At 37.2% G+C, this 288,358-nt stretch overlaps 1 protein-coding gene and 1 pseudogene across 1 annotated transcript; both read left to right on the top strand.

Moving 5' to 3' along the window:
• The first annotated feature begins 11,234 nt into the window (after positions 1–11,234).
• On the top strand, positions 11,235–11,382 carry LOC128576402 (phorbol-12-myristate-13-acetate-induced protein 1-like; annotated as a pseudogene).
• Positions 11,383–52,790: 41,408 nt separating this feature from the next.
• LOC128576585 (disintegrin and metalloproteinase domain-containing protein 5-like) lies at positions 52,791–275,149 on the top strand. The gene is made up of 21 exons (XM_053578830.1): positions 52,791–52,845; positions 53,650–53,729; positions 70,746–70,801; positions 72,990–73,068; positions 73,339–73,415; positions 74,257–74,434; positions 75,268–75,333; positions 140,017–140,088; positions 140,303–140,469; positions 141,273–141,354; positions 156,505–156,641; positions 172,856–173,042; positions 180,833–180,928; positions 186,568–186,766; positions 228,877–228,967; positions 229,584–229,776; positions 251,455–251,541; positions 252,472–252,583; positions 273,156–273,315; positions 274,775–274,825; positions 275,143–275,149. The coding sequence occupies exons 1-21, from the start codon at positions 52,791–52,793 to the stop codon at positions 275,147–275,149; spliced, it is 2,232 nt and encodes a 743-aa protein (XP_053434805.1).
• The last annotated feature ends 13,209 nt before the right edge of the window (positions 275,150–288,358 follow it).

Below are 288,358 nucleotides of genomic sequence, written 5' to 3'. Positions count from 1 at the left end.
CTGTATGGGTTGATCAATGGCCCCTCTCAAAAGAAAAATTAGAAGCCACTCAGCAGTTAGTGCAGGAACAACTAAAAGCTGGGCATATAGAGGAAAGCAAATTCCCATGGAACACTCCAATCATTGTCATAAAAAAGAAATCAGGGCGATGGAGACTATTACAAGATTTAAGAGCTGTAAACTCCACTATGGTCCTCATGGGGGCGTTGCAACCAGGATTACCCACTCCTGTGGCCATCCCTCTTGGTTACTATAAAATTATCATTGATCTTAAAGACTGTTTTTTCACTATACCACTCCATCAATTAGATCAAAAAAGATTTGCATTCAGTCTCCCCTCTATCAACTTCAAGGAACCTATGAAAAGATTCCAATGGAAAGTTTTACTACAGAGCATGGCCAACAGCCCCACCTTATGCCAAAAATTTGTTGCCGCAGCTATTCAGGAAACTAGGCTTCACTGGAACACCATGTACATCATTCATTATATGGATGATATTCTTATAGCTGGACATAATGCTCAGCAGGTTTTACTATGTTACAGTGATTTATCATCCTCCCTCACAAACCAGGGACTTCAAATAGACCCGGAAAAAGTTCAGCTAAAAGATCCATACCTTTACCTTGGTTTCCACCTAACTGGACCCAGAATTACTAATACTCAAGCTGCCCTCAGATTGGACAAATTAAAAACACTAAATGATTTTCAAAAGCTCTTAGGGGATATAAACTGGCTTAGACCTTACTTAAAACTAACCACAGGGGATTAAAAACCTTTATTTGCTATTTTACAAGGCGATAGCAACTCCAATTCTCCTAGAACATTAATAGAAGAAGGCCGTCAGGCTTTAGCATTAGTGCAACAAGCTATTCATTCACAATTTGTTACAACCATAGATTACACTCAGCCCCTGAGCTACATCATTTGTAAAACTTCTCTTACACCCACAGCAGTATTTTGGCAAACTGCCCCCATAATGTGGATCCACTTACCTGCTTCTCCCAAGAAAGTTATTTATCCCTATTATCAGGCTGTTGTGGATATCATCATTATAGGAAGGGAAAATAGTAAAAAATACTTTAGTAAAGAACCAGATATCATTATACACCCTTATTCTCAGGCACAAATAATTGGTTATTTCAAACTACAGAACTATTGCTTGTGCTGGCCTATTGCTTGTGCTTCTTATTCAGGTAAACTTGACAATCATTATCCACCCAATAAATTATTACAATTTATTAGTACACATGACTTTGTGTTTCCCACAAGAACCTCCAATTCCCCATTGCCCAATGCCTTATTAGTTTTCACAGGTGGCTCCTCTTCTGGTCATGCAGCTTACGTCTTTAATACAGAGATTGTACAATTTCAGGTAAAATCAAATGCTGCACAAATTGTAGAACTTCAAGCAGTTATCGCAGTTTTCTCTGCATTTCTCAATTGATCTTTGAATATTTATACTGATAGTGGTTATTTAGCTCATTCAGTTCCCTTATTAGAGACAGCAGCACAAATCAAACATGTATCAGATACTGCTACCTTTTCCTGGCAACTTCAAAATCTTATACACCAAAGGACCCTCCCCTTTTTTATTGGACACCTTAGAGCTCATTCCAATTTACCCGGCCCCCTAACTGATGGTAACCGCAGAGTGGATGAAGCCACTCACTTAGTCTGTACTGCCCAAACCACCACAGAGCCTGATCGGATCGCATTAGCCTACGCTGCTCACCAATTACATCATCTAAACACTCACACCCTTAGACTCATGTTCAAAATTACCTGGGAACAAGCCCACCACATTGTAAAGCAATGCCCTTCTTGTGTAATTCTACTCCCTACTCTCCATCTAGGAGTAAATCCTCGAGGTCTCATACCCAATGCCATCTGGCAAATGGATGTCACTCACCTACCTGAATTTGGAAAACTCAAGTATGTTCATGTAACCATAGATACCTTCAGTGGATTTATTTATGCCACTGGCCAGTCAGGGGAGGCCGGCAAACATGTCATTGCCCATGTACTAGCCACCATGGCTGTACTAGGCACCCCTAAACAAATTAAAACTGATAATGGTCCAGGATACACAGGACATGCATTTAACACCTTCTGTAAACACCTCAATATCAAACACGTCACTGAAATACCATTTAACCTACAAGGGCAAGGCATAGTAGAACGTGCCCACCTATCTCTTAAAAACACTCTAGAAAAAATAAAGAAGGGGGAATGGTACCCTGTTAAGGGGTCCCCAAGAAATCTTTTATCCCATTCATTACTCATTTTAAATTTTTTCACGCTGGACCAAGACGGCTGGTCTGCAGCAGACTGCTTCTGGCACCCAGATACTAAACGGGATTTTGCTACTGCCCTATGGAAAGATCCATTAGATAATAAATGGCACGGCCCCAATCCGGTTTTAATGTGGGGTAGAGGTGCCATATGCATATATTCACAGAAGATGGAAGCAGCACGATGGTTACCTGAACGACTGGTCAAACAAGTAGATAACATCATCACCTCTAAATCCAGGGAGCAAGAGACCCCCTGAGAAGAGTTTCTTTTCTTTTCTTTGCAGGTAACTATGAGCACCTGGATGTGGCTACTGCTGGGAATCTCTCTCCTGATACAAAAAAATGAAGGTGGTTTCGGTAATCCCCATGAGGCTTGGGCACTCTTACAGAAATTAACTGGTACTCCTTGTGAGTGCCGTGGTGGCACCTGGAACGGTGAGACAACCCCTATCCTAAATGTAGATTGTGGTGATAAAACAGCATACTTAGTAATGAGACAAGGTGTTCGTGGGGCACAGGCATGGGTCTGTAGCAAAAAGGCTAAAATTATCCCCACCTTTAATAACAAGCCTGGACCATGCCCTTGTATAGAATTCCATCCATCTGTACATAATACCTGTTATGAGCAGGTTCAACTATGCACTGGTACAGATAATAATACCTATTTTACAGCAATCTTGACCAGACATTTTTTGGGGACATTTGGAGGCGAGTGGGACACAGTCCCTCAGGTCTGGGGGACCTCAAATAAATATGCCCAATCTGGCTGTCCCGATACAGTAGGAAAAACAGTTTGCTGGAATAAGACTCCACCTGTGCACGTCTCTGATGGAGGTGGACCCCAAGATCAGGTGAAACAGAGTATAGTCCAAAAGTGACTGGAAAACATTGTAAACCACATGTCTCTTAAATTTAATTACCCTCCAATAGCTTTATCCAAAAATAGGGATGCGAATCTAGACCCCCAAACCCTGATAATGCTAGACATCACACATAGGTTACTTAATCAATCCAACCCTTCTTTGGCTCAAAATTGTTGCTTATGCCTTCATTTAGGACTATCTATGCCTATTGCTATCAATATTAATTCCATTGAATTATCATCTAATAACTGCATGCCCATCATGCCTTTACCAGTACAACCTATCTTTTCTGAAGCACCCTGTATTCTCTCCCCTTATAGAGATGACAGTTATGCTATTGATATTGGCATACGCTCTTTGACCAATTGCGCTGACATCATCAATATTACTTATTCCCCGCGTGCTCCCAATGATATGGTATTTGTTTGTGGCAATAACTTGGCATATACCATTCTGCCCACTAATTGGACAGGATTATGTACTATTGCCCTTTTACTACCCGATATAGATATAGTCAATGGAAATGAATCTTTACCTATACCATCCTTTGATTATATATCTGGCCATTCTAGAAGGGCTGTCAAATTTCTCCCTCTCTTGGCCACTCTGGGAATCACTGCTGGCATGGCCACTGGTACTGCCGATATGGGCATTGCTGTACATAAATATACTGAACTATCTCAACTATGGCAGAAGATATACAAGCCCTATCAGGCACAGTTAAAGATCTTCAAGATCATTTAGATTCCTTAGCTGAAGTAGTACTACAGAATAGAAGAGGTTTAGATCTAATGGCTAACCAAGGAGGCATCTGCTTAGCATTACAGGAAAAATGCTGCTTTTATGCAAATAAATCAGGAATTGTTTGAGACAAAATAAAAAAATTACTAGATAATCTAGAGGAAAGAAAAAGAAAAATTATGGACAACCCATTTTGGAGTGGGCTAAACGGCTTTCTGCCTTATCTCCTTCCATCTTTAGGGCCCCTCCTTGGCTTACTAATGTTACTGTTGCTAGGACCTTTTGTTTTTAACAAAGTAATGGCCTTTATAAAACAACAAATTGATGCTATTAAAATGCAGCCCCTCCAGGTTCATTATCACAAACTTACTATGGAAGATGAACGCGTAACCATAACTACTTAGGGGACTGGTTAGTCAAGAACGGGTAATGAAGACCCTCATCTCAGACTTTGCTTATCCTACCAACCTAAGACAGGAGCCCGGTCAGATAGCTACCGTGTATCCCATGATGGGTAAGGAGGATCAGTTGAGATGGTAAAGTGGTCCCAACCTAAGACAGACACAGTCACCCCACCCTCTTGGTCAAGAGCTAGCAAAACTTTAAAAGTAAAATGTACATTTAAAAATATTATAAAAAAGGGGGACCTGTGGAAGGCTGACACCACAGCATCTATTTTGTAGGCCAAGTGCTATTTCCAGTACTAACAGACTCAAGTTTCTATTTCCCTGCAAATGCCAGGCCTAAGTTTCTATTTCCCTGCAAATGCCAGGCCTCTTCTCGTAAATCACGTGAGCGAAACTTGGAAACTTGCCATTGGGAACTTATCTCCGCCACGGCCAGGTTGCTTGGATCCCTGGTGATGCAAACTTCCTCCTTCACCTACCCTTATATACCCTGGAAGAACTTTGCAATAAACGAGACTTGATCAGACTCCTGTCTTGTCTCCACTCTTCGCGCCCCTTGCCCCTTCCCATTCTCACCCCCTCCTCCAGGTATCCCTGTTGACTGACCCGCGGGCCAGGTCAATGTCTGGAAAATTCTCTTTCATAATTTCATGCAGAAGGGCCTCTGTGCCCAGCGAGGGCACTTCATTTGTTTCTGGAACTCCAGTGATTCGGATATTCACCTTCTTTGAATTATCCCAGAGCTCTCAGACAGAATGATCCATTTTTGCTCTCCATTTCTCTTCCTCTTTGAGAGTTTGGGAGCATTCAAAGGCTTTATCTTCAATGTCAGAAATCCTTTCTTCTGCTTGCTCCATTCTGTTGCTGAGGGATTCTACTGTATTTTTTATATCTTTGAGGGCTGCAAATTCTTGCTTCAGTGTGTCTAAGTCTTTGGTGGTTTTGTCTTTAAATTCGTTAAATTCTTGAGACAACTTTTGAATTTCTCCTCGAATTCCTAATTCCACTTTGTTAATCTTGTCTTCAATCCAAATTCTGAATTCAATTTCTGACATCTCATCCAGTTGTTTATGAATGGGATCTTCAATTACATCTGCCATATCTTTCCTTGGGGTGGTTTATCTATTCTGGTTATTTATGTTACCAGAGTTTTTCCGCTGATTCTGCCCCATGGTTGTTTTACTCCCTTTGTTTTTTTCCCCTAGGGCTTTGTCGAGGGCCTGTACAGTGTTGTGGCCCAAGAAACTGGGGCCCTGTCTGGTGTGGTGGGGCTAAGTGGTTCTGTCTTGTTTTCAGCTGGTCTCTGTTCCACCCTAGTGAAACAGATACTCTGGATTGAAGTCTCAGCTTTTGTTTGTATCCTTGTGGTTGCAGCTCACCTCAGCAGGGTTGACGTGTGTTCTTCAACCCTTAGTGCAGCTCAAATCCACCAGGTTATTTGCTGAATTTTTGTCCTTTAACTCTCCTACTGGACAGGAGCCTCTGTGGAAAGCTGGCTTCAGTCAGCCATCTTGTCTCCTCATCCCCCAGAGTGATCTGTTTTTGCCCTCCATTTCTTTTCCTCTTTGAGAGTTTGGGAGCATTCAAAAGCTTTGTCTTCAATGTTAGAAATCCTTTATTCTGTTTGCTCCATTCTGTTACAGAGGGATTCTACTGTGTTTCTCAGATCTTTGAGTGCTGCAACTTCTTGTCTCAATGTGTCAAAATCTTTGGTCATTTGGTCTTTGAATTCATTGAATTCTTGAGAAATCTTTTGGGTCACTGCTTGGAATTCTAATTTGATCCTACTTGGTATCCAGATTCTGAATTCGATTTCTGACATCTCAGCTATTTCTTTGTGCATGGGATCTTGTGCTGGGTCTGCCCCATTGATCCTTGGGGGAGTTGATCTACTCTGCTTATTCATATTGCCAGAGTTTTTCCCTTGATTTCACCTAATGATTCTTTTCACCATTGCTTCTGGCCATCCTCAGAGTTGCGGAGGTGTCTCTCCAAGATTAGACCCTAGCAGGATAACTCTATTGTTGCTGTATCTTTGTAGGGAGTGACCCTGTGTAGTTCCTCTGGGCTGCCCCAGCCAGGGAGTTCTGGGTGTGAAAGCAGCTGTGGAGTATGACACACCCAGATCCAGCAACAGGGCGGGAGATGATGCACACGTTTCTGGAGTGCCTGTCACCCATGACTTTGGCTCAGAGAGCCCAAGGCTCCAGCAGTCTCTGCCTAGGAGAAGGGCTCTGCGCAGAGGCAGGGATGGCTCCAGAGGGCACAGGGCTACCAGAGTCCCTGGCCAGATGAGCGGGCTGGTGAGGAGGCAGGGAGGGTACAGGAGGGAGGACGCAGGGTTGCACGGCTCCCGCAGTTCTTAGTCAGGGCATGAGGTGGCCCGGAGGGTACGGGTTGTGGGTCATGTGTCGCAGTGCAGATTTTATGGAGGCCCGGGTGGGGCCCAGCCCAGGAGTTTGAGGTTGTTATGAGTTGTGATACACACTGCACTCTACCTAGGGCAATAGCCTGAGGCTCCAGTGTGTCAAAACCTTTCTCACTCTGACTTGAGGGTTAAGGCTGTAAGGCTTAACAGTTCAGTTCCCGCCTTTAGGCTGCTCAGTCACTAGGTTACTAGCTCCTGCCCCATCCTTGCTCTGCAACCCTGAGGGCGGAGCTTGCTGGGGCAGTTCTCTCACAATGGCTCCCTGCGGCCCACAGCCAAACACTATCAGCTCTGTCTAGCTCAGCATCTCAGTTGGGGCCCTAGACAATTCCAAAATTCTTTTTACTCCTGCTCAAGCTTTCCCCAAGGCAGTTCAACTGAGTGCCAAGTCCAAAAACACCTAAACAGTTCAGGTAAGTCCTTTCCATTTTGCAGTCTCACTTGTGCTTGTACTTACGGCTGCCTGGCAGGATTAGGTTGATCAAACACATGCAACCGCTTGCCAGTTTTCCACTGTTTTTGTCCTCCTGTTGGGGTACAGAAGTACCTTGCTGACTCCCTGTATCCTCAAATGGATCATTATAGGAAGATCCCACCAGCCAGAGATGCCTGGAGTCTTATCTCCCCACACTCACGGTGCCCAGTTGCAGGGAAGCTATTCCTCGGCCGCCATCTTGCTCTACCACTCAAAAATCTCCAAGTATTATAGTGCAGGAAGAAATGAAGTTGTTCATATCCATCAGGGTTTGTTTTATAAATTGAGGAGCATTCTGGTAGGGTGAATAAATGTTAATCATTGAAGTCTCTTTATGTTGGGTATTTCCCTTGACAAATATGTAGTGACCATCCTTATCTTTCCCTATCTTTGTCAATTTAAAGCCAATTGTATCTTCAAATAAAATTGCAACCCTTGTTTTTTTCTGATTTCCATTTGCCTGATAGATGTGCATCCCTTCACCCTGAGTCTACTTTTATTTTCTAAGGTAAGATGAGATTCTTGTATGTAACAGACATCTGGTCTGAGTATATGTATCCAGTCAGCCAATGGTTTAAATTGTACCTCTAAAGAGAGGTACCTCTAATTGTACCTCACATTAATTGAGAGGGTTGATAGGCATGGTATGTTTTAGGTATCATTTTTTTGAAAGGTCTAGTGGACCTTTTTAATCCTTTCACCATTGTGGAAGTTTCGTTTTGTTCAATAATTTCTGGGTGACTTTACTTTGGTAGTAGAACACTGATCTAGTCATTATGGAAAATGTGTCTGAGAATATCCTGGAGGGCTGAATTAGTTATGGCAAATTTCCTCAACATGTGTATGTCAGTAAAGTATTTGATTTCTCCATCACACAAACGAAACTCAGTTAACTGGACACAGGATCCTGGGCTGAAATTTTTTTTTTTTTTCTTTTTAGGAGATTGAAGGCTGATGACTATCTTCTGTCTTGAATGGTTTCAGTTGAGAGAGCTGCAGTCATTCTGAATTTCTCCCTTTGTAGGTAATGTTTTTATTATGTATGGCTGCTTGTAAAATTTTCTCCTTCATGTTAACTTTGGCAAAGTTAATTACAATGTGTCTAGGAGATGTTTTAATTGGATTGAGTCTTGCCGGGGTTTTGAAACTGTCTGCTATCTGAATTTCTCTTGCCATGCTTGGGAATTTCTCCTCCATTCCACCTTGGAGTAGGGCATCTGTGCCTTTAGGACCATCCTCTTCTCTTTCAGGAATTCCTATCAGACTAATGTTCACTCTTTTGGAGTGATCCTACAACTCTCTCAGGTACCGATCATTTTTGCTCTGCATTTCTTCTCTGCTTCTTTGAGTGTTTGGGAGCATTTAAATGCTTTGTTTTCAAATTCAGAGATCCTTTCTTCTGCCTACTCCTCTCTTTTACTGAGAGATTCTATTGTATTACAAAACTCCTCAAATAACTTTCTCATTTCCTTCAGCTCTGCTATTTCTTTTCTCATTATGTCCAAATCCTTGGAGATTTTGTCTTTGAATTCTTTGATTTCTTGGGACACCTTTTAAACTACTCTTGGAATTTAAATTTTTAACTTTTCTTCCATTTCATTGACCTTATTTGGCCATCCATATTCTGAATTCTATTTCTGACATTTCAGCCATTTGTCTATGAAGGACATCTGTTTTGTCTCCTTTGTCATTCCTTGGGAGACTTGATGTACTCTGATTATTCATGTTCCAAGAGTTCTTCTTCTGGTTCTGCCCCATGGTTATTTTCTGCATTTAGGTTATTTAAAGTGATAGGGTACATTTATATTGGGGGCCCCAGGAAGTAGAGTTAATGTGCCCTAAACCAATGAGCTGGGGCTTGTGACAGTGGGTTTTACCCTACAGTCTTACAAAGGTCCCTTTTAAAGCTGTAGCCTAAGATGCTGAAGACCTGCTTAGTGAAAGAGCATAAGATTGCTGTGACCTTAAATCAGCCACCTCTACCCAATCTTAAGGAGTATAGGCACTAGGCTGGAGTCTCATAGGTGAGAGATACAAGCATCTGTTATGCCCTGCCCCCCATCAACAACAGCTGGTGAAGGAAATTCAGTCCTTTCCCACTTTAAACCAACCAGCATCCCACCTCGAGTGACTCCGGGTGAATGGCCCTGGTTTAGAGTTCTAAACAGATTGACCCAGACAGTACAATCACTGCTCAATAGGGAGAGCTCAAAGGGTTTCCAATGTCCAGATAGTGGATATCCACAGACACTTCCAACCAGCATCCATAGGGCGATGGAGCCTGGTCTCCTCCATAGGACCACCAATTCAGGAAAGATCACTAGCCACAGTCAGGACAAAGGCATCAACACCTCCACCCTTTAAGTCCCAACTGGGCCTCAGTTTACCTGCCCTTGAATGTCCAACCTGGGCACCAGGAGCTGCACCCTTGGAAGTCCAAACCCAGTGCCCCCTGATCCACCCTTATGTGTTGAAAAGGGCTGTCCCTGACTCTGCCCTTGAAATTCCAAATGGGGTGCCGCTGGCTCCACCCTTGGAATTCTAAACTGGGTGTCAGAAGCTCAGCACTTTAAAGTCCAAAGCAGGCACCAGTATCCAGTCATTAAAAGTCCAAACCAGGAGCCTGCAGATCCATCCTTGAACTTCAAAATCTAGTCCCTGCCACTCCACCCTTGACAGTCCAAACTGGTGGCCCCGATTCAGCCCTTGAAATTCCAAACTAGGCGCCAGTGATTCTTCCCTGGGAGGTTCAAACAAGGTGTCAGTATTTCCACCCATTAACGTCCAAACTGGGGGTCTCAATGGCAGTCAGCCTCCTACCCATTATAGTCCCACTCGGATGTCAGTGGCTCCACCCCTGAAAGTCCCAATGAGGGCGAGCTCACCTGCCTGTGGCAGCACTAACCTGACCTCAGAGGCTTCCCCTTGAAAGTCCGAATGGGGGAGGACTTTGCACTGCCCCTCACAGGGCAATGTAGCTGGTGTTTCTCTCTCCCAAAGTCCCTCTCTTCCTGGGCCCCACCCTGTCTCAATTCCAGTCACTGTATACACACTTCTATCCATACAATGCCAGACCTCCTAGGGAATCCAGAACACTCTGGATTCTGCAGGGGAAGATCTCTGGACCACTGGGCAAGGGGGGAAGAGTGTGCTGAAAAGTTCAGTATTGAGGAGAGAGTATTTTTTCAGTTTTATGCTGGGCAGGATGATCCCTAGGCTCCCAGGTGGGACCTTTCTGGGGTAGGATGCCCAGTACTTTGCCACTCTCACCCGTGAGGTAAAATGAGTGTTCTTTTTTCTTCTGCTAGCTTGCAGAGAGCCTGCAGTGAGCCTCCCACTTGAGGGAGAGGGTTTCTCGTCCTTGTGGTTTTGTACCTGGAATTTGTTTACTAGCATCCTCTTTCTTGGAGTGGCAGGTTGACACAGCCAAGATGATGTGTACTTGTCTATCTGCTTTCCTATCTCAGGTTCGCTCCTTCAGTTTCAGAGGCCAAATCTGTCCAGAATCTCTTTTTCTGGTCAGCAGCCTCTGGCTAAAGTTGCCTCTCATCAGCCATCTTCTTCCTTCTCCCCGTCTGCACTTCTTGTATCTGAGTATTGATATCTATTCCAAGATTATATTTTTTCCTTGAAATATACTTTCTAGCTCTTCTTTTTATGAAATATCTGTTATGTGAAGTGTGGGTTTATTGAGAGTGTCTGATGTTTCTAGAGGCTTTCTTGATCTTTTTTTTTCTTTTGTTTTGCTCCCATGATGGATAATTTCAAATGTTCAGTCTTCCGGGTCACTGATTACTTTTTCTATCTGCTTGGTTCTGTTGTTAAAGCTTTCTAGACCTCAGAGGTTCCCAGCATGACTGTGCCCACTTGGCAGCTTCCTTCTTGCTTCTTGTTTTTCCCATTCTGCCACTCGGTCCTGCCCGGTTGCCTGCGCACACTTCGCATCCTGCAGATGCCCAAGGTGCACGGACTTGGAGACCGAGACCCCCGGATGCGCAGCAGAGTTTGTGGCGGCACTTGCTGAGATGGCCGGGAAGAAGGCGGGTAAGAACGCGCAGCCGAGCCCTGAGCTAAGAGGAGTGTGCTGCTCAGCTCAGGAGACTGGGAGACAAACAGAATTTCCGGCAGAAAATTCTGAATCTGATAACCAAATTCTGCTGCTCAGGAACCTGACTGCAACAAAAACTTGTGCATAAGGGGACTCCTTTGAAAGGGAAATTTTCCACAATAGGTGCAAGTGGTACAAATTTCATAAATTCGAAGAGAAGTCTCATTGCATGTAATTGAGAGGAGTGAGAAGGAGCATTCACTCGCTTGTGGCTCAGTCGGTAGGGCGCCGCCCCCATATACCGAGGGTGGTGGGTTCAAACCCGGCCCTGGCCAAACTGCAACCAAAAAATAGCTGGGCGTTGTGGTGGGCCCCTGTAGTCCCAGCTACTCGGGAGGCTGAGGCAAGAGAATCGCTTAAGCCCAGGAGTTGGAGGTTGCTGTGAGCTGTGTGATGCCATGGCACTCTACCGAGGGCAATAAAGTGAAACTCTGTCTCTACAAAAAAAAAAAAAAAAAAAGTGAAGATGGAATATCTCAAGAATTTCGGGGGAGGGGTTCATACGTCATTTTTAGGGAGGTGAGAACATTGTAAAACTACTTTATTTGAAAACAACACTTTTTTTTTAGTTAAAGAATTATTCTGTTATTTTTGCTGAAGGTCATTGCCCAGCCTGGTATAAAAGGAGTTGAAAATAAGGTTAAGGCTGAAAGAAACAGTTCAGTGTTGTTTTTCTTTTCTTTTTTTTTTTTTTTGTTTGTTTGTTTGCTTTTCAGTGCTGAGTCCAGAGCACTGTATACTATTTGGTTTATATATATATATATATATGTTGTCTTGTTAAAAGGACAAATTTCATTCTGAGAATGCTGAATGTTATATTGAATGTTGATTGCATGGGTCACTACATAATGTAAAATAAGTTAATTTGTTTGTTCTGATTCAAATTGTATTGCTTCTGTTCAGATGAGTTTTATTAAGTGTGTTCCATGGGGTTAACTGGAAAGTGTGGAAAACTGGAAAATAACTTCGAAAAAATTGGGTTTTATAGGAGGATTACTTGGTGCCAGTTAAAAGTCTTGCACATGGAACATAAAATGAGAAAAGAGGATTTGGTATAACTAGGGAAAATGAGAAAATACAACTTGACTTTTGAACTGCAGTTCTGTTTAACTGCAGTTAAAATTTATTAAGACCAATAAACATTCTAAATATTTTCCTGAAAATTAAAATACTAATCAGTGTGTATCCTATCAAAAGTGATCTTTTAAAAGAAATAAATAATTTCATAATTAGAATACACTTTGATTAAAAAAGGGATAGACATTTCTTATTCACAATGAAAATCCCAAATAGACATACACGAAAATAATGGCATGATTTAATTTCAGCAGAAGTAACTATTTATTTCATCTACTTATAATCAAAATATTTTTGTTTCATTTGAAGATGTGTGTTAAAGTTCCATTTTTGAGTTATGAGACAAGGATTTTATAACTACTTGAATTTTTAGAGTAAAAATAATATAGGGTATAGTCACTTTCTTTTAAAAAAAATTACCTCACATTTGTTTTTCTCAGTATTACTTAAGGCTGTTTATTTAGTTGGAAAGATATTTTTTTCTGTCAAGAGGTAGATATTTTGCCATATGGTTTTTTTTTTTGCTGAAGGTCATTGCCCAGCCTGGTATAAAAGGAGTTGAAAATAAGGTTAAGGCTGAAAGAAACAGTTCAGTGTTGGTTTTACCATATGGGTATTTATGGTCTATATTTAAATGTATGTACACATGTGAAAATGGGTATGTTGTCACTATAAAACTCTTAAAAGTTATTGCCATTCAAAAAAAAAGCTTTCTACTGAGTTTTTATTTCAGTAATTGTACTCTTCATTCTTGGGTTTTTTTGGGGGTGGTATATTTTCTATTTCTTTGTCAATCTTCTTGAATTTTTTTGTTATTGTTTTCTAAATTTTATTAAATTACATATTCTTATATTCCTGCAGTTCACTGTATTTCTTCTGAGTATTATTCATTTCAAATGACTCAAAAAGAATTCAGAAATATTACTCAAAATGATCGCCATATCATTGGAATTTGTATGGGAGATTTATTAGTTTCTTTCAGAGGTCTTATGAAGCTCTGATGTTTTGTAATCCTTGAATCTTTACACTGTTATCTTAACCTTGAAGGAAAGATCCCTCGTATGTGGCTTTTACTTGTGTTCTTTAAAAAAAAAAAAAATAGAGTTTAGGGCGGTGCCTGTGGCTCAAATGAGTAGGGAGCTGGCCCCATATGCTGGAGGTGACAGGTTCAAACCCAGCCCTGGCCAAAAACTGTACACACACACACACAAATAGAGTTTATGTGGCTTGTGATTCTGGAAGAGGCAACTGCTGATGATACCAATGTCCTCATGAAACCAATGTCCTGATGAAGTTTTTCTGTTTTCTTGTACAATGTTTGAGGCATAAAGTCTTACATTTATCTCTTTAATCCATCTTGACTTTGTTTTTGTGTATTGTGAGAGATGGTGATCTAGTTCTTCTCTTTTGCATATGCTTTTCCATGATTCCCTGCATGATTTATTGAATAGGGAGTCCTTTCCTCAGTATATTTTATTGTATGCTCTGTGAAGGACCACTTGACTTCAGGGGTATGCCTTTATTTCTGAGTTCTCTAGTCTGTTTATTTATGTGTCTCATTTTATACCAGTTTTGCTACTCTTTTTGTTACTATCTTCTTTCAGTATGATCTGAAACTGGGTAATATTATTCCTCCAGATATTTTTTCCCTCTGATTGCTTTAGCTATTTGGAACCCTTTTGATTTCACATAAAATGTAGGAGGTTTTTTTAATTTAATTTTTAATTAAATCATAACTGTATGCATTTCTGGGGTATAATGTTATATTTGCTATACATTGGAATGGAATGTATGGAATACTTAAATCAAATATGAAATACTTAAATCAAATTGATTAACACAACCATTACCTCACTTACTTATTTTTTTGTGGTAAGACATTCATTATTTACTCTTAATTGTTTTGAAATGTACCCTTGCATTGTGCACACTAGGCAAGATCCCCACAAATATCCTCCCTCTTCCTTATTCTCTCCCTCCTCCCTCCCCTGTGCTCTCCCTCCTCTCCCTTTTTTCATGCTGGACTGTATTTGTGTTTTATCATTCGTATGAATGTTTAGGTGATTATATGTTGGTTTAATAATAGTATTGAGTACATTGGATACTTTTTTCCATTCTTGAGATACTTTTCTAAGAAGAATATGTTCCAACTCCATCCAGGTAAACATACAAAATGTAAAGTCTCCATCTTTTTATGGCTGAATAGTATTCCAAGGTATACTTATACCACAACTTGTTAATCCATTTATGCATTGATGGGTATTTGGGCTACTTCCATGGCTTAGCAATTATAAATTGGGATGCAGTAAACATTCTGGTACAAATGTCTTTGTTGTATAATGATGGGTTCATCTGGGTAGAAACCTAGTAATGGAATTTCAGGATCAAATGGTAGGTCAACTTTTAGTCCTTTCTGGAAGGACCATCTGGTGACAATGCTGGGTAGACAGAACTTGTATGGGTTCTGTAATTGGCTGGGCTAGTACCTGTGCTCTGATTTTGGATAGGGATGATTGCCAGGCTTTGCTGTACAATAAAATAGCTTGCTAGGCTCTGCTGTCAGAGTGCTGTGCTGGCTTCTAGTCAAGTTAGTCACAGAATATTTTCCCTGGCTTGGAAATTTTGCTATTTAAAATCTGCCAATGGGCAGATCTGCAGGCTTGGTTCTAAGGTTAAGTGGAGTTGCTGCTCAAGATATGTGGGACCAAAGTCTAGGTTTTTAGAAATGTGTGATTGGCGCCTGTGGCTCAAAGGAGTAGGGCACTGGCCCCATATGCCGGAGGTGGTGGGTTCAAACCCAGCCCTGGCCAAAAACTGCAAAAAAAAAAATAGAAAAAAAGAAATGTGTGATTAAGAGATTGTTTCCCTGCCAGGGTAGAACTATGGGGTTGCCTTATGGCTCAGTTTAGTGATAGTTTGACCTTTTAGGTCAAGTTAGTCTATCCTCAGTACTTCTACAAAACATGTCCATGACTGTGTGGGGTTCTTGTTTGGGCTTTTTGACTGAGTGAAGCCCCCACTTTAAGTAGGTCTAGCTTACATTCCTCTGGAATGGTTAGAGGCAGTCATTTCTCTTCCTGGGCAGGGTTATTATGGTTGGTTCTGAGGCTGAGAATGAGCCTAGCCATCTAGGATCTCAAGTTAGGTTAAACTTCCCACTGTGCTCCTGAAGGCAACCAGCTCACATTTGCCTATGTGTTATGAAGTTGGTTTTGTCTCCATATAGGTTCTACTGCTGGCAGGAAACTAGGGATTCTGTAGGTTTGGAGTAAAGTCTGAGATTTTGCATTTATACAAGCTCCTAGGTGATGCTAGACCATCCTTCATATTTTTTGGTTAAGATTTCAGAAAATAAGCTCCCAGATAATGTTTTTTTTTTTTTTTTCACATTTATGTGGTACAACGTGCTGATTTAATATACAATTTGGAATGCTTACATCAAAATGGTTAACATAGCCTTCACCTCACTTACTTATTATGCTATGACATTTGTAATCTACTCTTAATATATTTGACATGTACCCTTGCAATATACACCATAGGTAAGGTCCCACCAATTACCTTCTTTCCACCCACTTTCTCCCCTCCCGTCCCCTCCTCTTCCCTCCTTCATCCTGAGCTATAGCTGTGTTTTATCTTTCATATGAAAGTGTGGGTGATTATATATTGGTGTTTTATCTGGAATGTGTCCTATTACAGGAACATATTGCTAATGTTAAATGGGTATGCCATTCTCTAGGTTTGAAATCCATAGCAAGATAAATAGACAAGTATAGTATAGTATAATTATTTTTACTTTTAGAAAAATTGAAATAGAGAATAGTGGTGAAAAAGACCTCCAAATAATTCACCCCTGACTTAAATTTACACATCTAGCCATATCCCTATAAAGGTACAAATAAGGCCTATGTTTTGAGGGAATTTTGGCCAAAGATCAAGAGATGTTCCCTTCTTTTTGCTGCATCCAATATTAGTTGGTTTATTTTCATGAGACAGTGAGGATAAATTTAGAATCCAGAACACTCTAAGGTAGTCTTCCAGCAATGGGATTTTTCACAAATTATTTTTATTTCACACTCAAGATTGTAAAAGTAATCAGCTATTACCCTGATTAATTTTCTAAACTTTTGTCTTTATGGTACTTTTCCTCTATGACTTGTTTCAAAAGTCCTAGAAGAATGGAAACTTCACTGTCTTTTATCCTCCTTCCAAATATTTTTACTTTCCAACCATACTTGAAAGGACTGCATTTTATTCACAGTTAAATTTCCTGTCTGCAACCCAGTGTGTGATTCTCTACTCACCCCTTGTCATGAATACTTTCTTACTTTAGATCTATATTGGCTAATATGCTAGCCATGGCCAAATATGGTCAATGAACCTTGAAATGTCACTGGTCTGAATTGAAAAATGCTGTAAGGGTAAAATAAACACCAAATTTTGAAGACTTAGTACAAGAAAAGAAATTTATAATAAAATATATCATCAATAATGTTTTATATTGATTATACATAGAAGGGCCAATATTTTGTATATACTGGGTCAAATAAAATATATTATTAGTTTCATCTGTTTCTTTTAACATTTTAAAGTGGCATCTTTTGCTCCTATTATGTTTTCACTAAAAAGTAGTAATTTAGATCTCAGATGGTTGACAATAATATATCCAAATTTCCCCCTTATTTTGGACAGAAAGGAATATTAAATTCTTAGAAATATTACAAAATGAATAGATTACAAAAATTAAAGATAAAGAGAAGTAAGTCAATACTGAATAATATTTCATTGTTTCATTGTCCCTTGGGTGATTTCAAATAAAATATCATGTAAGACTTGAATGCTGAAGTGTATCAAGTTTAACTTTCCTAAATGAATTAATCATTTTCATATGATATTTTGTAATTAGATTATTATCTTGGTCCATTTGCATTGCTATAAGGGAATATCTGAGGTTGGGTAGTTTATAAGGAAAAGAGGTTTACTTGGATCACAGTTCTGTAGACTGCACAAGAAGCATGCATATGCTTCTGGTAAGTTGGGAAGAGGAAAAAAACACAGGTGTATGCACATGCGTTTATGCAGAAGGGAGGAGAGAGAAAAAGAGAGAGAGAGAGGAGTCAGGCTCTTTTTTACAATTAGATCTCCTGGGATTAATAGAGAGGACAGAAGGAGAACTCTCTCTCTCATTACCATGAGAATGGCACCAAGCTATTCATGAGGAATTTGCCTACTTTACATGAACACCTTCCTTTAGATGGCACACCTAACAGTGGGGATTAAATTTCAACATGAAATTTAGAAGGGACAAATATCCATGCTATACCAATTATTTGCCTGCTTGCGAGAAATACCACAGGTTTTCTGAGCATCTTCTGCTTCTCAATTCTTCCTTATCTATTATTGCTAAATGTATACTATACCATTTAAAACTCAGTAGAGACTTAAATTTGGCCATTATCCAAGCAAAAATAAACGTGAGCTGGTGTTGTCTGGTTCACCAGTACAGAACAAGAAAAATAATGACAAAAATCCAAGGCTGACACACATAGGGACAATTAGTACAGCAACTACCTCAAGACAACTGATTGTTTCATGTCTTAAGTTTAAATCTTTCATCCAGTGAGAAGCAATCCTTGTTAATGGTGAGAGATGAGGGTCCAGTTTCATTCTTCTACAGATTGCTAGCCAGTCCACCCAGCACCATTTGTTTTCCCCTAATGAATGTTTTTGATAGGCTTATCAAAGATCAAATGACACTAAGTGTCTGGGTTCATCTCTTGGTTCTCTATTCTGTTCCATACATCTACCTCTTTATTTTTGTGCTAGTATGTGCTGTTTCGATAACTACAGGTTTATAGTATAGCCTGAAGTCTGGCAGCGTGATTCCTCTTGATTTGTTTTTATTTTTGAGTAACGTATTGGTGATTCAAGGTTTTTTCTGATTCCATATAATTTGAAGTACTATTTTTTTCAATCTGTTTAAAGTATGTCAATGGTGTTTTAATAGGGATTGCATTAAATCTGTAGATTGCTTTGGGTAGTATGGACATTTTGACGATGTTGATTCTACCCAGCCATGAGCATGGTATGTCATTCCATTTGTTAAACATCGTCAGCTATTTATTTTCTCAGAGTTTCTTTTTTTTTAAATTGTTTATTTATTTATGTTTTATTAAACCATAAACACATAGATCATGTATACATTAATACATTTATCGGGTACAATGTGCTGATTTCATATACAATTAGGAATGCTTACATCACTCTGGTTAATATAGACCTCATCTCATTTACTTAATTACTATGTTAAGACATTTATACTCTGTACTTAATAGATCCGACATGTACCCTAAAAATATGCACCATAGGTGTGATCCCACCATCCACCCTCCCTCACCCTCCCCTCCTCTCTCCTTCATCCTCGGCCCTAGTTGTGATCTGTTCTTCATATGAAAGTGTGAGTGATTGTAAATTGGTTTCATAATAGTATTGAGTACATTGGATATTTTTCCTTCCATTCTTGAGATACTTTACTAAGTAGGATATGTTCCAGCTCCATCCATGTAAACGTAAAAGAGGTAAAGTCTCCATCCTTTTTTAAGCGGCATAATATTCCATAGTATACATATACCCCAATTTATTAACCCATTCATGGGTTGATGGGCACTTGGGCTGCTTCCATGACTTGGCTATTATGAATTGAGCTTCAATGAACAATCTGGTGCAAATTAACTTTGTAATAAAGTGATTTTTAGTCTTTTGGATATACACCCAGTAGAGGAATTCAGGTCTACGTTTAAATCCCTGAATATTCTCCATAATTCTTTCCCAAAGGGATGTCTTAGCTTGCACTCCCACCAGTACTGCAGAAGTGTTCCCTTTTCTCCATGTCATGCCAACATCTGTGGTTTTGGAATTTTGTTATGTGAGTCACTCATACTAGAGTTAGATGATATCCCAAAATAGCTTTGATTTGCATTTCTCTGATGATTAAAGATGATGAGAATTTTTTCATATGTCTGTAAGCCATGTGCCTATGTTATTCAGAGAAGCTTCTATTCAAGTCTCTTGCCCATAATGAAATGGGATTACTTGTTCTTTTCTTGTTAGTAAGTTTGAGTTCTCTGTGGATTCTGGTTATCAAACCTTTGTCAGAAACATAACCTGCAAATATCATCTCCCATTCTAAAGGTGGTCTGCTTGCTTTACTTACTATGTTCTTGGCTGTGTAGAAGATTTTTAGTTTGATCAGAACCCAGTAATCTAGTTTGGTGTTGTTTCAATTGCCCAGAGGGTCCTCCTCATAAAGTATTCTCCCAGGCCCATCTCTTCAAATGTTTCCCCTGCACTCTCTTGAAGAATACTTATAGTTTCATGTTTTAAGTTCAAATATTTTATCCAGTGAGAGTCAATTTTTGTTAGAGGAGAAAGGTGTGGTCCAGTTTCAGTCTTCTACAAGTCACTAGACAGTTCTCCCAGAACCATTTGTTAAACAGGGAATATTTCCCCCAATTTATATTTTTGAAGGGCTTACCAAAGATCAGATGATGATAAGTGTCTGGGTTCATCTCCTGGTTCTCAATTCTGTTCCATACATCTACTTCTCTATTTTTGTGCCAGTACCATGCTGTTTTGATCACTATAGAGTTTTAGTATAGTTTGACGTCAGGTAGCATGATTCCTCCTGGTTTTTTAAAATTTCTGAATAATGTTTTGACTATTTCCATATAAAACAAAGTACCATTTTTTCCAGATCTTTAAAGTATGATGGTGGTGCTTTGATAGGGATTGCATTAAATCTGTAATTTGCTTTGGGTAGTATGGATATTTTAACAATGTTATTCTTCCCAGGCATGAGCATGGTATGTTTTTCCATTTGTTAACATCTTCAACTATTTATTTTCTCAGAGTTTTGTAATTCTCTTTATAGAGATCTTTCATATCCTTTGTTAGGTAAACTCACAAATATTTCATCTTCTTTGGCACAACTGTAAAGGGAATAGAGTCCTTGACTGTTTTTTTTGTTTTTTTTTGGCTTGACTATTATTAGTATATATAAAAGCTAATGATTTGTGAGTATTGATTATGTATCCTGAGATGCTACTGTATTTCTTGATCACTGCTAAGAGTTTTGTAGTTGAGTCTCTGAGGTATTCCAGGTATAAAATCATATCATTTGTGAAGGGTGAAAGTTTGATCTCCTTTGACCCTATTTGGATACACTTGATTGCCTTCTTTTGCCTGATTGTGATAGCTAAGACTTCCATTACAATGTTAAGAAGCAGTGGAGACAATGGACAACCTTGCCTGTTTCCTGATCTGAGTGGAAATGTTTTCAATTTTACTCCATTCAATATGATATTGGCTGTGGATCTGCTATAGATGGCCTCTATCAGTTTAAGGAAAGTCCCTTCTATACCTATTTTCTTAAGTGTTCTGATCAGGAAAAGATGCTGGATATTGTCAAAAGCTTTTTCTGCATCTATTGAGATAATCATATGATCTTTGAGTTTTAGTTTGTTTATGTGATATATTATGTTTATAGATTTACGTATATTGAACCATCCTTGAGACCCTGGGATGAAACCCACTTGGTCATGGTGTATAATTTTTTTGATATATTGCTGGATTCTCTTTTCTAGGATCTTATCGAATATTTTTGCATCTATGTTCATTAAAGATATTGGTCTATAATTTTCTTTTCTTGTTGGGTCTTTTCCTGGTTTGGGGAAATATCAGGGTAATATTTGCTTCATGGAATGTGTTGGGAAGAATTCCTTCTTTTTCAATGTTTTGGAAAAGGTTAAGTAATATAGGTACTAGTTCCTCTTTGCAGGTTTTGTAGAATTCTGATGTGAAGCCATCTGGTCCTGGACTCTTCTTTTTTGGGAGATTTCGCATAGTTGATTCTATTTCAGTACATATAGGTTTGTTCAGTATTTCCACTTCTTTCTGGTTGTGTCTAGGAAGTTGTCATGCTTCCAAGCATTGGTAAATTTCTTTCAGATTTTCATTCTTCTGAGAATAAAGGTTTTTGTAGCATTCATTAAGAATGCTTTGAGGTGTGCACATGCCGGTGGCCATCTTAACTGCGCGCTGCCCCTCATGTCTGAGAGTTAGAAGTGCGGAGGACAAGATGGCGGACTGAACCCAGCTTTCAACAGAGGCTCCCGTTCAGAAGGAGAGTTAAGGGACAGGAATTTAGTAAATATCCTGGTGGACTTGAGCCTCACTAAGAGAGAAGGTTGAAGAAAGCACATCAACACTGCTGAGGCAAGCTGTGATCACAAGGACGCAAACAAAAGGTACAAAATCCACCACCAAGCGGACGGGAGTCCCCCTCCCCCATGGGACCGGCTCAAGAGCCCCACAATTAAACAAGCGGGTGGAAATTAAAGGCCCTCCCACTACACTCCATGGGAGAGACCTTCTAAAAACTGGACCTACCTCCCCTACTGGGGTGCCACGGCGTTCTCCTGCCGGGCATAAAACTGAATAAAACTTTAAAAATCCTTTGCCAGCAACCCTGAATCCCCAACACTCCCCTCCCGCCCACTGAGGTCTGGAAGGCCTGTCCCCCAGGAGTTCAGATCCTTGAGTGATTTCTCAAGGGGAGTGGACAGTCCCTGAGTTGCGACTGGTCAGCATTGACTCTGAGGCACGCGAGTGAGGAGAGGGCACTGGGCTGAGGGGGAGTCACGCCTCGGCGGCACTTCCCTGTGGTGCGGTGCAACAGCCCTCCCCATGCATCAATACAGCCAGCCATAAAACTGAATGAAACTCTAGCTTCCCCCCCACTCTCACTCGGGGTCTGGGGACCTGTCCCCCAGGAGTTCGGATCCTTGGGTGATTTCTCGAGGGGAGCGCACAGTGCCGGAGCCGCAACTGGTCAGCGCTGACTCTGAGACACGCGGGCGAGGAGAAAGCACTCTACTGAGGGGGAGTCACACCTCGGCGGCACTTCCCTGCGGATTAGGTGCAGCAGCCCTCCCCGGGCAACATTACGGGGCCGGGCACAAAACTGAATAAAACTGTAACTTCCCCGCTGAGAGCTGAGAGACCCTACTCTCACTCGGGGTCTGGAGGCCTATCCCCCAGGAGTTTGGATCCTTGGGTGATTTCTCGAGGGGAGTGCACAGTGCCCAAGCTGCGACAGGTAAGCGCTGACTCTGAGACACGTGAGCAAGGAGAGGGCACTCTGCTGAGGGGAAATCAAGCCTTGGCAGCACTTCCCTGTGGTGCGGTGCAACAGCCCTCCCCGGGTGGGTGTAAAACTGAATGAAACTCTAGCTTCCCCCCCACTCCCAATCGGGGTCTGGGGGCCTATCCCCCAAGAGTTCGGATTCTTGGGGGATCTCTTGAGGGGTGTGGACCCAGCATAAACTGCGACCGCTCAGTGCTGACTCTGGGGCATGAGACAGAGGAGAAAAGGGTTGGCTGAGTGCCCACACCAGAGCAGCAGTTCCCTGGAGGTAGATCAACAGCCGTTTTTTCTTTAACGGAAGAACACTCACTTCTGGATATTCTGAGGCCACACCCCCTGTCTCCCTGGGCAACCAGAGGAGGTCACCGGTAAGCGGGGGATTTTCTGACACTGCTCACAAACCTGGGAAGCTTCCAGGGCGGGGCCGACCCAGAGAGGTGAAACCTCCAGCAGCAAAGACGTTTGAACTCAGAACAGCCCGTCTTCTGTAGGCGATTTCGGCAGGAACAGAGACAGAACCCCACAAAGTTGTCTGTTCTGTTCTGTTCTGTTAGCAGCATCCATCAGGGACGGGGCTAAGCCTGAGTGAACACCTCCTTCCCATCACCTGCATCAAGCACTCAAAGATGTCAGGCCCCATCTCCTCCTGCTAGATAGCAGCAGTCTGCGGGGGCCTGGCAGACTTCCTTGCGATTCAGGCAGGTGCAAACCCTGGAGTGTCTGTTCACTACAGGCAACTGGGTTAGCCATCTGCAGAGATACCAGTGACTGGGTCCGACGGAGGGGCAAAGTGGGGAAGGAGACGTCAACCTTCCCAGACTGCTCTGTTTGCTGGGTGGCTCCTCCTGACTCCACGCTGCACTGGGTGAGCCGTGTCAGAGGAGTCACCAGGCCCCTGTGATCCAGTTCCCAGAGACCTCTTGAACTCTCCCACCCGAGACAGGTGCCGATTGAGACAGTTGATTTGGACCTTTTGAACTGGGCTAATAGACTGAGTACTTTTCAGGTGGTGCCCTGGGTGTGTGGTTGTAGAAAGGTTTGATTCTCCTTTTCCAACTGGGGCCAGAGGTGGGCGGGCGGGGTGACTTAATTGCTGATTTTTCCACACAGCTGAGACTTCAAGCCAGAGTAGAAGTTGCAATAGGATTGAACAGAAACCAGCTGAAAACAAGACAGAACCATTTTGCTCCACCACATCAGACAGGGCCCCAGTTTCTCAGGCCAACACTGTACGGCCCCTCGAAAAAGCCCCAGGGAAAAAAACCAAAGGGAGCAAAATAACCATGGGGCGGAATCAGTGGAAAAACTCTGGTAACATGAATAACCAGAATAGATAAACCCCCCCAAGAAAAGATATGGCACATGTGATTGAAGATCCCATTCATAAACAACTGGCTGAGATGTCAGAAATCAAATTCAGAATTTGGATTGCAGACAAGATTAATAAAATGGAATTAGGAATTCGAGGAGAAATTCAAAAGTAGTCTCAAGAATTTAACGAATTTAAAGACAAAACCACCAAAGACTTAGACACACTGAAGCAAGAATTTACAGCCCTCAAAGATATGAAAAATACAGTAGAATCCCTCAGCAACAGAATGGAGCAAGCAGAAGAAAGGATTTCTGACATTGAAGATAAAGTCTTCGAACGCTCCCAATCTCTCAAAGAGGAAGAGAAATGGAGAGCAAAAATGGATCACTCACTCAGAGAGCTCTCAGATAATTAAAAAAAAAAGCAATATAAGAATTATAGGGATTTCTGAGAACAATGAAGTGGCCTCCGAGGGCACAGAGTCCCTTCTGCATGAAATTATGAAAGAAAATTTTCCAGACATGCCTAGAGAATCTGAAATTCAGATAGCAGACAGCTTCAGAACCTCAGCACGATTCAACCCCAATAAGTCATCCCCCAGACATATCATAATTAGCTTCACTAAAGTTAACATGAAAGAGAAGATTCTCAAAGCAGTCCGGCGAAAGAAAACTATTACGTACAAAGGTAAGAATATTAAAATAACTGCAGATCTCTCTGCTGAAACTTTTCAAGCCAGAAGAGGGTGGTCATCAACTTTTAATCTCCTAAAGCAAAATAACTTTCAACCCAGGATCTTGTATCCAGCCAAACTGAGTTTCATCTATGATGGAGAAATTAAATACTTCAATGACATTCATATGTTGAAAAAATTTGCCATAAGTAAACCAGCTCTACAGGATATTCTCAGACCTATCCTCCACAATGACCATCCCAATCCTATACCACAAGAGTAAACTCACTCAGAAACTTCGGATCAAACTCCAACTTCCACACTGGTGAAAGGATTAAAAATGTCCACTGGACCTTTGAAAAACTCGATACCCAAAATTCCACCAGACTTATCAATACTCTCCATCAATGTGAATGGCTTAAACTGTCCTCTAAAGAGGCATAGGTTAGCTGACTGAATACAAAAACTCAAGCCAGATATTTGTTGCATACAAGAGTCACATCTCAACTGAAAAGACAAATACAGACTCAGGGTGAAAGGATGGTCATCCATATTTCAGGCAAATGGTAATCAGAAAAAAGCAGGTGTTGCAATTTTATTTGCAGATACAGTAGGCTTTAAACCATCAAAGGTAAGGAAGGACAAGAATGGTCACTTCATATATGTTAAGGATAATACTCAATATGATGAGATCTCAATTATTAATATCTATGCACCCAACCAGAATGCACCTCAATTTATAAGAGAAACTCTAACAGACATGAGTAATTTGATTTCCTCCAGCTCCATAATCGTCAGAGATTTCAACACTCCTTTGGCAGTGTTGGATCGATCCTCCAGCAAGAAGCTGAGCAAAGAAATCTTATATTTAAACCTAACCATCCAATATTTAGATTTAGCAGACATCTACAGAACATTTCATCCCAACAAAACTGAATACACATACTTCTCATCAGCCCACGGAACTTACACCAAAATTGACCACATTTTAGTTCACAAGTCTAACCTCAGTAAATTTAAAGGAATAGAAATTATTCCATGCATCTTCTCGGACCATCATGGAATAAAACTTGAATTGAGTAACAAGAGGAATCTGCATACTCATACAAAAACTTGGAAGTTAAATAACCTTATGCTGAATGATAGCTGGGTCAAAGATGAGATTAAGAAAGAAATAGCCAATTTTTTGGAACAAAACGACAATGAAGACACAAACTATCAGAACCTCTGGGACACTGCAAAGGCAGTTCTAAGAGGGAAATTTATAGCACTGCAAGCCTTCCTCAAGAGAACGGAAAGAGAGGAAGTTAACAACTTAATGGGACATCTCAAGCAACTGGAAAAGGAAGAACATTCCAACCCCAAACCCAGTAGAAGAAAAGAAATAACCAAAATTAGAGCAGAATTAAATGAAATTGAAAACAAAAGAATAATACAACAGATCAATAAATCAAAAAGTTGGTTTTTTGAAAAGGTCAATAAAACAGATAAACCTCTGGCCAACCTAATCAGGAAAAAAAGAGTAAAATCTCTAATCTCATCAATCAGAAACAACAAAGACAAAATAACAACAGACTCATCAGAAATCCAAAAAATCCTTAATGAATATTACAAGAAACTTTATTCTCAGAAATATGAAAATCTGAAGGAAATTGACCGATACTTGGAAGCACGCCACTGCCGCACCCTCGGCACCAAGCCGCAGCGAGGTGGCGCTGTCCGCGTTGTAAAACGACGGAAAGGAGGTCTGTGCTCCCCGGAGCGAAGCCCCCAGCACCCCCAGTGTGCGCAGCAACAGAGATGTTGCCCAGCATGCTGTTTTTTATCGCATTATTCTAAGGGTATGGTTTTCTGTTACAGTGTAAGTGTATGTTAAGCTGAATGTCTGTTTGTCCTGATAAGTAAGCAATACGGTTTTAAAGAATGAACACAATGGTTTACTGATTCAGAAACAGCACAAGAAGTATAACTGTGCCAGACTCAGTGGCTCCAAGTAAGCCTGCACAAAAGCAAGTCCCCACCATAAACGCCAGTGGGCTAAGACAATGCAGGCACAGCAAACAAGATGTTTAAACAAGATGTTCCAACACGACATGCACCATCACCACCCACAGTAAAACTTTCCTTAAAAAACATCTTACTTCACTACATTTCTAATCAATCAAATCACAATAAAATAAGCACATATGATTAATAATAAGCACATAATAAAAGTATATATAACCAACATTAACTTAAAATTTATATATCTAATAAGAGCCTTAAAACAAATTATGCCTTTACTATTACTTAAACACAAATGTAAAGAATTACACTATACTAACATTCCTCAGATAAGAGGAAGCAAGAGGAAGCAAGAGGAAGCAAATAGTTTTCGCTGATAACCACTAACCTTTGTTCTCCTTAAGGGCAGGATATTGAAAAATAGTAATGGATAACTACCCACGTTTGCAAACTTAAAATATAACTTGTAAAGGTCAGCAAGTTGTAAAAATACTTTGTGTAACCTGTAATGCTTTGTGTAAATTGTATAAAAACCGTACTTAAAACTCAGTAAAGTACAGCTGCATACTTCACCAAGTGCTGTGTGGCAGACTGTCATTTTCCTGCGTCGACCTTTCAACCAACCTGACTCCGTTTCCCTGCTTTCCCTCGGACTGAAGCCCACCGACAGGGTGGTCCGCGGCACGCCACCTTCCAAGACTTAACCAGAATCAAGTGGATATGTTGAACAGACCCATATCAAGTTCAGAAATAGCATCAACTATACAAAACCTCCCTAAAAAGAAAAGCCCGGGACCAGATGGTTTCACATCAGAATTCTACCAAACCTTTAAAGAGGAATTAGTACCTATATTACTCAACCTGCTCCAAAATGTAGAAAAAGAAGGAAGACTACCCAACACGTTCTATGAAGCAAACATCACCCTGATCCCCAAACCAGGAAAAGACCCAACAAGAAAAGAAAATTATAGACCAATATCACTAATGAATATAGATGCAAAAATATTCAACAAGATCCTAACAAACAGAATCCAGCAACACCTCAAACAAATTATACATCATGACCAAGTTGGTTTTATCCCAGGGTCTCAAGGCTGGTTCAATATACGTAAATCTATAAACGTAATTCAGCACATAAACAATTTAAAAAACAAAGACCATATGATTCTATGAATTGATGCAGAAAAAGCTTTTGATAATATCCAGCATCCCTTCATGATCAGAACACTCAAGAAAATTGGTCTAGAAGGGACTTTTCTTAAACTGATAGAGGCCATCTACAGTAAACCCACAGCCAATATCATATTGAATGGAGTTAAATTGGAATCATTTCCACTCAGATCAGGAACCAGACAAGGCTGCCCATTGTCTCCATTGCTTTTCAACATTGTAATGGAAGTTTTAGCCACCGCAATTAGGGAAGAAAAGGCGATCAAGGGTATCCATATAGGGTCAGAAGAGATCAAACTCTCGCTCTTCGCAGATGATATGATTGTGTATCTGGAAAACACTAGGGACTCTACTACAAAACTCCTAGAAGTGATCAAGGAATACAGCAGCGTCTCAGGTTACAAAATCAACATTCATAAATCGGTAGCCTTTATATACACCAACAACAGTCAAGTTGAAAAGGCAGTTAAGGACTCTATCCCATTCACAGTAGTGCCAAAGAAGATGAAATATTTGGGAATTTACCTAACAAAAGACGTGAAAGATCTCTATAAAGAGAACTATGAAACTCTAAGAAAAGAAATAGCTGAAAATGTTAACAAATGGAAAAACATACCATGCTCATGGCTGGGAAGAATCAACATTATCAAAATGTCCGTACTACCCAAAGCAATATATAATTTAAACACACTCCCTATTAAAGCTCCACTGTCATATTTTAAAGATCTTGAAAAAACATTACTTCGTTTTATATGGAATCAGAAAAAACCTCGAATAGCCAAGATATTACTCAGAAATAAAAACAAAACAGGAGGAATCACACTACCAGACCTCAGACTTTACTACAAATCGATAGTGATCAAAACAGCATGGTACTGGCACAAAAACAGAGAAGTAGATATCTGGAACAGAATAGATAACCAAGAGATGAATCCAGCTACTTACCGCTATTTGATTTTTGACAAGCCAATTAAAAGCATTCAGTGGGGAAAAGATTCCCTATTTAAGAAATGGTGCTGGGTGAACTGGCTGGCAACCTGAAGAAGACTGAAATTGGACCCACACCTTTCACCATTAACTAAGATAGACTCTCATTGGATTAAGGATTTAAACTTAAAACATGAAACTATAAAAATACTAGAGGAGAATGCAGGGAAAACCCTTGAAGAAATTGGTCTGGGTGAGTATTTCATGAGGAGAACCCCCCGGGCAATTGAAGCAGCTTCAAAAATACACTACTGGGACTTGATCAAACTAAAAAGCTTCTGCACAGCTAAGAACACAGTAAGCAAAGCAAGCAGACAGCCCTCAGAATGGGAGAAGATATTTGCAGGGTATATCTCTGACAAAGGTTTAATAACCAGAATCCACAGAGAACTCAAACGCATCAGCAAGAAAAAGCAAGGGATCCCATCGCAGTCTGGGCAAGGTATTGAAGAGAAACTTCTCTGAAGAAGACAGGCGCATGGCCTTCAGACATATGAAAAAATGCTCATCATCTTTAATCATCAGAGAAATGCAAATCGAAACTACCTAGAGATATCATCTAACTCCAATGAGACTAGCCTATATCACAAAATCTCAAGACCAGAGATGTTGGCGTGGTTGCGGAGAAAAGGGAACACTTCTGCACTGCTGGTGGGAATGCAAATTAATACATTCCTTTTGGAAAGATATATGGAGAACACTCAGAGATCTAAAAATAGATCTGCCATTCAATCCTGTAATTCCTCTGCTGGGCATATACCCAGAAGACCAAAAATCACAGCATAACAAAGATATTTGTACCAGAATGTTTATTGCAGCCCAATTCATAATAGCTAAGTCATGGAAAAAGCCCAAGAGCCCATCGATCCACGAATGGATTAATAAATTGTGGTATATCTATACCATGGAATACTATGCAGCCTTAAAGAAAGATGGAGACTTTACCTCTTTCATGTTTACATGGATGGAGCTGGAAGATATTCTTCTTAGTAAAGTATCTCAAGAATGGAAGAAAAAGTACCCAATGTACTCAGCCCTACGATGAAACTAATTTGGGGCTCTCACATGAAAGCTATAACCCAGTTACAACTTAACAATAGGGGGGAGTGGGAAAGGGGGTGGTGGGTAGAGGGAGGGGGATCAGTGGGATCACACCTGTGGTGCATCTTACAGGGGTATTTGCGAAACTTGGTAGATGTAGAATGTAAAGCTTTTGGCACAGTAACTGAGATAACGCCGCAAAGGCTATGTTAACCACTGTGATAAAAATGTGTCAAATGCTCTATGAAGCGAGTGTATGATGCCCCATGATCATATCAATGTATACAGTTATGATTTAATAAAAAAAAAAAGAATGCTTTGAATTTATGAGGTGTTTGTTGTTATTTTGCCTTTGTCATTTCTGATTGATTATACCAGGGACTTTAATTTTTAATTTTTGGTTAGGTTGGCCAAAGGTTTATCAATTTTTTTGAATTTTTCAAAAAACTAACTTTTTGATTCACGATACTTTGAATATTTTTTTTCAATTTCATTTAATTCTGCTCTAATTTCATTTATTTCTTTTCTTTTGCTGGGTTTGGGGTTGGAATATTCTTCCTTTTACAGTTGCTTAAGATATCCCATTAAGTTATTGGCTTTCTTTGTCCTTTCTCTTGAGGAAGGCTTGTAATCCTAGAAATTTCCTTCTTAGGATTGCCTTTGCAGTATTTCACAGATTCTGATAATTCATGTCTTCATTATTGTTTTGTTCCAATATTTGTCAATTTTCTTCTTAATATCATCTATGACCCAGCTATCACTCAGCATATGGTTATTCATTTTCCATGTCTTTGTATGAGTATACAGATACCTGTTATTAGTGAGTTCAACTTTTATTGTGTGATGATTGGAGAAAATACGAGGAATAATTTCTATTCTTTAAAATTTGCTGACGTTAGACTTCTGACCTAAGATGTGATCAATTTTGGAGGAGGATGTTCAAAAGAGAAGATGTCTATTCAGTTTTGTTAGGATGAAATGTTCTGTAGATGTCTGTTAAACTGAATTATTGTATGGTGAAGTTTAGGTCTAAATTTCTTTGCTTAGCTTCTTATTGGAGGATTTATCCAACACTGCCAAAGGGGTGTTAAAATCTCCAACTGTCTCATAATTTTGAGTGTTTCCCTTAACAAATATGAAGTGACCATACTCATCTTTCCTTACTTTTGTTGGTTTAAAGCCTAAGATATCTGCAAATAAAATTGCCACTCCTGCTTTTTTCTGATTGCCATATGCCTGGATTACAGATGTCCATCCCTTCACACTGAGTCTATATTTATCCTTTAAGGTAAGATGAGATTCTTGTATACAGCATGTATCTGGCCTGAGTTTTTGTATCCAGTCAGCCAACTTGTACCTCTTAAGAACACAATTTAAGCTGTTCACATTAATTGAGAGTATTGATAAGCCTGGTAATAGTTTGGGTGTCATGTTTTTTGAAAGTCCAGTGGACATTTTAAATCTTTTCACCTCTGTGAAATTTGGGTTTTGATCAAGAATTTCATACTGAGTTTACTCTGGTGGTAGAGCATTGTGCTGGTCATTGTGGAGGATGGGTCTGACAATATCCTGAAGAGTTGGTTTGATTATGGAATATTTCTTCAACATGTGTATGTTATTAAAGTATTTAACTTCTCCATCATAAATGAAACTCAGTTTAGCTGGATACAGGATCCTGGGCTGAAAGTTGTTTTTTTTTTTTTTTTTTTTTTTGGATATTGAAGGTTGATGACCATCCTTTTCTGGCTTGAAACGTTTCAGCAGAGAGATCTGAAGTTATTCTAATGTGCTTCCTCTTGTGGGTTATGAATTTCTTATGTCTGACTGCTTGCAGGATTTTCTCCTTCATACTAGCTTTGGCGAAGTTTATTACAAAGTGTGTAGAAGATGCTTCATTTGGGTTGTGTCATTCTTGGGTTCTGAAACTGTCTGCTATCTGAATTTCAGTATTTCTTGCCAAGGCTGGGAAGTTCCCTCAATTATCTTTGGAGTAAAGTATCTGTGCCATTAGGACCATCCTCTTGTTCTTCAGAGATTCCTATAGGGTGAGTGTTTGCTCTTTTTGAGTGGTTCAACAATTCTCTCAGGGAATGATCCATTTTTTGAGTGGTTCAACAATTCTCTCAGGGAATGATCCATTTTTGCTCTCCACGTCTCTTCTTCTTTGAGCATTTGGGAGTATTGAAAATCCTTGTCTTCAATGTCAAAGATCCTTTCTTCTGCCTGCCCCATTCTGTTATTGAGGGATTCTACTGTATTTCTCAGATCTTTGAGGGCTGCAAGTTCTTGCCTCAATGTCAAAATCTTTGGTGATTTTGTCTTTGAATTCATTGAATTCTTGACACAACTTTTGAATTGCTCCTTGAATTTCTAATTCCAACTTCACCTCCATTCTGCTAATCTTATTTGCAATCCAAATTCTGAATTTGATTTCTGACATCTCAGCCATTTGTTTATAAATGGGATCTTCTGTTGTGTTTCTTTTGTCGTTACTCGGGGTTGGGGGGCGGTGTTGATCTACTTGATTATTCATGTTGCCAGAGATTTTCTTCTGATTCCACCCAATGATCATTTTTCACCATTTGGCTAGAGAAGCTGATAAGGTGAAATTCAATTTAGGGCTCCTGGGGTTGTAATTAACTAGCCCTTTACTACAGAACTGAGACTGGTGATTGTGGCTTTCCCCCTAGAGGTTTACACAGGTCCCATTCAGCACTACAGCCTGGAACTCTGGGGACCTGCTTGGTGTGATGGGGCTAGATGGCTCTGACCTGTAGTCAGCTAATCTCTGTTTAATCCTAGTGAATCAGTGTCTTAGGGCTGAAATCTCTGCTGTGAAGATATATAAGCAACTAAGACACCCCACCCACTACAGGCAGCAACTGGAAGAGAAGAATCCCACATTTTCACAACAACACAACCTGTGTATAACCTTGGTGGGTCCTTGGGTGATTGGCCCAGGTCAAGATTTTCAAACCAATTGTCCCGGTCAACACAAACACAGTTCAGGTGGGAGAGTTCAAAAGATCTCCAGCATCTAGGTAGTGGGGGTCCACTGGCAGCACTAGTAACTCACTCTGGTGCTCTGTGGAGTCAGAAAGTTCTGCCCAGCAAAAAATAGTCCAGGGGGGCTGGTGTCTCCTTCCCCACCTTGCACGTCCATCCACCCAGGCATGGGTAGTCCCATGGGGCTATGACCCAGTTCCCTCCAATGAACAAATTGCACCAGGGATTTTGAGCCTGCCAGACTCAGAGGGAAGTCTGTGCTTCTTTGGCCAGGCAACCACATTTTGCCAACTGGATGGGGGAGTTGAAGTCTGACTATCTCTGGTGCTCAATGGAAACTGGGGAGTGTTCCACCTGAGCTCATTCCAAACCAGAGGTTAACAAAGCAGCAAATGTTTTTCAGCCTCAAAGACTGTGCCTCTGCCCCAAATGCTCTGCTACTCTGGTATCCTTGCAATGCGAGGTCTAGCTCTCTCTGGCAGTCCACAGAATTGGGGAGGTGTCTCTCCATAATTTGACTCCAGTGGGATCACTCTATTAAGGCTGCCACTTGGTGGGAGGGTCTCCACTTGGATTCTTGCTGCTCAGTGGTTCCTGAGCCTCCACCCCTCAGGAGACCCAAGCCTCTGCCTGCTGCTGAGTTGTACTTTCTCAGAGCCAGGCCAGACACCTTCCTCCCTGTACCTTTCTGTGCTGTTACCAGATTCACAGTTACAGTGTAGCTGCACTACCTAAGAACATGCAATGCCCAGTCTTAACAAAGAACTGCAGATGTTTTGGTCTCTGCATGGGTTGGGCTTCTAGACCATCAGACTGGGGGGAAGGGTGAACCGGGAGTTCAAAGGGGCAGGGAAAATATTTGTTCAACCTTCATGCCAGAAAAGAGAATGCCCAGGCTCACAGCAGGGACTCTCTGGAGAAGGAGTCCAGGCCTTTAGTAACTGGCTCCCATAGTGTGAGAGAGGAGGATTTCAGTTCACCACCCACTAGTAGAGATCCAACAGCAAGCAAGGAACTCTCTTGGCAGAGGGGATGACATAGGTCTGCTTTTTGGTGGGTTCTGTTCCTTGGAGTTGTAGCTTGCATCAGCTGAGAAGACATGCAATTATCAATCTCTTCTCTTAGCTTGGATCCCACCTCTCAGCTTTGTTGGGTCCTTTCTGGCTGTTATCTCTCCCTCTGGATGGAAGCTTCTGTTGAAAGCTGGATCCAGTTGGCTATCATCCAAGACTCCCTTTTGCTCTTGTTGAATATAAAAATTGGAGTTAGGAAAAATAGATAAACTGAGGATTTAGTGTACAAGGCACATTGAAACGAAATGAATGAACAAACAAAAAAACAAACAGACACACAAACACACAGACACACAAACAATCAAAAACCAAAACCAAAACATGAATAGTCTGATGTAAGGACTCTCAGCAACCATAAGAGGAAGGGGAGGGCTCAGTACCCATAGCCCAGTCAGTGGCCAGGGCACCAGCCACACACACCAGAGCTGATGGGGTTGAACCTGACCTAGGGTTTGCCAAACAAGAATGACAACCAAAAACCAGCCTGGCACAGTGGTGGGTGCCTACAGCCCCAGCTACCTGGGAGGCTGAGGCAAGAGAACTGCTCAGCCCAAGAGAGGTAGAGGTTGATGTGAGCTGTGATGCCACAGCACTCCACTGAGGGTGACATAGTGAGATTCTGTATAGAAAGAAAAAGAGGAAGGGAAGCAGAGAAAAAGATAATAATAATTAAAAAAATTTAACAATAACTCCTACAAGAAAGAAAAATGGAAAAAACCACAAAAACAGAAAAGAGTGAGCAAAGAAAAAAAGCCAACAACAACAAAAAATTAAAGCAAGAACAAAAAAGCTAACAACAAAAAATTATATATTTGGTATGTTTATATATATGCTGTAGGAATTGACTTTTGTAGGAATATATTTATGTTGCAATATACTTTCTGGACACCGGTGGCGCTGTGAGTGGTTCCCAGGCTTATACCTGATTCCCAGCTTACATAGTTCTTGGCAGTTAGACCCTGCTGAACTGTTGATTCCACCCATCTCAAAAAATCTACCCAGGCAGGTTTCACAAATTCTCCCTGCAACAGTTTCCATGACATGCGGGATATCCAAGGCCAGTTCTTTCTTTCTTTCTATTTTTTTTTTTTTTATTTTTTATTTTCTTTTTGTACAGACAGTCTCATTTTATCACTCTCCGGAGAGTGCCACGGCATCACACAGCTCACAGCAACCTCCAACTCCTGGGCTTAGGCTATTCTTTTGCCTTAGCTTCCCGAGTAGCTGGGACTACAGGCGCCTGACACAATGCCTGGCTATTTCTTTGTTGCAGTTTGGCTGGGGCTGGGTTTGAACCCGCCAACCTCTATGGGGCTGGCCCCCTACCCACTGAGTCATAGGCGCCCTCCCCTAGGCCAGTTCTAAGTCTGCAGGTGAGACTCAAATCGCTGCTCCTGACTCATGCGGAAAGGTGCCTGTGGTGACTGCCATTACCCAAATTTTAAAACAATGGCCTCTTTTTATCCGGGATCTTTCCTGTATGAGTGTCTCTCCTACCACCTAACCTTTGTGGTGCCACACCAAATAGTGCCCCACTCTGGCCACCGGATTCTGCTTGGGAGGCCACACTTCACCAATCTTTCCCCACAATATCTAGTTTCCCCATGAACTGGGGATTGTAATCCTTCTTTGTGGGGCTGGTGCAGCTGCAGTGCGGAACCTTTCCTGGAAGTCTCCACAGCTCTGGATTACACTCCAAGTTCAGTAATCCTCCACCTCGCTGCACACCCCAAACTGCCACTCCACACCAATATTCCATGCCTGGAATGATCTAAGGTCACTCACTCTCACCTGTTGTTCCAGGAGAGCTGAGCTAAGCATCTTTCCTGTCTGCCATCACTCTCTACCCTCCACCTTTTCTCAGAGTTTCATAGTTCTATTTATAGAGATCTTTCACATTTCTTGTTAGGTAAATTCCCAGGTATTTCATCTTCTTTTGCACTACTATAAAAGGAATAAAGTCCTTGCCTATATTCTCAGCTTGACTATTGTTGAAATATATAAAAGCTACTGATTTGTAAGAATTTATTTTGTATCCTGAGATGCTGCTCTATTCCTTGATCACTTCTAAGAGTTCTGTACTTGAGTCCCTGGGATTTTCCAGGTACAGGATCATATCATCTACAAGAGTGAGAGCTTGATCTCATCTGTCCCTATTTGGATACCCTTGATTGCCTTCCCTTGCCTGATTGCAATGGCTTCCATTACTATGTTGAATAGCAGTGGTGACAGTGGGCATCCTCGCATAGATTCAGATCTGAGTGGAAATGTTTTCAATTTTACTCCATTCAGTATGATATTGGCTGTGTGTTTGCTGTATATGGCCTCTATCAGTTTCAGAAATGGAACCTTCTTAGCCTATTTTCTTGAGTGTTCTGATCATGATTTGGCAATTGAAGCAACACCAAAAATATATTACGTGGATCTGATGAAACTGAAAAGCTTCTGCACAGTCACAAGCACGGTAAGTAAACCAAACAGACAGCCTTCAGTATGGGAAAAGATATTTGTCGGTTATGCTTCTGACAAAGGTCTGATAACTAGAATCCACAGAGAAATCAAACTAAATCAATAAAAAAGAACAAATAACCCCATTTCTATGTTGGTTTCTTCTCAGAAGAAGACAAGCACATGGCCTCAAAAACGTGAAAAAAAAAACTCACCAATTTTAATCATCAGAAAAATGCAAATAAAAACCACTTTGAGATATCATCTAATTCCAATAAGATTAGCCCACATCACAAAATCCCAAAACTACAGATGTTGGCATGGATGTGGTGAGAAGGGGACACCTCTACACTGCTGGTGGGAATGCAAGCTAATACAACCTTTTTGGAAATAAGTTTGGAGAATACTCAAGGAACTAAAAGTGGACCTACTGTTTGATCCTATAATTCCTCTGTTAGATATATAATCAGATGGTCAAAAATAATTTTACAACAAAGATATTTGCACCAGAATGTTTATTGCCACCCACTTCATAATTGCCAAGTCATGGAAGCAGACCAAATGCCTATTTACCCACAGATGGATTTACAAATTGTGGTATTTCTATACCATGGAATATTATGCAGCCTTAAAAAAGATGGAGACTTCACATCTTGTATGTTTACCTGGATGAAGCTGTAACATATTCTTCTTAGTAAAGTATCTCAAGAATGGGGAAAAAAGTATCCAATATACTCAATACTACCATGAAATCAATATATAATTACCTATACATTCCAAGAAATGGTAAAACATAACTATAGTCTAGAAAGGAGTGAAGAGGAGGGAGAGGGGAGGAAAGTGGTAAGGCTGGGTGGAGGAAGGGTACTTGGGGGGACATAACCTAAGGTGCATAATGCAATGATACATCTCAAAACTATTAAGAATAGACTATAAATGTCTTACCTAATAAATAAGTGAAGAGATGGCTATGTTAATCAGTTATATGTAAGCATTCCACATTGTATATCAAATCAGCACATTGCACCCCATAAATACATTAATGTACACAGTTATGATTTAATAAAGAAAAAACAAGAAGAAAACTGATTGCCGGATAACATATTTGGCTTGTTGATGGGTTTATTGAATTTTAAAATCTATGATTTCATCTTTTAAAAAGTAGGTTAATATTTAAAAAAATTTTCAGAATATTATAGAGATACATACGTTTTGGTTACATAATTTGATTTTTATATTTTAACTCATAGTTTGAAGTGTTCTCTTCACCCAGAACGTGCACTTTGTACTATTTAGATATGAATTTACCCAACCACTCCTCCTCTTCCCCCCTACTTAAATACCATTGAGTTTTACTTTATATGTGCACATAATAATTGCTCTACCATTCCAATTTAGAATTCAGTACATGTGTTTTTTTCTCATTTTTGTGATACACCATTCAGAAGAATAGTCTCCAGTTTTATCTAGAACAAAATATATAGATCACCCTTTTTTAATGGCTGGTAGTACTCCATGGTATGCAAATACCATATTTTCTTGATCCTCTCATGTATTGATGGGCACTTGGGTTGTTTCCACATCTCTGTGATTGTGAATTTTGCTGCTATAAACATTTGATTGCAAGTGTCTTTATTATGAATGTCTTTATTTTTCCATTGGGTAAATACCCACTAGTGGGATTGCTGGTTCAAATGAAGGTCTGCTTTTAGTTCTTTGATGAAGCTCCACACTACTTTCCACTGTGGTTGTACTAGTTTGCAGTCCCACTAACAGTGTATAAAAATGCTTTATAAATGTTACTTTTTCTACACATCCATGCCAGCATCTTTTATTTTTGGGCTTTTTGATAAGAACCATTCTTGCTGGAGTTAGGTGATGTCTCATTTTGGTTTTGATTTGCATTTCTCTGATGATTAGAGAAGTTAAACATTTTTTCCATGTGTTTGTTGGCCATTATTAGGGTATCGTCATTAGAAAAGTTTCTGTTCGTGTCGTTTGTCCACTTTATAATGAGATTTTTTTTTCCTTGCTGATTTGCTTGAGTTCCTCGTAGATTTTGGGTTTTAGCCTTTTATTGGATGTATAGCAAAGAACTATTTTTCTTCCCTGTGGTATATTTACTGTACTGATTGTGTCCTTAGCTGTGCAGAAACTTTTTAAACTTGATCAGGTCCTATTTATTTATTTTTGTTGTTGTTGAGATTTCCACTTGGATCTTCTTCATAATCCTTTCCTAGTTGATATCTATAAGTGTTTTTCTAAAACTTTCTTCTAGGGATCAGAAAGACCCCAAATAGACAAAGCAATCCTACATAATAACAAATCTGGAGGCATGACTTTACCAGGCTTTAGGCTATACTACAAGGCTATAGTCATAAAAACAGCATGTCATTGGCATAAAATAGAGACATAGATCTATAGATTAGAACAGAGAATCCAGATATGAAATTACCCTCATATTGACATCTTTTCTTTTACAAAGCACACTGGAGTATAAACTGGGTAAAATAATCCCTATTCAATAAATGGTCATGGGACAACTGTATTGACTTCAATAACATAGATGTTAAAACTTTTTTATAGTCCCACAGCCACTGTGGGTTTTGTTTATTTTTATTTATGTTTTAGTCTACTTTATCTGTGTTATTTAGGGTGGATAATTTATATTCTTCTATATTCAGTTAACCAAATTTTTCCTCCATTATATCCATTCTGCTGTTGACATCATCCATTCATTTTTTTAAATTGGTATTTTATTCAGTTCTAAAATGTTTATTTTGTTCTTTATATCTTCTATTTCTTCACTGAGACTTTCTATTTCTTCATTTGTTTTCAGTGTGCTTTTAATTGACCATCGAAGAATTTTTTATGATAATTTCTTAAAAATAATTGTTAAATAATTCTAATATTCATGTTACCTTTGTACTATGTCTGTTATATTTTATCAGACAGGTGAAGTATTCCTCTTATTTGTTTTATATTTTGGTTAATATGTTATAAAACTCTGAGACTTGGTAAATGTAGAATGTAAATGTTTTGGCACAGTAACTGAGATAACGTCGGAAAGGCTATGTTAACCACTGTGATAAAAATGTGTCAAATGGTTTATGAAGTGAGTGTATGATGCCCCATAATCATATCATTGTATACAGTTATGATTTAATAAAAAAAAAACTCTGAGTCTTATTTATATTTTTTATTTTAATAGGGCTCTTTTGACTCTGCGCTGGTGGGGAAATAGGGGTGCCAACTTATTAATGGCAGGTGAGAGTGAAAGTCAAGATTTAATTGCCTTGATGCCTTGTGTGGTAGGCACTTGGTTACTGCTATACAGAGGTAGAATTTCAGACTTCCCCTTATGTCTTAGCTGACCCCTCACTGGCTGGTAGGGAAAAAGGGACACCTATTACTGTTCCTCATGCACTTGTAAAATCAACATGGTGGGGTGAAGTCTCATTATTGTTAGATAGTGGTGAACACTCCAGCTTCCAACTATATCTCCACTGGTTTCGTGGGTGGCTAAGAAAATCCTAAATCTCCATTTGGTCTTCTCTGATACCACTCTGTTAAGTTGGAGAAAGGTACCTAGTTATAGCTAGGCAGTGACAGACATACAGGCGTCTTGGTTTGTCTTTGCTGGTGAAGTGGGATGGGGTTATGCTTTTCCCTATCATGTTGGCTGAGGTAGAGAAGTTGTGTTCAGTTTTCTCTCTTGATATATTTAGTCTCTATTTGTCTTTTCTCTAGAGAGAGGAGGCTTTTCTTTGAGATTATGTTTTCCACTCCTTTTGGAGTTTCTGAGTTGTTAGTTTCTCCAGCACACAATCTGGAATATATAAATAAAAAAGAAATGTCAAGGAACTCATAGCCATGTTGTTCTTTCAGTCTTGAGATCCCTAGCCAGCCCACTTTTTCTCTTTACCTTTCAAAATACTCTTAGGTTTGTTTTAGGTATAATGTTCACAGATTTAACTATATTTAGTGGTAGAAATAGTGGGAAGTGCATCTACTCTGTCTAGGCGCTGTGGAAAAGAAGACCTCACTCATTTTTTAAATTTTTAAGATACAATTTAAAAATATTTGGTACCATAAAATAAGTTTACAACTATACAGTTATCTATGGAACTTACAAAAAACACATAACCATGGTGGTGGCAGATTGCCTCTAAAATTGCTTTATATTTCCAGTAACAAAAAAGTCATGTAAATACATTCCATTTTACTCATTCTCCTAATCACAACAAAAAACTTGGGAAAAATATCAACTATCAGATGACTCTGAAATGTGAAGAAAGAGATAGCTACTACAGAGGATTCTACATATAAATAAATGTTGGCAATGGCAGAAAGGAAATTAAAAATATAGATGGTAAAAACAATAAAGGAAATTTATGAGAAAGTGGAAAATAACCAAAAGGAAAACCAAAAAGAAACAAATAATGGAGGGAAGATATGAAGAATATAGAAAGGATAGGGTGAAGCTTAAGCAATTGAAGCTGTCAATCAGGGAACTTAAAGATGCAGTAGAAGGCATTAATCACAGATTAGACCACATAGAAGAGAGACTCTCAGAGGTAGAGGATAAAGCTCTTGAGCTAACACAGGCAGTTAAAGAGAGAAAAAAGAGAGAGAAAGCAGAATGTTCACTGAGGGAATTATGGGACATCATGAAGCATTCAAACATAAGAACATAAGAATCATAGGTATCCCAGAAAGGGAAGAAGAACACCACAGAGAAATGGAAACTCTACAAGAGGATGTCATAAATGAAAATTCACTAAGTATCACCAAAGATTCTGATACACTCACTTCAGAGGGATATTGAAATCCAGGTTGTCTCAATGCAAACACAGACTCTCCAAGACACATTTCTATGAATTGTTGAAAGTTAAGACAAAAGATAAAATTCTGCAAGCTGCTAAGAGTAAGAGGCAATTTATATACAGGGTCAAGTCCATCAGGGTAACTGTAGACTTCTCAAATGAAACTTTTCAAGCCAGAAGAGAATGGTCATCTACCTGTAACATACTTAAACAAAACAATTTTCAACCAAGAATTCAATATCTTGCTAAGATAAGCTTTCAAATTGATGTAGAAATCCAGTCATTTATGGACATTCAAATATTGAGGAAGTTTGCCACAGCACGACCAGCTCTACCAAAAATACATATACCTATTATCCACATTGACCATCACAATGGACCACCAATAAACTAAAACCCAGAAACTGAAGGACAAAACCTGGCATCCACAATGGTGCAAAAGATAAAGCTAAGCAATGGGCTTTCACAAATAAGATGACTAGAACTCCACCACACTTGTCAATTATCTCAATAAATGTTAATGGCTTGAAGTCCCCACTGAAGAGACATAGGCTGACTGATTAAATTAAAAAACAAAACAAAACAAAAACAAGCCATTCATTTGCTGTTTGCAGGTAACGCACTTAGCCTCAAAGAATAAAGTAAAACTCAGGTGAAGGGGTGGAAAACAATATTTCAGGCAAATGGAAATCAGAAGAAAGTAGGGATCATAATTTTATTTTCAGACACAAGTGGATTTAAGCAACTAAAGTAAAAAAGACAAAGATGGAAGGAAGTAGATGGCCAAAGAGAAGCAACTTTAGCCAGAGGCTCCTGACCAGAAGGAGAGATTCTGGGCATTCTTGGTGTCTGAAACTGAAGGAGGGCAACTGAGCTAGGAAAGCAGATAGACAAGAACACATCATCTTGGCTGTGGCAACCTGTGACTCCAAGAAAGAGCATCCTAGTGAACAAGTTCCAGGTACAAAGCCCAGGGCCACGAGGATGAGGGTGGAGCTGGGGCACCTGGTTTTTACTTCCAAGGGTGCAGACACTGGCAACATGTTTGGACTTTCAAGGATGGAGCTGTGGTTGTCTGGCTTCAACTTTCAATGGTTGGGTACTGACACCTGGTTTGGACTTTAAAGGGCAGAGATGCTGACACCTGGTTTAGTCTTTCAAGGGTGAGCCACTGGTGTCCAGTTTGGACTTTCAAGGGCTGGAAGATAATGCCATGTTTGGATTTTCAAGAGTAAACTGAGGCACAGTTCGGCCTTAAAAGGGTGGAGGTGTTGATGCCTTTGTCCTGACTGTGGCTAGTGATTTTTCCTGAACTGGTGATCCACTGGACGGGACGAGGCTCCATGCCCTTGTGTATACTGCTTGGAACTGTCTGTGGATTTCTACTATCAGGATATTGGAGACCCTTTGAGCTCTCCCTATTGAGCAGTGATTGTACTGTCTGAGTCAATCTGTTTAGAAATCTAAACCAGGGCCGTTCACCTGGAACCACTCTGAGGTGGAGTGCCGATGGGGGGCAGGGCATAGCAGATGCTTGTATCTCTCCCCTATGAGATTCCAGTCTAATACCTATACTCCTTAAGATTGGGTAGAGGTGGCTGATTTAAGGTCACAGCCATCTTGCTCTCTTTCACTAAGCAGGTCTTCAGAGTCTTGGGCTACACCTTTAAAAAGGAGGTAAGACTGTAGGGTAAATCCACTGTCACAAGCCACAGCTCATTGGTTTAGGGCACATTAACTCTACTTTCTGGGGCCCCCAATATAAACATACCCTATCACTTTAAATAACCTAACTGCAGAAAATAATCATGGGGCAGAACCAGAGGAAGAACTCTGGGAACATGAATAATCAGAGTACAACAAGTCTCCCAAGGAATGACAAAGGAGACAAAACAGAAGATGTCATTCATAGACAAATGGCTGAAATGTCAGAAATAGAATTCAGAATATGGATGGCCAAATAAGATCAACAGAATGGAAGAAGAGTTAAAAATTTAAATTCCAAGAATAGTTTAAAAGGTGTCCCCAGAAATCAAAGAATTAAAAGACATAATCTCCAAGGATTTGAACATAATGAGAAAAGAAATAGCCAAGCTGAAGGAAATGAGAAAGTTATTCAAGGAGCTTCTTAAAATAGTAGAATCCCTCAGTAAAAGAGTGAATCAGGCATAATAAAGGATCTCTGAATTTGAAAACAAAGCATTTAAATGCTCCCAAACACTCAAAGAGGCAGAGAAGAAGTGGAGAGCAAAAACTGATCATTCTCTGAGAGAGTTGTGGGACCACTCCAAAAGAGAAACATTCATTTGATAGGGATTTCTGAAGGTGTAGAGGATGGTCTAAAAGGCACAAATGCCTTACTCCAACATATAATGGAGGAGAATTTCCCAAGCACGGCAAGAGATACAGAAACTCATATAGCAGACAGTTTCAGAACTCCAGTGATCAATACAAATAAAAATCTCCTAGACACATTGTAATTAACTTTGCCAAAGTTAAGATGGAGAAAATTCTGCAAGCAGCCAGACATAAGAAAAGCTTTACCTACAAATGGAAAAATATTAGAATGACCTCAGATCTCTCAGAAGAAACTTTTCAAGTCAGAAGAGGAAGTCTTCAATCTCCTACAACAAAACAATTTTCAGCCCAGGATTCTAAATCCAGCTAAACTGAGTTTCATTTGTGATGGAGAAATCAAATACTTCACTGACATACACAAGTTCAGGAAATTTGCCATAAGTAAACCAGCTCTCCAGGATATTCTCAGGCCAATTTTCCATAATGACCAGCATAATAGTCTACCACCAAAGAACTCATCCAGAAATTATTGAACAACAGTGAACTCTCACAATTATGAAGGAATTAAAAATGTCCACTGGACCTTTCAAAGACATGACACATAAAATGTTACCATGCCTATCAATCCTCTCAATTAATGAGAAAGGCTTAAATTGTCCTCCAAAAAGGCACAAGTTGGCTGACTGGACACATAGACTCAGACCAGATATATGCTGCATACAAGAATCTTATCTTAAAGGATAAAAATAGATTGAGGATAAAGGGATGGACATCTATAATATAGGCAAATGGAAATCAGAAAAAATAAAAACCAGGAGTTGCGATTTTATTTGCAGATACAGTTGGCTTTAAACCAACAAAGATGATGGAAGATAAGGATGGTCACTACATATTTGTTAAGGGGAACACTCAGCATGAAGAGACTTCGATGATTAACATTTATCCACCCACCAGAATGCTCCTCATTTTATAAAGCAAACCTTAATGGATATGAACAACTTGAGTTTTTCCTGAACTATAATAGTTGGAGATTTTAACACCCCATTGGCAGTTTTGGATAGATACTCCAAGAAGTAACTAAACAAAGAAATATTAGACTTAAAACTGACCCTAAGACAAATAGACTTAACAGACCTCTACAGAACATTTCATCCTAATAAAACTGAATATACATTCTTCTCTTCAGGTCACAGATCATCCTCCAAAATTGATCATATCTTTGGACATCGTCTAACCTTTGAAAATTTAAAAGAATATAAATCATTCCTTGTATCTCCTTGGATCGCCATGGAATAAAATTTGAACTCAAGAGCAACAAGAATCTTCATACTCTACTAAGTGTAGAGTATAAATGTCTTAACACAATAATTAAGAAAGCATGGTGATGGCTATGTTAACCAGTTTGATGTAAGTATTTCAAGTTGTATATAAAGCTAGCACATTATACCACATAAATGCATTAATATACACAACTATAATTTAATAAATTAAAGGAAAAAAAGAATCTTCAAACTCAAATGAAGTCATGAAGATTAAATAATCTTAAGCTGAATGATAGCTGGTCAAAGATGAGATTAAGAAGTAAATCACCAAATTTTTGGAACAAAATGATAATGAAGACACAAATTCTCGACACCTGTCCATTTTTTTTCACTCCCTCACTTAATTGTTTTCAAAATGTTTGATGTGTCAAAGCATCTGTAGGCTTTGTCTGTATATCAACAGAATGATGCAGTATAAATGTATGCTAGATATTTGGTAAACATCCACATGGAAAATTAGTTTTTCAATTCTGTCTGAAACTTCAGAAACTTGAATGTATAAGAACTTGCTCAATTTTATGCTGGTCACATTTCTCCAGTCATTAGAATGCGAAACAATTTCACAAAAATATTAGGCACAGACAAGTAATAGATCTCTATAAGTAGAAGCTCGATGGAACTCTATAGTCCAGATAGATTTCATGAGTTGTGTCTTCAATTCTGCTTACTTGACTCAGCTCCTTCACCATCTCTTTGATTCTATACCAAGAAGCTGTTATGTGCTTGCCATCTTAGCCATTTGGACATGAGCACTGTGAAGCCATACATTAATCATATAGAAGTTTTAGGGACAAAGAAGAGTGCCTCATAACAGGTGAAATTCCAGGTTACCAGCTATTTCTTATATGAAGAGATGAACCCTGTTCATTGTTATAATGGCACTCTAATTTCCCCAGACAACTTTATGGGAAAATGCCAATTAAATTTAGGCATGTTGGATTGCAAAAGACTTGGTGAACTTGTGAGCCATTATGCTGTGATAGCAGTGAAATAAACATCTAGCAACAGAAGTTCAAAGTGAGTATACAATTTGCAGATCAGGGATGCTGTGCTTTTATACTCTCCCAAAGACCTGCTAAACCATCATACTACATTATTCTCAAAGAATGACACCTGAAGAGTCATGTATAAGTTGGTTTGGATAAGGGCCCAAAGGACTTGGAGACATCAATGTAGGCAAAATTGTAAAGATATTTCTCCAAGATATCTTTTCTCTACTTATTCAATCAAAAAACAAAGTAGGTATTTATGTGAGGGAAACTTGTAAATATATTTAAAGGTTAATACCAGATATTAAGATAGGAAAATTATCCTGAGAGTATTCTAAAATTCTAAAGTAACCACTAAAATAAAAATTTTTAAATTACATAGATGCCATGCCTATATAGTAGGAAAATGGCAAATCATAATAAGGTAATAAGGGAGACAAAAAAGGGTAGAGGAAATAGAAAGTTAATAGTAACATGACATACTACCCACAAATATCAATAATTTCTTAATTTTAAATTGACTAAATGGTCTACTTAATATGGACCATTCATTTTGAATAATATGCCTATTCTTTAAAATTGGTTGAAAGGAGAGAGGAGGTAAGATGGATGACTGGAGCCAGCTTTCAATAGAAGCTCCTGTCCAGAGGGAGAGAGACAATGGTCAGAATGAACCCAATAAAGCTGAACATTGGGAGTCAAGCTGAGAAAGAAGATTGCACGTTATCCCTGTTGAGTCAGGCTGTGACTCCAAGGAAGCAAACTTCAGGTACAAAACCCATCCCAAGGAGGAATTTGTCCCCTCCCCCAAGAGAGTGGATCACTGTGTGATCTCTACAAGTGAGCAATGAACAGAAGACCTCTTGTTTCACCCCATGGGAGAGAGTCGCTGAAAGCCAGGACTCCTTCTATAGAGAGATAATGCTGTTAAGCTGGGCATTCTCTTGCCCAGCATAAAAGTTGAACAAATACTTACTCTGTCACTCGGAACTCCCAGTCCCCACTCCCCACCCCTTGTCTTGTGTTCTGGAAGCCTACCCAATGAAGAGACCAGAGTGTCTGGTGGTTCCTTGCTAAGGTTGGGCATTGCATGGGCCCCAGTGGCACAGCTATGCTGAAACTGTGACTTGAGTAGAAGTAGAGAGAGATACAGGGGGGAGGGTGACTGGCATGGCCCCATGAAAGTGCATATCAGTGGCGGGTGGAGGTGCAGGAACCCTCATGGTAGCACCTGCCATGTATCAGCAGTGATAGGGGTGATCTCCCATCAGGGTAAAATTTTGGAGAGACACCTCCTCAATTCTGTGGACCACTGGAGGGAGCTCAGGCCTTGCCCTGCTAGGTACTAGAGGAGGAGTGCAGCTGGGGCAGAGTGCAGTCTCTGTGGGAGAAAAACATACACTGCAACATTAACCCCCAGCTTGGAACAGACTCAGGTGGAACACTTCCCAGTTTCCAATCAGCACCAGAGGGAGTCAGACTTCAGCTCCCCCTGCCTGCTGATGGCAGAGAGTGGTGACCTGTCTGAGGAGGAATTGACTCCCCTTTAACTCCGGCAGGTGAAAATCCCTGGAGCCTTTGCTCACTGGAGGGAACTGGGCCACAGCCCCATGGGATTACCAGTGACTGGGTGTGGTGAAGGTGCAAGGTGGAGAATGAGGCACCAACCTCCCTTGACTCTTTTGCTGGGCAGTCCTTTCTGACTCCATGGAGCACTGGAGAGAGTCACACTTGGGCTGCCAGTGGACCCCTGCTATCTAGTTGCTGGAGACCTTTTGAACTCTCCCACTGCATCTGCGATTGTGCTGCCAGGGAAAATTGCTTTGGAACTCTTGAACTGGGCCAGCCACCTGGTGAACCCTCTAAGGTTGAGCCCTGGTTGTGGTGTAGTGGGAGGGACTGATTTCTTATCACATGAGATTTCTTATCACATTAAAAGGAAATAATGAGAACAGGACAGTCTCCTGGCTAGCCTAGAGATGTTTTGTGACTTAGGGGCAAGCCCCCAAGTAACTCAGTGTTCTGGAATGAAATAAGATCAGTCATACTTTAGTAAGCAGGTGTGAAACATTGATGCTTGGTGCTTCTTCATGGGGGTTGTGGGGAAAGAACATGTGAAGAAAGAGCACATGGGAAAAGCATGTGGCAATCCTTACACACTCAGCCTTCATATGTCATTACTTTAACTCTCCACAATTATTGTGTATCACCTTAATAAATAACTGTTATGGAGAGGGCTTGGGGCTCTCCTGCACCTCTGATTAGCCCACCTCTTGCAAGCTAGTACTTCAATCCATGTCCTGCCTGGTTCTTTCATGCAGCATTGGGAGGCGTAACATCGCTGACGGCGACACACATAAACAAAATGAAAAACAAAGACCATATGATTCTCTCAATTGATGTGGAAAAAGCTTTTGATAATTTCCAGCATCCTTTCATGATAAGAATACTTATGCAAATAGGCTGAGATGGGTTGTTTCTTAAACTGATAGAGGCCATCTACAGCAAGCCCATCTATTATATTGAATGGAACAAAATTGAAAACATTTCCACTCATATTAGGAATGAGGCAAGGATGCCCCTGTCTCCACTGCTATTCTTCATAGTAATGGAAGTCTTAGCCATCACAATCAGGCAAAAGAAGGTGATCGAGGGTATCCAAATGGGGTCAGAGGAGATCAAACTCACTCTTTGCAGATGATATTATTTTATACCTGGAAAACCCAGGGACTCAACTACAAAACTCTTAGAAGTGATCAAGTAATACAGCAGCATCTCAGGATACAAAATCAAGACTTAAACATCAGTAGCTTTTATATATTCCAATAATAGTCAAGCTGAAAAAATAGTGAAGGACTCTATTCCTTTCACAGCACTGCCAAAGAAGATGAAATATTTGGGGATTTATCTAACAAAGGGTATGGAGGATCTCTATAAAGAGAATTATGAACCTCTAAGAAAAGAAATAGGCGAGTATGTTAACAAATGGAAAAACATACCATGCTCATGGCTGGGAAGAATCAACATTGTTAAAATGTCCATATTACACAAAAAAATACAAATTTAATGCAATCCTTATTAAAGCACTATTCTCATACTTTAAAGAGCTTGAAAAAAAATAGTACTTTGTTGTAGATGGAATCAGAAAAAACCTCAAATAGCCAAGACATTACTCAGAAATAAAAACAAATCAGGAGGAATCACACTACCAGATTTCAGGCTATACTATAAATCTATAGTGATAAAAAAGCATTGCACTGACACAAGAATAGACAGGTATATTTATGGAACAGAATAGAGAACTAAAAGATGAACCCAGACACTTATCATCATTTGATCTTTGATAAGCCTATCAAAAAACATTCACTGGGGTAAAGACTCCCTATTTAACAAATGGTGCTCAGTGAACTGGCTGGCGACTTGTGGAAGACTGAAACTGGACCCATACTTTTCACCCTTAACAAAAAATGATTCTCACCAGAGAAAAGATTTAAACTTAAGACATGAAACTATAAAGATACTCGGAGAGAGTGCAGGAAAAACAGTTGAAGAAATTGGCCTGGGAGAATATTGTGTGAATTGGATACCCCCAGCAATTGACGCAACACCAAAAATATATTACTGGGATCTGACCAAACTAAAAAGCTTCTGAACAGCCAAGGACACAGAAAGTAAAGCAGGAAGACAGCCCCTAGAATGGGAGAAGATATTTGCAGATTACATTTCTGACAAATGTCTGATAACTACATCCACAGAGTACTCAAACTAATCAATAAGAAAAGAATGAATAACCCCATTTCTATATGGGCAAGCAGACAGCCCCTAGAATGGGAGAAGATATTTGCAAATTAAATTTATGAATGTAATGTAATAGGTTCAATCCTGCAATCCCTCTACTAGACATATATATCCAGAAGACAGGTGCATGGCCTACAAACACATGAAAAAAAAACCCATCATTTTTAATCACCAGAGAAATGCAAATGAAAATCACTTTGAGATATCATCTAACTCCAGTAAGATTAGCCCACATCACAAAATCCACAAACTACAGATGTTGGCTTGGATGTGGAGAAAAGGAAACACTTCTGCATTGCTGGTGCGCTCCTTTTTAATGAAGTTTGGAGAACACTCAAGGAACTAAAAGTAGACCTGCCATTCAATCCTGCAATTCCTGTACTAGGTATATATCCAGAAGACCAAAAACCATTTTACAGCAAAGATATTTGCACCAGAATGCTTATTGCAGTCCAATTCATAATTGTCAAGTCATGGAAACAGCCCAGTGCCCATCAACCCATGAATGGAGTAACAAACTATTGTATATGTATACCATGTAATATTATGCAGCCATAAAAAAAGATGGTGAATTTACCTCTTCTATGTTTACATGGATGGAACTGGAACATATTCTTCTTAGTAAAGTATCTCAAGAATGAAAGAAAATGTATCCAATGTACTCAGTACTATTATGAAACCAATGTATAGTCAGCCACACTTTCATATGAAAGATGAAAATCAACTATCACCCAGGTTGAAGGAGGGAAGAGGAGGAGGAGGGAGCAGAGGGGAGGAGGAAAGCTTGGTGGAGGGGGGGTAATTGGTGGGACCTCACCTATGTATGGCGTATTTTGCAAGGGTATATGTCAAATCTATTAAGAGTAGAGTACAAATGTCTTACCACAATAATTAAGTCAGGTGAAGGCTATGTTAACTAGTTTGATGTAAGCAATCAGCACATTGTACCCCATAAATGCATTAATACACAGTTATTATTTAATAAAAAATAGTTAAGAGAAAAAAATAAAATTGGTTGAAATGATTTAAGACCAAGGATATGATTTTGAGTTACTTGAGTGACTAGAAAGAATGTGTGTTCTTTATAGTTGATTTTGAATTGTACGAATGTCTATAGACCAGGCTCATTTGCCATACAAATCACATGTATTTTCATTAAATTTTGTATGCTTGACTCATCAATATAATTATAAAACATATGTTTTCATCTCCAATTCTGATAATACTTTCACTAATTGTCCCCTATATTTCTATCAATTTTTGTTGTTATATTCTAAAGCTGTTGGTTATATAAATACATGTTAAAATCTTTCAAATTGAGAATATTATTGCTTTGGAATTCCACTCTCCATCCCTCCTATCATGATAACATCATCTAAAAATATGATTCTGGGTTGTTAGATATATTTTTTCTCATTATTGTATTTGGAATTTTTTTCTTACATATAAACAAACTTTTAAAGATAGTTGATAATACTTCTGATGTCATTTAATTGCATCTCCTGCTCGCCTTACTATGTGGTTACTTCTATGAAATGCCTTTCCAACAAGGATCACTATGGCCAAGCTTTTAAAACTTACATACTAGAAAAAAAATTTAAATGGTTTCTCCACTTGAAAACGATTTGAAAGTTCTTTTCCGTCAACACTTTAATAATATTAATGCACTCATTACGTGCCCCTGGTATGGCTATTAATATTGATGTGATCTAATCTGTGCACCTATCTATTCTGATAGGCTTCTCTTGAGCACTTAGTTTCCTGAAAGGAGTACATTAACTACATGCACCCATACTTTCCTCACTCTGATTTTCCTTATCTCTTACTGTCTTCCTCATTCATTGCCTATCTATACTACATTTTGTGCTCTCAGTTGCTCTGTGCAAGCTGCGCCTTTTCTTTTTGTTTTTTTATCCTGTGTATGATTTTAGAATTTTCTCCTTGCTGTAATTTTAAGTTTCAGGTGTGTTTTATTCGACGTTTTTTTCCTGTTCAATGTGCAGTTTTTAAACTCTAGAGCCTTCTGATCTAAGGTCATTCTCATAATTTTTAAATTTACAGAAACTTTTTCCATTATCCCTTTAAATATTTTCTCCTATTTTGGTCTTTTTCTTCCTTTTGGAAATGTTTTCTAAATATTGACAGTTACATTTTCCATATCATTTAATTTTATTTTTGTATTTTTTTTTATCTTTTCTGGTTCCTTGTTGAGAGAGTTCATCAATCTGATATTCCAAATTACTAATTCATTAAGCAAGTATATTCATTTTATTGTTTCTTTAATCTATTGTGACTTTATTTTTTGGTCACTTGGCTCTTTTTAAAGATTATTTATTATTGTTCTTCAGCTAATGATGTCCTTTAATTTTGCATAAAAGACAAATGATTTCAAAGCAAATTTATAAATATGCTTTCATCATTTCTTACTGGAAAATTATACTTAATGTGGGGATGTTTCTGTATGGTAGAACACTTAATATGATGTGGACTAGGACTTGCAAAGGAAAGAGTACCCATGAACTCCAAGAAATCAAACTATTTCTGCTTTTAATCAAGGCAGAATTTTAAAAGGACCAATTAAATAAATAAAGGCTAGAGGCTGCAGCATTACAGCATATTGCTAAAGCATAGCAAATAATAACTTGGGATATTAGAAAAGATTTGTTGGAAGTCTGCATTTCAATAGAGATAGTATGAGGTATTTTAGATTCAATATCTGGGCTGTAATGGTGTAGCCAACCACTAAATTTAGAAAGTCACAGCATTTGCAGTATTTTTTGCAAATATGCCCTTTGCCTGAATCCAGATCAACTGTTTGGATGATATAGAAAGAAATGGGAAGAAACTTGTTTGCTATCAGTAACCTGAGTGCATTTATAGTTGCTTCTTTTTCTCACTCTAATTAATTCAAAGAGCGATGGCCCAAGTAAAAGATATAAGCAAAATCTCACCAGGCACCATCCTGACCTGAGAGGTGAAAATTCAGCAGCCTTTCCAACATTATGTTGATCCTGTGTCAATTCTGATAGGCTTCTCTTGAGCACTTAGCTGCCTGACAGGAGTACATTAACTACTTGAACCCATCCTTTCCCCACTCTGATTTTCCTTATCTCTTACTGTCTTCCCCATTCGTTACCTCTCTATACCACATCTCGTGCTCTCCGTTGCTCTGCGCGAGCTGCACCTTTACTAGCCTCAACGCCTCAACCGCTGTTACTCAGGCTGGGCTCTAAGACAGCAAAGCCATGTTCCTTCTTCTGGTGCTTTTCACTGAACTTGGCCGGCTGTACGCAGGCCGCGGTAAGACCAGAGACTTGCTTCGTCTTCCACTGGAAGCTTCTGAGGGGTATTGTTCAGTCAGGGGGTTGTACTTTCTGGCCCAGATTTTATCCTGGAGAGCTACTGGTTCTCCCCACCCACTTTTTCCTGGCCATTTGCTTCAAGGTCTGGGGCTAAATAAGTGGAGAGGCAGCCTGAGGCAGGGCAGAAAATCTTTTCATGTCTCTGGATTGGTTTCCTTATCTGTAAAATGAACACAAACGAAATACTTGGATTTTTTCCACATACAAAATTCTTCTACTGTAGGAATAATTGTATCACCATATAGAAGCTATTAATCATCTCCCAATTTGGCAAATACTATCTTCTACCTGCTCCACTGAAAATTGCACATCAACTTGTCATCTAACATTCCATGTTCTTTCCTACAAATGATCTCACTTTATTGGTTTTTATGTGTTTTTCTCATTTCCATGCCTCTTTATAACACTGTAAGCTGATATTCAGTGTTAACTTATTTAAGCAGTTGAAGTGTCCTTTAAACTCTGTGTGTGTGAAGAGGAGGGAGGGAGGGAGAGAGAGAGAGAGAGAGAGAGAGAGAGAGAGATGGAGAGATAGATACAGGGAGAGAGAGAAGGTGAGAATGAGGCAAAAACTTGAGATCTTGATAAGCAGTCAGAAATTTGTAGATTAGAAAGACTGAAAAAGGATGAGAGGTGTAGAATATTTTTAAAATGACTGCTAATGTAGAGAGCCAATGCAGAATTAGAAGTGAATAATGTAAGATCATAGGATCAAAATAATGTTGCTTGTTTTTACTTTTAGATTTTCATGAAACTTTTCTGCAGACTACAGTTCCTGAGAAGATTTCATCATTGGACACAAAAAGAGATTCAGAAAATAATGTAATTGGCATATCTTTTTTTATCTTAGATTTTGTTTAGTTGCCTTTAATCTCAGTACTCAGGACCAAAAGTGCTGAACATGGTGGCAGGAACACACTTCTTGAAGGAAGAGCTGAGAGCTCAGAACAGGTTCACAGCAGGCAGAGTTTTCATGGGAATGAAGGTGTTGAAATTCTGTGTGTTTCTGTTGATCATGAAGGATTTTAGGGTTAGGCTCCTTTAGGGCCAATTGTTTTTCTTTTATTTTCTTCCATTTAATTTTTTTCTTTTCCTTCCTTTTTAAAAATTTCAGATTAATATGAAAGTAACGATTAGGTTACAGTGTGTGTTTCTTAGGTAAGGTCCCTGTTGTAGTTGCATCCCACTTCCAGGAGGTGTGCCATATACCCTTACATTGTGCAGGGACAAATTTTAAGGACAGGATTTTCCAAATTCAAATTCTGAGGGGTAGGCAATAACTAGGATTTCCCCAAGACCAGGGTTAGGGTCAGACAAGTGAGGTGAATCATGTTAGTACAGGGTCAGATTTTTTCTTTCTGAAAATTTTTTTCATAATGATTTTTTTGGGGGGGTCCATTCATTTTGATTTTAAAAAATACTGTGTTAAACTATGTATCTTGATTCCTGAATTTCCTGATACCCTAGTCCCTAGCTCCAGCGATTCCCCCAGCTATTTGCCTTGGAATTTCATTAAGTCAGTGAGCATCTGCATGGTGATGATCCTCAGTTTATCTGGGAATTAGTGCATTGATTTTACAGTCAGAATTGGATATTAGTGGCTGTTCCTTCTCCAGTAATTCCCTTAGAAAAATATACTTTTCACATGGCTCCTTCTAACACAGGATAATCTAATGCTAGTCAAAATTATAAGTCTGCAAATTTATTTCCCTATAGTGGTTATAAAAGCTTTTCTCCTTGTTTGACATAAGAAAACATTGTTCATTAAGGTTTTCCTTACCCCATTTGCTCTTTTGTCACCTTTTTTCCTATAGTAGGTGGGTTTTATTTTACCACATGTATACCCTGCAACTATGAACATCCAGCCCTGATAGCTTCCTAAGTGAATTACTATTTAGGGTGTGTTGGATGAGCTGTACTTCACCTTCCTTTTCTAATTCATTTCATCTTTATTTAATTCCTTTTTCCTGAGATTAATAAAACAAACCCTCCCTCTTCATTATTTATGGGCAGATAATCTTTTTGATTTGTCCCACTTGTCCAATCTCTAGGATTTTTAAAAAGGCAATTAATGTGGAAATTTTATGTTTCTTTTAACTATCAATTTAAAAAGTTACCTTTTAATATTTTTTAACAACTGAAAGTTATTGTTAATGTGGGATGTGATTATGTGTGAATATATTTGGTATAATATGAAGTAAGACAAGCAAAAGAAAGAGTGCCTAAGGACTTATAAATCTCTAAGATTTAGAAAATACAAATACAGAACACTCAGTTAAATGTAATTTATTTCTAATTGCCTATACATGTGTATATAAAAGTAAAATAAAAATATTCTTCTTAGTAAAATATCTCAGAAATGGCAAAAATATCCTATGTACTCAGTATTACTGTGAAACCAATTTATAACCACTCACACTTGCATATGAAAAATGAAACACAACTTTAGCCTAGGATGAAGGAGGGAAGGGGAGGGAGAGGGAAGAGAAGGGGGTGGGAGGGGTAGCAGGGGGTAGTAGGGGGACCACACCTAAGGAGCACATTGCAAGTACAAGTTGGATCTATCATGTGTAGAACAAAAATGTCCTAATGCTATAATTGGGTAAATGAGGTGAAAGCTATGTTGATTAGTATGATGTAAGCACTCCAATTTCTACAAATAATCAATACATTGAAAATGGCATGAATATATTTATGATCTATGTACAAAAGACTTAATAATAAAATTAAAAATTATTGCAAGGCTATGCTTATGCTTAAATTATCTGTTGCTCATCTGAAATAAATTTTAAGCATCTAAATTAGGTGCTTCTCTCTTCAATTGTATTGTCCTAATACATGTTCAATGTATGTTCCTGACTTTGAGGAACATTGCATTAGAAACATTGTTCTTAATTAGAAAATTAGGAACATTGTATTTTCCTGATGATTTGACTTTCCTGTTTTGCAGAATTTGCTTATAAAACTTTTTGCTGTTACACTCTATGTTCCATTTAGATTGTACAATAATTTCTACAGTGGTCCCATCCAGTGCGCTGCTTTTTTTATTGAACATTTCTTAGTGACAAAACATACTGGACATTAGTATTGTGAGATGGTATGTGGAACAGGTACTGACATAAAGTAAATAACACTCTTGGGGGCTGGATACAACTATAAGAGGGTCCTTATTTAACAAAAGCAATCAATGTAACCTGGTTCTATGTACCCTCAATGAATACCCAACAACAACAAAGGTAAACAACTCTGAGGATTACTCCCCTTAAATTACTTTTCCTTTCCGCAGAATTATGTTGCACACTTAACTTTTATAAAAGCATTGTTATAAATTTATATTACTTTATTTCCAACACTACACATGATTATTCCACATTTTCCCATGCTGGAAAAGTATTTAGTGACATGCAGACAAAACAACTGAATTCTTTAAAGTATTAAATTTATTTAAAACAGTCATAGCAAGTGCCATATGCATATTCACTTGAAGTTGGGATTTTTCTTTTCATGGGTAATATTGTTCCCTTTAAAAACACACTTGACACTCAAAGAGATACATTTCTTTAGCCAATTTCTTTTTTCAACACTTTAATGTTTTTAATAGACTTTATTTTTTTATTTTTTGCAGTTTTTGGCCGGGGCTGGGTTTGAACCCGCCACCTCCGGCATATGAGGCTGGCGCCCTACTCCTTTGGGCCACAGGCGCCGCCCTTAATAGACTTTATTTTTAAGGGTAGTTTTAAGTTTAAGGCAAAACTGAGCAGAAGGTAAAGATATTTCTCATATTCTTAACCCTCCAAACATGTTCAGCCACCCTGTCAACATCCCCCATCAGAGGGGTCATTTGTTACAACTGATAAAACTATATTGACATCTCATTATTACCCACAGTCCAAGGGTTCACTTTTGTCGTACGTTATATGAGTTTTATGTATAAGGATGTATACCCACTATTGTAGCACTATATGGGGTAGTTTCATTCCCTCCACAAAACCTCTCTGCTCTGTTCATTCATTCTTCCCTTCCCAGAGCCCTGTAGCAACCACTGATCTTTTTACTGTCTTCATTATTTTGCATTTTCCAGATTATTGTATGGTTGGAATCATAGTATGTAGATTTTCCATATTGGCTTCTATCCCTTGGTAATATACATATAAGTTTCCTTATATGTCTATTCATGGCTTGATAGTTAATTTTTCTTCAGTGCTGAATAATGTTCCATTGTTTGGATTTATCACTGTTTATCCATTCGCATTTTGAAGGATATCTTTGTTGCTTCTACATTTGGGCAATTATGAATCAAAGTGCTATAAACAGCCATGTGCAGGATTTTATGTGGACATATTTTCATCATCTGTGTAAATATCAGGGAGGAGATTGCTGGGTCATATGTAAGAGTATGTTTAGTTATCTAAGAAGCTACCAAACTGTCTTCCAAAGTGGCTGTACCATTTTGCATTCATGCTTATTTTCTCATTCAGCAATGAATGAGAGATTTTATTGTTCTACATTCTTGTCAGCATTTCGTGTAAGTCAGTATTCTGGATTTTAACCATTTCCTATAGGTGTTAAGTGTATTTCATTGTTATTTAAATTTTTGTTTCACTGATGATCTGATGAGGAACATCTTTTTTTCATATGCTTAGTTGACATTTGTATATTTTTTTTGGTGAAGGTATCAAAATCTTTAGCCCATTTTTACATTAAATTTGTTGTTTTCTTATTGTTGAGTTTGTTTTCCTTTTACTAAGTCATATACTCATAAATCATGAATACATTTATGCATTTGTGGGGTACAATGTGTTTTTTTTTTACAATTTGGAGTGCTTCCATCAAACTAATTAATATATCTTTCGCCTCATTTGCTTAATTATTATGTTCAGATATTTATGTTCTACACTTGATAGATTTGACTTATATCCTTGCAATATGTTCCATAGGTGTGGTTGCACCATTTACCTTTCCTCCCCCAACCCCTCCCATCCCACTCCACTTCTTTTTTTTTTTTTTTTATTAAATCATAGCTGTGTACATTGATATGATCATGGGGCATCATTCACTAGCTTCACAGACTGTTTGATACACTTTCATCACACTGGTTAAAATAACCTTCCTGGCATTCTCTCAGTTACTGTGCCAAGACACTTACATTCCACATTTACCAAGTTTCACATATACCCTTGTAAGATGCACTGCTGGTGTAATCCCACCAATCCCCTTCCCTCTACCTACCTTCCTCCTCCCTCCCCTCCCTTTCCCCCTTCCCCCTATTCTTAGGTTGTAACTGGGTTATAGCTTTCATGTGAAAACCCTAAATTAGTTTCATAGTAGGGCCGAGTACATTGGGTACTTTTTCTTCCATTCTTGAGATACTTTACTAAGAAGAATATGTTCCAGCTCCATCCATGTAAACATGAAAGAGGTAAAGTCTCCATGTTTCTTTAAGGCTGCATAATATTCCATGGTGTACATATACCACAATTTATTAATCCATTCGTGGATCGATGGGCACTTGGGCTACTTCCATGACTTAGCAATTATGAATAGGGCTGCAATAAACATTCTGGTACAAATATCTTTGTTATGATGTGATTTTTGGTCTTCTGGGTGTATGCCCAGTAGAGGGATTACAGGATTGAATGGCAGATCTATTTTTAGATCTCTAAGTGTTCTCCATATCTCTTTCCAAAAGGAATGTATTAATTTGCATTCCCACCAGCGGTGCAAAAGTGTTCCCTTTTCTCCACATCCGCGCCAACATCTCTGGTCTTGGGATTTTGTGATATAGGCTAGTCTCATTGGAGTTAGATGATATCTCAAAGTAGTTTTGATTTGCATTTCTCTGATGATTAAAGATGATGAGCATTTTTCATATGTCTGAAGGCCACGCGCCTGTCTTTGCCCAGCCTGCGATGGGATCCCTTGTTCTTTTCTTGCTAATGCATTTGAGTTCTCTGTGGATTCTGGTTATTAAACCTTTGTCTTCTCCCATTCTGAGGGCTGTTTGCTTGCTTTACTTACTGTGTTCTTGGCTGTGCAGACGCTTTTCAGTTTGATCAAGTCCCAGTAGTGTATTTTTGAAGCTGCTTCAATTGCCTGGGGGGTCCTCCTCATAAAATACTCGCCCAGACCGATTTCTTCAAGGGTTTTCCCTGCGCTCTCCTCTAGTCCATCCCCCTCCACTTCTCTCCTTATCCTGTGCTATATGTTTTAAGAGTTCTTTGTATATTTTGGATCATGATACTTTATTGGATATGTCTTTTGCAATGTTTTCTTAAATCTGTGGCTTATCTTCTTATTAACTTGAGAATATCTTTTGCAGAGCAGAAAATTGTAGTTTTGTAAGCCCAGATTATCTGTTCTTTCTTCCATAAATAGTGCCTTTGGTCTTATGTTTAAAAAGTCATTAACAAACACAATCTAGATTTTCTTTCATGTTATTGTCAAAGAGTTTTATAATTTTGCATTTTACATTTAGGTATGTGACCCATTTTGAGTTACTTTTGTGAAGAATATAAGGTTTGTGCCTAGAGGAACATTTTTTGCATGTACATATCCAGTTCTAGCAACATTTATTGTGTTTGTGTCTGTGTCAAAGATTAATCGACTATATCTATGTGTATTTATTTCTGGGCTCTTTATTCTGTGTCATTGATGTATTTGTTTTATGTTTTTTTATTGCTTGGGATTCATTGTGGGGTACAAAGAATTAAGTTACACTGATTGCATTTGTTAGGTCAAATCCCTCTTATAATTGTGTTCTGCCTACAAGAGGTGTGCCATACAGTGTGACCCTCCACCCCATCCTTCCTCCCCATTCCCTGCTCCCTCATTCCCCTCCCCCCCACCATATATTAGATCATCTACTGTATTCATATTAAAATTGAGTACATTGAATTCTTGCTAAATACCATATTCTTTTGATTATTGTTGATTAATAGTAAGTCTTACATTTGGGTAGTGTCATTCATTCAGCATTTTCCTTCTACTTGCATATTGTTTTGGCTATTCTGGGTCTTCTGCCTGTTAGTATGATGTTTAGAATCAATTTGTACCCACAAAGTATCTTGTTGGTATTTTTATTGGAATGGCACTGATCTATATATGAAGGTGGGATGAACTTATATTTTGACCATACTTACTCTCCCTAACCTTAAGAATGGAATATATATTTTAATTTTTCTTGATTTTTTTGTATTATAGTTTTATACTTTTCCTCATACGTATTTTGTTAGATTTATACCTAAGTATTTCACTTTTAGAGGTGAGAATATGATTCTACCTACTTATTGTTGGTATATAGCAAAGTGGTTGACTTTTGTGTTTTAAACTTGTATTCTGCAAGCTTGATATAATTGATTATTTGTACCAGGAGGCTATTTTAATGATTCTTCCATATTTTCTTCATGTAATCTGTAAAAAAGGACAATTTTATTTCTTTGCTCCTAATCTTTATCAATTTTATTTACTTTTCTTGTTTTATTACATTAACCAGGGCTTTCTTTCTTTTTTTTTTTAAATAATTCAACAAACATTTATTTATTCTTCATTATGGGATTTATGTATGTAAGAGAACAAAATTATTATTTTGATGATCACTAACATTTTATAACGTTTTTCACTTTTCTTTTTTATTTTTATTTTTATTTTTTTTTTTATTAAATCATAACTGTATACAATGATATGATTATGGGGCATCATACACTCACTTCATAAACCATTTGACACATTTTTATCACAGTGGTTAACATAGCCTTTCCGGCGTTATCTCAGTTACTGTGCCAAAACATTTACATTCTACATTTACCAAGTTTCGCAAATACCCCTGTAATATGCACCAGGGCTTTCAATGTGAAACTGAAAAGTTGTGGAGTTAGAGGACATACTTGCCTTGTTATTTGCTTAGTGGTGAAGCCTAAAGTTTCTTAATATTAAGCATGTTAGCTGGGAAGACTTATCTCCAAATATGTTCAGGTTCTGAGGTACTGAAGGTTAGTATTTTACCTTGTGATTTTTTTTTTTTTATGGGGGGTAGAGATCACAATTCTTCTAATATAAGTTGGATGCTGTATCTGAATAGTCATAGAGGCTTTGGATAATATTGTGTCTTCTGAAAGTTTTTTCTTCTGTTGGACGTTTTTTGTTAATTTTATTTCAGTTTTCTTTTTGCTGTTTTAACTTTACAAGATACATGTATTTTAATTTTATTGGTGCTTTCATATTTCCCTTTAATTTTCAACTTCTTTGTTTAATAACAAGGGCTTTTTAGGGGGCACAATTTTATTTATTTATTTATATATTTTCTTCATTTATTATCTTTTTTCTTTATTAAATAATAACTATGTACATTGATGCATTGCTGGGGTACAATGTACTGATTTGATATACAATGAGAAATGCTTACATTGAACTGATTAACACAACCATCACCTTGCTCATTTGTTGTGGTAAGAAATTTATACTCTATTCTTAATAGTTTTGAAATTACCATTGCATTATGCACATTAGGTGAGGTCGTACCAAATGCCCTCTCTCCTCCCAGCCTTCCCCTCCCATCCCTTCACCCTCCTCTTTCCTCCTTCTTTATGGACTATAGGTATGTTTTACCATTCAAATGAAAGTGTAGGTGGTTATATAATGACTTAATAGTAGTATTGAGTACATTAGATACTTTTTTCCCATTCTTGAGATATTTTACTAAGAAGAATATGTTCTAGCTCCATCCAGGTAAACATAAAAGATGAAAAGTCTTCATCATTTTTATGGCTGCATAGTATTCCATGGTATACATATACCACAATTTTTTATGGGTCTGATGGGCACTTGGGCTGTTTCTATGACTTGGCAATTATGAATTGGGCTGAAATAAGCATTCTGGTGAAAATGTCTTTGTTGTAAAATGATTTTTGATCCTCTGGGTATATACCCATACAGGAATTGCAGGATTGAACAGCAGGTCCACATTTAGTTCCTTTAGTATTCTCCAAACTTCTTTCCAGAAAGACCGTATTAGCTTGCATTCCCTCCAGCAGTGTAGGAGTGTTCTCTTCCCTCCACGTCCACTCCAACCTCTGTAGTTTTGGGATTTTGTGATGTGGGCTAATCTTACTGGAGTTAGATGATATCTCAAAGTGGTTTTGATTTGCATTTCTCTGATGATTAAAATTGGTGAGCATTTTTTCATGTAGTCCATATGCCTGTCTTCCTCTGCGATGTTTCTGTTCAAGTCTCTTGCCCACATAAAAATGTGGCTATTTGTTCTTTCTTTTCTTATTGATTAGTTCAATTTCTCTGTGGATTATAGTTATTAAACCTTTGTGAGAAACATAACCTGTAAAGATCTTCTCCCATTCTGAAGGCTGTCTGTTTGCTTTACTTACTGTGATCTTGGGCTGTGCAGAAGCTTTTTAGCTTGATCAGATCCAGTAATATGTTTTTGGTGTTGCTTCCAAAGTGGCAAGTAGTGATGATCTTTACTTCTGGCCACCTTATATAGGAGCAGTCAGTCATGTACACACTATTAATCTATGACCCTACATTTCTCCACCACCTTAATTGTAATATTAATTTATTTTTACCATGGCGTCTACTAGTCTACTGATTAACTGATTATATATTTCTTAATTATAACAAAAGACATACATCAGTTGTTTTGCCCAAAACTGATAAATCATAAGGCCACTTCGAAGATGTGGTATAATTACTCTTAAGATCCCTGAAACCCATTGGTAACATAGGACACAGTAACTTATTACCTTGTTTACCCATAGTTTGGAGGCTGTTCAGCTTTTCAGATCCATATTTTACATTCATCACACACTGAGCTGTGTCACTGGGGGTGGAGATTCTTTGCCCCGAAAATCCCCAGGCTTTACAGCCACAATGTTGTGTCACTGACTGTGGAATTTTACCCCCAGAATTCATGCTTAACAATTCTGTTTACCAGGGTAGCTAGGCCTGCAATGAAACTTATGGTCAGCAGGAAATGAAACTATTTTTTCCTTAGGCATCCAGGGCACAGAGCATATAGACTTTTAGTCTTTAGGGAATGACCAGTTTTTACTCTCCATTTGACTGCCTCTTTGAGCATTTGAGAATGTCTTCCATTTCAGAGATTCTTTCTTTTGCTTTCTTGACTCCATGACTGAGGCATTCACTGTATTTTGGAGCTCCATGAATAATTTTTTCATTTCCTTGAGCTCTGCTATTTCATTTCTAATATGTCCTTCTTGGTGATTTTGTCTTTGACTTCATTAATTTCTTAAGATAACTTTTGCATAACTGTTTATATTTCTATTTCCATCTTTTCCTCCATTCTGTTAATCTTATTTGCTATTAGTTTTCTGAGTTCTGTTCCTGACATTCTAGCCGTTTGTTTATGAAGTGCATCTTGTGAGGTATCTCCCTTGTTATTTCTTGGAGGAGTTGATGTACTCTGATGTTGCCAGAGTTCTTCCACTGTTTCCACCCCATTTATTGTTTCCATAGTTTTGTGAGTAAGCTGGTAGGGTGAGATTTGATTGGGGGCTCCAAATTACCTTGTCTCAGAGTTTATATGATGAAGAGAACTCTTGGGGTGAGGTCAAATGAAGAGAGAGGAGCAGGCAGGGAAAACAGGGAGAATAGAAAGAAAGTAAAAATGAAACAAAAAGAAGAAAAGAAAAAAATAGAAGAAAGAATAACAGAAGAAAGAAAAAAAACTTGGAGAACAGGAGAGAAGGAGGTAAGGAAGAGAATCTGAGAGTGGTGGAAGAAATGATATTGATTAGAGTGGTGCAAAGGCCATGCTTGTAACTCAAGGGTTTTGAGGGGGCAGGAGCGGGAGGGTTCCTTGAAATCAGGCAATGCTTCCCAGCCTGAGAGGAGCCATTCTCTTCCTCTGCCAAAACTAGGAAGGGAAGGAAAAGAGAAACAACAGAAAACACTAAGGAAAAATTAAGTAAAAGTAAAAACCAAATAGAAGAATTCTGCAACATGGTCTCACCAATATTGTCTCTCTAGGGCCGGAGGTAGAAATGTCTCTTAGCTCCCTTGAGCCAGATCTCTGCTGTAGCCTACTTGCTGTGCAGAAGTGTTCCCTTTTCTCCACATCAATGCCAGCATCTGTAGTTTTGGGATTTTGTGATGTGGGCTACTCTTACTGGAGTTAGATGGTATCTCAGAGTGGTTTTGATTTGCCTTTCTCTGATGATTAATGATGATGAGCATTTTTTCATGTGTCTATAAATCATGTGCCTGTCTTCTTCAGAGAAGCTTCTATTCAGGTCTCTTGTCCATAGAGAAATGAGATCACTTGTTCTTTTCATATTAATAAGTTTGAGTTCTCTGTGGATTCTAGTTATCAGATCTTTGTCAGAAACGTAACCTGCAAATATCCTCTCCCATTCTGAAGGCTGTCTACTTGCTTTACTTAGTGTGTTCTTGACAGTGCAGAAGATTTTTAGTTTGATCAGATCCCACTAGTGTATTTTTGGTATTGCTTCATTTGCACTGCGGGTCCTCCTTATAAAGTATTCTCCCAGGCCAATTTCTTCAAGTGTTTCTCATGCACTCTCTCCAAGAATCTTTATGGTTTCATATCTTAGGTATAAGTCTTTTATCCAGTGAGAGACAATTTTTTTTTAGAGGTGAAAGGTGTTTCAGTCTTCTACAAGTCACCAGCCAATTCACCAAGCACCATTTGTTAAATAGGGAGTCTTTCCCCCACTATGTTTTTGATAGCCTTATTGAAGATCAAATGATCGTAAGTGTCCATATCCATCTGTTGGTTCTCAATTCTGTTCCACACATCTACCTCTCTATTTTTGTTTTGATCACTATAGATATATGGTACAGTCTAAAGTCTGGTAGTGTGATTCCACTTCATTTGTTTTCATTTCTGAGTAATGTCTTGGATAGTCAAGGTTTATTCTGTTTCCATATAAAGTGAAGTATTAGTTTTTCCAGATCTTTAAAGTATGACAGAGGTGCTTTAATGGGTATTGCATTAAATCTGTAGATTGCTTTGGGTAGTATGGATTCCCAGCCATAAGCATGGTATGGTTTTTCCATTTGTTAACATCTTCTGTTATTTCTTTTCTCAGAGTTTCATAGTTCTCTCTATAGAGATCTTTCACATCCTTAGTTAGATACATTCCCAGATATTTCATCTTCTCTGGCACTATTGTAAAGGGAATAGAGTCCTTGATTGTTTTTTCCCCTTGACTACTGTTGGTATATATAAAGGCTACCAGTTTGTGAGTGTTAATTTTGTATCTTGAGACGTTGCTGTGTTCTTTGATAACTTCTAGGAGTTTTGTCGTTGAGTCCCTGGGGTCTTCCAGATATATAATCATAGCGTCTGCAAAGAGTGATACTTTGATCTCCTCTGGTCCTATTTGGATCCCCTTGGTTGCCTTATCTTGCCTGATTGCAGTGGCTAAGACTTCCATTACAATGTTAAAAAGCAATGGAGACAGTGGGCATCCATGCCTGGTTCCTAATCTGAGTGGAAATGATTTCAATTTTACTCCATTCAATACGATATTGGTGTGGGTTTGCTGTAGATGGCCTCTATCAGTTTAAGAAATGTTCCTTCTATACCAAATTTTTAAAGCGTTCTGATCAAGAATGGATGCTGGATATTATCAAAAGCTTTTCTTGCATCAATTGAGAGAATCATATGGTATTTTCAAAAAAATTCTTTATGTTATGTATTATATTCATGGATTTACGTATATTGAACCATCCTTGGGACCCTGGAATTAAACCCACCTGGTCGTGATGTATAATTTGTTTGATGTGTTGTTGGATTCTGTTTGCAAGGATTTTATTGAATATTTTTGCATCAATATTCATTAGTCTATAATTTTCTTTTTTTGTTGGTTTGGGAATCAGGTTGCTTTTTGCTTCATAGAATGTGTTGGGAAGAATTTCTTCTTTTTCTATGTTTTGGAAAAGGTTAAGTAATATAAGTACTAGTTACTCTTTGTAGGTTTGGTAGAAGTCTGATGTGAAGACATCTGCTCCTGGACTTTTCTTTTTGGGGAGATTTCTAATAGTTTATGCTATTTCAGAGCTTGTTATAGGCTTGTTTAACATTTCCACTTCTTTCTGGATAAGTCTAGGAAGGTGGAGTGTTTCCAGGTATTGATCTATTTCCTTCAGATTTTCATACTGCTGAGAATAGAGTTTTATGTAATATTCATTAAGGATTTGTTGAATTTCTGAGGAGTCTGTAGTTATTAGGCCTTTATCATTTCTGATTGATGAAATTAGGGCTTTTACTCTTCTGCTTCTGGTTAGGTTAGCCAATGGTTTAACTATTTTGTTGACCTTTTAAAAAAATCAAGTTTTTGATTGATCTGTTGTATGATTCTTTTGTTTTCAAATTCATTTAGTTCTGCCCTAATTTTAGTTATTTATTTTCTTCTACTGGGTTTAGGGTTGGAATGGCCTTTTTTTCCCAGTTGCTTGAGATGTCCCACTAAGTTTTTGACTTTCTCTCTTTCTGTTCTTTTGAGGAAGGCTTGCAACACTATAAATTTCCCTCTCAGTACTGTCTTGTGGTATCCCAGAGGTTCTGGTAATTCATGTCTACATTGTCGTTTTCTTCCAAAAATTTGGTAATTTCCTTCTTAATCACATCTATGACCCAGCTATCATTCAGCATGAGGTTATTTAGTTTGCATGTTTTTGTATGAATATGCAGATTTCTGTTGTTACTGAGTTCAACTTTTATTCCATGATGATCTGAGAAAATAGAAAGAATGATTTCTATTCTTTAACATTTGCTGAAGTTAGACTTGTGACCTAAGATGTGATCAGTTTTAGAGGATGTTCCATGGGCCGATGAGAAGAATGTGTATTCAGTTTTGTTAGGATGAAATGTTCTGTATATGTCTATTAAATCCAATTGCTGAATGGTTAAGTTTAAGTCTAAAATTTCTTTGCTTAGCTTCTTATTGGAAGATCTATCCAACACTTCCAAAGGGGTGTTAAAATCTCTGACTATTATGGTGCTAGAAGAAATTACATTGCTCATGTCTGTTAGAGTCTGTCTTATAAATTGAGGAGCATTCTGGTTGGGTGCATAAATATTAATAATTGATTTCTCATCATGTTGAGTGTTGCCCTTAACAAATATGAAGTGATCATACTTATCTTTCCTTATTTTTTTTTTTGGTTTAAAGCCTATTGTATCTGTGAATAAAATTGCAACACCTGCACTTTTTTGATTTCCATTTGCCTGAATTATGGTTGACCATCCCTTCACCCTGAGTCTATGTTTATCTTTTAAGGTAAGGTGAGATTTTTGAATTCAGCTTATGTCTGGCCTGAATTTTTGTATCCAGTCAGCCAACCTGTGCCTCTTAAGTGGACAATTTAATCCATTCACATTAATTGAGAGTACTGATAAGCCAGATAGTGTTTTGGGTATCGAATTTTTCGAAAGTCCAGTGGACATTTTTAATCCTTTTGTCACTGTGGAAGTTGAAAGTTGATCAAAAGTTTCTGAGTGAGTTTACTTTGGTGATAGAGAATTGTGCTGATCATTATGGAGGATAGGTCTGAGAATATCCTGGAGAGCTGGCTTAGTTATGGCAAATTTCTTCAACCTGTGCATGTCATTAAAGTATTTAATTTCTCCATCATAAATGAAACTCAGTTTAGGTGGATACAGGATCCTCAGTTGAAAGTTATTTGTTTAAGGATATTAAAGGTCAATGACCACCCTCTTCTAACTTGAAAGGTTTCAGCAGAGAGATCTTTAGTCATTCTAATATTCTTCCCCTTGTAGGTTATGGTTTTCTTACATCTGGCTGCTTGCAGAATTTTCTTCTTCAGATTAACTTTGGTGAAGCTAATTGTAATGTGTCTATGAGATTTCTTTCCTTTTTTTTATTAAATCATAGCTGTGTACATCAATATGATCATGGGGCACCGTACACTTGGTTCATAGACCATTTGACACATTTACATTAGTTGACATAGCCCTCCTGGCATTTTCTGGGTTGAGCCATACTGGTATTCTGAAACTGTCTGCTATCTGAATTTCAGAATCTCTTGGAAATTCTCTTTGACTATTTAATGAAGAAGATCATCTTTATCCTTCAAACCAAGCTTGTCACCTTTAGGTATTCCTATACTATAAGGTGAATGTTAATTTTGTTTGAATTATCCCAGAGCTCTCTGAGAGACTGATCTGTTTTTTCTCTCTACTTCTTTTCCTCTTTGAGCATTTAGGAGTATTCAAAAGCTTTGTCTTCAATGTCAGAGGTCCTTTCATGTGCCTGCTCCTTTCTGTGTCTGAGGGATTCTACTGTATTTCTTAGATCTTTGAGGGCTGCAAGTTCTTGCCTCAATATAAAAATCTTTGGTTATTTTGTCTTTGAATTAATTGAATTCCTGAGATGTCTTTTCAATTATTCCTTGAAATTCTAATCCCATTTTTACCTCCATTCTGTTGATCTTATTTGCTATCCAAATTCTGAACTCAATTTCTGACATCTCAGCCATTTGTTTATGAATGGGATCTTGTGCTGTGTGTGCCATATTGTTCCTTGGGGGAGTTGATTTACTCTGATTATTCATTTTGCCAGAGTTTTTTTTTGCTGATTCTGCCTCATGATTGCTTTTACTGGATGGCTAGATGGGCAGATAAGGTGAAATTAGATTGGGATCTCCTGGAGTTGTGGTCAACCAGCCCCTTTTCAAGGATCTGGGACTTATGACTGCAGCTTTTTCCCCTACAGCTTTGTACAGGACCCATACATAATTACAGTCTGAGGCTGAGGAAACCTGCTTGGTGTGGTGGGGTTAGGTGGCTCTGTCTTGTATTCAACTGGTCCTTGTCTGATCCTAGTGGATCAGTGACTCTGATTTGAAGTCTTAGCTGTGGAGAAATACAAGCAACTAAGACACCTCACCCCCATGGACAACAACTGGGAGAGGAAAATCAACCCTACCCATTACCACACAATCAGGGTACCACCCAAGAGGGTCCTTCGGTGAGTTGGCCTGGTTAGGAGTTCCAAATAAGTTGACCCAGTCAGTATGAACTCTCAAGTAGGAGGGTTCAAAAGTCTCCCACAAGTGGATGGCAGAGGTCTATTGGCTGCTCAAATTTGGCTTGCTCTGATGCTCTGTTGAGTGAGAAAGGCCCACCCAGTAGCAGAGTTGGACCAGGGGGCTGTGTCTCTTTCTCCACTTTGCTCCTCTTTCATGCCCAGTCACTGGTGACCCAAAGGTTTGAGATCCTGCTCCCTCCAATAAGCAGATGTGCTGGGGCTTTGTGTCTGTCAGAGTTAAAGGAAGGTCAATGCCCCCTTGGCCTGGGTACTACGTTCTGCTATCAGCTGGCTGTGGGAGCTGAGGCCTGCCTGCTTTGGGTACTCAACAGCCACTGGGGAGTATTCACCTGAACTCAATCTAATCCTGGGGATAACAAGTCAGCTTCATTTGCCCTGGGGGTCATCCTCATAAATTATTCTCCCAAGCCAATTTCTTCTAGTGTTTCCCCTGCACTCTCTCCAAGAATTTTTAGTTTCATGTCCCCTCCCCTTCACCACATATGTGTGTGTTTTTCTTTCATGTGGGTATATATTGTTATATATATATAGTTTGTATATTGGTTTCATATTAGTATTAAGTACATTGGATACTTGCTTTTTATTATTTTGATACTTTTACTAAGAAGAATGTGTTTCAACTCTATCTGCATAAACGTAAAAGATGAAAAGTCTCCATTTTTGCTTATGGCTTGATAGTACCCTATTGTATACACATAACACAATTTTTTAATCCATTCCTGAGTTGATAGGCAGTTGAGTTGCTTCTGTGTCTTGGCAATTGAGAATTGAGCAGCAGTAAACTTCCTAGTGCAAATGTCCTTATGGTGAAATGATTTTTTTTTTTAATGTCTGGGTAGATAGCTAGTAATGGGATTTGGGATCAAATGGAAGGTCATCTTTTAGTTCTTTAAGTTCTCCATACTTCTTTCCATAGATGTTGCATTAGTTGGCATCCCCATGAGCAGTGAAAATGTGTTGGCTTCTCTCCACACCCATAGCAGCATCTACAGATTTGGGATTTTGTGATGTGGGCTGTTCTCAGTAGGATTAGGTGATATCTCAGGGTGGTTTTGATTTGTATTTCTCTGATAATTAGAGATGATAAGAATTTTTCATGTGTTTTTGGCCATTTGTCATCTTTATAGAAGTTTCTGTTATAAGTTAAATGGGGTTGTTTGCTCTTTTTTTGGTTGATTAATTTGAGTTCTCTGTAAATTCTAGTTATCAGCCCTTTGTCAAATTCATGGCATGTGAATCTTCTTCCATTCTGAAGGCTGTCTGTTAGCTTTAATTGTTGAACCATTTGCTGTGCAGAAGCTTTTCAGCTTGATAATATACCATTTATTTCTTTTTGGTGTTGCTATAACTGGCAATGGAACTTTTTATATTTCTGGAGGTGTATTACATTTCTTGTAGTTATATCTTTTGGGAGTCTCTTCTAATGAGCAGTGAAATTTGTTTTCCAAGAGGGCTGGTCATCTCAAGTGAGGTGAACATCCTTGTTGGTGGGGTCTGTTTGAGACAAATTTAGCAGTTATCAGGCAATATTCTTCCTTAGAAATGTGAGTGAAGGTGAATAGCAGATTTATGAGTGCTTTACCACCTAGTTATCAATTTAGAATTCTGAAGTTTCAAGGTCCACAAAGAAAGGAAAGCCAACATAATGATTACATATTATTATTATTAATTTGGCAATGTGTGTATTTTAAAACATAATTTAGAGAAAACATTATTAGCATGTATTATTCACAAGTATTATTGTTCAAATTTTTGTATACTTTTCTTACAGGTTGCTTACATTATTACAATAAAGGGAAGACCATATTTTATCCATCTCAAAAAGCAGTAAGTAGTTATTTTGTATTTTCAAATTTTAATTCCTTGGTTTCTTGATTTTTAAAAGTAGTTATAAATAGAATTATTTCAATTCAAATGTATTGGTACTTACTGTATACTGGTATGAGATAAAGTATAGGTATGCAAAAGAAAAACGTGATGTATAGGTAAAGGATTTGTAAAATAGGAAAATGAATTTAGACAGATCAATACAGATGCATTTGTAAAATAGGAAGATGCATTGAGACAGATTAATACTATATTATTAATATTATAGTATTTTAATAAATGTGCAAATAGTATTCTTTGGAAGTCAGGGAAGAATTTTAGGGAAGAGGAAATAGATGACTTGTGTCTTTAAGGATATAGTTAGTTATATAAAGAAGAGCAGTAGAGCAAGGGGAAATTCTGTTCAGAGAGGAAATTGTGTGTCAAACAATTTAGGTGTGAGAATGTAGCTTCTGTGATGTGCAAAATGTCCATGTGGATTGCTAAAAGACATACATATTTTATGAAGGATAGAGGTAAAATATTCTGGAAAGGTAGGCAGAACCAAGATGGCGTATCTATAATGTCGTGGTAAGAATATTTGGAACCAAAAAGAATGTTAAGAATGTACTTACATAATCACATTGAGTCTTACAGGCTATTTTTGAGGCAAAAGTAGAGGTAGAGTGACCAATTTATGTTGAGGTGTCTGATGATCATTGTTTGAACAATGACATCAATCTTAACACTAGAAAAAATTTCAGTAGAACTCAAGACATGTTTGGCAGATTGGGAAATAATGAAGACTCTCAGATATAATTGTTGTTCAATAAAATGGATAAATTCCAAGGTAGTTAACTGAGGGATATGAACATGGAGATATATGCCTGAGGAAGAGGTGAGTTTAGGTCTCAGTGCCTGTAAGTTATCAAGTGGGATTTTCCCCTAATAGATGAATGGAGGAATTTAAAACTCTAATGATACTCACAGGGACTATAGGGATATAAATTTGGTAATGGGGGTATAGATTATAGGTAAGCAATAGCTTGACTGTAAGTTTTCTTTAAAAAATGAGCACTCATACATGGGATGCTTATAAGTAATTAGTGGCTAAAAATTGAACCCTGAGAAAGAGCAATATTTCTGGAATGGTGATAACAGAAAGAATATGGAAGATCAAGCTGAAGGGGTAAGGGAGGTAGGAAAAGAAGCAGAGGAATGAAATGTGATATAAATAAAGTGATTGGACTGAGAAATTACAATTTTCAAATAGAAATTATAAGTCAAATTCAGAAATGATTTTTGAAATATCTTATGAATTTGACATTCATAAGCTTTACAGCTTTACTAGAGAAATTTCAGGGTGAATAAGAATTGAGAAAGTGGAGGAAATATGTGTAGGTAACACTTTGAATAAAATCTGTTGAGAGTTGAAAAAATAAAGGGAATAGTAATGGTAGGACACAGGGTCAAGGGAAAGTTATTTAGGATGTTAGTCACTTGACAATGACCTCTCAAATAGCATTAGGAGAAAAATCCAATAGTTTGAAATTATAGGAGAGAAGAAAGAATGCCTCCTCAGCATACAGCACAGGATGTCCATGACACCACCAATATAAAGGTTTGCTCTAAATAAAGGAAGTGATCCTCTGGAAATAAAGATAAGGAGCATAGATGGTAACAGGTAAACTGAGAGTGGGGTAAAAGGATGTTAGGTGTGAGTGGTGTCAAGTTTTCAATAGCAACTTAGGGGAATAAAAGAAACTTTTAATCAAGGTAATTGAGAAGAAGTTGCCACTTAGCTAAGCTTAGTGAATATGAATTTGTAGTAAGTCCATGCAGATATTTTTTCCTAACCTTACATTTTAATTCTGAGACTATAGTATGAAATCTGAAAGCAGTAATTGATAAAGAGAAAGATTTAAAAGTTCTGTGATAGAAATTGGGAGCTATGTTATTTCACTTTGCTATCTCTAGCAATTTGAGTAGTTCACAACCCCATATTTTGGTATTGCATTTTACTCTAATTAAAATGCCTCCCATAGTACCTAATTCATATCATGTAAGTGATGGAAATGTTTGGATAATAGGATATACAATAAGATTTATACGCTTTAAATTACTTAGTAAAAATAAAATTTGTATAAGAACAGATTTTTTAACTTTTTCTATTTTCATAACTTGAGATGTTTGTGTGATTTTTACCTAGATCATTTTTATCTCCAACTTCTGTTGTTTATTCTTATGACAAGAATGACATTCAACATACTAAGTCCTTATTAGTTGAGGTAAGACATATTATTTTTATTTGTCAATTTATTATTCTAAATGTGTTTTAAAAGACAAATATTCTGTAATTACTAGAATATGATTTTACACATGTGCTGAAATTGAATAACCTTGACTGGTGCTTATTTCCACCTGGAATAATTTCATTAAATAATTGTCAATCATATTAAATTACAAAGGTAGCTAAAATAATAAATATAAATGATAAATCTTGGGTGTTCATTTAAAAATATTATCCATTTGTTTTCCTTTGTGTATTATGTTTTCAGATGGATTGCAATTACAATGGATATGTTGCGGGTTTTCCAAATTCTCTTGTGACACTCAACATTTGTTCAGGACTCAGGTTGTAGACTATTTAAAGATATTCAACTTGCCAATATTATGTCCTGCTGTTCTGTGAATTAATTCTCCATATTTCTTTTCTAATTCTGTCATCACCTTTGTTACTTTAATTCCCTAAGGTCTGACCCAGAACTACTAGTAATTGCCCTGGCAGTGTGTGTTTCTGATGGGTGGCTACTTGTTGATACTGACAAAATCTGCTGCTTGAATATATGAGCAATCTTTAGTGTAGAGGGAGTTGATTGGCCTATTTGTATTTCTCAAATTTTCTCAAATTCTGTTTTTGTCCAATTTCTTAATTTCCTAGAATGAGTCACTCTTATAGAATACCTGAAACTACATGCAGTGATTTTTTGGCAGGTAGTACCTTCAATTTAGCCCATACAGACAAGTGATTTAGGATACTAAGTGCCAGAGGAGAGTTAAGTGTATTAAGCAGAAGGAATCTAAGACCTAGGAAAAGAGTGCCTATAGATTCTACAGTGTGGCTTAGGAACTCTATACAATAGGAAGGAGTTTTAACATGTTTAAACACAGATCCATGCTAGTAATATTTTTTCTTTAAGATAATTTTTAAAAAAGATTTGTACAATAAAGCAATCTATATCCTGTTGTACAATTGTCTAATTAAAGAAAAAATCCAGAATATCAGGCAATATGTATCCTGTGATAAAGTGGTCTAGTTCTGGGATAAAATACCTCAAAGAACAAAGAGATAAAGTAGAAAAACTCAGGTGACTTTAAATCTTAAAAAAAATCCTGGGAAATTTTTCTCATTATAATATTAGATTATAGTTTTGGTAGAATCATTTGAGATTAATTTTGGTTATTTTAACATTCAGGGGAACAGTGCAGTTTAAAAACATCTCATATGGAATTGAACCACTGGAAGCTGTATCAGGATTTGTGCACATGATTTATGAAGAAAAAAGTGATAACACTAATGTCCCTCTGTTAGGAGACAATAGCACTTCTGCCTGGTTTAATGGTTTTCCATATCAAGTCAGAAAAAGTTCAGAAGTAAGTGTTGCATTTTAACTTAAAAAATATTTTTATGGTCAAGTTCGATTTGGTGATTTGCAAATCTTAAAATTATTTTACTATTTCATAAAGGCCATGACTGACTTTTAAAATGACTAGAGCATTAATTTATGCCATTAGATGAGAGTTTAGCAAAAACTTAATTTTATTACTAGGGAGATGTGAATAAAGGACCAAAAGAAACTAAAACATTTATTGTCACAAGTGAGCAATTACATAATTGATGGGAAATATTCCTTTTACTTAGATAATTTAGGTAAAAAATTCAGTAATCTAGATTTCTCAGTTAAGGTTTTGTTTCAAGAGAGTTAGAAAATGGATAATATCAGTGGCTTACATAAGGGACATTTAAAACAAAGAGACGAATTTTTCTTCTATGAAGACCTATAAACTGCCATAAATAGCACACTTGGATCTAGTGAACTGCCATTATTGTAAACTTTATTAGTATTTTCCTAAACTATTTTCCATAATTAAGTTTATAATTGGTAGCAGAAAATTAGCCCACAGGAAAGATTAATATGAAAATTATCACATGGCAAAGAAAAGCAAAGTTTGTTATAATTTAAATTTTCTAGTTTTAATTACTATAAGAAATAAAAGATATCTGGGTTCCTATATATTTTGGGAAATTTAATTTACTAACCAGAACTGTTTTAGAATTTCAATATTCTGAATAGTAACTAAATTTTGTGTTTGAAAACAACCTTATTTTTTAGCCAGTAGCAACACATCTTTCAATTTATCTCTAAATATAATTTCAGTACAAGATGCTTTTTAATAAATTCCTTAGAACTCATGTTGTTTTTCAGAGAAGTGAATTTACCAAGTTATTCCCTCGATATCTTAAAATGCATATTATGGTGGATAAAAATCTGGTAGGTCCTATTTTGAATATTTTTATTTTAAAATTATTTAAGATTTGTGTTTAGATATCATGGTGTGATGAATATGTTCAACTATTTTGTTTTGCATTTGAAATTAGTACTTTCTACAGTTTATGAATAAATCTGGTTTGTATTGATTTATTTGGTATGTATGATATAGCCACTTTTGTAAAGTGAAGCATCTCAATTTCTTAAAGTTTTTTGACTGTTTTTCTCTTTTCGAAAGAACTACATTATCAGTGAATGGATAGATTACAACACACCCTTGACCTCCACATATAATAATAATATTTAACTCCCTCAGCCTAATTGGAATGGTAGCATAGAAAACAAATATACCACTTCTTTCAGTAAAGGGAGGAAACAAATTATCACCCATTTTCTTATTAGTTATAGGTAAATGAAACAAAAAGGAAAAGAAATGAATAAAATCCTCATATTGAGAATTCACGGCTATTTTTTTGATCTAAAGTGGACTTTGGGGGCCAGACGTAATAACTCTTCTGTAATCCCAGCACTTTGGGAGGCTGAGGTGGCTGGATTGCTTGAGCTGTGAAGTTTGAGACCCAGCCTGAGCAAAAGTGAGACTCTGTCTCTACTAAAAATAGAAAAACACCCACAGTAGGCTGCTGTAGTCCCAGCTACTGGGTTGGTTGAGGCAAGGGATAGCTTGAGCCGGAGAATTTGAGGTTGCTATGAGCTAAGACGATGTCACGACACTCTACCCAGAGCAACAGAGTGAGATGCTGTCACAAAAAAAAAAAAAAGGACCTTGCCTTTGAATATACATATTATATTTTATATGTGGTTAGTATTCTAATCTGTAAGGCAACATTTGTCCCACTTTGCTAAGAACTGAGGACTCCTGATGGAAATAAATATTACTTATCTCTGGGGGAATGCAAATTCAAGCAGGGTAACTCAAGTTTCCTGCAAATTAATGTTAGCCATACACATATGAGCTCACAATCCATAGGAAATAAGACACCATGAACAATGGTTAGCAAAACAAAAAATAGTATTTTTGGATTTATTTATTTATTATTATTTTCATTTCATGTTAATGTGAGTGTACAGTATTTGCATTTCTTTTTTTATTTTTTAATTAATTTATTTTTATTGTTAAATAGTAGCTGTGTACATTAGTGCAATCAAGAGGTACAATGTGCGGGTTTCATATAGAATCTGAAATATTCTCATAAAACTGTTCAACGTAGCCTTCATGGCATTTTCTTAGTTACTGTATGTAGGCATTTGTATTTTGCATTTAGTAAGTTTAGCCTGTACCCATTCTAAGATGCACCATAGATGAGGCCCCACCCATTACTCTCCCTCCACCAATACCCCCCCCTTCCCTTTCCTTGGCCCTTTCCCCATAGTTTTGTGCTATAGTTGGGTTATAGCCTTCATGTGAAAGGTATAATTTAGCTTCATGGTAGAGCTGAGTACATTGTGTACTTTTTCTTCCATTCCTGAGATACTTTGCTAAGAAGAATGTGTTCCAGCTCCACCCCATGTAAACATGAAAGAGGTAAAGTCTCCATCTTTCTTTAAGGCTGCATAATATTCCATGGTATACATGTACCACAATTTGCTAGACCATTTGTGGGTCAATGGACACTTGGGCTTCTTCCATGACTTAGCAATTGTGAATTGGGCTGCAATAAACATTCTGGTACAAATATCTTTGTTATATTGTGACTTTTGGTCTTCTGGGTATAAACCTAGTAAAGGAATTATAGGATTGAGGGCAGGTCTATTTTTAGGTCTCTAAGCATTCTCCAAACGTCCTTCCAGAAGGAACATATTAGTGTGCATTCCCAGCAGCAGTGTAGAAGTGTGCCCTTTTCTCCACATCCACGCCAACATCTCTGGTTTTGGGATTTTGTTATGTGGGCTAGTCTTACTGGGGTTAGGTGATATCTCAAAGTAGTTTTGATTTGCATTTCTCTGGTGATTAAGGATGGTGAGTTTTTTTTCATGTGTTTGTAGATTGTGCATCTGTCTTTAGAGAAGTAGAGAAGTTTCTCTTCAAGCCCCTTGCCCACCCTGAGATGGGGTCATGTGTTCTTTTCTTGCTAATGCGTTTGAGTTCTCTGTGGATTCTGGTTATTAGAACTTTATCGGAGGTATAACCTGCAAATCTTTTGTCCCATTCTGAGGGCTGTCTGCTATTTTACTAACAATGTTCTTGGCTGTGCAGAAGCTTTTTAGTTTTATCAGGTCCCAGTAGTGTATTTTTGATACTGCTTCAATTGCCTGGGGAGTCCTCCTCATAAAATATTCACCCAGGCCGATTCCTTCAAGAGTTTTCCCTGCACTTTCTTCAAGTATTTTTATAGTTCCATGTCTTAAGTTTAAATCTTTTATTCAGTGAGAGTCTATCTTAGTTAATGGTGAAAGGTGTGGGTCCAGTTTCAGTCTTCTACAGGTTGCCAGCCAGTTCACCCAGCACCATTTGTTAAATAGGGAATCTTTTCCCCACTGAATGTTTTTAACTGGCTTGTCAAAGATCAAATAATAGTAAGTAGCTGGATTCATCTCTTGGTTCTCTATTCTGTTACAGACATCTACTTCTCTGCTTTTGTGCCAATACCATGCTGTTTTGATCACTATCGATTTATAGTACAGTCTCAGGTCTGGTAGCGTGATTCGTCCTGCTTTGTTTTTATTGCTGAGTAATGTTTTGGCTATTTGAGGTTTTTTCTGATTCCATATAAAATGAAGTATTATTTTTTCAAGACTTTAAAATATGACAATGGAGCTTTAATACGAATTTCATTAAAATTATATATTGCTTTGGATAGTATGGACATTTTAACAATGTTGATTCTTCCCAGCCATGAGCATGGTATGTTTTTCCATTTGTTAACATCTTCAGCTATTTCTTTTCTTAAAGTTTCATAGTTCTCTTTGTAGATATCTTTCACATCCTTTGTTTGGTATACTCCCAAATATTTCATCTTCTTTGGAACTATTGTGAAAGAAATAGAGTCCTTGACTGTTTTTTCAGCTTGGTTATTGTTGGTGTATATAAAGGCTACAGATTTATGGGTGTTGATTTTGTAGTCTGAGACATTGCTGTATTTCTTGATCACTTCTAAAAATTTTGTAGTAGAATCCCTGGTGTTTTCCAGGTATACAATCATATCATCTGCGAAGAGTGAAAGTTTGATCTCTTCTGACCCTATGTGGATACCCTTGATCGCCTTTTCTTCCCTAATTGCAATGGCTAAAACTTCCATTACAATGTTAAAGAGCAATGGAGACAATGGGCAACCTTGCCTGGTTCCTGATCTAAGTGGAAATGAATTCAATTTAACTCCATTCAATACGATATTATTTGTGGGTTTGCTGTAGATGGCCTCTATTAGTGTAAGAAATGTCCCTTCTATACCAGTTTTCTTAAGTGTTCTGATCATGAAGGGATGCTGGATATTATCAAAAGGTTTTTCTGCATCAATTGAAAGAATCATATGGTCCTTATTTTTTAGTTTGTTTATGTGCTGAATTACATTTATAGATTTACGTATATTGAACCAGCCTTGAGACTCTGGGATAAATCCCACTTGGTCGTGGTGTATAATTTTTTTGATGTGTTGTTGGATTCTGTTTGTTAAGATCTTATTGAGTATTTTAGCATCAATATTCTTAGTGATATTGGTCTAGAATTTTCTTTTCATGTTGGGTCTTTCCCTGGTTTGGGAATCAAGGTAATGTTTGCTTCGTAGAATGTGTTGGGTAGTATTCCTTATTTTTCTATATTTTGGAAGAGGTTTAGTAGTATAGGTAATAGTTCTTCTTTAAAGGTTTGGTAGAATTCTGATGTAAAGCCATTTGGTCCTGGGCTTTTCGTTTTAGGGATATTTTGTATAGTTGATACTATTTCAGAACTTGATATAGGCCTGTTCAACATTTCCACTTCGTTCTGGCTAAGTCTTGTTAGGTGGCGTTCTTCCAGGTATTGGTCGATTTCTTTCAGATTTTCATATTTCTGAGAGTAGAGTTTCTTGTAGTATTCATTAAGGATTTTTTGAATTTCTGAGGGGTCTGTTGTTATTTCATCACCATTTCTGATTAATGAAATTAGAGATTTTACTCTTTTTTTCCTGGTTAGGTTGGCCAAAGGTTTATCTATTTTATTGATCTTTTCAAAAAACAAACTTTTGGATTTATTGATCTGTTGTATAATTCTTTTGTTTTCAATTTCATTTAGTTCTGCTCTGATTTTGGTTATTCCTTTTCTTCTGCTGGGTTTGGGGTTGGAGTGTTCTTCCTTCTCTAGTTGCTGGAGATGTCCCATTAAGTTATTAACTTCCTCTGTTTCCATTTTCTTGAGGAAGGCTTGCAGTGCTATAAATTTCCCTTTTAGGACTGCCTTTGCAGTATTGGAGAGGTTCTGGTTATTCGTGTCTTGATTGTTATTTTGTTCCAAAAATTTGGTGATTTCCTTCTTAGTTTGGTCTATAACCCAATTATCCTTCAGTATAAGGTTGTTTAGCTTCCATGTTTTTGTATGGGCGTGTGAGTTCAACTTTTATTCCATGATGGTCTGAGAAGATGCAAGGAATAATTTATGTTTTTTTAAATTTCCTGAGGTTAAATTGGTGGCCTAGGATGTGGTTGATTTTGGAGTGTGTTCCGTGGGCTGATGAGAAGAATGTGTATTCAGTTTTGTTGGGATGAAATGTTCTGTAGATGTCTGTTAAGTCCAGATATTGAATGGTTGAGTTTAAATCTAAGATTTCTTTGCTCAGCTTCTTTTTGGAGGCTCTATCCAGCACTGCTAAAAGGGTGTTAAAATCTCCAACTACTATGACAGTGGAGGGAATCAAGTTGCTCATTTCTGTTAGAGTTTCTCTTATAAATTGAGGTGTGTTGTGGTTGGGTGCATAATATTAATAATAGAGATCTCATTATATTGAGTATTACCTTTAACAAATATGAAGTGTCCATCCTTATCCTTAATTATTTTGGTTGGTTTAAAGTCTATTGTGTCTGTGAACAGGATTGCAATGCCTGCTTTTTTCTGCTTTCCATTTGCTGGAATACAGATGACCATCCCTTCATCTTGAGTCTGTATTTGTCTTTTAATGTAAGATGAGATTCTTGTATGCAGCAGATACCTGGCTTGAGCTTCTGTATCCAGTCACCCAACCTGTGCCTCTTTAGAGGACAGTTTAGACCATTCACATTAATTGAGAATATTGATAAGCCTTTTGAGAGTCCAGTGGACATTTTTAATCCTTTTGCGACTGTGGAAGATGGAATTTGATCAAAATTTTCTGGGTAAGTTTACTTTTATGGTGGAGGATTACGCTGGTCTTTATGAAGGATAGGTCTGAGAATATACTGGAGAACTGGTTTAGTTATGGCAAATTTCTTCAACATGTGAATGTCATCGAAATATTTAATTTCTCCATCATAAATGAAACTCAGTTTAGCTGTGTATAGTATCCTGGGTTGAAAGTTATTTTGTTTTAGGAGATTAAAAGTCGATAACCATCCTCTTCTAGGTTGAAAGGTTTCAGTAGAGAGATCTGCAGTTATTCTAATATTCTTCCCCTTGTAGGTAATGGTTTTCTTTTGTCTGGCAGCTTTCAGAATTTTCTCCTTCATATTAACTTTAGTGAAATTGATTATGATGTGTATGGGGGATGTCTTATTTGGGTTGAGTCATGCTGGTGTTCTGAAACTGTCTGCTATCTGAATTTCAGAATCTCTTGGCATGTCAGCAAAGTTCTCCTTCATATTCTCATGGAGAAGAGACTCTATGCCTTGTGAAGCCACTTCATCACTTTCAGGGATCTCTATAAGACGAATATTGTTTTTTTTTTTTTTTTTTCCGAATTATCCCAGAGCTCTCTGAGAGAGTGATCTGTTTTTGCCCTCCATTTCTCATCCTCTTTGAGAGTTTGGGAGTGTTCAAAAACTTTGTCTTCAATGTCAGAAATCCTTTCTTCTGCTTAGTCCATTCTGTTATTGAGGGATTCTACTGTGTTTCTCAGATCTCTGAGGGATGCAACTACTTGTCTTGATGTGTCAAAATTTTTGGTCATTTGGTCTTTGAATTTGTTGAATTCCTGAGATATCTTTTGGGTTACAACTTGGAGTTCTTATCGAATCTTATTTGCTATCCAGATTCTGAATTCAATTTCTGACATCTCAGCTATTTGTTTGTGCATGGGATGTTGTGCTGTGTCTGCCCCATTGATCCTTGGGGGAGTTGATCTACTCTGATTATTCATATTGCTAGAGTTTTTATGTTGATTTCGCCTCTTGATTGTTTTTCACCATTGCCTCTGCCCATCCTCAGAGTGGAGGAGGTGTCTCTCTAAGATTAGATTCAAGCAGGATAACTCTATTGTTGCTTGATCTTTGTAGGGAGTGACCCTGTGTAGTTCCACTGGGGCTGCTCCAGCTAGGGAGTTCTGGTTGTGGAAACAGCTATGGTGTGTGACACACCTGTATCCAGCTGTTGCAGGAGGGCAGGAGGTCGTGCGCATGGTTCTGGGAGTGCCTGGAGCCCAGTGAGTTTGGCATAGAGAGCCCAAGACTCCAGCAGTCTCTGGCCAGGGGAAGGGCTCTGCGCAGAGGCAGGGAGGGCTCCAGAGGGCACACAACTACCACTATCCCTGGCCAGATGAGCAGGCCAGTGTGGAGGCTTGGAGGACACAGGAGGGAGGACGCAGGGTTGCATAGCTCCCGCAGTTCCTGGTCAGGGCATGCGGAGGCCTGGTTGGTGCGGGGTTGCAGCACAGATCTTATGGAGGTCCAGGCAGTGCCAAGCCCAGGAATTTGAGATTGCTATGAGCTGTGACACCACGACACTCTACCCAGGGCAACAGCCTGAGACTTAAGTGTGCCTAAACCATCTCACTCTGCCCCTAAGGGTTAAAGCTGTAAGGTAGCTCAGTCCCCGCCCTTTTAGGCGGCTCAGTCACTAGGTTACTAGCTCCCACCCGATCCTTGCTCTAGGACCCTGAGGGTGGGGCTTTCTGGGGCAGTTCTCTCACACAATGGCTCCCTGTAGCCCAGCTCAGTGGCTCTGTCTGGGGCCCCAGACAATGCCCAAAGTTCTCCGCACTCCTGCTCAAGCTCTTCTCAAGGCAGTTCAACTGAGTGCCAAGTCCAAAAACACTGAAACAGTTCACAGGTAAGGCCTTTCCGGTTTGCAGTCTCACTGCTGCTTTTACTTATGGTTGCTGGCGTGATTAGGTCAATCGAACACACACAACCACTTGCCAGTTTCCCCCTGTTTATTTCCTCCTCTTGGGGTCCGGAAGTCCCTCGCTGACTCCCTGTATCCTCAAAGGGATGATTTTAGGCAGGTCCCACCAGCCAGAGATGTCTGGAGTCTTATCTCCCCAGACTCACCATCCAGTTGCAGGGAAGCTGTTACACGGCTGCCATCTTTAATCAATTCCCCCAGTATTTGCATTTCTTAGGTATAATCTCTGTTGTCATTATTTCTCGCACCCAGAAGGTTTGTCATATATCATTATCAGAGAATCAGCCACCAGATTCGAAGTGATAAACAAATACAGGACATAAAATCAATGCCCACAAATCCATAGCTTTTGTATATGCCAACAACATCCAAGTTTAGAAGCAAATCAAGGACACAATTTCCTTCACAGTAGCTTCAAAGAAAATGAAGTATCTAGGAATATACGTAACAAAAGAAGTTAAGGACTCTTCAAAGAGAATTATTGTTGCAACCGTGAAAGAACAGCAGCTTTGCTGAGGGTATAAGCTCCCTCCTGTAATTATTAAGGGCAAGCAAGAAATGGACTACATTGTGTGGGATGGCATGCAGCAAAACATCTTTATTCTTGACTACCTTATACACTGGTGGTCATGTACACACTTAATCTATGATGTGTAACTCCTTCTATGTAACCTTAACTTGTGAGGAGACATGAAGTCTACAAATCAGGACAATTTCCTCTGCTTTTTCTTTCTTCTCAAACATATGTTAATTCTTGAACAAAGTATTCAAATAAAAATCACAAAGAACTCCTGGGGAGGAAGGGGAAACAAAATTTCTCAAGCACACACTTAGTTTGCCTCATAATGGAGTAATGATTTTGTTCTTCCATAAGGGAGAGACCTTTAGGCTCCAAACACAATGTGTTTTTAACACCTGTCAACCTCTGGCCCTTATCTCCAGCGGAGAGATTGTAAGTCTCTGACCACGTGGGCTTAACAGGAACATAACATCAGAGAAACTGTTCTGAAACAGGCTCTGAGTATGCCTCAGAGGGGAGTCCAGTTCCCTTTTAGCCTTTGTGTTAGGAAAAGCCATTTTTAACCCATTACAGACTTGCCTTGTGTGGCTTATGTGGTGCTGGGTCCTCCAGGAAGGGACCGGAGGGAAGATCGGGGCCAGCCCGATCTTGTCCCAGGGGCTGAGCGGGATGGCGAGTGTCGGCGGCTCGAACAGGGACACACGGAGCCGGGAGTCTGTCGAAGCAGGAACTCAACTTTATTGTAACATGCTGCAATTTTTATACACTTTGGCTAGGGGGCAAGAGGTGGGAGCAGGAAGGAGGGGGTACGTAAAATGGGGTGACAGGCTTCAAGCCAATAAAATCTAACCCCATCACCTGTATCCAGGCAGAGGCCATTTCAGGTCGGGTCTTGCCGAGTCACTCCTATGCGAAGTGCATGGACAGCACCAACTCAACTCAGGCTTAGGAAGTTCCTCTAGGCCTCAAGTAGGCCTTGCCCATGCGAGAAGGCCCAACAACTCCCCCTTTTGTTTTTGTACATTACTACGGTTATTGGCTATACATAGTCCCTGTCTTAGGTTGTCCACTCTTGCACTTTCAGTCTCACCTGTCATCGGGATGCAAACATCTGAGGTTTGGTCCCTGTCTTAGGTTGACTGATTGCAGAGGGAACTTACCCATCATTGGGCACTATGAAATCAGTTTATCGGGGAACCTCTCCATGTCCTGTCTTAGGTTGTCCCAGTTCATCTGGGATCTTACCCGTCATGGGAAACATGGAGGGAAGGGGTGATTGGTTAGAGTCAGCCTCTCGGTTAATGAGTCGGTGGTAGTGGACCTCGACCTGATTTAAATGTATTGCCTCTATTCTACTTTGGATGAACTGGGTGATTTTATTAATAATGTAAGGTCCAAAAACAAGAAGTAACATGAGTGATATAAGGGGACCGAGTAAGGGGAGGAGATAGGGTAACAAGCCATGTAGACCAGTCCATAGAGGATTTTCGAGGAATTCCTTCTTCCTTCTTTCTAACTCTTCTTGTAGTGCTCTAATTTTGTTTTGGAAAATTCCAGATTTATTAATGTAAAAACAGCATTTCTCCTGTAAAAATAAATAAATGCCTCCCTTTTCAGCAGTTAATAAATCTAACGCCCTTCTATTTTGTAGCACTACTTTAGCTAGTGAATCAAGCTGTTGTTGTAAATCAAGAATGGTACCTGATAGGAGTTGAACGTCATTGATTAATTGAAGAGAGAGTTTTAATGGAACTGGGCAGTAAGGCCCAGTCCTGTGGCTCCCGTAGTCACTCCTGCGGTGATCCCTAACCCAACAAGGACAGGGATCATGTGGATCGCTCTCTTGGCCCTTCCCCCAATGCAGTCGAACACCGGGATGGGGAGGGGCTCGGTTCCAGGGATGATATCTACATCAGGTGTTAAAAAGGCATAAGCACACAAACCTGTCCAATTGACTGGCAAATAACTATAAGCTAGTCCTCCCCCACACATAAAAATCAAGCCAAAGGGGGGGCAAAGGGGGCCATTACTTTCTGGAGTAAAATTTAAAAAGCAGGAAGACAGGGGGATCTGTCCAACATCAATTCTGGACTCGTTTGGATAAGGTCTAGCCCAAAGGCACATTCCTGGAAGAAGGGGGTGAATTTGCACTTGAATAGGGGGTGCTAAAGTACAATTAGGTGCTGGGTGAGGAATATTATAAGTAGATGCATTGGTAATTATAGCTATGGGTCGAGTGGGGCTGGCGCGTAAGCAGAACCAACAGCTTTCAGTGAGGGTAGGATCTGTACTGTTCAAAAGGGAAAAAGTGAGGCCAAGGACATCTTCAGTGAGGGGGTCAAGGGCTAATTTGCCTTGATTCTTGGGTATAGTTAATGGGTGATAATCAAGTTTAGGGTATTTGGACTTAAGACCCTGTTCTATCATTTTTTGAACTTTAGCTTTCCGGATGTCGTCCTGTACCCACCCTCTATCTGTATACCCAATGGGAGGCTCCAAGTTCCAGCATTGTTTTTTTCCAGGACAGGGAGCAGTAGCCAGATTGCCTGCTCCAGGGGAGAAAACAGAGGCCCCTGCTGGTTTTCTGATAGCTGCCCAATAGGTTCGATTGTGAGCAGTGCACTGCTGGGCCTGATCATAACAGGTGACATGCATAGTCAAGTGGAATTCAGTGCATTCTCGCGGGCAAGGACCTGGCTTCCCTCCCACTGAGGGTACAACCTTTGGTTTAGGTACACAGTACCAGCCAGTGGTGCCACCTGTAAGCTGTGTTATGAGGTGTTGATGTGCTGATTTGTCTCCACAGTCAACTGTGGAGAGTGTCTGGCCTAATCCTGCCGTTCCACTTGGAAGGGCAGTAACCATTCCTGTGGAACAGGCACAAGGATTACCATACGTCCTCTGCAGGAGTGCTTTGGTGGCAGCGGTGTCATCAAGCCCCTCCTCGCTGGGGTGGATGAACATCATCAATAGGGAGAGGAACAAAGGTGTCAGCATCTGCATCCTCATTGTGAGTAGTATCTGGGGAAAAAAATAGGAGGGGGGGGTCTCAGGGGTGTCAGACTCCCTGGATGAAGGGTGATCAGTGTGTTCTGGCTGGGGCAAATATTTGAGATCGTGTGCCAGAATCCAAATAGGTCTGTTTTCAGTTTGCAGGAAAACACACCCAAATCCTCTCCCTGCTGTAAGCAGGGGGTTCGGGCCTCTCCATGCTCCCGTGAGTGGGTCCTTCCACCTGACCCAAATGAAGCTGTAAGTGACAGAAGAAGACCAATGCTTTTGAAAGGGGGAGAGATGTGGGTAATTTCTGGAAAAATTTAAAATATTTAATGTGAATAATGCCTTCTTGAGTTGATCATGTGAGGGCACATGATCAACTTTTGTTTTTGTAATTGGCTCTTAAGGGTTTGGTTGAATCTTTCTATGATTGCTTGTCCTTGGGGTTTTAGGGTATACCAGTGGAATGGGAAATTTTCCAAGTTTGGAGAAAAGTAGTAAAAGGTTTATTTGTAAAGCAGGGACCATTATCGGTTTTGACTTGGTTGGGTAGGCCTAATGTGGCAAAGCATTGAAGCATATGGCTTATGGCATATTTAGTTTTTTCCCCTGCATGCGCTGATACCCAGCAAGCATGGGAAAAAGTGTTGATAGACATGAAAATATATTTTAGTTTTCCAAAAGGGGCATAATGAGTGACATCTATTTGCCAGAGATGATTAGGCCAGAGGCCCCGTGGATTGGTTCCTGCGGGTTGAAGTGGGGGAACTTGAAGAAAAGGTTGGCAAGATTGACAGGTGTGAACGATCTTTTTTAAGTCCTTGATAGGAATTTGGGGGTATTTATGTTTTAATCCTCTCCAATTGGTATGAGTGAGTTGATGGAAGTGAGTGGCTTCTATGACTGTATTACATTGAGGATAAGAAGCTAATTGATTGGCTAATTTATTGCTGGTTGCTAAGAATCCTGGGAGATTTTGATGTCCTCGGAGATGTTGCACATAAATAGGATTAGATCTTTGCTTGAGTAAAGTTCTGGCTTGGATCATTAAGGGAGAAATAGGGTTGGAATTTAATCTAATATGAGCTTCCACTAAATGGGGTAGAAGGTTTACAACATAGAGGCTATCTGAAAATGAGTTGAAAGGTTCGGTGATGGCGTTCAATGCCATAACTACTGCAAAGAGTTCTTTGAATTGAGCCGATCCTTTAAGTTCTTGTAAAAGGGACTTTGAAGGTGTGGGCTCTTGTGCTTGGAGCAGGGGTGGATAAATAATTACAGAAGCTCCCAGGCGCCCCCCGTCCATGAAAATCGTGAGGAAATTAGGGTTAGGGTGAGAAAGGAATAATCGAGGAGGTTTCCAAGTTAATTGGGAGAAAGAGTTCATCCACTTATAGGGTCCGTAGTGACATTCAATTTGGCCAAGGAATCCTTCAAGTGCCAATGCAGTTCTGTTGTTATTCCTGTGGGGCCAGGAAAAATCAGTGGCCCTATATGAGGTAATGATGAAATGGGGTTCAATACCGAATAACCTGACTGCTATGTATCTTCCCTTAATGATGCAGTCAGCAATTTGATTGATCATGGAATACACTCGCGGGATGTCTCCCACTGAAAGGTGGATCCAGTGGATAGGCTCCCCATCCTGGGCCAGGAGGGCAGTACATAAAGTTTCCCCTGGGAAAAGATAAAGAATGAGAGGGATGTGGGGGTTAAATCTTTTGAGGGAGGCTTTATCTATGGATTGTTGGATTTTTGTGAGGATAGATAAACAGTGGGGCAGGACTATAATTTGAGAGGCCAAATCACGGCCTCTAAGGAGATTGAATGGGGGAATTAACTCTTCCGTAGAAATGGGAATCCAAGGTCGGAGCCAATTAATCTTTCCCAATAACCTCTGGAGTTGGGGTAAGGTATAAATGTTTTGAAAGACTAGCTGGGGCTTAATGGGGGAAATAGAATCTAAAGAAAGGATAGATCCTAAGATTTTGAAAGGGGGGACAGTTTGTATTTTTTCGGGCATGTCTTGGAAGTTATTTTGTTGGAGAATGTTGAGACATTTAGTGGTAAATTCCTGGAGGCCATGTGGAGTAGGATTTTCTATGATGATATCATTCATATAAATATAGAATAATACATCTGGGTGTTCTATTAATGGGGTAAAAATATGTGTTAAATAGTATTGGCAAATAGGGGGCCTGTTAGCCATCCCTTGGGGCAATACTGTCCACTCAAATCTTAAATCTGGTTTTTGGAAATTAGTTGAGGGTATGGAAAAAGCAAATTTTTCAGTGTCATTAGCATGAAGGGGGATGGAAAAGAAGCAGTCTTTAATATCGATGATGGTTAGGTGGTAAGTTGAGGGAATTGCGGGGATCCAGGGAAGGCCCCTCTGGTGGGTTCAAAAAGGGATCATTTTATCATTTATTTTTCTAAGGTCTTGTAAAAACCTCCAGGAACCATTGGGCTTTTAAATAATGAAAACAGGGGAATACCAAGGACTAGTAGAAGGTTTTAGGTGCCCTTGATCTATTTGCTGTTTGATTAATATAAGCAGTTGTTGGAATTTATTCATAGGAAGAGGCCACTGCTCTACCCATACAGGGTCTCCGGGTATCCACTGTATTTGGAATACCGGGGGATGAGCAGTGGCCCTTAGGGTTGGGGGTGAACCCCGGGAAAAAATCGTGTAATTGGCTCAGGAAGCGAATTATGTGTCAGATTGGGCTGGCTTTTATATTGTTGTTGAGGCAGCTGTTTGATTCTGTCATGGTTTGAAAGGTTGTCATAAAGGATCTTGTGGTCAGTGGTAATACATACTTTAGCTTCGCCTAAAATATCTTGACCCAGAAGATTGGCGGTTAAGCCAGGGACTACCAGCGGGTGGATCGCTCCATTGTTTCCACTAGGGTCTACCCAGGGGAGCCAGTCAGCAGTTTCCCAGGATGTGGATTGGCCACCCACCCCTACCAGGGGCGGTCCAGGAATTAGCTGCCAGGACGTGGGCACTTCTTCCTTTCTGATGACTATGCGATCTGCCCCAGTATCGATGAGGAATTTAAAGGATTTGTCCCCTATTGAAACAGTCATTTTTGGTCTCAGACCGGCGATGAGAGGGATGGTCCAGTAAGCGTGGACAGGTTGGCTTCCCTTATTTAACGGGGCTGGGGCCGGCCCCTTTGGGAGTTTAAAGGCTCACCTTTGATATTAAATTTAGACTTACAGTCGCGGGCCCAATGAAAACCCTTTTTACAATGGGGGCATGGGGTCCGGGGTCGTCTCCACCTGTGGAGGTGGAAGGGGCTTTAGGCTGACTAGGGCATTATCGTCGGAAGTGTCCTTCTCTGCCACACTCAAAGCACGTCCACTTGCCCAATGTGGGGGCTAACTGCAGGTGTTAATAAGCGTTTGAAGCTCCTCCTGGCGGTTAGCCTGTAATGCGGAGACCATCACCCTCGTGTGGTGAGACACATTACCAACGTCTCGGGTAGCAGTAATCCATCTCTCTATGGACTGGTTTCTAAGCCCAGCACAAGCAAGCTTGCACTCATTGGTCATGCCGTCCCAAATTAGGGAGCGAACGAAACGATCGTGCATTTTGCCAGCAGGGAACTTGTTTTTTAAACTTTTCTGGACCTGGTCAACATACGTTGGGAAGTCCTCAGTGCTCTTCTGGAAAATTCCTGATATGGGGGACTCAGTTGGGCCCTCATTGAGCTTTTTCCAAGCGGCTAGCCCACAGGCCCTGACCTGGTCTTGATAGGGAGGGGGGATGGTGGCTTGTTGGAGGCCGGTGGAAAATTGATCAGCCGTGCCACAAAGCATGCCATAGGTGATAGGTATATGGGTTCGGGTGGCTTGGTTATGTTCCCCATATATGACACTCTTCCTGAAAGAAAGCCATCCATTTAAGGAAAGAAGGACCGGGGAGCACAGCTTTGGCAAGCTCCTTCCAGTCGCGGGCAACACAAGCCCGATGGGCTAGCCCTTCTAAGATAGTTTCTTCCCAAGGTGAATTAGGACCATCCTCAGCGACTGCCTTTTTTAGGTTTTTAAGATCTTGAGGCTCCCAGGGATACCAGGCCGCAGGGTGATTGCCTCCAGGATTGACATTGACCCAAAAGAGGCTGGTCGTTCTGCCCCCAACCTCACTTTCCCTGCCATATGGAGGAGGTGCAGGTGGGGCCCGAAAGGGGTTGGTGGGGGTGATCAGGGAATGTGGCTCCTTATGGGGCCAAGGGGCGCTCCCAAATGGATCAAGAAAAGGATAAAGAGAGGGAGGCTGATTTGGTGGGGGAGTGGGGCTTACAGGTTTGGGACTCTGATCTGAGTCCTGACTGGTGTGGGGGGTTTTGTTCTCTGTTCCTTGAGGGAGAGGAGCTTTGTCTGCCTCCTTGGGCAGATGGGGAGGGAAACAAACCTTCAGGGCAGACACTGTGGGGAGAGCTCCTATAGGTGGGATTTCTCCTTTTTCTATATGAGCTCTCTGAATCAACCTTTCAACCCTGTCCCACGTGTCCCAGTCAAAGAGGTTGCTCTCTGGAAGCCAGGGCATGATTCGGAGCAAGCACACCCAAGCCTGGGAGGCCTGACTATCCAAGAGGTCAAGACCTCGACTCTTGAGTAAAACTCGAAGGGATTCTAAAGCGGGGTCAAGTTTAGAGTAAGACTTCCCCATAATTTATGGGAGTACACTCACCCACAGACCGATTGGCCCATCAGCGATCTTCGTGTGGGGAGCCTAATTTCCTCACACGGGGCACCAATCTGCTAGGTCCTCTGGCAGTTACAGTTGAGGGAAGATGGGGGCCAGCCTGATCTCGTCCCAGGGGCTGAGCGGGATGGCGAGTGTTGGCAGCTCAAACAGGGACACACGGAGCCAGGAGTCTGTCGAAGCAGGAACTCAACTTTATTGTAACATGCTGCAATTTTTATACACTTCGGCTAGGGGGCAAGAGGTGGGAGCAGGAAGGAGGGGGTACGTAAAATGGGGTGACAGGCTTCAAGCCAATAAAATCTAACCCCATCACCTGTATCCAGGCAGAGGCCGTTTCAGGTCAGGTCTTGCTGAGTCACTCCTATGCGGAAGTGCGCGGATAGCACCAACTCGATGTGGCTTAGGAAGTTCCTCTAGGCCTCAAGTAGGCCTTGCCTACGCGAGAAGGCCCAACAATGTGGGACAGTTTAACCCAAAATTATGAAGCCCATTAACAAATGGAAGAACATACCATGCTCTTGACTGGGAAGAATCAAAATTGACAGAATGTCTATTCTCCCCAAAGCAATCTACAGATTCAATGCAATCCCCATTAAAATATCAAAAATGCTTTAAAGAACTAGAAAAAGTAGTTCTCGGTTTTGTATGAAATGAAAAACCTCTGCATAGCCAAGGCAATTCTTAGTAATAAAAACAAACCTGGAGGCATCACTCTAGTAGACTTCAGGCTATATTACAAGTCCACAGTAATCAAAACATCATAGTATTGGCACAAAAATAGAGACATAGATATGTGGAACAGAATAGAAAACCAAGATATGAAACCAGTGTTTATTTGCCATCTGATCTTTGATAAACCAAACAAAAGCATACACTCAGGAAAGTAATCTCTATTCTATAAATGGTGCTGGGAGAATGTGATAACCATGTAAGAGACTGAAATTGGACCTGCACATTTCACCACCTACGAAAAATGAACTCTAAAACATGAAGTGATAAAAATTCCAGAAGAAAACATGGGAAAAATTCTTAAGGGTGTCAGGCTGGGGGTATATTTTATGAAGATTTCAGTGATAATGGCAAAAACAACAAAAACAAATGGGACTTAATTAAGCTGAAAAGCTTCTGCAAAGCTAAGGATACAATAATTAAAGCAAATAGACATGTTCAGAATGGGAAAATATATATTCACGTTATGACATCTGAGAAAAAGTTGATGACTAGGCATGGTGCCTGTAGCTCAGTGGTTATGGCACCAGCCACATACACTGGGGCTGACGGGTTCAAAAACAGCCTGGGCCTGCTAAACAACAATGATCAATTACAACAACAACAACAAAATAGCCAGGCATTGTGGTGGGTGCCTGTAGTTCCAGCTACTTGTGAGGCTGAGGCAAGAGAATCTTGTAAGCCCAAGAGTTTGAGGTTTGGTGAGAGTTGGTGAGGTGTGATGCCACAGCACTTCACCAATGGCCACATGGTGAGACTCTGTCTCAAAAAAAAAGTTGATAACTAGAAAATAATAGTTTTAGATCTACAAGACCTTCAGATACAAAATTTTATATAATACATTGTAATTGGTGGCAAACTAGAGTGACTATAATTAACAGTAATTGTTGTGTATTTTATTTTATCTTAGTGTTTTTTTGTGATAGAGTCTCACTCTGTTGCCTGGGCTAGACAGCAGTCATGTTATCATGGATAATTGTAACTTAGGTTACAAATGGGTAGCCTACAAATGGGTAGGCCCAAGGGAACTTCTTGCCTCAACCTCATGAACACAATGCCTAGCTAAGTTTTCTTTCTTCTCTTCTCTTTTCCTTCTCTTCTCCTTTCTTTTTGAGAGAGGAAGAGAGAGGGGGAGAGAGAGAGAGAGAGAGAGAGAGAGAGAGAGAGAGAGAGAGAGAGAGAGAGAGAGAGTTAGTTCTCTCATAGTTCTTGCTATGTTGCTCAGGCTGCCCTTGAACTCCTGGCCTCAAACCATTCTCCTGCCTTGGCCCTCCAAAGTCCTGGGATTACAGTCCTTCAGGATTGTGAGAACTGTGCCCATCCTGTTGTATATTTTCAAATAACTAGAAGAGTAAAATCAGATTTCCCAAATCAAGCAAATAAATGCTTCATGTGATGAATGCTCCATTTACCCTGACTTCATCATTACACATGTTATGCCTAAACCAAAACATCGCATATATCTCATAAATACATATAAAACTGTTGTGTAGTCATAATAATTATAAATAAAAAATAATTTTCCCCTGAATGAATCTGTTGGTTCCAGAGGAGGTGAATATATGTCAGGAGAGCTGAGCTTAATGTTGGGAAGAAGAACAAAAATTAAAGTTCATGGCTCACTAAAGAGTTGGGATTATTTTGGAGAAGGAAGAAGATGGCCAACAAGGGAAAACTTTAACCAGAGCCTCCTGACCAGGAGAAATTCTGGACACATTTGTCCTCTAGTGCTCAGTGAACTGGCTGGCAACTTATAGAAGACTGAAACTGGACACACAACTTTCACCATTAACAAAAATTGACTCTCACTGGATAAAAGATTTAAACTTAAGACATGAAACTATAAAGATTCTTGGAGAGAGTGCAGGAGAGAAAATGGCCTGGGAGAATAATTTATGAGGAATACCCCCCTGGACAATTGGTGCAACACCAAAAATACATTACTGGGATATGATCAAACTGAAAAGATTTTGCACAGCCAGGAATATAGTAAGTAAAGCAAGTAGACGACCCTCAGAATGGGAGAAGGTATTTGCATGTTATGTTTCTGACAGAGGTTTAATAACCAGAATCCACAGAGAACTCAAACTTATTAATATGAAAAGAACAAGTGATCCCATTTCATTGTGGACATGAGACCTGAACAGAAGCTTCTCTGCAGAAGACAGGTAGGTGCATGGCCTACAGACACATGAAAGAATTCTCATCATATTTAATTATCAAAGAGATGCAAATCAAAACCACTTTGAGATATCATCTAAATCCAGTAAGAGTACCTCACATCACCAAATCCTAAAGCTGCAGATGTTGGCATGGATGTGGAGAGAAGGGAACACTGATGCCCTGCTGTTGGGAATGCAAGCTAATAGGTCCCTTCTGGAAAGAAGTTTAGAGAACTGTTAGGGAACTAAAAGTAGACCTGTCATTCAATCCTACAATTCCTCTACTAGGTTTATATGCAGATGACCAAAAATCACTTTACAACAAAGATATTTGCACAAGAATGTTTATTGTAGCCCAATTCATAATCGTCACGTCATGGAAGCATCCCAAGTGCCCAATGGATTAACAAGTTATGGTATATATATACCATGGAATATTATGTAGCCTTAACAAAGATGGAGACTTTCTCTTTCATGTTTACATGGATGAAGCTGGATCATATTCTTCTTAGTAAAGTATCTCAAGAATGGAAAAAATAAAACTACCCAATGTACTCAATACTATTATGAAATCAATATATAACCATCCACACTTTCATACGAAAGATAAAATACAATTATAGCCCAGAAAGAAGGAGAAAACAGGAGGGTGAGGGGAAGGAGGACAGATGGAGGGAGGGTAATCGGTTGGACCTCACCTACTGTGCATTTTGCAACCACACATGTGAAATGCATTAACAGTAGAGTATAAATGTCTAAACACAACAATTAAATAAGTGAGGTGAACGATGTGTTAACCAGTTTGATGTAAACATTCCAAATTGTATATAAAATAAGTACATTGTACCCCATAAATGCAGTAATGTACACAGTTATGAAGTAATAATAATAATAAAAAAGAATTCACCATGAGACATTAAAGGTTCTAGGATATTTGCATAACTCTGGGAAAGAAAGTGAATTTTGTGTAGACTTAATAACTATCATCTGAATTTCAGGACTTCTGTTGTTAACTATTTATACCTTTCACTAGTGTATTGGCAGAACACTTGGCATTAAGTCACTAAGACTGATTTATTTGTTTCTGCTCTGGTTTTTATTTTATCATTGTGCTTGAGCATATCCAATAGCATCTTTCTATTTATATGTTTTCATGAGTTGTGCAAATTATATTGTTTTAGATTGAGTGCTTCTCTAGGTACATTTCCCTATCACTCACCTTTATTTTCTTGTAGATGTACAATCTGTTATTTCTTGTACTTCAAGCAGCCAAGAACTTATTTGCCAATGTGAATGAACTTGGATCTACCTGTTGAACTGAAACTTTGCTTCCTTGTTATATTTTTCCACCAACTCCATGTGTATGTGTGTATTTGTGCATTGATGTGTTTCACATGTCATAAAGTTCATAAAGTTAATATATGGTAATGGACATTAGTAACACTGGATTTTCTATACCTTCCTAGATGACGGCTATATCCCAAGTGCATAAATAAAGACTTAGATCCCCACCAAAAAACCCCAAAAGACCATTCATTTTACCCCACGGGTGAAAGCCACAAAATACTGGTGACTACCCCCAGAGAGGTTCCACCTGTGAGTCTAGGGATCAACCTGCCCAGCATAAAACTGAAAAAAATACTCTCAATATTGAACTTTAAGCACACCTTTCCCCCCTTGCCCTGAAGTCTGGAGGTCTGCCCCCTGCATAACCTAGAGTGTTTGGCCATTCTTTAGGAGGTCTAGGCATTGCATAAAGAGAAGTGTGGAAACAGTGACACAAGTGGATGCAGGTTGGCATGGGAAGAAAGGAACTTTGGGAGAGAGTAACACCAGCAACATTGCCCTGTAGAACCTCTGGGATACCACAAAGGGAGTCTTTTGTTTTTTATTAAATCACAGCTGTGTACATTGATATGATCATGGGGCATCATTCACTAGCTTCACAGACCGTTTACCAAGTTTCACATATACCCTTGTAAGATGCACTGCTGGTGTAATCTCAACAATCCCCTTCCCTCTACCCACCTCCCCTCTCTCTCCCCTCCCTTTCCCCCTTCCCCCATTCTTAGGTTGTAACTGGGTTATAGCTTTCATGTGAAAACCCTAAATTAGTCTCATAGTAGGGCTGAGTACATTGGATACTTTCTCTTCAATACTTGAGATACTTTTCTAAGAAGAATATGTTCCAGCTCCATCCATGTAAACATGAAAGAGGTAAAGTCTCCATCTTTCTTTAAGGCTGCATAATATTCCATGGTGTACATATACTACAATTTATTAATCCATTTGTGGATCGATGGGCACCTGGGCTTCTTCCATGACTTAGCAATTATGAATTGGGCTGCAATAAACATTCTGGTACAAATATCTTTGTTGTGATGTCATTTTTGGTAATCTGGGTATATGCCCAGTAGAGGAATTACAGGATTGAATGGCAGATCTATTTTTAGATCTCTAAGTGTTCTCCATATCTCCTTCCAAAAGGAATGTATTAATTTGCATTCCCACCAGCAGTGCAAAAGTGTTGCCTTTTCTCCATATCCGTGCCAACATCTCTGGTCTTGGGATTTTGTGATATAGGCTAGTCTCACTGGAGTTAGATGGTATCTCAAAGTAGTTTTGATTTGCATTTCTCTGATGATTAAAGATGATGAGCATTTTTTCTTTTTTTTTTATTGTTGGGGATTCATCGAGGGTACAATAAGCCAGGTTACACTGATTGCAATTGTTAGGTAAAGTCCCTCTTGAAATCATGTCTTGCACCCATAAAGTGTGACACACACCAAGGCCCCAACCACCTCCCTCCTTCCCTCTTTCTGTTCCCCCCCATAATCATAATTGTCATTAATTGTCCTCATATCAAAATTGAGTACATAGGATTCATGCTTCTCCATTCTTGTGATGCTTTACTAAGAATAATGTCTTCCACGTCCATCCAGGTTAATACGAAGGATGTAAAGTCTCCATTTTTTTTAATGGCTGAATAGTATTCCATGGTATACATATACCACAGCTTGTTAATCCATTCCTGGGTTGGTGGGCATTTAGGCTGTTTCCACATTTTGGCGATTGTAAATTGAGCTGCAATAAACAGTCTAGTACAAGTGTCCTTATGATAAAAGGACTTCTTTCCTTCTGGGTAGATGCCCAGTAATGGGATTGCAGGATCAAATGGGAGGTCTAGCTTGAGTGCTTTGAGGTTTCTCCATACTTCCTTCCAGAAAGGTTGTACTAGTTTGCAGTCCCACCAGCAGTGTACAAGTGTTCCCTTCTCTCCACATCCACGCCAGCATCTGCAGTTTTGAGATTTTGTGATGTGGGCCATTCTCACTGGGGTTAGATGATATCTCAGGGTTGATTTGATTTGCATTTCTCTAATATATAGAGATGATGAACATTTTTTCATGTGTTTGTTAGCCATTCGTCTGTCGTCTTTAGAGAAAGTTCTATTCATGTCTCTTGCCCATTGATATATGGGATTGTTGGCTTTTTTCATGTGGATTAATTTGAGTTCTCTATAGATCCTAGTTATCAAGCTTTTGTCTGATTGAAAATATGCAAATATCCTTTCCCATTGTGTAGGTTGTCTCTTTGCTTTGGTTATTGTCTCCTTAGCTGTACAGAAGCTTTTCAGTTTAATGAAGTCCCATTTGTTTATTTTTGTTGTTGTTGCAATTGTCATGGCAGTCTTCTTCATGAAGTCTTTCCCCAGGCCAATATCTTCCAGTGTTTTTCCTATGCTTTCTTTGAGGATTTTTATTGTTTCATGCCTTAAGTTTAAGCCCTTTATCCATCTTGAATCAATTTTTGTGAGTGGGGAAAGGTGTGGGTCCAGTTTCAGTCTTTTACATGTAGACATCCAGTTCTCCCAACACCATTTATTGAATAGGGAGTCTTTTCCCCAAGGTATGTTCTTGTTTGGTTTCTCAAATATTAGGTGGTTGTAAAATGTTAGTTTCATTTCTTGGTTTTCATTTTGATTCCAAGTGTCTATGTCTCTATGATGATGAGCATTTTTTCATATGTCTGAAGGCCACACGCCTGTCTTCTTCAGAGAAGTTTCTCTTCAAATCTCTTGCCCAGCCTGTGATGGGATCCCTTGTTCTATTCTTGCTAATGCGTTTGAGTTCTCTGTGGATTCTGGTTATTAAAACTTTGTCGGAGATATAACCTGCAAATATCTTCTCCCATTCTGAGGGCTGTTTGGTTGCTTTACTTACTGTGTTCTTGGCTGTGCAGAAGTTTTTAGTTTGATCAAGTCCCAGTAGTATATTTTTGAAGCTGCTTCAATTGCCTGGGGGGTCCTCCTCATAAAATACTCGCCCATCCCGATTTCTTCAAGGGTTTTCCCTGCACTCTCCTCTAGTATTTTTATAGTTTCATATCTTAAGTTTAAATTGTTGATCCAGTGATAGTCTATCTTAGTTAATGGTGAAAGGTGTGGGTCCACTTTCAGTCTTTTACAGGTTACCAGTCAGTTCACCCAGCACCATTTGTTAAATAGGGAATCTTTTCCCCACTGAATGTTTTTAATTGGCTTGTCAAAGATTAAATAACGGTAAGTAGCTGGATTCATCTCTTGATTCTCTATTCTATTCCAGACATCTACCTCTCTGTTTTTGTGCCAATACCATGCTGTTTTGATCACTATTGATTTGTAGTATAGTGTGAGGTCTGGTAGCATAATTCCTCCTGCTTTGTTTTTATTTCTGAGTAATGTCTTGGCTATTCGAGGTTTTTTCTGATTCCATATAAAACGAAGTATTGTTTTTTCCGCATCTTTAAAGTATGACAGTGGAGGTTTAATAGGGATTGCATTGAAATTATATATTGCTTTGGGTAGTATAGACATTTTAACTATGTTGGTTCTTCCCAGCCATGAGCATGGTATGTTATTCAATTTGTTAATATTTTCAGCTATTTCTTTTCTTAGAGTTTCATAGTTCTCTTTATAGAGATCATTCACGTCCTTTGTGAGATAAATTCCCAAATATTTCATCTTCTTTGGCACTACTGTGAATGGGATAGAGTCCTTAACTGTTTTTTGAACTTGACTGTTGTTGGTATATATAAAGGCCACTGATTTATGAATGTTGATTTTGTAACCTGAGATGGTGCTGTATTCCTTGATCACTTCTAAGAGTTTTGTAGTAGAGTCCCTAGTGTTTTCCAGATATACTATCATATCATCCACGAAGAGTGAAAGTTTGATCTCTTCTGACCCTATATGAATACCCTTGATCACCTTTTCTTCCCTAATTGCAGTGGCTAAAACTTCCATTACAATGTTAAAAAGCAATGGAGACAATGGGCAGCCTTGTCTGGTTCCTGATATGAGTGGAAATGACTTCATTTGAACTCCATTCAATATGATATTGGCTGTGGGTTTGCTGTAGGTGGTCTCTATCAGTTTAAGAAATGTCCCTTCTATACCGATTTTCTTAAGTGTTCTGATAATGAAGGGATGCTGGATATTATCAAAAGCTTTTTCTGCATCGATTGAGAAAATCATATGGTCTTTGTTTTTTAATTTGTTTATTTGCTGGATTACATTTCTAGATTTACATATATTGAACCAGCCTTGAGATCCTGGGATAAAACTGACTTGGTCATGATGTATAATTTGTTTGATGTGTTGCTGGATTCTGTTTATTAGGATCTTGTTGAATACTTTTGCATCTATATTCATTAGTGATATCACTCTATAATTTTCTTTTCTTGTTGTGTCTTTCCCTGGTTTGGGGATCAGGGTGATGTTTGCTTCATAGAACGTGTTGGGTAGTCTTCCTTCTTTTTCTACCTTTTGGAACAGGTTAAGTAATATGGGTACTAATTCCTCTTTAAAGGTTTGGTAGATTTCAGACGTGAAACCATCTGGTCCTGGGCTTTTCTTTTTAGGGAGGTTTTGTATGGTTGATTCTATTTCCGAACTTGATATGGGCCTGTTCAACATTTCCACTTGATTCTGGCTAAGTCTTGGAAGGTGACGTGCTTCCAAGTATTGGTCAATTTCCTTCAGATTTTCATATTTCTGAGAATAAAGTTTCTTGTAATATTCATTAAGGATTTTTTGGATTTTGAGGAGTCTGTTGTTATTTTGTCTTTGTTGTTTCTGATTGATGAGATTAGAGATTTTACTCTTTTTTTCCTGATTAGGTTGGCCAAAGGTTTATCTATTTTATTGACCTTTTCGAAAAACCAGCTTTTTGATTTATTGATCTGTTGTATTATTCTTTTGTTTTCAATTTCATTTAATTCTGCTCTAATTTTGGTTATTTCTTTTCTTCTACTGGGTTTGGGGTTGGAATATTCTTCCTTTTCCAGTTGCTTGAGATGTCCCATTAAGTTGTTAATTTCCTCTCTTTCCGTTCTCTTGAGGAAGACTTGCAGTACTATAAATTTCCCTCTTAGAACTGCCTTTGCGGTGTCCCAGAGGTTCTTATAGTTCGTGTCTTCATTGTTGTTTTGTTTCAAAACATTGGCGATTTCTTTCTTAATCTCATCTCTGACCCAGCTATCATTCAGCATGAGGTTATTTAACTTCCATGTTTTTGTATGAGTATGCAGATTCCTGTTGTTACTCATCTGAAATTTTATTGCCTGGTGGTCCGAGAAAATGCATGGAATAATTTGTATTCCTTTAAATTTACGGAGGTTAGACTTGTGACCTAAGATGTGATCGATTTTGGAGTAAGTTCCATGGGCTGATGAGAAGTATGTGTATTCAGTTTTGTTGGGATGAAATGTTCTGTAGATATCTGCTAAATCCAAATGTTATTGTTAGGTTTAAATCTAAGATTTCTTTGCTCAGCTTCTTGTTGGAGGATCGATCCAACACTGCCGAAGGAGTGTTGAAATCTCCGACTATTATGGAGCTGGAGGAAATCAAGTTGCTCATGTCTGTTAGAGTTTCTCTTATAAATTGAGGTGCATTCTGGTTGGGTGCATAGATATTAATAATTGAGATCTCATCATAGTATTACCCTTAACTAATATGAAGTGACAGTTCTTGTCCTTTCTTACTTTTGTTGGTTTAAAGCCTATTGTATCCGCAAATAAAATTGCAACCCCTGCTTTTTTCTGATTACCATTTGCCTGAAATATGGACAACCATCCTTTCACCCTGAGTCTGTATTTGTCTTTTAGGTTAAGATGTGACTCTTGTTTGCAAACAGATATCTGGCCTGAGTTTTTGTATCCAGTCAGCTAACCTATGCCTCTTTAGAGGACAGTTTAAGCCATTCACATTAATGGAGAATATTGATAAGTCTGGTGAAGTTTTGGGTATCAAGTTTTTCAAAAGTCCAATGGCCATTTTTAATCCTTTCGCCAGTGTGGAAATTGGAGTTTGATCCGAAATTTCTGAGTGAGTTTACTTTTGTGGTATAGGATTGGGTTGGTCATTGTGGAGGATAGGTCTGAGAATATCCTGAAGAGCTGGTTTGGTTATGGCAAATTTCTTCAACATATGATTGTCATTAAAGTATTTAATTTCTCCATCATAGATGAAACTCAGTTTAGCTGGATACAAGATCCCGTGTTGAAAGTTATTTTGCTTTAGGAGATTACCACCCTCTTCTGGCTTGAAAAGTTTCAGCAGAGAGATCTGCAGTCATTCTAATATTCTTGCCTTTGAAGGTAATGGTTTTTTTTCTCCTGGCAGCTTTGAGAATTTTCTCCTTCATATGAACTTCAGTGAAGTTAATTATGATATGCCTTGGGGATGTCTTATTGGGGTTGAGTCATGCTGGGGTTCTGAAGCTGTCCGCTATCTGAATTTCAGAATCTCTAGGCATGTCTGGAAAATTCTCTTTCATAATTTCATGCAGAAGGGGCTCTGTGGCCAGCGAGGCAACTTCATCTGTTTCTGGAACTCCTATGATTCGGATATTCACCTTCTTCAAATTACCCAGAGCTCTCTGAGTGAGTGATCCATTTTTGCTCTCCATTTCTCTTCCTCTTTGAGAGTTTGGGAGCGTTCAAAGGCTTTATCTTCGATGTCAGAAATCCTTTCTTCTGCTTGCTCCATTCTGTTACTGAGGGATTCTACTGTATTTGTCATATCTTTAAGGGCTGCAAATTCTTGCTTCAGTGTGTCTAAGTCTTTGGTGGTTTTGTCTTTAAATTCGTTGAATTCTTGAGACAACTTTTGAATTTCTCCTCAAATTCCTAATTCCACTTTGTTAATCTTGTCTGCAATCCAAATTCTGAATTCGATTTCTTTTTTTTGTGTGTTTTTTTTTTTTTTTGGCCGGGGCTGGGTTTGAACCCGCCACCTCTGGCATATGGGACCGGCGCCCTACTCCTTGAGCCACAGGCGCCGCCCCTGAATTCAATTTCTGACATTTCAGCCAGTTGTTTATGAATGGGTTCTTCAATTGCATGTGCCATATCTTTCCTTGGGGGGGTTGATCTGTTCTGGTTATTCATGTTACCAGAGTTTTTCCGCTGATTCTGCCCCATGGTTGTTTTACTTCCTCTGATTTTTTCCCCTGGGGCTTTGTCAAGGACCCGTACAGTGTTGTGGCCTGAGAAACTGGGGCCTGTCTGGTGTGTTGGGGCTAAATGGTTCTGTCTTGTTTTCAGCTGGTTTCTGTTCCACCCTTTTTTTTGTATCCTTGTGGTTGCAGCTTGCCTCAGCGGTGTTGACGTGCGTTCTACAACCTTCTCTCTTAGTGCAGCTCAAATCCACCAGGTTACTTGCTGAATTTTTGTCCTTTAACTCTACTTCTGAATGGGAGCCTCTATGGAAAGATGGCTTCAGTCAGCCATCTTGTCTCCTCCCCCTCCCAGAAAGAGAGTCTTAAAAGGGAAATTTATAGCACTGGAAGCCTTTCTCAAGAGAACAGAAAAAGGAGGTTAACAACTTAATGGGACATCTCAAGCAACTGGAAAAGGAAGAACATTCCAACCCCAAACCCAGTAGAAGAAAAGAAATAATCAAAATTAGAGCATAATTAAAGGAAATTGAAAACAAAAGGATTATACAAGAGATCAATAAATCAAAAAGTTGGTTTTTTGAAAAGGTCAATAAAATAGATAAACCTTTTGCTAATCTAACCAGGAAAAAAGGAGTAAAATCTCTAATTACATGAATAAGAAATGACAAAGATGAAATAACAACAGACTCGTCAGAAATTCGAAAAAAATTTTTTTTTTTCTTTTTTTTTTTTTTTATTGTTGGGGATTCATTGAGGGTACAATAAGCCAGTTACACTGATTGCAATTGTTAGGTAAAGTTCCTCTTGCAATCATGTCTTGCCCCCATAAAGTGTGACATACACTAAGGCCCCATCCCCCTCCCTCCATCCCTCTTTCTGCTTCCCCCCCCATAACCTTAATTGTCGTTAATTGTCCTCATATCAAGATTGAGTACATAGGATTCATGCTTCTCCATTCTTGTGATGCTTTACTAAGAATAATGTCTTCCACTTCCATCCAGGTTAATACGAAGGATGTAAAGTCTCCATTTTTTTTGATGGCTGAATAGTATTCCATGGTATACATATACCACAGCTTGTTAATCCATTCCTGGGTTGGTGGGCATTTAGGCTGTTTCCACATTTTGGCGATTGTAAATTGAGCTGCAACAAACAGTCTAGTACAAGTGTCCTTATGATAAAAGGATTTTTTTCCTTCTGGGTAGATGCCCAGTAATGGGATTGCAGGATCGAATGGGAGGTCTAGCTTGAGTGCTTTGAGGTTTCTCCATACTTCCTTCCAGAAAGGTTGTACGAGTTTGCAGTTCCACCAGCAGTGTAAAAGTGTTCCCTTCTCTCCACATCCACGCCAGCATCTGCAGTTTTGAGATTTTGTGATGTGGGCCATTCTCACTGGGGTTAGATGATATCTCAGGGATGTTTTGATTTGCATTTCTCTAATATATAGAGATGATGAACATTTTTTCATGTGTTTGTTAGCCATTCGTCTGTCGTCTTTAGAGAAAGTTCTGTTCATGTCTCTTGCCCATTGATATATGGGATTGTTGGCTTTTTTCATGTGGATTAATTTGAGTTCTCTATAGATCCTGGTTATCAAGCTTTTGTCTGATTGAAAATATGCAAATATCCTTTCCCATTGTGTGGGTTGTCTCTTTGCTTTGGTTATTGTCTCCTTAGCTGTACAGAAGCTTTTCAGTTTAATGAAGTCCCATTTGTTTATTTTTGTTGTTGTTGCAATTGCCATGGCAGTCTTCTTCATGAAGTCTTCCCCCAGGCCAATATCTTCCAGTGTTTTTCCTATGCTTTCTTGGAGGATTTTTATTGTTTCATGCCTTAAATTTAAGTCCTTTATCCATCTTGAATCAATTTTTGTGAGTGGGGAAAGGTGTGGGTCCAGATTCAGTCTTTTACATGTAGACATCCAATTCTCCCAACACCATTTATTGAATAGGGAGTCTTTCCCCCAAGGTAAGTTCTTGTTTGGTTTATCGAAGATTAGGTGGTTGTAAGATGTTAGTTTCAGTTCTTGGTGTTCAATTCGATTCCAAGTGTCTATGTCTCTGTTTTTGTGCCAGTACCATGCTGTCTTGAGCACTATGGCTTTGTAGTACAGACTAAAATCTGGAATGCTGATGCCCCCGGCTTTATTTTTGTTACTAAGAACTGCCTTTGCTATACGGGGTTTTTTCCGGTTCCATACAAAATGCAGAATCATTTTTTCCAAATCTTGAAAGTACGATGTAGGTACTTTGATAGGAATGGCATTGAATAGGTAGATTGCTTTGGGAAGTATAGACATTTTAACAATGTTGATTCTTCCCATCCATGAGCATGGTATGTTCTTCCATTTGTTAAAATCCTCTGCTATTTCCTTTCTGAGGAGTTCATAGTTTTCTTTATAGAGGTCCTTCACCTCCTTCGTTAGGTATATTCCTAGGTATTTCATTTTCTTTGAAACTATGGTGAAGGGAGTTGTGTCCTTAATTAGCTTCTCATCTTGACTGTTATTTGTGTATACAAAGGCTACTGACTTGTGGACATTGATTTTATATCCTGAAACATTACTGTATTTTTTGATGACTTCTAGGAGTCTTGTGGTTGAGTCTTTGGGGTTCTCTAAGTATAAGATCATGTCGTCAGCAAAGAGGGAGAGTTTGACCTCCTCTGCTCCCATTTGGATTCCCTTTATTTCCTTGTCTTGCCTAATTGTATTGGCTAGAACTTCCAGCACTATGTTGAATAGTAAAGGTGACAGAGGACAACCTTGTCTGGTTCCAGTTCTGAGAGGAAAAGATTTCAGTTATACTCCATTCAGTAAAATATTGGCTGTGGGTTTGTCATAGATAGCTTCAATCAGTTTTAGAAATGTGCCACCTATGCCTATACTCTTCAGTGTTCTAATTAGAAAAGGATGCTGGATTTTATCAAATGCTTTTTCTGCATCTATTGAGAGGATCATGTGATCTTTATTTTTGCCTCTGTTAATATGGTGGATAACGTTTATGGACTTGCGTATGTTAAACCAGCCTTGCATCCCTGGGATGAAGCCTACTTGATCATGATGAATGACTTTTTTGATGATAAGCTGTAATCTATTGGCTAGGATTTTGTTGAGAATTTTTCCATCTATATTCATGAGTGAGATTGGTCTGAAATTCTCCTTTTTGTTTGGGTCTTTTCCTGGTTTTGGTATCAGGGTGATGTTTGCTTCATAGAATGTGTTGGGGAAGATTCCTTCTTCCTCTGTTTTTTGGAATAATTTCTGCAGTACAGGAATAAGCTCTTCCTTGAAGGTTTGATAGAATTCTGGAGTGAAGCCATCTGGACCAGGGCATTTTTTGGTTGGAAGCTTTTTTATTGTTTCTTTGATCTCAGTGCTTGGAATTGGTCTGTTCAGGAGGTCTATTTCTTCCTGGCTAAGTCTAGGGAGAGGGTGTGATTCCAAATATTGATCCATTTCCTTCACATTGTCAAATTTCTGGGCATAGAGTTTCTGGTAGTATTCAGAGATGATCTCTTGTATCTCTGTGGGATCAGTTGTTATTTCCCCTTTATCGTTTCTGATTGAGGTTACTAGAGATTTTACTTTTCTATTTCTAGTTAGTCTGGCCAATGGTTTATCTATTTTATTTATTTTTTCAAAAAACCAACTCCTTGTTTCATTAATTTTCTGAATGATTCTTTTGTTTTCAATTTCATTGATCTCTGATTTGATTTTGGATATTTCTTTTCTTCTACTGAGTTTAGGCTTAGATTGTTCTTCTTTTTCCATTTCCATAAGATCTCTTGTGAGATTGTTGATGTGCTCTCTTTCTGTTTTTCGAATGTAGGCATCTAAAGCGATGAATTTTCCTCTCAAAACTGCTTTTGCAGTATCCCACAGGTTTTGGTAGCTTGTATCTTCATTGTTGTTATGCTCAAGGAAGTTAATGATTTCCTGTTTTATTTCTTCCTGCACCCATCTGTTATTCAACAGAAGATTGTTTAATTTCCATGCCTTTGGGTGGGGTCGAGCATTTTTGTTAGAGTTGAGTTCCACCTTTAGTGCCTTATGGTCTGAGAAGATACAAGGTAAAATTTCAATTCTTTTGATTCTGTTGATATTTGTTTTGTGTCCCAGGATATGATCAATTTTGGAGAATGTTCCATGGGGTGATGAGAAGAATGTATATTCTTTATCTTTGGGGTGGAGTGTTCTATATGCATCTATCAAGCATAGTTGTTCTAGGGTCTCATTTAAATCTCTTATGTCTTTGTTTAATTTCTGTTTAGAGGATCTGTCCAGCTCTGTAAGAGGTGTGTTAAAGTCCCCTGTTATGATGGTATTGTCAGATATTATATTGCTCAGACTGAGTAAGGTTTGCTTCAAGAATCCGGGAGCATTTAAATTGGGTGCATAAATATTTAGAATTGAAATGTCTTCTTGTTGTATTTTTCCCTTGACCAATATAAAGTGACCATCTTTGTCTTTTTTGACTTTAGTTGCTTTAAATCCACATGTATCTGAAAATAAGATTGCAACTCCTCTTTTCTTCTGAATTCCATTTGCCTGAAAAATTGTCTTCCAACCCTTGACTCGGAGCTTTAATTTGTCTTTTGAAGCCAGATGTGTTTCTTGCAGACAGCAAATGGATGGCTTGTGTTTTTTAATCCAGTCAGCCAATCTATGTCTCTTCAGTGGGGAATTCAAGCCATTAACATTTATTGAGATAATTGATAAGTGTGGTAGTATTCTATTCGTCTTATTTGGTGAGACTCCATTGCTTAGTTTTATCCTTTGCATCAGTGTGGAGGTTAGGTTCTGTCCTTTGATTTCTGTGTTCTTACTTTGCTGCTGATCCATTGTGGTGGTCAGTGTGCAGAACAGGTTGAAGTATTTCCTGTAGAGCTGATCTTGTTGTGGTGAATTTCCTCAATGTTTGTATATCCGTAAATGATTTGATTTCTCCGTCAATTTTGAAGCTTAGCTTGGCAGGGTACAGAATTCTGGGCTGAAAATTGTTCTGTTTAAGTAGATTAAAGGTAGATGAACATTGTCTTCTTGCTTGGAAAGTTTCATTAGAGAAGTCTGCGGTCACTCTGATGGATTTGCCCCTGTAGGTCAACTGGCGCTTACTCCTGGCAGCTTGCAGAATCTTTTCTTTTGTCTTGACTTTGGACAGGTTCATCACAATGTGTCTTGGAGAAGCTCGGTTAGAGTTGAGGCGACCTGGGGTCCGATAGCCCTCTGAAAGCAGTGTGTCAGAATCTTTGGTGATGTTTGGGAAATTTTCTTTTATAATATTCTCTAGTATGGCTTCCATTCCTCTGGGGCATTCTTCTTCCCCTTCTGGAATTCCTATAACTCGTATGTTGGAACGCTTCATAAAGTCCCATAATTCTGACGTTAACGTTCTGCTTTCTCGCTCTTCTTTTCTGCCTCTTTTACTATCTGAGTTATCTCAAAAACTTTGTCTTCTACCTCTGAAATTCTTTCTTCTGCATGGTCTTAAAGGTAAGGCATGAAACCATAAAAATTCCAGAAGAAAACAAAGGAAAAACTCCAGGCAAGGAATTTTGATTAAGACTCAAAAGGGAAATATAGGAACAACAAAAATAAAATGATATGATTCTGCCCAGCAAAGGAAATAATCAACAGAGTAAATACACAACCTACAGAATGAGAAAAATATTTACAAATTAGACATCAAACAAAGGACAAATATCCAGAATCTACCAATGAGCTGAAACAAATATTTAAGCAAAAAACCACAAAGTGGACAAAAGGCATCAATAATAGCTTTTCAAAGGAATATAGACAAATGGCCAAGAAACATATGAAAAAATGCTCATCATCTCCAATCATCAAGGAAATGTATATTAAAACCCTCATTTTTAAAGTTAAAAGTTTTGAAGTTAAAAACTTACGTTGTTATTAATTTTGACAGTTATACATAGGTCATTATGAAAATTTTGAAATACACAAAAATCAGGAAATGTAAAATCTACACCGATGGAGACAATCAAAGTTCTCAACATCAAAAAGCTAAGAAAGCTGAACACTTGCATGGGTGAATCAGAAAGGACGCTGTCAACTGTGTTTCTTGGTAGTGAAATAATAGACTATAACAGTCTGTTTTAAAAATTTTGTAGTGGGGAAGTAGAGCAGGATGGCAGACAGGATAGACGTTCAGCTCAGCTCTCTCAGAACAACAGGTGAGAGTGAGTGGGCTAGATCTTCCCCAGTGTGGAATATTAGTGTAGACAGGCAGTTCAGGATGTGCAGCAAAGTGGTGGATTGCTGGACCTGAAGTGTAATCGAAAGCTAGCTGTGGAGACTGCCAGAAAAATTTCTGTGCCGCTGCTGAAGCAGCAGTCAGTGGCAGTCTGAGGCAAGGAGCCCCTCCCCCACGGAGGATTACAATTCCCAGTTCATGGTGAAATTAGGTGTTGTGTGGAAAGATTGGTGAAGTGTGGACTCCTGAGCGGAATGTGGTGGCCAGAAAGGGGTGCCATCTGGAGCAGCACCACCGGGGCTAGGCAGCTGGAGGGACACTCAGGTGGGAAAAATCCTGGTTAGGATGCAGACATTTTGAAATTTCTGAAATGGCCACTGCCACAGGTGCCTTTTCACACGGGCCATGTGCAGCGATTTGAGTCTCACCCGCAGGCAGCCATCTGCACCCAAAGCAGGTTCAGGATACCCAGCACTTCACAGGACTGTTGCTGGGAGAACTTGTGAAAACTGCCTGTGAAGATTTTTTGAGATGGGTGGAACCAACAACTCATTGGGGTCTAAGTGCCAAGCAGGGAGCCAGGCAACCACCAAAAACAATGTAAACCGTGAATCAGGTATAAGCCTGGGAACCACTCAGGGCACCAGCTGGTGTCCAGCAAGTATATTGCAACATAAATATATTCCTACTAAAGTTGATCCCTGTGGCATACATATAGTTGTATGTTTTTATATATACATATAAGAATAATATTTTTGTTATTGGCCCTATTTTTTTTCTTTATTTTTTTCTTTGCTTTTTAGTTTTGCTCTTTTGGGTTTTTTCCTTTTTTTTTCTTGTAGGAGTTATTGTTAATTCTTTAAAAAAATATTAATACTATTTTTTTCTTTTCCTATTCTTACCTTCTTATGGTTGCTGAGAGTGCTTAACTCAGGATATTAGAGTTTTAATTTTTATTTATTTTTATGTTTTTTGTCTGTTTATTTGTTTCTGATTGTCTGTGCATCTGTGTGCTTGTGTGTCTGGTTGCTTTTTTGATTGTTTATTTGTTCATTTTGTTTCAATGTGTCTTGTGTTTTGCTAAATGCTTGGGTTGGCTGTTTTCCCTAACTCCAATTTTTACATTCAACAAGAACAAGGGGGGATGGGGATGATGGCTGTCTGGAGCCAGCTTTTAACAGAAGCTCCAGTCCAGAGGGAGAGATAATGGCCAGAAAGAACCCAACAAAGCCGAAGGGTGGGAGCTGAGCTGAGAGAAGAGATACATAATCACATGTCTTCTCTGCTAAGGCAAGCTGTGACTCCAAGGACACAAATTTCTGGTACAGAACTCATTCCAAAGAGGTTGTGTATCTGTCCCCTCCCCCAAGAAAGTTGCTTGCTTGCTGTAGGATCTCTACTAGTGAGTAGTGAACTGAGGTTTTCTTCTCTCGCCCCACCAGAGAGACTTGCTGGAAGTTGGGACTCCTCCAGAGAGTCCCTGCTGTGAGCCTAGGAATTCCCTTGTCTGGCAGGAAGTTTGAACAAATGTTTTCCCTGCCACCTTGAACTTCCAGTCTACCCTTCCTCCCTTGCCTGGTGGTCTTGAAGTCCAACCCCTTCAGAGACCAGAATGTCCGCACTTCTTGGCTAGGACTAGGCATTGCATAGATGGTGGTAGTGCAGCTACACTGTATCTGTAAATCCAGTAACAGTGCAGAAAGACACAGAGGGGAACATGCCTTGCTTGGCTTTGAGAAAGTGTATCTCAGCAGCAGGTGGAGACGAGGGAACTGCTGAGGTGTGTGAACTTAAGTGGAGACACCTCCCACCCAACATCAGCATTAGTAGAGTGACTCTGCTGGGGTGTAATTTTGGAGAGTCACCTCCCCAACTCTGTGGACTGCCAGAGGGAGCCAGACCTCACCCTATTGGGATACCAGAGCTGAAGAACAATGAGGGCAAATGTGCGGTGGCTGAGGGAGAAATATCTTTGCTGTCTGGATGTCCTCAGGTTTAGATGGACAGGTGGAACATTCCTCAGTTGCCATTGAGTACCTGAAGCAGGCAGGCTTCAAATCTCCCTGCTGGCTGGTGGAAGAGGGTGGTGGCTGAGAGGAGGAGTTATTGACTTTACTTTGACTCTGCCAGGTGCAAAGACCTGGGACATTTGCTTATTGGACAGAACCGGGCCACAGAGACCGTGTTAATGGAGACTGGTGGTGGGGTTCCCATAGACTGAGTTTACCAGAGTCTGGTGGTTACCGAACTTCTTCTGGATGGGCCTTTCTGACTCCACAGAGCACTGGAGTGAGCCACACTTTAGCTAACAGTAGACTCCTGCTGTCTATTTGCTGGAGACCTTTTGAACTCTCCCACTAGAGAGTGGGTGCTGATTGGGACAATTAGTTTGGAACTCTTGAACTGGAAAAATCAACCAAGGACCCTCCAAGGGGGTACCCTGGTTCTGTTGTAGTGGGAAGGTTTGATTTTCCTCTTTCCAGTTGGTGCCGGTGGGGGTTGGGATGTCTTAGTTGCTTATTTTCTCCACAGATGAGACTTCAACCAAGAGTCACTGATATACAAGGATTGGACAGAGATCAGCTGAATACAAGACAGAGCCACCTAGCCCAACCACATGCAGCAGGTCTCAAGAGTCTCAGGCTATATAGTACTGTATGGGTCCTTTGCAAAGCTGTAGAGGAAAAGCTGAAGTCACTAGTCCCAGATTTTGGTAAAGGGGTGGTCAACCACAACCCTAGAGCCCCTAATCCAATTTCACCTTACCTGCTTATCCAGCCAAACAGAGAAAAACAATCATGGGGCAAAATCAGCAGAAAAACCCTGGCAACATGAATAATCAAAAGAGATCAAGTCCCCCAAGGAACATTAAACCAGCCACACCAGAGGATCCCATTCATAAACAGATGGCTGAGATGTTAGAAATTGAATTTAGAATTTGGATTGCAAATAAGATTAATAGAATGCAGTAAAGTTGGAATTAGAAATTCTAGGAATAATTCAAAAGTTGTGTCAAGAATTCAATAAATTTAAAGACAAAATCACCAAAGATTTTGACACATTGAGGCAAGAATTTGCAGCCCTCCAAGACCTGAGCAATACAGTAGAATACCTCAGTAACAGAATGGAAGAATTTCTGACATTGAAGACAAAGCTTTTGAATGCTCCCAAACACACAAAGAAGAGGATAAGTGGAGAGCAAAAATGGATCATTCTCTCAGAGAACTCTGGGATAATTCCAAGAAAACTAATATTCACCTTATAGGAATTCCTGAAGGTGATGAGGTTGTTTCAAAAGGTGCAGATGTTCTACTCCAAGAGATAATTTAAGAGAACTTCCCAAACATCAGAAGAGATTCTGAAATTCAGATAGCAGACAGTTTCAGAACCCTAGCATGACTCAACCCAAATAAAGCATCACCCAGAAATATTATAATTAACTTCAGCAAAGTTAATATGAAGGAGAAAATACTGCAAGCAGCCAGATGCAAGAAAACCATAACCATAACCTAGAAAATTCTAATTTTCTTCTGCAAATCTCTCTGCTGAAACTTTTCAAGCTAGAGGAGGATGGTCATCCTCAACTTCAACCTCCTAAAACAAAACAATATTCAACCCAGGATCCTGTATCCAGCTAAACTGAGTTTCATTTATGATGGAGAAATTAAATACTTTAATGATATTCACATACTGAAGAAATTTGCCATAACTAAATCAGCTCTCCAGGATATTCTCAGACCCATCCTCCACAATGACCAACACAACACTTCACCACCAAAGTAAACTCACTCAGAAATTTTTGATCAAAATCCAACTTCCACAGTGGCAAAAGTATTAAAAATGTCCACTGTACTTTGGCAAATTTGACACCCAAAATAATACCAGGATTATCACTACTCTCAATTAATGTGAATGGTTTAAATTTCCCTCTAAAGAGGCACAGGTTGTCTTACTGGATACAAAACCTCAAGCCAGATATCTGTGGCACACAAGAATCTCATCTTACCTTAAAAGATAAATATAGTGTGAAGGGATGGTCATCTATAATTCAGGCAAATGGAAATCAGAAAAAAAGCAGGTTTTGTAATTTATTTTATTTTATTTTATTAAATCATAGCTGTGTACATTAATATGATCATGGGGCACCATACATTTGGTTCATAGAACGTTTGAAACATTTTCATCACATTAGTTGACATAGCCCTCCTGGCATTTTTTTAGTTACTTTCCTAAGACATTTACATTCCACATTTACTAAGCTTCACATATACGCTTGTAAGATGCACCACAGGTGTGATCCTTTCAATCCCCTTCCCTCTAGCCACGTCCCCCCTCCCTCTCCACCCTTTCTGCTTTCCCCTATTCTTAGGTTGTAACTGGGATATAGCTTTCATGTGAAGGTCCTAAACTAGTTTCATAGTAGGGGTGAGTACATTGTATACTTTTTCTTCCATTCTCGAGACACTTTACTGAGAAGAATATGTTCCAGCTCCATCCATGTAAACATGAAAGAGGTAATGTCTCCATCTTTTTTCAAGGCTGCATAGTATTCCATGGTGTACGTATGCCACAATTTATGAATCCATTTGTCGATCGATGGGCATTTGGGTTTTTCCCATGACTTAACAATTATGAATAGGGCTGCAATAAACATTCTGGTAAAAATATCTTTGTTATGATGTGATTTTTGGTCTTCTGGGTATATGCCAGCAGAGGATTTACAGGATTGAATGGCAGATCTATTTTTAGATCTCTAAGTGTTCTCCATATATCTTTCCAAAAGGAATGTATTAATTTGCATTCGCACCGTCAGTGCAAAACTGTTCCTTTTTCTCCACATCCACGCCAACATCTCTGGTCTTTAGATTTTGTGATATAGGCTAGTCTCACTGGAGTTAGATGATATCTCAAAGTAGTTTTGATTTGCATTTCTCTGATGATTAAAGATGATGAGCATTTTTTCATGTCTGAAGGCTGTGCGCCTGTCTTCTTCAGAGAACTTTCTTTTCAAGTCTCTTGCCCAGCTTGTGATGGTATCCCTTGTTCTTTTCTTGCTAATGCGTTTGAGTTCTCTGTGGATTCTGGTTATTAAACTTTTGTCGGAGACATAACCTGCAAATATCTTCTCCCATTCTGTGGGCTGTTTGCTTGCCTTACTTACTGTGTTCTTGGCTGTGCAGAAGGTTTTTAGTTTGATCAAGTGCAAATAGTGTATTTTTGAAGCTGCTTCAATTTTCCAGGGGGGTCCTTCTCATAAAAAACTTGACCAACCCAATTTCTTCAAGGGTTTTCCTTGCACTCTCTACTAGAATTTTTATAGTTTCATGTCTCAAGTTTAAATCTTTAAACCAGTAAGAGTCTATCTTGGTTAATGGTCATAATGGTCAAAGGTGTGAGTCCAGTTTCAGTCTTCTACAGGTTGCCAGCCAGTTCACTAAGCACCATTTGTTAAATAGGGAATCTTTTCCCCAATGAATGCTTTTAATTGGCTTGTCAAAGATTAAATAATGGTAAGTAGCTGGATTCATCTCTTGGTTCTCTATTCTGTTCCAGACATCGCCTTCTCTGTTTTTGTGCCAATACCATGCTGTTTTGATCACTATAAATTTGTAGTATAGTCTGAGGTCTGGTAGCGTAATTCCTCCTGCTTTGTTTTTATTTTTGAGTAATGTCTTGGCTATTCGAGGTTTTTTCTGATTCCATATAAAATGAAGTATTGTTTTTTCAAGATCTTTAAAGTATGACAATGGAACTTTAATATGGATTGCATTGAAGTTATATATTGCTTTGGGTAGTATGGACATTTTAACAATGTTGATTCTTTCCAGCCATGAGTATGGTATGTTTTTCCATTTATTAACATTCTTGGCTATCTCTTTTCTTGGAGTTTCATAGTTCTCTCTATATAGATCTTTCACATCCTTTGTTAGATTAACTCCCAAATATTTCATCTTTTTTGGCATTACTGTGAATGGGATAGAGTCCTTAATTGTTTTTTCAGCTTGGCTATTGTTGGTATATATAAAGGCTACTGATTTATGAATGTTGATTTTGTAACCTGAGACATTGTTGTATTCCTTGATCACTTCTAAGAGTTTTGTTTTGGACTCCCTAGTGTTTTCCAGATATACAATCATATCATCTGCGAAGAGCAAAAGTTTGATCTCTTCTGAACCTATGAGGATACCCTTGATCGCCTTTTCTTCCCTAATTGTGGTGGCTAAAACTTCCATTACAATGTTAAAAAGCAATGGAGACAATGGGCAGCCTTGTCTGGTTCCTGATCTCAGTGGAATTGATTCCAATTTAACTTCATTCAATATGATATTGGCTGTGGCTTTGCTGTAGATGGCCTCTATCAGTTTAAGAAATGTCCCTTCTTTGCAAGTTTTCTTAAGTGTTCTGATCATGAAGGAATGTTGGATGTTATTAAAAGCTTTTTCTGCATCGATTGAGAGAATCATATGGTCTTTGTTTATTACTTTGTTTATGTGCTGGATTACATTTATAGATTTACGTATATTGAACCAGCCTTGAGACCCTGGGATAAAGCCGACTTGATCATGATGTATCATTTTTTTGATATGTTGCTGGATTCTGTTTGCTAGGATCTTGTTGAATATTTTTGCATCTATATTCATTAGTGATATTGGTCTATAATTTTCTTTTCTTCTTGTGTCTTTTCCTGGTTTGGGGATCAGGGTGATGTTTGCTTCCTAGAACGTGTTGGGTAGACTTCTTTCTTTTTCTATCTTTTGGAACAGGTTGAGTAATATAGGTACTAATTCCTCTTTAAAGGTTTGGTAGAATTCTGATGTGAAACCATCTGTTCCCGCGCTTTTCTTTTAGGGGAGGTGTTGTATAGTTGATGTTATTTCCGAACTTGATATGGTCCTGTTCAACATTTCCACTTGATTCTGGTTAAGTCTTGGAAGGTGACGAGCTTCCAAGTATTGGTCCATTTCCTTCACATATTCATATTTCTGAGAGTAAAGTTTCTTGTAATATTCATTAAGGATTTTTTGGATTTCTGAGAAGTCTGTTGTTATTTCGTCTTTGTCATTTCTGATTGATGAGATTAGAGATTTTACTCTTTTTTTTCCTGATTAGGTTGGGCAATGGTCTATCTATTTTGTTGACCTTTTCAAAAAACCAGCTTTTTGAATTATCGATCTATTGTTATTTGATTATTGATTATTGTTTTATTCTTTTGTTTTCAATTTCATTTAGTTCTGCTCTGATTTTGGTTATTTCTTTTCTTGTACTGGGTTTGGAGTTGGAATGTTCTTCCTTTTCCAGTTGCTCGAGATATCCCATAAAGTTGCTTACTTCCTCTCTTTCCGTTCTCCTGAGGAAGGCTTGCAGTGCTATAAATTTCCCTCTTAGAACTGCCTTTGCGGTGTCCCAGAAGTTCCGATAGTTCATGTCTTCATTGTAGTTTTGTTCCAGAAATTTGGCAATTTCCTTCTTGATCTCATCTCTGACCCAGCTATCATTCAGAATGAGGTTATTTAACTTCCATGTTTTTGTATGAGTATGCAGATTCCTGTTGTTACTGAGTTCAATTTTTATTCCATGATGGTCCGAGAAGATGCATGGAATAATTTCTATTCCTTTAAATTTACTGAGGTTAGACTTGTGACCTAAGATGTGATCGATTTTGGAGTAAATTCCTTGGTCTGATGAGAAGTATGTGTATTCAGTTTTGTAAGGATGAAATGTTCTGTAGATGTCTGCTAAATCTAAATGCTGGATGGTTAGATTTAAATCTGAAATTTCTTTACTCAGCTTTTTGTTGGAGGATCAATCCATCACTGCCAAAGGAGTGTTAAAATCTCTGACTATTATGGAGCTGGAGAATATCAAGTTGCTCATGTCTGTTAGAGTTTCTCTTATAAATTGAGGTGCATTCTGGTTGGGTGCATAGATATTAATAATTGAAATCTCATCATTTTGAGTATTACCCTTAACAAATATGAAGTGACCATTTTTGTCCTTCCTTACTTTTGCTGATTTAAAGCCTATTGTGTCTGCAAATAAAATTGCAACACTGATTTTTTCTGGTTACCATTTGCCTGAAATATGGATGACCATCCTTTCACCCTGAGTCTGTGTTTGTCTTTTAAGTTAAGATGTGACTCTTGTAAGCAATAGATATCTGGTCTTAGTTTTTGTGTCCAGTCAGCTAACCTATGTCTCTTTAGAGGACAGTTTAAGGCATTCACATTAATGGAAACTGTTGATTAGTTTGGTGAAATTTTGGGTATCGAGTTTTTCAAAAGTCCAGTGGACATTTTTAATCTTTTTGCCGTTGGAGAAGAAGTTGGAGTTTGATCAGAAGTTTCTGAGTGAGTTTACATTTGTAGTAGAAGATTGGGTTGGTCATTATGGAGGGTAGGTCTGAGAATATCCTGAACAACTGTTTGGTTGTGGCAAATTTCTTCAACATAGTTAAAATACAAGTTAAAGTATTTAATTTCTCCATCATAAATGAAGCTCAGTTTAGCTGGATACAAGATCCTGGGTTGAAAGTTATTTTGCTTTAGGAGATTAAAAGTCGATGACCACCCTCTTCTGGCTTGAAAAGTTTCAGCAGAGAGATCTGCAGTCATTCTAATGTTCTTTCCTTTGTAGGTAATGGCTTTCTTTTCCTGGTAACCTTGAGAATTTTCTCCTTTATGTTAACTTTAGTGAAGCTAGTTATTATATGTGTGGGGGATGACTTATTGGGGTTGAATGGTGCTGGAGTTCTGAAACTCTGCTATCTGAATTTCAGAATCTCTAGGCATGTCTCGAAAATGCTTTTTCATAATTTCATGCAGAAGGGCCTCTGTTCCCATTGATGCCACTTCATCATTTTCTGGAACTCGTATTATTCATATATTGACCTTCTTCGAATTATCCCAGAGCTCTCTAAGAGAATGATCCATTTTTGCTCTCCATTTCTCTTCCTCTTTGAGAGTTTGGGAGTGTTCAAATGCTTTATCTTCAATGTCAGAAATCCTTTCTTCTGCTTGGTCCATTCTGTTGCTGAGGGATTCTACTGTATTTTTCATATCTTTGAGGTCTACGAATTCTTGCTTCAGTGTGTTTAAGTCTTTGGTGGTTTTGTCTTCAAATTCGTTAAATTCTTGAGACAACTTTTGAATTTCTCCTCGGATTCCTAATTCCATTTTATCAATCTTGTCTGCAATCCAAATTCTGAATTCAATTTCTGACATGTCTGCCAGTTTTTTACGAATGGGACCTTCAATTACATCTGCCATATCTTTGCTTGCTGGGGTTGATCTATTCTTGTTATTCATGTTAGCAGAGTTTTTCCACTGATTCTGCCCCATGGTTGTTTTACTCCCTTTGATTTTTCCCCTGGGGTTTTGTTGAGGGCCTGTTCAGTGTTGTGGCCTGAGAGACTGGGGTCCTGTCTGGTGTGGTGGGGCTAAGTGGTTCTGACTTATTTTCCGCTGGCTTCTGTTTGACCCCAGTGAAGCACTTGCTCTGGGTTGAAGTCTCAGTTCTCTGAGTTGGCCCTGCCCTGTAGGTTTCCCAGGTTTGTGAGTCACCTCAGGCAAATCCTATACTCAGGCATGGCCTCCTCTGGTTGCCCATGGAGACAGTGGGTGTGGCTTCAGCCGCCTTAGAGAACTGCTGCTCTTATGTGGGTCACCCCCAACCTCACTCCTGTGTCCCAGAGCCAGGACCAACCAGCCACAGTTCGTGCTTTGTCCACGCCCCGACCAATCCCCCAAGAATTTGGACTCCCGGGAGACAGGCCTCCAGATCCTAGAGTGAGGGTTGGGTGGGGTGCCGGGAGCCCAGAGCCACCAGCAGTGAGCACACTCAGTTCCTCCCAATCTTTTGCCCCACCACACCGCTGCAGCCCAAGCCTCCAGGTTTCAGAGTGAAGGTGTGGTGGGAGGGAGCATTGGGAGCCCAAGGCCATTGGCTGTGAACACACTCAGTTCCACTTAGTTCATTGCCCAGTCGCACAGCATTCGCTCAGGTTTCCAGATCACAGAGTGAGGGCGGGGGGAGCGCGGGGAGCCCAGAGCCACTGGCAGCGAGCACACTCAGTTCCTCCCAGTCTTTTGCCTGGTGCACCGCTGCAGCTCAAGCCTTCAGGCTTCAGTGTGAGGGTGGGTTGGGGGAAGCGGTGGGAGCCCAGAGCCACCTGCACCGAACACACTCTGTTCCACCCAGTTCCTTGCCCAGCCACACGAAGGCACTCAGGTCTCCAGACCACTGAGTGAGGGTGGGAGGAGCACCGGGAGCTCAGAGCCGCCGGGAGCCCAGAGCCGCAGGGATCCCAGAGCCACTGGTGGCGAGCACACTCATTTCCTCCCAGTCTCTCATCTGGCTGCACTGCCGCCACTCAAGCATTCATTCTTCAGAATGAGGGCAGGGTGGGGGGAGCGGTGGGAGCCCAGAGCCACCAGTAGTGGACACACTCAATTCCACCCAGTTCCTTCAGGTTTTGTAATTTTATTGGCAGATACAACAGAGTTTAAACCAACAAACGGAAGGAAAGATAAGGATGATCACTTTATGTTTGTTAAGGGAAACACTCAACATGATGATTTCAATTATTAATATTTATGCACCCAACCAGAATGCTCCTCATTTTATAAGACATGAGCAACTTGATTTCCTCCAGCACTATAATAGAGATTTTAACACCCCTTTGGCAGTGTTGGATAGATCCTCCAACAGAAACTAAGCAAACAAATTTTAGACTTAAAATGAACCATGCAACAATTGGATTAAACAGACATCAAAGAGCATTTCATCCTAACAAAACTGAATACACATTATTCTCATCAGTGCATGGAACATCCTCCAAAATTGATCACATTTTGGGTCACAAGGCTAAGCTCAGCAAATTTAAGAAAATAGAAATGATTTCCTGTATCTTCATGAACTGTGAAGGAATGTTGAGCTCAGTAACAACAAGAATCTTCATATTAACACAAAGACATGGAAACTAAATAATCTTATGCTAAATGATAGGTGGGTTATAAGTAAGATTAAGAAAGAAATTATCAATTTTTTGGAGCAAAATGATAATGAAGACACGAACTACCAGAACCTCTGGGATACTGCAAATTCAGTCCTAAAGTGGAAATGTATAGGATCGCAAGCCTTCCTCAAGAGAACAGTAAAAGAGGAAATCTACTTAATGGAATAGCTCAACCAACTGGAGAAGGAAGAACATTCCAACACCAACCTCAGCAGAAGAAAAGAAATAACCAAAATTAGAGCAGAATTAAATGAAATTGAAAATAAAAAAAAAATATACAACAGATCAATGAAAAAAAACTTTGTTTTTTTTTTAAAAAAGATCAATAAAATAGATATATCTTTGGCTAACCTAACCAGAAATAAAAGAGTTAAATCTCTAATTTCATCAATCAGAAATGACAGAGATGAGATATCTGCAGACTATGCAGATTCAAAAAATACTTAATGAATATCACGAAAAACTCTATTCTCAGAAATATGAAAATCTCAAGGAAATTGACCAATACTTGGTATCACACCATCTTCCTAGACTTAGCCAGGAAGAAGTGGCAATGTTGAACAGGCCTATATCAAGTTCTGAAATAGCATCAACTATACAAAATTCTCCGAAAAGAAAAGTTCAAGACCAGACGGCTTCATATCAGAATTCTACCAAACCTTTAAAGAGGAACTATTACCCATATTATGTAACCTTTTTTGAAACATAGAGAAAGAAGGAATACTTCCCAAAAAATTCTATGAAGCAAATATCACCCTGATACCCAAACCAGGAAAAGACCAAGCAAAAAATGAAAATTATAGACCAATATATCTAATGAATATTGATACAAAAATATTCAGTAAGATCCTAGCAAACAGAATCCAACAACACATCATACAAATTATACACCACGACCAAGTGAGTTTTATTCCAGACTCTCAAGGCTGGTGCAATATACATAAATCTATGAATATAATACAGCACATAAACAAATTAAAAAACAAAGACCATATGAGTCTCTCAATTGACGTAGAAAAACCTTTTGATAATATACAGCATCCTTTTATGATCAGAACACTAAATATAATAGGTATAGAAGGGACATTTCCTAACCCGATTAAGGCCATCTACAGCAAACCTATAGCCAGTATTATATTGAATGGAATAAAATTGAAAACATTTCCACTCAGATTAGGAACCAGGCAGGGTTTCCTACTGTCTCCACTGCTTTTTAACATTGTAATGAAAGTCTTATCCATTGCAATCAGGTAAGGAAAGGCAATCAAGGGTATCCATATAGGGTCAGAGGAAATCAAACTTTCATTCTTCACAGATGATATAATCATAAATCTGGAAAACTCCAGGGACTCAACCACAAAACTCTTATAAGTGATCAAGGAATACATCAGTGTCTCAGGATACAAAATCAATACTCACAAATCAGTAACATTTATATTAACCAACAATAGTCAAGCTGAAAAAATAGTCAAGGACTCTATTCCTTTTACCACAGTGCCAAAGAAAATGAAATATCTGGGAGTGTACCTAACAAAGGACGTGAAAGATCTCTGTAAAGAGAACTATGAAACTCTGAGAAAAGAAATAACAGAAAATGTTAACAAATGTAAAAACATACCATGCTCATGGCTGGGAAGAATCAACATTGTTAAAATGTCCATACTACCAAAAGCAATCTACAGATTTAATGCAGTACCCCTTAAAGCACCTCTGTCATACTTTAAAGATCTGGAAAAACTAGTACTTAATTTAAATGTAAACAGAAAAAAACTTGAATATCCAAGACATTACTTAGAAATAAAAACAAATCAAGTGGAATCATACTACCAGATTTCAGACTATACTATAAATCTATAGTGATCAAAACCCCATGGTACTGGCACAAAAATGGAGAGGTACATATATGGAACAGAATTGACAATGAAGAGATGAATCTGGACACTCCTAATCACTTGATCTTCGATAAGCCTATCAAAAACATAAACTGGGGGAAAGACTCCCAATTTAACAAATGGTGTTGGGTTAATTGGCTGGCAACTTGTAGAAGACTGAAACTGCACCCACACCTTTCACCTCTAAAAAAAATTGACTCTCACTGGATAAAAGACTTATACCTAAGACATGATACCATAAAGATTCTTGGAGAGAGTGCATTGGAAACACTTGAAGAAATTGGCCTGGGAGAATACTTTATAAGGAGGACCCCCAGGGCAATTGAAGCAATACCAAAAATACAGTACTGGGACCTGATAAAACTAAAAAAGCTTCTGCACTGCCAAGGACACTGTAAGTAAAGCAAGTAGACTGCCCTCAGAATGGGACAGCATATTTGCAGGTTATGTTTCCAACAAAGGTCTGATAACCAGAATCCACAGAGAACTCAAATTTATTAATAAGAAAAGAACAAGTGATCTCCTTTCACTATAGACAAGATACCTGAACAGAAGCTTCTCTGAAGAAGACAGATGCATGGTCTATAGACACATGAAAAAATGCTCATCACTTTTAATCATCATATAAATGCAAATCAAAACACTCTGAAATACCATCTAACTCCAGTAAGAGTAGACCACATCACAAAAATCCCAAAACTACAGATATTGGCATGGATGTGTAGAAAAGAGAACACTTCTGCACTGCTGGTGGAAATGCAAGCTAATACATTCCTTTTGGAAAGAAGTTTGGAGAACACTCAGGGATGTAAAAATTGACCTGCCGTTGGATCCTGCAATTCCTCTACTAGAAGTATATCCAAAAGACCAAAAATAACTTTGCATAAAAGATATTTGCACCAGTTTATACATTGGAGCTCAATTCGTAATAGCCGGGTCATGGAAGAAGCCCAAGTGCCCATCCATGCATGAATGGATTAATAAATTGTGGTATATACTATGTAGCCTTAAAAAATATGGAGACTTTACCTGTTTTATGTTTATGTGGAGGGACCTGGAACATTTTTTCCTGAGTAAAGTATCTCAAGAATGGAGGTAAAAGCATCCAAAGTACTCAGTACTTCTACAAAACCAATTTATATTTACTCACACTTTCTTATGAAAGATAGAACACAATTATAGTCCAGTATGAAGCAGATAAACGGAGTGGGAAGGGAGATGAGAGGGGAGGTTTGATAGAGGGAGAGTAAATGGCAGGGCCACACCTATAGAGCATATTGCAAGGGTACAAGTCAGATCTATCAAGTGTAGAACATAAATGTCTTAACACAATAATCAAGTAAATGATACAAAAACTATATTAATTAGTTTAATGTAACCATGTCAAATTGTATAAAGACATTACCACATCGTACCCCACATATGCATAAATGTATTCATGATCTATGTGTATATGACTTAATAAAAAAAACTTTTGTAGTGACCCATGTATTAATATAATTTACAACTTTGATCAAGGAGTGGAAAGACAATTAATACTTAGTAATATATTGATGAAAAGCATTGCATTAAGAAGTCATAAGACTAGAATCATTATTATTTTGGTATATTCCAACTTGCCTTTAATAAAAAGTTTAGTAAATAGGAAAACTTATAAATACGTGTTTTCCAGATATTCAGATCTAGAATACTCATCTTAAACTGAACCACTTAATGATGAAATATTTTAAGGTTTCCAGTGAAAAATTAGCAGTAAGGTTCACATACATGATCATCTTTCTTATTTTTTCTGGCATTTTTAAGGAATTAGATATACAATGACCTTTTTGGCAAAACAAGAGATTAGAACCTGTATTACATTGTGTTATCAAAGGAAGTTTCTAAATACAGTATTTTGTATCACTTTAATGGTGATCCTTTCTTCTAGGGCTTTCTCACTTTCCATATATATTTTTGGGTTTGGGATTATTTTGTAATTTTATTATTTTTTTAAGTTCTATCAAAAATTTTATTGAAATGGTCTGAGTTCATTTAATTTTTACAATGTTACCTGCATCCTGCAGGTATCAAACCCAAAATGTGTCCAAATAAATTGGATTATAAAGAATTTCATCTGTAATTCTAGATTAACATTACACATACAAAATTTCTCAATCAATTATGAGAAAATCCCAGGCACTTTTGCCCACCCCTAGAGTTATTATTTTTTACCACAAGAGAGGGAAAGAAAGAGAGAGGCAACACACACACATACACACATGCACACAGTATTCAGCAAAGTGCAGCTGAGGAAAGTTTTGCCAAAGTACAAAGGTTTCAAAAGGGCTTAAAACATCCACCACCATCTTGCTGCTGTCACTTTTTCTTCTGAGTAATTTTGTTCATACAATTTTCAATTAGTCTAAATATATATATAGAACATATATTTATATATTCTACAAAAGAATGGTCTGTGATAATTTGAAGTTTAATTTATTCACATTCACTGTAGTATATAATATGATACAAATATGTCACATCTTATACCCATTTTCTTATTGGTAGACATAGTTTTTTCCTTATAAGCAAGGTTGTTAGAAACAACCTTGTATACTCTTCTCATGTATTTCAGAGCTTCCTTTGGGTATAATACTCAATACCAAACACATATGCGTGCGTGCGCACACAAACACACACACACACACACACACACACATATATATGTTTTCCAAATATATGTGTTTTCCAAATGGATTTGCATTCCCATCATTGGTATGTTAAAGTTTCAGGTGCTCCATATTCTCTTTTTTTATTAAGTCATAAACACATAGATCATGTATACATTGATGCCTTTATGGGGTAAACTGCACTGATTTTATATACAATTACATCAAACTAGTTAATACACCTCATTTAATTAATTATTGTGTTAAGACATTTATACTCAATACATAGTAGATTTGACATTTACCTTTGCAATATGAACTATAGGAATGTTCCTACCATTTACCCTCATTCCATCAAATCTCCCCCTTTCCCTCCAATCCTCCACCTCTTCCCTCCAAAATCTTGGACCCATAGTTGTGGTTTATCTTTCATGTGAAAGAGTGAGTGATTATAAATTGGTTTCATAATGGTACTGAGTACATTGGATAATTTTTCCCCCAGTCTTAAGATAGTTTACTAAGAAGAATACATTCCAGGTCTCTCCATGTAAACATAAAAGAGGTAAAGTCTCCATCTTTTTTAAGGCTGCATAGTATTCCATGGTGTACATATGCCATGACTTATTAATCCATTCATGGGTCGATGTGCACTAGGCTTCTTCCATGACTTGGCAATTATGAATTGAACTGCAATGAACAATATGGTTCAAATATCTTTGTTGTAAAGTGATTTTTGGTCTTTTGGACCAAAAGACCAAATATACCTAGTAGAGACATTGCAGGATCAAAGAGTAGGTCTACTTTTAGATCCTTGAGTGTTCTCCAACTACTTTCCAAAAGGAACGTATTAGGTTGCATTCCCATCAGCAGTGCAGAAGTGTCCCCTTTTCTCCACATCCATGCCAAAATCTGTAGTTTTGGGATTTTGTTATGTGAGCTACTCTTACTAGAGTTAGATGATATGTCAAAATGGTTTTGATTTGCATTTCTATGACGATTAAAGATGATGAGCATTTTTTCATGTGTCTGTAGGCCATGCACCTCTCTTCTTCAGAGAAGTTTCTGTTCAAATCTCCTGCCCACAATGAAATGGGATTGCGTGTTCTTTTCTTATTAATAAGTTTGAGTTCTCTATGTATTCTGGGTATCAAAACTTTGTCAGAAACATAACCTGAAATATTCTCTTCCATTCGGAGGGCTGTCTGCTTGCTTTACTTGCTGTATTCTTGGCTGTGCAGAAGATTTTTAATGTGGTAAGATCCAAGTAATTTATTTTTGGTTGCTTCAGTTACCTGGGGGGTGGTGAGGGTCCTCCTCATAAAATATTCTCCCAGGCCATTTCTTCAACAGTTTCCGCTGCACTCTCTCCAAGAATCTTTATAGCTTCATGTCTTAAGTTTAAATATTTTATCCAGTGAAAGTCAATTTTTGTTAATGGTGAAAGGTGTGGGTCCACTTTCAGTCTTCTACAGGTCACCCGCCAATTCACCCAGCACCATTTGTTAAATGGTGTTTTGTTAAACACATTCCCTAATTTGTTAAATTAGGGAATCTTTTCCCTAATTTATATTTTTGATAGGCTTGCCAAAGATCAAATAATGATAAGTGTCTGGTTTCATCTTTTGGTTCTCTATTCTGTTCCATACATCTACCTCTTCAGTTTTGTGCCTGTACCAAGCTGTTTTGATCACTATAGATTTATAGTATAGTCTGAAGTCTGGTAGCATGATTCCTCCTGATATGTTTTTATTTCTGAGTAATGTCTTGGCTATTCGAGGTTTTTTTCTGTTTCCATATAAAACGGAGTACTAATTTTACAGATCTTTAAAGTATGACAGTGGTGCTTTAATTGGGATTGCATTAAAATTATATATTGCTTTGGGTAGTATGGACATTATGACAATGTTGATTATTCCAGGACATGAGAATGATAAGCTTTTCCATTTGTAACATATTTATCTATTGCTTTTCTCAGAGTTTCATAGGTCTCTTTATAGAGAACTTTCATGTTCTTTGTTAGGTAAACTCCCAAATATTTCATCTTCTTTGGCACTACTGCAAAAGGAATAGAGTCTTTGACTGTTTTTTCAGCTCGACTATTGTTGGTATATACAAAGGCAACTGATTTGCGAGTATTGATTTTGTAATCAATTTATTGGTTACAAAAGAGATGCTGCTGTATTGCTTCATCAGTTCTAAGAGTTTTGTAGTTGAGGCTCTGGGGTTTTCCAGATATATAATCATATCATCTGCGAAGAGTGAAAGTTTGATCTCCTCTGATCGTATTTGGATACCCTTGATCACATTCTCTTGCCTGATTGTGATGGCTAAGACTTCCAATATTATGTTAAAGAGTAGTGGAGACAATGGACAACCTTGCCTGGTTCCTGATCTGAGTGGAAATGTTTTCAATTTTACTGCTTTGAATATGAAATTGGCTGTGGGTTTGCTGTAGAAGGCCTCTATTAATTTAAGAAATGTCTCTTCTATACCTGTTTTCTTAAGTGTTCTGATCATAAAAGGATGCTGGATAACATCAAATGCTTTTTCTGCATCCATTGAGAGAATCGTATGGTGTTTGTTTTTAAATTTGTATATGCGTCATATTATATTTACAGATTTACGTATTTTGAACCAACCTTGAGACCCTGGGATAAAACCCATTTGGTCATGGTGCATAACGTGTTTGATGTGTTGCTGGATTCTGTTTGCTAGGATTTTATTGAAAATATTTGCATCTATATTTATTAAAGATATTGGTGTATAATTTTCTTTTCTTGTTGGGTCTTCTCCTGGTTTGGGGATCAGGGTGATATTTGCTTCATAGAATGTGTTGGGAAGTATTTCCTATTTTTCTATGTTTTGAAAAAGGTTAAGCAATATAGGTTCTTGATCCTCTTTAAAGGTTTTGTAGAGTTCTGATGTGAAGCCATCTGGTCCCAGACTCTTCTTTTTTGGGAGATTTCGTATAGTTCATGCTATTTCCGTATTTGATATAGGTCTGTTCACCATTTCCAATACTTTCTGGCTATGTCTAAGAAGGTGGCATGCTTCTAAGTATTGATCAATTTCCCTCAGATTTTCACATTTCTGAGAATAGAGTTTTTTGTAGTGTGCATTGGGGATTCTTTGAATTTCTGAGGTGTTGTTATTTCGTATTTGTCATTTCTGATTGATGTTAGTAGGGATTTTAGTTTTCTATTTCTGGTTAGGATAGCCAAAAGTTTATTAATTTTGTAAGGTTTTCAAGAAATCACCTTTTTTTATTCTTGAATAATTCATGTGTTTTTGATTTTATTTAATTCTACTCTAATTTTAGTTATTTCTTTTCTTCTTCTAGGTTTGGGGTTGGAATATTCTTCCTTTTCCAGTTGCTTGAGAGGCCTTATTAAGTTGTTGACTTCGTCTTTTTCCGTTCTCTTGAGAAAGCCTGGCAATGCTATAAATTTCCTTCTCAGGACTGCATTTGCAGTATCCCAGAAGTTCTGATAATTCATGTTTTCATTATTGTTTTGTTCCAAAAATTTGGCAATTTCCTTCTTATTCTCTTGTTTGACCCAAGTATCATTCAGCATAAGATTAGTTTCCATGTCTTTGTATGAATATGCAGATTCCTGCTATTGGTGAGGTCAACTTTTATTCCAATGTGATCCAAGAAAATACAAGAAATAATTTACATTCTTTTAAATTTGCTGAGCTTAGCCTTGTGACCTAAGATGTGATCAATTTTGGAGGATGTTCCATGGGTTGAGGAGAAGAATGTGTATTCAATTTTGTTAGGATGAAATGTTCTGTAGATGTCTGTTAAATTCAATTGTTGTATGGTGAAGTTTAGTTCCAAATTTTTTTTGCTTGGTTTCTTACTGGAGTATGTATCCAACACTAATAAAGGGGTGTTAAAATCCCCACCTATTATGGTGCTGGAAGATATCAACTTCTTCATGTCTGTTAGGATCTCCCTCATAAATTGAGGAGCATTCTGGTTGGGTGCATAAATGTTAGTAGTTTAATTTTTTTCATGTTGAGTGTTTCCCTTAAGAAATATGAAGTGATCATCCTTGTATTTCCTTGCTTTTGTTGGTTTAAAGCAGGGGTCCTCAAACTATGGCCCGCAGGCCACATGAGGTGGTGTGATTGTATTTGTTCCCGTTTTGTTTTTTTACTTCAAAATAACGTATGTGCAGTGTGCATAGGAATTTGTTCATGGTTGTTTTTTTTTTTTTAACTATAGTCTGGCTCGCCAATGGTCTGAGGGATAGTGAACTGTCCCCCTGTTTGAAGAGTTTGAGGACCCTTGGTTTAAAGCCTAATGGGTCTGCAAATAAAATTGCATCCCCTGCTTTTTCTCTGATATTACTACCTTCACTCTGAGTCTATTTTTATCCTTTCAGGTAAGGTGAGTTTTTTCTATGGAGCATATATTTGGCCTAGTTTCCACCTAGCCAACCTGTGCCTCTGCAGAGGGCAATTTAAGACATTCACATTAATTGAGAGTATTGATAAGCCTGTAATAGTTTGGGTGTCAAGTTTTTCAAAAGACCAGTGGATGTTTTTAATCCTTTTGCCACTGTGGAATTTGGGTTTTGATCAAAAATTTCTGAGTGAGTTTACTTTGGTGGTACAGCATTGTGCTGGTCATTATAGAGGATGGATCTGAGAATAGCCTCAAGAACTGGTTTAGTTCTGATCAATTTCTTCAACGTGTGTATGTCATTAAAGTCTGACTTCTCTACCATAAATGAAACTCAGTTTAGCTGGATACAGTATCCTGGGCTGAAAGTTCTTTCGTTTTTGGAGATTGGAGGTTGATGACCATCTTCTTCCAGCTTGAGAAGTTTCAGCTGAGAGATCTGCTTTCATTCTAATACTGTTCTCCTTGTATGTTATGATTTTCTTTCGTCTGGCTGCTTGCAGGATTTTCTCCTCCATATTAACTTTGGCAAAGTTAATTACAATGTGTGTAGGAGATGTTTTATTTGGACTGAGATGTGCTGGGGTTCTGAAACTGTCTGCTATCTGAATTTCATATCTTTTGCCATGTTTGGGAAGTTATCCTCAATTATCCTTTGGAGTATAACACCTGTGCCTTTTGGAACCTCCTCTTCTCCTTCAGGAATTCCTATAAGGTGAATGTTTTCTGTTGGAGTGGTCCCACAACTGTTGCAGAGAATGATCCACTTTTGTTCTCCACTACTCTTCATCTTTGTGCATTTGGGAGCATTCAAAAGCTTTGTCTTCAATGTCAGAGATCCTTTCTTCTGCCTGCTCCATTCTACTACTGAGGGATTCTATTGTATTTCTCAGATCTTTGAGTGATGAAAATTCATGCCTCAATGTGTCAAAATCTTTGGTGATTTTGTCTTTGAATTCATTGAATTCTTGAGACAACTTTTGAAATGGTCCTTGAACTTCTAATTTCAACTTTACTTCTATTCTGTTTATCTTATTTGCCATCCAAATTTTGAACTCAATTTATGACATCTCAGCCATTTGTTTATGAATGGGATGTTCTGTTGCATCTCCTTTGTCATCCCTTGGGGGAGTTGATCTGCTTTGATTATTCATGTTGCCAGAGTTTTTCCACTGATTCCATGCCATGGTTATTTTTCACTGTTTGACTAGAGAAGCTGATAAGTTGAAATTAAATTGAGGGTTCCTGGAGTTGTAATTAACCATCCCTTTACCAGAGTGTTGGGACTGGTGACTTCAGCTTTTCCCCTATGGCTTTACAAAGGTCCAGTTCAGAACTACAGCCTCAGACTCTGGGGCCTCACTTGGTATGATGGAGCTAGGTTACTTGTATTCGGCTAGACTCTGTCCAATTCTAGAAAGTCAGTGACTTTGGGCTGAAATCCCAGCTGTGGTGGAATAAAAGCAACTAAGACACCCCGCCCCCCTCCCCACAGGCAACAACAGGAAGAGGTCAAGCCCTCCCACTACAATGCAAGCAGGGTAGAACCTTGTAGGGTCCCTGGGCAATCAGCTCAGATGAAGAGCTCCAAAAGAATTGTCCAAGTCAGCACAAATGCAGATTAAGTGGGAGAGTTCCAAAGGTCGCCAGCAACTGGACAGTAGGAGTCCATTGGTAGCTCAAGTCTGACTCTCTCTGGTGCTCCATGGAGTCAGAAAGGCCCACCCAGAAAAAGAATTAATCTAGGGGGTATGTTGTCTTCATCTCCCCCTTGTACCTCGGTCACACCCAGTCACTGGTAACCCTGAAGGCAGCTCTCCCTAATACTCAAGTACAGTAGGCATTTGAGCCTGAGTCAAAGGGGAGTCAATGCCTCCATGACCAGGCAGTCTCACTGTGCAACCTGCAGGCAGGAGGAATTCAAGCCTAATACTCTCCAGTGTTCATTGGAAACTGGGGAGTGTTCCACCTGTCTCTGTACCCAGCTGGGGGTTACCGTCACAGAGTGCGGGTCTCTCCCTCAGAGATCATGCCTCTGCCTTGGCCACATTCCAACTCTAGAACCCCTGCAGGGTGTGGTCAGGCTCCCTCCATGTTCCATAGAATAGGGGAGGTGTCTCTCTCAAATTTGAGCACAGTGGGAGGGTCTATGGAGCCACCACCACAGTCAGGGGTGGTGCTGCCACTGTCAGGGGTGGTTTTGCCTGTGGGCAGAAGCTGGTGGGTGTGGGTTAGCGGTACCACTGCCCCCACGGTCTTTGGTAGGGGTCCATTCTATGCACTTTCCAGCATGGGGTGAGTCTCTCTCCCCTTGTGTCTCCCTGTTTCTGTTAGAGTTATAGTTTCAGCGTAGCTGCCATGCAGTCCATGAGATGCCCTCCCTTAGCAAAAATCTACCAAACACTCCAGATGCTTCAGGGGGTATTCCCTCAGACTGCCAAAATAAGGGGGCAGGTGGATTGGGAGTTCAGGAAGGCAGGGAAAATATTGGTTCAACTTTTATCTGGGAAAGAGACTGCCAGTTTTGCAGTAGTACCTATCTGGGGAAGGAGTCCTGGCCTTCAGACCACTCTCTCCCTTATGATGTAACAAGAGGTCTTCTGTTCACTACTCACATGTAGAGAGAACACAGCAAGCCACTCTCATGGGGTAGGGAGGGGAAGGATTCTTTTTTATTTATTTATTTTTATTTTTTGTATTGTTAAATCATAGCTACGTACATTAATGCAATCAAGGGGTACAATGTGCTGGTTTCATATACAGTCTGAAATATTCTTATCAAACTGTTCAACATAGCCTTCATGACATTTTCTTAGTTATTGTATGTAGACATTTGTATTCTGCAGTTAGTAGGTTTCGCCTGTACCCATTCTAAGATGCACTGTAGGTGTGGCCCCACCCATTACCCCCCCTCCCCCCTAACCTCTCTGCTCCCTTCCCCTCCTTTGGCTCTTTCCCAATTTCTTGTGCTATAGTTGGGTTATAGCCTTCATATGAAAGCTATAAATTAGCTTCATAGTAGGACTGAGTAAATTGGATACTTTTTCTTCCATTCCTGAGATACTTTGCTAAGAAGAATATGTTCCAGCTCCATCCATGTAAATATGAAAGAGGTAAAGTCTCCATCTTTCTTTAAGGCTGCATAATATCCTGTGGTATACATGTACCACAATTTGCTAGTCCATTCGTGGGTGATGTGCACTTGGGCTTCTTCCATGACTTAGCAATTATGAATTGGGCTGCAATAAACATTCTGGTACAGATGTCTTTGCTATATTGTGATTTTGGTTTTCTGGGTATATAACTAATAAAGGAATTATAGGATCGAATGGTAGGTCTATTTTTAGATCTCTAAGTACTCTCCAAACATCCTTCCAAAAGGAACCCATTAATGTGCGTTTTAATAATGTGCGTTCTACCAGCAGTGTAGAAGAGTGCCCTTTTCTCCACATCCACACCAACGTCTCTGGTTTGGGGATTTTGTTATATGGGCTACTCTTACTGGGGTTAGGTGATATCTCAAAGTAGTTTTGATTTGCATTTCTCTGATGATTAAAGATGATGAGCTTTTTTTCATGTGTTTGTAGATTGTGCATCTGTCTTCTTTAGAGAAGTATCTCTTCAAGTCCTTTGCCCACCCTCAGATAGGATCACCTGTTCTTTTCTTGAAAATATGTTTGAGTTCTCTGTTGATTCTGGTTATTAAACCTTTATCAGAAGTATAACCTGCAAATGTTTTCTCCCATTCTGAGGGCTGTTTGCTTGCTTTACTTACTATGTTCTTGGCTGTGCAGAAGCTTTTTAGTTTGATAAGGTCCCAGTAGTGTATTTTTGATACTGCTTTAATTGCCTGGGGAGTCCTCCTCATAAAATATTCACCCAGGCCGATTCCTTCAAGAGTTTTCCCTGCACTTTCTTCAAGTATTTTTATAGTTTCATGTCTTAAGTTTAAATCTTTTATACGGTGAGAGTCTATCTTAGTTAATGGTGAAAGGTTTGGGTCCAGTTTCAGTCTTTTATAGATCGCCAGCCAGTTCACCCAGCAGCATTTGTTAAATAGGGAATCTTTTTCCCACTGAATGTTTTTAATTGGCTTGTCAAAGATCATATAACGGTAAGTAGCTGGAATCATCTCTTGGTTCTCTATTCTGTTCCAGACATCTACTTCTCTGTTTTTGTGCCAGTACCATGCTATTTTGATCAATATTGATTTATAGTACAGTCTCAGGTCTGGTAGCATGATTCCTCCTGCTTTGTTTATGTTTCTGAGTAATGTTTTGGCTATTCGAGGTTTTTTCTGATTCCATATAAAATGAAGTATTATTTTTTCGAGATCTTTAATATATGACAATGGAGATTTAATAGGAATTACATTAAAATTACATATTGTTTTAGGTAGTATAGACATTTTAACAATGTTGATTCTTCCCAGTCATGAGCATGGTATGATTTTCCATTTGTTAACATCTTCAGCTATTTATTTTCTTAAAGTTTCATAGTTTTCTTTGTAGAGATCTTTCATGTCCTTTGTTAGATAAGCTCCCAAATATTTCATCTTCTTTGGCACTACTGTGAAAGGAATAGATTCCTTGACTGTTTTTTCGGCTTGGTTATTGTTGGTATATATAAAGGCTACAGATTTATGGGTGTTGATTTTGTACCCTGAAACATTGCTGTGTTCCTTGATCACTTCTAAAAGTTTTGTAGTAGAATCCCTAGTGTTTTCCAGATATACGATCATGTCATCTGTGAAGAGTGAAAGTTCGATCTCTTCTGACCCTATGTGGATACCCTTGATCACCTTTTCTTCCCTAATTGCAACAACTAAAACTTCTATTACAATGTTACAGAGCAATGGAGACAATGGGCAGCCTTGCCTGGTTCCTGATCTAAGTGGAAATGATTTCATTTTAACTCAATTCAATACGATATTGGTTGTGGGTTTGCTGTAGATGGCTAGATGGCCTCTATCAGTTTAAGAAATGTCGCTTCTATACTAATTTTCTTAAGTGTTCTGATCATGAAGTGATGCTGGATATTGTCAAAAGCATTTGAGAGAATCATATGGTCTTTATTTTTTAGTTTGTTTATGTGCTGAATTATATTTATAGATTTACGTATATTGAACCAGCCTTGAGACCCTGGGATAAATCCCGCTTGGTCATGGTTTATAATTTTTTGGATGTGTTGTTGGATTCTGTTTGTTAGGATCTTACTGAGTATTTTTGCACCAATGTTCATCAGTGATATTGGTCTATAATTTTCTTTTCTTGTTGGGTTTCCCTGGTTTAGGGATCAAGGTGATGTTTGCTTGGTAGAATGTGTTGTGTAGTATTTCTTCTTTTTCTATATTTTGGAAGAGGTTTAGTAATATGGGTACTAGTTCTTCTTTAAAGGTTTTGTAGAATTCTGACATAAAGCCATCTGGTCCTGTGCTTTTCTTTTTAGGGAGATTTTGTATAGTTGATGCTATTTTAGAACTTGATATAGGCATGTTCAACATTTCCACTTCATTCTGGCTAAGTCTTCTGGCTAGGTGGCATACTTCCAGGTATTGGTCAATTTCTTTCAGATTTTCATTTTTCTGAGAGTAAAGTTTCTTGTAATATTCATTAAGGATTTTTTGAATTTCTGAGGCATCTGTTGTTATTTGATCGTTACCATTTCTGATTGATGAAATTAGAGATTTTACTCTTTTTCCTGGTTAGGTTGGCAAGAGGTTTATCTATTTTATTGAACTTTTCAAAAAACCAACTTTTGGATTTATTGATCTGTTGTGTAATTCTTTTGTTTTCAATTTCATTTACTTCTGCTCTGATTTTATTTATTTTCTTCTGCTGGTTTGGGTGTTGGAATGTTCTTCCTTCTTCAGTTGCTTGAGATGTCCCATTAAGTTATTAACTTCCTCTCTTTCCATTTTCTTGAGGAAGGCTTGCAGTGGTATAAATTTCCCTCTTAGGACTGCCTTTGCAGTACCCCAGAGGTCCTGGTTTTTCGTGTCTTGATTGTTGTTTTGTTCCAAAAATTGGGTGATTTCCTTCTTAATCTCGTCTATAACCCATCTTTCCTTCAGCATAAGGTTGTTTAGCTTCCATGTTTTTGTATGGGTGTGCAGGTTCCTGTTGTTATTGAGTTCAACTTTTATTCCATGATGATCTGAGAAGATGCAAGGAATAATTTCTATTTTTTTAAATTTACTGATGTTAGATTTATGGCCTAGGATGTGGTTGATTTTGGAGTATATTCCGTGGGCTGATGAGAAGAATGTGTATTCAGTTTTGTTGGGATGAAATGTTCTGTAGATGTCTGTTAAGTCCAGATGTTGAATGGTTAAGTTTAAATCTAAAGTTTCTTTGCTTAGCTTCTTTTTGGAGGATCTATCCAGCACTGCTAAAGGGGTGTGAAAATCTCCAACTACTATGGAACTGGAGGAAATCAAGTTGCTCGTGTCTGTTAGAGTTTCTCTTATAAATTGAGGTGCATTCTGGTTGGGTGCATAAATATTAATAATGGAAATCTCATCATATTATTACCTTTAACAATTATGAAGTGTCCATCTTTATCCTTCCTTATTTTGGTTGGTTTAAAGCCCATTGCATCTGCAAATAGGATTGCAATGGCTGCTTTTTTCTGCTTCCCATTTGCCTGGTGTATAGATGACCATCCCTTCACCTTGAGTCTATATTTGTCTTTTAATGTACAGTGAAATTCTTGTATGCAGCAGATATCTGGGTTGAGTTTTTGTATCCAGACCTCCAACCTGTGCCTCTTTAGATGACAATTTAAACCATTCACATTGATTTAGAATATTGATAACCCTTTCGAGAGTCCAGTGTATATTTTCAATATTTTTGTGACTATGGAAGTTGGAATTTGATCAAAATGTTCTGGGTGGGTTTACTTTTGTGGTGGAGGGTTACGCTGGTCTTTATGAAGGATAGGTCTGAGAATATCCTGGAGAGCTGGTTTAGTATGGCAAATTACTTCAACATGTGAATGTCGTTGAAGTATTTAATTTCTCCATGATAAATCAAACTCAGTTTCACTGGGTATAGGATCCTGGTTTGAAAGTTATTTTGTTTTAGGAGATTAAAAGTCAATGACTATTCTCTTCTAGCTTGAAAGGGTTCAGTTGAGAGATCTGTAGTTATTCTAATATTCTTCCCCTTATACGTGATTTTTTCTTTCGTCTTGGTGTTTCAGAATTTTCTCCTTCATATTAACTTTAGTGAAATTGGTTATGATGTGTCTGGGGGATGTCTTATTTGGGTTGAGTCATGCTGAAGTTCTGAAACTGTCTGCTTTCTGAATTTCAGAATCTCTTGGCATGTCTGGGAGGGAAGTTCTCTTTTATAATCTCATGGAGAAGAGACTCTGTGCCTTGTGAAGTCACTTTATCCCTTTTGGGGATCCCTATAAGACAAATATTGTTTTTTTTTTAATTATCCCACAGCTCTCTGAGAGAGTGATCTGTTTTTACCCTCCATTTCTCTTCCTCTTTGAGAGTTTGGGAGCGTTTGAAAGCTTTGTCTTCAATGTCAGACATCCTTTCTTCTGCTTGCTCCATTGTGTTACTGAGGGATTCTACTGTGTTTCTCAGATCTCTGAGGGCTGCAACTTCTTGTCTCAATGTGTCAAAATCTTTGGTCATTTGGTCTTTGAATTCATTGAATTCTTGAGATATCTTTTGGGTTATTGCTTGGAATTCTAATTTGATCTTATTTGCTATCCAGATTCTGAATTCCATTTCTGACATCTCAGCTATGTAGTACCTCTGGGGCTGCCTAGGGGCAGCTCCGAGGTGTGACACCCCCAAATCCATCAACAGGGTGTGGGTTGGTGCACACAGTTCTGGGAGTGCCTGTTGCCCAGTGACTTTGACACAGAGAACCCAAGGGTCCAGCAGTTTCTGGCCAGGTGAAGCACTCCACGCAGAGGCAGGGAGGGTTCTGGAGGGCACACAGCTATCAGAGTCCCTGGCAAGATGAGTGGGCTGGTGTGGAGGCAGAGAGGGTACAGGAGGGAGGACACAGGGTTTCAGGGCTTCTGCACTTCCTGGTCAGGACGTGCGGAGGCCCGCCAGGCACGGGTCATGTGTTGGGCGTATTGGGGAAGCTGTTAATGAGGTCCAGGCAGGTGCCAATCTAGGTTGTGTTGCAGGTCTTACAGAGGTCTGGGTGGCGCCGGGAAGTCCAATTTATTACAGATCCTAGGGTGGTCAAATTTCAGAGGTTCTACTGTGCTTAATTCTGATATTTAAATCCTGGCTTTCAATGTGGAATGACTTCAAACTCAACACATCACAGCTTTCCATGGGCACGCAGTCATTGCTTGAATGCTCTTTTATTCTGTGACTCGAAACTCAAAGAAAATACACCATACCTTTAAGGGTTTCTTCTTCTATTTTAGAAAATAACCAATCACCAATGTAGCTCAAGTCTTCCTGGCATGCTCCGGCCGAGCCCAACTGCCTGAACAGGAGGACACACTTGCGCCGGATCTCAATGGGGTGGCACAGTCCCCTGATCAAGCTGGCTTTCTCGGGGGTTGGATGTTGGCGAAGAGGACTCAGAAGAGTTGTTGGTCCAGTGTCCAGTAACTGTACCAGAGCTAGTTGCAAGGCAAGCTCGTCTGTGAGGTTGGTAACCTCCTTCCCCGAGAAGCTGGTGTGCAAGTCCAGGTGTGGTGGGCAGGCGCCGTGTATTAATTGGAAGTTGGAATTTGATCAAAATTTTCTGGATGGGTTTTCTTTTGTGGTGGAGGATTATGCTGGTCTTTATGGGGGATAGGTCTGAGAATATACTGGAGAGCTGCTTTAGTTATGGCAATTTTCTTCAACATGTGAATGTCATTAAAGTATTTAATTTATCCATTGTAAATGATACTCAGTTTAGCTGGGACATGATCCTGGGTTGAAAGTTATTTTGTTTTAGGAGATTAAAAGTCGATGACTATCCTCTTCTGCCTTGAAAGTTTTCAGCAGAGAGATCTGCAGTTATTCTAATATTTTTCCCCTTGTAGGTAATGGTTTTGTTTCTTCTGCCTGCTTTCAGAATTTTGTCCTTCATATTAACTTTAGTGAAATTTATTATGATGTGTCTGAGGGATGCCTTATTTGGGTTGAGTCGTGCTGAAACTGTTTGCTATCTGAATTTGAGAATCTCTTGGCATGTCTGGAAAGTTCTCTTTCATAACCTCATGGAGAAGAGACTCTGTGCCTTGTGTAGCCACTTCATTGCTTTTGGTTATCCCTATAAGACAAATACTAGTTTTCTTCAAATTATCCCAGAGCTTTCTGAGAGACTGATCTGTGTTTGCCCTCCATTAATCTTTCTCTTTGAGAGTTTGGGAGTCTTCAAAAGCTTTGTCTTCAATGTCAGAAAGCCTTTCTTCTGCTTGCTCCATTCTGTTACTAAGGGATTCTACTGTGTTTCTCAGATCTTTGAGGGATGCACCTTCTTGTCTAAATGTGTCAAAATCTTTGGTCATTTGGTCTTTGAATTCGTTGAATTCTTGAGACATCTTTTGGGTTACTGCTTGGAATTCTAATTCTATCTTATTTGCTATCCAGATTCTGAATTTGATTTCTGACATCTCAGCTATTTGTTTGTGCATGGGATCTTGTGCTTTGTCTGCCCCATTGTTCCTTGTGGAGTTGATCTACTCTGATTATTCATATTGCCAGAGTATTTTCATTGATTTTGCCTCATGATTGTATTTCACTGTTTCCTCTGGCTGTCCTCAGAGTTGGGGAGGTGTCTCTCCAAGATTAGACCCCAGTGGGATCACTCTATTGTTGCTGGATCTTTGTAGGGAGTGACCCTGTGTAGCTCCTCTGGGGCTGCCCCAGCCAGGGAATTCTGTTTGTGGGGGCAGCTCTGGTGGGTGACACACCTGGATCCAGCAACAGGGTGGGGTGGTGGTGCACATGGTTCTGGGAGTGCCTGGCACCCAGTGACTTTGGCACAGAGAGCCCAAGGTTCCAGCAGTCTTTGGCCAGGAGAAGGGCTCATCACAGAGGCAGGGAAGGCTCCAGAGGGCATGTGGCTACCAGAGTCCCTGGCCAGATGAGCAGGCTGGTGTGGAGGCAGGGGGGGTACAGGAGGGAGGTCACAGGGTTGCACAGCTCCAGAGTTCCTGTTAAGTGTGTGTGAAGGCCCGGCGGGCACAGGTTGTGGGTTGCAGGTTGTGGAAGTCTGGGTAGGCATGGGTTGCGGGTCTCGTTGCAGCCCTTACTGGGGTCTGGGCATGTGCTGATGGCATGTCACAGGTTGTGGTGCAGCTCTTCAGGAGGTCCGGGCAGCGCTGATTGTGGGTCGTGGCTCTGCTCTTACTGGGTCTTGGCAGGTGCCAATCGTATGTCACGTGTTGCAGTGCAGCTCTTATGGAGGTATTGTGGGTTATGGTGCAGCTCTTTCAGAGGTCTGGTTGGTGCTCAAGGGGAAGGATTCTTATCTTCTTTTGGATGGGCTTTGTACCTGAAATTTGCTTCCTTGGAGTCCCAGCTTGCTTCCAGCAGGGGTGATGTGAACCCATCAATACTCTTTCTCAGCTCATGTCCTGATCTTCAGATTCATTGAGTTGGTTCTGGCCATTATTTCTCCTTCTGGATGGGAGCTTCTGCTGAAAGCTGGCTTCAGTTGGCCACCTTGCCTCAATGCTCCATAATTTTGTAAGGTCTTAATATTGTTAGATTATGTCTTTGTTTTAATTTGGGTTTTAATCTATATCTTTATTCTCTTAAGACTCCATTTCTGTAAACATACCACATTTCTCATTTCGTTTGGATTTTTTCTCATTCTTCACTATCATTTTGTTTTTTTCTTTAGATTTATTCCTATGTAAGTTATATTCTAAACAGTTTATTGACTTTTTTTAGCCTACAGAAATTTATGAGAAATACTACAATTAACAATAAGATATCTTTCACATGCATTAATTATTTTAAATAGTTTTGTCATATTTCTTCCTCTCATTTATACATATATTTGCATATTTTTCTACCTATATAATTATGTTTGCTTATACTTTTTTCCTTCCCCTTTTAAATTTTAGGTCATAAATACATAATTCATGTATACATTAATACATTTATGGGGTACAATGTGCTGATTTTATACACAATTTGCAATGCTTACATCAAACTGGTTGACATAGCCTTCACCTCACTTATTGTGTTAAGACATTTATACTTTTAACTGTAATGTGTACACTTAATAGACTTGACATGTACCCTTGCAATATGCACCATAGGAATGGTCCCACCGTTTATCGTCTCTCCACCCAACCTCCTCTCCCATTATTTCCCCTCCTCTTCCCTCCTTCATCCTTGGCTACACTTGTGTTTTATCTTTGTTAGGAAAGTGTGGGTGATTATAAATTGGTTTTGTAATAGTACTTAGTACATTGGATACTTTTTTATATTTTAATTTTAGAAATAAGTGTATATTGAAACATATTTTAAATTGAAGATTTATTTTTCATAAGCAATATACATTTTGCCATATACTGAGTGCATTTAACATTAATCACGTTATTAAAGATTGTTATTGCATCATTATGTATATGTTATTGATTTCTTGGATTTCAATGAAATGTAGTTATATTGCTACTTTAGAATATAGCACATTGTACATGTAAAGAGATATGGTATGTTAATTACATCTACTAATTTTTGAAAATCACTTACTTTTTCAGTTTGATTACATGGGCTCTGATATAAAGGCTGTAACACAGAAGGTTATTCAGATAATTGGTCTTGTTAACACTGTAAGTTTTGAAACTATTTCCTTCATATGTTTTGTAATATATACACACATATATATATATATAATCATTGAATTGTTGTATATAGTGTTTTGCTGTGCTGTTGAGGATGTTCATAATCAAAATACTGTATTAAATGTATTAAAGATATTTTCATGATTTGAATATAACATTTGAATTAATTACTTTTTTAAAAAAAATGTACCTTCTCCTTTAGATGCTTACCCAGTTAAAACTGACTGTTGTAATATCTTCCATTGAAATATGGTCAAATAAAAATAAAATTTCTACTACAGGGGATTTCGATAATATATTATTTCGACTTTTAGAGTGGAATTACAAAGATCTAAACATGAAGCAATATAACATTGCATACTTATTTGCGTAAGTGTAATATTCTAAATTTTATAATATTAAAAATAATCAAAAATGGTTTAATATGCTAATTATAAAAATAACCATTCTATTCATATATTGTGTTTTACAAATTTGATAGATACCATGGATGTAAAAAAATGTAAGCTACAATCTTGTCCTAAAGAAGCCATATGAGGCAAAACTTACAAAGTTTTATCAAGCAACATAAAGTTATGAAGGAAGAAGGGAGGGGGGTTGGTGTGTAGCACACCTTTTGAGTGCAGGACAAAATTATAAGAAGAACTTTACCTAACAAATGCAATCATTGTAACCTCTTTCTTTGTACCCTCAATGAATCGCCATCAATTAAAAAGTAAAATTCAATAGAAGTTTTGAAATAACTAAAAGAGTTTACTTATGAATGATCCAATGACCAGATATTCATTAAATTCAAAGTTGAAAAATGTATATAAAATATTATTTTTTAGGATATTAAAGTATAAAATTTATTTTACTGTCTAAGGAGAGAAGAAGCAAAAGAGTGAAAGAGAGGGAAAGAGAACAGGGGAGTGTTTGGCATCCCAAAGAAGAGAAAATGTCACCAGTGACATCAACAGGCTCACACTTTTTAAGGGAGATGAAGAAAACTAAATAATGATTGTTGATATTCAAGCATTGAGGAAAAAAAATAAACATTTAAATACATGTAGTATAATTCAGAGTGTCCCAGTACTTAGGACATTGTAATGGTTCAACACTGCTGCTCTGAAAATTATTATTGTTAATAGTAATACTTAAAAATGCACTTTATAAGGAAAGTTGTTTTTTAGTTTCAGAGAACAGCCTACCTTTATAGGAAGCACATATCCTAGAGAAATATGTAATAAGAAATACGCTGTTGGAGTTGCTCTGGTATGTAATGATTTGGTTTGCTCTTACTATTTACGTTTCAAAATTTCCTGAATGTTTTAAAGAATGCATAAATATATTATTTAGTTTACTCATCTTATTAAATCTTTTATAATATATTACTAATTTGAAGAATAAAAACGAAACTATTTTATTGCTGTTAAGATAAATAAAAATTTTTAAAAGTTAAACTGATCACAATGCTACATTGTTTTCAAAAAACATAGTTGGCCTTTGTAAGTCAAATTTTAACTTTTTTTAACCAGTTGTATACTATGCATCAATATTTGTTATATAGTCAATGTTAAATTTATTTTAATTATTAATCATACTAATGTTAATTTTTCTCTGTAATTGAATAATTAGTGTACATTGTGTGCTTTTTATTAAGTAATATTCATTCTTATATATTGTACAGCTGAGTTATATAAAATCAGAAAGGGGAACAAACGAGAGTACTTCAGAAAAAAGACATCTGCACCATTATTTTTATGCCGACCTATTTGTACAGTTGATTGACTTTTAGTGTCATGTGCTCAGAAGCAAACTGTCATTGATGGAATAGGGATCTTTAAAACCAGTTGGTGTGTACCTTGTTGCCATGACTATAAAAGTCACCTTGATTGATTGGATAAGTCTAACTCAAATTCTGGGTTATTTGTATCATAGCTAAAGAACAATCTGACACTTCTTCAGGGATTTATTCTCAGTTCCTGCCTTTGGTCTTTCCTTAGTCAAAAGTTTGAGAAAGGAGGATCAGCCATTATTGGATTTTCATTACTATGATTAATTACTCTCGAAAATAATGTTCCTTTGCTAAGGTCTGAATTTTAGATTGTGTATGTGCCTTTTTGAAATCTTAATTTTAATTAGATATTTTTGTAATTAAAAATTGTAAATAAAAAGAACTAATACATGAATTAAGAAAATATGCTATAAATATTGAAGTTAATTACATTTTTATACTACACAAATAGTTTGAAAATTAAATTTTATGGAGATTAATACCAGCCATAATATCCTGAAATATTTTTAAAAAAGAATCACTTCCTTGACTATGATAGCTTATTAAATTTCTTGACATCGGGTAGTTTAAATCCTCTGTGTTGTGTGTTAATACCTCCATTAACATTAACACACAACACAGAGGATTTAAGGCAATAAATTTGTCTAATATAATTTATCATATATATATAAGAAAGACCACGCTGGATTATGATTGTGATGGTGTTTAATTTGGGGAGAATGGACTTCTTTTTTTTTTTTTTTTCTTTTGGCCGGGGCTGGGTTTGAACCCGCCACCTCCGGCATATGGGACCGGCGCCCTACTCCTTGAGCCACAGGCACCGCCCAAAACATCTTTTGCTGTCATTTGAACACTGTTCATGGCATGTACACCAGGAGTATGTTCCCTCTAAGTAACCACTTTCTTTTTTTTTTTTTTTTTGGCTGGGGCTGGGTTTGAACCCACCACCTCCGGCATATGGGACCGGCAACCCTACTCCTTGAGCCACAGGCACCGCCCTGAGAATGGACTTCTTAACTGTAGAGGCTCTTTCAATCCACTAACAAGATTTGTATCTCTATTTTAGGTCTTTTAAAATACATTGTTTTTTACCTTTTAAATCTCCATTTCACTCTTACAGATTTTATGAGTTCTGATGCTGTTGCAATTAGTATCGTTTAATTTAACATTCTAATTTTCACTGCTGGTATATAGAAATATGGTTTATTTTTGTATATTTTGTATACATCTGGTAACTTCACTGAATTTACAAATGAGATCTACTAATTGTTTTTGTGTATTCATTTAGCTTTTAAAATATATATCATCATGTCTGTGAACAAATACAGTATTACTACTTCTTTTTCTTTCCTTATTTAACTCACTTGAACATACGGGGCATGGTTTAATAAAAATTATAAGAAAGGATATCCTTGTTTTTATCCTGAAATTAGGGGGGACATGTTTAATAATTGAATCATTAAGGATGAATGTATTTATGGGTATGTTATGTGTGTATTTCCTTTTTATCAGATAGTGAAAATTTCCTTCCATTCTTAGTCTTCTAAAAGTTAATATCAATACTTTAATATTGTCAAATATTTTTTTCTTTGATTGAGATAATATCTTTCTTGTCCTTTTTCAGTTAATATGATTACATAATTTGATTGTTAAATTATCCCAATTTTCCATTCATAAGATAAACTTCACTAGGTAATGTTGTGTTAACTTTTTATATTTTGCTAGTGTTTTTAATTTTTTAATGATTTGTTTATCACTGATATTTGTGTGTTATTTTCCTTTCTTGTGCTTCCTTAGGAGATATTTTAATACTGGGATTATGCTTGCCTTATAAATAAATTAGAAAGTATTCCACCTCTTCTATTTTCTGAAATAGGTCACATAATACTGATATTATTTCTTCCTTAAATACTTGCTAGAACTCACCAGTGAAACTATTTAAGGCAGAATATTTTTGTGGAAAACTTTTACATTAAAAAATCAATTTATCTTACAATTAAGGGGTTATTCAATTTTTTCTTCTTGTATAAGTGTTGGTATATTTAATTTTCAAAGGATTGTCTATTTTATCTATACAATCAAATTGATTGGTATGGGTTGCTTATAATGTTTCCTTTTTCTGTAGTGGGGATCTATAATGATACTGTTTCCTCCTTATCTACATTTGCATTGGTCTTCCTGGGTGTTTATCAATTCTTTAATTTTTTTCAGGGACAAAATCATAACTTGATTTTCTCTGGTGTTTCTTTTCTTCTTTATTGATTACTTATCTTTATTAATTGCTTTATTCTAATTTATTTGGATTCATATTGCTCTTTTCCCTGTATATTTTAAAGGAACAATCTTAGGTAATAAATTTATTTGAAAATCTTTGAAAATATGGACATTTAAACTTATGAACTTTTTTTAAATTGTCAACTTAGTTGGATTCTAGATATTTTGATGCTTTCATAATTAAGTTCAAGTTACGTTCTAATTTCCCTTTTGCTTTCTCATTTGGCTTATGAGACATTCATAATACTAAATTTATAAATGTTTATGCATTTTATAAATATCTTTTTTACTGATATTAGATAATTTAAATCTGAGACTTGTCTTAGGTTCAACTGTGTCGTCTGTGCTGGCATATTTTTTCATATATTTGAGGGGAATGCACATTCATTCTGTAGATGTTAGGTGTAGTATTTTATAAATATCTACTACATTAAGTTTGTGGACAATGTTTTGTGTCTACTTATTTTTTCAGTTTCTGAGAAATTAGTGTTAATGCTCCTAATAAATGTGGATTTTTCTATTTCTTCATTAGTTCTGTCAATTTCAGATTTATGTATACTTTGAAGATCTGATTTTTTAGTGCATGAGTTTTTATGAATACTGTATATTCATGATACATTGATCTATTTATAAAGTATTCCTTTTTTCCTATTACTCCTATTACTTTATTTATTTTTTAAAAAATATAGGGGAGGGTGGGGCCTTGGTGTGTGTCACACTTTATGGGGGCAAGACATGATTGCAAGAGGGACTTTACCTAGCTTATTGTACCCTCAATGAATCCCCAACAATAAAAAAAAAAAAGAAGAAGAAAGAAAAAAATATATCAATGTCAGGGTACAAATTATTAGGTTCCAATATTTGCATTTGTTAGGTAAGGTTTCTGTTGTAATTGTGTCCTGCACCCGGGAAGTGTTCCATACACGCTTATATAGAGCCCATTAAGCGTGAGAACACAATCCCCCTTTCTCCTTCTTTTTCCCCTCAAGTTCAGTTGAGTTTTTCTCTTGTGGGTATGTATGAGTTCATCTACTGGCTTCATATTAGTACTGAGTACATTGGATACTTGTTTTTTCATTCTTATGATACTTTACTGAAGAGAATGTTCTCCAACTCTATCCAGGTTAATACAAAAGATATAGTCTCCATCTTTTTATGGCTAAATAGTATTATTTATTAATACTTTATTAATCAGTATTATTAATCTATTAATAATAATAGATTAATTTATTAATCTATTAATCTATTCATGGGTTTATTAATATATTCATGGGTTGCTGGGCACTTGGCTTGTTTTCACTTCTTGGTGTTTGTAAATTGAGCTGTGATAAGTCTAGTGAAAATGTCCTATGATGAAATGAAATTTTTTTTCTTCTGGGTAATTTATTTTTCTTTTAGCCTAGGAGTTGGATTGTGGTATCAAATGGGAAGTATCTTTTTAGTTCTTTGAGGATTCTCCATAGTTCTTTCAAAAAAGACTGTAATAATTTGCAACCCCACCAACAGTGTAAAAGTGTTCCCTTCTCTCCACAGCCATACCATCATCTGAAGCTTTGGGACTTTGTGACATGGGCTATTCTCACTGGGGTTAGGTGATATCTCAGGGTGGTTTTGATTTGCATTTCTCTGATGTTTAGGAATGATGAGCAATTTATCATATGCTTTTTAGCCATTCATCTGTCTTCCTCAGTGAAAGTTCTGTTCATGTCTCTTGCCCAGTCATAGATGGGATTGCTTACTATTTTTTATTCATTAATTTGAGTTCTCTGTAGATACCTAGTTATCAACACTTTGTCAGATTCATAATGCTCAAATATCTTTTCCAAATATAAAGATTGAATGTTTGCTTTAATTGTTGTGTTCCTTAGGTGTGCAGAAGCTTTTCAGCTTGATTAAGCCCCATTTTTTGAATTTTTGTTGTTTTGCAATTGCCACTGAAGTCTTCATAAAATCTTTCCCAAGTCTGACATCATTAAAAATTTGCCCCAGGTTTTATTTTAGTATTTTTATAGTTTCCTATCATAGATTTAACTCTTTTATCCATCCTGAATCAATTTTTGTAAGTGGTGAAATGTGTAGGTCCAGTTTCAATCTTTTACCTGTGGTTATCCAGTTCTCCCAGCACCATTTATCATATAGAGATTTTTTTTTTTCTTATCAGTGTTTGCTCTTGTTTGGTTTATCAAAGATGAGGTAGTGACAAGAGACTAGATAATCTATAGCTTTTCTGTTCTGTTCCATATATCTATGGCTCTATTTTTGTGTTAATACCATGTTTCTTTGATTGCTGTGGACTTATAATATAACCTGAAGTCTGGTAGTGAGATGCCTCCAGGTTTTTTTATTACGATGAATTGCCTCAGTTGTTTTTCTGGTTCCACATGAAGAAAATAACTACTTTTCTGAATTCCTCAAAGTATGCTGTTGGTATTTTAATGGAGATTGCATTAAATTTGTACATTGCTTCTGGTAATATAGATATTTTAGCAATGTTTATTCTTTCTAATAACATGAAAGTGCATGTTTTTTTTCCATTTATTAATGTTTTCTACTATTTCTTTTCTTAGGTTATCATAATTCCCCTTGTAAAGATCCTTTACTCCCTTTGTTAGGTAAATCCCCAGGTATTCAATTTTCTGGAAGCTACTGTGAAGGGTATTGTTTCCTTAATTTGATTTTCAACTTGACTTTTATTGGCTTATAGAAAGGCTACTGATTTGATGACATTCATTTTATACCCTGAGACATCACTGTATTTCTTGATCACTTCCAGGATTTTGTGATTGAGTCTCTGGGGTTTTCTAAACATAAGATCATGTCATTTTCAAAAAGTAATAGTTTAACCTCCTCTGTCCCAATTCAGATGCCCTTAATATCCTTCATTGCATGATTGCCTTGGCTAGAACTTCCAGAACTATATTGAATAGTAGTGGCAATAGTGAAGATACTTGTCTGCTTTCAGTTCTAAGTGGAAATGCTTTCAGTTTTACACCATCCAGCATGATAGTGGGTGTGAGTTTGTCATAGATGGGTTCAATCAGTCTAAGAATTGTGCCTTCTATGTCTGTTTTCCTTTTCCATTTCCTTGAGATTAGGGGTGTTAAGGACCCCAGCTGTTAATCCATTTAGTATGATATTGGGTGTAAGCTTGTCATAGATGGCTTCTATCATTTAAAGAAATCTATGCCATTTTTCTTAAATGTTCTTTTCAGAAATATGATGAATTTTGTCAAATGCTTTTTCTGCATCTCTACAGAGAATCACATGGTCTTTGTTTTTGCTTCTGTTTATGTGGTCAATTACATTTATGGGTATGTAGGTCGAACCAACCTTGCATCCCTGGAATTAAGACCCACCTGTCATGATGTATAATTTTTAAAAATGTGTAACTATATTCTGTTTGCTAGAATATTATTGAGTATTTTTGCATTAATATTCACTAATGATATTGGTCTGTAGCTTTCATTTTTTTTCTGGACTCTTTCCTGGTTTTGGTATCAGGGTGATTTTTGCTTCATACATGGGGAGGGTTCTTTCCTTCTTAATATTTTGGAATAGGATCTGCAATATAGGCATGTGCTCTTCTCTGAAGGTTTGGTAGAATTCTTGTGTAAAACTAGTGTAGGATTTTTTATATGTTGGCAGCTTCATATTGTTGGTGCAATTTTGGTCTTTGATATTGATTGGTTCAAAAATTCTAATTATTTCTAGGTGAGTTTAGGAAGGTGGTGTGATTCCAAATATTGGTCCATTTCCTCTATGTTTTCAAATTTCTGGGTATAGAGATTTGTAGTAATAAGTAATGATTTTTTTTATATCTCTGTGGTATCTGTTATTAACTCTTTTTCATTTCTGATTGAAGGTATTTCATTTTCTGTTTCTGTTAATCAGGCTAGTGGTTTATTGATTTTATTAATATTTTCAAAGAACTGACTTTTTGTTTTTCTGGTCTTCCAAATGGGTCTTTTTTTTCAATTTCATTTATTCTGGTATAATTTTAGTTATTTCTTTTCTTCTGCTAAGTTTCTCTCCATATTTCTGTTTTTTTTTTTTTTTTTTTTGATATGGGCATTTAATGTGATAAACTTCCCTTTCAGTATCCCATTGGTTTTGATAGCTTGTGGTTATTCCATTATGGTCTGAATAGATAGAAACTATAGTTTCTATTATTTTAAATATGTTGAGTTTTTTTGAGCCCCAAGACTGGAGCAATTTTGGAGAATGGTCCATGAGCTCATGAGAATGTATTTTGTGGTAGAATGTTCTGAACAGGTCTGTTAAGCCCATTTGTTCTAAAATCATGTGTAAGTCCATTGCTTTCTTGTGTAGGTTTTGCTTGGAAAATCTGTCCAGTTTGGAAGGGGGGTACTGAAGTCCTCAGTAATTATGGTATTGCAGGATATCTTTTTGTTCAGATTGGTTAGGGTTTGTTTTATATATCTGGGAGCATTTTAAGTTGGCTGCATAGATATTTAAGATCGAAATGTCCTCTTGTTGTATTACTTTTGTTGGTTTGTAGCCCAAGAATCTATTAATAAGATGCCAATTCCTGATTTTTCTGATTTCCATTTGCCAAAAATATTGTGTCCAACCTTTAACTCTGAGTCTTATTTTGTCCTTGGATGTTAGATGTGTTTCCTGAAGAGTTCATAAAGTTGGTCTGTCCCTTTTTATACAGTCATCTGGCCTGTGCCTGTTTAGTGGAGCATTCAAGTCATTTGTATTTATTAAGAGAATTGATAAGTATGGTGGAGTTCTATTCATCTTGTTTAGTGGAGCTCTGTTGCTTAGTGTTAATCACTGTGCCATTGTGGAAGTTAGGTATTTTTTTCTTTTTCTTTTTTTTTTTTTGAGCATCTTTACTTTGCTGGTGGTCCATTTTGATGGCCAGTGTATAGAATGTGTCTGAGTATTTCCTGAAGAGCTGGTCTTGTAGTGATGACTTTCTTCAATGTTTGCTTGTCAGAAAAGATTTGATTTCTTCATTGAATATGAAATTAGTTTAGGAGGACACAGAATATTGGATGAATTTTCTTTGTTTAAGAGGGTTAAAGACAGGTGACCACTCTTTTTTTGGCTTGAAAATTTCCAGCTGCAATGCCTGCTTTCACCCTGATTTTTTCCTCTTTTAGGAAAGAAGTTGCATCCAGATTTCTTGCAGAATTCTTGATTCTTGCAGAATTTTCTCTCTCCTTTGAACTTTAGTGTCTAGGAGATGCTTCATTTTAATTTAGTTATCCTGGAGTTCTGTGACTATCTAGTATCTGAATTTCTGGGTCTCTTGAAATGCTTGAGAAATTTTCCACCTTGATGTCTTGAAGTAGAGCATCCTTGATTTTAGCACTCTCTTATCCTTTAGGGATCTCTATGATTTGTATATTTTTGCGCTTTGTGTATTCCATACCTCTTTAACAGATTGCTGCACTTTGCTCTCTTCTTTCTTTATCTTTGAATAATTGGGTTAGTTTTAAAGTTTTGTCTTTGAGCGCTGAAATTCTTTCTTTTCCAAGTTCTATTTTATTGCTGAGACTCTCTATAGTGTTTTGAAATTCCTTGAATGCCTCTTTCAATTCTTTAACCTCTGATATATCCTTCTTAATTTCTCACTATCCCATCAGGCAGGAGAGGGACCCTGAGTTGCAGGACAGATGGGTTTTTGGTCCCTAGTGACACACTTACATGGGGTGAGAGATCCTGTGGTTTGCTGCTGTCAAAGAGCTCCAGGATGAAGGAATAGGTCACCCTTATCTTTTTTTAAGCTCTGGGCTTCTCTGAGTCTGGTCCATTCCATACTGTCCTCTGCTCTCTCCTTTTCTCTTTGTCCTGGAGTTTGTCTCAGTGGGGTTGCTGTAAGCCTTCAGTTCTTCACATGATCTATCTCCACCTCCCAATTTCAAAAATTCTGAATTCATCAGTCCAATTTTCTTCCTTCCTTCTGTATGGGACCTTCTAATGATAGATTCCTCTAGTCAGCAATCTTGCTCTATTTTACTTAGTTTAAATATGTGTCCTTTTACCATTCTTGTTCATTCACTCTGATTTTTGTAAGTGTTTACTGTCCTCTCAAGACTTGCAAGTGTTACCCAAGCCAGAGTCAGTAAGGAACACTAATACTGTACCAGGCATATTGACAGAAAAGATTTAGAGCAGACAATTGATCAGTCTAAGACTAAGAAAAAGAGGGGGTTGCCAAAATTGAGATCATAAGAAGGAACTGCCAATTTGGCACTTAGACCCCTAAAGAAAAGAACACTCTCTCCAGCTCCTTCTGCTACTTTCAAGAAAGAAGATTAGACTGATCTGATAGTACTGGAAGAAACTGTAGCCAAGAAGCTATTAATCTGGACTAAACTACAGATACTGAAATGAACTTCCACTACAGGAATAATATGCTGCTGGTTGGACAATGCTAACATAAACAACAGCTCATGAAAAAGAGAAAGTCAGTCATCTCTTCCAGTTGCAGGTAGTTCAGTGACCCAAAAAAGGGGGAAGTGTAGTTTTCAGATTCTTAGCCCTGGTATCTTATAGTATAGAAGGGAGGATTTGAAATTCATTTTGTTGTTGATATCAATCTTATGTTTCATATTTCTTATACAATCTGTTGGAATATTAGTTAATTTGGCCAGTATTTCCTCTTCTGAATAATAGAGGGAATGCCAAAGTTTGGGAAAAATTCAATCTTTTCTACAATCTTTCCTCATAACTGCTTTCGATCAAGAACTGGAATAAGTTCAAGCACTCTTAAAAAAAATGAAATAACTAACTCTATTTTGAAAATGGAGCTAAATGTTTGATGCAATAGTTTGTTGTTATATTGGCCATGCCGCTTTTCTACCTGTCGGTGCTGATAGTTGAACAATAAGCAACCCAGAGCAATATACAGAATCAAAAATTTAGAAATATCTTCCTGGATCATTTCCAATATCTCCTCTCTTATTGTCACTGCTCTCTTACTTTTAGTACATAAAACACCAAGTTTTTTAAATATAAAGAACAATTTCAAATAAGTTTACAAAATCAACTGACTTTTTTCTATGGTGTTTTTGTGTTACAGAGATGTCCAGAGGCCCAATTTATTTGCTCTGTAGTCCAGGGATTAATTGATTTTTGTTAAATTACTTAAATATACGAAGTAATGGTATATGCATAATTAAGGAATATGAAATATGGGTTAGTTACAAATATTTTCAGTTTTTCCTCTCTTCAAAATAATTTAAAATAGAAAATGATAACTTATTTATCTATCCATATGACAAAACTCTTAAACTGAATTCTGAGGAGGACTTTTCTTTTTTTATTATTGGGGATTCATTGAGGGTACAATAAGTCAGGTTACACTGATTGCATTTGTTAGGTAAAGTATTTCTTGCAATCATGTCTTGCCACCATGTCTTGTCAAATTTCTGGGCATAGAGTTTCTGGTAGTATTCAGAGATGATCTCTTGTATCTCTGTTGGATCAGTTGTTATTTCCCCTTTATCATTTCTGATTGAGGTTACTAGAGATTTTACTTTTCTATTTCTCATTAGTCAGGCCAATGGTTTATCTATTTTATTTCTTTTTTCAAAAAACCAACTCCTTGTTTCATTAATTTTCTGAATGATTCTTTTGTTTTCAATTTCATTGATCTCTGATTTGATTTTGGATATTTCTTTTCTTCTACTGAGTTTAGGCTTAGATTGTTCTTCTTTTTCCAAATCCATAAGATGGCTTGTGAGATTGTTGATGCGCTCTCTTTCTAAAGTGATGAATTTTCCTCTCAAAACTGCTTTTGCAGTATCCCACAGGTTTTGGTAGCTTGTGTCTTCATTGTTGTTATGCTCAAGGAAGTTAATGATTTCCTGTTTTATTTCTTCCTGCACCCATCTGTTATTCAACAGAAGATTGTTTAATTTCCATGCCTTTGTGTGGGGTTGAGCGTTTTTGTTAGAGTTGAGTTCCACCTTTAGTGCCTTATGGTCTGAGAAGATACAAGGTAAAATTTCAATTCTTTTGATTCTGTTGATATTTGTTTTGTGTCCCAGGATATGATCAATTTTGGAGAATGTTCCATGGGGTGACAAGAAGAATGTATATTCTTTATCTTTGGGATGGAGTGTTCTATATGCATCTATCAAGCACAGTTGTTCTAGGGTCTCATTTAAATCTCTTATATCTTTGTTTAATTTCTGTTTAGAGGTTCTGTCCAGCTCTGTAAGAGGAGTGTTAAAGTCCCCTGTTATTATGGTATTATCAGATATCATATTGCTCAGGCTGAGTAAGGTCTGTTTCAAGAATCTGCGAGCAAAAAAAAAAAAAAAGAATCTGCGAGCATTTAAATTGGGTGCATAAATATTTAGAATTGAAATATCTTGTTGTATTTTTCCTTTGACCAATATAAAGTGACCCTCTTTGTCTTTTATAACTTTAGTTGCTTAAATCCACATGTATCCGAAAATAAGATTGCAACTCCTCTTTTTTTCTGAATTCCATTAGCCTGAAAAATTGTCTTCCAACCCTTGACATGGAGTTTTATTTTGTCTTTTGAAGCCAGGTGTGTTTGTTGCAGACCGCAAATGGATGGCTTATGTTTTTTAATCCAGTCATCCAATCTATGTCTCTTCAGTGGGGATTCAAGCCATTAACATTTATTGAGATAATTGATAAGTGTGGCAGTACACACTACTATTCATCTTATTTTGTGAGAGTCCATTACTTAGTTTTATCTTTTGCATCAGTGTGGAAGTTAGGGTCTGTCCTTTAATTTCTGAGTTCTTACTTTGTTGCTGATCCATTGTGATGGTCAGTGTGTAGAAGAGGTTGAAATATTTCCTGTAGAGCTGGTCTTGTTGTGACAAATTTCCTCAATGTTTGTATATCTGTAAATGATTTGATTTCTCTGTCAATTTTAAAGCTTAGCTTAGCAGGGTATAGAATTCTGGGCTGGAAATTATTCTGTTTAAGTAGATTACAGGTAGATGACCATTGTCTTCTTGCTTGGGAAGTTTCATTAGAGAAGTCTGCAGTCACTCTGATGAATTTGCCCCTGTACGTCAACTGGCGCTTACTCCTGGCAGCTTGCATAATCTTTTCTTTTGTCTTGACTTTGGACAGGTTTATCACAATGTGTCTTGGAGAAGCTTGGTTAGAGTTGAGGCAACCTGGGGTCTGATATCCCTCTGAAAGCAGTGTGTCAGAATCTTTGGTGATATTTGGGAAATTTTCATTTATAATATTCTCTAGTATGGCTTCCATTCCTCTGGGGCACTTTTCTTCCCCTTCTGGGATTCCTATAACTCGTATGTTGGATCGGTTCATAAAGTCCCATAATTCTGACAGAGATTGTTCTGCTTTCTCTCTCTTCTTTTTCACCTTTTTAACTATCTGAGTTATCTCTAGAACTTTGTCTTCTACCTCAAAAATTCTTTCTTGTGCATTGTCTAACCTGTTGCTGATACTTTCAATTGCATCTTTAAATTCCCTAATTGACTGCTTCAGTTCCTTAGCTCTGCTACATCCTTTCTATATTCTTCATATCATTCATCTCTTATTTGATTCTGTTTTTGGATTCACTTTTGGTTATTTTCCACTTTATTAGCAGTTTATTCTTTGTGTCCATCATTTCCTTCATAGTTTTCATCATGTGCACTCTAAATTTCCTTTCTGTCTTTCCTAACATTTCTTTATAGGTGGAATCCTCTGCAGTAGCTACCTCATGGTCCCTTGGTGGGGTTGCTCTGTATTGGTTCTTCATGTTGCCTGGAGTTTTCTGCTGATTCTTCCTCATGGGTGATTTCTTTTATCTGTTTCCTTGCCCTAATTTTCCTTTCACTTCCTCTTGCTCTTTAAGTTCTCGTGACTGTGGACTAACGTTTTGATGAGTCCTTTTGGTACAGGACCAGAAGGATGAGAAGATTGAAGAGCAAGAAGGATAAAAGAAATTAAAAGAAAGAAAAGATAATAGAGAAAGGAAAGGGAGTAGGTAAAAGGGAATATTGACAAAAAGAAGAGAGGCACAGAAAGAGAGAGACAGATCAATATAGGTGTACAGTAGGGTACTTTGACACAACCTTAAAAAAACCCCAACCTCTGGGGGTGCCTGGTTGGGTGGTTCCCTTGAGGTCAGCAACTCTTTGCTAACCTGATCAGACACAGTACCCAACCTCCCCCAAGTAGGGAGGAAAGACAAAAATGCTATATATCAAACCAAAACAAGCAAACAGAAAACTTTACAGGATAAAATTGGGTGAAAAACCAAATAATAGGGTAGAAACACTAGCAAAAATGAAGTTATAATTCTTTAAAAAGGCAGCAATGGGAAATTGTATTTATACTAGAAAAATGGAGAAAGAAAAGAAAGAATAAAAGTAAAAATCTGCATGGAAAAGGTTGAAATTAAAAAACAAAACAACAAGAAGAAAATAAACAAAAAGCAAACAAACAAATAAACCAAAAATAAAACAGTATGTATATCTTGTTGAATATTGTCTGGGCAACAGGTGGTCTTCTGGGGTATGAGATGTTAGTCACAATGCTAATACGACTGGAGGCCTCCACTGATTTCTCAAACCCCACAGGGTGGAGACCCTAAATCTCTCTCCAACCCTTAAATGGCACTTTAAACTTCTAAACTTGGCTAAGCAGAAGCTTTTCCCAGAAAGTGCTTGTCACTGGGATCACTGCTGCAGTGGCTATCCACTTACCCAGTGTGCCAAAACCGGTCTCATTCTGCCCCTGAGGGTTAAGGCTGTAAGGCGGCTCAGTCCCCACCTTTAGGCTGTTCAGTCATTAGGTTACTAGCTGCCACCCAATCCTTTCTTAGTGACCCTGAGGAGCTTGCCAGGGTAGTTCTCTCACAATGGCTCCCTGTGGCCCACAGCTGAACACTATTAGCTTCATCCAGCTCAGCGGCTCATTCTGGGGCACTAGACAACATCCAAAATTCTCTGCACTCCTGCTAAAGCTCTCCCCAAGGCAGTTCAACTGAGTGCCAAGTCCACAAACACCTAAACCATTCACAGGTAAGGCCTTTCTAGTTTGCAGTCTCACTGCTGCTGTACTTACAACTGCCAGTGGGATTAGACCAATCTAACACTTGCTACCACTTGCCAGTTTTCCACCACTTTTGTCCTCCTCTTGGGGTCCAGAAGTCTCTCTATTACTCCCTGTATCCTCAAAGGTATGATTATAGGCAGATCCCATCAGCCAGAGATGCCTGGAGTCTTATCTCCCCAGACTCATGGTGCCCAGTTGCAGAGAAGCTGTTACTCAGCCACCATATTGCTCTCTTTATCCCTGAGGAGGGCTTTTAAAGGAAAACATAAACATTGGAAATGATATAGAGGAGAACAATACCTACTGAAAATGTATTATGTATTGCTATGTAACAGATTACACCAAAACTTAGTGGATAGAAACATCCTAACACTATATGTCAGGAATCTAGGCGCTGTTTAGTGGATGGTTCAGTTTCTGAGTTTTTAAAAAAGGCATCAGCACAGACTGTAGTTATCTCAAGATTTGACTGAGGAAGGCTACATTTTGAAGGCCAGCTATGTGGCTGGTGGTGATTTCAGAAAATATGTTTCTAAGCTGACTCATATAGGCTGCTGTAAAGGTCCACCCCACCACATGCCACCTGCCTTCCCTCAGCATGAATAAGAAAGAGTAAGATAGAGAAGTCTTTTTATAACTTATCTTAGATACAATACCCCATTACTTCTTCTATAGTCACTTAATTTGAAGCAAGTTGATAAATGCAGCCTTCCCTGAGTGGAGTGGGATTACACAAGGAGATGAATACTAGGAGGCAGGATCACTGGGACCTACTTTAGAGGTGTCCTACTATATACAGAATATAGAATTAATTAAAAAAAGAATTTAAAAAATAATTCAAGCAGTCAATAAGAATATGGTGGTCAGGACTAGGGAAAGGCTAAATCCACACCCAATGGGTACTTAGCATGGGTACATTACATGCACACTTTCTGGGTGAGGGGTACACCTATAACTTTTACTTAAAATTATAAAAACAAACTATGTAACCAAAACATATGTACCCCCATAATACACTGAAATAGACTTAAAAAAAGACTATTAGGTTTGCTAAGATATCTGGTATTGTTTTAAGTTAATAGTATTTTGAAATTAAATATAAACTATATTGTGGATTCATTCATGTTTTGTAAGTTTATCATCAAAATGTTATATAACTACTACATTTGTGCATTTGTGTTCATAGGTATTATGAATACATTAACAAATTAAAAAGAAATGATACACTGATTTTTGATTATAGTAAATAATGCTTTGTGGTATAATTATAATTCTTAGTTAACTCTTTTTTCTTATTTCTTTCTTTTTACATTTAGTACATTGATGGTTTATCCTTGGAGTCATATGCTGTTATAATTGCGCAGTTGCTTGGCCTTAATTTGGGATTAACTTATGACAATTCTGACATCTGCTATTGCTCAGGAGATGTTTGTACAATGACACCAGCAGCAGTGTAAGAATTTTCTTAATTAAATGCACATATTTCTTCTTTCTTTCATTATTTTTTGGTTAGGAACATTTGTATTTATTTTGAAATACTTTTTATTTTTAATTATAGATACATATGAGGTGTAATGTGATATTTTGATCCAAGCATATAATATGTACTGATCAAATCAGTATAATTGATACTAATATTTGACAAGCTTATCGTTATCACAAGCTTTTATCATTTCATTGTGTTAAGAATATTTCCATTTTATTTTTTAGTTGTTTTAGTGTCACCTTCTGTGACACTGAACAGTAGATATTATTTTCTTCTATCTAACTGTAATTTTTTTTTGGCAGTGGATAAACATTTATTGCATCCTTTAGCTTACAAAATGAAGTAAAAGTAACATATTTTTGATCAATATTTTACACAGCTGTAGTAAAATATTTGACTCCAGGGGTTCATAAGGATTACACTTCTCAAAAATTGGGATAAGTGAACAAGTTTTAACTTAATTCCTTGAGTTTTCCAGTTGACTCTTACCTTATAATAGTAACAAGCTCTAATTAGTTACATATGTTTCTTCAAGGCCAAGTTTTATTATTGCTGATGTCTTTAAAACTGAATAACTGCTATTTCAGCCAATATTCACTAATTCCACTTCAAAAATTAGTTTTCGATTTGGTGGAATTTTGGCATCAGTCTGTTCTTTCTTTCCATTAGCCCATTCTGGTTCAATCTCCAATTACTTTTTTCTCCTTTACTCATAATCAAGAGTGCTTCATTCCATCCTATTATTACTTTGCTTACCTTAAAATGTAAAGGCTTGGCATGTTTCTTCTTCTTTGAACTTGTGTGAATATTAGTATCAAAAAACAGATCCATCCTGTAGTGTTTCCATATACCAGCAGTGAACAACATCTCTCTTTTTGGGATAGTTGATTTTGTCTCCCTTTTTAGAATAGATTTTGTATGTTTTTGGTGGACCCTTATCCAGAGTCTCTCCAGACTTGGTTTCTTTGGATTTATCTTCATTAAGCTTCACAATTGTGACTTGTTCAGACACTTTACTTACATTTTCAGTACCCTTGAGATGCCTAGTTTCAAAAAGAGGGTTATAGGCTTTACCCACATGCTCCTTGTTAGCAGTCTTGGCCACATTTTTAATGTTTCCTAATAATTTATGTTCTGTAAGAAATGAATCTGAACCGCGGTCCTCAGAAACTTGATAATGTCCTTCTTGGGCAGCTACTCAACGTGTAGCTGCTCCATGGTCCATGTCCACTGAGGAATGGCTGCGGCCATCTTCCCTCTGCTGCCACTATTTTGTTTATCTAATGTATTTTTGTATCCATTAACTATCTCCTGTTTACCTTGCCTCCGCTCTGTCCTTCCCAGCCTATGGTAATATTACTACTTTCTATGAGTTGAGACAATTACATTTTTGAGCTCATTCTAGAAAAAGTATCTCATTGCTGAATACCACTATGGTCACCTTCAAAGTACTCTTCTTGGCCATCTGGTGACAATGGTGATATTCAGCAGGGAGGTGTGTAGCACTTTTTCTAGGAGGAGCTCGTGAACCTAATTGTCAGACCTTGTATAGTGAAAGCTCTGATGGCCATTCCAATAAAAGAGTTCTAATATTGAAGGGTGTACTGGGTTCTGGTGTTGGTATATAGCTTCCCAAAGAGAGTACCTCAAAGGTTGCTGTAGTGTATTCAGCAATGATGTATATAGTACTTTTTCTGGGATGAGTTCTCAAACTTAATTGTCTGACTTTGTCTCTTCATGAATTCAATTTTTATTTTTAGGATCCCACATAAGAGTGAGAACATATGATATTTGTCTTTCTGTTCTTGGTTTATTTCACTAAACAAAATGTCCTCTAATTATATCCATGTTATTGCGAATGACAAGGATTCATTCGTCTTTATGACTAAATGGCTGAACTGTATTCAGTTGCATATATGGATCATACTTTTTAAAAATTGATTCATCCATTGATGGATACTTAGGTTTATTCCAAATCTTATTTATTGTTAATAATGCCTTAGATATCTCTTCCATGTATTGATTTCCTTTCTTTTGGATGTATCCCACAGTGGGAATCTTGGGTCATATGACAGTTCTAGTTTTAGTTTTCTGAGAAATCTCCATATTGTTCTCCATAGTGCGTGTACTAATTTACATTTCCACCAATAGTAATAGTGTTGGTACTCCTCCTTTTCCATGTCCTTGATAACCTGTCTTTTTCATAAAAGCCATTTTATTTAATAACTGGGGTAAGACGATATCTCATTGCAGTTTTTATTTGCATTTCTCTCATGACTAATAATACTGAGCATTTTTTTATATACCTGGTGGCCATTTGTATGGTTTCTTTTGAGAAATATCTATTAAGATCTTTTCCCCTTTCAAAAATCAATTTATTTGTTAATCCATTAATGGGTTGATGGACACTTGGGCTGCTTCTATGACTTGGAAATTATGAATTGGGCTAAAATAAACATTCTGGTGCAAATATATTTGTTGTAAAATGATTTTTGGTCATCTGGCTATTAATCTAGTAGAGGAATTGCACAATCGAATGGCAGGTCTACATTTAGTTACTTCAGTGTTCTCCAAACTTCTTTCTAAAGGGGACATATTAGCTTGCATTCTCACCAGCAGTGCAGAAGTGCTCCCTTCTCTTCACATCCATGCCAATATCTGTAGTTTTGAGAGCTGGAACATAGTCTTCTTAGTGAATTATCCCAAGAATGGAAGAAAAAGTATCCAATGTACTCAGTACTATTATGAAACCATATACGTAATTACCCACACTTTCATATGAATGATAAAACACAACTATAGCCCAGAATGAAGGAAGAAAGAGGAAGGGGAAGGGAGAGGAGTGGGGAGGCCAGGAGGAGGGAAGGTAATTGGAGGGAACCTCACCTGTTGTGCAAAATGCAAGGGTACAAGTCAAAACTTTAAAGAGTAGAGTATAAACATCTTAACACAATACATAAGTAAGTGAGGCGAAGGCTATGTTAATCAGTTTGATGTAAGCATTCTAAATTGTATATAAAATCAGCACATTGTGTCCCAGAAATGCCTTACTATGCACAATTATGATTTAATTAAAAAATCAATTTATTTGATTTTTTTCTATTGAGTTCCTTTAGCACCTTTTATATTCTGGTCATTAGTCTGTTGCCAGATGGGTACTTTTCAAAATTTTACCTCATTCCTTGCGTTATTTCTTTTGTTATTTCCTTTGCTATGCAGAACCTTTTTAGCTTGATGTGCTCCCATTTGTCTATATTTGCTTTGATTGCTTGTGCTTTTGAGGGCTTAACTCAAGAAATCTTTGCTCATATCAATGTCCTGGAATGTTTCTCCAATGTTTTCTTTTGGTAGGTTTATAGTTTCAGGTCTTATATTTAATTCTTTAATTTAGTTTGATTTTTCTTTTTTTTTGTATGTGGTGAGAGATAGGAATCTATTTTCATTCTTCTGCATATGGATATACAATTTTCTTTTTTTTTTTTTTTTTTTTTTTTTTTTTTTTTTTTGTAGAGACAGAGTCTCACTGTACCGCCCTCCGGTAGAGTGCCGTGGCGTCACACGGCTCACAGCAACCTCCAACTCTTTGGCTTACGCGATTCTCTTGCCTCAGCCTCCGGAGTAGCTGGGACCACAGGCGCCCGCCACAACGCCCGGCTATTTTTCCGTTGCAGTTTGGCCGGGGCCGGGTTTGAACCCGCCACCCTCGGCATATGGGGCCGGCGCCCTACTCACTGAACCACAGGCGCCGCCCGGATATACAATTTTCTTAAAGTAATTTATTGAAGTGACTGTCCTTTCCCCAGTGTATGTTCAATAAATGTGTGGATCTATTTTGGGGTGCTCTATTATGTTCTATTGGTCATTGCATCTGTTTTTATACTAGTACAATGCTATTAACTGTGAAGTCAGTTAATATGACTCCTCCAGCTGCATTTGTTTTGCTCAGAATGGCTTTGGCTATTCTAGTCTTTTGTAGTTCAATGTACATTTTAGGTTTATTTTTTCTATTTCCATGAAGAATGTCACCGGTATTTTAATAGGGCTTACATTGAATCTGTAGATTGCTTTCAGTAGCAATATATTTTTTGTATTCTTTTAATTTTTTAATCAATATTTTATAGTTTTCATTACAGAAATATGAGAAAATTCTTTCCTTTTTACTACTTTCCAGTGAAGGGATTGTATTTTTCTCTCTTGGCCACCTCAAGGGCACCCTGTAGGGACAAACCATATGAATCGTGTAATTTTAGTGATTCTACAAGATATGTATGCTGACTGTTTATAATATTGATAAAGAAAACATAAATAATTGGAAAGATATTCCATTCCATGGGGATACATCTTATTAAAATACTCATACTTCTCAAAGTGATCTGCAGATTCAATGGAATTCCTATTAAAGTTCTATTGTCATTTTGCACAATGATAGAAAAATTAAAATTTGCATGGAACCACAAAAGTTTCTGACTAGCTGAAGGAATCTTGAGCAAAAAAGACAAAGCTGAAGATCTCATACTGCATGTTTTCAAATTCTTTTATGAACATATAGTAAACACAGCAATATGATACAGGCATAAAACAAATGAATTGACCAGTGCAACAGGATATAGATCTGAGAAATAAAGCCAGATATTTAAAGTCTATTTACTTTTTAAACAGGTCCCAAGGATATACCATGGGGGAAAGAAGTGTATCTTCAATGAATAGTGTTGAGAAAACTAGATATCCACATGCTGAAGAATGGAACTAGGTTTTTATTTCATATCATGTGCAAAATCAAATCAAATGGATTAAAAACATAAGACCTGAAACTCTAAAACTATTAGATGAAAAACTAGGATAAAAGCTTCTTGGCATTGGTCTGGGCATAGATTTTTTTGGATATGAACCCCAAAATACTGACAACGAATGCAAACATAGGTAAATGAAATCATAGCAAGTGAAAGAACTAAGTGTTAGCTAGGATGAGGGGAAAAGGAAACCCTTATACACTGTTGGTGAGGATGTAAATTAATACAGTCCATTATAGAAACAGTATGGGGGTTCCTCAAAATACTAAAAGTAGAATACCACATATTCCAACACTCCCACATCTGGGTATAGTACATATATACAAAAGAATTAAAATTAGTATGTTGAAGAAATGTCTTCAGTGTCAGGCATTGTAGCATTATTCATAATAACCTAGATAAGGAATCACTTAAGTGCATATCAATGGATGAATAGATGAAGAAAATATGATTGTCTTAGTCCATGTTTCAGTACTATAACAGAATTCCTGAGACTGATAATTTATAAAGAACAGAGATTTATTTGTCTTTTGTTTTTGGAGGTTGGGAAGTTCAAGATAAAGGGAGCTGCATCTGTTGAGGACCTTTTTGGTACATAATCCCATGAAGACAGAAAATCAGAAGAGTAAGCATGCACACAGGAGAGGGACTGAACTTATTTTTACAACTAAGCCATTTATAATGATAATGGATCCACACCCATAATAGCAACATTTACTAATTTATAAAGACATCATCTCTTAAAAGTCTCACTTTCCATACTTTTGCATTGGATATTAACTTTCCAACAAATAAACTTTGGAAGATACATTTAAGCCACAGAATTCCACTCTTTCCCTCTCAATTCATGTGCTTCTCACAAAGCAAAATACATTCATTCCATTATAATAGTCTCCAAAGTCTTAATTCATTCCAGAGTCAACTCAAAAGTCCAAAGTCTCATCTAAATCAGATATGAGTAAGACTCAAGGAATGGTTTATCCTGAGACAAATTCCCTGACAGCTACGAACCTGTGAAATTAACAAGTTACATTTTATTTGGTGCTTCCAATCCAATAGTAAGGACAGACATAAGATAGACAGTTCCATTACAAGAAGAAGAAATAGGCAAGAAGGAAGGTCTTAAGTAACTCAAAACTCAACAGGGAAAAATAACATTGCCTTAAAGCTGGAGAAGGAGATTTCCTTTGACTCCATGTCTGACATCCTGGGCATACTGGGATATGGATTGGGCCCCTGAAGCCTCAGGCATTCTTGCCACTATTGCTTTCTGAGCTCAGTCTACCTAGAAGTTCTCACAGATTGGGTTGGATACCTGTAGTAGACAGGAGTTGTACACTGGTGGCCCTATAGTTTTGAGGTGTTAGGGGATGCTACCTCCTATGGCTTCACCAGGCATTTTTCTACTGGTGACTATCTGTGGTGGTCTCACTTCCATGGTTCTGCTGGGCATTGCTAGCTCTGCTTCTGTAACAGATCTCTGACTGAGCTTCCAGGCACTTCATGATATTATTTGAAATCTAGGTGGATTATTTGAAATCTAGCCATGTCCCTGTAATGCTTGCATTTTGGAGGTCTACAGAATCAACACCACATGAACACAGCCGAGGCATACTGCTGTGCCTTCTAAGAGGTTGCATGAGCCTCTCTTGAGTCATGGCTGGTGAAGTCAAGGAAATGTACATCTGAATGCAGAGTGAGCCAGCAGGGGGCATTTTAGGGTTGTTCCCTGTAACCATTTTGCCCTTTTAGAGCTCTAGGTCTGTGATGTGAGCGGCACTCTTAAAGATCTTAGAAATGCCTTCAATGTCATGCCCCCATTATTTTATTGAATAGAACCCCATTTTCTTTTCCCTATATTAATCTCTTTAGCAAGCAGGGATAACTAAGGGTGTGCTTTGCTATACACTTAGTATTCTCTGCCAGACTTACTTTTTGATTCTGTACAGGGTCAGCCTGAGAGTTTTTAAATCTTTCTGTTATGCTTCATTTTTAATTATAAATTCTGTTTATAAATCCTTTCTTTACATTCTCATTTTACTATACATGGCCAAAAGAAACTATGCAGCACCTTGAACACTTTCTAGCTTAGATTTTTTTTCTCTGCCAGATAATCTCAATTCATCACTATTAAATTATGTCTTCCAGGTAGTCCTAGGACACCAACATAATTCCACCAATTTCTTTGAAACTGTCAAACAAAGATGGGCTTTACTTCCTTTGTCCTGTATTTGCATCTGAGTCTTCAATATGGCCTGTACATCCATATTTTTATTAATATACTGATCCTGATCACTCAAGTAATCTCTAAGAAGTTTCAGATTTTCCCTACACTTATTCTCTTCTCCTGAGCTTTTACCAGAATCTCCTTTAATGCTCCATTTATGGGAATTCAGGATTTGTCTATTTTGCTTTTTCAAATTCATGTAACCTTTACCCATTTTTCAGTTTGAGAGCCACTTCTAACTTTCCAGGTATTTCTTATAGCAATAATCTCATGACTTTGTACCAATTTTCTGTCCTATTCTGTTTGGTACTTCTATAACAGGGTACCTAAAACTAAGTAATTCATGAAGATCATAGATTGATTTAGCTGTGGTTCTCGAGGCTGAGAAGTTCAAGTTCAGAGAGTTTCACATCTTCTGAGGGCCTTCTAATTGTGTGACCCATGATGAAAGAGAGAATGGCAGAAAAGCATGAACACATACAAGAGTGAGGATTGGACTCACTTCTATAACCAACTCATTCTTATGAAAATGACATTAGTCCACTTGCAAGGGCATGGGGTCTCATCATTGAATCACCTCTTAAGTGCCCCATCTCTTAACACTGATGCATTGCATATTAAGTTTTCAACACAGAAACACTAGGGGACAAATTGAAATCATAGCAGTGGTACTTATACACAATTCAGACTTTAAAAAGAGGAAAACTTTGTCATTTGTGACAACATGGATGAATCTGGTGGATATGATACTGAGTGAGATGAAGGAAGCAGAGAAAAACAAATGCTGCACCATTTCACTCATATATGAAAGTTAAAATATCAAACTTGTCAAAGTTGAGAGTAGAATGGTGGCTACCAGAGGCTGAGGGGGAGGCGGAGAATGGAGAAATATTGTTAAAAATATTCATAGTTTCAGTTAGACAGCATCATGACTGTATAGGATAGTTAATAATGATGTATTTTATATTTCAAAATTGCTAGAGATAAATTTTATTTGTTTAAGTTAGCATGAACTTAAATGATTATTTTAATCATTAGTATCACAATCGGTTAATATCATTATTTATTTGACGTGCATATTCTTTAAGATTAACTTGGCTGTGCATTTGCAAGACAGGAATCTTCTCATCATTGTGACCCCACCAGTTGGTGACTCTCAGTGGCAGAGGGGTGTTTGGGGCCCAACATGTCAGGAGGGCATCTCCCTTGGTCAGTAACTATTAACAGAGATTCAGATTAATCTCCTTTGCTCGTAGTGGTGTGCTCACCTGGTGTTTTTGGTAGGACTCTGGGGGAAGAATGAATCTACTCATGTTACCTTTTGTTATCAGGTTGTGGTTCTGAAAACTCTGAGCTTGGGTTTCATCATATTTTGCTGGGTGAGCAAAGATGAAATACCCAGATGCTATGTTGTTCTTCTAGTTCTGAGAACTCAAACCTGTTTACCTCTCTCTTATGACTTTTCAGAATTCTCCTTAAATTATTTCTTGTACCAGTTTCAGGTTTTATAATTATAATTAGTGTGGAGAAGTAAGGAAAAATAAGCCTATGTCATCTTTTATGAATGGTAAATCTATAACATATTTTTATTTGAAAGATGTTTAATTTTGGAGAGAAGAAACACTAAAATGTGCTATTAAAATTAATCATAAATTGTTTTTTATAGGAACTTACAAAAATAGTACATAAATAAAATTAAATAGACAAAAATATTTTAATACTTGTCAAAATATTTAAATTCAATTGCTGGCACTCAAAAGGTGATAATACACACTTTAAAGATTTATCAAAAATTATAATATAGGTAAAAGGGGCTTCCAAAAAGTTCATGGAAAATGTATATTGTGAAAAAATTATACATGGATTTAAATTTTTTTTTGCACCAAACCCCCCTAATATGGCTGTCTTAGTTCCATCTACTGAGATCAGACCTCCCCTTTTGGGACAGGATGTGGGACTCCCACATCCCACAGGAACTGTTGTCAGGAGCAAAGTGTGAGAGATGCCTCTGAAGGATTCTGGAGACCTTTAAGATCTCAAGGCGGGGTCTGAATGCTGAGGAAACAATCAGGTGATCATTGTGGACAACTAAGTTGGGAAACAGAACTATGCCTGAGAACTAGAGAGAGGTTAGTGGCTGTGTTCTCTGGCCCCTAAAACAAAACAAAACAAAAAACAAAAACAAAAACATCCCCCCAAACAACAAAAAACCCCCACAGATCCACCTGGTGTCACACATATTTATTATTTCTATTAAAGTTGGTTCTTTCTGATACACACACACTTAATTTTTGTTGTTATTGTTGTTAGTATTTTTTTTCCTTCTCTTTGTTTCTGCTATTAGAGCTATTTTTGTTTTGTTTAGATGTGTTTTGTTTTTTACTAATTTGGTTGGTTGGTTGTATTCTTTTTTTTTTTTTTTTTCTATTTTCTTTTCTTTTTTTCTAGAGACAGAGTCTCATTGTACCGCCCTTGGGTAGAGTGCCGTGGTGTCACACGGCTCACAGCAACCTCTAACTCTTGGGCTTATGCGATTCTCTTGCCTCAGCCTCCCGAGCAGCTGGAACCACAGGCGCCCGCCACAATGCCTGACTATTTTTTTGTTGCAGTTTGGCTGGGGCTGGGTTTGAACCTGCCACCCTTGGCATATGGGGCTGGCACCCTACTCACTGAGCCACAGGCACCACCCTGTTGGTTCTATTCTTAACTTTTATTTTTACTTTCGTCAAGAGCAAGGACTCCTGTATTTTTTGGTTATAGTATTTTAGCCTCATTTATTCTCTCTCCCGTTTTCACTCCTCTACATTATTCCTTTGGATAGAAACTCTTCTGCTTTTGTCATCTCTCCTACATAAATCGCTTGTGCAACAGCTAAGATATCCTTCCCTTTTTGTCTTTCTTCTTTCTTTCTTTTTTCCTCTTCATCTCTCTCTCCTTTATTTGATTCAATGCTATTTTTAATTTCGTTCATCTATTATTATTATTATTATTATTAGCTGAGAGCTAGAGTGGCACAGCTGTGGTCTGGCAGGAAGGTCATAGAAGTAGTCTGGCTGAAGGAGGCCAAGAGACTCTTTTACCTTTGGCCCTAGGAGGACAATATTGGCAAGACCACAATGAAGAATTCATCTATTTCTTTTCATTCTTAATTTTACATAGTATTTTTTTTCTTTTTCTTCTCTTCCTATTTTTGGCAGGGGAAGAGGCTGGCTTTGTTCAGGATGGTAAGGAGCTCCTGCTTTTGAGGAGGCCCCCCAGCCCAGTACCTCAATATCCTTGAGTTATAGGCATGACTTTAAGACTGTAATGATCAATACCATTTCTTCTATCATTCTCATCCTCTTTTCCTGTTCTTTCTCTATCCCTATTTCTTCTATTATTCTCATCCTCTTTCTCTCTTATTTCTTCATTTTTTTGTTCTTCTCTTTTCCTTTTTCTTTCCTTTTGCTTTTTCCTCTTTTTCTCTCATTTTCCTCTGCTCACCTTTTACCCTTCTCCTCCTTTTGGGCTTATATCAGGAGGACTCTTAAACACTTAAACTCTGAGAAAAGGTAATTTGAAGCAAAAGAAGAAGTGAGAAGGAAAAAGGAGGACAAGATGAACAAGAAAAAAACACACGTGAGGAGGATCCAACAGAAAAATTTAGGCACCATAAAAAACCAAAATAGAGCAACTCCTCCTCCAAAAACACACACACACACACAAAAAAAACAACTTTAAAGTAACAATCTAATATGAATTAAAGAACTAGAAAAAAAGGAAAAAAAAATCTCCCAACAAAACAATGCCCTGCTCCATATGGCTTCACACCAGAATTTTATCAAACCTTCAAAGAAGAGCTTATACCCAACTACAGAAATTATTTCAAAACATTGAGGAGGAAGGAATCTTCTCCAACATGTTCTATCACCCACATGCCAAAACCAGGAAAAGATGTAACTAAAAAAGAGAACTCAGACCAATTTCACTGATCAATGTAGATGCAAAAATTCTCAATAAAATCCTAGCCAATTTATTACAGCTACAAATTAAAAAATCATTCATCACCATCAAGTGGGTTACATCCCAGTCATGCAAGTCTGATTTAACATACAAAAGTCCATAAATGTAATTCCCCATATCAACAGAAGCAAAAACAAAGATCACATGATCTTCTCAATGAATGCAGGAAAAGCATTTGATAAAATTCAGCATTATTTTCTGGTTAGAACACTTAAAAATATAGGCATAGGTGACATATTTATTAAACTGATTGAAGCCATCTATGACAAATGCATAGCCATTATTATACTGAATAGAGTAAAACTGAAAGCTTTTCCACTTAGAACTAGAACTAGACAAGGTTTTTCACTCTCACCACTAATATTAAACATAATGCTGGAAGTTCTAGCCAATACAATCAGGCAAGAGAAGAAAACAAAGGCCATCCAAATGGGAACAGAGGAAGTAAAACTGCTCACCAATGATATGATCTTATACTTAGAGAACGCAAAGACTCAACCACAAGACTGCTGGAAGTGATAAAAAAATACAGTAATGTCTCAGGATACAAAATCAATGTCCATAAATCAGTAGCCTTTGTTTATGCCAATAACAGCCACATTGAGAAAATAATTTAAGACACAACTCCTGTCATAGCAGCATCAAAGAAAATGAAATACCTAGGAATATGCCTAACAAAAGAGGTGAAGGACCTCTATAAAGAAAATTATAAAACTCTAAGAAAAGAAGTAGCAGAAGATATTAACAAATGGAAGAGCATACTATGCTTATGAGTGGGAAGAATCATCATTGTAAAAACAATAAAACTATTTCTATACTCTCCAAAGAAATCTACAGATTTAATGCAATCCCAATTAAAATACAAACATCATACTTTCAAGATTTGGAAAAAAATAATTTTTGTTTTTTTTTTTTATGGAACCAAAAAACAAAAAGAAAACAAACAAACAAAAAATGTGTATACCCAAGGGAAATCTTAGTAATAAAAAAAAAGCTGGAGGGATCAGCCTACCAGACTTTAGGCTGTACTGCAAGTTCACAGTACTCAAGAAAGCATGGTATTGGCACAAAAATAGAAATATTGACATTTGGAATCAAATAGAAAACTATGAGATGGAACATCTTACAACCACCTGATCTTTGATAAACCAAACAAGACCATACACTGGGGAAAATAATCTCTATTCAATAAATGGTGCTTTTTCATGTGTCTGTAGACAATGCACCCGTCTTCTTCAGAGAAGCTTCTGTTCATGTCTCTTGCCCACAATGAAATGGGATCACTTTTTTTTTGTATGAAAGGTTTTTATTTGTGAGGGAGGGATGCTGCAGAGCAGCACAAAGGAGGAGAGAAAAGTAGGGGGCAAAGAAAAGAGAGCGAGGAAAGAGAGAGGGGGAGAGGGATCATTTGTTTTTTTCTTAGTAATAAGTTTGAGTTCATAGTGGTTTCTGGTTATTAGACCTTTGTCGGAAATATAACTTGCAAAAATCCTCATCCATTCTGAGGGATGTCTATTTGCTTTACTTACTGTGTTCTTGGTGGTGCAGAAACTTTTTAATTTGATCAGATCCCAGTAATGTATTTTTGATGCTGCTTCAATTGCCCGGGGTGTCCTCCTCATAAAGTATTCTCTCAGGCCAATTTTTTAAAGCATTTCCCCTACACTCTAAGAATTTTTATAGTTTCATGTCTTAAGTCCTTTAACTAGTGAGAGTCAATTTTTGTTAGAGAAGAAAGGTGTGAGTCCAGTTTCGGTCTTTTGCAGGTCGCAAGCCAATTCACCCAGCAGCATTTATTGAATAGGGAATCTTTTCCAAAATTTATATTTTTAATAGGCTTATAAAAAATTAAATGATGATAAGTGTCTGGGTTCACCTCTTGGTCTTCAATTCTGTTCCATACATCTACCTCTCTATTTTTGTGCCAGTACCATGCTGTTTTGATCACTATCAATTTCATGTTTTGAAATTTCATGTTTTATCACATCGTATAGTCTGAAGTCTGGAAGCATGATTCCTCCCAATTTGTTTTTATTTCTAAGTAATGTCTTGGCTATTCAAAGTTTTTTCTGTTTCCATATAAATGAAGTACTAATTTTTGCAGAGGCGCTTTAATAGAGATTGCATTAAATCTGTAGATTGCTTTAGTTAGTATAGACATTTAACAATGTTAATTCTTCCAAGCCATGAGCATGATATATTTTTCTATTTGTTAACATCTTCAGTTATTTCTTTTCCAAGAGTTTCATAGTTCTCTTTATAGAGATCTTTCACGTCCTTAGTTAGATACACTCCCAGATAGAAGACAGGGACATGGTCTACAGACACATGAAAAAATGCTCATCATCTTTAATCATCAGAGAAATGCAAACCAAAACTACTCTGAGATACCATTGGCATGGATGTGGAGAAAAGGGAAGACTTCTGCCCTGCTGGTGGGAATGCAAGCTAGTATGTTTCTTTTGGAAGGAAGTTTGGAGAACACTCAGGGATCTAAATGTAGACCTGCTGTTTGATCCTGCAATTCCTCTTCTAGGTGTATATCCAAAGGACCAAAAATCATTTGACAATAAAGATATTTGCATGAGATTGTTCATTGCAGCTCAATTCATAATTGCCACGTCATGGAAGAAGCCCAAGTGCCCATCGACCCATGAATGGATTAATAAATTTTGGTATATAGGGTAGTGCCTGTGGCTCAAGGAGTAAGGAGCTGGTCCCATATGCCGGAGGTGGCGGGTTCAAACCCAGCCCCAGCCAAAAACCACAAAAAAAAAGAAGCTACCAATAAATTGTGGTATATGTATACCATGGAATACTATGCAGCATTAAAAAATGGAGACTTTCCCTCTTTTATGTTTACATGGATGGAGCTGGAAATATTCTTCTAAGTAAAGTATCTCGGGAATGGAAAAAAAATATCCTATGTCCTCAGTACTACTGTGAAACCAATTTAAATCACTCACACTTGCATATGAAAAATGAAACACAACTATAACATAGGATGACAGAGGGAAGGGGAGGAAGGGTTAGTAGGGAGACCACACCTATGGAGCACATTGTAAGCACAAGTTGAATCTATCAGGTGTAGAACACAAATGTCTTAATGCTGTACTTGGGTAAATGAGGTGAAAGCTATGTTGATTAGTAGGATGTAAGCACTCCAATTTATACAAATAATCAAGATATCGAATCACATAATGGCATAAATGTATTTGTGATTTATGTACAAATGACTTAATAAAAAATAAAATAAATAAATGGTACTGGGAGGACTGGATAACCTCATGGAAAAGACTGAAATTCCCACCCTTTCTCCACACACCAAATTTGATTCAAGATAGGTAAAAGATTTAGATATAGGCATGAATACTAAAAATTTTTGAAGAGAGTGTGGGAAAAACACTTGAGGTTCTCAGCCTGGGGAAAGATTTTATGAAGAAGACTTCCATGGCAGTTACAACAATAGAAATAAAGAAATGACACTTAATGAGTCCGAATAGCTTTTTTACAGCTAAAAAGACAACAATCAAAGCAAATAGACAACCTTCAGAATGGGAAAAGATATTTGCATATTATGAATTGGAGAAAAGCTTGATAAGTAGGATCTACAGAGAACTCAAATCAATTTACAGAAAAAAATCCAACAATTCCTTATATCACTGGGCAAGAGAACTTAATATAAGACAGAAGAATGGCTAACAAACATGAAAAATGCTCATTGTCCCTAATTATCAGAGAAATCCAAATCAAAACTACCCTCAAGATATCACCTAACCCCAGTGAGAGTGTCCCACATCACAAAGTCTCAAAGCTGCAGATGCTGGTGTGAATGTGGAGAGAAGGGAACACTGTTACACTGCTGATGGGATTACAAAGTAATACAACTTTTTGGAAGGAAGTATGGGGAATTCTTATAGAACTTTAATTAGACCTCCAATTTGATCCTGCAATCTGATTACTGTGCATCTACCTAGAAAAAAATTATTTTATTATAAGAACATTTGCATGAGACTGTTTATTGCAGCTCAATCTACAATTGTCAAACTGTGGAAATAACCTAAATGCCGAACAATCCAAAAATGGATTAACAAGCTCTGGTATATGTAGGCCATGGAATACTGTTCATCCATTAAAAAGATGGAGACTTTATGTCTTTTGTATTAACTAGATGGAGGTGGAATGCATTCTTCTTAGTAATGCATCACATGAATGGAGAATCAAGAATCCAATGTATTCAATTATAATGTGAAGACAATAGATGACCTAATACATAGTGATGAGTAGGGGAATGAGAGAATTGGGAGAGGGAAGGAGAGGGGTTTGGGGGGTCATGGTGTAATGACACACATCTTGGGGGTAGGACACAATTATTAGAGGGAGTTTACCTAACAAATCCAATCAGTGTAACCTAATTCTTTGTACCCTCAGTGAATTCCAAACAATAAAAAATAAATCTTTAAGGGGAACCCACTCATCTTCAGTTAATAATACATGTAATGTAAAAAAATCCCTGAGTTGACATTGCTTAATTCCCAGGACTCTCAGTTCTTTAGAGATTGCTTCAATGGGTATTATCATCTCTTAACAAAATTGTCTTGATGTTCATGGAACTTACGTTGAGAAATAAAGTTTTATGTTTTTATATTTTTATATTTTATTTTATTTATTTTTAAATTTTTTTCTTTATTGACTTTTTTCCTTTTTTTATTTTATTAAATCATAGCTGTGCACATTGATATGATCATGGGGCATCATTCACTAGCTTCACAGACCGTTTACCAAGTTTCACATATACCCTTGTAAGATGCACCGCTAGTGTAATCCCACCAATCCCCTTCCCTTTATCCACCTCCCCAAATACATTTTTCCATGAATATTTTGAAGTTTCCTCTTACATAGTGAGTTTTGTATAAAACAAGATGTATGACAAAAAGCAATTTTGGAATACATGTATATTATTATTTTCATTTTTTCCTTGATGGAGTTAAAAAAAGTGTGTTAAACATATTAGTAATACAACAGCCATTTTTAAAGGTTTGCTGCTTCTTGTTTTTCATGAAGAATAATGCTCTTTAAATCTCTATTCAAAACACCATATTATGGGAAGTGTAGAGATATACAGTAATAATTTTTGTTATACTCATATTTTTATATTTTAGGTATTCTAGTGGTATAAAGGATTTTAGCACCTGTAGCTTAGATGACTTTAAATATTTTGTTTCACGCAACGGCCTTTCTTGTCTTCAGAACAACCCTTTTGCTAAGCCAGTTTACAGACAACAAACACCAGTATGTGGCAATGGAGTGTTGGAAACTGGTGAACAATGTGATTGTGGCACTAAAAAAGTTAGTAATTTTTTTTCTGTTTTTCTTAATTTTACATAGGTATATATTAGGTATACAAGAAGATAGATGCCTTACCTGTTAGTAAAACAGATTTGAAAAATACAGTCTTCTTTGGGGAAGATGGAAGCCTTTAAATCTCCTGATTTTATGATTTTTTGGAAGTGGGGAGCAAAGGTCTGATTATATTGTCTGTCTTCAAAGATTGCCTCTGATACAATTTAGTGTATGTATCAGTTTCAAATTTAAAGTTAGTGACTGCAAAGAGTGTCTAAGGAGTTGATGGGATATACTCTTAAAAAAAGCAGTAATAAAAACAGACAAGCACAACTAAAGACAGGAGTAGTATAGTGGTAGACTATAACTGATGGGATAGCAAAATGTAATGTTTGCTAATACAGGGCAAAAACATGTTCTATTGAAAGGTAATGCTAATGATAATATTTTAAAATGAAATAATGCCAGTCTTGCAACACACACACACACACAGACAGACAGACAAAAACAATAATAAGTTTGATCAGAAGTTTCTGAGTGACTTAAAAAAAAAAAAGAAAAGAAACAGGTGGGATGAGCCCTCCCAAGGGAAAAACAAATCTCAGACTGATCTCCGCAACTGTCTCTTCAAAGAAACCCAAATTTCATTGGATTTGTCAGTGAAGCAACTAGAGTATTGTTGAAAAGACAGAGAAATCAGCTTAAATTAGTAGAGCTTACCAAGTGGGTATAGTCAGGAAAAGAGACAGTTGAAGAGAGCCTTACAGAAACCATTGGAAAGCAGTGTGGCAGTTCCTCAAAGTATTAAGCTAGAGTTACTGTTAAAACAAACAAACAAACAAAAAAAACAATAATAAAACAAATAAATAAATGTATTTGACCATGGTAACAAAAGGAGAGTTCTGGAATACAACAAGGGAGTGGGAAAAACCTGCACCTTCTGTGTGGAATGGAGAAAGTCAGAATGGCTACATGAAGAAGGGAAGGAAACACCCTGCCTCTTCCCTTCCATCCCCCCATTGGAGTCAGGAGAGACTTCTCACGCTGAGGTGAAAGGTAATCAGAAGGCCCTCAGAAGCCCCCATTACCATCGCAGACACCTGAAGTCTCTGCCACTAGAGAATCCTGCATTCCTTACAGCTCCCTGACATTGTGCCATTTTGAAGCCAGAGCCATTGACAAAATGGATCCTTCTCTAGTGGCCAGTGCACACTGTGCACCCTGTTATCGCCAGTCTGTATTGTAATTGCAACAGGCTCCAACACATGAAAGTTTGTCATTCTCCAGCTGATCTGCTACAGCTTCCTATACCCTGGGAAAAAGCTGCCCATCAGGATGTCTAACTTCTCCATCTCAGGTGCTGCTGTGCCTCACCTTCAACTACTCAGAGCCTAAGACAAGCAGAACAGATTTACCTCCAGGTGACTGAACCAACCCAGAGCTCTCAATCCTACCAGGATTTGGAGTTTCAGCCTGGGGAACACCTGTGACCTGAGATCTTAGGCTCGTGTAATGACCTATTTCGGACCAACTTGCTGATCTAGTGGAAAAGTCAACTTTGTGGAGCAGCCACAGTTCCTCAGTGCTTGACCCAAACTAGTGCCCTACTCCCTTCTATCTCAACTTTTGCCTAGATAATATGCCGCAACCCCCAAAACTAAGGCCACATGCTCTCCTGTCACCCAGACTAAGGCTGCTGGCCCAGTGAAGAAGCCCTGCTGTGGCAGACATACTACCTCAGCTCCCAGAGACAAGGGACCCTTCCCTAGTGTAGCAGCCACACATCCCAGCACTTGAGCCAAAGTAGTGCCACACCTCTCAGAGAACTGGGCAATCTGTTCTAGCTCAGCAGAATAACTGTTCCCAGACACTAGAGCTTATGAAGTGCTCTGTCCCCCAGGAAAACAGAACCATGGCTGAGCTGCACCAACACACTGCTGACTAGTTGTAATGCCTCACTTCCCTACATCTGGATTAGCCCTTTATAGTCTGAGCTTATGAGTTGCTCTACCTGTCTGTGGAATGGAGCCATAACACTGCATTGCTCCCCACTCTCTGGAATTCAAGACACTGCTACATTCTGACATTCCAGACTCGAGTCTTTTCCTCCTGCTACAGCCAGCATGTCAGAGCCAGAGCCACTGCTATTTTCCACCACCTCAGGATTCAGAATGACCGCTGTGCATACTTTCTCTCCTAGTGCTGAAGTTGCTGTTGTACTCTTTGGCTCTGGGCCCCAATTGCAGCTGTGCCTTGCTTACTGGGGCATGAACTTTGGAATATTTTGTCTTCTTTAAAGCCATGCTCATGCTGTGCTCTTACCCTATGGGTCAGAATCATAGCCATCTCCATTCCCTCTGGGCTCAAGAGACTGATGAATGCCTCAGAATCACAGTCCTCACCTTGGTGAAAGGTGAAAGAACTATATTTATCCTTGCCTTAGAGAGGCAAGCATACACTTATGTCACAAGTGTCATAATAGTTTATCAAGAGAATGAGCCAAAGACCCCACATTTACAGCCACTGTGAGCATTAGTATCCTGAAACACAGTGCTATAGTAACTGACCCCAAAGAAATGGAAATTTACAATTTCCTGTAAAGGAATTCAAAATAATAATCTTAAGAAACCTCCACAAGCTACTAGAAAATACAGGTAGACAATTCAAAACAATCAGAAAAACCATTCATAATCTGAATAAAACATTCAACAAAGAGATATTATTAAAAAGAGATTCAAACAGAAGTCTTTGAGCTGAAGAAATGAGTGAATGAAGTAAGAGAACAATAAAGAGCTACAAAAGAAGACTAGATCAAGCAGATTAAAAAAAATTTGAACTTAAAAATACAACTTTTGAAATTACTCAGAAGAAAAAGAAAATAAAAAAGAATGAAGATAGTGTGGAGAGCCTAAGGGATTCATCAGACACCATTAAGTGAACAAACATACACATTATGGGATTTCCAGAAAGAGAAGAGTCAAAGATAAGAACAAAAAGCTTATTTAATGAAATGATTGCCAAAAACTTCCCAACTTTTGGAAGACATTCAGATCAATGAAGCTCAGACCTTGCCAAATAGGTCTTGTCTGAGTCACATTATTATTAATGCCCAAGAAAAAGAGAATTTTAAAAGCACCATGAGAAAACTCTGAGGTGACATATAAGGGAATCTCCATTAGACTGTAAGTAAATTTCTCAGCAGAAATCCTGACAGCCAGGAGAGAATGAAATGATATATTCGAAGTACTGAAAGAAAAATAAAAGCCTGTCAGCCAAGAATACTGTACCTTGTACATCAGTCCTATAGATAGGAAGAAGAATATTTCTCAGACAAGTAAATGTTGAGGGAATTCATCCCCATGAGACCCTCTATTCAAAAATAGCTTAAAAGAGTTCTCTGAACACAAAAAAATACTAATTAAATCATGAAAATTTATGGAAGTATAAAACTTTCTGGTAGAGAAAAATTTATAGTCAAAGTCAAAACACTTGATTCCTATAATGGTGGTGAGTAAGTCTTTCAAATCTCTAGTATAAATGTTAAAAGTCTAAATGGTCAAAATAACTAGAGCTATAATAAGTTATTAAGAAACATAAAATACAAAATGTGCAAATTGTGATGATACAAATATAAATTGTAGAGGGAAGGATAAATGTCTAGACTATTTGTATACGACTGAAATTAAGTTGTTGTCAGTTTTAAATAGTCCACAATAAATATAGGATGTTTTATGGAAATCATGCAGCAAAATCTATAGCAGATACACTAAGAAAGAGAGAGGAACTAAAACTTGGCATTACAGAAAACATTACAGAAAGATAGATAAGAGACAGAGAAAAGCACTTACAAAACTATCAGAAAACAATAATCAAAATAGGAGAAGTAAGTCCTTACCAATCAATAACAACCTTAAATGTGAATGGATTAAACTCTTTCATTAAAAAACAGAGTAGATCAATTATTTAAAAAATAATGTCCAGCTAAAGTAAGCAGAGACAAATCTGAATATCTCATATTTAGTGAAGAAATTCAATTCAATTCATAATTAGTATAAAATAGTTTCATATATTCCAGACACAGAGTCTACAGATTCTCTTGCTTCACTAGTTTATTTAACCAAACATGTAAAGAAGAAATAATACCAATTATATATGAATATTCTCTGATAGTGGATACAGGGGATATCCTAGAATTCATTTCATGAGGTGAATACTGGACTGAAGCCAAAAGCAGCACAAGATAATTAAAAGAAAAAAAAACTCACAAATTTTCCTCATCAACAACAACACATTAAAAGGGTTAATAAATCTGAAGAATACAAGATTGTTTTAACATATGAAAATCCTTCAATTTAATTAGATATATTAACAAAATGGATGAAAAAATTTTCAGAAAATTTAGTAAAATCATGATAAATTGCTTCAGCATTCTAGAAATAGCATAGAATATCCTCATTCTAATAAATGCCATCTATGAAAACCTACAACCAACATCATATTATATGTACTTTTAAAAGACTCAAATTTTTTTCCCAACCCTCTTGATAAGGCAAAGACTCTCAACATTTCCTTTCAATGTTGTAGTTGATGTTATATAGCCATTGCAGTAAGGCAAGATAAATAAACACAAAATGATTGGAAAAGAAGCAATAAAATTATCATCAATTAAACTTAATTTGGCCACATAGAAATTCTAAGCAAACTTCAAAAAATATACTAAAACATGTAGTTTGAAATTCTCTGGCTGCAAGGTCAATATACAAAAATCAGTTGCATTTCTGTATACAAACAACAAAGAAATAGACAATGAAATAAGAAGTACAATGTTACCCCAAACATGAAATCTATATATCTAATTTTAACAAAATACATGCAAGATATATATAATGAAAATTGCTCAAATAACTTAAAGAAGATCAAAACAAATAGAGAAACAACCCACTTTTATGGATTAGAAGACAGACACAGTACTAAGATGGTTTCTTTACATAAATAAGAATGTAAATATACATTCATAATCCAAATCCAGACTTCATCTATCTTTTCTCCTTTGTATGTGTGGATATATTATAATTTATTCAACTAGTTTTTAAAAATTGTTTATTAATTTTTAATTAAAGTAATAAATGTATATTGTGAGGTACAATGTGACGATTTGAGATATACAATGTGGAATGCTTAAATCAAACTGATTAACCTAGCCATCACCTTACTTATTTTTTGTGGTAAGATGTTTAAAATTTACACTCAGTTATTTTGAAATATATCCTGCAAGGCATCCATCTTTTTTGTAGAAATTGACATGTTGATACAATATATATGGAAATGCAAGTTACCTAAAATAGGTAAAGCCATTAAAATAAAAACAATAAAGTTGGAGTACATACACTATATTTTGTAAATTTAAAAATGTTCTATAAAGTTATAATAATCAAGATAATGTACTATTGGCCACAGGAACTATATTAATTGAACAGAATAGAGAATCCAGATATAAAATGATATTTATATGGTAAATTAAGGTTACCCAAGGCTATTCAATGGGTGAAGATAATCTTTTTAATATTTTAAATCTTTCCAAATGAATAAAAAGACAAGGAAAACTCAGTTTCTGGTCAGGCATGTAAGAAGCGTGGAAGTCACCACTTCGAAGCCTTGCTAATTTTAGAGATGAGGTCTTGCGCTGGCACAGGCTGATCTTGAGCCTGTGAGCTCAGGAAATCCATCCACTTCAGCCTCCCAGAGTGCTAGGATTATAGGCATGAGCCACTGCTTGGCCTGGCTAAGGATGTTTTAAGCATCAAAAGCAGATAATGAATTATAATACAGGGTGTCCATAAAATTCATGTGTAATTAAAATAGTTTTACATTGTAAATTACACATGAACTTATAGATACCCTGTGTATTGAATAAAACCATTAAACTAGTAATAAAACATTGAATATAATTTCCAACTTATTAAAGAAGAAAAGATGTCATAATGAAAATGTATAATCAATACAATTTAAATCAGAAAAGGGAAAAAAAAGGGAAAAGCTCATATACAAGTGAGACCAGTAAACAGAGAATAGAAGTATGGATGATAAAATCCAAGTCTAGTAATTACATTAAATGCAGTGAACAAGAAGATTGTCAAGTTGGACTCATAAACACGAATAAATTCAATTGTTTGCTGTTTATAAGGGACACGCTTTGTAATAGTGACTCAGTTGAATGTAAAAGGAAAGGGAAAGATAAACACTAATAAAAATAAAGAAATTGTAGCTATGCCAATATCAAATGAAGGAAATAATAAAACAGAGAAATTCAGACATCAGAAAAGAAAGCAAGATATATTCTAGAGATGAGGAGGGACATTTCATAAAGTGGTAGTGTCCCAGAAAATTTTTAATAGCTGAGTCTCCAAATAAAAAGGTATGTACGTACGCTACATATATATATATATTACTTATATGAAGGGTGAGTAACAAGTTATGAATGATAATAAAATGTACAATACCTTCTACTATAAATTCAAATAACTAATTGAGTCTTTTGAAGCAAAGTGGAAACTACTGGAAATGATTATCCTAATTAAATTATCTGAGGAATGGAACAGCTTGAAAGACAAGATAAGATGACAAATTTCATATATTAATAAATATGAATAATGTATATCACAAATTACTAGAATAGTAAAACTTATAAATGGATTCAATGATAAAAAGTAAATGAGAGTAATCTTATAACTAATAAAATAGTTGTATCCATATTTTAGGAAACAATTATTTGTTGTATCCTCAAGGCCACCTGAGAATATGGCTTCTCTGATAAATTCTAACCAATATTGAAGGAAGTAATAACCCAATTGTTTTCTCAAACAATTCCTTACCCTTTTTATAAAATTCCGTGTAAATTTGATACAGAAACACCCCCTCATTATAAAAAGTGAAAATTTGAGGCCAGACTCACTTAAGAACTTCAGTGCAAAAATCCTAAATCTGGGCTTTTTAAAGCCATGTAATCTTTATTTAACATTTGATGATAAATTGGGTTTATCCACCACAGTAAAAGAAACAAGGACAAAGTTATAAGACAGGTTTGATACACAAATAAAAGCCACCTGATAAAAACAAACATCCATTCATAAATTTTCTAGTGTTGTGTTATTTAATAGAACTTTATTCAGAGACAAAATATTTTATGTGCTGTACACTGTCCACCAGCCATATGTGACTATTGAACACTTGAAGTGTTGCTCATGTAATTGAGGAATTACTAACTACATTTAATTATAATTAATTTAAATTTAAATAACTATATGTGGCTATTAGTTAACATATTGGACAGCACAGATCTAGAATCTCTGGTTTTTCATTTATTCCGAAGATGTGAGTTGGAAGTATTGAGAACAGGAATAGATGCAGAAAATATTTGTGATTTTATAATCAATTTTTGAGGTTAACTTTAAACTCAATGTGTGAATGATCTGGCTGACACAATTTATTATAAAAACAATATTATAAGAAAATGTTTAATGGGAATGATAGTTAATAAGATAGCTAATAAATATTTCCTCTAGGTTTTTACTCCATAGGAATATCATTCTAATTATATGATACTTAGTGAGATAAACACATTTCTTTTATAAACTACTGAATAAGATGTTGATTTTATTAATATCATATCATATAAACATGGGATTATTAAAACTGGATTTATGAAAAGCTTTATATCTTGTCAGGTTCTGTGTTGCACTTTTATTTGATAGTACCTAATCATGTGGGATTAAATAATACTTAGCATTTGCTTACAGAATTGTACACATAAAACATGCTGTGATCCTTCACTATGTAAACTGAAAGGTAAAGCAGTCTGCGGTTCTGGAGAATGCTGCACACAAGAATGCAAGGTAAGGAACAATCAGTATTTGACAATAGCCCAGCATTAAATGTCTTGAAATATTTCTTTTAAGTAGATGAAAATGTGTCAATAACAAATTCAGCCCTTTCCATTATATTATATTCAAGCAACATGGATTGTCTCTCCTGACTTGCATTCTCGATTCAATATATAATTGTAAATTTTTCTGTATATCCTTTGACATTTCTCTAGGATCAACATATGCCTGTAGCAACTCTTTCAAAGTCTTCATTTTTTTAAAAAAACAATCTACCTTATATGGGGGCAAGACATGATTGCAAGAGGGACTTTACCTAACAATTGCAATCAGTGTAACTGGCTTATTGTACCCTCAATGAATCCCCAACAATAAAAAAAAAAAAAAAAGAAAGTTAGATTAGTTCTTTTTATTGGCTAAATTAACTCCATTTCTTTCTGGTAAAGTTCTCTCTTCCTCTGCAATTCAGTTATTGTTACAGTATTTTAGTACCTTTTATTGACAACATTTAATGAATTAGAAAAGTGATGGAGCAAAATGGTGGAACAGGACTTTCTAGTGATCACCACCCCAAAACATTAATTTTAAACATCTATCCACGTATGGAAATACCTTCACAAGAGCTAAAAAATCAGTGAGAGATCATACTACCTGGCTGTAGCAAAATAATAAAAGATATATTGAAAAGGGTAGGAAGGATGATTTTACATTACCTGCATCACCCACCCTCTAGGCAGAAAAGCTCCTAGAAAGATAGTGTCTACCTATGGAAAGAGGTAAGTGACAGTAGGAAGGACTATGCCTTAAAACCAACACTGGGCAACACAGTGAAACTCAGTGCTGGGAAGACCCTTAGCGTCCTGAATCTAGGCTGAGCCCATACTGGTAGCCCTTGAAATACAATATCTAGGCAAGAATATGAAACAAGACCAAAACAAAATGTTAGGAGAAAAAATTCAGAAACAGAATCATCAATGTTAAAGTTTTAGAGCCATTAGGAGTTAATCAGAGAGCCAAGGAAAGTTATCCTAACATAAGATGAGTGCATGAGGTGTACTTCTTTGTGAGGAATCCAATTAATTTGATTTAAGTTAATGCCTCTATGTCTGTGAAGATGTAATTTTTTAATACTCTATATTGATGATTGTTACATCAATACCCAAAGAACATATGAAAAATAGTGTTTTTTTACCTCTTAATAGTGGAATCAGTGGGATAGTAAAGCTTGGCTCAAAGAGCATTTGAGGAACTGCTTGTGTTATTAAAAATGTTAGAATAAAAGCAATATTTCCATTTATATGAAAGGAAGCAAATTATGAAGAAAAAAGTGTTAATAAGTTCTCATTATATGCATGCATATTTTTCTTTAGAAACAATTATGATCATTAGTTTGAGTTAAATGTTAACTTCATAACTTGAATGACACAATACTGTGTTTCAGCATCTCATCTAATACTCAGAGAATTTGTGTGAGATTTGCTAGCTGTAGCCAATACTTGTTGACAATTCAAGCAAAAGCGTGGAGAAAACCTACTCTAGGAAATAAATAAGCTGGGCCTCCAGGACCTTTGAAAGCTAGAAAAATTTTAATTTACTTTGCATGTAATAATGATGAGAGCCACAGGGAACACGTTCGCATGTTAAAGAAAGGAGAGTTTGGTTAGATGTTTCCTGGCTAATGCAGGTGTGCAGAAAGGAAACTCTGGAAGCTATCAGATAAAGAATAAGCACTAAAGAGATAACAGTTATGTGATTGTGAAAGTTATTTTTTCAACTTGTTTACAGTATGATACATGAAAGAAATGTTCTCCTGTGTGTCTTTAAAATATCTTCTTTTAAAGTTCACAATATTTTCTAAATGTTTAGGATGTGGATTTATCATTTTATAACTGGAGTACTGATTTCTGCTTTTTAAATTTAATCATAGCTGTGTACATTAATGCAATCATGGGGTGCAATGTACTGGTTTTATATACAATGTGAAATATTTTCATCACACTGGTTAACATAGCCTTCATGGAATTTTCTTAGTTATTGTGTTCAGACTTTTATATTCTACATTTAGTCACTTTCATCTGTACCCTTCTAAGATGCACCATAGATATGGTACCACCTATCCTCTCCCCTTCCCTCCCCTCCCTTGCCCCTTTCCCCATATTTTTAGGCTATAATTGGGTTATAGCTTTCATATGAAAGCTATAAATTAGCTTCATAGAAGAGCTGAGTACATTGAATACTTTTTTTTCCATTCTTGAGATACTATGCTAAGTAAAATATTTTCCAGCTCCATTCATGTAAACATGAAAGAGGTAAAGTCTCCATCTTTCTTTAAGGCTGCATAATATTTCATGGTGTACATATACCACAATTTATTAATCCATTCATGAGTTGATAGGCACTTGGGCTTCTTCCATGACTCAGCAATTATGAATTGGGCTGCAATAAACATTCCGGTACAAATATCTTTGTTATAATGTGGTCTTCTAGGTATATATCTAGTAGAGGAATTGTAGGATTGTATGGCAGGTCTATTTTTATTTCTCTAAGTATTCTCCAAACATCTTTCCAAAAGGGCCATATTAGTTTGCATTCCCACCAGTAATTTAGAAGTGTTCCCTTTTCTCCACATCCACACCAACATCCCTGGTTTTGGGATTTTATGATGTGTGCTAATCTTACTAAAGTTAGATGATATCTCAAAATAGTCTTGATTTGCATTTCTCTGATGATTAAGGATGATGAGCATTTTTTTCATGTGTCTGTAGGCTGTGTGCCTATCTTCTTCAGAGAAGTTACTCAAGTCCCTTGCCCAGCCTGAGATGGGATCACCTGTTCTTTTCTTGTTAATACATTTGAGTTCTCTGTGGATTCTGGTTATTAAACCTTTGTTGGAGACATCACCTGCAAATATCTTCTCCCATTCTGAGGGCTGTCTGCTTGCTTTACTTATTGTGTTCTTAGCTGTGCAGAAGCTTTTTAGTTTTATCAGGTCCCAGTAGTACACTTTTGATACTGCTTCAATTGCCCGGGGAGGTCCTCCTCATAAAATATTCACACAGGCTGATTTATTCAAGAGTTTTCCCTGCACTTTCTTCTAGTATTTTTAGTTTCATGTCTTAAGTTTAAATGTTTAATCCAATGAGTGTCTATCTTAGTTAAAGGTGAAAGGTGTGGGTTCAGGTACAGGTCGCCAGCCAGTTCACCTAGCACCATTTGTTAAATAGGGAATCTTTTCCTCACTGACTGTTTTTATTTGGCTTGTCAAAGATCAAATGACAGTAAGTAGCTGGGTTCATTTCTTGGTTCTCTAGTCCGTTCCATACATCTATCTGCTTTAAGGTTGATGTATGAAGAAAACAGAAGCTGCACAAGTGATCATAGCCTTGGTAGTTTACAAATATATTTTATTTATTTATTTATTTATTTTTTATTGAATCATAGCTGTGTACATTGATGCAGCCATGGAGTACCATGCGCTCGTTTTATATATAATTTGAAATATTTTCATCAAACTGGTTAACATAGCCATTCTGACTTTTTCTTAGTTATTGTGTTCAGACATTTAAATTCTACATTTAGTAACTTTCATCTGTACCCTTCTAAGATGCACCATAGGTGTGGTACCACTAATTACCCTCCCTCCACCCATCCTCCCCCCTCTTCTCCTGTCCTTTTCCCCTTTTCCCATATTCTTTTTTTTTAATTTATTTTTAATTTCTTTTTTTTTATTAAATCATAACTGTATACAATGATATGATAGCTTTCATATGAAAGCTATAAATTAGTTTCATAGTAAGGGCTGAGTACATTGGATACTTTTTTCCCCATTCTTGAGATACTTCGCTAAGAAGAATATGTTCCAGCTCCATCCATGTAAACATGAAAGAGGTAAAGTCTCCATCTTTCTTTAAGGCTGCATAATATTTCATGTGTACATATACCACAATTTATTGATCCATTTGTGGGTCGATGGGCACTTGGGCTTCTTCCATGATTTAGCAATTATGAATTGGGCTGCAATAAACATTCTGGTACAAATATTTTTGTTACAATGTGGTCTTCTAGATATATACCTAGTAGAGGAATTGTAGGATTGTATGGCAGGTCTATTTTTATTTCTCTAAGTATTCTCCAAACATCTTTCCAAAAGGGCCATATTAGTTTGCATTCCCACCAGCAATTTAGAAGTGTTCCCTTTTCTCCACATTCACACCAACATCTCTAGTTTGGGGATTTTGTGACATGAGCTAATCTTAGTGGAGTTAGATGACATCTGAAAGTAGTTTTGATTTGCATTTCTCTCATGATTAAGGATAATGAGCATTTTTTCATATGTAGGCCATGTGCCTGTCTTCTTCAGAGAAGTTACTCTTCAAGTCCCTTGCCCAGCCTGAGATGGGATCATTTGTTCTTTTCTTGTTAATACGTTTGAGTTCTCTGTGGATTCTGGTTATTAAACCTTCGTTGGAGACATAACCTGAAAATATATTCTGCCATTCTGAGGGCTGTCTGATTGTTTTACTTACTGTGTTCTTGGCTGTGCAGAAGATTTTAAGTTTGATTATGACCAAAAGTATACTTTTGATGCTGCTTCAATTGCCTGGGGGGGTCTTCCTCATAAAATACTCACCCCGACTGATTTCTTCAAGGGTTTTCCCTGCATTCTCTTCTAATATTTTTATAGTTTCATGTCTTAAGTTTAAATCTTTAATCCAGTGAGAGTATATCGTAGTTAATGGTGAAAGGTGGGGGTCCAGTTTCAGTCTTCTACAGGTTGCCAGCCAGTTCACTCAGCACCATTTGTTAAATAGGGAATCTTTTCCCCACTGAATGTTTAATTGGCTTGTCAAAGATGAAATGATGGTAAGTATCTGGGTTCATCTCTTGGTTCTATTTTATTCCATAATCTATCTCTGTTTTTGTTCCAGTACCATGCTGTTTTGATCACTATCAAATTATAGTATAGTCTGAGGTCTGGTAGTGTGAAAAATTGGTAGCCTTTATATATACCAATAATAGTCAAGCTGAAAAAATAGTCAAGGACTCTCTTCCATTCATAGTAGTGCCATAGAAGATGAAATATTTGGGAGTTTCTCTAACAAAGGACGTGAAAGATCTCAATAAAGAGAACTATGAAACTCTAAGAAAAGAAATAGATGAAGATGTTAACAAATGGAAAAACATACCATGCTCATGGCTGGGAAGAATCAACATTGTTAAAATGTCCATACTATGCAAAGCAATATACAATTTTAACACAATCCCTATTAAAGCTCCACTGTCATACTTTAAAGATCTTGAAAAAATAATGCTTCGTTTTATATGGAATCAGAAAAAACCTTGAATAGTCAGACATTACTCAGAAATAAATACAAATTTTTTAATGTTCATTCCTTACCTTCACATTCTCTCTTTGTTTTGTGGTAGTCTGCTTAATTTGGGGTTGTTAGTTTTTTTCATAAGCATCACTTGTTTTTTAAGCACAATAAATTTAATCATATAAATGTCTATGCATGCTTAGTTAATGAGGCTTAATGTTTTTAATTCATCTTAATAACTCAGGAAAAATGAATGAAAAATGTAGAGCATAAAGAGAAAGAAAATTTAAATATCATTGATATGTACTCACTTCTAATTCTCTTTCCTCCTAGGTGAAACCTGTTAATACAGTTTGTAGGGAATCAATTGATAAAGAATGTGATTTTACTGAGTATTGCACTGGGACTCATCCAGTATGTGTGCCTGACACTTATGTATATGATGGAGAATACTGTGATTCTGGTGCAGCTTTCTGTTACAGGGGAATGTGTCAGAGTTTTGATAGACAATGTGAAAATTTAATCGGAAAAGGTAATTGATCATAATTTTCTTCTTAGTTCCTAAATTTTGATTATTCCAAAGTCTATTATGCAATTACATAGAATATGTAAGTGTAATTTGTTAATGACTGAATTGTAGCTTAGTGTATATCAGTGTTAAAAGAAACCAGAATTTTCTTGATTCTGGAAAACGAATTAAACCTTTTAGATTTATGTGGAATTCCTTTTCCCACAAGAAAGAAATCTCAGGTAAAAATGCAACTTCTTGTGGTGTGGGGTTGTTTAGATTTAAAGGAAATAAGGGTTTTTTATTAGAGAGAGGCAAGTTACTCACCAATTAATTTTCCATGGGCTTGCTAATGAGGGGGGCTTCAAATCACCATTGGTCTCATACAGTTTGTTAGCTTCCTGTAAATGTGTGGATCATTGCTTCATTGGAAGATACAACTGTCTTTATGCTTGTAGTTCATATTCTCTGAGTGAATGAAACATTTCATTCTGACCTTTCCCTTTAGATATTTTAAAGAAGGTAATAGGAGAGGACTTTAAATATTGCTTAGGAAATTAAAGAAGCAGTGAAATGAGATGTTTTGATATTATTATAATTTTACTCTGATTTCCTATCAGAATCATTATTTATATCATATATGAAGACAATTGCTATAGAATAGCATCTAAATCATAATTGAGATGCCAGCAAATGACCAGTAAAATTAAGAGGAATGGAGAAAGAATCCAGGACTCAGTCCTGGACATATCAATTTTGAGCCAAATTGTGAATTGTTACTCAGGTGTCTCCTAGCTTATTTGTCTTATTTATTGTTTGTTTAGTATTATCAGTGATTTGGAGTGGTTTTAAAGCTCTTCGACAGAACTGTAGGGGTAAAGGCAGAACAATCCTTGACCCAAATATTACAAATTTATTTTTGGAAGTAATTATGACATCTGTGGCATTTCAATTATGAAATATTGTCTGTCCAGTCCTATTGACCACTAGATTCAATGTGTTAATGCCTCTAGAACATGATAAGTCTTCCCTGACTACCTGTTGGTTTTGGTATTTATTTTTGGAAAACAATTCCATTTTGCATGTCTCCTATGAAACTGGAGAGCAAAAGAAGGCAGCTTAAAATTCGTCCTGAATGACAGCAGTATTTTTTTTCTTTCTTTCTTTTTTTTATTAAATCATAGCTGTGTACATTGATATGATAATGGGGCATCATTCACTAGCTTCACAGACCATTTACCAAGTTTCACATTTTAATCCAAATGGACTCTAATCATCTTTGAGTAGGTTTGAGTAGATTTTCTATTGTCTTTTTTTTATTGTTGGGGGTTCATCGAAGGTATAAAGAATTAGGTTACATTGATTGTATTTGTGAGGTATACTCCCTCTTATAATTGTATCCTGCCCCCAAGAGGTCTGCCATACTTTGTGACCCCTCAACCTTCTCTCACCTTCTCTCTTCCTCCTCCCTCCTTTCCTTACCCCTCCATGGAGGTAGATCATTTACTGCCTTCATTTTAGAATTGAGTTCATTTGATTCTTGCATCTCCATTTTTGTGATGATTTATTAAGAATGTGTTCCGCCTCCATCTTGGTTAATGTAAAATATGTGAAGTCTTCATCTTTTTAATGGTTGCATAGTATTCCATGGTATACATATATCACAGCTTGTTAATCCATTCCTGGGTTGATGGGCATTTAGGTTGTTTCCACATTATGGTAATTATAAATTGAGCTGTGATAAGTAGTCTAGTGCAGATATCCTTATGATAAAATGCTTTTTTTTTTTCTTCAGGGTAGATGCCAATAATGGGATTACAGAGCAAATGGAATGTCTAATTTGAATTCTTTAAGGATTCATCATATTTCCTTCAAGAAAAGGATGTATTATTTTGCAGTCATACCAGCACAGTAAAGCAGTTCCCTTCTTTCCACATCCATACCAGCATTTGTAGCTTTGAAACTTTGTGGCATAGGCTACTATCACTGGGTATAGGTGATATCTTAAGGTGGTTTTGATTTGCAATTCTCTGATGATCAGGGACGATGGGCATTTTTTCAAATGTTTCTTAGTTATTCATCTGTCTTCATCAGAGAAGGTTCTGTTCATATCTCTTGTCCAGAGGTAGATGGGATTATTTACTCTTTTTTTGTTGCTTAATTTGAATTCTCTGTAGATTCTAGTTATTAACCCTTTGTAAGATTCATATTTTGCAAATATCTTTTCCCATTATGAAGGCTGACTTTTTGCTTTATTTGTTTCCTTAGCTGTGCAGAAGCTTTTCAGCTTAATTAAGTTCCATTTGTTAATTTTTGTTGTTTTTGGCTGCTGAAGTCTTTGTCTTAAAATCTTTCCCCAGTCCAACATTGTTAAGAGTTTCCCTATACTTTCTTCCAACATTTTTATTGGAAATCTTGAACATTTTGTTCCATGTCTTAGATTTAACTCTTTTATCCATCTTGAGTCAATTTTTATAAATGGTGAATGGTGAGGGTCAAGTTTCAGTCTTCCATATGGTTATCCAGTTCTCACAGCACCATTTGTTGAATAGGGATTCTTCCCTGCTACTGTATGCTTTTAGTAGGTTTATCAAAGATCAGATGGCAAGTGGAGACTGGTTTCAACTCTCATTTTTTCTTTTTTTTATTCTATTCCATATGTCTATGTCTCCTTTTTTGTGCCGATATCATGCTGTATTGATTACTGTGGACTTGTAATATAGCCTGATATCAGGTAGGATGATGCCTATGGCTTTTCTTTTTTGATTACTAAGAATAGCCTTAGTAGCCTTAGCTGCATTTTTTTTTTTTCTGGTTCCATACAAAATGAAGTACTACCTTTTTTCCAGTTCTTCAAAATATTATATTGGTATTCTAATGGGGATTGCATTTAATCTTTAGATTGCTATGGGTAGAATAGACATTTTGACAATATTGATTCTTTCCAGCCATGTTCTTCTAGTTGTTAGTGTCTTCTGCAATTTCTTTCGTTAGGGTTTTATAATTTTCTTTGAAAAGAACTTTGACCTCTTTTGTTAGGTATATTCCTAGGTATTTCATTTTCTTTGAAGCTACCGTGAATGGAATTGTGTCTTTGATTTGCTTCTCAACTTGGGTGTTATTGGCATATACAAATAATCCTGATTTGCGGACATTGATTTTGTATGGTGAGATGTTAGTATATTTCCTGATCACTTTCAGGAGTTTTGTGGTTGAGTCTCTGGAGTTTTCTAAGTATAAGATCATATCATCTGCAGTGAGCAAGAGCTTGACTTCTTTTCCCCTATTTGGATGCCCTTTATGTCCTTCTCTTGCCTAATTGCATTGGCTAGAACTTCCAGCACAATGTTGAACAACAGTGGCAATAGTGGACAACCTTGTCTGGTTCCCGTTCTAAGTAGAAAAGTTTTCAGTTTTACTCTGTTTAGTATAATATTAGTTGTGGGTTTATCATATGGCATCAATCAGTTTAATAAATATGCCACCTATGCCTATTTTCTTAAGTATTCTTGATATAAAAGGATGCAGGATTGTGTCAAATGTTTTTTCTGCATTTATTAAGAGGATCACATGGTTTTTGATTTTGCTTCTATTTATATGATGTATTACATATTTGTGTATGTTAAACCAGCCTTGAATCCCTTGGATAAAGACTACCTAATAGTGATGTATAATTTTTTTAAATAAGTAGCTGCAATCTATTAGCTAACATTTTATTGGGTATCTTTGCATCAATATTCGTTAGTGAAACTGGTCTGTAGTTTTTCTTTTTGGTTGGGTCCTTTGCTAGTTTTGGAATCAAGATTAAGTTTGCTTCACAGAAATTTCCTGTGGGGAAAATTATTTCCTTCTCAATTGTTTTTTGGAATAGGTTCTGCAGTATAGGTATAAGCTCATCTTTGAAGTTTTGATAGAGTTCTGATATAAAGCAATCTGGTCCTGGGCTTTTTGTTGTTATTTTTGGAAGCTTTTTAATTGTTTCTGTAATCTCAGTGCTTGATATTCATCTGTTCAAGAGATCTATTTCTTTCTTGTTAAGTCAAGGAAGATGGTGTGATTCCAGATATTGGTTCCTCCACATTGTGAAATTTCTGGGCATAAAGTTTTTGGTAGTAGTCAGAAATAATCTCTTGTATTTCTATGATATTAGCTGTTATCTCTCCCCTTTCATTTCTGATTGATGTTATTAAAGATTTGGCTTTTCTATTTCTGGTTAATCTGGCCAGTGTTTTATAAATTTTATTTATCTTTTCAAAGAACCAACTTTTGCTTCATTAATTTTCTGAATGATTCTTTTTTTTTCAATTTCATTTATTTCTGATTTAATTTTGTTTATTTCTTTTCTTCTGCTATGTTTAGGATTGGAATGCTCTTAATTTTCCATTTCTTTATGATGATTCATTAGGTTGTCAGTATGCTTTCTGTTTTTTGGATGTAGGCATCTAATCCAATAAATTTCCCTCTTAGGACTACTTTTGCAGTGTCCCACAGGTTTTGGTAGTTTGTGTCTTCATTGTTTTTATGCTCAAGGAGTTTAATGATTTCCTTTATTATCTCTTCACTGAGATAATATGTCTGTCATTCAGCATAAAATTGTTTAATCCCATATCTTTGTGGGGGAATGACAATTTTTGTTGGAGTTGTGTTCCACCTTTATTGCCTTGTGGTCTGAGAATATACAAATTATGGTTTTGATTTGGTTGAGATTTGATTTGTGTCCTAGGATATAATCTATTTTGGAGACTGATCCATGGGACAATGAGAAAAATATATGTTCTTTAGCTTTGGGATGGAGTGTTCTATATATGCCTATTAAGTGCAGTTGTTCTAGGGTCACATTTAAGTCCCTTGTATCTTTGTTTACTTTCTGTTTAGACTATCTGTCAAGGTCTATAACAGGAGTGTTAAAGTCCCCTGCTATTAAGGTGTTATGTATTTCATATAGCTCAGACTAATTAAGGTCTGTTTCAGGAATCTGGGATCATTTAAGATGGTTGTATAAATATTTAGAATTGAAACGTCTTCTTGTTGTATTGTTCCTTTAGCCAGTATGAAGTGTCTATCTTTGTATTTTTTGACTTTAGTTACTTTAAATCCACTTGTATCTGAAAATAAGGTTGTGACACCTTCTTTCTTATGATTCCCATTTGTCTGAAATATTGTTTCCCATCCCTTAACCCTGATTTTTTTTTTTTTACCCTGGGCACATGCTGCCAGTGCCTATCTCACCAAAGAAGGTGTTGAAGGAGTCATCTCCTTCAGTGGTTTTGTCACTTGACATTGGCTATCAGGCAGTTGAGCTCCTAGCAGGCATTGCCAATTTGGACACCAACCTTGCCAATGTGGGTGGAAATAGAGTCACACATGGTGGCTATAAAATTCCTATCGAAGGGGACAGGAAAAGACACCAAGTCTTGGTTACCAACATGACAAGCTAAGCATCAAGGTAAGTAATGCACCCTCTTGCATTTTTTGAAAGCCTCTGAATTTATGACTGTATTAAAAACACAATGCAATCAATTAGATCAATTGTTATGATGTAATTACTGTAAGAAAAGGTTGATTTATGTTCAGAATATGCTATTCCATGTGTTTAAATATATTTAAAAATATAACATAGTTTTAGAAAATTTCCACCAAAATTATAAAAAAAATACAGTTTAGGTGTTGAGAAAGGTAAATGTCATTATATGCTGATTGAGAAATGAAGGATTAAAAGAATAAAATAGATAAAATTAGGGCAAAAATTTTTTTTTGTTTAGAAAATAAAAAAAAAGAGAAATGAAGGATTATATGATGCTTAATATTCTCTAAGCTTTACTTTAAAAACCAGGAAAGGACTCATCTAAAAAGGAGAATTTCAGACCAATTTCACTAATGAATATACATGCAAAAATTCTCAACAAAATCTTAGCCAATGGATTACAGCCTATCATCAAAAAAAATCATACATCATGATCAAGTAGGTTTTATCCCAGGGATGTAAGGCTAGTTTAATATACGCAAGTCTATAAATGTTATTCACCGTATTAACAGAAGTAAAACCAAAGACTATATGATCCTCTCAATAGATGCAGAAAAAGCATTCATTAAATCCAGCATCCTTTCAATTAGAACACTGAAGAGTATAGGCATAGGTGGCACATTTCTTAAACTGATTGAAGCTATCTATGACAAACTCACAGCTAATATTTTACTAAATGGAGTAAAACTAAAAGCTTTTCCTCTTAGAACTAGAAACACACAAGATTGTCCTCTGTCACCATTACTATTCAAGGTAGTGCTGGAAGTTCTGGCTAATACAATTAGACAAGACAAGAAAATAAAGGGCATCCAATTCAAAGCAGAGGAGGTCAAACTCTCCCGCTTTGCTGATGATATGATCTTGTACTTAGAGAACCCTAAAGACTCAACCACAAGATTCTTGGAAGTCATCACACAACTCCCTTCACCATAGCCCAAAGAAAATGAAATACTTAGGAATATACTTAAAAAAAGAGTTGAAGGATCTCTATAAAGAAAATTATGAAACCTTAAGAAAGGAAATAGCAGAGGACTTTAACAAATGGAAGAACATACCATGCTCATAGTTGGGAAGAATCAGCATTGTTAAAATGTCTATACTTCCCAGATCAATTTACTGATTCAAACACCATCTCTATTAAAATACCAACATCCTATTTTAAGACTTGGAAAAATGATTCTGCGTTTTGTATGAAACCAGGAAAAAAAAAAAAGAAAACAACAACCATATAGCTAAGGAAGTTCTTAGTAATAAAAAAAAAGCCAGGGGTATCACCATACTAGATTTTAGGCCATACTACAAGGCCATAGTGGTCAAGACAGCTTGGTACTGGCACACAAATAGAGACATACACATTTAGAATCAAACAAATGAAACCAGAAGGAAATGAAACCAGCAACATACAACTACCTAATCTTTAATAAACCTAAGAAGAATGTCCACTGGTGTAAAGACTTTTTATTCAATAAATGGTGCTGGGAGAATTGAATATCTGCATGTAAAAGACTGAAACTGGACCCGCACCTTTCTCCACTCACAAACATTGGTTCAAGATGGATAAAGAACTTAAATTTAAGGCATTAAACAATAAAAATCCTCAAAGAAAGAATAGAAAAAACACTGGAAGATATCAGACTTTATGAAGAGTGCCATGGCAATAGCAACAGCAGCAACAATAAACAAATGGGATTTAATTAAATTGAAAAGCTTCTGTACAGCCAAGAAGACAACAACCAAAGCAAATCGACAACCTACTCAATGGGAAAGGATATTTGCATATTTTGAATCAGACAAAAGCTTAGTAACTAGGATCTATACAGAACTTCAATTAATCCACAAGAAAAAAACCCAACAATCTCATACATCAATGGAGAAGAGAGATGAAAAGAACCTTCTCACAGAAGACAGATGAATGGCCAGAAAACACATGAAAAAATGTTCATCATCCCTAATTATTAGGGAAATGCAAATTAAAATCACCCTGAGATATCATCTAACCCCAGCGAGAATGGCCTATATCACAAAATCTCAAAACTGCAGATGCTGGCATGGATGTGGAGGGAAAAGAACACTTTTACACTGCTGGTGGGACTGCAAACTAATACAACCTTTTTGGAAGGAAGTATGGAGAAACTTCAAGGAACTCAACCTAGACCTCCCATTTGATCCTGAAATCCCATTACTGGGCATCTATCCAGAAAGGAAAAAAACAAAAAACAAAAAAAAACTTTTATTATAAAGATACTTGTACTAGGCTGTTTATGGCAACCCAATTTACGAACGCTAAAATGTGGAAACAGCCTAAATGCCCTTCAACCCAGGAAGAGATTGGCAAGCTATGGTATATGTATACCATGGAAATTATTCAACTATTTAAAAAAATGGAGATTTTGCAGCATTTGTACTAACCTGGATGGAGGTGGAACACATTATCCTTAGTGAAGCATCACAAGAATGGAGAAGTATGCATCCTATGTATTCAACTTCGATATGAGGACAATTAATGACAATCGATAACATGGTGGGGCATGGGGAAAGGGGCGAGCAGACAGAGAAAGAGGGAGGGGGTAAGGGTAAGGAAAAGAAAAATAAAAAAGAAAGAAAATAGTGACTAATTCTCACATAAATTGGATTTGATTTTGACTAAAGTACATTACTTAAACATTAATTTTTACTCCAACTTGTTAATGTGTTGTTTAGGATACAGGATACTGCATCCTCATTTATAAGTGAATTATGTTCGTAATTTTTTCTTTATAATAATATATTTTTTCTAATTTTAATATCATGTGTATCCAGATTAAGTAGAATGATTTAGAAGTATTTCTTCTTTTTCTATTGTCTATAAGATTTGGCATGATCTATTTTTTGAAATTATCTTTTATCTTTATTTATAAATATTAGTTGTCTGTTCTTTGATACTTTGGGAAAAAATAATAAGAAGTAGTTAATTGATAACTCCATACTGAACATCAGAGTCAAAGCATTCTATAATAGACATACTCTTATTTAATAATGTGAATGTTACTTTCTTTGCATTACTATTATTATTGCTTAATACTTTGTTGCAGCAATTGTCTGATTTCTTTTCTGAATGTATTTGTCTTTGTTCATTCTTTGTGAGGTTTTTGTTTCTGGTCCCTATCATAAACATTGTTATTTTTCTTAAATTTTAAAAGGCAAAAACTGTAAGTCTAATGAATACATGTATATGTGAAAATTTAAAAAAAGTGCTAGAACTACAGGTGTGAGCCACAACCCTGAGCCTCAGTAAAGCTTTTTTCTTTCTTTTTTTTTTTTTTTTTTTTTTTTGGAGGCAGGGTTTCATTCTGTCACCCTGGGTAGAGTATCGGGCATCATGGCTCATGGCAACCTCAAACTCCTGGGTTTGAGTTATCCTCTTGCCTCAGCATTCTGAATAGCTGGAACTTCAGATGCCACTAGAGTGCCCAGCTGGTTTTTCTATTTTTAATAGAGACTGGGTCTCACTCTTGCTCAGGCTGGTTTCCAATTTCTGAGCTCAAGCAATCCACCTGCATGGGCCTCTCAGAGTTCTAGGATTACAAGTGTGAGCCACCACACCCAGCCTCAAAAACAGCTTTTTAAAATAAAACCTCACAGCTTTTATGGCTGCCTTTTATTTATTTATTTATATCTTTATTTTATTTATTTTTAAATCATAGTTGTGTACATTAATGCAACCATGGGGCACCATACACTGGCTTTATACACCACTTGACATATATAAAAGAAAAAATAATGATACTATTGCCTCATAAAGATTTGTTTAATGTCATCAAGAAATCTAATCTTATCAACTTTCCAAAAGATCCCTACTGATCTAATGAATAAGATCTTTCTTGATATAAGAAATAAGATTTTAAAATCACCTAAGAATACAGAAAACATATGTTTTAATTATGCAAATTATCTAGTTTTAAAAATGAGGGAGGAAGAGAGGAAGAGAGAGAGAGAAAAAAGTTAAGCATGTTGCTTAACTCATTGAGTTTCAATTTTGTCAGTTGTAAAATGGGCACACTACTGGACATCTAATTAGACCAGTGGACTTGTAGAAATATCCTGCATCTCAACAGAAAAAAAGGAAAGGAAAGTTGGAAAGAGATGATGGGGAAGAGAGAGGGGTCCTCCTTTCAGTCCAATATCAATTGCTCTTCTTCAATGTCCTGTTGCCATATTCAAAACAAAGTGAACCATCACAAATTTACCATAGTATTCCATGTGCCAGTGCCTCTACACCTGTTGCCATCACTGTCCAGGCCAACTTGCTGCTTGCTAACCAGGCCAACTTCTACTCATCCCCTAGGATTCAAGTATTCCTTCTCTAGGAAACATTCCTCCACCTCAGGTTGGGTTCACCACTTTCATTATGATCCCTGCAGAGTATCAAATCTCCCCTTTATTTCTGCAACTATGATAGCTCTGCAAGGCGGGTATTTGCCTATAGTCTATTCTCCTGGGTGACTTCATTTTATTCATCTTTGTATCCCTCTGTTCCAGGCAGTGCCTTGCAATAGTGGCTATTCTGAGTCAATAGATGAAAGTCTTCCTTCAACCACAGTAACAAGTTTAGCTTAATTCCTGACAATTGGCAGGAGCTCACCACAAAGCAGCTTCTGAGAACTATTCCAATTAATTAATGACCAAGAGGAGACATAACTTGAGTTTCTTGCTTACCAATGAATGAGAAGGAGCAAAGGATTGGCTTCAAGACAATTCAAAGGCTTTTAGAACATTACCACAATCATTTTAGAATACTGTCATAAAAAACTGTGCACCCTAAGCTATCATCTCTATTACCAAGGTCATAAAAAATACAATAGCCTTCAAAATACCTTTTTCTCAAGTCTGTATTTTTTATTGCAGGCTGGACACAGTGGCTCACACCTGGAATCCTAGCACTCTGAAAGGCCAAGATAGGAAGATGGTTTGGGGTCAGGAGTTCAAGACCAAAGTAAGCAAGGCCAAGACCCCATAGAAAAATCAGCCAGATGTGATGGTATCTGCCTGTAGTCCTAGCTACTCAGGAAGCTGAGGCAGGAGGATTGCTTGAGCTCAGGAATTTGGGGCTTCAGTGAGCTATGATTCTGTTGCTGTACCCTAGTCTGTCTCAAAACAAAATAAAACAAACAACAACAAAAAACACCCTGATTTTTAATTTGTCCTTCAAGGACAGCAAATGGATGGCTTGTGCTTTTTTATTTAATCAGTCAGCTTTGGGATCTTCAGTGCGGAATTGAAGCCATTAAAATGTATTGAGATAATTGATAAGTGTGATAGAGTTCTATTCATTTTATTTTGTGAATGTCCATTGCTTAGTTTTATCTTTTGCACCATTTTGGAAGCTAGGTTTTTGTCCTTTAATGTCTGGGTGTTTAGGTTACTTGTGGTCCATTGTGATGGTCAGTGTGTAGAATAGGTCTCAGTATTTCCTGTAGAGCTGGTCTTGTTGTGGCAAACTTTCTCAGTGTTTGAATATGAGTAAAATATTCGATTTCTCTGTCAATTTTAATGCTAAGCTTTGCATTAAAAGAATTCTATATCTTGGCTTTAAATTGTTTTTTCAGTAGGTTAAAGGTAGATGACCTTTGTCTTCTAGCTTGAATGGTTTCATTTGAGAAGTTTGCAGTCACACCAATGGATATGCCTCTGCAAGTTAATTGGTGCTTTTGCTTGGATGCCTGCAGAATCTTCTTTTTTATCTTGAGTTTGGACAAGTTCATGACAATGCGTCTTGGAGAAGTTCTGTTTGAGTTGAGATGACCTGGGATTCAATATCCCTCTGAAAGGAGTGTGGCAGAGTCTTTGATGTAACTTGGGAAATTTTCATTTATGATCTCCTTTACCATTGCTTCCATTTCTCTGGGGCATTCTTTTTCCCCTTTGGGATACCAATACTTCTTATGTTTGAATACTTCACGAAGTCTCATAATTCTGTCAGTGGATGTTCTGATTTCTCTCTTTTTAATGTCTTTTTAACTGCCTGTGTTAGCTTAAAAGCTTTATCTTTTACCTCTGAGATTCTTCTTCATTGTCTAATCTGTTATTTATACTTTATACTTCATCTTTAAGTTCCCTGATTGAGAGCCTTAATTTCTTAAGCTCTGCTATATACTTTCTATATTCTTCTTATAATTCATCTCTTATTTGATTCTGTTTTTAGATTTTTTTTGGTTATTTTCCACTTTCTCTGAAATTTCCTCCATTGTTTTTAGCCATTCATATTTTAAACTCCCTTGCTGTCATTTTTACATTTCTTTATATGTGGAATCATCTGGAGTATCTACCTCATAATCACTTAGGGGGCTTCCTCTGTTCTGGTTCTTCATGACACTGGGATTTCTCTATTGTTTTTCCCTTATGAGTGTTTTCTCTTTGTCTGTTTCCTTATCCTACTTTTTCCTGTCATTTCCTCTTGCTCTTTAATTTACTGTGCCTATGATCTAAAGAGTTGAAGTGTCCTTTTGGCAAAGAAGGCAAGAGTGAAGAGCAAGAAAGGATAAAAGATCAAAAAAGTGAGATGGAAAAGGAAATTGGGGAGTAAAAGGGAAGACTGAGAAAAAGAAGACAGGAACAGAAAGAGAGAGACAGGAACAATAGGGAGGTACAGTATGGCACTTGACCAAAACCCACAAATTCCAACCTCTGTGGTGGATTGGTTGTTTGGGTCTTAAGGTCTGGAGCTCATTGCCAGCCTCAGCAGAAATGAGATCCCACTTCCACCAAGGAGAGAAGAAAAACAAAAATACCATAAGTCAAAGTAAAACAAACAAGCAAACAAACAAAAAACTTGGGAATACAATTTGGGGAAAAAAGAATAATAGTGCCTAAAACCTAGGAAAAATTGAAGCCCTTATTATTAAATAAGGAAACTATGAAAAATTATAATTATACAAGAAAAAAGAAAAAGAAAAACTAGGAGAAAAAGGTAAAAATTATAAAAAACTATATATATATTTTTTCAATATATAGTGACATACATATTATATTTATATATGAAGTTCTGGGGTATGAGATGGTAATCACCATGATGATACAACCATATAAGATGAGCAAGATGGAAGACTCTACCTTGCTGAGTAGACCATGTCCGGTCTTCCTTTTTTTTTTTTTTAAATCATAGCTGTGTACATAAATGAGATCATGGGGCACAATACACTGGTTTTATAAACAATTTGACACATTTTCATCAGAATGGTTAACATAGCCTTCCTGGAATTTTCTTAGTTATTGTGTTAAGACATTTATATTATACATTTACGAAGTTTCACATGTACCCTTGTAAGATGCACCACAGGTGTAATCCCACCAATCACCATCCCTCTGCCCATCCTCATCCTTCCCTCCCCTCCCTATCCCCCTTCCCCAAATTCTTAGGTTGTATTCTGGGTTATAGCTTTCATATGAAAGCCAAAAATTAGTTTCATAGTAGGCCTGAGTACATTGGATACTTTTTCTTCAATTCTTGAGATACTTTACTAAGAAGAATATGTTCCAGGTCCATCCATGTAAACATGAAAGAAGTAAAGTCTCCATCTTTCTTTAAGACTGCATAATATTCCATGGTGTACATATACCACAATTTATTAATTCATTCGTGGATCGATTGGCACTTGGGCTTTTCCATGACTTAGCAATTATGAATAGGGCTGCAATAAACATTCTGGTACAAATATCTTTGTTATGATGTGATTTTTTGTCTTCTGGGTATATACCTAAGAGAGGAATTATAGGATTGAATGGCAGATCTATTTTTAGATCTCTAAGTGTTCTCCATATATCTTTCCAAAAGGAATGTATTAATTTGCATTCCCAACAGCAGTTTAGAAGTGTTCCCTTTTCTCCACATCCATGCCAACATCTCTGGTCTTGGGATTTTGTGATTTGGGCTAATCTTACTGGAGTTAGATGGTATCTCAAGGTAGTTTTGATTTGCATTTCTCTGATGATTAAAGATGATGAGCATTTTTTCATATGTCTGTAGGCCGTGCGCCTGTCTTCGTCAGAGAAGTTTCTCTTCAAGTCCCTTGCCCAGCCTGCGATGGGATTGCTTGTTCTTTGCTTGCTTATATGTTTGAGTTCTCGGTGGATTCTGGTTATTAAACCTTTGTCAGAGACATAACCTGCAAATATCTTCTCCCATTCTGAGGGATGACTGCTTGCTTATTTACTGTGTTCTTGGCTGTGCAGAAGCTGTTTAGTTTGAGCAGGTCCCAGTAGTGTATTTTTGAAGCTGCTTCAATTGCCTGGGGGGTCCTTCTCATAAAATACTCCCCCCGAATGATTTCTTCAAGAGTTTTCCCTGCACTCTCTTCTAGTATTTTTATAGTTTCATGTCTCAAGTTGAAATCTTTAATCCAATGAGAGTCTATCTTAGTTAATGGTGAAAGGTGACAGGTTGCCAGCCAGATCACCCAGCACCATTTGTTAAATAGGGAATCTTTTCCCCACTGAATGTTTTTAATTGGCTTGTCAAAGATCAGATAACGGTAAGTAGCTGGAATCATCTCTTGGTTCTGTATTCTGTTCCAGATATCTACTTCTCTGTTTTTGTGTCAGTACCATGCTGTTTTGATTACTGTCGATTTATAGTATAGTCTGAGCTCAGGTAGTGTGATTCCTCCTGCTTTGTATTTATTTCTGATTAATGTCTTGGCTATTTGAGGTTTTCTTTCTGATTCCATATAAAATGAAGTATTATTTTTTGAAGATCTTTAAATTATGACAGTGGAGCTTTAATAGGGATTGCATTAAAATTGTATATTTCTTTGGATGGTATGGACATTTTAACAATGTTGATTCTTCCCAGGGTCATGAGCATGGTATGTTTTTCCATTTGTTAAAATTTTCAGATATTTCTTTTCTCCAAGTTTCATAGTTCTTTTTATAGACATCTTTCATGTCCTTTGTTAGATAAACTCCCAAATATTTCATCTTCTTTGGCACTACTGTGAACGGAATAAGGTCCTTAACTGTTTTTTCAGCTTGACTATTGTTGATATATATAAAGGCCCTACCGATTTATGAATGTTGATTTTGTAACCTGAGATGCTGCTGTATTCCTTGATCAGTTCTAAGAGTTTTGTAGTAGGATCCCTGGTGTTTTCCAGATATACAATCATATCATCTGTGAAGAGCAAATGTTTGATCTCTTCTGACCCTATGTGGATACCCTTGATCACCTTTTCTTCCCTAATTGCAATAGCTAAAACTTCCATTACAATGATAAAGAGCAGTGGAGACAATGGGCAGCCTTGTCTGCTTTCTGATCTGAGTGGAAATGATTTCAATTTAACTCCATTCAATACGATATTGGCTGTGAGTTTGCTGTAGATGGCCTCCATCAGTTTAAGAAATGTCCCTTCTATACCAATTTTCTGATCACAAAGGGATGCTGGATATTATCAAAAGCTTTTTCTTCATCAATTGAGAGAATCACATGGCCTCTGTTTTTTACTTTGTTTATGTGCTGAATTATACTTATAGATTTATGTATCTTGAACTAACCTTGAGACCCTGAAATAAAACCGACTTGGTCATGATGTATAATTTGTTTGTGTTTGTGTTGCTGGATTCTGTTTGTTAGGATCTTGTTGAATATTTTTGCATCTATATTCATTAGTGATATTGGTCTATAATTTTCTTTTCTTGTTTGGTCTTTTCCTGGTTGGGGGATCAGGGTGATGTTTGCTTCATAGAACGTGTTGGGTAGCCTTCCTTCTTTTTCTACATTTTGGAACAGGTTAAGTAATATAGGTACTAATTCCTCTTTAAAGGTTTGGTAGAATTCTGATGTTTGGAAGAATTCTGAAAGCCCATCTGGTCCTAGGCTTTTCTTTTTAGGGAGATTTCGTGTGGTTGATGCTATTTCAGAACTTGATATGGGCCTGTTCAACATTTCCACTTGATTCTGGCTAAGTCTTGGAAGGTGAAGTGCTTCTAAGTGTTGGCCAATTTCCTACAGATTTTCATATTTCTCAGAATAAAGTTTCTTGTAATATTCATTAAGGATTTTTTGAATTTCTGAGGAGTCTTTTGTTATTTCATCTTTGTCATTTCTGATTAATGACATTAGAGATTTTAGTCTTTTTTTCCTGGTTAGGTTACCCAAAGGTTTATCTATTTTATTTACCTTTTCAAAAAACCAACTTTTTGATTTATTAATCTGTTGTATAATTCATTTGTTTTCAATTTCATTTAATTCTGCTCTAATTTTGATTATTTCTTTGCTTCTACTGGGTTTGGGGTTGGAATGTTCTTCCTTTTCCAGTTGCTTGAGGTGTCCCATTAAGTTGTTAACTTACTCTCTTTCCGTTCTCTTGAGGATGGCTTGCAGTGCTATGCATTTCCCTCTTAGAACTGCCAGTGGTGTATCCCAGAGGTTCTGATAATTCGTGTCGTCATTGTCATTTTGTTCCAAAAATTTGGCAATTTCCTTGTTTCTTTTTATTTTTTAATTTTTATTTTTTTATTAAATCATAGGTATGTACATTGATATGATCATGGGGCATCATACACTAGCTTCACAAACTGTTTGACACACTTTCATCGCACTGGTTAACATAGCCTTCCTGGCATTCTCTCAGTTACTGTGCTAAGACACTTACATTCCACATTTACCAAGTTTCACATATACCCTTGTAAGATGCACTGCAGGTGTAATCCCACCAATCTTCCTCCCTCTACCCACCTTCCCCCTCCCTCCCCTCCCTTTCCCCCTTCCCCCTATTCTTAGGTTGTAATTGGGTTATAGCTTTCATGTGAAAGTCCTAAATTAGTTTCATAGTAGGGCTGAGTACATTGGGTACTTTTTCTTCTATTCTTGAGATACTTTACTAAGAAGAACATGTTCCTGCTGCATCCATGTAAACATGAAAGAGGTAAAGTCTCCATCTTTCTCTAAGGCTGCATAATATTCCATGGTGTACATATACCACAATTTATTAATTCATTTGTGAATCGATTGGCACTTGGGCTTTTTCCATGACTTAGCAATTATGAATTGAGCTTCAATAAACATTCTGGTACAAATATCTTTGTTATAATGTGATTTTTGGTCTTCTGGGTATATGCCCAATAGAGGAATTACAGGGTTGAATGGCAGATCTATTTTTAGATCTCTAAGTGTTCTACATAACTCTTTCCAAAAGGAATGTATTATTTTGCATTCCCACCAGCAGTACATAAGTGTTCCCTTTTCGCCACATCGACGCCAACATCTCTTGTCTTGGGATTTTGTGATATAGGCTTGTCTCACTGGAGTTAGATGATATCTCAAAGTAGTTTTGATTTGCATTTCTCTGATGATTAAAGATGATGAGCATTTTTTCATATGTCTGTAGGCCATGTGCCTGTCTTCTTCAGAGAAGTTTCTCTTCAAATCCCTTGCCCAGCCTGCATTGGGATCCCTTGTTCTTTTCTTGCTAATGCGTTTGAGTTCTCTGTGGATTCTGGTTATTAAACTGAAACTGGATCCACACCTTTCACTATTAACTAAGATAGACTCTCACCGGATTAAAGATTTAAACTTAAGACATGAAACTATAAAAGTACTAGAGGAGAGTGCAGGGAAAACCCTTGAAGAAATCAGTCTGGGAGAGTATTTTATGAGGAGGACCCCCAGGCAATTGAATCAGCTTCAAAAATACACTACTGGGACTTGATCAAACTAAAAAGCTTCTGCACAGCCATGAACACAGCAAGTAAAGCAAGCAAACATCCCTCAATGGAAGAAGATATTTGCAGGCTCTGTCTCTGGTAATTTCCTTCTTAATCTCATCTCTGACCCAGCTATCATTCAGCATAAGGTTATTTAACTTCCATGTTTTTGTATGAGTATGCAGATTCCTGTTGTTACTCATCTCATCTTTTATTCCATGGTGGTCTGAGAAGATGCAAGAAATAATTTCTATTCCTTTAAATTTACTGAGGTTAGACTTGTGACCTAAGATGTGATCAATTTTGGAGTATGTTCTGTGGGCTGATGAGAAGTATGTGTATTCCGTTTTGTTGGGATGAAATGTTCTGTAGATGTCTGCTAAATCCAAATGTTGGATGGTTAGGTTTAAATCTAAAATTTCTTTGCTCAGCTTCTTTCTGGAGGATCGATCCAACACTGCCAAAGGAGTTTTGAAATCTCTGACTATTATGGAGCTGGAGGACATCAAGTTACTCATGTCTGTTAGAGTTTCTCTTATAAATTGAGGTGCATTTTGGTTGGGTGCATGAATATTCATAATTGAAATCTCATCATATTGAGTATTACCCTTAACAAATATGAAGTGACCTTCATATACTTCCTTACTTTTGTTGGTTTAAAGCGTATATTGTGTGCAAATAGAATTGCAACACCTGCTTTTTTCTGATTACCATTTGCCTGAAATATGGATGACCATCCTTTCACACTTAGTCTATATTTATCTTCTAAGGTAAGATGTGACTCTTGTATACAGAAAATATCTGGCCTAAGTTTTTGTATCCAGTCAGCTAACCTGTGCCTCTTTAGAGGACAGTTTAAGCCATTCACATTAATGCAGAATATTGATAAGTCTGGTAAAATTTGGGGGATTGAGTTTTTCAAATATCCAGTGGACATTTTTAATCCTTTCACCATTGTGGAAGTGGGAGTTTGATCAAAAGTTTCTGAGTGAGTTTACTTTTGTGGTAGAGGATTGGGCTGGTCATTATGGAGATAGGTCTGAGAATATCCTGAAGAGCTGGTTTGGTTATGGCAAATTTCTTCAACATATGAATGCCATTAAAGTATTTAATTTCCCATCATAAATGAAACTCAGTTTAGCTGGATACAGAATCTGGGGTTGAAAGTTATTTTGCTTTAGGAGATTAAAAGTCAGTGACCACCCTCTTCAGATTCTCTTGTCACGTCTGGAAAATTCTCCTCCATAATTTCATGGAGAAGGGCATCAGTGCCTTGCAAGGCCACTTCATCATTTTCAGGGATTCCAATGAGGTGGATATTAGCATTCTTCGAATTATCCCAGAGCTTTGAGAGACTGATCTATTCTTTTTTTTTTTTTAATTTTTTTATTAAATCATAACTGTATACAATGATATGATCATGGGGCATCATACACTCACTTCATAAACCATTTGACACTTTTTTATCACAGTGGTTAACATAGCCTTTCCGGCTTTATCTCAGTTACTGTGCCAAAACATTTATATTCTACATTTACCAAGTTTCGCAAATACCCCTGTAATATGCACCACAGGTGTGATCCCACCGATTCCCCTCCCTCTACCCACCCCCCCCTTTCCCACTTCCCCCTGTTGTTAAGTTGTAGCTGGGTTATAGCTTTCATGTGAGAGTCCCAAATTAGTTTCATAGTAGGGCTGTGTACATTGGGTATTTTTTCTTCCATTCTTGGGATACTTTACTAAGAAGAATATGTTCCAGCTCCATCCATGTAAACATGAAAGAGGTAAAGTCTCCATCTTTCTTTAAGGCTGCATAGTATTCCATGGTATACATATACCACAATTTATTAATCCATTCGTGGATCGATGGGCACTTCGGCTTTTTCCATGACTTAGCAATTATGAATTGGGCTGCAATAAACATTCTGGTACAAATATCTTTGTTATGTTGTGATTTTTGGTCTTCTGGGTATATGCCCAGCAGAGGAATTACAGGATTGAATGGCAGATCTATTTTTAGATCTCTGAGTATTCTCCATATATCTTTCCAAAAGGAGTGTATTAATTTGCATTCCCACCAGCAGTGCAGAAGTGTTCCCTTTTCTCCGCATCCACGCCAACATCTCTGGTCTAGAGATTTTGTGATATAGGCTAGTCTCATTGGAGTTAGATGATATCTCAAAGTAGTTTTGATTTGCATTTCTCTGATGATTAAAGATGATGAGCATTTTTTCATATGTCTGAAGGCCGTGCGCCTGTCTTCTTCAGAGAAGTTTCTCTTCAAATCCCTTTCCCAGCCTGCGATGGGATCCCTTGTTTTTTTCTTGCTGATGCGTTTGAGTTCTCTGTGGATTCTGGTTATTAAACCTTTGTCAGAGTTATACCCTGCAAATATCTTCTCCCATTCTGAGGGCTGTCTGCTTGCTCTGCTTACTGTGTTCTTAGCTGTGCAGAAGCTTTTTAGTTTGATCAAGTCCCAGTAGTGTATTTTTGAAGCTGCTTCAATTGCCCGGGGGGTTCTCCTCATGAAATACTCACCCAGACCAATTTCTTCAAGGGTTTTCCCTGCATTCTCCTCTAGTATTTTTATAGTTTCATGTCTTAAGTTTAAATCTTTAATCCAATGAGAGTCTATCTTAGTTAATGGTGAAAGGTGTGGGTCCAATTTCAGTCTTCTGCAGGTTGCCAGCCAGTTCACCCAGCACCATTTGTTAAATAGGGAATCATTTCCCCACTGAATGTTTTTAATTGGCTTGTCAAAAATCAAATAGCGGTAAGTAGCTGGATTCATCTCTTGGTTCTCTATTCTATTCCAGATATCTACTTCTCTGTTTTTGTGCCAATACCATGCTGTTTTGATCACTATCGATTTGTAGTAAAGTCTGAGGTCTGGTAGTGTGATTCCTCCTGTTTTGTTTTTATTTCTGAGTAATGTCTTGGCTATTCGAGGTTTTTTCTGATTCCATATAAAACGAAGTAATGTTTTTTCAAGATCTTTAAAATATGACAGTGGAGCTTTAATAGGGAGTGCGTTGAAATTATATATTGCTTTGGGTAGTATGGACATTTTGATAATGTTGATTCTTCCTAGCCATGAGCATGGTATGTTTTTCCATTTGTTAACATTTTCAGCTATTTCTTTTCTTAGAGTTTCATAGTTCTCTTTATAGAGATCTTTCACGTCTTTTGTTAGGTAAATTCCCAAATATTTCATCTTCTTTGGCACTACTGTGAATGGGATAGAGTCCTTAACTGCTTTTTCAATTTGACTTTTGTTGGTGTATATAAAGGCTACCGATTTATGAATGTTGATTTTGTAACCTGAGACGCTGCTGTATTCCTTGATCACTTCTAGGAGTTTTGTAGTAGAGTCCCTAGTGTTTTCCAGATACACAATCATATCATCTGCGAAGGGCGAGAGTTTGATCTCTTCTGACCCTATATGGATACCCTTGATCGCCTTTTCTTCCCTAATTGCGATGGCTAAAACTTCCATTACAATATTGAAAAGCAATGGAGACAATGGGCAGCCTTGTCTGGTTCCTGAACTGAGTGGAAATGATTCCAATTTAACTCCATTCAATATGATATTGGCTGTGGGTTTGCTGTAGATAGCCTCTATCAGTTTAAGAAAAGTCCCTTCTAGACCAATTTTCTTGAGTGTTCTGATCATGAAGGGATGCTGGATATTATCAAAAGCTTTTTCTGCATCAATTGAGAGAATCATATGGTCTTTGTTTTTTAATTTGTTTATGTGCTGAATTACATTTATAGATTTACGTATATTGAACCAGCCTTGAGACCCTGGGATAAAACCAACTTGGTCATGATGTATAATTTGTTTGATGTGTTGCTGGATTCTGTTTGTCAGGATCTTGTTGAATATTTTTGCATCTATATTCATTAGTGATATTGGTCTATAATTTTCTTTTCTTGTTGGGTCTTTTCCTGGTTTGGGGATCAGGGTGATATTTGCTTCATAGAACGTGTTGGGTAGTCTTCCTTCTTTTTCTACATTTTGGAACAGGTTGAGTAATATAGGTACTAATTCCTCTTTAAAGGTTTGGTAGAATTCTGACGTGAAACCATCTGGTCCCGGGCTTTTCTTTTTAAGGAGGTTTTGTATAGTTGATGCTATTTCTGAACTTGATATGGGTCTGTTCAACATTTCCACTTGATTCTGGTTAAGTCTTGGAAGGTGGCGTGCTTCCAAGTATCGGTCTATTTCCTTCAGATTTTCATATTTCTGAGAATAAAGTTTCTTGTAATATTCATTAAGGATTTTTTGGATTTCTGATGAGTCTGTGGTTATTTTGTCTTTGTTGTTTCTGATTGATGATATTAGAGATTTTACTCTTTTCTTCCTGATTAGGTTGGCCAGAGGTTTATCTATTTTATTGACCTTTTCAAAAAACCAGCTTTTTGATTTATTGATCTGTTGTATTATTCTTTTGTTTTCAATTTCATTTAATTCTGCTCTAATTTTGGTTATTTCTTTTCTTCTACTGGGTTTGGGGTTGGAATGTTCTTCCTTTTCCAGTTGCGTGAGATGTCCCATTAAGTTGTTAACTTCCTCTCTTTCCGTTCTCTTGAGGAAGGCTTGCAGTGCTATAAATTTCCCTCTTAGAACTGCCTTTGCAGTGTCCCAGAGGTTCTGATAGCTTGTGTCTTCATTGTCATTTTGTTCCAAAAAATTGGTGATTTCTTTCTTAATCTCATCTCTGACCCAGCTATCATTCAGCATAAGGTTATTTAACTTCCATGTTTTTGTATGGGTATGCAGATTCCTGTTGTTACTCAATTCAAGTTTTATTCCATGATGGTCCGAGAAGATGCATGGAATAATTTCTATTCCTTTAAATTTACTGAGGTTAGACTTGTGACCTAAAATGTGATCAATTTTGGAGTCAGTTCCGTGGGCTGATGAGAAGTATGTGTATTCAGTTTTGTTGGGATGAAATGTTCTGTAGATGTCTGCTAAATCTAAATATTGGATGGTTAGGTTTAAATCTAAGATTTCTTTGCTCAGCTTCTTTCTGGAGGATCGATCCAACACTGCCAAGGGAGTGTTGAAATCTCCAACGATTATGGAGCTGGAGGAAATCAAGTTACTCATGTCTGTTAGAGTTTCTCTTATAAATTGAGGTGCATTCTGGTTGGGTGCATAGATATTAATAATTGAGATCTCGTCATATTGAGTATTACCCTTAACAAATATGAAGTGACCATTCTTGTCCTTCCTTACTTTTGATGGTTTAAAGCCTACTGTATCTGCAAATAAAATTGCAACACCTGCTTTTTTCTGATTACCATTTGCCTGAAATATGGATGACCATCCTTTCACCCTGAGTCTGTATTTGTCTTTTAAGTTGAGATGTGACTCTTGTATGCAACAAATATCTGGCTTAAGTTTTTGTATCCAGTCAGCTAACCTATGCCTCTTTAGAGGACAGTTTAAGCCATTCACATTGATGGAGAGTAAGGATAAGTCTGGTGGAATTTTGGGTATCGAGTTTTTCAAAGGTCCAGTGGACATTTTTAATCCTTTCGCCAGTGTGGGAGTTGGAGTTTGATCCGAAGTTTCTGATTGAGTTTACTTTTGTGGTATAGGATTGGGTTGGTCATTGTGGAGGATAGGTCTGAGAACATCCTGAAGAGCTGGTTTACTTATGGCAAATTTTTTCAACATATGAATGTCATTGAAGTATTTAATTTCTCCATCATAGATGAAACTCAGTTTAGCTGGATACAAGATCCTGGGTTGAAAGTTTTTTTGCTTTAGGAGATTAAAAGTTGATGACCAGCCTCTTCTTGCTTGCAAAGTTTCAGCAGAGAGATCTGCAGTTATTCTAATATTCTTACCTTTGTACGTTATAGTTTTCTTTCGCCGGGCTGCTTTGAGAATCTTCTCTTTCATGTTAACTTTAGTGAAGCTAATTATGATATGTCTGGGAGATGGCTTATTGGGGTTGAATCGTGCTGGGGTTCTGAAGCCGTCTGCTATCTGAATTTCAGATTCTCTAGGCATGTCTGGAAAATTTTCTTTCATAATTTCATGTAGAAGGGCCTCTGTGCCCTTGGCTGCCACTTCATCAGTCTCCGAAATTCCTATAACTCTTATGTTATTTTTTTTCGAATTATCTGAGAGCTCTCTGAGTGAGTGATCCGTTTTTGCTCTCCATTTCTCTTCCTCTTTGAGAGATTGGGAGCGTTCGAAGACTTTATCTTCAATGTCAGAAATCCTTTCTTCTGCTTGCTCCATTCTGTTACTGAGGGATTCTACTGTATTTTTCATATCTTTGAGGGCTGTAAGTTCTTGTTTCAGTGTGTCTAAGTCTTTGGTGGTTTTGTCTTTAAATTCGTTAAATTCTTGAGACAGTTTTTGAATTTCTCCTCGAATTCCTAATTCCATTTTATTAATCTTGTCTGCAAACCAAATTCTGAATTCGACTTCTGATATCTCAGCCAGTTGTTTATGAATGGGATCTTCAATCACATCTGCCGTATCTTTTCTTGGGGGGGTTGATCTATTCTGGTTATTCATGTTACCAGATTTTTTCCGCTGATTCCGCCCCATGGTTTACTCCCTTTGGTTTTTCCCCTGGGGTTTTATCGAGGGCCCGTACAGTGTTGTGGCCTGAGAAACTGGGGCCCTGTCTGGTGTGGTGGAGCAAAGTGGTTCTGTCTTGTTTTCAGCTGGTTTCTGTTCGATACTATTGCAACTTCTACTCTGGCTTGAAGTCTCAGCTGTGTGGAAAAATCAGCAATTAAGTCATCCCGCCTGCCCACCTCTGGCCCCAGTTGAAAAGGAGAATCAAACCTTCCTACAATCGCACACCCAGGGCACCACCTGAAAAGTCCTCAGTCTATTAGCCCAGTTCAAAAGGTCCGAATCAACTGTCTCAATCGGCACTTGTCTCAGGTGGAAGGGTTCAAGAGGTCTCTGGGAACTGGATCACAGGGGCCTGGTGACTCCTCTGAGACAGCTCACCCCAGTGCAGCGTGGAGTCAGGAGGAGCCACCCTGCAAACAGAGCAGTCTGGGAAGGTTGACGTCTCCTTCCCCACTTTGCCCCTCCGTCGGACCCAGTCACTGGTATCTCTGCAGATGGCTAACCCAGTTGCCTGCAGTGAACAGACACTCCAGGGGTTTGCACCTGCCTGAATCGCGAGGAAGTCTGCCAGGCCCCCGCAGACTGCCGCTATCTAGCAGGAGGAGATGGGGCCTGACATCTTTGAGTGTTTGATGCAGGTGATGGGAAGGAGGTGTTCACTCAGGCTTAGCCCCGTCCCTGATGGATGCTGCTAACAGAACAGAACAGAACAGACAACTTTGTGAGGTTCTGTCTCTGTTTCTGTCGTCGCCTACAGGAGACGGGCTGTTTTGAGTTCAAACGTCTTTGCTGCTGGAGAATTGCGTCTGAACACCTCTCTGGGTCGGCCCCGCCCTGGAGGCTTCTGGGTTTGTGAGCCGTGTCACCGGTGGCCTCCTCTGGTTGCCCAGGGAGACAGGGGGTGTGGCCTCAGAATATCCAGAAGTGAGCGTTCTGCCGTTAAAGAAAAAACGGCTGTTGATCTACCCCCAGGGAACTGCTGCTCTGATGTGGGCACTCAGGCGACCCTTTTCTCCTCTGTCCCGCGCCCCAGAGTCAGCACTGAGCGGCCGCAGTTTGTGCTGGGTCCACACCCCTTAAGAGATCCCCCAAGAATCAGAACTCTTGGGGGATGGGCCCCCAGACCCGGATTGGGAGTGGGGCGGGGGGAAGCTAGAGTTTCATTCAGTTTCACGCAATACTACGGCCCGGGGAGGGCTCCTGCACTGCACCGCAGGGAAGTGCCGCCAAGGCTTGATTTCCCCTCAGCAGAGTGCCCTCTCCTCGCTCACGTGTCCCAGAGTCAGCGCTGACCTGACGCAGCTCAGGCACTGTGCACTCCCCTCGAGAAATCACCCAAGGAGCCGGACTCCTGGGGGATAGGCCCTCAGACCCCGAGTGAGAGTAGGGGCTCTCAGCTCTCAGCGGGGAGGCCAGAGTCTGATTCAGTCTTGGGCCCCGTATGCCCGGGGAGGGTTGGTGCACTGAACCGCAGGGAAGTGCGCGAGGCGTGACTCCCCCTCAGCAGAGTGCCCTCTCCTGGCTCACGTGTCCCAGAGTCAGCGCTGACCTGACGCAGCTCAGGCACTGTGCACTCCCCTCGAGAAATCACCCAAGGAGCCGAACTCCTGGGGGATAGGCCCTCAGACCCCGAGTGAGAGTAGGGGCTCTCAGCTCTCAGCGGGGAGGCCAGAGTCTGATTCAGTCTTGGGCCCTGTATGCCCGGGGAGGGTTGCTGTACTGCACCGCAGGGAAGTGCCGTGAGGCGTGACTCCCCCTCAGCCCGGTGCCCTCTCCTCACTCGCGCGCCTCAGAGTCAATGCTGACCAGTCGCAACTCGGGGACTGTCCACTCCCCTTGAGAAATCACCCAAGGATTCGAACTCCTGGGGGATAGTCCCTCAGACCCCGAGTGAGAGTAGGGGTTCTCAGCTCTCAGCGGGGAGGCCAGATTCTGATTCAGTCTTGGGCCCCCTATGCCCGGGGAGGGTTGGTGCACTGCACCGCAGGGAAGTGCCGCGAGGCATGACTCCCCCTCAGCCCGGTGCCCTCTCCTCACTCGGCGCGCCTCAGAGTCAATGCTGACCAGTCGCAACTCGGGGACTGTCCACTCCCCTTGAGGAATCACCCAAGGATCCGAAGTCCTGGGGGACAGGCCTCCAGACCTCAGTGGGCGGGAGGGGAGCGCCGGGGATTCAGGGTTGCCGGCAAAGGATTCCCAAAGTTTTATTCAGCCCTATGTCCGGCAGGAGAACACCACGGCACCCCAGTAGGGGAGGTAGGTCCAGTTTTTAGAAGGTCTCTCCCGTGGAGTGTAGTGGGAGGGCCTTTAATTTCTGCCCGCTTGTTCAATTGTGGGGCTCCAGAGCCGGTCTCATGGGGGAGGGGGACTCCCGTCCGCTTGGTGGTGGATTTTGTACCTTTTGTTTGCGTCCTTGTGATCACAACTTGCCTCAGCGGTGTTGATGTGCGTTCTTCAGCCTTCTCTCTTGGTGAGGCTCAAGTCCACCAGGATACTTACTAAATTCCTGTCCCTTAACTCTCCTTCTGAACGGGAGCCTTTGTTGAAAGCTGGCTTCAGTCCGCCATCTTGTCTCTCCACTGATCTGTTCTTGTTCTCCATTTCTCTTCCTCTTTGAGAGTTTGCGAGTGTTCAAAAGCTTTGTCTTCAATGTCAGAAATCCTTTCTTCTGCTTGTTCCTCTGTTACTGAGGGATTCTAGTGTATTTTTAAGATCTTTGAGGGCTGCAAATTCTTGCTTCAGTGCATGAAAATCTTGGGTGGTTTTGTCTTTAAATTTGTTAAATTCTTGAGACAATTTTTGAATTTCTCCTCAAATTTCTAATTCCGACTTTTGAATTGGTCTTAGAATTTCTAATTCCAAAATTTCCTCCATTCTATTAATCTTGTTTGCAATTCAAATTCTGAATTCTATTTCTGACATGGGATCTTCAGTTACATTTGCCACATGTTTCCTTGGGGGGGTTGATCTATTCTGGTTATTCATGTTACCAGAGTTTGTCCACTGATTCCCCCCCATGAATATTTTACACAGTTTTACTTTTCCCCTGATGCTTTGTTGAGGACTCATACAGTGCTATGGCCTGAGAAACTGGGGACCTGTTTGGTGTGGTGTAGCTAAGTGGTTCTGTCTTTTTTTCAGTTGATCTCTGTCCGACCCTAGTGAAGCAGTTACTCTGGGTTGAAGTCTCATCTGTGGAGAAATAGCAGCATTTATGTTACCCCACCTACCACAGGCAACAATTGGAAAAGGAAAATAAACCTTCCTGCAAACACACCCAGGGCACCACTTGAATAGTCCTCGGGTGATTGGCTCAGTTCATAAGGTCCAAATCAATTGTCTCAGTCAGAACCTGTCTCAGGTGGGAGATCTTAAAAGGTCTGTGGAAACTGGATCACAGAGGTCTGTTGACAACTCAAATATTTTGAACTCTGTTCATTTGTTTGTGTGGCACTCTGATCCATTCTCATGGGGGAGGGGACTCCTGCCTGCATGGTGATGGATTTTATATCTTTTGTTTTTATCCTTGGGGTCACTTCTCATCTCAGAGTGGTTGATGTGCATTCTTCAACCTTCTCTCTTGGTGCATCTCTAATCCACCAGGTTACTTGCTAAATTTCTTTCCTTTATCTCTCCTTCTGGTTGGGAGCCTCTGTGGAAAGCTGGCTTCAGTCAGCCATCTTGTCTTTGCCTCTCAAAATACTTTCTTTGGAGTCAAAGTTTGCCTCAGCAGGGAAGATGAGCAGTTATCTATCTCATCTCTCAGCTCTGCTCCCCTCCTGCAGGTTTGGTGGGTTTCTTCTGGTCATTATCTCTCTCTCTGGACTGGTGCTTCTATTGAGAGCTGGCTCCAATCAGCCATCATTTTCTGTTCCCCCTTGTTCTTGTTGAATGTGAAAATTGGAGTTAGAGAAAATAGCCAACCCAAAGGATTGAGCAAAACACCAAACTCATTGAGATCAAATGAGCAAATAAACAGATAAAAAGGCTACCAGACACGCAAGCCCACAGATGCACAAACAATCAGAATCACATAGACTTACAGAAAACAACAACAAAAGCTACAATAAAAATAATGATAATCATAACATAATTGAAAAAAGGTAAAAAACAAACAAAATGAATAAACAAAAAACCTCTAAAAATCTGATGCAAGCACTCTCAGAAACCATAAGAAGGGAAGGAGAGGAAGAGAGAAGAGAATAAGGAAAAAATGATGGTGTTCATAAGAAAGTTAAAAACGAAGAAAGAAAAAATAAAAATAGTGTGTGATGCCCCATGATCATATCAATGTACGCAGCTATGATTTAATAAATAAATAAATAAATAAAAAATAGAAAAAATAAAAATAAAATAATATAAAATATTTACTATAGATCCTCCAAGAAAATGATGAGGAAAAGAAAAAAAAGGTACCAACCACAAAAATATTATTCTTGTATATATGTAGAAATATCCATCTATATGTATGACATAGGGATCAACTTTCGTAGGAATATATTTATAATGCAACATACTTTCTGGACACCAGGTGGCGCTGTGAGTGGTCCCGGGCTCATACCTGGTTCACAGTTTACACTGTTACCACTGTAACCACCCTACCTGGCCGATCACCATTTTGGAGTTTCTGTAAAAGTTTATTATCTAATTATTGTCCAACCTCAGCTGCTCTGTTCTAGACAGCACTCCTATCTGACCTCCCAACTTGGTGCAGGAGTCCACACTTCACAAATCTATCCTCTCTGCTCCTATGTTCTCCTGTAAACTGGCAACTGCAATAGGCTGTGGGGGAAGGTGCTGGCTGCCGATGGTTTTAGATGCTGCTGACTCCCACGGCTGCAGCACACAGAGACCTTATCCTCAGTTTTTGTGGCTCAGAGTCTCACTTTTGAATCTGGACATTTGAGTCCAGCCACCCACCAGTTCACTGCACAGCCTGGACTGCCAGCCCACACCAATATTCCCCATCAGGAATGTTCCAGTCTATTTAATCACTCCTGTTGTTCTGGGGGAAGGTGTCCATCATTTCGGACAATTCAGAATGTCTGTTTCCTGGGTGGGATCCCTTCCCTTCAATTTTCCATTGGGTTGCTTAGCCTCTTGTGGCTCTCAGCGGGACCCCTTTCGGGTTGGTAAACTTGGCTCAGGAATAAATTTTCATCAATTGAGTTTTGCCAGGAATTGCAAGCTGCTGTCCTCTGTGAGGGAGGGGCCTGCTGGCCAGCATGGCCAAGCAAGGAAAATCTCTACAACAGAGTCCAGAGTCCGTCATTTTTTTTTTTTTTAGAAAAGATAAATTATTATTATTATTATTATTTTATTTTTGAGGATTCATTGAGGGTACAATAAGCCAGTTACACTGATTACAATTGTTAGGTAAAGTCCCTCTTGCAATCATGTCTTGCCCCCATAAAGTGTGACGCACACTAAGGCCCCACCCCCCTCCCTCCATCCCTCTTTCTGCTTCCCCCCCCCAAACCTTAATTGTCATTAATAGTCCTCATATCAAGATTGAGTACATAGGATTCATGCTTCTCCATTCTTGTGATGCTTTACTAAGAATAATGTCTTCCACTTCCATCCAGGTTAATACGAAGGATGTAAAGTCTCCATTTTTTTTAATGGCTGAATAGTATTCCATGGTATACATATACCACAGCTTGTTAATCCATTCCTGGGTTGGTGGGCATTTAGGCTGTTTCCACATTTTGGCGATTGTAAATTGAGCTGCCATAAACAGTCTAGTACAAGTGTCCTTATGATAAAAGGATTTCTTTCCTTCTGGGTAGATGCCTAGTAATGGGATTGCAGGATCGAATGGGAGGTCTAGCTTGAGTGCTTTGAGGTTTCTCCATACTTCCTTCCAGAAAGGTTGTACTAGTTTGCAGTCCCACCAGCAGTGTAAAAGTGTTCCCTTCTCTCCACATCCATGCCAGCATCTGCAGTTTTGAGATTTTGTGATGTGGGCTATTCTCACTGGGGTTAGATGATATCTCAGGGATGTTTTGATTTGCATTTCTCTAATATATAGAGATGATGAACATTTTTTCATGTGTTTGTTAGCCATTCATCTGGACTTAAATTTAAGGCATGAAACAATAAAAATCAAAGAAAGCATAGGCAAAACACTGGAAGATATTGGCCTGGGGGAAGACTACATGAAGAAGACTGCCATGGCAATTGCAACAACAACAAAAATAAACAAATGGGACTCCATTAAACTGAAAAGCTTCTGTACAGCTAAGGAGACAATAACCAAAGCAAAGAGACAACCCACACAATGGGAAAGGATATTTGCATATTTTCAATCAGACAAAAGCTTGATAACCAGGATCTATAGAGAACTCAAATTAATCCACATGAAAAAAGCCAACAATCCCTTATATCAATGGGCAAGAGACATGAATAGAACTTTCTCTAAAGAGTCCGTCATTTTAAATTACACCTCATATACAGCAATCCACCAATTCTCTGCGTGTCTCCAGCTGTCTGTCCACACCAATAATCCACATGGCAAAAAGGTCCAGACTCCTCTTCCTCTCACCTGATGACTTGGGAGAGGTGGGCTACACGTCCCTCCCATCTGCCATCATGCTCCGCCTCCTCCTTCCAAGCTTATGGAAAATCTCATCTGCACACTCCAGCTTCTGCCTGTTTTCTAGCAGTTATATCGACTGATGTTCTTGCCAGCAATCTGTCTTCCTTATTTCTTTGCCCTCAATCCCCACAGGGTTAGGAGCCTGAAGCTCTGCTCTGCTCACTTCATAGACACATATTGACCTTTCCAAACGATGTCCCTTGGCTATGCATTGGGTTTCCCAGGAAAAGGGTATGTTTCTCAAATCTTCTTAGGAGTGGCTAGCCCACTTATCAGACATGCCAGAACAAGTTTTTCACTATGACTTTTTTGCACTATGGGCCAAGCCTGCAAGGCAACTCTCCCACAATGGCTGTGCCCAGCCTGCAGCCAAACAATGAGAGCACTTGAGTGGCTCAGTCCTGGCCCCTGGTAACTGTTCAAAATCACTCACTCACTCTCCCAAGCTCTCCCAAAATAACTCAACCAAGTGCCCAGGTCCATAAACACCCCACAGGGCAGGGCTTCTCTGTCAGGAAACTCTCCTGACTTCAACTCTGGCTGCACCAATGGCCTCTGCCTGAATGTATGTACTTGCCACTTCTTCATTGTTTTTTTCCTCATCTTTGGGTCCTTAAGTGTCTTGCTGCCTCCCTGTGCCCCAGAAGGGAAGGGATGTTTCTGGGCAGAGTCCATAATCAGAGGTGCCTGGAGTCTTTTCTCCTCAATATCACCACAAATAGCTGTAAAGATTCTGATTCTATTCTCCCATCTTGCTCCCTATTATCTTTAATAATTAGTAAAAATGGTCCTTGAACAGGGTTTTGTATAATTAGGAAGTCATATTTTGCTTTGCAAAGAAAAACCCATATGAAATTTACATGAACAACCAATAAAGATTCTTTTTTTTAATTTAATTTTTAATTAAAATCTTAACTGTATACATTTATGGGGTACAATGTGATGACTCAATATACCATGTGTAATGCTTAAAGCAAACTGATTAAAATAACCATTACCTCACTTATTTTTTGTGGTAAGATATTCAAAATTTATTCTTAGTTACTTGAAATATACCCTTGCATTGTGCACATTAGTTGAGATCTCACCTAATGCCCTCCCTCCTCTTACCAATCACCACGACTCCTTTCCTTCCCTCTATCTCCCCTTCCCTCCTTCTTTCTGGACTATAATTGTGTTTTATCATTTGTATGAGTATGTAAGTATTTATATATTGGTTTCATATTTATATATTGGTTTCATAATGGTATTGAGTACATTGGATACCTTTTTTACTCCCATTCTTGAGATACTTTGCTAAGAAGAATGCATTTCAACTCCATCCAGGTGAACACAAAAGATGTAAATTCTCCATCTTTTTTATGGCTGAATATTATTCTATGGTATACATATACCATAATTTGTTAATCCATTCATGGGTTGATGGGCATTTGAGTTGCTTCCATGACTTGGCAATTAAGAAGTGGGCTGCAATAAACATTCTGGAACAAATGTCTTTGTGGTAAAATGATTTTTGGGTAGATATCTGGGTAGGTATCTAGTAATGGGTTTGCAGGATGAAATGTAAGGTCTATTTTAGTTTCTTGAGGATTCACATACATATTTCCATAAAGGTTGTGTTAGTACGCAATCCCACTAGCAGTGAAGAAGTGTTCTATTCTCTCTATGTCTACACCAGCATCTGCTGTTTTTTGTGATTTGGGCTAATCTTACTGGAGTTAGGTGATATTTCAAAGGGGTTTTGATTTGCATTTCTCTGGTGATTAAATATTATGAACATTTTTTTGCTGTGTTTATTGGCCATTCATCTGTCATATTTAGAGAAGTTTCTGTTCAATTATTTTTCCCACAAAGATATGGGATTTTTTGTTATTTTCTTATTGATTAATTAAAGTTCTTTGTAGATTCTAGTTATCAGACTTTTATTGGAATCATAACATGCATAAATCTTTTACCATTCTGAATATTGTCTATTTGCTTGAATTGTAGTTCCTTTAGCTGTGTGAAGACTTTTAGCTTGATAAAACCCAGTAATTTATTTTTGGTATGGCTTCAATTGCCAAGGGAGTCTTCGTTATAAAATATTTTCCCAGGCCAATATCGCCAAGCATTTTCCCTGTACTTTCCTCTAGCATTTTTATAGTTTCATGTATTAAATTCCAATCTTTTATGAGTGAAAATCAATTTCTGTTAGTGGTGAGGGATGTGGGTCAAGTTCCAGTCTTCTACATGTGGCTAACAAGTTCTCCCAGGTCCATTCATTAAATAGGGATTCTTTTTTCCAATGCATGTTTTTGTTAAGCTTATCAAAGATCAAATGATGATATGTGGCTGTGTTCATTCTAGATTCTCCATTTCATTCCATATATCTACATCTCTATTTTTGTACCAGTACCATGATGTTTTGATAAGTATAGATTTGCTATATAACCTGAAGTCTGGTAGCATGATGGCTCAGGAATAGTTTTCATTTTTAAGCATTGTATTGGCTTTTCAGGTTCTTTTTGATCCCACGTAAGACAAAGTCTTAGTTTTTCAAGTTATTTAAAGTATAATATTGGTGCTTTGATGGGGATTGTATTAAATCTGTAGATTGCTTTGAGTAGTATGGACATTTTAACAATGTTGATTCTTCTCAACCATAAGCAAGAACTTCAGATAGTAGATAGTTCCAGAAGCCCAGCGTGACTCAATCCAAATAAAACATCTCTTAGACACATTGTAATTAACTTTTACAAAGTTAATATGAAGGACAAAATCCTTCAAGCAGCCATGCATAAGAAAATATTATCTACTAGAGGAAAGATATCAGGATGACCACAGCCCTATAAACTGAAACTTTTCAAGCTATATAGGGATGGTCAACAACTTTCAACCTTCTAAACAAAACAATGTTCAGTCCAGGATCCTGTATTCAGGTAAAGTGAGTTTCATTTGTGATGGAGATATCAAATATTTTACTGACATCCATGTGTTAAAGAAATTTGCCATAACTACACCAGTTCTATAAGAAGGACTCAGACTCAGAACCATTCTTCATAACGACTAGCTGATATAAGTTACCAAAGTAAACTAACACAGAATTTAAAGAACAAAACCTTCCTTCCACAATGGTGAAAGGGATAAGAATATGCACGTGAACTCTGAAAAATAAGATGACCAAAACTTCAACAAAATTGATGATTCTCTCAAATAATATGAATGGCTTGAATTCTCCTCTAAAGAGGCAAAGGCTGGCTGACTTTATACAAAAACTCAGGCCCAATTTCTGTTGACTCCGTTGAACAAACCATACCTCAAAGGATATTACAAGATTCAGGTCGAAAGGATGGAAAACAGTCATCCAGGCAAACAGAAATCTGAAAAAAATCAGGGATTTCAATCTTATTTGCAGATACAATTGGATTAAAACCAATAAGAGTAAAGAAATAGAAGGATGGATACTAAATACTGGTCAAGGAAAACATACAAAATGAAGATCTTTCAATAATGAACAATTCTGTAACTTATCTCAATGCTCCTCAATTTATGAAACAAACTGTAACTGATGTGAACAATATGATATCTTCCTTCACTGTAATAGTTGGAGATTTTAACACCCCTTTGACAGCACGGGACTGATCCTCCAAGCAGAAACTAAACAAAGAAACAATGGGCTTAAACATTACATTAGAACAAATAGACTTAACGGACATATACAGGTTTCTTCATCCAAATAAAACTGAATACACATTCTTCTCATCAGCCAACAAATCATCCTCCATAGTTGATAATGTATTAGGACACAAGTCTAATATTAATAAATTTAACACAATAGAATTATGTCTTGTATCTTATCAGACCACATGGAATAAAAGTTGAACAGCAATGGAAAACTTCAATCTCAAACACATGGATGCTGGGTCAAAGATGATATTAAGAAGGAAATTATCAGTTTTTTGGAACAGAGTGATAATGAAGATACAAACTATGAAAACCTATTGGATACTGCAAAGGCAATCCTGAGAGGGAAATTTAAAGCATTAGAAGCCTTCATCAAGAAAACAAAGAGAGCAACTCATAACCTAATAGGCTATCTTAAGCAACAGGAAAAGGAAGAATATTCCAAACCCAAACCCAGAAGAAGAAAAGAAACAGGCAAAATGAGACCAGACTTAAATGAAATTAAAAACAAAATAATCATTCAGAAGACTAATAAAATAAAAAGTTTGTTCTTGATGTAAACATTCCAAATTGTATATAAAATCAGTACATTGTACCCCATAAATGCAGTAATGTGCACAGTTATGATCTAATAATAAGAATTAAAAAAGATTAATAAAAATTCTTATTCTGTGGACCCAAATATTTGGATACTGGCCAAAATATGCTTAGGAAGTTGTCAAAAGTCATAGCTTGTTTATTAAGCACTATCTATGTTAACCTCAAGTTTATCTCTTTTTTTAATTACACCAGTAAAGGAAAGTACCTCAGCGATATCACTGGTATATATATAACTGGTGTATATACATACATGTATCTATATCTCACTGATATATATATGTATATATGTACATATATGCACCATCTTTTTTTACATTATTCATGAAATTTTGTTTTTGTAAAATCTAGTAGCTATAGTGTAAGGTGAAATTGTGTCATTAGTATTTGTGTCATTTTGTTTGTGATGATGTTTACCCTTAATAAGATTGAAAATTTCAATAGATGTAAAATCACATTCTTTATTAGAGTGATTTATTACAAAGCTGATTTGTGTACCACCTCAATGAATGTAAATGCCAATACAACAGTTATATAAGAGTTTCTCAAGTTTAGCACTATTGAACTTTCGGACCAGATAATTCTTTGCTGTGAGACATGGATGTAGGGAGCTGCTGTGTGCATTGTAGTATGTTTAGCAGCATTCATGTCTTCTGCCAACTAGATATAATGAATGGAAACTTTTTGATTCTCCCTACTTGGATGAAGTTGGTACTACCTTCTAGTGCATAAAGGTCAGGGATGTTGCTAGATATCCTACAGTATACAGGAAAGTCTCTACAACGAAGCATTATGTGATAGTACTGAGTCTGAGATCTCTTCTAGAGAGGCCCCAGATTTGGCTGCTTGAACTTATTTAGACTTTGCAAACTGATTATCTTCCACATTGAAGTTTGAATAGTTATTGCAAAACCAAACTGGTATTGTCCCTTTTCAGTTTAAAGATACAATCTATCATAAACAATATTGCATGTGGATTTATATGGAAGTGTGACAAAAGTTGACCCTGTGCATAGATACTTTTCAAACTATAGAAGCATGATTATTAGGAAGGTATAAAAGATGTCCATGGTTATAGAATAGTTGCCCAAGAAGGAGAAGTAAATATTTCCTGATAATAATTAGCTAGCAAAGTATATTTGTTATTTTGGGGACAGCACATAGCACTAGAAAATTTAATTATAGTTCTTACACAAGGCCTAAGGATGCTTCGACTAATCTAGTTAAAGCTATATTGCTCTGGATTTAAGAAACAAGCTATAAACAGGTAATAGATTTTTGATGAGCTCTTGGTAGTTGCATAAATATTCATAGAATATTAGTTGAATTTTAAGGAACATAAAGAAATAACATTTATGATAATCTGAAAACTCTAGTAAAGGTGACTATTGAAGGCTACTTTGAGCTATTGACAGCATGTTTGGCCTCACAGTTGAGTGAACATTATGCTGAAATGTTTGAATTAGTAACATATACATATAAAGAACTCACTATTGCATAGAATTAAAAACCAGTTATTTACACAATAATTTAATTCCAGATATACTTAGAGCCCTCTTATATTTATTTTTTATTTTATTTTGTTATTTATTTATTTATGTGTATTTTTCTTTTTTCTTTTCTTTCTTTCTTTCTTTTTTTTTTTTTTTTTGAGACAGAATCTTACTATACTGCCCTGGGTAGAGTGTTGTGGCATCAACAAACTCAAACTCTTGGGTACAAGCAATTCTCTTGCCTTAGCCTCACTAGTAGCTCAGAAGACAGGTGTCTGCCACAACACCTGAATAGCTTTCCTATTTTTAGTAGAGACTTGGTCTTGGTCTTGCTCAGATTGGTGTGCAACTCCTGAGTTCAAGCATTCCAGCTGCATTTGCCTCCTAGAGCGCTAGGATTACAGGCATGAGCCACCATGCTCAGCCTGAAACTTTACATTTTTGAGATACTGATTTAACTTTGAGAGAATGTTCAGTGTACTATTTTTTTAATATATTGTAAGTTTACTCTGTTAAAGACAAATAGTGACCATATTTTGTCACACTAAACAATGTTGAACACAAAACTATTAAAATAATGAATTTAGTTTCAGATAGGTCTGAAAGAAAGCACATACATTACCATGTGCATTAGACACTACAAGAAATAAAGATGTAATTACTTTCAAGTAATATCCTTTTTTTTTTTTTTCTGGTTGATGTGATTGGTTCAGGAGTAACTTAATGCCTTTTCCATTAGGTTAGTCACAGTAGGTCTGAAGGTTTTTTCCTCTATGTTTACCTTCAAGGAGATACTGAGAAAAATATGTTTAAAAAAATGAAGTGGAAGAATAATGAATTGTTAGAAATTCTGAGTGTCTGGCTCGGTGCCTGTGGCTCAAGCGGCTAAGGCGCCAGCCACATACACCTGAGCTGCCGGGTTCAAATCCAGCCTGGGCCCACCAAACAACAATGATGGCTGTAACCAAAAACAGCTGGGCGTTGTGGTGGGCACCTGTAGTCCCAGCTACTTGGGAGGTGGAGGCAGGAGAATCGCTTGAGTCCAGGAGTTAGAGGTTACTGTGAGCTGTAATGCCACAGCACTCTAACCAGGGCAAAAGTTTGAGGCTCTGTCTCAAAAAAAAAAGTTCTCACTGTACTGCCCAGGTGGTTTAAATACTCCAAGGTGCCTTTTATTTTGATGTCAGTAGTTTTTATGAGAGACATGACAGTACACTATATAAAAAATACTTTATTGACAGTCTGTCTTTAATGGTGAATCCTTTTAGGAATTCCAAGGAAAGACAGGGTTTGATAAATGCTATTGAAGTAACATTTGATAAGATTTGAACTTATTTGCTTTATGCTAATATGGGGCATTGGCAATTTCAAAAATGTTTTTACTTCTGCTAGATTTGGATTTGTTCATTTTTCCTTTTCCAGTTTCTTGAGACATGTCATTAGAATGTCAATTTGCAATCTTCCTGTCTTTTTGTTGTAGGCATGTATGGCCATGAATTTTCCCCTTAGGACTGTTTTTGCTGAATCCTACAGGTTTTAATAACTCATGTCACCTTTTTTCAGTCATTCAGTTTGAGGAATCTTTTGATTTTTATTATGATTTTATTGTTGATCCAATAATTGTTCAACAAGAGGTTGTTTAATTTCCATGACTTTGTGTAGAATTGGGTATTTCTCTTGGTGTTTATTTCTAGTTTTCACTGTGATCTGAGAAGATGTATGGTATTATTTCAATTGTTTTGAATTTGTTGAGCTATGATTTGTGGCCCAAAATATAATCAGTCTTGGAGAATGTTTCATGTGCTGATGAGAACAATGTATATTTTAGCAGTTTTGTAGGTAAAATGTTCTGTAAATGTCTTTCAGGTTCATTTTTCTAGAGTTCTATTTACTCCTTTGTTTATGTACTTATTTTCTACTTGGAGGTTCTATCCAGTTCTGTCAGTGGGGTATTTAAAGCCCTGGCAATGACAATGCTGCTGATTATCTCATTGCTTAGAGCTTGTATGGTTTACTTTATGAATATGGATGCTCCTATGTTAGGTGAATAAATATTTAGGATTTTTATGTCTTCTTTTTTATTAAATCATAACTGTGTACATTAATGCATTTATGGGGTACAAATTGCTGATTTGATATGCAATGTGGAATGCTTACATCAACTATTTAACATAACCATCACCTCACTTACTTATTTGTTGTAGTAAGACATTTTATACTCTACTCTTCATAGAAATATACCATTGCATTATGCACTTTAGATGAAGTCCCACCAAATACCCTCCCACCTCCCAGCCTTTGCCCTCCCTTTCCCTCCTGTTCCTCCTTCTTTCTGGACTATAGTTGTGTTTTTTAATCATTTGTATGAATGTGTAGGTAATTATACATTGCTTTCATTATAGTATTAAGTACATTGGATACTGTTTCTTCCATTCTTGAGATACTTTACTAAGAAGAATATGTTCCAGCTCTATCCAGGTAAACATAAAAGATGTGAAGTTTCCATCTTTTTTTATGGCTGCATAGTTAGTATTCCATGGTATACATGTACCACAATTTGTTCATCCATTCAGGGACTGAAGGGCACATGGGCTGCTTCTATGACTTAGAGATTATGAATTGTTCCCTTTACCATCATATAGTGACCATTTTTGTAGAAGGACAAAGGTCCATTTTCTGTAGCTTCTTTCTGCTGGGGGTGTGAACATAGGCTGTATTTAGCACTGAAGGAATAAAAATCTCTGGAAACCTGGTTTAAAGGGCCCAGAAACAGTAGGGTTTTATGTTCTGGAGAAGCTGGTGAGATAGGTTGAAAGCCTTGAATTAGCATCAAATTGAATTGAAATTACTTTAACATAGAAGATACAGATTTTATATAAAAATCTATAAAAAGTGTGCCCCACAGACAGAACAGAGGCAAGCTCTCCTTACAGAAGACAACTGACTTCCAGTTTCCTGTCGCTCTTCTATTTAATCAACAACTTAATTACAGGATAAATAAGGGAGGAATATTCATTGATAGAATGGTGTTCCTCCTCTGTCTCAGTTCTAACTGGTGGGAACTTGCCCTTTCTCTCTTTTGATTATGGCAATTTGAAATCTTGTTTTGAAATTTCCTGACTCATTTAATGCTGCAACAATGCCCAAAGCAATGCATAAAGCAGTACCTGCCATTTTTCTGTCTCATTCCTATTTTATTCCAGAAGGTATATATTTATCATATCTTCCATAAGCTAGGGGCTGTTTTATTACATTTTGATACCCTTGAATTCCTCTGGACATTCTAGTGATGCACAGAGGCTGGAATATTTTTACATTGAAATATTTTAAGGGACTGTCTCACTTAACCTTTATTGTCTCCCTGCTTCAGGTATTTAACTGAAGAAGGATAAAATGATGCTTTCTGTTAATTGTGTATTTTATACACCTCAATTTTGAGGCCCCTATAGACCAAATTTATGAGTAGCAACTTACAGTATTCATGGGCACTGGGCTTAACATCACCAGTAGTAGGACGCTAGGTTTCCTTATCCATAAACAGAAACACAAATACCTGCCTACCTTCATCATAAGCCTATTCTGGGAATCAAATGTGGGAAAGCACTAACTTGTAAAACACGAGAAATTAAGAACTAAGGTGGACAATTACATAAAAGTCCACAAAATAAATTCCCTTTCCAAATTATTTTTACTCCTTCATTGGGGGAAGGAAAAAAAGGAAGAGAAAAGAATAGAAAACACAAAACAAATAAAACAAGTCATTGACTTATGTGGACTTTTGGGGGGGGGAGAATCCAAGCTGCTAGTAATACTCTTTCTCTGAGTCTCCCCCAAGAGCTTTATTGGCAGCTCCTAATGACTAGCCCTGACATTGTCTTTCACAGGATGGGCTGTGAAACCCTAGGCTCCAGGGGGCACAGAAACTTCAGACACCTCTGTGAGAATCAAAGATCTGTCCTAAAATGTTCCAATCTTAACTTCCAATCACTGCCTTACTTAAATTGTGCTTTCTGGTTTTGTGACTAAAAAGCTCAGTTCAAGGTCCACAAAATGGAAGCAGGTAGAGGAGCGCTGCTGCCAAATATTCCTGGAGGGTCCCTGGAGAATTAGGTGAGGGAATCACTAGGGCAGACATCATCATCCTAGGAGAAAAAGAAAATCCTGGCCAGGAGGGCATTGGCCCAAGGAGTGGGGCCTCTGGAGTTAAAAAACAGGCAGAAAGTCCTGCCATCCTAAGCCTCAAAACATTGAGGCAAAAAAGAACACAAAGAGGATACTGGATCGTTGAGTTGTGAGAAATCCAAGGAGAATATCTTACACTTCTTTTCCCTCCGTTCCTTGAGCAGGTGTCAGGAAATGCTATCTGATTGGAGAGGGCTTGTGCCCTTCACAGTGAAGCAGGGTTATAAACAACGTCCTTTCCTTCTCCAAAATTTTAGCATTTTATTCAAATTTGTTCATAATAGACTTCTTGCTTTAATTTTGGTTTTTGAAAACTATTGAATTGAGATGATATTTATTTTGATTCTTGAGCTTATATTTAAAGTTTGATTCATTCCACATGGCAAATCCACACTGAATACCTCATCCTTTAACTGTGGTATGTTACAAAACTGATGATGCTGTGTTATACTTGCATGAATATGATTAATAATACTTATAACTTGTTGCCAAGTGTCACTTAAAATAGTAACTTATTACAGAGATTTTGCTGTTACAAGATACAATGAAAAGTGATGAGAGCATCTGTATCTGTTAATACTTTCATGTGTACAATAAACTCTTAATGTTTTCCTGTCAAAAAAGAAAATGGCTCAAAAAAGTTTGAGCCATTCTAATCCCAGCCCTGTATATAATTTGGGAAACTTGGAAATTTAAATTAGATTTAATCAAAGAAGTATTTTGTTTGGAGCAAAGAAAATAAAAACTAATCACTTATTGGGTGAGTTAAAGAGTAGCTCTCTTCAAAAAAAAAAAAAAAAAAAAAAGAAGGTTGTTGGCAGTGAATTCCATACACAAATCTATCTAACCTGTTTTGTAGCATCTTGTATATGTATGGAATGTGTCCTTCGGGAGAGTGAAGTTTACAGATCCATGTTCTCCAAGTATGAACAACTGTGAAATTGTTAAAGTGAGCTCCCTGATCAATTAATAGTGTTAATGATAAATACAAAAATCTCTATTTTTGTTACATGATCAATGCAATCCATCCCTAAACCACCAAGTCCAAGTGATGGTACAGTTATTATATACATTTGAATTCTTCATAATTTTTAAATTAAACACAATTATATCAAAGAGCTGAAATAGGTAAGAATTTTCATCTGTTCTAATTTTTTTATTTTTTATTAAGTCATAACTGCATACATTAATGCATTTATGAGGTACAGTGTGCTGATTTGATATACAATATGGAATGCTCACATAAATGATTAACATAATCATCTCCTAGCTTACTTATTTGTTGTGGTAAGACATTCATATTTTATTCTCAATAGTTTAGAAATGTATCATTACTACCCATTCTAATTTTAAAATTAGTTATTAGTATATAGGGAAACAGATGAAGATTCTAGCATAAATAATTTAATCAAATGTTCTTTGGGTTTGCCATTATCAAGGCACTATACATATTATTTCTCTACTGTTTTTTTTGGAATAAGGTTAAACTATATTTTCACATTAGGAAGGAAACTAAAGCAGGATGTGAACAATTCATAGGAAATAAAGAAGGCTATAGCTGCTTACTTTCTAACAATACTGAAAACATACTTGTTGCTGTTTACTTTCTTTTTGATACAGAACATAATTTTCCAGGTCTTTAATCCTACCTCTACTGTCAACGACATTTTAGTACTGGGTAATTACAAAATTTCCAGGGATTGCGTTATGATTTACTGATTGAGTTTATAGTTTCTGTAATATAATTGAAATTCTATATTGTAATTTACTTAAGTTTCCTGTTTTTAGGTTCGAAAGGTGGTTCATTTCCTTGTTTTGAAGAAATAAATTCCAGAGGAGATAGATTTGGAAACTGTGGTGAAGGATATTGTTATTTTCAGTATGTATTTCTATAATTTTGTTTAGTATAGGGCTATAGATTGCTAAAATCTTAGAAGATATTCTGTAAAGGGTAAAATGACATTTTGGGGGGTAGGTTTTCTTTGTTATATAATCTAGGCTGAACAATATTATCCAATGACTATAATAGCATGTGTTCAGCGCCTATAATGTTAAACAATAATCATAAAGATGGATTCTCTTTATTGTTGAGATGATCTAGACATTCTTTTATGGATTATATATATATTTCAATTATATAGTGGTTTCTACATATGTATTTATAAACACCAGCTAGTATATGTATAGGACAAATCCAGGCTGTAAGATTGTAAAAATCATTAATTTTCCCTTTCCAATTGCCTTATAAAATAAGGCATGAGATAGTGTGTTCAAAAAAACTACTGAGATTATAAAATTGTTGAAATCTGAATTTCAATTAGTAAAATATTCAATGTATCTATATCAGCAACCTATCTTATTTCAATAAATAAAACATAACTTTATAACTTTGTTATAAACATAAAAGTTTATGTTTTTATAAATAGAACTTTATAACTGATTTCAATAAGTTAAAACATAACTTTATAACTTTTTTTTCTTTTTTATGCTTCTAGTAATACTCTATGTGGAAAATTAGTTTGTACATGGCCATTCAGAGAATTAGTATCACATCCAAATTTATCTGTGGTTTATGCACATGTGAGAGATGAAACATGTGTGTCTGCATATCTACCCATACCAAACACTGTTAAAGGAGAAAGCCAAGAAACGTTTGTAGCAGATGGCTCCATGTGTGGTCCGGATATGGTAATTAGAATGACAAAATTTCAAGTTTTTAAAAATTACTTTTATGGTTATACCCATTTTTTTACAATAAACTAACTGTTGCTTTTTTCCCTTTTTTTGACTTATTTATTTGTTTATTTTATTAAATCATAGCTATGTACATTAATGCCATCATGGGGCACCATGTGCTGGTTTTATATACAATTTGAAATATTTTCATCAAACTGGTTAACGTAGCCTTCCTGGCATTTTCTTAGTTATTGTGTTAAGACATTTATATTCTACATTTAGTAAGTTTCACAGGTACCCTTGTAAGATGCACCATTTACATGGATGAAGCTGGAACATATTTTTCTTAGCAAAGTATCTCAAGAATGGAAGAAAAAGTAAAAACTGTGATCAGCCCTACTGTGAAACTAATTTATAGCTTTCATATGAAAGCTACAACCCAATTATAGCCTAAGATTTTTCCATTTTTTTATCGTGATAAAAATATACACAACATAAAAATTACTATATTAATCATTTTGAAGTGTATAGTTCAGTGGTATATATGTTCATAATGTTGCACCACCATCACCACCATTCATCTTCATAACTCTTTTTTTTTTTTTTTGTAGAGACAGAGTCTCACTTTATGGCCCTCGGTAGAGTGCCGTGGCCTCACACAGCTCACAGCAACCTCCAACTCCTGGGCTTAAGGGATTCTCCTGCCTAACTCTTTTAATGTTATAAAATTAAAAATCTATACACATTAAACGATTGCCTCCCATTACCTTCTTCCCCGGCCCCTGACAACAGCCACTCTACTCTCTGTCTCTATTAATTTGAATGCTATAGGTACCTCACATAAGTGGAATCATACATTATTTGTCTTTTTGTGACTGGATTATTTCACTTAGCATAAGTTTGTAATGTTCATCTATGTTATAGTATAATTTAAAATTTTCTTTTTAAGACTGAATAATATTCTACTGGATATACATATATATATATTTGTGTGTATATACAACTATATACACATACCACATTTTGCTTATGCATTCTGTGTCAATGGATATTTGGTTTCCTTCCAAGTTTTAACTGTTTTAAATTATGCTAATATGATCATGGTAGTACAAATATCTCTTCAAGACCCTTATTTCAATTCTTTAGGTATGTACGTGAAAAAGAATTGCTGGATTATATGGTAGTTCTATTAGTTTTCCTTTTTTATCCTCTTAATTTTTTTATTAAATTGTAAATGTGTAAATTAATGAATTTATGGGGTACAATGTGCTGATTTTATATACAATTTGGAATGCTTACATCAAACTGGTTACCATAGCTTTCACCTCACTTACTTAATTATTGTGGTAAGACATTTACACTCTACTCTTAATAGATTTGACATGTACCCTTGCAATATGTACCATAGCCGAGGTCCCACTGATTACCATTCCCTCCAGCAGGCCTTCCTCCTCCCCTCCCCTTGTCCTCCTTTTCCCTTCTTCATCCTGGGCTATAGTTGTGTTTTATCTTTCATATGAAAGTGTGGCTGATTATATACTGGTTTCATAATAGTACTGGATACTTTTTTTTTTTTCCATTCTTGAGATACTTTACTAAGAAGAATGTGTTCCAGCTCCATCCATGTAAACATAAAAGAGGAAAAGTCTCCATCTTTATTTAAGGCTGCATAATATTCCCATATATATATATATTTTTTTTTGTGTGTGTGTGTGTGTGTGTGTGTGATCTCACAGTTTATTAATCCATTCATGGGTTGATGGCATTTGGGCTTCTTCCATGACTTGGAAATTATGAATTGGGCTGAAATAAACATTCTGGTGCAAATATCTTGATTTTTGGTCTTCTAGATATATACCTAGTAGAGGAATTGCAGGATCGAATAGCAGGTCTACTTTTAGTTCCCTAAGCGTTCTCCTAACTTCTTTCCAAAAGGGACATATTAGGTTACATTCCCACCAGCAGTGCAGAAGTTAAAAATGCTCATCATATTTAATCATCAGAGAAATGCAAATCATAACCACTTTGAGATATCATCTAATTACAGTAAGAGTAGCCCACATAACAAAATCCCAAAACTACAGATGTTGGCATTGATGTAGAGAAAAGGGAAAACTTCTGGTAGTTCTATTTGTAATTTTTAAAGAACTTTCATACTTGTTTGTGCACCACTTTTCATTTCTACCAGCAGCATGTAAAGGTGACATCCTCACATTTGTTTTTTTTTTTTTTTTTTTGTAGAGACAGAGTCTCACTTTATGGCCCTCGGTAGAGTGCCATGGCATCACACAGCTCACAACAACCTCCAACTCCTGGGCTTAAGCGATTCTCTTGCCTCAGCCTCCCGAGTAGCTGGGACTACAGGTGCCCGCCACAACGTCCAGCTATTTTTTGGTTGCAGTTCAGCCGGGGCCGGGTTTGAACCCGCCACCCTCGGTATATGGGGCTGGCACCTTACCAACTGAGCCACAGGTGCCGCCCCTCACATTTGTTATTTTCTGCATTTTGGTAGTAGTTATTCTAACAGATGTGACATGATACCTCACTAGGGTTTTGATTTGCATTTCCCTAATGATTAGTAATGTCTAGAATCTTTTCATGGGCTTATTGGACAATTGTATATATTCTTCAAGGAAATAACTATTTCAAGTCATTGGCCCATTTTGAATCATTTTGGGTTGTTGCTGTTGAGTTCTAGGAATTCTCTATATATTTTGGATATTACTGATCTATTAGATATATTATTACCAAATATTTTCTCCCACTCTGTGGGCTGCCATTTTATTTTGTTTATAGCATCTTTAAATGCGCAATTATAGTATTAGTATTGCATGCATTGGACACCACCTGCTATTCCATTCTTTTGATACTTGACAAGAAGAGTGTTCTTCAACTCCAACCAGGAAAATACAAGTGATGTAAAGTCTCCATCTTTTTAAATAGCTGAATAGCATTCCATATTGTATGTGTGTGTTTGTGTGTGTGTACCACAGTTTACTAAACTATTAATGAGTTGGTGGACACTTGGATTGCTTCTATGTATGGTGATTGTGAATTGAGTTGTGATGAACATTTTAGTGCAAATATCCTTAGGGTAAAATGTTTTTACCATTTTTTTTTTTGTACGAAAGGTTTTTATTGGTGAAGGGGGGATGTTGCAGGACAACACCAAGGAGGAGTGAGGAAAGAAAGAGAGAGAGGGGAGAAAATAGAAAGAGAGGAAAGGGGGAGAGAGACGGAGACCAAGAAAGAGAGAGACAGAGAGAGAGGAGAGAGAGAGGTTTTTACCATTTTTTGAAATCAAATTAGTCTGTTTTTACTTTTCTTGTATTTTTCCTGTCATGTTCAAAAAAAATCACTGGCACAATCAATGTTGTGAAGCTTTTGACTTAGTTTTATTCTAAGAATATTAGAATTTTAAGGTTTTTCACTTAGATCTAGGATCCATTTGCGTACATGTTTGTATGTGTGTTAGGTAAGCATGCAATTTTGTTCTTTAAATGGGGATATCCATTTTCTCCCACATCATTTATTGAAAATACTATTTTCTCCCTTGAATGGTGTTGACATCCTTGTCAAAAATCATTAGATCACGTATGAAAGGATTTATTTAGGTTGTCTCTGTGCTATTTCATTGGTAATATGCCTGTCGTTATGCCAGTATCACATTATTTTTATTCCTGTAGCTTTCTAAGAATTTTTGGAAATGGGAAGTGCAACTCCTTCAACTTTGCTCTCTCTCTCTCTCTCTTTTTAAAGATTGCTTAGGTATATGGGGACCCTTTAAGTTACTTATAAATCTTAGTATAGATTTTTCTAACTCTACAAAAAATTATTGGAATTTTGATGGTAATTTTTACTGAATTTGTAGATCACTTTGAGTTATATATACACTAAACAACAATGTCTTCAAATCCAAGAATATGAAATATAATTCCACTTATTTATGTCTTCCTTAATTTATTTGAATAATATTTTGTAGTTTTTGTATTACATGTACAAGTTGTTAGCTCCTCAGTTACATTACTTCTTTAGTACTTTGTTATTTCTGATGCTGACATCAGTGGAAAGGTATTTGTAATTTTTCTTTCAGATTATTCATTGTTAGTATATAGAAATGCAACCACTACTTGTATGTTGATTTTATTTTGCCACTTTGATGAATTTCTTTATGAATTATAAATTTATGGTTTAATCTTGAGTGATATCTACCTGTAAAGAACTGTCATCTGTCAGAGATTTTTTATTTCTTTCTTTTCAATTTGGATACATTTCTTTAAATTTCAGGTTAATATGAGGGTACAAATGGTTAGGTTACATTGTTTGCAGTTGTTAGGTACAGTTCAAGTTGTATTTGAACTCTTTACCAAGGGGGTGTGCTGTATACCTTTCCTTTGTTCCATTAGGTAAGAGTTTACCAATCCCTCCTCGCTTCCCACACTTCTACCCACTTGAATTTAATTTTGATTTACTTCCACATGGGGGTGTGTTTCTTTATATATTGGTTTCATATTAGTATTGCATGCATTGGACACCACCTGCTATTCCATTCTTCTGATACTTGACCAAGAAGAGTGTTCTTCAACTCCAACCAGGAAAATACAAGTGATGTAAAGTTTCCATCTTTTTAAATAGCTGAATAGCATTCCATATTGTGTGTGTGTGTGTGTGTGTGTGTGTACCACAGTTTACTAAACCATTAATGTGTTGGTGGACACTTGGATTGCTTCTATGTATGGTGATTGTGAATTGAGTTGTGATGAACATTTTAGTGCAAATATCCTTAAGGTAAAATGATTTTGTTTTTCTGTGTATATACCAATATATGTTATTATTGGCTTATATGAAGGCTACTGATTTGTGGACATTTATTTCTATCCAAACACCTAGTAATGGTGTTGTGGGATCAAACGGAGGGTCTATTTTTAGCTCTTTGAGGATTCTCCAAAGTTCTTTCCAAAGAGACTGTATTAGTTGGCAGTCCCATCAGCAGTGTAAAAGTGTTCCTTCTACTTACGTACATGCCAGCATTTGCAGCTTTGAGACTTTGTGATATGGGCTATTCTAACTGGGGTTTTGTGACATTTCAGTGTGGCTTGGATTTGCATTTCTCTGATGGTAGGGACTATCAGCATTTTTTCTTTTTCTTTTTCTTTTTATTAAATCATAGCTGTGTACATTAATGCAATTGTGGGGTACAATGTACTGGTTTTATATACAATTTGAAATGTTTTCATCTAACTGGTTAACATAGCCTTCACAATATTTTCCTAGTGTTAAGACATTTATATTCTACATTTAGTAAATTTCACATGTACCCTTGTAAGATGCACCATAGGAGTGGTCCCACCAATTACCCTCACTCCACCCTTCCCCCTCCCCTCCTTACCCTTCCTTATCCCTTTTCCCCATATTCTTGGCTATATTTGGGTTATAGCTTTCATATAAAAGCATTTTTTCATGTGTTTGTTGGTCATATGTCTGTCTTCGAAGAAGTTTCTTCTCAAGTCTCTTGCCAATAATAAATGAGATTTTTTTCTCTTTTCTTGTTGATTAATTTGAGTTTTCTGTAGGCTGTAGTTATCATCCCTTTATTAGATTCATGGCATGTGAATATCTTCTCCTGTTGTGAAGGCTGTTTGTTTGCCTTGGTTTTTGTATTCTTAACTGTGTGAAAGTTTTTTAGCTTGGTAATGTTCCATTTATTTATTTTTGGTGTTGCTCCACTTGCCAAGGGGTGGTCTTCTTCATAAAATCTTTTCCCAGGCAGATTTTGTCAACAGTTTTCCTTAAACTTTCTTCTCATATTTTTACTGATTCTTGCCTTAAATTTAAACATTTTATTCAGCAAGGGTCAATTTTTGTCAGTGCTGAGAGACGTGGATCCAATTTCAAAATTATATATATATGGCTAACCAGTTCTCCCAGGACTATTTATTAAACAGGGGTATTTTCCCCAGTGTATGTGTTTGTCCGGTTTGTCAAAGATCAGATTTTGATATGTGGTTAGGTTCATCTCTAGGTTCTCTATTATATTGCATAGATCTATATTTCTATTTGTGTGTGTGTGTGTGTGTGTGTGTGGGTGTGGGTGTGGGTGTGCGTGCACATGCACCAAGTACCATGCTGTTTAGATCATTGTAGATCTGTAGTATAACCCAAAGTCTGGTAACTTGATGCCTCCAGATTTTTTTTTTTTTTAGTTTCTTAAAATTGTATTGACTACTTTTTTTTTTTTTTCTGGTTCTGTATGAAACAAAGTACTATTTTTCAAGTTTTTCAAAGTATGACCTTCAGACTTTGACAATTCAGGAATTAAAAATTAAATCTGTAGATCACTTTGGGTAATATGGACATTTTAACAATGTTAATTATTCCCAGCCATGAGAATGGTATGTTCTTTCATTCGTTTGTGTCTTCTGCTATTTCTTTTCTCAGGGTTTTATATTTCTCTTTATTGAGATCCTTCACATCGTTTTCTTTTTATATATTCCCTGATATTTTATTTTCTTTGAAGCTACTGTGAAAGATATTGTGACTTTGCTTTTATTTTCAGCTTGATTATTATTGGCTTATAGGAAGACCACTGATTTGTGGACATTTATTTTCTATCCCAAGACATTACTGTATTTCATGATCACTGCTAAGAGCTTAGGGGTTGAGTCTCGGGATTTTCTGTGTATAATATCATGTCATCTGCAAATAGAGGTAGTTTCACCTCGTCTGTCCCCATTTGAATACTCTTGATAACCTTCTCCTGCCTGATTGCCTTGGCTAGGACTACATTGAATCACAGTGGTGACATTGGGCATCTTTTTCTCATTCCAGTTATAAGTGGAAATGCTTTCCATTTTAATCTATTCAGTATGAAATTGGCTGTTGATTTGTCCCATCTATTGTATTTTCTGAAGTGTTCTTTTAAGGAAAGTATGCTGATTTTGTCTATTTTTTCTGTACCTATTGAGAGGATTATATGGTCTTTGTTTTTGCTTTTATTTATGTGGTGAATTACATTCATGAGTTTGCACATATTGACCCACATTTATCCCTGGGATAAAGCCCACCTGTGTGTGATGTATATATTTTTAAGTTTGTTGCTGTATTTTGTTTGCTCGGATTTTATTGAATATTTTTGCATAGATATGCATTAATTGCATTGGTCTATAATTTTCCATTTTTTTTTTTTTTGTCCTTTTCTTGTTTTGGAATCAGGGTAGTATCTGCTTTATAGAACATGTTGGGAAGGATTCCTTCCTTCTCTGTTTGGAATAGGTTCTAGATTCATATAGCCATATAGGTACTAGATCCTCTTTGAAGGTTTGGTAGAATTTTAGTGTGAAATAATCTGGACCAGGGATTTTCTTTTATGGAAGATTTTGAATTGTTGATGCAATTTTATTGCTTGATACAGGTCTATTCAAGACTTCTAATTCTTTCTGGTTGAGTTTAGAAAGGTGATGTGATTCCAGGTGTTGGTCCATTTTCCTCTACATTTTCAAATTTCTAAGCATAGAGGTTTTTGAAATAATCATTGAGGATCTTTTTTATTTCTGTGATATCTGTTATTATTTCCTCTTTTTTCTTTCTGATCAAAGTTATTAGAGATCTTTTCCATTTCTGATTATTCTGGCCAACAGTTTATTGATTTCATTAATCTTTCAAAGAATCAACATTGAGTTTCTCTGATCATCTGAATGATTCTTTCATTCTTGATTTCATTTAATTCAACTTTGATTTTAGTTTTTTTTTTTCTTCTGCTAGATTTGTGGCTGGATTGTTATTCCTTTTCCAGTTGCTTGAGTTGGTCCATTAGGTTGTTGACTTGATCTCTTTCTGTTTTTCTGATGAAACCATGTAATGCTGTAAATTTGCCTCTAAGGACTGTCTTTGCAGTATCCCACAGGTTTTTATAACTTAATGCTTCGTTATTATAACCAAAGTAAAGAGACAACCTACAAAATGGGAAAGGATATTTGCATATTTTCAATCAGACAAAAGCTTGATAACTAGGATCTATAGAGAACTCAAATTAATCCACATGAAAAAAGCCACCAATCCCATATATCAATGGGCAAGAGACATGAATAGAACCTTCTCTAAAGATGACAGACGAATGGCTAACAAACACATGAAAAAATGTTCATCATCTCTATATATTAGAGAAATGCAAATCAAAACAACCCTGAGATATCATCTAACCCCAGTGAGAATGGCCCACATCACAAAATCTCAAAACTGCAGATGCTGGCGTGGATGTGGAGAGAAGGGAGCACTTTTGTACTGTAGGTGGGACTGCAAACTAGTACAACCTTTCTGGAAGGAAGTATGGAGAAACCTCAAAGCACTCAACCTAGACCTCCCATTTGATCCTGCAATCCCATTACTGAGCATCTACCCAGAAGGAAAAAAATCCTTTTATCATAAGGACACTTGTACTAGACTGTTTATTGCAGCTCAATTTACAATCGCCAAAATGTGGAAACAGCCTAAATGCCCACCAACCCAGGAATGGATTAACAAGCTGTGGTATATGTATACCATGGAATACTATTCAGCCATTAAAAAAAATGGAGACTTTACATCCTTCGTATTAACCTGGATGGAAGTGGAAGACATTATTCTTAGTAAAGCATCACAAGAATGGAGAAGGATGAATCCTATGTACTCAATTTTGATATGAGGACAATTAATGACAATTAAGGTTATGGGGGGGGAGCAGAAAGAGGGACGGAGGGAGGGGGTGGGGCCTTGGTGTGTGTCACACTTTATGGGGGCAAGACATGATTGCAAGAGGGACTTTACCTAACAATTGCAATCAGTGTAACCTGGCTTATTGTACCCTCAAGGAATCTCAAACAATAAAAAAAATAATAATAAAATAAGAAAAGAAGAATTCTAATGATTTCTTTCTTAATCTCCTCCTTAACCTGGCTGTTGCTTGGCATAGGGCTGTTTGTTTAGTTTCCATGACATTACGTGGGTATGAAGATTTCTGTTTGAATTGAATTCTCTTTTTATTCTGTAATGGCCAAGAAGTTACAAGGTATACTTTCTATTCTTTTAAATTTGTTGAGCTTGGGGTGGCGCCTGTGGCTCAGTGAGTAGGGCACCAGCCCCATATGCTGAGGGTGGCGGGTTCAAACTCAGCCCCGGCCAAACTGAAACCAAAAAATAGCCGGGCGTTGTGGCGGGCACCTGTAGTCCCAGTTGCTTGGGAGGCTGAGGCAAGAGAATCGCTTAAGCCCAAGAGTTAGAGGTTGCTGTGAGCCATGTGACGCCACAGCACTCTACCCGAGGGCGGTACAGTGAGACTCTGTCCCTACAAAAAAAAAAAAAAAAAAAAAAAATTTGTTGAGCTTGATCAATCCTCTAATATATGATCAGTTTTAGAATATGATTTGTGGGCTGATGTGTACTCAACTCAGTTTTATTTGGATGTGTTGTTCTGTTTAGCCCATTTGTTCTGTGTTGTGTTTAAATCTATTACTTCTTTGTTTAGTTTCTGCTTGGAGGATCTATTCTGTTCTGTCAGAGGCATGTTGAAATCTTCAACTATTATAAAGTTTCCATGAATTTATGTGAGGGTGAAGATTTTTGTTGGAGTTGAGTTGTACTTTTATTCCAAAAAGATACAAGGCATACTTTCTGTTATTTTAAATTTGTTGAGTTCTTATTTGTATCATAGATATGATCTGTTTTGAAGGGTAATTCATTGGCTGATGAGTACAATGTATACTCAATTTTATTCAAAAGGAATGTTCTGTAAATGCCATTTTTTCTGCCATCATGTTTAATTCTCTTGCTCCTTTGTTTAGTTTCTGTTTGGAGGATCTGTTCAGTTCTGTGTCAGAGGGGTGTTGAAATCCCTAATTATGTGGTATTGCAGGATATTATATCAGATCAGTTAGGGTTCATTTTACATATCGGGAAGGATTTTAGTTGGGTGCATAGATATTTAGGATTAAAATGTCTTCTTGCTGTATTGTTCCCTTGACGAGTATATAGTGTATATTTCTGTCTGTCTCTACTTTTGTTGGTTTAAACCTAATTGTATCTGCAAATAAGATTGAAATCCCTGGTTTCTTCTAATTTCCATTTGCCTGGAATATTGTGTTTCAGCCCTTCATCTTGAGTTTTGTTTTGTTCTTGGAGGTTAGTATGATTTATGAAAGTCTGTCTCCCACAGTTGCACAAGGATAACACCTAGCAATGGGCCTCCACAAAATAAGACGAGCAAAACTCCACCATACTGAACAATTATCTCAATAAATGTGAATGGCTTGAATTCCCCATTGAAGAGGCACATGTTGGCTGATTAGATAAAAAAACAAAAAACAGAAGCCAACTATGATAATATAAAAAAACTCAACACATTTACTCAATTTCCCTACATTTATGTTTTTGATGACACAATATACATATTATTATATTGTGTATTTTAATAAATTATTTTAGATATTATTTTTAATAATTTTATTTCTTAAACTTTATACTAAACATATGTGATTCACACCCTGCCCTTACAGTATTAGAACATTCTGAATTTGATGGTATACTTATTTTTACCATATAGTTTTATACTTTTTTTGTGCTGTTGTGTTAACAGAATCTTTCAGATTGAAGAACTAACTCCCTTTAGCATTTATTCTAGGACAGGTTTGGTGGTAACAATTTGCTTTTCATTTCTTTCTTTCTTTTTTTTTTTTTTTTTCTTTTTTTGGCTTGGAAATGTTTTTGTCCTTCTTTTCTGAAGGATAAATTTTCCAGTTTAAATCTTTTTGTTGTCAGTTTTTTCTTTTAGCACATTTAATACATCATTTCACGTTCTCCTGATCTGCAACATTTCTGGAGAGAAATGTAGCTAGCCTTGTTGATGTGATATGCTTCTTTTCTCTTGCTGCTTTCAGGACTCTCTGTCTTTGATGTTTAAGAGTATCATTATGTCTTGATGTAGTATTATTTAGGTCAAATCTGATGTCAATCTTATTTTTGAGATTTCTTTACTTGAATATTTATCTTTCCAAGATAGAATTTTTTTTAAATTGGTTCTTTATATAATCATTCTCTCCTTTTCTTCATTTTCTGTATTTCATATCTGTAGTTAGACTATATAGTATTTTAATGTTGTTCTATAAGTCTTGTAAGCTTACTTCAATTCTTTTAATTGTCTTTTGTTTTTCTTCTCTGTGTATTTTTAAATTACCTGTCTTCATGCTAACACTTTTTTCTGTTGTTTAACCAATGGTACTGTTGTTATTCTTCATTCCAATCGTTATTTTGTTCATTATTTTTTCAGCTACAGAATTTCCATTTTTGTTTTTATTTATACAGTTTGAACATCCCTAATCTGAAAGTATGATAACCAAATATACTCCAAATCCTGAAACTTATTGAGTAACAGATAAAATAGCAACACATTTGCTTTCTGATGGTTTAGTGTACATAACCTTTGATTTTTGCATACAATGAAGTAAAAATACTGTATTAGCTATGTGTATAAGGTACAGGAAACATAAATGTATTTAAAGTTCTGTACCCTTCCCAAGATACTACATTATATATATGAAAATATCCAAAATCTGAAACCATTCTGGTCACCAGGGTTTTGATAAGGGCTACTCAACTTGCAATTTCAGTTCCCTGTTAAATTTCTTGCTTTACTAATTTGCCGTTTTCCTGATTTTTAAAATTAACTTCTGTATATTTCCTTGAAGTTTTTTGAGGTTCCTTAAGACACTTCTTTTAAATTCTTTGTCCAGAAGTTCATATATCTCCATTTCTTTTTTTTAATGTTTTTTTTTAATTTATTATTAATATTAAATCATAGCTGTGTACATTGATGCAATCATGTGGCACCATACACTGGTTTTATAAACAGTTTGACACATTTTCATCACACTGGTTAACATAGCCTTCCTGGAATTTTCTTAGTTATTGTGTTAAGACAATTATATTCTACATTTACTAAGTTTCGCATGTACCCTTGTAAGATGCACATGTTCTTCTTAGTGAAGTATCTCAAGAATGGAAGAAAAAGTATCCAATGTACTCAGCCCTACTATGAAACTAATTTATGGCTTTCATATGAAAGCTATAACCCAGTTATAACCTAAGAATATGGGGAAGGGGGAGAGAGAGGGGAGGGAGGGGGGAGGATGGGCAGAGGGAGGGTGATTGGTGGGATTACACCTGTGGTGCATATATCTCCATTTCTGTAGGAGTTCATTATGTTCATAACTGATATTTTTTTTTGTTCTTTCTATTATTTCATATTTCCAAATATTTTTCTGATTCTTGAGCAGGCATTGATTAATGTCTGCACATTTGAAAAAGTAGTGACTTGTTCCAATATTTGAAGACTGTTTTTTGCTGGGAAGTCCCTTCACAAATCATCCTGTCCAAGATTCTTGGCAGGACATCTGGCACTGTCTATAGATGGGCTTACTGATGGAGTCCCTTGGGCCAGGCTCACCTGGTGCAATGGTCAGGATGTGGAGGACCTCATGCCTGTTTGTGATTGGTTGTGGATCCTAGACCCAGTGAAGTTTCTGTTTGAGTCCACAGAGGTAAGCCTGGAACCTGTGTTTACCAGGGAAGACATTAAGACATTCATGTGGCCAACTAGAATCCTGGATCCATAGAGGCTGATTTAGCACTGGGATAAGACTTGATCCCAAAGCCCAGGGCCTGGCTAAGTGCTAAGATGAGGTGGTTCCACTAGGATGTGTCCACTAGAATGAGTCTGGGAGTCTGACTCTATGACAGTTTACTTGGCCCTTGGGCAGGGTTAGTGCCTAAATTTGTGGGGAAGTTTTAATTTCACGATCAGAGGGACTAGTCTGGAACTTAATTCTACATGGTTGTTTCTGCAACCTAGTACAGGCCTAGTACTTGCATCTAATGTGGTGAGCCTACATCCTTAATCTGCTGATCAGGCATAGACCTTGAATCCATTGGGGTCTGGGGCAACTGGCACTGTCTTGGTGCCTTAGCTATCCTAGTTCTGTGGTATCCAAACTCTATGTGGTGTTGTCTGGGGCATAAAATTGTGAGTACTGGCCTAGTGTCTGAAATCACAAGAGCTTTCCTGGAGCGTGGGTTTGTAAAAACTTGTCTAGAACCTGGGTCCCTAGAGATGGTCTTGCAGATGGTGTCTGCCAAGGCTGGAACAATACCAGAGCATACTAGGAAAGGCGTGGTCTCTGAGTTGTCTGGAGAAGGTCTGGACTTTGAATATGCTGAAGTGTGAGGCTGTGGTGGCCTGGATGGTGAATACATATGGACCAACCTGGAACTGAGCAGGCCAAAAACCTGTGTCCATGGGAGCTAACCTAGTGCCCCAGTTGAGAGGGGTTGACTTGGCACTGAGGTTGGTATGAAGTCTGGGGTTGTGGCCTAACCATGCTCTAGACTTGTCTAGAAACTAGAGTATGTCTACAGCCTGGGGATGCAGGGGCTGGCCTCATGCTGGATATACATGGAGTTTATCCACAGAGAATTATCTGGTAGTTGGGTCTGCAGGTGCCATCCTGATGACTAGAACTTAGTGGTCAGTCTTGTCCTTGGCACCCCTAAAGCCTGAGGTATTGGAGGCCATCCTGGTGCAAGGAGTCATTTGCAGATCAGGGCCACTGAAATTGGCCTGGCAGTGGGATAAGCCTGAGCCCAAAGACTGAATCCAGTAGGTAAGTCTGAAGCCTGGGCTTCAGGGTGTGGCCCGGAACTGGGGCATGCCTGGAGCTTTAGTTTACAGGTACCAGCTTAGAGGCTAATGCTGTGTGTAACCCTAGTGATTTTACTGAGGCATTCCCAGTGTTGGGAACAGAGATAAAGTCCAGGGCTCATTTCCCTCTTCCCCAAAGGAGAAGGTATCTGTCTTCATGCTCTGTTGGCTGTGGAATGGGGAGGGATGACATGGGTAATGTAAGATTGTCCTTCCTACACTTGTCAATGTATCTTTTCTCATTTCTATGCTATTCCTAGGTGCTTTAATCTCTCATGTAGTTTCCTTAACTCTTGTGAAGGTATTTTTTACATGTGAATAGTTGTTTTAAATATTGATGTTTTTAAGATAGACAATTGCTGGAAATCCTATTCCTAATAGAATGATATCCTTGATGATATTTGCTTTACTGTATTATTGTTCACTAACTTCATCCCATTGTTGTCAAAGAAGTTACTTTTTAATGGTATTTGACTTTTTAAATCTATTGAAACTTCCGTTTATGCCACAAAATGTAGTTTAGCCTCAAAGATGTCCTATGTGACCTGAGTAGAATGCATGTATTTTTATTATTCTTATATTTAGAGGTGTATTATATAATTTAAATTCTTTAATTACTTGTCTTTTCTGGTATTTACAATAAACTAAATAAATAAACAAAGTTACAATAATACTAGAGTTTAGCCTAATAATTTTTCAAGCATATTCATCTCTTAGGTAATACTGAAAACAAACATTCAGCTTTAGGCCATTGTTATAATAACACTAACTTTCATAATTGATCATGTATTTACCTTTATTTAGATCCTTTTTCTTCATATAACTTCAAATTTACTATATATCTATATATTATCTTTTTTTTTTTCATGCCACAGGACTGCCTGCCTGTTTATGCAGAACAGATTGAGTGATGAGAAACACCTTCCAATTAAAAAAAAAATCTTGGAGTATCTTGATTTCACCCTCAATTTTGAAGAGCAGTTACACCAGGTTTAGGATTTATAGTTAATATATTTTTTTGATTACTCCCTACCTTCTGGTTTCTAAAATTTCTTTTTTTTTTTTTAAAGTAAATCATAGCTGTGTACAATAATGCAATCATGAGGTACAATGTGGTGGTTTTATATACAGGTTGAAATATTTTCATCAAACTGGTTAACATAGCCTTCATGGCATTTTCTTAATTATTGTGTTCAGACTTTTATATTCCACATTTAGTAAATTTCATCTGTACCCTTCTAAGATGCACCGTAGGTGTGGACCCAATAATTACCCTTCCTCCACCCATCCTCTCCTCTCCCCTCCCCTTTCTTACCCCTTGCCCCTTTCCTCCTATTCTTGTGCTGAGATTGTGTTTTCATATTAGGGCTGAGATTATAGTTTCATATTAGGGCTGAGTACACTGGGTACTTTTTCTTCCATTTTTGAGATACCTTGTTAAGAAAAATATTTTCCAGCTCCATCCATGTAAACATGAAAGAAGTATAGTCTCCATCTTTCTTTATGGCTGCATTATATTCCATGGTGTACATATACCACAATTTATTAATCCATTCGTGAGTCAATGGGCACTTGGGCTTTTTCCATGACTTAGCAATTATGAATTGGGCTGAAATAAACATTCTAATACAAATATCTTTGTTATAATGTGATTTTTAGTCTTCTGGATATATACCTAGTAGAGGAATTATAGGATCGAATGGCAGGTCGATTTTTAGATCTCTATGTATTCTCCAAACATCTTTCCAAAAGGACCATATTAGTTTGCATTCCCACCAGCAATGTAGAAGTGTTCCCTTTTCTTCACATCCATGCCAACATCTCTGGTTTTGGGATTTTGTGATGTGGGCTAATCTTACTGGAGTTAGATGGTATCTCAAAGTAGTTTTGATTTGCATTTCTCTGATGATTAAGGATGAGGAGCATTTTTTCATGTGTCTGTAGGCCATGCACCTGTCTTCTTCAGAGAAGTTTTTTTAAATTGTTTGGGATTCATTGATGTTACAAAGAATTAGTTTACACCGATTGCCTGTGTTAGGTAAAGTCCCTCTTGTAATTGTGTCTCATTCCCAAGAGGAGTGCCATACACAATGACCCCCAATTCCTTATCTTTGCAAACATTCAAAAGTTGCTCTTTTAACAATTTCATCCCCTCTCCCTGATCTCCCCTACCCCTCAACTTGTATTGGATCATCTACTGTCTTCATATTAGAATTGAGTACATTGGATTCTTGCTTCTTCATTCTTATGATGCTTTACTAAGAAGAATGTGTTCCACTTCAATCCAGGTTAATACAAAATATGGAAAGTCTCCATCTCTTTTAATGGCTGAATAGTATTCTATGGTATACATATACCACAGCTTGTTAATCAGTTCTTGGCTTGGTGGGCATTTAGGTTGTTTCCACATTTTGGTGATTGTAAATTGAGTTGTGATAAACAGTCTAGTGCAAATGTCCTTATGAAAAATTTTTTTTTTCTTCAGGATGGATGCCTAGTAATGGGATTACAAGATCAAATCGAATGTTTAATTTGAGTTCTTTAAGGATTCTCCATACTTCCTTCCCAAAAGGTTGTATTAATTTTTAGTCCAGCCAGCAGTGTAACAGTGTTCCCTTCTCTCCACATCCGTGCCAGCATCTGCATCTTTGAAGCTTTGTGATGTGGGCCATTCTCACTGGATATAGGTGATAACTCAGGGTGGTTTTTATTTACATTTCCCTGATGATAAGAGAAAATTAGAATTTTTTAAAGTATGTTCATTGGTTTTTGATGTCTCATGGAAAGAAAAATTTTTATTCATGTTTCTTGCTCAGTTTTCAATAGAGTTGCTTGATCTTTTTCGTTTATTTGCTGAGGGTTTTTTTTTGTAAATTATGATTATCATTCCTTTGTCATATTTGTTGCATGCAAATGTCTTCACCAATTCTGTAGAATTGTCTATTTGCTGTGTTGATTGTTTCCTTGGCTTGGCAAAAAGTTTTTAACTTCATCTGGTCCCATTTTTTAATTTTTGTTGTTGCTGTAATTGTCATTGGGATCATCATATATTGTTTGCCTAGCCTAATATCTTTAAAAGTTTTCCCCACACTTTTTTCTAGGATTGTTTTAGTTTTATGACTTAGGTTTAACGCTTTTATCAATCATGAATTAATTTTTGTGAGTCATGAAAGGTATAGGTCCTGTTTCCGTCTTTTACATGTGACTATAAAGTTCTCTCAGCATTATCACATAGGGATTCTTTTCCCCAGTGTATGTTTTTCTTAGCTTTGTTAAAGATCAGATGACAATATGAGGCTGGTTTCAACTCTAGGTTCTGTGTTCTATTCCATAGGTCTCTATCTCTATTTTTACACCAGTGCCACTCAGTTTTGCTCAGTATGGCCTTGTAATATAGCCTGAAGTCTGGCAAAGTGATGCCTCCAGATTTATTCTTATTTCTAGGATTGTGTTGGGTATTTTGGGGTCTTTTCTGATTCTGTATGAAGTGAAGAACTAATTTTTCAAGATCTTAAAAGTATGACATTGGTATTTTATTTTATTTATTTATTTTTTCATTATTTTCCCTCCATTTTTATTAATTGATCTTTAATTGATTATGGGGTACAATGTGATGTTTTGTTTGTTTGTATTTTTTTTCTACAGACTTAATTTATTTATTTATTTTTATTTTATTAAATCATATCTGTGTACATTAATGTGATCATGGGGCACCATACACTAGTTTCATAGACCGTTTGCACATTGGATTGGTGGGATTACACCTGCAGTGCATCTTACAAGGGTATATGTGAAACTTAGTAAATGTGGAATGTAAATGTCTTAGCACAATAACTAAGAAAATGCCAGGAAGACATTGGTATTTTAATGGAGATTGGATTGAATCTGTAAATAATTTTGAGTAATATAGACATTTTAACAATGTTGGGTCTGCCAATCCATAAGCATGATATGTTCTTCCATCACTTGACATCATTTGCAATTTCATTTCTTAGTGTTTCATCATTTACTCTATAGAAATCCTTCTCATCATTTATTAAACATTAAATTTCAAGATATTTCATTTTCTTTGAAACAATGGTGAAGGATATTGCATTTTTTATTTGTCTCAGCTTGACTGTTGTTGGTGTATATGAAGACTACTGATTTGTGTACATTAATTTTATATTCTGAGATGTTGCTGTATGCCTTTATCACTCCCAAGAATTTCTGCCCTCTTTTAAAGTAATTTTATTTTTATTTTTTTTCTTATGGATTTACTTGAATTCTATGTAGCTTCTGGTTATTAGCTCTTTATTAAATAGATAGCATATACATGAGAATGTTTTCTCCAATTCTGTAGGTTGTCTGTTTGCTCTGTTAATTATCTCCTTTGCTATGATGAAGTCTTTTAATGTAATCAAGTTCCATTTATTTATTTCGTTATTGTAATCGCTCTTAGGTCTTAGTCATAATTTTTTTTGCCTAAGCTGATATTGAGAAGCATTTTTTTCAGCATTTGCTTCTAGAATTTTTATGGTTTCATGCCTTAAAATTAAGTCTTTTATTCATCTCAAATTAACTTTTGTTAGTGGTGAGAGTTATGGATCCTGTGGCTATCCAATTTTCCCAGCACCATTTGTTGAACAGAGATTCTTCTTTTCTCTAGTGTATATTGCTGTCTGCTTTAGCAAATATCAGTATCAGTCGCTGTATATGGATGGTTTTATGTCTGGGTTCTCTATTTCTGTTCCATTTGTCTGTCTCTATTTTTGTGCAAATACCATGCTGTTTTGGTAACTATAACCTTGTAATATACTTTGAAGTCTGGCAATATAATGCCTCCAGATTTGTTTCTTTTGTTTAAGATTTCCTTGACTATTCCAGCTCTTTTCTGCTTAGAAAGAAAGTGTACAATTATTTTTTTTCTAGATCTATGAAGTAATGATGGTATTTTGATAGGGATTGCACTGAATATAGAAATCATTTCAAGTAGTATGGACATTTTAATTAAGTTCATTCTACTGATTCATGAATATGATTTGTTTTCCACAATTGCATATTTAGAGGCATTAGGATAAGACTGTTGGACTATGATTGCTAGTTTCAAGGTAAAAGCTGTTAATGTCCTATAGATCAGAGATATACCCTGCAAATATCTTCTCCCATTCTGAGGGCTGTTTCTCTGACAAAGGTTTAATAACCAGAATCCACAGAGAACTCAAATGCATCAGCAAGAAAAAAACAAGGGATCCCATCACAGGCTGGGAAAGGGATTTGAAGAGAAACTTCTCTGAAGAAGATAGGCAAGTGGCCTTCAGACATATAAAAAAATGCTCATCATCTTTAATCATCAGAGAAATGCAAATCAAAACTACTTTGAGATATCATCTAACTCCAGTGAGACTAGCCTATATCACAAAATCTCAAGACCAGAGATGTTGGCGTGGATGTGGAGAAAAGGGAACACTTCTACACTGCTGGTGGGAATGCAAATTAATACATTCCTTTTGGAAAGATATATGGAGAACACTCAGAGATCTAAAAATAGATCTGCCATTCAATCCTGTAATTCCTCTGCTGGGCATATACCCAGAAGACCAAAAATCACAACATAACAAAGATATTTGTACCAGAATGTTTATTGCAGCCCAATTCACAATTGCTAAGTCATGGAAAAAGCCCAAGTGCCCATCGAGCCACGAATGGATTAATAAATTGTGGTATATGTACACCATGGAATATTATGCAGCCTTAAAGAAAGATGGAGACTTTACCTCTTTCATGTTTACATGGATGGAGCTGGAACATATTCTTCTTAGTAAAGTATCTCAAGAATGGAAGAAAAAGTACCCAATGTACACAGCCCTACTATGAAACTAATTTGGGGCTCTCACATGAAAGCTATAACCCAGTTACAACCTAACAATAGGGGGAAGTGGGAAAGAGGAGGGGGGTGGGTAGAGGGAGGGGGATCGGTGGGATCATACCTGTGGTGCATCTTACAGGGGTATTTGCGAAACTTGGTAAATGTAGAATGTAAATGTTTTGGCACAGTAACTGAGATAATGCCGGAAAGGCTATGTTAACCATTGTGATAAAAATGTGTCAAATGGTCTATGAAGCGAGTGTATGATGCCCCATGATCATATCAATGTATACAGTTATGATTCAATAAAAAAAAAGTCCTATAGATCAATAAAACCATAATTTTGGGGTTATCCTTTCAATTAAGCAAAAATCACCTACATTACTGCCAGACAAAATTTACATGTTAAGACATAACTTAAAAAAATGTAGGCTCTTATCAGTAGGAACTAGCAAGTTGAACAAAATTGTATTTCCTTACCTAATTAAATAATCTTTTGGTGGGTATTAGGTGAGCCTCTTAAAGAATTTTCAAATGTGACATTAAAAATAAAGCAATATTAGTAGCAATGTATTAAGTAATTTTTATATATCTCATTTTTGATATTCTAAATTATACATTTAAGTGATTTTTCATAGAGAATACCTGAAGATCTTGGATGAATGATAGTAATATGTGATCAAGCATTTTAAAATATAGATTGTTTTTGCAACATTTTGAATTGTATTCATTGTTTTAGGAGAAAAACAAAATTTATACTAGTTTTGACTTTTTATTTTATTTTATTTATTTTATTTTTTGCAGTTTTTTGCCAGGGCTGGGTTTGAATCCACCACCTCTATTATATGGGGCTGGTGCTCTACACCTTGAGCCACAGGTGCCACCCAGTTTTTACTTTTTATAATGGATTTTGTTCTGATTGGTAATGGAATACTTTAATTAAAATGAATGTTATTAATTAAAATAGTATATTCTGCCATAACATGATGCATATTATGGTTGTCATATATGGTATCATATATCAGAATAAGAAATAATATTAACAATAATATAATGCATATAAAGCATTATTAGAAACATCTAATATATGATAAATTAGTGGTATATTTAATGACATTTTAATATTCTACTTGGAATAAGTACAGTACATACTATGTGAAGTTAAATTAACATGTTTTTTGAGAGAAATTTTCTTGTTGTTCTTGCTAAATACAAATTTATTTTTTATATAGTATCATTTTGATAATTGCATATAAACTAAGAGTATATGTAAGTTCTTGATCATTTTGAAACATGAGATATAAGTAATAACTGAAGCTTTCCTTCCCTTTGAGATCTACTTGATGTTAGTTCAAGTATCCATTCCAGAGTCCTGATTCTTCTAATTCTAAATATCCAGTCATTATTATGACCCAAAGACAAAACTCAACCAGAATGTAAAATGTTTTCACAGACTATTAACTTTACTGAAAACTTCTGGATAATTAGAACATGTCACATAAATGTATGCAATAACATTGTGAAATTCAAACTTAAAGCATTTCTTTCTCAGAAGACTTTTTTAGCTATCTTACCACTAAGAGTCTCTCAATGTACTGTGACCGCCTATAATTATACATTATCTTTTCTTTTCTGTCTCTCTCCTCATTTTGCCACATGCAACAGTAATGTTTCCTTTAAGCTCATACACATGATGTTAAGACATCACTCCTCTACCCAATAGTTCTTATCCCTGAATACTGATAGAAATCTCCTGGACCCTGCTCACTAAGATTTTGACAGAATGATCTCTAGTGGATTCCAGGCATGTGCAGTTTTAAAATGTCCTTCAGATAATTCTTAAATTCAAAGGACAAATCAAATTATTTTTCTTTCTAAGGGGACTTCTGGTACCAGGTGGTAAGAAAATAACACCTCCATGTTATAACTTTAAACATGATTACATCTTTACCATCTGACTGTACATAGTTTATTTCACATTTTTAAAATTTATATATTCATGGATTTTTCTTTGAGTTTTGGGTAATATGAATTATAGGATTTTCTTGAATTTTTCTAATGTGTTATCCATGCACACATTTTGACTAATACTGTTTTTTATTTTTTGCTTTGTTTTCAGTATTGTTTGGATAAGCAGTGTAAAGAAGTTAGGTTCCTGGTCAATTCTACTGCCTGTGATAGGATGAGAAATTGCAATGGTCATGGAGTAAGTAATTGTCATTTTTATTTAAAGCAGCATGCTTGGGTGGCACCTGTGGCTCAAAGCAGTAGAGCGCTGGCCCCAGCCAAAAGCTGGCCCCAGCCAAAAACTGCAAATAAATAAATAAATAAAATAAAGAAGCATGCTTTTAACAATTCAATAAATAATTTGGGGTTAAAAATGATTTTTTGGTATTTTCATTCTATTTACTGTTATTTAATCATCTGCAATTTATAACTTTGATCTTGTCTGCTTGTTTGGGATTCACTGAAGGTACAAAGAATTAGGTTACACCAACTGCATTTGTTAGGCAAAGTCTCTCTTATAATTGTGTCCCCCTGAGAGGTGGGCTATAAACTGTGCTCTCCTATCCCCCACCCTCCCCTCTTTACCTTCCCTTATTTCCCTACCCCCACCTTAAGAAACTTTCCAAACTATTTATAGAGTAGATAAAGAGAAAACATTTAAGATGATTGTGGCTGTATAAAATGGTAAAAACGTGAGGCAGGTGGAGGTACTGAACATATCAGAAGTCCTTTTGTCACCATGTAACCATAATGACCTGATTTTTACATAGAGAAGGCAGAAATTGGTACATAAAAGTCATTATCATTTCCTTGGTAGTTTTCCTAGTTAATCTTAGGGTCTGGGAAGTTCTGTGATACTAGCAAGCAGAGGATAATTAGTGGAATATTACTGGTAATTACAAGGTATTTGGACCTGGCTATAGGGTAAATTGAAAAAAAAATTTTTTAATTGATTTGGCAAAAGAAGCTCCATGTACTTACTTTCCAAAATGTAGACATTTGTGAGGGAAAACTTAATGAATTTTTCTGTTAAAGGTAAATGAGATACCACATTGAATAATTTTAGACTATTCATTTGTATCCATTGAAAGCTTTGTACAACAATTATTTCATTTTTTGATTATTCTAGATTTGTAACAATTTTGATCATTGCCATTGTGAGGAAGGGTTTGCACCTCCTGATTGCTCAATGAAAAAAGGAGAATTTGGAAGTCTTGATGATGGACATGAGCATAAGACTGGTTCGTATCTTTAAAATATAAATTATAGGCTTTATGTTAGATTTCAAAGCAACTAATGCTGATAAATGAGCTTTATTTTATTTGTAAGAGCTAAAACATGTGACAATGTTTCTGTGTCAGAACTGACAATGTTAACTGAGGAAAAGTATACCAAATGTTAGATAATTTTTAAAATTAAATCATAACTGTGTACATTAATGCACTTATGGGGTACATTGTGATCATTTGATTCCACAATGTGGAATGCTTACTTCAAACTGATTAACATAGCCTTCACCTCACTTACTTATTTATTGTGGTAAGACATTTTATAATTTTGAAATGTATCATTGCATTATGCACATTAGGTGAGGTCCCACCAAAAGCCCTCCCCATTCCCAGCCTCCTCCCTCCCCTTCACTCTCCTTCCTCTTCCCTCCTTCTTTCTGAACTATAGTTATGTTTTATATGAATGTATAGGTGATTATATTTTGGTTTCATAGAGGTATTTAATACATTGGATACTTTTTCTTCCATTTTTGAGATACTTTACTAAGAAGAATATGTTCCAGTTCCATCCAGGTAAACATCCATAAAAAATGTAAAGTCTCCATCTGTTTTTATGGCTGCCTAGTATTACATGGTATACAATATACCACAATTTGTTAATCCATTCATGGATTGATGGACATTTAGGCTGTTTCCACAACTTGGTAATTATGAAGTGGGCTACAATAAAAATTCCAGTGCAAATGTCTTTGTGGTAAAATGATTTTTATTTCTCTGGGTAAATACCAAGTAATGAAATTGCAAGATCAAATGGAAAGTTGACTTTTAGTTTCTTGAGGAGTCTCCATACATATTTCAATAAAGGTGGTATTAGTGTGAAATGTCACCAGCAGTTTGCAGAAGTATTTCCTTTTCTCCACATCCATTCCAGCCAGTAGTTTTTTTATTTTTTATGACAAGGCAGTAATTTATTTATTTATTTACTTATTTTTATTATTGTTGGGGATTTATTGCTGGTACAAAGAACCAGGGTATATTGATTGCATTTGTTAGGTAAAGTCCTTCTTACAATTGTGTCCTGCCCCCAAAAGGTGTGTCACACACTGTGGCCCCCACAACCACCATCCCTCCTTCCCTCTCCCTGCTCTTCCATTCCCATACCTCCTCCCTCCTTCCCCTCTCTCTTCTCCCCTTCCCCCACCATGTCATCAACTGTCCTCATATCAGAATTGAGTACATAGGATTCTTGCTTCTCCATTCTTGTGATACTTTACTAAGAATAATGTGTACCACTTCCATAGAGGTTAATACAAAAGATGTAAAGTCTCCATCTTTTTTAATGGCTGAATAGTATTCCATGGTATACATATACCACAGCTTGTTAATCCATTCCTGGGTTGGTGGTCATTTACGTTGTTTCCACATTTTGGTGTTTGTAAATTGAGTTGCGATAAACAGTCTAGGGCAGTTCTTAGTAGTAAAAAACAGCCAGAGGCATCAGCATACCAGAATTCATGCTGTGCTACAAGGCCATAGTGGTCAAAACAGCATGGTACTGGCACAAAAATAAAGACATAGACATCTGGAACTGAATAGAAAACCAGGAAATGAAACTAACATCTTATAGCCACCTAATCTTTGATAAACCAAAAAACAACATACTCTAGGGGAAAGAATCCCTATTCAGTAAATGGTGCTGGGAGAATTAGATGTCCACATGTAAAAGACTGAAACTGGACCTGCACCTTTTGCCACTCATAAAAATTGATTCAAGATGGATAAAAGACCTAAATTTAAGGCAAGAAATGATAAAAATTCTCAAAAGAAAGCACAAGAAAAAAATTTGAAGATATCGGCCTGGGGAAAGACTTAATGAAGAAGACTCTACTGATAACAACAACAAAATTAAACAAATGGTACTTAATTAAACTAACAAAATTAAACAAATGGTACTTAATTAAGCTGAAAAGCTTCTGTACAGCTAAGGACACAACAACCAAAGCAAATAGACAACCTACACAATGGGAAAGGATATTTGCATATTTTTTTTTTTTTGTAGAGACAGAGTCTCACTGTACCCCCCTCGGGTAGAGTGCCGTGGCGTCACACTGCTCACAGCAACCTCTAACTCTTGGGCTTATGCGATTCTCCCGCCTCAGCCTCCCGAGCAGCTGGGACCACAGGCGCCCGCCACAACACCTGGCTATTTTTTTGTTGCAGTTTGGCCGGGGCCGGGTTTGAACCCACCACCCTCGGCATATGGGGCCGGCGCCCCACTCACTGAGCCACAGGCACCGCCCATGATATTTGCATATTTTAAATCAGACAAAATCTTGATAACTAGTATCTACAGAGAATTCAAATTAATCATCATAAAAAAGCCAACAATCCCTTACATCAATGGACAAGAGAGATAATAGATGCATTCTCTAAAGAAGACAGATGAATGGCTAATAAACATATGAGAAAATGCTCATTATCCCTAATTATTAGAGAAATGCAAATCAAAACCACTCTGAGATATCATCTAACCCCAGCAAGAATGGCCCACATCACAAAATTCAAAACTACAGATGCTGGCATGGATGTGGAGAGAAGTGCACACTTTTACACTGCTGGTGGGAATGCAAACTAATACAACCTTTTTTTTATTAATATTAAATTATAGCTGTGTACATTAATGCGATCATGGGGCACCATACATTGGTTTTATAAACAGTTTGACACATTTTTCATCACACTGGTTAACATAGCCTTCCTGGGATTTTCTTGGTTATTGTGTTAAGACAATTATATTCTACATTGAATATGAACCCTTGTAAGATGCACTGCAGGTGTAATTCCACCTATCACCCTCACTCCGCCCATCCTCCCCCCTCCCTCCCCTCCCTCTCCCCCCTTCCCCATATTCTTAGGTTATAACTGGGTTATAGCTTTCATATGAAAGCCAAAAATTAGTTTCATAGTAGGGCTGAGTACACTGGATACTTTTTCTTCCATTCTTGAGATACTTTACTAAGAAGAATATGTTCCAGCTCCATCCATGTAAACATGAACGAGGTAAAGTCACCATCTTTCTTTAAGGCTGCATAATATTCCGTGGTGTACATATACCACAGTTTATTAATCCATTCGTGGCTCGATGGTCACTTGGGCTTTTTCCATGACTTAGCAATTGTGAATTGGGCTGCAATAAACATTCTGGTGCAAATATCTTTGCTATAATGTGATTTTTGGTCTTCTGGGTATGTACCCAGTAGAGGAATTATAGGATTGAATGGCAGGTCTATTTTTAGATCTCTAAGTGTTCTCCAAACATCTTTCCAAAAGGAATGTATTAATTTGCATTCCCACCAGCAGTGCAGAAGTGTTCCCTTTTCTCCACATCCACGCCAACATCTCTGGTCTTGGGATTTTGTGATATGGGCTAATTTTACTAGAGTTAGATGGTATCTCGAGATAGTTTTGATTTGCATTTCTCTGATGATTAAAGATGATGAACATTTTTTCTATGTCTGTAGGCCGTGCGTGTGTCTTCTTCACAGAAGTTTCTTTTCAAGTCCCTTGCCCAGCCTGTGATGGGATCACTTGTTCTTCTCTTGCTTATATGTTTGAGTTCTCTGTGGATTCTGGTTATTAAACCTAAATTGCAGAAGATATTTGCAGATTATGTCTCTGACAAAGGTTTAATATAACCTTTTTGGAAGGAAGTATGGAGAACCCTCAAAGAACTCAAGCTAGATCTCCTATTTTATCCTGCAATCCCATTACTGGGCATCTACCCAGAAGGAAAAATATCCTTTTACCATAAGGACACTTGCACTAGACTGTTTATAGCAACGGCAATTTTGAGACTTTGTGATGTGGGTAGTTTTTGCTGGAGTTAGGTGATATCTTGAAGTGGTGTTTATTTACATTTCTCTTATGATTAAAGGCAATGAGTATGCTTTCATGTATTTGTAAGCCATGTGCCAGTCTTCTTCAGAGAAGCTTCTATTCAACTTACTTTTCCACAAAGAGGGGGTTGTTTTTTCAATTCTTATTGATTAACTTAAGTCCTCTGTAGATTCTAGTTATCAGACCTTTGTCAGAATTATAACATGCAAAAATTTTCTCTCATTCTGAAGGCTATTGGTTTGCTTTAGTTGTAGTGCTGCTAGCTGTGTAGAAGCTTTTTAGTTTGATCATATCACTAATTAATTTTTGGTGTTCCTTCCATTCACAGGGGGGTCTTCCTCAAAAAATATTTACCCAGCCCAATATCTTCAAACATTTTGTTTGCACTCTCTTCTAGTACTTTACAGTTCCTTATCTTAAATTTATATCTTTTACCCAGGGAGAATCAATTTTTGTCAATGGTGAAAGGTGAGTGTCCAGTTTCAGTCTTCTACATTTGCCAGCCAGTTCTTCCAGCACTATTTGTTAAATAGGGAATCTTTCCCCAAATATATCTTTTTGATAGGCTCATCAAAGATCAAATGATGATAAGTGGCTGGATTCATCTCTTTGTTCTGTATTCTGTTCCCATGTATCTACCTCTCTAGTTTTGTGAGAGTACCATGAGGTTTTGACCAGTATAGATGGGCACATAGGCTTTTTCAAATTTGGTGTTTTCCTCTTAATCTCATCTTTGACCCAGCTATCATTTAACATAGGTTATTTAGTTACCATGACTGAGTATGAAGATTCCTATCTCTGTTGTATTCAACTTTTATTCTATGATTGTCCTTGAAGATACAAGGAATAATTTCTATTATTTTAACTTTGCTGAGGTTAGACTTGTGTCTTAAGATATGATTAATTTTGAAAGATGATTCATGGGCTGATGAGAATAATGTGTATTCATTTTTATTAGGATGAAATGTTCTGTCAATGTCCATTAATTCCATTTGTTCTAGGGTCAAATTTAAGTCCATTATTTCTTTGTTTAGTTTGTTTAAGGATCTATTCAAAACTGCCAAAGGTGTTTTAAAATCTGTAATGATTATAGTGCAGGAAGATATCAAATTATTCGTATCTGTTCAGGTTTGCTTTATGAATTAAGGAGCACTCTGGTAGGGCATATAAATGTTAATTATCAAAATGTCTCCATGTTGAGTGTTCTCCTTGACAAATATGTAGTAACTATCCTTATCTTTCTTTATCTTTGTTGGTTTAAAGGTAATTGTATCTGCAACTAAAATTGCAACCCCTGCTTTATTCTGGTTTCCATGTGCCTGTATTATGGCCATCCCTTTATCCTGAGACTATTTTTATCCTTTAAGGTAAGGTTCTTGCATTCAGCAGATATCTGGTCTGAGTTTATGTAGCCAGCCACCAACCTGTGCCTCTTTAGAGGACAAGTTAAGACATTCACATTAATTGAGAGAATTAATAAGTATGATAGTGTTTTGGGTGTCATGTTTTTCAAATGTCCAGTGGATATTTTTAATCCTTTCACCATTGTTAAATTTAGGTTTTGTTCAAAAGTTTTTAGGTGTGTTGACTTTGGTGATAGACCATAGTTCTGATTATTATGAAGGATGGGTCTGAGAATATTCAGGAGAGCTGGTTTGGTTATGGCAAATTTCCTCACCTGTGTATGTCAGTAAAGTATTTGATTTTACTATCACAAAATGAAACTCATTTTGGCTGGATACATGATCCTGGGCTGAAAGTTGTTTGTTTTAGGAGATTAAAGTTTCATGGCCATCCTCTCTGGCTTGAATGGTTTTGACTGAGAGATCTATAGTCATTTTAATGTTCCTCCCCTTAAAGGTAACTTAAAGGTAATACCTTTCTTACATCTGGCTGCTTGCTCAATTTTCTTTGGCAAAATCGTATTAACTTTGGCAAAATCAATTACAATGTGTCTAGGAGATGCTTTGTTTGGATTGAGTCTTTTTGGGATTCTGAAACTGTCTGTTATCTGAATTTCCTTATCTCTTGCAATGGTTAGCAAATTCTCCTCCATAATATCTTCAAGTAGAATATCTGTACCTTTAGGACCATCCTCTTCTTCTGAAATTCCTATAAGATGAATGTTTGATATTTTGGAGTCTTCCCAAAGCTATCTCAGGGAATGCTCAGATTTTTATCTCCATTCCTCTGCCTCTTTGAGCATTTGAGCCCATTCAAAAGCTTTTTCTTCAATTTCAGAGATACTTTCTTCTGCCTGCTCTACTCTATTACTGAGGGACTCTTTTGGAGGTCCTCAAATAGCTTTTTCCTTTCCTTGACCTTTGCTATCCATTTTCTCATTATGTCCATATCCTTGGTGATTTTGTTTTTCAATTCATTAATTTCTTGTGACAACTTTTGAAAAACTCTTTGGATTTCTATTTCTATCTTTCCTCCATTCTATTTATTTTATTTGCCATCCACATTCTCAATTTTATTTCTGACATTAAAGCCATTTGTTTATGAATGGCACCTTCTGATGTATTCCTTTGTCACTCTTCGGGGAAGTTGATCTACTCTGATTTTTCATGTTGCCAGAATTCTGCTAGTTCCACCCTATTTTAACTTTCCACAGTTTGGCTAGTAAAACTGGTAGGGTGAGATTGGACTGGGGGCTCCAAGAATTGTAGTTAACCAGCCCTTTTCCAAATAGCTGGGACTGATGATTATTGTGGCTTTTCCCCTACAGGTTTACAAAGTTCTGTTTCAGACCTGCAACCAAAAACTCTGAGGACCTGATTGGTGTGATAGAGCTAGCGGCTCTGTCTTGTAATTATCCAGCCTCTATCCAATACTAATGAGTAACTGATTTAGGCTGATATCTCAGCTGGGGAGTAATGCAAGCAACTGAGACACACTGCCCCCCACCATGACAACTGGAAGAGGAGAATCAGTCCCTCCCACTACAACTCAACCCCAGCTCAACTTTGGACGTTCTCTGGGTGTTCAGCTCAGGTCAAGAGTTCCAATATGATTGTCCCAGGGAGCACAATCACTGCTTAACTAGGAGAATTCAAAAGGTCTCCAGTAACCAGACAGCACGGATGCACAGGCAGCTCTATTTAAATAACCCTAGAAGCTGGAGTGTGGCTGTTTCCAGTGTTCAATGCAGTCACAAAGGGCTGCCCAGCCAAAGACTGAGTTCAAAGGGGTCACACCTCCTTCCCCACCTTACACCACAGCCATGCCTTGCCACCAGTAACCCCACTGGGCTTTGGTCCAGCTCCCTCCAGTGAGCAAATGTCCCGGGGATATGTGTGCCTGCCAGAGTGAAAGGGAAGTCAGTGCTTCCTTTCCTGCAACTACAGAATCTGGGGAGTGCTCCACTAGAGTCTGTCCTGAGGTATGAGCACTTTTGTCTGCTGGTGCGTTCCATTGCAGTGTATTTCTCTCCCACAGAGTCTGTGTTTCTGCTTCTGGCAGAAGTCACAACTCCCTGCAGTGGTCTACAGAATTGGGGAAGTGTTTGTCTAAAATCTGACAAAAGGCATGAGCCCCGCCACTGCCATGTACTGTTGTGGAGCCAAACTTTTCCCTGTCCTGCTTGTCTCTCTCTCCCCACACGTTCCCCAACTTCCACTCAAGTCACTGTTTCAGTGAAGTTGTTCAGTGCCCACACAATGCTCAGACCTCTCAAGGAATTGCCAAACACACTGGGCTATGCAGGAGACAGGATTTCAGATTGTGGATGATGTGGGGGGAAGTGTGGATTTAGAGTTCAGAATTGTGGGGAAAATATTTGTTCAATTTTATGTCAGGCAAAAGAATACTTAGACTTATAGGTGGGACCTCTTTGGAGAAGTAGTCTTGGTGTTTAGTGGCTCTCTCCTGTGGGGTAAAATAAGAGGGCTTATGAACACTGCTTGCTTGTAGAGAACACAGCAAACCACTCTCTTGGCGGGGTGGTGGTGTCATCATCCTCTTGATGATGGGTTCTGTACCTGGAGTTTGTTTCCTTAGAATTTTAGCTTGCCTCAGTAGGGATGATGTGCACTGATAGATCTTATTTCTTAGCACAACTCCTTATGTTCAGTTTCATTAAGTTCATTCTGTCCATTATCTCTCCCTCTGGATGGGGGCCACTGTTGAAACCTGGCTCCAGTTTGCCATCTTACCTCCCAGTGATAGACAATTTTTAAAGTAGAAATTTCAGTGCATATAACTTTCAGTTCATTTAGATTGTTCCCCTTGGGTTGTCTCTTATACTCTAGTTTATAAGAGTATTAGTAGTCATTATTATATCAACACCTTTGAAAACTGTCAGGCTATCATTTTTCCTATCTGTTTCATAATTGGTTTTAATACTACCAATTATGTAAGGACTCCATTACAGTGGAATATCCCATATCTTTTCTTACCCTGCTGCAACTGAGGAGTATTTTGAAATCAAGCAGGGCTGGATGAGGCAGAGAACAACAGCAGGGGGAAGTCATTCTAGATTCCAGAAGGTATGGATTCTACTCCAAATAACTGGGATTATAGTTGTTTTTTTCACCCTATACTTCTCTCTTTTTCTGGACTTTGCAAGAAAGTTTTCAAACTCCTAGGCAGACTTATCTATAGCTTAGATGCTACATAGGAAGCATATATAGGATGTCCAGTGTTTTAGAGAGACAACATAACAGCTATATCAAAGTGCATCAGACCAAAAAAAAGGTATAATAATTAAATGTGTAACATACTCATACACCTATATCATTATTTTCACACAAAATTGTGAAAAAATAGATGTTCATTTGAAATATATATATATTTCAAAAAAACATCTATTCATTTATATATAAATATAAATAAATACTTATATATACATATAAGTATATATGTATATATAAGTATATCCGTCCAGAGGGAAGTATATACATATATATGTATATGTAAAATAGATGTTCATTTGAAATATATATATAAAATTTCAAATAACATCAATTCATATATATATACACATATATATATAAATGAACATATATATATATTCATATATACATAAGTATATCCTGTCCAGAGGGAAGGATAATGACCAGAAAGTTCCCAATAAAGCTGAAGATTGGGAACTGAGCTGAGAGAGAAGAGTGATAAGTGCACATCACCTCTGCTGAGGCAAGTTGTGATTGCATTGAGGGAAATTTCAGCTGAGACTTCAACCCAAAGTCACTGATTCACTAAGATTGGACAGAGACCAGCTGAATACAAGACAGAGTCACCTAGCCCCACCACATCAAGCAGGTCCCCAGAGTCATAGGCTGTAGTACTGTATGGTTCCTTTGCAAAGCTGTAGAGGAAAAGCTCCAGTCACCAGTCCAACATCTTTGGCAAAGGGCTGGTTAATCACTACTCAAGGAGCCCCCAGTTTGATTTCGCCTTGCTCATCCAGCCAAATGGTGACAAAAAATCATGGGGGTGAATCAGCAGAAAAACTATGGCAACATGAATAATCAGAGTAGATAAACTCCCCTAAGGAACAACAAAACAGACATACCAGAAGATCCCATTCATAAACAAATGGGTGAGATGTCAGAAATTGAGTTTAGAATTTAGATGGAAAAATAAGATTAAAAGAATTGAAGTAAAGTTGGAATTTGAAATTCTAGGAATAATTCAAAAGTTGTCTCAATAATTCAATGAATTCAAAGACAAAATCACCAAAGATTTTGATACATTGTGAAAAGATTTGCAGCCCTCCAAGATATGAGAAATACCATTGAATCCCTTAGTAACAGTATGGAGCAGGCAGAAGAAAGAATTTCTGACACTGAAGACAAAGCTTTTGAACACTCCCAAATGCTCAGAGAGGAAGAGAAGTGGAGAGCAAAAATGGATCATTCTCTCACAGAGCTGTGGGATAATTTCAAGAAAGCTAATATTTGCCTCATAGGAAAGGGAACAAGGTTGCCAAGAGATAATCAAGGAGAACTTCCCACAAAGCAAGAGATTCTGAAATTCAGATAGCAGTGTTTCAGAAATACAGTATGACTTGATCCAAATAAAGCATCTCCCAGATACATTATACTTGAATTTGCATAATTTAATAGGTGGGAGAAAATTCTGCAAGCAGCCATAGGTAAGAAAACCATAACCTACAAGGGGGAAGAATAGTAGAATGACTGCAGATCTTTCTGCTGAACTTTTCAAGCCGGAAGAAGATGGTCATCAACCTTTACCCTCCTAAAACAAAACAATTTTCTTTTTATTTATTTATTTATTTATTTGTTATTAAATCATAACTGTGTACATTGATATGATTATGGGGCATCATACACTCGCTTCATAAACCATTTGACACATTTTTATCACAGTGGTTAACATAGCCTTTCCGGCGTTATCTCAGTTACTGTGCCAAAACATTTACATTCTACATTTACCAAGTTTCACAAATACCCCTGTAATATGCACCACAGGTGTGATCCCACCGATCCCCCTCCCTCTACCCCCCCTCCCTTTCCCACTTCCCCCTATTGTTAAGTTGTAGCTGGGTTATAGCTTTCATGTGAGAGTCCCAAATTAGTTTCATAGTAGGGCTGTGTACATTGGGTACTTTTTCTTCCATTCTTGGGATACTTTACTAAGAAGAATATGTTCCAGCTCCATCCATGTAAACATGAAAGAGGTAAAGTCTCCATCTTTCTTTAAGGCTGCATAGTATTCCATGGTATACATATACCACAATTTATTAATCCATTCGTGGATCGATGGGCACTTGGGCTTTTTCCATGACTTAGCTATTATGAATTGGGCTGCAATAAACATTCTGGTACAAATATCTTTGTTATGTTGTGATTTTTGGTCTTCTGGGTATATGCCCAGCAGAGGAATTACAGGATTGAATGGCAGATCTATTTTTAGATCTCTGAGTGTTCTCCATATATCTTTCCAAAAGGAATGTATTAATTTGCATTCCCACCAGCAGTGCAGAAGTGTTCCCTTTTCTCCGCATCCACGCCAACATCTCTGGTCTTGAGATTTTGTGATATAGGCTAGTCTCATTGGAGTTAGATGATATCTCAAAGTAGTTTTGATTTGCATTTCTCTGATGATTAAAGATGATGAGCATTTTTTCATATGTCTGAAGGCCTCGTGCCTGTCTTCTTCAGAGAAGTTTCTCTTCAAATCCCTTGCCCAGCCTGCGATGGGATCCCTTGTTTTTTTCTTGCTGATGCGTTTGAGTTCTCTGTGGATTCTGGTTATTAAACCTTTGTCAGAGATATACCCTGCAAATATCTTCTCCCATTCTGAGGGCAAGACAGAACCACTTTGCTCCACCACACAACAAACAAAACAATTTTCAACACAGAATCCTGTATTCAGCTAAACTGAGTTTCATTTATGATGGAGAAATTAAATACTTTTAAGACAGTCACATGTTGAAGAAATTTGCCATAACTAAACCAGCTCTCCAAGATATTCTCAGACCTATCCTCCACAATGACCAGCACAATGCCATACCACCAAAGTAAACTCACTCAGAAACTTGATCAAATTCTAGTTTCCACAGTGCTGAAAGAATTAAAAATGTACACTGGAATATTGAAAACCTCAATACTCAAATAATACTAGGTTTATCAATATTCTTAATTAATGTGAATGGCTTAAATGGTCCTCTAAAGAGACATAGGTTGTCCTCTAAAGAGACATAAAAACTCAGGCCGTATATCTCCTGCATACAATAACTTATCTTACCTTAAAAGATAAATAGCCTTAGGGTGAAGGAATGGTCATTTATAATTCAGGCAAACGGAAATCAGAAAAAAGGTGTTGCAATACTATCCACAGATACAATAGGCTTTAAACCAACCAAAGTAAGGAAAGATAAGGATGGTCACTTCATATTTGTTAAGGGCAACACTCAACATGATGAGATTTCAATTATTAACATTTATGCACCCAACCAGAATGTGCCTCAATTTTTAAGAGACTCTAATAGACATGAGAAACTTGATTTCCTCCAGCACCTAATAATCGGAGGTTTTAACACTCTTTTGACTGTGTTGGTTAGATCCTCCAATAAGAAACTAAGCAAAGAAATTTTACACTTAAAATTAACTAACAGTTGGATTTAACAGACATCTACAGACCATTTCATCCTAACAAAACTGATTCCACATTCTTCTCATCAGCCCATGGAACATCCTCCAAAATTGATCACATCTTAGGTCGCAAGACTAACCTCAGCAAATTTAAAAGAATATAAATTATTCCTTGCATCTTCTAGGACCATCATGGAATAAAAGTTGAACTTAGTAACAGGAATTTGCATACTCACTGAAAGACATGGAAACTAAATAATCTTACGCTGAATGAGATTAATAAAGAAATTACCAAATTTTTGGAACAAAGCGAAAATGAAGACATGAATTACCAGAACCTGTGGTATACTGCGAAGGCAGTCTTAAGAGGGAAATTTATAGCATTGCAAGCCTTCCTTAAGAAAATGGAATAGAGAAAGTCAACAACTTAATGGGACCTCTCAGGCAACTGGAAAAGGAAGAAGATTCTAACCTCAAAACCAGCAGAAGCAAAGAAATAACCAAATTTAGAGCAGAATTAAGTGAAATTGGAAACAATGAAATATACAACAGATCAATTAATCAAAAAGCTGGTTTCTTGAAAAGGTTAATAAAATAGATAAACCTGGTGGCACCTGTGGCTCAAAGGAGTGTGGTGCCGACCCCATGTGCTGTATGTGGCAGGTTCAAACACAGCCCCAGCCAAAAACTGCAAAAAAAAAAAAAAAAAGATAAAGATAAAACTTTGGCTAACCTAATCAGAAAAAAAAAGAGTAATTTCATCAATCAGAAATGACAGAGACAAAATAACAACTGACTCCTCAGAAATTCAAAAAAAATTCTTTTTTTTTTTTTTTTTTGTAGAGACAGAGTCTCACTTTATAGCCCTCAATAGAGTACCGTGGCCTCACACAGCTCACAGCAACCTCCAACTCCTGGGCTGAAGCGATTCTCTTGCCTCAGCCTCCCAAGTAGCTGGGACTACAGGCTCAAAAAAAATTCTTAATGAATATTAGAGAAAACTCTATTCTCAGAAATATGAATGTCTGAGGGAAATAGACCAATACTTGGAAGCACTTGCAAAGCTGTAGGGGAAAAGCTGCAGTTACCAGTCCCAGCTGTTTGGCAAAGGGCTGGTTAATCATTACTCCAGGAGTACCCAATCCGATTTCACCTTACCTGCTCAGAAGCATGCCACCTTCCTAGACTTAGCCAGAAAGAAGTGCAATGTTGAACATACCTATATCAAGTTTTGAAATACTACACGAAATCTCCCCAAAAGGAAAAGTCTGGGACCAGATGTCTTCACATCAGAATTCTACCAAACCTTTAAAGAGGAACTAGTACCTATATTACTTAACTTTTTCCAAAACATAGAAAAAGAAGGAATACTTCACAACACATTCTATGAAGCAAATATCACTCTGATCCCCAAACCAGGAAAAGACCCAACAAGAAAAGAAAATTATGGACCAATATGTCTAATGATTATTGATGCAAAAATTTTCAATAAGATCCTAGCAAACAGAATCCAGCAACACATCAAACAAATTATACACCATGACCAGGTGGGTTTTATTCCAGGGTCTCAAGTTGGTTCAATATACATAAATCTATAAATGTAATACATCACATAAAGAACATAAAAAAAGACCATATGATTTTCTCAATTGATGCAGAGAAAGATTTTGACAATATCCAGCATCCTTTTATGATCAGAACACTTAATAAAAAATAGGTATAGAAGGGACATTTCTTAAACTGATAGAGGCCATCTACAACAAACCCATAGCCAATATTATTTTGAATGGAGTAAAATTGATAACATTTCCACTCATATCAGGAACCAGACAAGGTTGCCCATTGTTTGCACTGCTTTTTAACATTGCAATGGAAGTCCTAACCATTTCCATCAGGGAAGAGAAAGCGAACAAGGGTATCCATACAGGATCAGAGGATATCAAACTTTCACTCCTCACAGCTGATATGTTTGTATACATGAAAACCCCAGGGAATCAACTACAAAACTCTTAGCAGTGATCAAGAAATACAGTAGCATCTCAGGACACATGATCAATACTCACAAATCATTAGCTTTTTTATATACTAATAATAGTCAAGCCAAAAAAACAGTCAAGGACTCTATTCCTTTTACCATAGTGCCAAAAAAAATGAAATATGTTGGAGCGTACCTAACAAATGTGGAAGATCTATATAAAGAGAACTGTGAAACTCTGAGAAAAGAAATAGCTGAATATGTTAACAAATGGAAAATCATACCATGCTCATGAATGGGAAGAATCAACATTGTCAAAATGTCTATACTACCAAAAGCAATCTACAGATTTAATGCAATCCCTATTAAAGCACCTCTGTCATACTTTAAAGATGTGGAAAAATTAGTACTTCATTTTATATAGAAACAGAAAAAACCTTGAATAGTGAAGACATTACTTAGAAATAAAAACAAATCAGGAGGAATCACACTACCAGACTTCAGACTATACTATAAATCTATAGTGGTCGAAACAGCATGGTACTGGCACAAAAATAGAGAGGCAGATGTATTGAACAGAATTGAGAATCAAGAGATGAGCCCAGATACTTATCATCATTTGATCTTTGATAAAGCTATCAAAAATATAAATTGGGGGAAAGATTGCCTATTTAACAAATGGTGCTGGGTGAACTCGCTGAAAACCTGTAGAAGACTGAAACTGGACCCGCACCTTTCATCTCTAACAAAAATTGACTCTCCCTTGATAAAAGACTTAAATTTAAGATATTAAACTATAAGGATTATTGGAGAGTGTTCAGGGGAAATGATTGAAGAAATGGGCCTAGGAGAACACTTTATGAGAAGGATCCCTGGGGCAATTGAAGTAGTTCCAAAAATACATTACTGGGATCTGATCAAATTAAAAAGGTTATGCACTGCCAAGAACATAGGAAGTAAAGCAAGTAGACAGCCCTCAGAATGGGAGAGTATATTTGCATGTTATGTTTCTGATAAAGGTTTGATAACTAGAACCCACAGACAACTCAAACTTATTAATAACAAGAACAAGTAATCCCATTTCATTGTGGGCAAGAGACATGAACAGAAGCTTTTCTGAAGAAGACAGGCACATGGTATACAAACATATGAAAAAATGCTCATCATCTTTAATCATCAGAGAAATGCAAATCAAAACCACTTTGAGATATCATCTAACTCCAGTAAGAGTAGCTCACATCACAAAATCCAAAAACTACAGATGTTGGCGTGGATGTGGAGAAAAGGGAACACTCTGCACTGCTGGTAGGAATGTAAGCTAATACGTTCCTTTTGGATAGACGTTTGGAGAACACTCAGGGACCTAAAAGTAGATCTGTCATTTGACCCTGCAATTGCTCTACTAGATATATATCCAAAAGACCAAAAACCACTTTATAGCAAATATATTTGCACCATATTGTTCCTTGCAGCTCAATTCATAATTGCCAAGTCCTGGAAGAATCCAAAGTACCCATCGACCCATAAATGAATTCATAAATTGTGATATTTTTATACCATGCAGCCTTAAAGAATGGAGACTTTACCTCTTTTATGTTTACATGGATGGAGCTGGAAAACATTCTTCTTGGTAAAGTACCTCAGAATGGAAGAAAAAGTATCCAATGTCCTCAGTACTTTTATTAAACCAATCTATAATTACTCACACTTTCTTATGAAAGATAGATCACAACTCTAGCTCAGGATGAAGGAGAGAATTAGAGGTGAATGAGAGGGGAGAGAGGTTGTTTGATTGAGGGACCACACCTATGGAGCATATTGCAAGGGTAGAAGTCAAATCTACCAAGTACAGAACATAAATGTCTTAACACAATTATTAAGTAAATGAGGTGATAGTTATATTAATTACTTTGATGTAAGCATTTCAAATTGTATAAAAAAAGATCAACACACTTTACCCCACAAATGCATAAACGTGTTTATGATCTATGTGTAAATGACTTAATAAAAGGAAAAAAAATAAACTAAATATGAAAAGACCTAGTTAGTAGAGTTCATCAATAGTAGTTTATGATATAACTAATTAAATGCTATGTTGCTATGTTTGAGAAAAATAAAGCATCACAAGAATGGAGAAGCATGAATCCTATGTACTCAATTTTGATATGAGGACAATTAATGACAATTAAGGTTATGGGGGGAAGCAGAAAGAGGGACGGAGGGAGGGGGGTGGGACCTTGGTGTGTGTCACACTTTATGGGGGCAAGACATGATTGCAAGAGGGACTTTACCTAACAATTGCAATCAGTGTAACCTGGCTTATTGTACCCTCAATGAATCCTCAACAATAAAAGAAAAAGAAAAAAAAGAAAAAAAAAGAAACAGAAATTCCTTTAATGCAGCAATTTATTTTAACTCTTATTACAACTCTTTAGTGAATATTTAAATTTTAAGCCTATATTATTATATCTTTTTAAGATGCATAAATGTAAGAATTAAAGGAATAACATATTTATAAAAGGGATAATCAAATAGAAATTTCCTATATTTAATAAAAAAGTACAGTGACATGCTTCTTTCTGACCCTTGATACTGACAATAGAATTTATTTTTATTTTTATTTCTTCTACTTTGTTTTCCAATAATCTGCTATATTTCTTTTTCTGAATTACCTATAACCCATTTAAAACATTATTTTATGTAAGTAGCAACAGAAAATAAAGTTAAATGTAAAGTTCATTTTGACTTGTATCACTGTGCACCCACATTATATAGAATTTTGGTGTTTTTCCAGTGTCATATCATCAATCTTCTCAACAAAAACATTTTAGCTTTGATATCTGGGATTTTATTTACTAGAGGTAGCAGATTTTTAAATTTGTGGGGACTGTTTTCAGATCCCACACAATGTTCACTTACTTTGTACCTACAGACTGCTTCTGGTAGATCAGCTTTTGGTCAATCATGTTCATCGCATCCATAATTATCTCACCTATCCATGTCTAATATGTTCATCATTTATATACACTTCAAAGTGTACTGGATATCATAATAAGTTAAATCTTTCTTAAGGAATGTGGTATTTAAGTACAGAGGTGATTTGGATTTGTGAAATGTAAGTTGAATTTCAAATAAATTGCATTTTTAATTTATTTAACCTGCTTGCCCTTTCTCTGGGGGGAGATTTTGAGTTCTGAAGCAGTCTTATTTTCAAATATGAGTCATTTTCTCTTGTATGAGTTATTGTAACCTACACATAACATGGGACTACTTAGGTGCAGTAAATTCATACTTCTCTAAGATCCTTGTGGCCTCTTCACAGATCATCAAACTGTTTTGAAGCATCATCATTGAAATTTATGTTTTTCTATAAGTCTTTTTTTCTATTGTCATCCTCAACATGCTTCAAAATTAGAGAAGTACATCCTGATTGCCTCACATTTAAAAAATAAGATTTTATGGCAGGCCAATATTTGAACTATTTTTATAGCTGACAGCAACAATACCTTTCTTGTACATGTACATGTCTAAGGAAGCCATCTCTTTCCATTATATAAAATAAAAATTCCATTAAGTGCCTCTTTACATTTTTAATAAACCAAAAGTGACCAAAAGCTTTCATTATAAAAGCCTCTATATCACAGGCAAGGGTATCCATACCCTGTTTAGTGTAGTGTGCAAGACCTCCAGAACATTTGGCAGGTGAGATCTTTTCCTTTCCTTTGGTAACAGAGTGAGTGGAAGCTGCAAAAATGTCCATTTCTAATGTCTGCTAAATAGGTATGTAAATGAGCAAAGTCACTTTGTATTTGTTCAAGATAGCAAAAATGTTTTGTTTTATGCTTTCTACAGTTTTTAATGAAATTTTCATAGAAATTAAGGAAGTATTCAAAACTCAATTTTGAACTCAAATTATCTAAAAGCTAAGAGGTATATTTTGCTACTATATTCACTTGATAAGCTCTAACATGAATCATTCTGCAAGGTAAAGGGACTTTTTTTTTTTACATAGAACATTTTTGTTTTAATCTGTGAATTGTAAAATGTAACCACTTAGTGTCTTACATCAATCAAGGTTTCGTATAGCAGTCAGTGAACAATGTGATAGTACATGTTTATTTCTGATGTGTAGCTAAGCTAACTTAACCTGTAGCTATTCTCTCTAGAATATGTCTTCTCATTTTTGAAATATATGAAGTCAGTAAATGTGAAATTCCCAATTTTGAATCAAATATTTAGTTTATTATATTTCAAACAAGAAGCAGTACAGGTAGTTAAGGTATGGTGTGTAAGCTATACACACGGTTTTGCTATTTTAATGGTAACTTATTCATGTCAACAATGGAGAAACCTAGAGAGTGAGTGGAAATGAAATTTTGAAAGGCATTTTTCACAGCTTGAGTATTTTTCCTCGTGAGAAGTGGTAGTCATTTCGTGCAAGCTCTGGTGAGTAAGGTGGATGACAGACAGTTTTCAAGTCCAGCTGGAAACTGTAGTTTGAGTAGCATTGAGCAGCATTGTTTGTGTGCGTGTGGTTGAGAATTTTCTTGCAAGAGGCTGGCCTGCCTCTATTGAACAATCTTGGCAGCTTACTTGTAAACATTGTTATTATTTCATCCAGCTTTTGCAGTAGACCGTTGCTGTAATTGATCGACCAGGTTTCATGAAGCCATAGTGATGTAAGTGCTGCCACCACCAAACAGACACCATGAGCTTTTTTTGATGAATATTCAGTTTTGGACTGTGTTTTGGCACTTCATCTGTATCCAACCATCTTGCTGAACTCTTGACATTGTTAAAAATAATCCACTTTTCATCACACATAACAATACAGTGTAGAAATGGTCCACCTTCATGTTGTGACAGCAAAGAAAGGCAACCTTTGAAACAATATCTTTCTGACACTTATTTAATTCATGTAGCATCCATCTATCCAGCTTTTTTACCTTGCCAATTTATTTCAAGGGTTCCATTAATGTTGAAATATTAATGTCAAATCTTGCTGCTAATGCATAGGTTTGTGATTTGTGATTGTGTAGTGGACTTTCTTCCACTCCAACTTTCAGTTCATCATTACCCACCTGGATCTCAGTTTGCCCATGTGGCTCATTTTCAGGATTAAAATCACCAGAATGGAACTTCTCAAACCATCAAGGTATTATGTATTTTTTAGTCACATCCTTCTCAAACACTCACTTGATATTTTGAGCTATGTGGCTCCATGGATTCCATGTCATACTTATATTCAAAAATTACACAATTTCTTTTATTGGTTGGGATTGAGGGTGCAAAGACTTAGGTTATAATGATTGTTAGATAAAGTCCTTCTTGTAATTGTGTCCCGCCTCCAAGAGGTGTGCAATTACACAACATTTTTTCTTTTTTAGAGACAGAGCCTAACTTTATCACCCTTGGTAGAGTGCTATGGCATCACAGCTCACAGCATCCTCCAACTCCTGGGTTTAGGTGATTCTCTTGCCTCAGCCTCCTGAATAGCTGGGACTACAGGCACCTACCACAGGGCCCAGCTATTTTTTTTTTGTTGTTGTTGCAGTTTGGCTAGGGCTGGGTTTGAACCCACCACCCTCGGTATATGGAACCGACGCCCTACTCACTGAGCCACAGGCACCGCCCAATTACACAACATTTTTACATATTCATTTTTTTTTTTTTACAAAAATTGCTCTAAAAAAATGAAAGATAATTACAAGCCAGAACATGTGTTTGTAAGAATGAGGATGTATATTTACAATAAACTGCCAAGAAGTATCAAAGTTAAACATCAGAAGTATCAACTGTACAATTTAGTGCTTAAATAAATCAGACATTTCATACTTAATAACCGAGATAGGTTGAGAATTTTCAATTAACATGCACTTCTTTAATCCATCTCTCATCTTTTCCATTTTATCAGAAATAGTCAGGAGGACCCAAACTACATATTCACCATTTTGCTTAGAAATCTCCTCAGTGAATTATAGAATTTCTGGACTTTTAAATTCTATAACCGACAAAATGTTAGAATAAAATTTAGCCAAGTATTTTCAACTGTATAACAGAGATTGTCTTTTCTTCATTGTCTCTGTGTTTCTAAGATATCACAAGAAACACCTCTAATCTTCACATCTTCACATCTCTACCAAAATTCTACTCACTACTATGTACTCTATAAAGATGTAAACTTTCTCTTTTTTTTTCTGAGTACTCACCAGAATCCCATTTAACATCCATGTTTCTATCAACAGTCTCTTCATCACAACCTAGGAATCTTCCAGCATGCACCTTAAAACTATTTCAACCTCTACCTCACTTCTTGGCACCAAAATCTGTATTAGTTATGGTTCTCCAGAGAAACAGAACTAATAAGATATATCTGTATATCTACATCTATATCATCTATCTACATATCTATCTATATATCTATTATTTATTATAAATCATCGTGGTGGAAAGGTAAGAACTCATGAAACATCAGTAAACAACTAGTAACAACCCATTTTATACATTAGTTGGTGTTTTTATTTTTATGCTTATATGTGAATGGAATGTTTACTGTTTGAGGATAATATTGATAATAATATTCTCTCCATATTTTTATTTGATTAATAAAATCTCAGATATAATTTATAATTGATATTTTTGATTCTAGGTAAGAGTCTTTTGGAGGGAAGACATGCCACTACTCAAAATCAGAAGTTGCAACTCATTCTTTACATTTCTCTACCTGTGCTTATTATTATTATCGCTGTTTTAATAAAACAGAAAAAAATAAGAGAGCTCTGCTACAGAGAGGAAAGTGAAAGTGAAAGGTATATCTATATCTATATCTATACACATCTATATTTGCATATAGAAACATGTATTTACTCTTATTGAATTAAGAAATGAAAAAGTATTCATGTTTCATCCAAAATAGCCTGAAAGTATAGGAAAGGCAATATAACAAGAGGTCCTGGGACACATTTAAAACTGGTTTGACATCCTTTATTTTTTCTTTTTTTTTAACTTTATATTTATTTCTTAATCTCTTTTAAAATGTAACACTTGTACACGGAAGGATACAAAGAACATAAATATGTTAGAAAGAATAATAAAGCTAATGTCTGTGAATCCATCATGCAACACCAGATGAGAATATAGTGACATTTTTTGTTTTGTTTTGATGATGTTTCTATTTTTACTCCTTATTGTAATCATTCATTTTACCATCAGTCTCAAGGTAGGAGAAGGCATGGATCCCAAAGGTATTTTGGAGGTTTATTTAGCTTATTAGTTCACTGAACTTGTCAAAATAGTCGTATTGTCCATAAATTTCATGAAATTAGGTCACACTGTATTTTCAGGGAACTTTTAAAAAACAAATTTATTAGATACAGAGTCTCAGTTTAGTGGCAAATTTCTTTATTAGAAAAACTTTCTCAAATAAAGACAGTATCTACAAACCTTCTTCCACAATATTTATTCTCCTAAATATTGGTATTGCTGTTTAGCAAAGTCATTTTTTGGCTAGAGATTACATGTAGTTAATAATACCAGCATAAAGAAACAGAAGATACCTGGGTAATAGGAAAAAAAAAAAAAACACATTTAGTCTGAAGAAAATTTGTTTTTTTAGGTTACAAATCTTGCATATAAAAGTGTAATATCTTGAGCAAGTGATTTAACATATATATTTCAAATTATTCTCTAAATTCTTTAGAATGATATATAATAATAGTTTTTCAATATATTAAATCTTTTGGGTACATAAATTTATGAAATAAAATGACAATATTATCTGTCATAAGTTATACAAATATTTAAACATTATATTGATCCCTTATTTACAATTTACAGTATTTCATCACAGAAGTAATTGCAAATAGTCTAACCTTTCAAGAGTTGGTATGAAGAGAAAACATGAGTATGTTTTTTTTTTTTTTTTTTTTTTTTTTAGGAGGAGGAAGAAATCTAAATAACTGTATAGAAAACCAAATTTTTGATAGTGACTTTATAGTTTGGTTTAATTTGACCTGGGAAATTAGGGATATCATAGAAGAGGTACTATTTACAAATGTAAGCTTATAGAATCAATACTTCTGTGTAATGTGAGCATGGGGAAAGGAGAAGACAGTACCTGTCTTGTTTGTGTTGCTTTATGCTATTAAAAGGAGATACGTGTTTGTTTGAATCACAATGTTTCCTTGAAGATTATTTTTCATTCAGTCATTTAACTGTTCAAGATTCTAAATTTTTTTCACTTTAAAACAAATTTTGTCAATTTTTTAGCTCTGTGTCAGAAGAAAGCAACAGTAACAGTAATTTATCCCCCAGTGAAAGGTGAGTATAGAACAATGTGTTTATTCGTTTTGCATTTTATGTTTTTTAATTCTTCATTAAATCATAACTGCTCACCTTAATGCATTTATGAGGTATAATGTGCTGATTTGATATACAATGTGGAATGCTTACTTCTAACTGATTAACATAATCATCTACTCACTCATTTATTACAAGCCTTGGAGTTATTATTCAGTTCACTGCCTAATTCATTGGAAAGTGTAAGATTAAAGATCAGATTATGAAAGAATCAAACACATTTTATAAAGTTAGATATTCTTTATCTAATTATGTAAATTTTCTTTACCTAATTACAGAGTGTAAGAGGAGAAAATATTTCATTTGGCATCCAAGATTATATTTTACATACTTTCTTCATCCTTGAAATACAAAGTTATAGTATCATTATGATGATATATTAACAAATATAAAATAAGATAAATGTTTGAATTGAGGAAATTAGTACTTTTAAGAGAACCATTATTTAATATGGACAGTCACCATCCTAATTCTACTATTAAAGCTGCTTTAGGTTCTACAAAATGTTTCTGTTTTCTAGGCAAGACTGTACTTTGCTTCTTTTAATCACAATGTAATGCATATTCCAGAACATGGAATAACCGAAAGATTTTTCTTATTTTAATTTGTATAAAAAATATAGAAAAAGTTAATTTAATTTAAAAAACAGTGTATCAAATGAATAAAGAAAAGAGCAGAAACAAATTAAACAGGAAATAAACAATAAAATAAGCAAAAATAAAAGCTGATTCTTTGAAAAGAGCAATAAAATAAAAAGAGAAATGATACAAATCACCAATACACCATACACAAATGATACAAATACAATTAACTGGTATCATTTTTATTTTCTGGACATTAGCTTAACTTAACATTAATAAATTTAAATATTTAGATAAATTCAAAAAATGCATCTTTCCATCTTCTCAAAGTGGAATAGAGAAGAAAAGAAAATATAAATAAGCCTATATCCATTGAAGATCTTGGAGTTGTAATTTAGAATTGTCTCACAATATTGATAAGGGATGTGTATAATATATTTCATCCACTCTGATAGGAGATAATGCAAAGTCACATGGCAAAGAACATACTAGTCATATACTAGAATATTAGTGAGCAAATTGAGAACAATCTAAAATATTATATTCTCCAGATATTTAAGAAAGAAATAGAGCAGACCTTCCTGATCTACAGGGTGATACATTTGACAATTCTCTAGTGGATGTCTAAAATCACAAATAATATCAAATCCTACAAACACAATTGTACCAAGATATGTACAGCAAAGTTTAACTTATAATTAGACACAGTAATAGATTAACAATAATAAATAATAAAATAAAATAATCATTATAATATGCTGTGATAATAATTATGTGAATGTCGCCTCCTTCAAAATACTATTATATTTTTGCACTGTAGTTGACTGTAGGTAACCATGGAAAGCAAAACTGTGGATAAGGTAGAGCTATGGCAATTCCACCCATACACATACTTATGCAGAAAATATGAAAAATGGAAGCATTTCTCATATTGGTTTACAAGGCTAGCCTTAATAAAACTACTAGAAAGGAAAATTACAAGTCAATTTATAATTAGAGATGCAGCAATTCTAAACAAAACATTTCTAAATATGTCCAGTTAATATTGGAAAGATAATGTAGGGTGTCCATAAAGTTTGTGTACAACTTAAAATAGTTTGTAGTCATAGAAAAGAAGTGTGATCTAGAAATGAGAAATAGGTTTAAGATAGAATCCACTATATTAAGAGAAAAGGAGTAAAATCCCATGATAATTTCTATAGATAAAAAAGAATAGCCTTTTACTATAAAAATTTCCAGTTGACTTATGGCAAAAGGAAATGTCTTCAGTCTGATAAACAATATCTTCAAAAAAATAATACAGGAAATATTTAGTTAATAGTAAAATGTTGTTTCTTCATTGAAGTCAGGAGGATATGCATTGTGGACACTCCCTTTCAACATAATGTGAGTAATTTTAGCCAGGAAAATAAGATAAGAAAATAAAAATAAGTGTAGAAATTTTGGAAATAAAGAAAGAATACAGTCATGGTTTATAGATATGGCTGTATACATAAATAACTTTAAGCAATAATAAAACTGTTAGAATTAATAAATGAATGTAATAAGGTTCTTGGATATAAGACCAATGTACCAAAATCAATTTCATTTTTGTATAAACAACAGAGTACAACTATTACATATATATGATATATAGGGAGGTATAGCCAATGAAAATGGGCAATAAATTTACACTTAGCATATAACATATCATTGAGAAAATATTAAAATCTAAATCCAATGAGTACCATACTCTGTTCAATGTTTTCAAGACATACCTGCTTCCCAAATTGATATATGGATTGAAAGAAATCCCCACGTAAAATTTCACATAGTCTGGTACAAATATCTTCGTTATAATGTGATTTTTGGTCTTCTGGATATATACCTAGTAGAGGAATTGTAGAATTGAATGGCAGGACTATTTTTAGATCTCTAAATGTTCTCCAAACATCTTTCCAAAAGGAACGTATTAGTTTGCATTCCCACCAGCAGTGCAGAAGTGTTCCCTTTTCTCGCATCCCAGATCATAATTGCTAAGTCATGGAAGAAGCCCAAGTGCCCATCGATCCACGAACAGATTAATAAATTGTGGTATATGTACACCATGGAATATTATGCAACCTTAAAGAAAGATGAAGACTTTACCTCTTTCATGTTTACAGGGATGGAGCTAGAACATATTCTTCTTAGCAAAGTATCACAAGAATGGAAGAAAAAGTATCCAATATACTCAGCCCCACTATGAAACAAATTTAGAGCTTTTATATGAAAGCTATAACCTAATTATATCCCAAGAATATGGGAAAGTGGAAAGGGAAAAGAAGGGAGTGTAATTGGTGAGAGCACACCTATGGTGAATCTTACAAGGGTACATGTGAAACTTACTGAATGTAGAATATGAATGTCCCAACACAGTAACTAAGAAAATGCCATAAAGGCTATGTTAACCAGCTTGATGAAAATATTTCAAATTGTATATAAAACCAGCACATTGTTCCCCATGATTGCATTAATGTACACATCTATGATTTATAAAAAAAAAATCACATATTAAAATCTCTGACTATTATGGTGCTAGAGGAAATCAAGTTGCTCATGTCTGTTAGTCTCTCTTATAAATTGGGTGCATTCTGGCTGGGTGTATAAATGTTAATAATTGAAATCTCACCATGTTGAGTGTTGCCCTTAACAAATACGAAGTGACCATCCTTATCTTTCCTTATTTTTGTTGGTTTAAAGCCTATTGTATCTGTGAATAAAATTTCAACACTGATTTTTTTCTGATTTCCATCTGCCTGAATTGTAGATGACCATCCCTTTACCCCGAGTCTATATTTATCTTTTTAGGTAAGATGAGATTCTTGTATGCAGCAGATATCTGGCCATGAGTTTTTGTATCGAGTCAGCCAGCCTATGCCTCTTTAGAGTACAATTTAAGCCATTCACATTAATTGAGAGTATTGATTAGCCTGGTAGTATTTTGGGTATGAAGTTTTCCAAAAGTCCAGTGGACATTTTTAATCCTTTTGCCACTGTGGAAGTTGGGATTTGATCAAAAGTTTCTGAGTGAGTTTACTTTGGTAGTAGAGCATTGTGCTTGTCATTGTGGAGGATGGGTCTGAGAATATTCTGGAGAGCTGGTTTAGTTAGGACAAATTTCTTCAACATGTGAATGTCATTAAAATAACATATTGTCTAACTCCAGCAAGAATGGCTCAAATAACAAAATCCCCAAACTACAGATGTTGGCATGGATGTTGAGAGAAGGGAACACTTCTACACTGCTGGTAGGATGGAAAACTAATATGTCCCTTTTGGAAATAAGTATGGAAAATACTTAGGGATCTGAAGGTATTTAGATCCATTTGATCCTGCAATTTCTCTACTAGGTGCATATCCAAAAGCTAAAATCACTTTATAACAAAGGTATTTGCATCAACTTGTTCATTGCAGCTCAATTCATAATAGCCAAGTCATGGAAAAAGCCTAAGTGCCCATTGACCCATGAAGGGATTAATAAATGATGGTATATGTATACTGTGGAATATTATGCAGCCTTAGAAAAGATGGAGACTTTACCTCTTTTATGTTTACATGGATGGAGCTGGAACATATCCTGCTTAGTAAAGTATCTCAAGAATGAAAGAAAAAATATCCAATGTACTCAGTACTATTATAAAATCAATTTACAATTACTCTCACTTCCCTATGAAGAATAGATCATAACTATGGCCCAGGATGAATGAGGGAGGAGGGGGGATGAGAGGACAGATGAAAGGTCAGATAGAGGGAGGGTGAATTGTCAGATCACACCTATGGTGCATAGTGGAAGGGTACTTGTCCAATTTGTTAAGTATAGAGTATACATTTCTTAACACAACAATTACATAAATGAGATGAGGTTTATATTAATCAGTGTGATGTAAATGCTCCTAATTCTATATGAAATAAGCACATTGTTCCCCATACATGCCTTAAGGTATACATAAAATTGTTTTTCACATATTTTTGATGGAAAATTAGAAGTAGCTTATCAAAATTATATGAAAACAAACAGAATCACAATAATCAGCATAATATTGAAGAAAAAGGCAAAAGAAAACTTACAGTACCTCATCTTCCCACTAAGTAATTAAAAAATATTGGATAGGCACAGGATAGACAAATTCATAATTTAAAAAAAGGGATATATTTCAAGATAGCTGACCAAAGACATAGGCTACTAGATTGTCTCAGAAAGGACGTTTTTAGACAACCCCTCATAAAACAAAAACAAAAACAAAGCACAAGAAACAGAAAAAGAACCCCACAAAAACATAGATAAGGTATAATCTGAAGGAAAATATTTAGAAACTGTCAGAGATTCCATGGGAAGAAGTGGCAGAGTAGGACAAAAAGGAGAGGCATGGAGCATGGCAAGAGGTGTGGGGGTTTTGCTTCTCTTTCCCTCACACTTCTGGAAGTAAGCAGGCTCCAAAGCTACTGGAAAACATTTCTACCCTCATGAACCAAGAAGCTGATGATTTCAGGAAACTGGGAACTTCTTGAGAACAAGGCATAATTCTGGCAGTTTTGTTGGGGTTGTTTTCTATAACCTGAGCTGAGATGTCAGGCACCACCCACTGCATACTTTTGTCCTCCCAAGGGAGAGTCAGCCCCTCAGTTTTTGTCTTGCTCATTCCCACAAAATCATTTCTCAACTCTGGCCCAGACTGCAGGAGGCCCAGGGTCAGTGGATGCCAGGAGATTTGTATGATTCCAGAACTTGGACATTTCAGATGGACTGCCTTCCAGAGAGAGGGACATACATGACTAAAGTGCTAGCTCTTCTCCATTCAGACTCTTTATTTTCCCTTCCCCTTCTCTGGGCACTGCTTCAAGAGGGATAATTGAGCCAGTTTCCTCAGAAGGGTATGTCTCATCTTCCCTTTTTTCTTTTCTTTTCTTTTCTTTTCTTTTCTTTTCTTTTCTTTTCTTTTCTTTTCTTTTCTTTTCTTTTCTTTTTCCTTCCTTCCTTCCTTCCTTCCTTCCTTCCTTCCTTCCTTCCTTCCTTCCTTCCTTCCTTCCTTCCTTCCTTCCTTCCTTCCTTCCTTCCTTCCTTCCTTCCTTCCTTCCTTCCTTCCTTCCTTCCTTTCTGTCCTCTCTCTCTTTCTTTTTTTTTTTTTTTTTTGAGACAGTCTCACTCTGTCACCATGAGTAGAACATCTTTCCTACAGTGGACCAAAGGATGATGCTCACCAGGATGCTCTGGCAGAGCACTGGAAAGTCCAAAGTGGAGAGACATCCAACATGCTGGAGAAATCCATGGGCAACTGAGTACCAACATGCTTCTCCCTGGCATGCTCAGAGATTGATCTTCAGAGACCCAAGGACAGGCCTGCAGGCCAGATTCCACCCACCCCAACTGGATTGTGTTTCTCAGTGGCATGGAGGAGAGATTTATAAATATTCTTGGGTGGCAAGGGAGCCTGAGTGTACAGAACTGAAAGGAGAGTGCGGTGTGGGTCCCAGGTGCAGTGCAGTTGTGGAGCAACTCTCTCCCCAGAGAAAGGCCATGCTTTCACCCCAGGGAAGGATCGTGGACAAGGAAGCTTCAAGTTTACAGTGCCATGATGGCCAGATGTTGGAAGGAGACAGCAGGGCAGAGGAGGGGGTAGAAGAGAGAAGCCCACTATGGGCATCCAGATTGTGAATTTCAGATGTCCCTCACCCATACAGACAGACCTTCTGGCTTGGTGGGGACACTTTGGTCTCTCACTGGTGTCTGTTCCCAGTCGTCTGGGCATGGATTCTTGAACTGTGCCAAAACAGCTACCCTACTGGCTTTTGTGGAGCCTGAAGGCAGGCTCACTGAACCAGCCCCACCCAGTGTAACTACTACATTCACCTCTGCTGTGGTGGATAAAACATATTCACCTGGCAGGTACAGGGCTCTGCTCACCATATGGAAAATTTGAGTACTTCTCCTGAGGAGCTAGAACTGGTTACATGTTCCAAAAAATCCATACTGCAGCATGTTCTTTCTGGCAAGCACTATCTAATGGCAGGGACAACGACTTATATAGTCCTTTGCAACATTTTCTGACTCATCATACAGGGTGTGCCTATTCTTCTACACAATCACCAGCTACTGTCTCAGAGATTAACCTGAGTGTTTCTATATAATTCATGCTGTTATAAGACTGCAGAGCTGAGCAAAGAGAAAGTATTTTAAAGATCTACATATTCCTTCACCAACTAGGGATGAAGAATCTGCCCACATACATAGCAAACAATCACTACAGCTTACAAATAACTGCCTACTGTGATCCTGTCCTGGGGACAGGATCCATTAAGACCTGTGGATCTAGTCTGAGCCAGAGCAAGACCTCATTTGGAAAAATAGCCAGGCATATTTGGGAGGCTGAGGCAAAAGAATCTCTTGATCCCAAGAGTTTGAGGTTGCTGTGATCTATGATGCCATGGCATTCTATCAAGGGTGACAAAGTGAGACTGTGGAAAAAAAAATCTATGAATCTGGCTGTGGTTGACTGAAGATATGCAAGGTTAGAAAAAATGGCAAGAAAGAAAGTGACAAGACATACAGAATAGAATTTTCAAAGGTGGGAACATGGGGGACCACTGCCCATTTGTGGGGTTCTGACGGTAGTCCTGAGTGTCAGTTCCATTCAGCTTTTCTTGAAGGCTATTTGCTCATTAGTCCAGAGGGTAAAGTGAGGAAGGGAACAAAGACATCAGCAGATTCTCTGACTAAGCATATCAGCTTCTGTTGTTTCTATAATCATTAACTTTAAGGGTCTGAGCACTCTTGAGAAATCTGGAACCTGAGACTTGTATGGGGGAAGGCTCCTGTCTGTGGTCTCACACACAGATTCCTTGTGGGGTGTTAATATCTGCTAGTTCACTGTGGAGTAAAACACCACTGGAATCAATCTCCTCTGAAGAATCAATAGGAAAGAGAAATTTTTCTCTCATAACGACCAAAGAGGGTCTTCCTCTGTGATAATGGATATAAGCCCTCCTACCCATATTTCAGGGCTTGAGCTGTTCCCTTGAGCTCTCCCCAGCCAAATACAAATCTACACAATGTGTATTTGCTTTGACTGTTAACTGGGCAGGAGGCAGCCTAGTTAAAGTTAGTCCTTGGACACAGCTTTCTGTGTGGCCATTATTCCTTCAGAGTGCTTACAAACTCAGTAGGGGTGTTAGTAAGCTCTATACCCAATAGGGCAGACTTCTAGAAAAATCAGAAAACTTTTTCAGATAAGAAATTTAGCAGCAGATGGTTTAAAGGTAAATTAGCTGACTTTCCTTTGTTCCACCTTGCTTAGCTTACCATTTTATTTCCCCCCTTTTCTGAGGGTGCTTGTACTTGCCAAGATTGGGTCTTTGGTCCCCATTATGCCTGTACTGGCAACTGAGAAAATGACCACACAAAGGATAATTATAACCAAGGAATCTATTCAGAAACTAGACCCCCATTAAAGTACCAATAAGAAAGCCAAAGGTTTTACCAAAGGAGGAAATCACCAGGCAAATATTCATCAGACTGGTCAAGGTCAACATGAAGTAGAAACTCCTGTGAGCTGTGAGGGGAAAACACAAAGTAACTTAAAAAGGAAGTCCAATCAAGGTAACTACAGATATCTCAATAGGGACCTTATAAGCCATAAGTGATTTGGGGCCTATTTTCAGTATTAATAAACACAAAACCTTCCAGCCTGAATCGTGTAGCCTGCAAAACTAAATTTCATATATGAAGAAGAAATAAAGACTTTTCCTGAAAAGCGAACACTAAAGGAATGTGTCACAAGCAGTTCTTCCTTGCAGGAAATACTCAAAACTTCATTATACATGAATCAGTGCAATAAACACCAAGCAGTCTAAATTCACCAAAAAGATAGTATTCTCACCTCATGTAAAACAGTAGCCTAAAAAGAAAACCAAACAATAAGATACTACACAACATGATGAACAGAACAACATCCCATATATCAATTCTATCATTCAAGATGAATGGTTTTTATGCCACAGTTAAACAACATATGCTGGCAAAATGGATGAAAAAATAAAACCCAAGTATCTTCTGTCTCAAGGAAACCTATCTAGCCCAGAAAGACTCACACAGACTCAAGGTGAAGGAATGGAGAAACATACTTCATAGAAACAGAAATCATGAAAGAATAGGTATACTCATTCTCATATCACATAAAATTGACTTTAAATAAATGATGGGAAGAAGACATAATAAATGGAGCAATTTGATAAGAAGACATAAAAATCCTAAATATATATGCACCTAACACAGGAGCTCAAAGGTTCATAAACCCTAGTAGAAGAAAGTAAAGATATAAATAACAACATCATAATTTCCAGGGACTTTGCACTTTACTGAAAAATTGTCAAAGCAGAAAATAATAAAGAAATATTTACTTTAAAGAAGACTCTAAAACTAATGGGCCAAATAGACATTTACAAAACATTCTACCAAAAGCTACTGACTATGCATTATTCTCATCAGCACAAGAAACATTCTCCACGATTGGTCATATCTTAACCTACAAAACCTGGCTTAACAAATTAAGAAAAATATATAAATCTCATCATGTATCTGATTAGACCACAGTGGAATATAATTAGAAATAAGTTGCAAGAGAATTACTCAAATTGACACAAAGTCATGGAAATTAAGCAACATGCTGCTGAATAATTATTAAGTCAATTATTAAATTAAGACAGAAATAAAAATAATTCTTCAACTTGAGTGACAAAGGAATCAAGTTTGTCAACAAGATTTGACAAACATCCAAATCTATAAAATTCATCCGAAGGAAAAATTCATAGGCATAATTACTTACATCAAAAAGTTAGAAAGATCACAAATTATCAACCTAATGGCACATCTCATGGAACTAGGAAAGGAATAGAAAACAAAACACAAAGCCTGTAGAATAAAACAAAAACTAAGTTCAGAGCAAAACAAAACAAAAATCAAAACAAAACAAAATGAAAAAAATTTTTTTTTCAGAGAATAAACAAAAAGTTGGTTCTTTAAAAAGAAACCCAAATTTATAGACTTGTTACTACATTAACCAGTGTTAGGGAAGAAAAGAACAAATGAGCTCAATCAGAAATGAAAAAGATATTACATCTGATATCACAGAAATATAAAATACTATCTGTGAATACTACAAAAACATCGCCATACATTAAGAAAATCAACAAATTACTGGAAATACATACCCTCCCAAGGCTCAATAAAGAAGATATAGAACTCTTGAACAGACCAATACTGAATAGTTATATCTTTTTTTTTCTTATCATTATTTTTTTTTAATTTGGGGGGATTCATTGAAGGTAGAAGAAACCAGGTTACACTGATTGCACTTGTTAGGTAAAGTCCCTCTTACAATGGTGTCTTTCCCCCGAAAGGTGTGGCTCACTTCAAGACCCCCACCTCATCTCTTTCCCCCTCACCCCTTCCCTCTTTCTGATTTTCCTTTCCCCACTCCTCTCTCTTTCTTTCTCTCTCTGGTCTCCCCTTCCCCCACCCCCACCGTGTCATTGTTTGTCATTAATTGTCCTCATATCAAAATTGAGTACATGGGATTCATGCTTCTCCATTCTTGTGATGCTTTACTAAGAATATGTTCCACTTCCATCCAGGTTAGTACAAAGGCTATAAATTCTCCATTTTTAAAAATGGCTGAATAGTATTCCATGGTGTACATATACCACAGCTTGCTCATCCATTCCTGAGTTGGTGGGCATTTAGGCTCTTTCTACATTTTGGCGATTGTAAATTGAGCTGCAATAAACAGTCTAGTGCAATTGTCCTTATGATAAAAGGATTTTTTTCCTTCTGGGTAGATGCCCAGCAATGGAATTGCAGGATCAAATGGGAGGTCTAGCTTGAGTTTTCTGAGGGTTCTCCATACTTCCTTCAAAAAAGGTTATATTAGTTTGCAGCCCAACGAGCAATGTAAAAGTGTTCCCTTCTCTCCACATCCATGCCAGCATCTACAATTTTGAGATGTTTTGATGTGGGCCAATTCTTGCTGGGGTTAGATGGTATCTCAGGGTGGTTTTGATTTGCATTTCTCTAATAATTAGGGATGATGAGCATTTTTTCATGTTTCTTAGCCTTTTGCCTGTCTTTCTATTCATCTGTCTTGCCCATTGCTATATGGGATTGTTGGATTTTTTCATGTGGATTAATTTGAGTTCTCTATAGATCTTATTTATCAAGCTTTTGTCTGAGTCAAAATGTTCAAATATCCTTTCCCATTGTGTAGGTTGTCTATTTGCTTTGGTTGTTGTCTCCTTAGCTGTACAGAAGCTTTTCAGCTTAATTAAGTCCCATTTGTTTATTTTTGTTGTTGTTGCAATTGCCAAGGCAGTCTTCTACATGAAATCTTTCCCCAGGCCAATACCTTCCAATGTTTTTCCTATGCTTTCTTTGAGGATTTTTATTATTTCACACCTTAAATTTAAGTCTTTATCCATTTTGAATCAATTTTTGTGAATGGAGAAATGTGTGGGTCCAATTTCAGTCTTTTACATGTGGATATCCAGTTCTCTCAGCATCATTTATTGAATAGAGAGTCTTTTCCCCAAAGTATGTTTTAGTTTGATTTATCGAAGATTAGGTGGTTGTAAGATGTTAGTCTCATTTCCTGGTTTTCTATGATTCCAAATATCTGTTTCTATTTTTGTGCCAGTACCATGCTGTTTTGACAACTATGGCTTCGTATTACAGCCTAAAATCTGGTATGGTGATGCCCCCAGTTTTGTTTTTATGACTAAGGAGGGTCTTAGCTACACAGGGCTTTTTCTGGTTCCATACAAAACGCAGAATCATTTTTTTTCAAATCTTGAAATATGATGTTGGTATCTTAATAGGGATGGCATAGAATAGGTAGATTGTTTTGGGAAGTATAGAGATTTTAACAATGTTGATTCTTCCCAGGCATGAGCATGTTATGTTCTTCCATTTGTTAATATCCTCTGCTATTTCCTTTCTTGGGATTTCATAATTATCTTTACAGAGTTTCTTCACCTCCTTTGTTAGGTATATTCCTAGGTATTTCATTTTCTTTTAAGCTATGGGGAAGGGAGTTGTGTCTTTAATTAGCCTCTCATCTCGACTGCTATTTGCGTATACAAAGGCAACTGACTTGTGGACATTAATTTTATATCCTGAGACATTACTGTATTTTTTGATGACTTCCAGAGTCTTGTGGTTGAGTCTTTGGAGTTCTCTAAGTATAATATCATATCATCAGCAGAGGGAGAGTTTGACCTCCTCTGCTCCCATTTGTATTTCCTTTATTTCCTTGTCTTTCCTAATTTTATGTGCTAGAACTTCCAGCACTATGTTGAATACTAATGGTGACAAAGGACAACCTTGTCTGGTTCCAGTTCTGATAGGAAAAGCTTTCAGTTTTACTCCATTCAGTAATATATTAGCTGAGGTTTTTTCATAGATAGCTTTGATCAGTTTAAGGAATGTGTCACGTATGCCTATACTCTTCAGTGTTATAATTGAAAAAAGATGCTGGATTTTATTGAATGCATTTTCTGCATCTATTGAGAAGATCATATGGTCTTTTTTATTTCTTATTTCTTATTTATTTTTTTATTAATTCATAGTTGTGTACAATAATGCAATCATGAGGTACAATGTGCTGGTTTTATATACAGGTTGAAATATTTTCATCAAACTGGTTAACATAGCCTTCATGGCATTTTCTTAGTTATTGTGTTCAGACTTTTATATTCTAAATTTTTAGTAAATTTCACCTGTACCCTTCTAATTGCACCATAGGTGTGGATCCACTAATTGCCCTCCCTCCACCCATCCTCCCCCACCCCTCCCTTACCCCTTTCTCCATATTCTTGTGCTGAGATTGTGTTATAGTTTCATATGAAAGCTACAAATTAGTTTCATATTAGGGCTGAGTACATTGGGTACTTTTTCTTCCATTCTTTTTTTTTTTTTGGCCAGGGCTGGGTTTGAACCCACCGCTTTTGGCATATGGGGCTGGTGCCTTACTCCATTGAGCCACAGGCACTCTCCTTTCTTCCATTCTTGAGATACCTTGCTAAGAATGGTAAGCTCCATCCATGTAAACAGGAAAGAGATAAAGTCTCCATCTTTCTTTATTGCTGCATAATATTCCATGATGTACATATACCACCATTTATTGATCCATTCATGACTCGATGGGCATGTGGACTTTTCCTGTGACTTAGCAAATATGAATTGGGCTGCAATAAACATTCTGCTACAAATATCTTTGTTATAATGTGATTTTTGGTCTTCTGGATATATACCTAGTAGAGGAATTATAGGATCAAATGGCAGGTCAATTTTTAGTTCTCTAAGTTTTCCCCAAACATTTTTCCAAAAGAAACATATTAGTTTGCATTCCCACCAGCAATGTAGAAGTGTTCCCTTTTCTCCACATCCATGCCAACATCTCAGGTTTGGGGATTTTGTGATGTGGGCTAATCTTACTGGAGTTAGATAATATCTCAAAGTAGTTTTGATTTGAATTTCTCTGATGATTAAGGATGATGAGCACTTTTTCATGTGTCTGTAGGCCATGTGCCTCTCTTTGTCAGAGAAGTTTCTCTTCAAGTCCCTTTCCCAGCCTGAGATGGGATCACTTGTTCTTTTCTTGCTAATACATTTGAGTTCTCTGTGGATTCTTGTTATTAAAACTTTGTCAGAGATATAAGCTTCAAATATCTTCTCCCATTCTGAGGGCTGTCTGCTTGCTTTACTTACTGTGTTTTTGGCTGTGCAGAAGCTTTTTAGTTTGATCAGATCCCAGTAGTGTATTTTTGATGCTGTTTCAATGGTCGTTGGGCTCCTCCTCATAAAATATTCACCCAGGCCGATTCCTTCAGGAGTTTTCCCTGCACT

Source organism: Nycticebus coucang, chromosome 24 (assembly GCF_027406575.1).
Source record: "Nycticebus coucang isolate mNycCou1 chromosome 24, mNycCou1.pri, whole genome shotgun sequence".
Lineage (NCBI taxonomy): Eukaryota > Metazoa > Chordata > Mammalia > Primates > Lorisidae > Nycticebus > Nycticebus coucang.
Note: the sequence above shows the minus strand (reverse complement) of the source record. Positions and strands in the feature narration are given on the sequence as shown.

Bases quoted from the DNA above. Each gene is read 5' to 3' on its own strand.
- LOC128576585 (XM_053578830.1), top strand. From the start codon at position 52,791: ATGTTCCTTCTTCTGGTGCTTTTCACTGAACTTGGCCGGCTGTACGCA. The intron at 74,435-75,267 runs GTAAGTGTTGCA...GTTGTTTTTCAG, and splicing joins AAGTCAGAAAAAGTTCAGAA to AGAAGTGAATTTACCAAGTT. The intron at 140,089-140,302 runs GTAAGTTTTGAA...CTTCTCCTTTAG, and splicing joins TAATTGGTCTTGTTAACACT to ATGCTTACCCAGTTAAAACT.